The sequence below is a fragment of the Drosophila sulfurigaster genome, chromosome 2R, assembly GCF_023558435.1.
Source record: "Drosophila sulfurigaster albostrigata strain 15112-1811.04 chromosome 2R, ASM2355843v2, whole genome shotgun sequence".
Classification (NCBI taxonomy): domain Eukaryota; kingdom Metazoa; phylum Arthropoda; class Insecta; order Diptera; family Drosophilidae; genus Drosophila; species Drosophila sulfurigaster.
In genome coordinates this window covers 31,863,862-32,074,819 of record NC_084882.1, presented here as the reverse complement: position 1 = coordinate 32,074,819, position 210,958 = coordinate 31,863,862, and the positions used below count along the sequence as shown (strand labels likewise).

Sequence of the window (210,958 nt, the reverse complement as noted above, 5' to 3'; positions counted from 1 at the left end):
AAAATTTGCCGACCACTGGCAAAAAAACATGATTGTATAAATAAGTATATTTATTTTGTATACCATCGCACAGATAAGCCAGCGAGACAAAGCATATCAAGTGTAATGCATTCCCAAACAGCTATTTTTGAAAGCTTTTTAGCAACGGGGTATATTTGGCTGAGCAAAGTGGAAATGAGATGAGTTAAAGTAATAATAAAGTTAATCGTTAAGGATATGTATTTCATTATTTTATTATATTTTTCCTTTCGAACAAATAGATTGTTATAATTCTATATGCAAGGCCATTGTCATTTGTTACTTTGATAACTTAATGTCTAAGAATGAAATATTTAAATTTATATTTGCATTACTTGCTGATTAGAAATATTTAGCTTATTTTAAATTAAATTAAATTTTTTAATTATTTTTTATAGTTTGAACGAAAAAAATGTGCTTAAATCTTGAAACAAGCTTATATGATTTCAAAATTAAACCAAGAAGGTTTCTTCTTAAATCAAGATCAAAATTCTACAAAAAAATCTAAATTGACAATTCATGAAATTTAAGTTTATAACTTGTTACAAGTATAGTAAAATCTTAAAATTTAACCATGAAGGTAATATCTTAAATAAAGATCAAGCGTTCAAGATTAACTCTAGATATTTTTGAAATAAGATTGATTATGACTCAAATGGGAAAATAAAACATTCTCAATTCAAGATTATATTCTTGTTTCAAGAATAGAAAAACCGTGCCATGACAATTCCAAATATAAGTTTAGAATTACTTGTTGCTTTGACAGCTTAAAGCTTGTTTTACTCAAAAATATTTGCATATTCGATAACTAATCCAATTATTTTCAATATATTCGCTTCGACTTCGCTTCGACTCTGCGCTTGGTAGCTAACTTAATATGTTTAACATATTCCTATGCAAATTATGTGCCATGTTAAATTGTCATTTCAAGTGATTATTCGGATAATTTATTAGATATCCAATCATTATACCCTCCACTTACTTCATATATTGCGCATATTTGTTCTAATCATTTGTGTACTTTACAAAATGAGAGCATTAGAGTAGTCGAGAGTCACATTGAGAATGGCATGCTGTGGATTTTATTTTTAGATGGTGGGAAAATTCTATTTCAAGTGGCGTTCAACAGATTGCCTATCTAAACAAGCACAACTAACCAAGAACAAGAAACGCCAACCAGAGCAGCAACAACAACAACAACCACAAAGCTCAAAGTGTTGTTGCTGTGTTTTGGTTAGCCAATTTTAAGTGTGGCAGCAATGTTGTTGTAGTTGTTGGGTTTGGTTCGCCAAGTCAAGTCACGCTCTGTGGTCGCCGGTTCAGAAGTCAAGTACGCCGTCCATTCCGGACATTGAGGCGTGCGAATGAGCTCAAAACCCGACAAGCCCCGAAAATTGCAAATGCAACAAAGTTTCTGCTGTTGTTGTTGTTGGTGTTGTTGGGGGGGAGAGCACCTGGCACTTTATGACTAATAGATGCCTTAAATAACACTGACCAAAAGGGCTGAGATGCCTAGTTTGTGGCCATATCCATGTGCAAATGTCTCGCAACTGCATGCGAAATGAGACAGGCTAATGTATTTACATGCTGCATGCTGCATGCCACACACAACCTACCGATTAACAAATTGCAAACAAAACCTGGCTAGAGAGTGGGCGTGCATACTAAATTCAGTTACTAATAAGGCGATGCTGCTGCTGCCTTTGCAGCTAATTTAATGCTCTAAACGCAATGCGTTAATGGCCCAAGCACTTGGCTTCCAAGTTGCCTTGACCCAAGATCATGATCATCGCAAAGATGTTGGCGATGATGATAATGATGATGTGGATGTGGATGTGGATGGCGCCCGTCGATTAGGTGCATGCAACATAAGCACAGGAGCTGCAGCCCGGTTTGTGGCGCCTCAACGAACAAGAGATTCGAATCATTCACTTGGCTACTAAAGCCGCCTAGAGGCCAAAACGTTTTGCACGTTTTTCCAATGAAGCTGCTGTTGCTGCTGTTGTTGTTGCTGTTGTTGTCGACAACTAAAGCTTGGCGCCTCGCCTCGCGGTCATAATTAATGAAAACGGCTTGTAAATGCAGCTTGTAAGAGTGAAGCACTTTTAGCTGCATTTAATTTGCCAAATACGCGTTAACTTTTTGCTGGTTTTATTATTCCGCTTTAGCCCATGTGACAGCCAGAAGCCAAAGGCAAGCAAAGGCAAAAGCTGCCGAACAGTTATTAATTAGTATCTGCTTATCGCTAGCGCACTTGACTCCTCGTACATTTGTCATAGATATATGGCGGGGGCAACAGGCGAGCGGCTGCGGGGGAGGAGGCGGGGGCGACGTCAACGTGCGCGATCTTATCGGACATATATGTGGCCAAAAGGCAGTCTGACATTATCTTAAATGCCAAGTATGCGGCAGCCCAATCTATCGTCATCGTCATCGTTGCCGTTGTCGCATCCATTATTTATGGCTGCGCCAAGCTAAGTTTTCCACTCTCAGATATAGTATAATATATAGTATATTTTATGCCCCCCGCCAACTTGAAATTAAGCCACTTCCTGGGCATGCAAAGTGGCTTTTAATTAAGCACGATATCGATACGTTAGCCAACAACCTGTGGCCAAGATTTGTATCTTAATCTTTTGGCAACTGCAATTGCATTTACTTTGAGTCAATTCCTTTCACTTTAGTACTTTCTTTTTTTTTTTTTTTTTTGTGTTGCTGGTAGCAAAAGTTCTGAACAACTTTTAGGCGACTTGGCCATTACTTCCACTAAAGAAATTAAACATCAGCGCAGCACAGCACAGCACAGACACAACAACAAAGTTAACTACATGAAAAAAAATTAGTTAAAAGATAAACATGGCACGCCAGCAGAGAGCAGACAAAGAACAGAGCGAAGATACCCTAAAGACTGCAAGATAGTCAAGGATAGAGAAGAGAGAAGAAAGAAAAGAGAAGAAGCGAAGCATAGACAACATCGTGCGCGCTTTGGCTTTGTCTGATTATGTGGGTTGCAGTAGCAGCAAGATACTTGCTACTTGCTACTTGCGGCTCTTGGCTCTTGTATCGCTGGCAACTTTTTTCTTTCTTCTTGCAGTTGTTGGCTAAAAGTTCTTGGCTGCTGCTGCACAATGGCAAAGCACAGCACAGCACAAAATAATTGCTTGAAGCGCATTTTTAATATGCCCAAAAATAACAAAGCATACACCCGGGCAGTAAGTTAACTAAGTATGAATACGAACACGACAAGACAAGAGTAGCCCAATGGGTAATAGCTAATGCTAATTAAATACAAATACAAACACGTCGCCACATAACTCAGACTCAGCTCCTCAAGTATTTCCATCATAAATACATTTTAAGCGCCGTTTTTGGCAACATTATTGTCGTGTTGCTCGCTTTTAATTAAATTCATAAATCAGCAATGCGCCAGACAGACAAAGACCGAAAAGCGACTTGAGCTATGCTCAAGGCAAAAAAAATGAAATGAATGAACGCATAAAGAACTCCACATTATGATCTTTGGCTTTGGCTTGGAAATTGCGTAAGATTTTTCGTAGTAAAAATTGTTGATGCTACTTGAGACCGAGACCTGGAAATTGTCAGAGAGCTATTGAAATGCGAGCAAGATAGTGCTTATAATTTGTCTTAATTGAATGCTGGACACAGTTGGGTTTTTAGGGCTTCACAGCAACTGCTGACTACTTCTGTCTGTGAACTCTGCTCTGCTTTCAACTCTCTTTACTCCTTATGTAGATGAATGTCAATAGCGGCAAAATATTTGCTTTTCATTGTTCATGCAAATGCAAATGGAAAATGGAAATGCTAACGTAGACGTCTGCGTCGCGTCTTCAACTTTTCACTTCATAATGGAAAGTTGCGAAAATATTTTGATTAGTTTCTGTCTTTGAGTTTGGGATTGGGTTTGTGGAATTGGAACTGGCTGCAAGCTAAAATAATTAGTCTGCTGAGAGCATTGTTTGTTTGCATTTGCGTCAAAACATCGTCTGACTACATACAAAAAAAACAAAAGAGATAAAACAACTTTTGTCTATGAACTCGGAATTTTGCTGAATATTATTAGATGTTTGTTTACGAGTCATGTCTATCAGGCAAATCCTTAATGAATTGAGTCGCGACGCGTCCTTTAATCAATGGACTTTAAAGCAATGATAATTTTCACATTCACACTCAAGACATTGTTGTGAAGCAACATTTGTGTGTGTGCGGGGACTTGGAATACAACCCAAAGTGGCTGTTAAATGGTTTCTGCCACATCCACAGCCACAGCCACAAAACCGAATCGCACTCAAATTTTCCAAGTTGTTTTCGTTCGTGTGTGCGCCTTTTTGGATTTATGGGAAAAACTTTGTCAGCCAGCAGCGACAACAGCGAGAACAACTCAGAGCTGAACAACAAGAAGAACACGCAGCACAATGATGCCATGGAGACGCATTAAGCACACGAGCCAAGTGGCAACTGGCAACTGGCGAATGGCGAGTGGCAAGTGGCAAATGGAGGCGGCAGCCTAGCCAGCTGTTAATGGCAACAGTTGTCAGGCATCACGTACGCTCAGAAGCTCAGCGAAGCATAGTGAGAAAAGACCCTAAATACACGAACTACACGCATTGAGGTATCAGTAGGTTCGATTCATACATAAATAAAATGCCCTGTCGAAAGGTAGAAGAGCACTCGTATTTTTGGTTGCTTTTTAAATCAAAGTACAAATAGCGATAAGAAGCTATCTATGGAGCTGGCAACTCCCACCACCATCACCACCAGGAACATTGCCAACGACACGTGTGGAAAATGGAAAATATACTAAGTACACTGAGAGAAAAGAGGGAGTTATAAAAATAAGAGCGAAGTGATAATATGTAAGTTTTTGAAGTAAAAGAATAATAAAAGAATTTTTAAAGGTTTTGAATCTTAAAACAAAGATTTTAAAATAAAAATCAAAAAATGTATTATATTATATTTGGTATATATATGTTTGAAGTAATAGATTAAATAAAAAATTAATAGATGAGTTGTAATATTATATATTATATAAACATGTTTGAAATAATAATAATCTTAAAAGAACATATTCAATCCTTAAACAAGATTCTGTATTGTAAAGTAAAAGTTAAGTTTTAAACCAAATTGAAATCTTTGAAAAGGAGAATTCACAGATTAAAATTCTAAAAGAACTCAATTCAAAAATGTTTTTGGCATATTACTTTTAATCTAAAAGTTAAGATATCAATTTTCATTTCAAAACTATAGAAAAGACAGGAACTGACCTCAATCTTAGTAATTTCTAGAGATTATACAAAAAGGCAAGCACTACATTTCTAAATTATACTCTGTTAATTTAAGAATTGACAATTTCAAATGAAGTTCTGAAAATGTTGAGAAAGAATTCATAATTTTTTGCTTTATTTTTTGTACAAAATAAATGTTGAAACAACACAGATTCTTAAAAGAAATTAAGTACTTCAACAATTTATTTTCTATTTCCCCTTTGCAAAATATTAAACATATTTTTCTTAATTACATATTTTCTATTTAAGTGTAATATGCGTTTTTTTCTATGTGTAAATATAGGATTTCAAGCAAATCTAGCAAAATAAGTGCTGTTTTGAAGTGTGAGTGTGTGTGTGTGTGTGTGTGTGTGTGTGTGTGTGTGTGCTGGCATTTCTCTGCCTGCATACACACAGGCTGCATTTCAATTCAAGAGGAAGTCAAGTGGGCGCTGAAGTGGGTGGTTCAAATACACACTCACACACACTCAAAGTGATGTGTCAGAGTTTCAATTGCACTGGCGAAATGTGTAATGAAGCGGCTGAGAGCTGAGTGTTTGTGTGTGTGTGTTTGTGTACAATAATTTGGTTAGAACTGCGTGAAAAATTGCAGAAAAGAAGCGAAACTAGAGCAGACCTCAGTCATTACGCACACTGTCATTAATGATGCTTAGAAACTGGAGCAGCGTCGACGACACTCGCGGCACTCGCAGCAAGCACAAAGCTTTAATATTAATCATGCGACCCGTTGGCTTGACTCCATTTTCCATCTGCTACATCATTTTTTTTTCTTGTTCCTTCTTTTATTTCTGCCCATTTGCTTAATGAAGCGCCGTTGAGTTGACAATTTCAATGTGGCAAAAGCGCCGCACAATTTGTGACAAGCATGGTTAAGTAAGTATATTTTTGTATGCCTCAGACGTAGGCGTGGCACTTGTCTCCAAAACTTGCTGCTGCCAAGTCAAGTGATGAACTTCAAAAAGCCAAATGCGAGTGCTGCACATGACTTGAACTGCAAACTGTCTACAACTTGTCTGCTCGCTGCTTTGAGACAGAGTTTGTCTTACACTTGTCGGCAAAAGAAGCCGAAAAAAAAAAAAAAAAACAGAAAAGAGGAAAAAACTTTTTCAATAAGCCACAATTTTTGGCCAAGTGCTGGAAAAGTTTTGGTTGCCTTTTTAGCCTTTTAACTTAATAAAGTTAATTTCCGGTAACTGTCCACTAACTTGGCAGCTCATAAACATAACGTCACTAAGCAAAAGGTGTGCCATCAATCAATCAATCAATCCATGCTGCCCAATGCTGATATACTACAGCGATTTGTTCCGTGTTCCCTTCCCCACTTTATGTTGCTAAATTGTTTATGGCAAATATGTCAATGGCCCCGCTCTGCTGTCAGTTTATCAATCAAGCTGAATCGATGCTTCGTTTCGTTGATTTCAATTCAATTTTTTGCTGTTGCTGTTGCTGTTGCCGTTGTGTGTGTAGATTGCAATCAAAGCTATTAAAGTGCAACGCGAACTGTGTTGCAAAGTCGTCTTGGCCCTCGAACGTTGTCGATGCTGCCGAGCTCCTCTCACACGTAAGTGCAATTTGGCTGCACGCCCCAGGGGAGCTGCATTAATGAGTGGCAACATGCAAAGCAAAGCAACAGCAAAAGCAAAAGCAGCAGCCAAAAGAGAAGATTGAAGCAGCAGCGAGTTTCATACGTAGCACAGAAGCTGAGCTCCCATCCTCTAATGACTGCTATTACATTTATCGTCTTGGCCATTACAATAAAATAAGCAAGTATTTAGTAATTTTCCACTTTGAAAGTAACAAGCAAACGTGCAACAGTCGAAAGTTCACAGCTTGTCTGTTTGGCTTTGCCACCTATTTTTCTCCGCCTCCTCTTCTGTTGGCAATGCGAAGTGTCGTTATTGGTTATTTGGCAGCAACTCGTCTGTTAACTGGGTCACTTCCTCACTAAAGCCATGACGCAATACGATTCACAGACAAAAAGAAAATATAAGAGCTGTTGCCTGGTCACAATACACAAAATGCGAGTGGACAGGATGATGGCTGTGACTATTGCATCCTTTGCAGCGTTTCAATTTCCAGCAGCATCAGTCGAGCACTCACCATTTTTGGCTTTGATCTCCTGCAGGTTTCTCTCTCACATATCCTGTGACAAAAGCAAATGCATTGCACACTTTTCATCACCAGTGTGACCATATTTCATTCGTCAAAGCCGAATGTCAATGCACAGCACACAACACACAACACACAGCACACAAAAGACAAAGGCCGTCTTACAACTCAATTTATTTGCCTTAGCTGCGATGGTGCAACACTTTGTGGGCTTATGCTGAACGGCTGCAAACAATTCATTCCATTCCATTCCATTTAATTTCATTTTTTTGGGGCACAGCAAAGTCAAAGGGGTTAGCAGCTGAAAGATGGCCAGGCACTTTGCTTCAAAAGTGTGTGCTTACAACTTCTTTTCAGCCTTTGTTTACAACTAAGTTTTGTGAATTAGGTTAAGGTGGGGTTTCTTATTATTAAGTTAAAAACAGACAAGAGTGAACAATATTTTAAATGGGTTCATTTGGCACACAATTGCAAGCTATTATTAGTTGTTATTAAGAAACAATGGTCAAGCTTTAAAATAAAGTACGTTTCGCTATTCTATTTATGAGATTTTCGTAAATACTTTCTCCTCTAAAAAATATCTTATTTATTTAAGTAGATAATGGTAATTCAGCTTTTACTTTCATTAAATAAAGCACATTCAAAAAACAAGTATAAAAGCTTCGGAAAACGGTGAGACCCAAAAACAATGTGATGTTATCTTTTAAATATACTCAATTAATATACCGATATTGATATATACTAAATTTGGTATATCTGAGTAATTTTAGTATATTCAATGTATTAGAATATACTGAATTTTTGTATAATTCAGTGTTTTTCAGAATATTGCTAAACGAACTTCTATACAATAAATTATAGCTCCAACTCTTATACATAGTTTCTGAAGTCTTGACACTGATCAGGAATAAAATATACTATATATATAATATATATGTATATATATAAATCTAATAAAATTTCTGTATTTCATGCTGTTACTTCATATATTTTTTCTTTCTCAATTTGAATTCATTATAGCATTTAATGAAACTTCAATATCATGCTTCTTACTTTGATAAACTTCTTGCAATCCAATTTTAACGTTGCTCTATATATACTTAAATAAATTAATGATTGAAAACTTTGCAGCGCAACTTGCAAATTTGAAAAGCAAGCAGCAGAACGCTATGTAAATAAAACACTTGACACTTTCAAATTGTTTTTAAGCCAACAACATTGTGTCGCCAAACTTGCGCGCTGCAGCTACCAAAGATTATGTGTAATATCTTCAAAGGCAAAATTGCAGCTCCAGCAGCAACAGCAGCAGCTGCCTTCCTCTTATTTCAGATACTTTGGCTTCAATGTTTAACTTGTCGCCTGTGACATTGTAGTTTGGCATTACGAGTATGTGATCCCGAATGTGTTGTGGCCTTTGAGGCGTTGAGCTGAGTCATAAAATGTTGCTGGCCCCATAAAATATAAGCACATATTGCGATGAGTTTGTTGTTTTGTTGTTTTGTTGGTGTTGCTGTTGCTGCCACTGTTTTGCCACAGTTGGACAGTTGCCAATAACTGTCACATGTATTGTATATTGTGAGTGCCAAAATATTGTCATAAACATCGAGGGAGTTGGCTCTTTAAAGTGCGATAAAACGTTTAAGCGCATCATATTATTTATGACTTGTGATAAGCAGACCACCATTGGAACAACAACGAAAGCGTTAAGATTTATGTTGGGCAGTTGCCACAAGGTGAAAAGAACAGAAAAATAACAGAGAAGACAACTGAACGAAACCGTAACCCGATGCGAGGCATTTAATTAGAATTTTCTGGGAACTTTGAAGCAGGTTGCAAAAAAACAAGTAGAAGAATTTTGCAGTTAACAAGTAAGAAGTCGAGGCAATCGTCAATTGGCCATCATGGCCAGTCAAAACAACTCAATCAAACGCCACAGCCGCAAAATGTCATTCATTAAACTGAAGAACAAGCAACAAACTTGAAATGGCCTAAAGCCACAAAGACCGAGAGGACAAAGCCAAAAACAAGCTGCCAGCTAGAGAGACAGGCACGACTAAACTGTAACAAGGAACTGTTCTGTGCAAAACAGGCAACTGTTCTCGCTGTGCTGTTGTTGGTGTTGTTGGGGCATGCAACCAAAAGGGGGGCAAGCAGGCAGGCAGCTGCTGCCTGCTTGTTGTGTTGTGTGTTTGTTGCTTAGCAACTTTCTAAATGAGTGCACTATAAATCACGACGGGGCAACAAGCTTGTCTTGTGCCTGCTGCCTTGTTTCGTGGCTACCAGAACAAAAATTAATTTAGTCATACGGCTGGACACTTGTAGCTTTTGGCCCGATAGAAGATAGATTAATGGGCGGCAGTTAGAAAGTATTGTACTACAACAACAACTACAACTACAGCACATTCCCTTCCTCATCTATGTTTGACCCCCAGTCGATTCACAAAATCAATGAAGCGAACTTTTGCAGGCGTGTGGGGGCGACATCATCGCGACATCAGAAACCAAAACACAAAAAAAAGGAAAACCCACGTGCCCCCAGCTGTCCACTCGACAACAATAAGAACTTAAATTTTTATTCATGATCAACAATGCGGAAGTTGCAACAGCAGCAGCATGCAAGAAAACAAAGAAAAATGCACTGGCCAAACAAAAAAACAAGTAAGAAAGTTACAGTCGAGTGTGCTCGACTGTAAGATACTACCCATTTTTAATAAAGGCAAAATATTGCGGTATCATTTTCAAAATATACCGAAAATACTAAAAAATACTAAAAATATACCAAATGGTATGTTTGGTATATCGATATAGTACACCATTCAAAATATACTATAAACGGCACAATGTGCCAGATTGTCGGACAAAGCAACTCAGACCCCTAGTAAGTAGGCGTTTTTGCCCATACAAAGTATTTCTTTAATAACTTCCACAATTTTTATCTGATCGCAACCAAATTTTCAGAAATCATAACTACTACAGTACTTATTGTATATACCAAAATTCGTAGATCTAGCTTTAAAATTATGCTTGTTATTCGATTTTTGATTTGCGGGGGCGGAAGTGGGCGTGGCAAAAATTTGAAACAAACTTGATCTGCGTGCAAACATAACAAATGCTGTCGAAAAAATTATAGCTCTATCTCTTATAGTCTCTGAGATCTAGGTGTTCATACGGACGGACGGACAGACACACAGACGGACAGACGGACAGACGGACATGGCTATATCGTCTCGGCTGTTGACGCTGATCAAGAATATATATACTTTATAGGGTCGGAGATGCCTCCTTCTACCTGTTACATACATTTCCTGCCGGCACAAAGTTATAATACCCTTCTACCCTATGGGTAGCGGGTATAAAAATAAAATGAAAGAAAAATTTGCATTTTCTATGATGATGATTCTGTGGTGTGTAGAACGCTCATGATGCGGATGCGAATGCGAATGAGAATTCGAATTCGGATGGTTTTTGGCCAAAAGCTGAAATGCTTTAAGCCAGCTGCCACAGCCAGCAAATACAATTTTGTTTGTCTTTTGCATATTTTTATACAAGAATATCATCATTGCATTTGCAATCCTATTTGCGCTTAAATGATTCTTTAAGCAAAACCAAAACCAAACCAAGAAAAAAACTTTCAGTTCTTTCCGTTAGACATGAAATTTAATCTTCTTAGTAAATTTGCATTATTTGAATACTCAAGTCTTTTAATGGATTACGTTTTGGCGTAAATTAAGTGCTTCGATTGCCATAATACTCATGAAAAAAAAAGAAAAAAAAACCAAAGTATCTACTCGAGACTCATTAGCAATGGATTTTCTTTTGTTTTCCATAAAAAAAGACGTCTTAATTATTGCGCTTTCTTTCGCTCAGGCGATGCATGAAAATTGTATCTCAACGCAGACGTTCACTCTGTAGATACATTTCAATCTGTATCTGCAGCTATTTTGTGTTACTGTGTGCAAACAATCGACCATCCCAATCCCCCTCATATTATTATTATCTTATCTGTCTGTTTATTTAGTGCGCATTGTGTTTCAGTTCAGGGCGTGCGATTGTTTGCCTTTTGTAGCTGCTGCAACGCGACACATCAACAGACAGTGGCAAATTGTAATTTAATACCTGCAAAAATTTGCAATACAAAGGCGCTTAAATGAGGTGTTGCAAGTTCATGTCCGTCCAGTGCTGTGCTGTGTTTGCCTGTCTCTCAGTTTGTCCGTCTGTCTGTCTGTCTGTCCGTCTGTCTGTCTGTCCGTCTGTCTGTTTGTTTGGTTCGTCGGTTCGGTTGGACAGCTCTCTGGTTTCAGGCGGAAACAATTTGCAAATGCGATAGAATTTCATTGCAATTTTATTCGAAAAAAAAGAGTCATTTTGGTTTTTTAATTAAGCGTCAGACAAGTCTTATGCAACCTGACCAAAGAGCAGTTGCATATTTTCTTTAATTATGCGCACATCTAGACGAGCTGTGTGACACAGTTTATTTAGAATTTGTGCTCCAGATATGCTTGCATACACAGGATGTAATTTGCCAGAGTTTAATTATTTAGCAGTAAAGCAGAAGAGCGTCAGTTCTGCCACTTGACAGGACTACACAACTCAGAAGCTCGTAACTGCAACTCACAACACATCATAACACATTTCTTGCTAATTTAATCAAACACACTGCGTATGAGTAATGTAATTGGCGACATCCTAACTACATGCATGCATGAGTGTGTGTTTGTGTGTTTGTATGCATGCGTTACTGTATAAATATTTGCAACACATTTTGCAATTGCTTCAAGTGGCATAGTGACATTTGACTACATTGAAACCTCAATTCACAAACGCACAAGTTGCGACCCATTGAGACAGGGCGTCGTCGTCGCTGTCGTCGTCTGTGTCGTCTCTCTCCGACCATGTTTGAAGTGTATTAGACACAGCAGCAGCAGGAGCAAGGATGCGAACGATGATGATGGCAAAGATGGCTGGCGGAAAGCGACATGTGCTAGCCATGTTCATAACTGTAAAATATTTGCACTGCGGCCTGGCATAAATGTAATTTCATGGTGTGTCATTTTCAACCCAGTTGCTCCCAAAGGACACAAGTGCTTCAACTTTTGCTTTTGGGTTTCGTCTCCCCAGCGTACAGCGGATATTTGTTATATTGCGAGCAAAACATTTACGAGTTGATTTTGATATTCCTTCTATTCCTATTTCAATTCCTTTTGCTCCAGATGCAGTCCTCAATGTGCAACATTTATGGCACAAAACTCAGCAAAACTGAAAACTGAATCTGAATCTGAATCTGAAGCCGAGTTTCTCCTTGCTCTTTGCTCTTTGCCATTTGACTTTTCGTATTTTCTGGAGCAGAAATTTATTATGACATTCTCAATATAAATTGCACATGATGCGTTTCAAATTGTAACACAACAATTTTGCATATCTTGTTGGACTTCCAAATGCCGAGCATCTAATTAAAACGCAAACAAAAAAATGTTGGCTCACATAACTGCTCAACAAAAGCCAACTAAAATATGCAAGAAATTGTTCGAAAAATATTGACAAAACCCCAAAATAAATACCAGTTCATATTTCAAATGATAAGCAACAGTAAATTTAATTTGAATACTGCTCGATAATAATTGTGCCTTCGACATTTTGCTAAGCTATTGCTACAATTTGGTTGTCATATCAAAATCCATGCGCATAATTTTCTTATAATATTATTGTGATAAGCAAATGCCACATAATTTTAATATTGATATATTTGTATATTGCGAAGGCAAACAGCAATATTTTGGCCAATTTGAATTTAATTTTTCGACATCTAAAGCTGCCGCGGCAACAGTTCAAAGGCAGCCAAAAACTTGGCAGGTCGTCATGCGGCTCAATAACTAATTTCAATGAGGGTGTGGAAGTGGGGGTCGCCCACAGCCACTGCCACGCCCACCTGCCACCAGGCTACGAAGCTCATTTTGAGTGTCGTATAATAAAGTTTATGCCACGCTTCGTTGCAGCAATAAAATTTTGCAGTCAAGCAAATGAAAAGCTGAGGGCGAGGCAATCCCAAACGCATGCCAAGGGACCACCCACATTTTCAGACAACGACAACACCAACAACAACAATAAATAGCAACAGCTATAACAACTGCAAATACCCGCCAGATATTTATTACATTTTAGCAATTGTAATTGTCATTGTTTGTCTTGGCGTCTGGCAAATGTCGTTTAATTGCCAACCGAGGGACGGTCGGATGGACGCTGGACTTTAGAGAGAGAGAAAGAGAGAGAGAGAGGAAAGCGGGAGGATTGAATTTTTGTGGATTTGAGCAGTGCTTTTTGCCCAGTGCTTGTGCTCAACTCTTAGGGTGCGAAAGTTAGTCAGTCCATTTAAAAATAGACACGCTCAAATGCTTAAATAAATAAACAAAATGTCAGACAATAAAAATTTATGAGCCTCAATTGAACTACTACTGAAATTTCAATGGCAGCACACAGACGATAAAACCCCAAAGAGTGGAAAAGATACACAACAAAAAAAACACGATATATAAAAAGCTGGTAGATGACTCAATTTCAACAAAAGGCGCCACATGACCAAGCGCACACATGACAACAAGTAGTGTTCGTATAAATACCTTCATTAGCACTGCACAAATGCGACAACACTCGACGGACAGACAGAGAGAGAGAGAGAGTTGGCAATAATAATAGAACTGGGTCAGCGGCACTACAAATGTATCTGGATTTCATTTAGATGAGCCTGCAGTCAGCAAAGCAAAGCTTATCGGCAAATGGCAATCAGCAAACTACAAACTGCTAACTGCAAACTACAAGATACTTTTTTGCATCTGCATATTTACACAGCACTCTGCACTCTACTGAGATGTCTATCGGCGGCATTGGGAAGGTAGAAATTCTGAATTCTGTCTCAGCGCATTCACAGTTTCACTTTTAAATCTGTGTATAGAGTTTGTATTTGGGTCACATTTGCTGTCAGCAAGAAAAGTTCTGCTTGACTTTAAGCCAGAAGCGATGAAGTCATTAATATTCCAATAAGCAAATTATCTCCAGCTGTGCACAGCAGTCGCAAAACAGCACCCACCACAGCTGAGCTGAGAAACGACTTTGAATCCTGAGAAAAACGAAACACGAGGAACGAGGAACGAAATTCGAAAGAAGCACACATGCTGCGCTTTCTTTCTGCCATTGATTTGTTATGGGAAATGAAACTGGTACTCAATTGGCATCTATGAAGTATTTACCCACCAACTATTATTATTATTAATCATTACAGTTCACAAATCCAGATAGGCAACAAAATGAATTGAATTAAATAAGCTCAAGTCACGTTTTTTCGCTTTTGCAATTAAGGCTAAGTCCGCATAATACTTATAATAATAATAATAATCATAAAAAAATAAATTGCCAAATCATTAATCCATTTGAGGGGCCAAGAGTTGATTTCTATAATTGCCAGCCCAAAACATAATTCAATGACAGGCCGCACCTCGCTCATAAAACTTATATTATTGAATTTATATATATACGATTTTATACCCGCTACTCTTAGGGTAGAAGGGTATTATAAGGTAAAAAAATCTTCAGCAAATGTATGTAACAGACAGAAGGAGTCAGTCCGACCCAATAAAGTTATATTTTGGCAAATAATAATAATAATAGTCTTTATGATTCCTGAAATTTTAGATGCGATCAAATTGGATAAATTATTTAGTCTTAGATGCTTTGGTCAAAAATCTAGTATATTTTGAACTTTATGGTATATTTTGGATATAATAGTATATCGATATACCAAATAAAATTCATTCGGAATATCTTAGTTTGCTTTATGGTATATTTTGAGTGTAATAGTATTTATATATACCAAATATATCGTTCGTTATATTTAGCATTTTTCAGTATACTAAATCAGTATATTTTAAGAATAAAACTGCACTATTTGGATTTATTGAAATTGGGTAGCGGGTATCTCAAAGTCGAGCACCCTCGACTGTAGTTTTCTTACTTGTTTTTTTGGGCGATGCAAAGAGATTCAATTCTTAGCGTTGCATTGATGCAATGAACTCGAGTTCGAGTAGCAAATTATCTTGTCTCAAGTTGTCAGTGGCAGACAAACACAGAACACAGAGCAAAAGAACGAAGCAGCATATTTGATCAAGGCCAACTGAGCACAAAAGCATTGCAGACTTCGTCGTCGTTGTCAATTATTTGATGGCATTTGCAATCATCAAAAGAAAATGATATTATAATAAGTTACTTAAGTCATTTCATGTAGCATAACATTTACGTACAGTATTTTTTGGCATCGAGTGCGTCCTTTGCAGTTACCTACTCTCTCTCTCTCTCTATATATATATATATATGGTATATATAGATATATATTTATTTTGCATTAAAGTGCAACGTAGCGTGTGCAGCTCATTAAAATTGCTTTTGTCAAGCGCAGACTTCTCGGTCTGGCCACAAAGAGAAACATTTTCTAGGGTCGCAAATGCGTTTGTGCTGTGTCTGTGGCGCCATTGTACAAACGATTTCTTATTAAGTGATCAATAATCATTTTGTTAGAATGCCAAAAGCACTCCGACCAACCGCCCACAAAGAACCCCAAAGGAAAAATAATACAAAAAAAATAAAGAGACCGAAACCAAAGCTAAATTACAAACAATTTACATTTGCTGCCCCCGAGCAAATTTAGTCTGGAGTTTCGCTTGAGACTGAGGCTGAGGCTGAGGCTGGGGCTGAAGCTGAGCCTTTGCCTTGGTCTGCATTTTTATTGCCTGTTGCACTTTTGCTCCAAATGCAATTTGCAGCCTTGGAATTTGGGTTAAATTACACTAGATAAAAGATTTCAACTGCAGGCAGTTTTTTTTGTATTTGTATTGTATTTTGTTTTTGGAGCGGAGCGGAGCAAATCATTATCAGTTTTACGTGCTATACAAACAACATCACACCCAGGCAGTAAAATAATCAATTCAATTAAAATGCCATGCAACTGACCAAAAGGAACGCCCCATGACGCTACGCTTGCCACAAAACCAACTCAACTTGCAACTGGCAACTCGACTCCCGATGCCCGACCAACTTCTGATGATAATGATGGGCAATGCGGCGATGCAATGTTCCTCCGTCCCCCTTTCGGTCTGCATTGTCGGCATCAGCTTTTTGCCTTCTTTACAATAATAACAAAAAAAGAAGTGAAGCAGCATATATTGTATGAAGAAAAAGGGCGTACTGCGGATCTCTGCCGGGCAAGTCAAGTGGCAGTCTGTAGCTTCTCCTCGCCTGGCTTGGCTAACTGCAACACTTTGCTTCACTTCCCAGCTGCTCCTCTCTCTCCACTCTCTCGCTCTCTCTCTGGGCTTGGCGCTGTCGCCGCCGCCGCCGCTTTGGTCCGCTCATGAAAAATTCATTCATAGTGTGGAATTTCGCGCTTAAATGTAAAATAGTTTTTCAAACAAGTCGAACACAAAGCGCATTGTGAACGCGCTGCCTGCCGACAGACTGCCAGACAGTCAGACGGACAGACAGACAGACAGGCGATGTGGCAGGGCAATGTTATGAAAGGATGCTGTGAAAATATAGCATAAAATACGAGTACCAAGTACAGGAGCATAATACTGAGACCAGAAAAGATACGTGTACGTTGTACTCTATACGATGTACCATATTCTCTCCCGCTCCTCCCCTCGCAACCAGGACTATGATTGCAACAGCGAACTGGGATTGGGAACTGAGAACTGAGAACCAAGAACTGAAACTGGGATTGGGATTGCGATTCCGATTGGGACTAAAAAAGGGCTTGCCAGCTGCGTTGTGCGTTGCTGTTGCTGTTGCGTTGCCTTTAAAAGCCAAAGAGTTAAAGTAGCGGCATTACAACGCACCAACCGCGATTAGCATAAATGTATAAATACATACATAAAATGAGGCAGCTGCCAAAAGGAAAAGCTGACTGAAGAATACTCTTTATGATTGCTATTTAATGTGCATCTAATTTGATGGCCAAATCGAACGCACTGAATGGCTTTTTTTATTGAATTTTTGTATCCAACAGGAAATGAAATAAAACAAAAAAAACTTCTTTAATGGCATCATCTTTTTAATAGCTTTTTTGTACCCAATAATAAAAAGTAAAATAAAATAATAAATAATTGTTAACATACATTTGTAACATCTTTTGATACATTTTGATGTCAAAACTATTCCTTTATCTCAGATGATTTTTTGTTTAATTCAAATAGTTTCTACTTTTCAAACAAATTAAATATTTTTTAATATTATATTTATTACCAAATTCTTTATTGAATAAAATTTCAATGTGTACTATAATTTGTATAAGTTGAGTATTTTATTATTCAATAAGCATTTGATTACCAAAAATATGTCAACTTTTTGTGTTGAAACTATTCTTGTTACTAATTTTACAAAAAGAACTATACACGTATTCATTTAATATAATTTAATTTTCATTTCATTAAATGATTTATTTTGTTTTACATTTAAACAATGAATGTCTTATCCACTTCACGTGCCACAAACAGATTTGAAGATAACAATTTGAGTTGCAAATCGGCGGCTCAAGAGCCTAGAATTATCACTTTCGTCTGCTGCTTTCCGAAAAACCAACTTCATTTGTATGGAACATGTTTTGCGACTACTTAATTTTCTGCTAGAGAAGCTCATAAGAAAGTTAATATGGCCACACATAACACATAAAAGCAGCTGAGCTGCAGAGATACGCGTTCTCAAATGCTGCAGAGGAGATACATCTGACGATGTCAGTGGCTTAGCTGCCACAGAGGAGGTGACTCCCATCAAGAAGAAGAATAAGTACAAGCAGAACTCGTCACATTTAAAGACACCTCAAGTGGAACGCGCAAACAGCAAATACACATCCGTTCACACACACCCCAGAGCACATAGAGAAACTCCTACGCTCATAAGACATCTTGATAGACAACTTGATGTGGCACAGCAGTGTGTACGTGTTTAACTACAGGCATCTTGTCAGCAGGAGCAGCTGAGAGCTAAGCAGAGTCCTCTCACTTAGACAAAAGCCCTCCTCGTTTGCCACACCCCCTTTTTGCAAGCGTTACGCCCATAAGTCAGCGTGCTACCCTTACAGTTCCTTAATAACCGTGCAAAATTCGAGCAATTTTACTTTTTACTCCGTATGTGAGTGTGTGTGGCACAGTTGGCTTTTAATTTCCCCCATGGCATGTGTAATAACATGAATGAAAAGCGAGTCGCAGCGAGAGTGCAGATGTGGCGAAGGGTGGCGACGACGACGTTTTTCATTGCTGGCATTTTGTCATTAAAAAATTGCAAACATAAATTGTCAATTATAATGCACTTTCAATTTGTAATTTCATGAAATGCCGCGAGAGCCTTTTAATTGCCCGTCATCTAACTAACCATAATCACAGCACTAAAAGCGGTAAGCGACAAGTGGCAGGTGGCAGGTGGCAGGTAGCAAGTGGCATGCAACGTGTGTGGGACAGACTAGCGTTTAGTGGCTACGAGAGTATTTAATTAATTTTCCAAGCGTATTAATTTTTAATGAAATCAGATGAAATTTAAATAGTTGTGCAATTTAATAAATGACGCTGTGGTGCATTGCTTGCTTGACGCTTAATTTATGCAACGCCATACACATTAAGTATACGCAGCGTTGCGCAAATATTTATTAGCTATTTTGTTGTGTAAAGCGAACAAATCCCCAGCACTGCTGCAGCAGCATCAACAAATGCAAACACACACACACACACGCAAGCGATCAATTAACAATAGACCTCAGACCAGCACTTAGATGCAGCACAAAATGCTTTGCACACTAAATCAATTATACGCACCGTGGTGCTAATTGAGAGAGCAAACAGCCAAGCTAAACCATGACCTATAAACTGTCATAATCAATATTCATGTAATGCAAGACAACGATAAGAAAGCGCTGTAAACAATGTAAGACTTGTCGACTCCACGCGCCACGAACAGATTTAAAGATAACAAATTGGGTAACAGGAAACAAAAGCTTAATTACGATTGATAAAAAGTTAATTATTGTGTGTAATGAAGAGTTGCTCTTGAAAAGACAATATCAACTACAAATCAAAGCATCATAAATCATGTCATAAATATATCTTAACTAGCAAAGAAGTTCGCCATAAAAAGATTTGAAAATATTCCCTAATGAGACATGTAAAGTTACTAAAAAACAAATTCATTCATCAGCCAGTTGAAGTACTCAAAAGTTATCAGCTGCCTGTCGGCAAATAGTTTTGATATCAAAATAATAGAGCTTGTTTAAGCCGTGTGCTATCAGTCCGGATACTTATGTTAAGTAGCGTACAATTCTTTTTTGGAGTGTAAGCACTTCAGAGTTGAATGAACCGAACTATTAAGTAAGCAGCACTTGAGCATTTTTTTTTTCTTTGTGTAGCTTCAAATTTCCAACCAGGGAGCAGTTGAAAGCAACGCAACCGCAGTTTATATTATGAAGCTGACCCGCAGGCAAAGCAGCGGTTCAACCTCAACCTCAACCTTAGGCCAAATGAAGCTATAGAAGAAGTAGAAGGCGAGTGTCCAATGCTAAGATCAATGCCACGTTACCGTTGCCATTGCCGTTGTCGTCGTCGTTGCTGTCGTTGCCAACTTCCTGTATTTTAGCCATGCTATCACGACCACTACTACCCTATTTATATGCAGTGGTAACTATTCTACTCGCTTGGCTTGCCTTTTTTCCTTCTTCTTCTTCGCTTTTTTATTTTTTTAAACACTTCCTCATTTCGCTTTGTGCCTTGGCATTTGGCAGCTATTCTGTGTCAATTCCCAGCACTGTGTCTGAGTGTCACCAGAGCCAGAGCCAGAGCTCGAATCACAGTCACAGATCCACACAGCCAGGTAAGTGAATGGAGTCTATAGTATGCTATATATCCGCTACTCCTGTTGCTGCCCCCGACAACATCCATCGTCTGGCTGAGTGCCAAGTGTAGTGCAATAAACTCGCTTCTTCTTTTTATTTTTTTTTTTGCTATACTGAATAGCTGGCAATCAAAGATTTGAATGCAAGATACGATGACATTTACTCGCACATTCAATTGCGCTTTTGATTTGAATATTTACATGCCGAGCCGAGGCATTCGAGGCAAATCGCATTCGTTCATGTCTCTCTTTTATCCTTTGTGTGTGTCTGTGCTGAGACTTGACTTGTATACGATGTTGGCTACGATATAGTATTGACATAGTCAAATTGGCTTACTGTGAAGAGCTGCCTGTGTGTGAGCTGCCATTTGGGTCTGTGGTGCACTGCAGACTGCCAACTAACTGGCTAACTAATTGATTTCTAAATGCACTCACTCGCTCTTTAAGTTGAGCTCTTCATTAGCCCCATTTAAGCTGAGGCTGGCAAAAGTTACTTCGCCCAACTAATTTGCCTAATTGATAAACCATGCCCTGGCATCTTAGTGTGCTGCTCTTTGCTCTTTACCTCTAGACTCTGTTGACTTTCCGTCCGTCAAACATCTTTTGAGCCAATGCACTCAGCCTCAGCCACAAGCTGATACACTCACCTCAAACTGCAGCTGGCAGAAGCATCAGCAACAACCGAGATCCGTTGTGGAATCCCTTAAGTTGTCCCATTGCTTCTGCCAGCTGGCCTGCCATTTGCCATTGGCCATTAATTGCAATCAATTTCGCTGTCAACACACACTCCAAATAACTGCAGGATATTTATTTATGCCCCACAACCTTTTGCAACTGAATAATTACCTTATGACACATTATCATTATTATTAAGCACTGCCCTCAACCACAAACTTATCATTTTCACATCAGCTTGCGGGGTCCACAACAACTCCAAACTCCAGGAATTAGACTCTCTGCCAACAGATTCACTTCATCTCCAGCTCCCAACTCTGCCTCAGCCTGAGACTCAGACTCAGACTCTGATGGTGATGCTGACTCTGGTTTGCTTCGTCTATGGCTTCTACGTTCGCCTTGCCTGAGGCTTCATAAATATTTCCAGCTTGCAAAATTATATAATTATTTCAAGTATTCTCAATCGGACTTGGGACGAGTGTGCTGAGTGCGTAATCATAGCCGGAAACTTGTTTTGCAATACGCTTGCGAAGGGCATCAAGACTTGGCCATGTCGTTGAACCAAAGAAATTACTATAAAAAATTTTGGAAAATAAATCAAAAATTGGATTTTAATTAAACACTAGCATTTTAATTGATAGAAGAGTAATGAAAAAAATATAATAGTTAAAAATATATTATATGGTCTTTAAGCAGTCGACAAGTGATCAAACTTATAAATGAATTAAAAACTTGCAGTCAAGTTGGAAAAATATTAATAAAATATATAATTACAAATATATAATTTAGTCTGCCAACAGTCGACAAATGATCAAATGATCAATGATTCCAAATACAAAATTTGGTAATACTTTCAAAATAAAATATAAAACTAATTGAGAATTAAATTGAATTGTTTGCAATAAAAGTAAAAATGAATGTAGTTAGAAAGAAACAGAAAAAAGTTGAACGTAATCAAAGTTATTAAAGTGATAAAACATTGGTTTGCAGGCATAATGGGCAAACCCCAATCAATTCAATAAAATACAAGTACTTGCATTGATTAATGCGGGTTAAAAAATGTCTACAAATTAAAACCAATTCATCATCGGCTAAAAATAAATAATTTCTTATCTCCCCACAGCAGTTAGAGTATTAAAAAATTCGACGAAGCTGCTGTCGCTGCTGCTAATGTTAAATTGACTTTTGTTTTTAAATTTGCTTTATGCTTGTGCTGTTGCCTGGTGCAGCGCGTTTTTAGGCCAACGAAATGCATTAAGCCACGGCCTTTACGAACTTATTTCCGTTTAAAGTACAAATATTTGCGGCCTGTGACGCTTAAATGAAAAAAAAGCCCCGTAATGAAATTGCGCGCGCGGCGCGTTCAATGTTTTCAACTGCGGCACTCAATTTACATGCCGACAATCAATAAGCCCCCCAACTACGAGTGTATGCAGTATATATATAGTATATCCATCATATACCATATAGTGCATATAGTATATATTATGCCAGGGTTGGCAACTGCCAACTGCAATGCTTGGTTAATGAGTTTAAAGTAGTGCAGTTACTGCAATTGTACAATTAGTTGATAAGTATTTTCTTTTGTTTTCGCCAAGCTCACTTTCAATTCGTAACTGAAAAAAAGTAGTTTATGGAAATGTTGCTGAAGTGAGTTCAGTAGTAGTTTGGCATCTGCATTTAATGTACTTATGCTCACTACTACATACATACATATATACATACGAGGGCCATACAATAAATACAGTTTGTTGCTGCAAAAGTTGTACGCTGTAAATATTTGGCCTGACCGCCCACAGCAACTGCACATCGCAATACAAATGTTGTTGGGTTGAGAAGACCGCAGCGCATGCTTGACTTCAGTGGTTGTGGCAGCAGCAGCAGCAACAGCAACAACAACAACAATAAGGGGCAACTACTACGCACTCGAACTGGCAACTCGCCCAGCCCAGTCCCAAACCCAAACCCAACCCAAGCTAAAGCTCAAAACCCCAACCAAACCCAACCCAAGCCGTCCCTGGCAGTTATTGAATTGATGGTCGCGGCAAGTGCTTTAATGGAAACTTAAGTATCATCGTTTAAAATGACGCAGAAAAGCGCAACGCAACGCAGCGCACATCGGACGAATGAACGAATCAACGAACCCAGCAAATGATGTTGACCCTTCACTCCCGACCATTGCGTTGCCAATGCCAATTATTATTTATATACCCCTAAAACGAGATGATATCATTGGGTATACTCCTAAAAAAAAAATTGCATTCATTTGTCAACGCTTTAAAGTGCAAAACTTTGTGCTGCAAAAGTCGCTTTCAACATTTCCATCAATGTGCCATTAAAGATTTCTTGAATATGCTTTGACTCTATCAATGATATATATTTTAGATAAGTTGATCTTCTTTTGTGTTTAAACTTTTTTCTGCTATAAAGATGTACATTTATTTTTAACAAAGAATCTAATAGAACTACTATAATAATTTGAAAATTTGCTTTCCATCATTAAATATTGAAAAATTTCATCGTTATACTTTTAGTCGATCAACTTTTAAGAACATAATCAAAATGAATTGATTCTTCTATATATTTAAATCTTCTTCTCATCTCAAAATATGCTTTAATTTCTAAGCTATCATCTAACAAATTATTGAGCATAGAATTTCGCCATCTCTCTATCTTCTAACTTATAAGCAAGTAAAGCTTATTTCTCTAGATTGCCAACTTCACTTCTCCAACTTTTCTCAAACTCTATTTTACAGGGTATATTCAAGCTGATTACCCGCTTGACCATCGACTAAGCTAGTTGTCCGTTTTTACTGTTTATTTTAACTGCAGCTTTTTTTGGTGCACATTTATTTTATGCACTTTTTACGACATCTCTCGCATAGAAATTATGTGCAGGTCCCCCAAAATGAGAATGGGCATTGTGTAAAATGTATTAGAGGCATTTTGTGGGAGAGCAAACACAAAACTGAACATTATACTTCGTCGTATACTAAAATATGCAACGCGGCAGGAAAATGTTATTCAAGTTGTTTTTGTTGTTGTTACTGATGAAGATGAAAGCGAAAGAGGTTTTTGTGTGATGGCCAAGAGAATCACGTCATGAAAAGGGCATAAAATGTGGCAAGTAATGAGCAAAGCAAGAGCCAAATGCAAAAAGCAACAAGCAACATCTGAGGCATATTAAATATGCACCAATTAAAAGTGACAACTGGGCTCTAAAACTCGCCAGCAAATCATCAAAAATTTGCTTAACCAAATGAATCACAAGCCAAATATTTGAGAGGTGGCTGAGCAGCATTAAAAAAGCCACGTGCAAAAGTGATGACAAGCAACAGCTAACTCGATGTGAACAAGAGCGGCGGAGGGGGGAAAGGGAAAATACTTTCGACACCCTTTTTTTTATATTTGGTGTTTTTTGTCTGAGTAACTTTTGCATTAACAATCTGTGCTCGTAAAAGACAAACAGCCCATTAAAAGTGATGCAAAGTCAGCCTCCCAAAAAACCGCCTCGGGCTAAACCGATTTGTAAATTTATTTATGCAAAATCCCCTCCGATGCAAACTTTGATTCTCCTCTAAAGGATAATAGAAAATCCCTTTCAAAGGCCAGCCAAATGTGGTGCTTTTAATATTTAATAGTAGCAACAACAAAAATTCGATACAAAATTACAAAGAAAAGGCATTTGACATGAAAATTGGAAAAAATGATTTTACCTTTGTTTTAGTTGATAACAAAATGGAATTTTTTCCTCTTTATTTTTTTGTTGTTGTTGTGTGTGTAACAACATGTTTCAATGCATTCAGTCATATGCATTCTCTATGCTGATTTTAACTATTAATTTATCGCATTTACGCTTGATTTAGCAAATAATGTGAAATTAATTTTAAATCTCGCGCATAAATTAAAATCGCACACGGTTCGCTTCTCCCCCTCCCCATTTCCCCCTCCATGCAAAGAGCCTTAACATGTTAATTACATATAATCGTCATTAACAATTAATTATGTAGATAATATACGCACAAAGGGTGAGCTGCGTGTGTGTGAGTGTATAAAGAGAGGGGAAAGAGGAAGATGTGTCTGTGTTAGCTCGGCTTTACACTCGTTGAAGCATAAAGTGACAAAATGTGACTTTTAATCAGCACGGATATTGGATTAATGAGCATCAAGTGCTTTAGAAACGACAGTTGATTTAAATAAATCCTACATAAATTGCGTTGAAAGTGCATTAATCATTGCACGCACAATAGAAAATTAACTGTTCAACAAAATTTATAATTTTTACACTTTTCTCAAAAACATTCAAATTTGTAATACGAAAATTTAATAAAGTTGTGTATATTTTTAAACTAGACTCTGCTGAATGTATCTACAAAATGTAAGCTTACTTTAAGAAAGATTTAATGCTTACACATGGCACCCATCATTCATCATCCTCTCTCATAACTTGCTCCACAATTTAGTATTAAGAATCTCTCAAGCGCTTTAAAGACAAACATTTAATCAACAAGTTTTTGGGTTCTGGGTATATTATTTGAAGCTTAACTTGAACTTTAAGACAAGTTTGGACCTTGTTCCGCATCCAAAGAGCATTACCCCTGAAAAATGATAAACAATGTCTGGGACTGTGTCTCTGTCGCTGCTAGACATTTATAATTACAACAAAAAAGTTTTCCCTATTTACTTTATTTGTCTTTTCATTTGGATACTCAGTGAAATGGAGACGTGAAATGGGCATATTAAAAAGCAAATTACATTACAGAACAAGTAAGAAAGTTACAGTCGAGTGTGCTCGACTGTGACCCGCTACCCATTTTAATAAAGGCAAAATATTGCGGTATCATTTTCAAAATATACCGAAAATACTAAAAATACTAAAAATATACCAAATGGTATGTTTGGTATATCGATACAGCACACCATTCAAAATATACCATAGACGACACAATGTACCAGATTGTCACCCAAAGCAACTCAGACCCCAAGTAAGTAGGCGTTTTGCCCATACAAAAGTATTTCTTTAATAACTTCCACAATTTTTATCTGATCGCAACCAAATTTTCAGGAATCATAACTACTACAGTAATTATTGTATATACCAAAATTCGTAGCTCTAGCTTTAAAATTACACTTGTTATTCGATTTTTTTGATTTGCGGGGGCGGAAGTGGGCGTGGCAAAAATTTGAAACAAACTTGATCTGCGTGCAAACATAACAAATGCTGTCGAAAAAATTATAGCTCTATCTCTTATAGTCTCTGAGATCTAGGTGTTCATACGGACGGACGGACAGACACACAGACACACAGACACACAGACACACAGACGGACAGACGGACAGACGGACATGGCTATATCGTCTCGGCTGTTGACGCTGATCAAGAATATATATACTTTATAGGGTCGGAGATGCCTCCTTCTACCTGTTACATACATTTCCTGCCGGCACAAAGTTATAATACCCTTCTACCCTATGGGTAGCGGGTATAAAATGTAGTAAAGCAGATTTTTAGGAGAAAGCGGCTTAAAATATTTGGAATATACATAGATTAGCGGTAATAATAAAAAGTAATATAATATTAATGATATTAACTAAATTAAAAATATTATTCTCACAAGTTTTTAATATTCAACTATCATATGAGATCTAATTAAAAACTTTTAAATATCATAAAAATTTCAGTAAATTATAAATACAGACTTAAAAAGAGGGCGGTATCACAATATTATTTATTTTATTAGTTATCTAAGTTTCACAAACAAAGAGAAATACAGAATTTTATAATTATAATTAGTAGTGGTAATAATAGCATAATTTATAATAAAAATATTCTTTTCACAATTTCTCAATGGTCTCGTAAATTGACCTTAAATATTTTAGAAGAAGAATCGCTTAAGTTTTAATAATAATATTCCTTTCTCAATAGTCAATTTATGATCTTAAATATTTAAGAAGAATCGTTTAAGTTTTAGTAAAGAAAGTTTCTGAGTAGCACAATATTTCTTTAAGATAATATTCTGCTATTATTTCATATAGGGTATATCTTAGTCAATCCCTTTTCAGTTGACCATTTTGTGTGTTGTTTTCTCTTTTATTTTCTTCTGTTTTTTCCTGCCACGCCGGCAACGCTTACTAAAAAGCCGCACTCTTCTTCCCCCAGCTTTATGTTGAGGATGTGAACACCCTGTCGGCACACACAAAAATATGATTTATGTATTTAATTTAATGCTGTTGTTGGTTGATGCTGTTGCTGCTGCTGCTCTTGTTGGTGCTTTTTTAGAGGACAGTGTATGTTTATTTGTCAGGCGACAACGGGATAATAAGAGAAGCCAGAAACGGGAATCCGGCAGACGACCCCGAAACAGTAAACAGTGTGAGGGATGTTGTTCTCATATACTTGAGAGCTGCTCAAACTTCTCTTACAGCTTTATCATTTTCGTTTCCTTTGCTTTAACGCTATTTTGCTGTTTTAAAGGCATTAAATTGTCCTCGTTGTTGTTGCTGTTGTTGTTGGCGCCCACACGAAACGCATAAAAATGAAAAATGTGCGGCGACTTTTGTTGTTTCTCTGTTCTCTGTTCTGTACTTAGTCTCCTTTACTGCTTCCCTTCAACTGTTTGTAATTATAAATAATTTGCTTGCTTGTTGTTGTTAGCAGAATGTTGTTGAGCATTAATAAGTAAATAGACAAGAGGCCAACTAGCTTGGCCCTTATGGCATTCGCTTGAATTATGCAAAATTCCAGCACAAGCAAATCAAATTTTTGGCCACAAAGTATCCCCACTTCCCCCCTCCCTGGCTTTGCTTTGTCCTCTGGCCGGATAAGCAGCAAGTAAGTATCTATAGTATACAGTACTTGTAAAACATTAGGAACAAACTCACACACACATACACACATAGATAAAGAGCTTGCAATTACCATAAGCCCAACAGACATCACCGACACACACACACACACACATGTGGCCATAAAACGTAATGTGGCCCAAAAAGAATGAAAGAACCAAGCAAGGATCAAGTGCAAATTTTTGATAATTAAACATTCAGAAGCGCCAAAATGCTTAACACAAGCAGCAGCAGCAGCCACACACAATGAGGGCAGCCAAGCCACGCCCCCACGATGCCACAAGGGGGCAAGAGGGGGCGGCTGAACTTATGCTGGCAATGTAATTAACACACAAAAATTGAAATCTGCTGCCAAACACAAACACAGCAACAGCATGAGAGAACGAGAGAGAGATGAAAAGCAAGAGGAAGATAGAGAATGCCAGACGGCTTCATTGAGGTCTAGCAAGTCACTTGCAAGTGTGTGTGTTTGTGTGCATCTGTGTGTTTGTGTGTGTATGTGTCTGTCTCTCGCTGTGTGCGTGATTGTGTTTACATACATGAAATCGCAACAACTTTCTTTTTTGTATTTTCGTAATTAAAAATCAGCTGCAGGATATTTTCAGCATTTTCGCCAGCGAAAATTACAAGCAGCGTGTAAAACATAAACAACAATTTTCCCACACACAGACACAGACAACTCAATCCGCGTGCTTCTTCTTCTGTTTCTGCAGTCTCCTTTCCTCCTCCCCACTTCGCTCTTTGGAGGGAATTCCACAGCCAACTCCACAGTCAGCGTGTTGAATGAATATTAAGATATGTGTAATGCAATTGAATATCGCATTTAAAATGCGATTGTGTTCTTCATTGAAATGTTTTCGCTTAAAAGGAGCTGGGGAGCAAAATGTATAAAAACAAATGAGGCATGCCGAACTTAAAGATACGATAATAGAAGATTAAATTTTTAATTTAGCAACTTAACTTAACTAAAAGATAAAGCCAGACGCTACTCTAAAGATTTTCTATTTCAATAATATAATAATAAAGCAAATAAATTGGCTTATTTTAAAATAAAGTAAATAAAATATAAAAAATAAAATAAAATAATAAAATATTAAATATAATAAATAAAAAAAAAAACTCTCATATTTTGTATGACAAATGTTCTTTCTTTAATGAAATTCTTTATCAATTTTTAAGCTTTTGCTTTATTATTACTATATTAAGTTCCATAGTTTCCTTACTATTCAGTATCTATCATTAATGTTTACACCCAAGTATATAATATCTACTGGGCATTTAATGAATATCAAGCCACAAAGCCAGTAGCAAAGAGAATATAGACTTAAAGCTCTGCACTTATTGTAATTGTAATAAGCTTAACTATTTTTTAACAAATGAGCAGACGAGACAACTCAACTAGTAGATATTTTACAGACTAATAAATACTCTCAAGTAATAAATATAAAATTTCCAATATTATATAAATTTAAGTTTATTCTTTAAAGAAGAATCTTTATTTGGCAACTTTTAAGTTTATTTATGTGTTGATTCAAAATATTTTTCATATATTTACTTTTATATTATTTCATCAAAAATACTCTCTCCCAATTGATGCACATGGCTTTTAAGAATCCAGAACGTGGGAACAAATGCAGCGTGCAAATATGTTTTAAAACAATCCCGGACCACATAAATATGATTAAACGATTTAAATAAATAGTCAGCAAAGTGCAAAGTCCGTTGGGGGTATTGGTCGAAATGGAGGAGTATTAACAAATATTTTTATTATGCTCAAATAACAATTTCACGTCTGCTGCATTCGAGAACCAAATTTATTTATGTAATTTATTTCCCAATCATTTATTTTGTATTAATTAAATATGCTACCACCGCGCTGTTGATTCTCTTTTCTCCCTCACTCTGGCTGTCTCAATTTTCGAACGTGCCCACAAATAAATATTTATGTTTTTTTTTATAATTTTTTTCGGCCAGCGGGTGAGAAAAATCTGTTTTTAAGCTGCAATGCAAACAGATGAAACCGATGAAAACATTGACTGATTTTCCTCGTTTTCTTGTTTGTGAACAAGAACTGAAAAATACAAAAACAAAAAAACGCCGAACTGAAATGAAAAGCCTTTGAGTGCTGTTGTGCTTGTGGGTGGAAGATTGGGAGCGGCCTGTTTTTGACAAATTGACTTTGCTAGCAATAATAATAACAACCGCAGCAGCAACAGCAACAACAACGAGAGCGAAGCAGTTCTCAAGTAGTATATTCATATTGATTTCAAACGAGACTTCAACATGCAAATGACAGATTTATATTTCATGCTGTCGTTTCGGCTGTCAATCAACTTGGCCAAGGTGTTGATTGATGTCTAGACGCTAGACGCAGCTGTTTTTTGGTCGGAGATTGAGTCTGATGAGGGGTTCGTGGGCGGTTTTGCTTGGGGATTTTCATAAAGCTGAACATTTCAGAGAGATATTCTATTTTTTTGACAGCTACGCATTCAGAAAGAATCACAGCTCTGATTCCGGCATGCGTAAATAGCTGTGGGTGCAATGTACGGCAAATAGAGCGTCCCAACAACGCTTGAATGAACTCAGAAGGAGATGGAGCAGAGCATTGGGGAGCAGAGTGACTGTTAAGCTGGGTATTAGCTATGTTTATGACGCATGCTGCCATCAATACAGCACCAGATTAAATCATACTCGTACACAGCAAAACTGTCCATTAAAATCTTAGCCTAGTTTCCAAAAAATAAAAACGAAGTGAGTGGAAAGAAAAAAAGCAGCAGCATTCACAGGTGTGTGCATGAGCTTTTGTTTAGTCAAGTATCGTAATTTGTTGGCATGTTTATTCATGCTAGACCGCAGACAAGAGGCAGACGACAAAACAAAAAACACAAATACGTGAACAAAGGCGAAACTCTTAAAACGCGTCGCGTTCTCTTTAATAATTCAGCAGTCCTCTTAAAGGCAACAACACTACACCAACGACAGAACCAAATTGAAAGCTTAAGCGGCCAGGAACTTCTGGATATTCTGGATGTCGCCTAAAAACCAGACGACGATGTTTCTGTCGTCGCTGCCCCTAAAAAACAACAAACAAAAAAGAAACCAAGCACACACACACACACACACATAGTGGAAGGCATAAAAAGAAACTGAGAGAGCGAAAAATAAAGTATAAAGTCGTAGAGCCCGGTTAAAAACAAAGTGCTTTAAATGGGTATTGGGTTGAGGGGATTTGGACGTACTTCCAAACCAACACATTGAAATTCGGCTGAGACTGAGGACGAGAGAGAGATGCTTAATGGTCTTAGTAGGGCGCTTTGCCGCCAGCTTAACCCCATAAGGCCACGCGAAAGGAGGCTAAGCTTTATTTATGCGCCAAAAAGGTAAGGGAATTTCATGACGAGGGAGGGGAAGGGGAAGGAGAATGGGGGTTGCTCAGACCAGCCAAAAGTATTTAAGATTTAGGCTATAGCAAATGCCAAAGAATTTGGCACAAACTGAATTTGAACTTGACAACAATTTAAATACTTTAACGCACATTTATTTGATTCATTTTCATTTGTAAAACAATTTATTAGACAATGCTCTGAAAATTTAATAAAAATTATAGAAAATTAAATACAAAAAACTTATTACAAAAACACCAAATGTTTGTAAAAGAATTTATTAGACAATGCTCTGAAAATTTAATAAAAATTATAGAAAATTAAATACAAAAAACTTATTACAAAATCACCAAATAAATCTCATTTGAGAATTATTTCGACATCAACAAAAACTAATAGAATATGTAGCGTATTTAATGAATAAGCTAATCAGAATGACTAGCAAAAATTCCTTAAATTTATTAAAACAAGTTTATTAAAAATTAATTAAAGTTCATTCAACAGAAAATTTTCTGGAAAAGTAATGAAAAATAAATATGTAAATAAAATGTTCTCAATAAATTACAAATAATGTGCTAGAACAAAATTTTACTTTATGATTTAAAAGTGCAAAACAATTCAATACATAATTCTCTGAAAAAGTAATGAAAAATATACAAAACAAAATGTTTTTAATAAATTACAAAATATGTGTTATAAGATAAGTTAACTTCTGCTATTCAATAGACAATTCTCTGAAATAGTAATGAAAAATATACAAAATAGAATTTCCTCAATAATTTACAAATATTTAGCTTTAAGAACAAACTCGTCATTAGGCAATTCCAGAAATCTTCTAGTTCATTTAGCAAATTGCTGCCCAGCCTCGTCAACTGATGGAATATGTAGTATGTTATGCATTTAATTGCCCAAAAACTTTTCGACAGCGTTGATATTCCTGGAAACTTGAAATGAGTTTCTGATCTCTGACATTGAAAACTAAATATGGCATACACTTGGCTTCAGTTTTCTATTCGCTCCCCACTTGGCAATCAAAATCTATTAGCATTTATTTTTAGTTGCAGAGAAGCCCTAGACACTTGAATCTGTTTTGAGGAAAGTTTTCGACACGTGTCGTGGTTGCTTCAACTCGTAGATCATTAACAGTTCTTAGCTCAAAACATTTATTACTACTAAATGTAGTGTCAAGCTGCGATAGACATTTACAGCTAATCACGTCGCAATGTCTTCCGAAATCACTAAAAAACAAATGCAGTTAAACAATTTGAACAACATTTAATTTTTACATAAAATTTATCAAAGTTTAACAAAAAAATGAATAGAAGGTAAATATGTTTGTTGAAGTAAATTGAAAACAGAACTTAACTAGTGCCCTACGAAATGAAAGTCCCCATTCAACAGACAACAGACAGCTGGCTTTTCATAGATTGCCAAGTGTGTTGGAGCAGAGGGAGGGGGAAAGGAAAGTGAGGAGGGGAGAGGCGGACATCAGGTAGTCATAGAGCCAGAGCCTAGGGAACTCGCCGAACAAAAACGAAATAATCCAATATACATATTGTATTGTGCGATAATATGCCACACGAGGCAAAGCAGAGCAGAGCAGAGAAAAGCCAGCCAGAATTTTCCTTTTCCTATTTTTTATTTTGTGTGTGTGTGTGTTGTTTTCTTGCTACTATGTTTGTCTAGGCCATGTATCTGCGAATGCCATTCGGATACGGATACGGATACAAATACTCCAGTCGAGTGCGTTCATTTAAATTTTTTGCAATTTTTAGGCAGTTTTTATGCATGGGAAAACAAACAAACCCGCTTACAAATTCAACGGCAAAATCATTTCAATTTTCAGATGCTGTGCAAAGGCATTTACACAGATACACACACAGATATTTATATAAGTGTTGTCTGTGTCTGTGTGTGTGTGTACTCCCGTTGGCCATATAAGAGAATGTGCAAATCAATTGCAAAGTTAAAACTCACACAAAAATTTCATTAAGTTAAAACGCGCTGCGAATGCTCAACAAAATACTCGTCGTGCAATATTGCCAACTTTATTATCAGACAACACACACTCTTAATAGAGACTTTAAAAGTATTTCACTTAATTTTCGCAGCTACATTCTTTAGTGTTGGTTATTGAAATGCAATTAAATTAATGAAAAAAGTGACCATTTTGTTTTTGACAACAGCCTCGATGTCGTCATTTCATTTTGTTTACCCTCCCTGCCTTGAAAATCTCGGCAAAAGGACAACAAATAAAAATTTATTTTGATTGCAGGCAAAAACATTCGAGTGTGCCAAGACTAATAGCAGACACTGTGCTTAGGCAGGCATCGCATGGATTTTGTGGTCCATAACTGTTGTTTCGACTCTTGCCAACTGTTGTGTCCAGCTGCTTAGCTCAGAAAGTGGGCAAATGTCCAAGACCAATTTGATGCCCCGCCTCCTTCCTCCTCTGCCTCCCAACTTTGTCTCTTGGTGCTGTTTATTTTTATGTGACAATGCAAAGTAAGTGCACTTGAGTTGTGCTTCCAGCCTACAATCACAGTTGGCAGCTGCTCAGTGCGCGATAATTAACATTTGTTACGCAGGTCAACAACTACTATACACACAGAACACTACAACAACTACACTTGACTACATAAATGCGTAAAGAGCAGAGCTCAGAGCACGGAGAACTGTATAAAAGTCAGTGAGCTTTAAAATTGGCACGGACTCCGGTGCTCTCAATTACGGCAGTATGAGCAGCTCCATTGGCTCCAACTCCAACTCCAGCTCATGTTCTTGCTGCTGTTCGCGTCGTGGCTGCTGCTGCTGCTGCTGCTGCTGAGTTGCCTTTGCACGGCCATTAGCCCGGATCCGAGTCCGACTCCGGGCCTTGGACTGTGACTGGGACTGGGACTGACAGAGCTCCGCCTTCAGTTCCGCTTTGTATGCATGCCATAATTGTTTGGCTAGGAAAAATAGCAGCTCGCAGATGCCAATCAATGAGAAGCCCGCTATGATGCCGCAGATGTTGCCAATTGTACCTGCAAAGGCGCAAAAGGAACGCGAGTATCCCAAAAAAAGAAAATACAACAAAAAAAACCATATCTGCATATTGTTTGTCTGTCTGTATGTGTGTGTGTGTGTTTTTTTATGACTGGAATACTCACTGAAGATCTCGTACCAGGCATTTTTAATAATCTGCCGAAAGTATTGAATATGCGTTTCGGCAAAGTAAATACGCACAACGGCCAACTCGGAACTGTCATGGCTGCTGTAACTGTTATTGGCATCGAAACTGCTGCTGTTGTTGTTGTTGTTGTTGTTCCTGTAGTTGCTGTTGCTGCACAAAATTAAACTCATTTATAGCCCAAACTGACTGAAGAAGGAGGGTAAATGAAACCCCAAACAGAAACTCTTGGGTTGGGGTAACTTGATATTTGCGGAAACTGCCAAAATGTTACTTTGAACTCGTCTCAATTGCAGTGCATTTAAATTCAATCAGCGTGTGCTTTAAAGTATACACAGAGAGAAAAAAATGCGATAAAAACAATAAATTGAAGCAGGAAATAAATCAGAAACATCGACAGAACAATATTCTAAAATAATTGTTGATTACATCAAATTTGAAGCAGGAGTGAAAATGACGAAATATCATCCGAATAAATATCTAGAATAATCTTGGACAATCTCATTTTAGAAAGTCATTATTGTCACCTTGAAGTTTATGTTTTATATATTCACAGACAGACAAAAACATACTTATGTAAAAAAAACACATTTTAAAATCAAAGCAAGATTCGTAAATACAATGTTCTAGGAAAACTCTAAATCAGTCTATATTGAAATAAGATTTTTTAAAGCATTTAAAAGTAAATAAAGACTCTCAACTCAAAAAGATATGTTAAAAAAAAGTTTCAAAATTGAATCAAAAGCAAAAATTCATAAATATCATTACGAGTAGAAACATATTCAAGAATAACTTTAGATTTGCAGACTTTTAATATCAGATTTGTTTTAAGTCATTTAGGGGTAATTAAAGCTTCTGAATTCAGAAATAGTTTCTTGTGCTTAGTTCGCAATTATTCTCACTGTGTATTCAACTATATTTCAGCTTACGTCATGGGCTTGAAGTTACCCTTGAGGGGCAGCGACATGGCGCCGCGGACTTTGTAGCGTATCTCGGAACAGGAGGCCAGACAGTCGGGACAGTAGAGCGCATCCTCGAGCTCATGCTCCAGGCCGGGCATAAATTCGCGAGTGGTGATGACATTCAGCCATTTAACTACAACAATTACACGATTACAAATGTCCAAGTAGAAGAGAACTTCCCTTCACACACACACACACACACAATCGCTCAATCAACTCACATTTGTAACGCTGCAGACACTCCATGTGCTGGAGGGTGCAGAAGACACGTCCGATGGCAAAGGGTATGAAGCTCATAGGTATATTGAAGGGCAAACATCCGCATAAGCTGAATATGCTGCGTGCTCGACATGCGGAGATGCATTTACTGAATGTGTAACGTTGTGAGAAGTTGTGAGGTATTTCATCTTCAAAGAAGCAGTTGCGCTGCAGTTTGCAGATTGATTGACTCGCATGATTGACAGACAATTGAACTCACTACTTCACTCACCACCTGGGGACTCATGTGTCGCGCCTCCGGCACCGTCTCAATAATTCTTGGTATTACTGGCAACTGTGTAATGCGTCCGGAAGAGACAAATCTTAGGGAGACGCCGCCCGACTGTGGATCCGGATAGTTCTCAGGCTCGTAGATAATGATCTGTTTGAATTGAAATGATGGATGCTAGAAGATGCTGATGTGTTTCTGTAGCTCACCGCAAATCCTTCGACTAGCTTGTGCATCTTGTAGTAATTATCGTTGCGATCGGATTTTAGGGTTAGCGTTAAACCCATGTCAGCGCCAAAGAAGCGTTGGGAATAAGGGCGTGGCTTAAAGAATCTGAAAATTAAATAAATGTGAAAGCTTGGTATCATATATAAATGAATAAATAGTTGATGTAAATTCAGCAGTTAAATTTTAAAATATAAGTTTCAGTTTATATTTTGTTTTATGTCTTTCGCAGCCTCCGTTTTTAATAAAGCAATGTGCAGAGTTTTCCAATCATTTGCCTAATTATGTATCTTTCCGGTTTCACAGGAATTAAAGACAAAAACCAAACCTTATTGCACGATGAAATTACGTAAACTTCGGGCAAAAGTCTGTCAGGATAAAAAGTTGTATATATACTCGTAAATACAAAAAGTTGTTTATATACTTGTATAATCTATTGATTAATAAAACAGAATGATAATTTCAAAATTTACTCATATAGATCTCTTTACCTCCCACGCAAATTAAAAGTGCAGCAGAAGCCATAGTTGGTTAGCGATTCCCTAAATTGTGTCAAGCAATCGAAGGCTTGTCCGGCCAAGCGACAGGAGACAAACATATCGCTGCAATTGGGCGTCAAGTCGTGCAAGTGTCTTCTGGTGTTGAAGAACAGCTCATAGGGTTCAGTGTCCTTATCATCAAGAAATCTCTGAAGTCCGATCACATGCTGATAGTCACAGTACTCTTCGCTGCCGTAGTACATGCCAAACGCACGAAGTTCCCTATAAAAGAAGCTGGCATTGCGATGTCTGTGATCCTTGTCGCTGCTACAAGCGCAAAAGAGTGAATCGTAATATTAAAGAATAACTCAGTTAACTTACAAGGCTACATTTAAGAGCAAAGTTATATTAAAGCGTAACACGTTAACTTACAGTTGCTGGGCATAATATCGCACCGCCCGCTTGGAGATGCGATTCATGCTGCAGACAGAGACAGCGGGTAGATCCACCTCACTGACAGGATATTGGGGATTGTAGATGGTGGTGACCAGCACTTCGGTCTCGTCCTTATACGTATTCCAAACGAATGCGATTAGCACGCTCAGCGCTGTTATATGGAAAATGAGCCAGAAGAAGCTGCGGGACCAGCTAATTGAAAGCAAAGCGAACGGCAACAGCAGCAGCAGCAGCAGCAGCAGACTGATGGGTCTACTCACCGTTCGTGATTGCGATATCCGTGCTCGACTAATTTGCCATAACAGTGGAACGAGAAATTCTGCAGCAAATCCTTTAACGCGGCGCCAAATGACAATTTCTGCGCAACGTTCTCCACATTGCGTGGCCTCGGCGCGGGGCTTGGACGCGGGCGGGACTTGGGGTTAGGTATCCACCAGACGGCGTGTCCAATGGCCAAACGCTGGTGAAGTCGTCGCCCAGCCCGTTCTCCAAATGTTGCTGCTGCTGCTGCTGTTGTTGCCATGTTTGGCACTCAGTCAGCCCACGTTGCTCGTTGCTCGATTGCAACTGTTGCGGCTGTCGACGCAATGCGAGCCTTTTTTGTAGACGACGTCGACCTCCAACGAGGTTTTGCCAGTTGTCCTGTCATTGTCATGGTCATGGGGAGAGCAAAGGATAGGAGTGGTGAGGAGAGGAGTGGGAGAAGCTGTGACTGTGACTGTTCTACATGGTGGCTCATTTTAATGAAAATTTTGCAGTCATGTCGTGCGTGTTGTTGTAATTAGGCCTCGTGTTCCAACTTATTGCCAACAAATTAACTGCGACATGGCACGTGGTGTTCGGCATTGGGCCAGGCTCGTTTTTCCCCCCTTATCCACCTCTCTTTTCCGGCTCTTTACCGCCTCTCGATTCGTCTTGGCAATTTCCCTTAATTGTCAACAATTTAAAATGAAATTAGTTAAACGCGCGTTAAATGTCAGCCAAAGGCAACGACAACGACAACGAGAACATCATCATCATCACCGGAACACAACTGGGTCATGTGTTCATGCCCTTCCAAGGATAACGAAACAACAAGCCAACTGGCAAATGACTGTGCATATAAATAAATGTATTTGCTAATGATTAACATGCATTTAACTATGGATAAATGTGTAGCTTTGATGCATCAAACATCTTGGCATGATTATTAGCTCGATTGCGTTCTATAATCCGATTGCAGCCGATGTAAATGTACTTGAAGAAATAAAAGGACAGCTCAAAGATGGCCACCAGCGAGAAGCCCATGAAGATGGACAAAATGTTGCCAATGGTACCTAAAATAAAATTTAAATTAAATCTTTTGAATAATTTCAGAAATATTTCCTAACTTTACTCACTGAATATCTCGAACCATTGATTGTTTAACAAACGCGTATAAAGATGCGCATGAGGTTCGCCAAAGAAAACTCTTAACACGGAAATATCCGAGGTGATATCTGTTTCGTTATCCTCATCTGGTTTGACCGTGGCCAAATAGTTGTCAATGGGCAATACACTCATCGAGATGCGATACTGCACATCATTGCAGGAGGGCAAGCAGTGGGGACAGTACAGTGCCTCCTCGATTTCACGCTCCAAGCCATAGATTCGCTCACGTTCAGTTAAGACATTATTCCACTTGACTGCAAGGGAATAAAATGAAAATATTGAAGACAAATAAACAATTAATAAATGTTATCAGTCAGATATTAAACTATTAATTTTATAAGACACGTAAACGGTATTTAACAAGCTCTCAAATGTTTTCATTGTTTGTTTGAAGAATCCTGAAAATATGATTTTATTATGTTTATAAAAATTCGATGCTAAAATCAGAAAAATTAAACCTGCATGCAATAATCAATATTATTACAATTATTCAACTAATTTGAAGAGTCTTCATATGCTGGGAGGAAAAGATAAATGGCTGTGAATGCCTAAAATAATCTTTGATACTTTCTTTGGCTTGTTAAATATCAATTTCATTATTACCATATTTTATCTTAAAAGTAGCTTTGCTGGCAATTAACCTAATTGACTTACATTGATACTGACTAAGGCAAGAAATATGAGTGAGTGTACAGAAGACAAGACCCTCCAAGCTGTCAACCAGTTCCAAAGGGAGTTGAAAGGGCAAACAATTGCACAGAGCAATAATGCTGCGAATGCGACATCGGGTGATGCAATTGGGAAAGGTGTAAACATATTTATTCAGGTCCGGCATATTCGCCTCGCTGTGAAAGTAGCAGCGACGCTAGAAAAAATATAGATAATTATATATAGCTACAATATAATTTGTATAATTGCACACTCATCTTATTCAAAACATATGCAATTAAACAAAATTATGCAATGTGCAATTAAATTAAAAACTAAATATATTTTTAGGGTAATTATATTTTTTTAAATGAGGCAATTATCTAGAAAATGTAATTATCGATTTTAGATTGTATACCAATACTTACTGCTGTAGGAGAAAAGGAGTGCAAACTCTTGTCTGTGTCGATGATACGCGGAAAGATCTTGAGAAAACTCTCCTCGCGCTGTCCAGGAAACATTTCCAGCGAATTCGATGAAGCAATCGAAGGAAAATTGTTAGCATCATGCACGATGACAATGTAACCATTTGTATGTAAAATGGGAGCAAAGTAATCAGCGTGACTCGCATTGATCACAACTGTCAAACCTTGAGCTGAGTTGGCAAAACGATTCTTAAAGTCGCGGTTTTTGAGACTGTCAAAAATAAGTTAATTCAAATTAAAGTTAATAAGTTCATTCAAATTAAAGAAATTATATAAGTAAGTTATATTAATTTTGTATATCATATTTAAAAAGCTGCTTACGTGTTTTGCGTATTAAAAGTGCAGCAGGGTCCATACTTGGTGAGACTTTCCTGAAAAGCTGTTGCACTAAAGCAAGGTATATCAATGTTGGACAAGCTGCACTTTAAGATGTATTCTTCGCATTTGGGCGACAACTGAAATACAAATGAAATAAGACGTAACACATTTTACTGTTACATTTTTCCTTTTTACCAATTTCATAATGCGTCGGGTATTGAAGAAAGTTTCATTATTCCAAGTGCCGAATAGATCAAGAAATGCTTGAAAATTGAGATACTCCTCGACATCATCATTAACTTCACCAATGACATACAATTTGCTGAGATACTTCAGCTGCTCTGCAAAGTATTCCACTTGACGAAAAGCAGGATCGTTGCTTTGCCTGAAGAAGCAGTTGAGATATAAATGAAGTCGAAGGAGCACTGCAGAGGAAGCTACTTACAACTCGCGGGCATAGGTGAAGACGGACTGCATGGAGAGTCGATTGTTGGGGCATATTGACACAGCCGGAAATGGCACATTTTCGACGGGATAAAGTGGATCCTTCAGATTAATGACAAAGTACTGGGCGATAAATTGCTCCCAGGTAAGCAGCAGCACCGCCAGCATTGCGAGAAACGTGGTCATGTGCAGTGCCAGCCAAATTAATCTGCAAATAAACCAAAAGACAGAGATAAACGCACATGAGAGAGAGAACGATAAGAGGAGCGGAACAAAATGAGGAAACACACATGCGAGACGAGATAAACGCACATGACGCACACAGGGTCTTTGAGGTAAAAGCGGAAACGGAAATGAAAAATGCGAAAAATGCAATGCACAGCGGAACAAAATGAGTTGAGACGATGGCAATGACGCTGACGATGACGAGAAGCTGCTGAAACAAAAGATACATTCCCTCCTGTTGCCTTCGTTCCCTGTGCAAAATTGCAACTGCAAATTTTCTATGGAACACTGTGTACCACGCTGCGTATGCGTAACCGTAAAAAAAAAGGGAACGACAAACGTCGCTTTCTTACTTGTTTATCTTTTACCTCTCCAGCAACGTCAACTCCGGCGCCAATAGTTTGTTGTAGCCCTGCAAGGATATATTGCGCAGCAATTCTACCATATCCAGAGAAAAGCTCGAGCCAAGCGATGCCTTGCGCTCATCTCCTTTGCCCCCAGCTCCCTTGCCTACAGCTGCATCTGCTTTGCCCACTTTGCCAGCATTCGGATTTTTAATCCACCAGATGGCATTGGATGTTGATTCAATATTAACCATTCGAGCGCACAATTTTAACGATGATGCAAAGTACAAAGTGTTCTGTTGCTGCTGCTGCTTCTGTAGCTGTAGCTGCTGCTTGTCCTTGTCCGTGTTGTTTCCGACTGAGACACACTCAGTGGCGGTGCTTGGCATCCGCTTGTGCCGTTGCCAAAATGGGCGTGGTTAGTTTTAATGTAAGTTTTGTCATTAACGTCCATTAATGAGACGGGGCGATAACACATAATGGTTAAAGTTTTGTTGAAAACCGCTGCATACTTTTAGGCGGGCGCAGCAAACAACGTGCACGCGTTGCCAACTACTTTGCAGAGTGCATTCAAAACGAAAAGACGTTAGAGTGTGTGACCTCGAATCGATTTTACTGTAAAGCAGCGGCACTTAAACAATATAAATAAATGTTCGGCATTTATAAACAAATTTGTATTTCAAATAAAAATAATTGTAGTTAAAAATTATTATTCTTTATACACTAATTTAATTTAAGCTGCTTGAAGAGTTCATCCTTAACTATCCTCGGAAGTTTTGTCCTGGCAAGTTGCCGAGTCCAACATGTGCATGCGGATGTGGATTAACGACGCGTGCAATGTCTGCATAACCGCGTCCGGCGCGAGGTCCTCGAACATTTGGCGCCTGAGCAAGTGCCAAGGATAACAGCGCGAAGCTGACGAGCAGTAGGAGCAATAAGCGTTTTCCTTGCAGCGGAGACATGATGTTAGTCTTATTAATATTGCTTAGTGTTACTGTTACTATCACTGAACTTGAAGAACTGCATCTCAATGCCGATCGATCTAAGCCTTTTATACTTATGTTGATTGCAATGTCTATTCGCTTGGCCAGCAGATTATTTCCATTAGCAATTGCTTTGCAAGTTTATCGAGCAGGTTTTTTGCCATCGTTGACAATTGACGACGCATGCTTTGCACGTCTGTTTACTGTCCACACTACGCCATTGTTAATCTCTCCTGCTCTCTATAGATCGCTAGCTGTTCATCCCACAACGCCAAGTCATTCACACCGCTTGCGATCGCTATGCCATAAATATCAACGATCACGTTTTTTCTACTCTACACTCATGTTGGGAATATTCTCAATCTATCTGTAGCGATCTTAGCTTTTAATGCTTGGCTCCAAACAGCATTGTGAATGATTTGGTTTGAACGAGCATAACTTACTACAAGTAATTAACAACACAGTTTAACAAATGACGTAGGTGCGCCTCTTAATATCTCGTTGCATTCCAGATTCCTATTCCGATTTGTTGTGTGTGTTCTACGACGTATTTGCCATTACTTCCTGCAGTATTCAGCTTCCATTGTGGTCGGTGGGGAACCACTAACCACCTGCATATCTTCCGACATCGCACAAAGTGTCATTGAGTCAATGTTGTTTGAATCATTCGAGTGCTCGCAAGTGCGCGGTTTATGTGCGGCTACAAATAAAACCAGTATTCCAATTGCGTAGATAATTAAGCTGAATATGTATTATTACAATTTAGGGAATGTTGTTAACGGATTTATAAAGAAATGTTGACTCAGTTCATTAAGGATATAAGAGTAAGCATGAAATACATTTACTTGGTATTTTTGTTTTTATAGTTATACTTTGAGTTGCACAATAAAAAGCATCTGAAAATACTTTTCTAAGAAACTGGTTTATAAATCGCACTAACATCCGGAAATCAAGATGACATTTAGCAGAAGTTTAATTTTATTTAATTCTTAATAATGACAGAATAAAATATAACTATTTTGGCTTGTTATTATTAACTTATTAAATACTCATTTGATTATAATAAATTCCCAAAAAATTTAGGTTAATTCAAAGGTCGGGGCTTATCGAAAAAATTTCTAAAGACCTAATCTAAATATATGGCATCAACTTCTGCTTTAAAACTCAAACTTTAATTTCAATATAACCGAGACAAGCATAAAATATTAGTTCTTTTATTTATTCTTCTCATTTGTAGAGTAGAATATCCACTTTATATGCATTGCATTGTATATAGTACTTAGTATAGATTGTGTTGTTATGCTCTGTTTTTGGGCGTGATTCGCGTGACAGTTACGTGACACTCCCATCTCTATAACTAAAACTGACCTAGTCGCAGAGCCGTCACGTACCATCGATCAGTCTCAGACACAACTAGTGTTAACTACAATACGATGTTTATGCATCATCATAAACATTTAATTTTAGCCACGTGAACTACACAAGTTACAGTAATTTTTGTAAGTGCTGCAAAATACTTATGTTCAAGACACAGTGGAAATCAAAATACACAAGAGAGTTGTATAATTATAATCCTAAAAGGTTTTCTAGTTTATTCGTCATACAATATTAACATTGCTTATAATTAAATGCGAGGAGAGTTCTGTAAGCTTAATTTTAGCCCCATAGCGGGGAGTAGGGAGCTCGGGGTAGATAACGTCCAGCGCCTAGACCTAGATATCTATCCTGGACCAGCACCCTTGCAATATCGGAGTAAGTGCGTCCAGTGCGTTGTCGACTTCTGGTTGGCCGTGAGTAGGAACCGCTGTAGCCTCCTCCTCCATAGCCGCCTGATCCATAACCGCCATCGTAGCCTCCATAACCTCCGCTTCCGTAGTTGCCATAGCCTCCTCCTCCATAGTAGTTGCCATATCCACCACTTCCGCCATAGCTACTATATCCTGCATAGTTGTCTCCGTAACCTTTTTAATCCCTTCAACGCCTTGAAGAACAAAGCATTGCTCGACTCCAGACAACTGGCCAAGAGTCCAATAAAGATCAGCAGCGTAGGCACTTTCATTGTTCTGTATCGACTGAGTTCTGATTTTGTATCTAGGCTTCTCAAGCCTATTTATACCCTACGAGTGCTGGAGAATCGGGATGTCATGGATGACACATGCTGATCTTAATGGCTTTTATTTCGATGCCTTTTTATTTGTTGTCTGATATTTTCTGATTTTTGTATATGTCTCGCCACCTGAATGGCTGAAGATCTGCTCGCATAATGCTAATGTCGATTCATGCCAGTAGCCAACAAAGTTAATGCATTAAGCTGAATTACTTTGACCGCTGTGGAACCACCACAAGATCGGCATGCAGATCACGTTTGTACGTGCGGAAAAAAGATCCAGATAGAAACGTCGCAGACTCAACTTCAACCATCTTCGGCTCAGTTCATCTGTCCAGCGTGCGTCTTCTGTTTATTTCCTCTCAAGCTTTTTAAGCTAAAGCTTTTTTCGGTGGGGCTTTTTTTTTTGTTTACCAATTTGATGATCACATAATACGCTCCGTTAGAGAGCGCATGAATCTCTCAGCGATCACTCAACGATCGCTCAATTCTCGTCGTCTTGCATTGATTAGACACCGCGGGAAACAAACAAACCGAAGACAGGTTTTTCGTACCGATCTCCGATTCTCCGGCCCCGCAAATCTCTTATAGCTGCGCATCCAAAATCACACTCCCCTCAGTCAGAATTCGCAGCTCTTGTCGCTTGGGCGATGCTCAAATAATAATATTTCCATTCAATTCGGCGCGAACATGACGCGAATATCAAACGAAATGTTGAGCTCGACCTTCGTGGCGTGTCTTCTCTACTTATTCCTCATCCGCACGTGCTCGGCCCAATTTTCAATTGCAACGTCATCGGCCTCAGCGGGTAGTGCAGTGGCTTCTGCCGGCGGTGTCACTTCCATTGCGCAAGTGCCTCAGCTGGGCTTCGGTTTCGGGTTGAATCAATGGCAACAGCAGCCAGCTGGAAATTCATTCTACAACAATTACATCGGACATCGTCGTGGCGGACCAAGACCGGGAGGTCGTCCACCACCGCCGCCTCCACCGCCACCGTCGTCTAATCCATGGGGCTGGAACAGACAACAAGCTGGCTGGGGAAACTGGAAGACTCAAGGCAACAACAATAATCCCGGCTGGGGAGGCGCTAACTGGGGCGGTGAACCCACGCCTCCTGGATGGGGCAACAACAGACCTTATCAACCTGGCTGGGGGAAATGGAAATCAACCCGGCTGGGGTAATGGAGGCAGACCACCACCACCACCACCGTCAGGTTGGGATGATAGACGTAATCCACAACCGGGTTGGGGAAATGACGATCGAAGACAGCCAGGATGGGGAAATGACGATAGAAGGCAGCCTGGATGGGGAAATGATGGAAATCAGCAACAACCTGGCTGGGGAAACGATGGAAGTCAGCAACAACCTGGCTGGGGAGATAACACGAATCCACAGCAACCAGGAGTTAATCCACAACAACCTGGCTGGGACAACAGCAATCCGCAGAATCCCATCTACCCGCCTAATAACGATGGCAATGGTGCAACTGATCCAGGCAAGACTAATCTGCCCATGCAGATGCCTTCTACAACACCCCCCGCCTGCTCAACCCGAACCCACACAATCCACATCCGACACACTGATCACTGGCACCAATCGTCCACCCATTATTATATCGCCTGTGCCGCCAGCGAATCAAGGCAATACTCTGATCATAGGCACCAATCGCCCGCCTCTAGTTCCAACTCCTCAACCTACTCCAGCGCCCGTTGCCACGCCATATTCCCATAACATCGAAGACTCCAGGCAGCGAGACATTATCTTCCCTAGCTCACAGCAATATGTGCACTCTCCTGTTGTGGAAACCCCAACAGAGCTCATCGATGTGCGAAGACGTTAAGCGCAGAGATCGTTATACTATATACTTAATAATCTGTCTAGATAGCTGTATATTTTGTAGATTTAATAATTACAGTATAGCCTCTGAAAATTGAATAGTCGATGCGCAAGAGTGAACAGCAAATTAGTACAGTGATTACTCTTAAATAGTGATTGTATTCTTATGAAAGACTAAAGTGAAGTTTCCTATGTGCAATGAAATATAAAAAATATTAAATATTACAAAAAATTGTGAAAAAATAATTTAAAATAAATTTTAAAAGTGATTTGTTAACCTCTCTCTACCTCGCTTAACGACCTCAGCTGGAAGCATATGTTGGCCGCTAAGTGAACATAGAGAACAGTTTGGGAATTCCATCAGTTCTTTGTTTCGAGCGCTCACTGTAGCTGTATATTTTGTAGATTTAACAATTATAAATATTCATACAGAGAATAAACCCATGATTTGGCATTGTTTTGCTCTCTTCGGAGTGAATAAACTGAATAAAGTGAACATACTCGAATCACAGCAAAAACAAAAAAAAACAGGTTCAATAAACAAATCATTAAATACAAGAGAGAAGGGCATTTGTTTAATAAATTATGTACATACACATACTATATAGCTTAAGAATAATATAATGTGTCATGATCTCGACGATGCCTGACCGAGATTAGTAGCCATGTTGCTTGTAGCCTCCCACTGCGGCATGACCTGCATAACCCTGTGAGTAGCCATTTGTCGGCGGAGGAGGACGATTGTAGCTCGGTTGTGGCTGTGCATAGTAGCCCTTGGTTGGTGACTGATAGTAGCCATGAGGAGGCGGCTGAGTATACGGAGGTAGCTGAACATAAGACCCTGGTTGCACATAGGTCCCTGGTTGGGCAACGATGCCGCCGCCATAGCCATGCGAACTGCCACCGCCATAGTAATAATCGTAGCCATGATCGTAACCTTCCTGTATTAGAGGTCCGCCTGGATGTGGTGGATGCATTGGATACGAATGCGGATGATGATGCACCGGTTGTCTGTAAGACTGGTCGTAGTGTGGTCCATCAGTGAGTTCATCCAGCAGCACCTCTGCTATCCTGTCGAATGTGGGTTTGCCCTCGACGCCAAGCAACAAAAGTAAGAAAGGTATTCCAATGACGAGCTGCATCTTTGCTTCACTTAGTTAATTGTTTGACTATGAATCGTCTTGATTCTACTGCATGCTTATATAGCATGCGATCGACAACTGATAACTGCGTCTTATACTAAGTATTTGTGGAGGTAAACAGACTCTCCGTATAGTACGTAATCGCAACAAGGTCGCAGAAATTGGAATTCCTGGAAGAACTGAACCAAGGTTTGTTGACAGCCTAAGCGATCTTAATCTAAAGTTCTACAAAGTTCTTTTTTGGGGCTGAAGAACAGCAGTTCTTTGGATTGCTCGGTTTCGAAAATTAGCGAGCATCTCTGTTGTTTTTCATTACTCAATGAATGCGACCTCAATGATAACCCCGCGTAGCAGACGCCTCGTTTGCTACATTTAAATACACGCAGTTTCAGCTATTGAAGGTCCAGTTTCAATTGCGCTCATCCAACATGCACTGCAAATTCATTTACTTGCTGCTGTCGCTGATGGTCATTGGCCTGACCCAGGGATCATCGCAATATTCGCGCGACGAGAGCAGCGAGGACAACAAGACTCAATTCAATTTGGCCTCCACCTTCAGTGGCGACATCAACAGCAATCGTCATCATGCACGCGCCCATCTCAATTCGCAACTCTATCCAGATGTCGCACAACAACCGTATCAACAGCCAAGCGTCGGCTACATCTCGACTGACATTGATCAGCCGTCTGCTCACGAAAACGGCGGCAATGGTCTTGGCACTCTAGGAGTTGTGCAGCCGAATCCCGTGTCTGATCTACCTACACCGGTTGTTGGCGGAACTCGTCCGCGGCAGCCAGTGGCAAGCATCTATCCCGCACTGCCAGTGCCAGGTTATCCAACTCAAGGAGTGCCTGGCTATGCAGCGCTACCACAGCCACCAGTGTCTGGCTATCCGGGTACCTTTGGTCAACCACAAGCAGTTTATCCCGGCTATGGCTATCCCGGCGTTTACTTGCCACAATATCCAGCATATCCCGGCTACCCCGGACAACAGGGCTGGCCCGGCAACATTCCGGTTGTGACGCATCCACAAGGTGCACCCACCAGCTACCAGCATCAACAACAATATCAGCCACAAGATCATTATGATCGCAGCTTTAAGATGAACACCGAGTACAAGGAAGACGGTGTGCACACAGGACCCTTCGAGGTGCTCAACAATCACAATAGGCAGGGCTATGGCAGCGGATATGGAGGCGGCTATAATGGTGCCTACAATAGGCCAGGTTACTGAAAACGAGAAGCTGCAAAAGTTATGCTATTTTTATGGTCATAAGTTAGGTGTAAGCTTACCCGCTCGAGCAGCGGCAGCTGCTGCTGCTCCTGTCTCCTGTCTCCTGTCTCCACAATAAACTTGATTTCTTCACGCCCAAAAATACAAACTGAAAGTAATTAGCAATGTAGCCGGCGCTGCACCTTGAAGAAGACAGCGAAGACGACGACGACAACTTTGTGTTTCATTGTCCTATTGAAATACATAGGAAAGGTAAGGTAAGGTAGGGTACATATACCTAAGTGTGTATCTGTATGTATAAGACACCCTACCTTGCCAACCGGAAAACAAGAGTAACATGCACATTTCACAATGAATAAGGAAACTACCTGGTTGCAGCCAGGCAGCCGAAATAAAGAACTGAAGGGACTGCGAGGACTGCGAGGACGGGGGACCCCGACAAAGCAGCAAGGAAAGGTGGTAGAAAATCAACGTCAAGGCAGCGACAGACAAGCAGACAGACAGACCTTTTTTTTTTGCCGGGCTTCAACTGCAACAGCAATCAGTTGGTTATGTATGTGATTTGTTGGACAAAGACGATTACGACAACGGGATTGGAACGGAACGACGTCTTGCGATGCAGCCTGCCACGCACAATCCAAGACATAATTTGGCGCTAAAAATGTGTGCTCGAAGGATCGCGCCAAAAAATTCTAAACAAAGGAGCTGCAAGTAAATAATATAGATTAACAACACATATAGAACACATAACTCGAACTAAATAGAGACTCACCTGGAGTTCTGGAGTTCTGGAGCAGCGAGTTGGAAGAGATGAACATCTTTCGAATTTTTTGGGAGACAATTGTTTATTGATTGATTCTCTTGACTGGCTGTTAAAACAAACACACACACATCGAGTACAAACATAAATACAAACTACACTACATAATAAATATGCAGTTAATATAGTAGTTAAGACAAATGCGACAAATACATAATGGGAAATGGTTTAACAATAACATAACTACAACAATGACATACATAATAATAATATATGGCGGCTATGGCTCATTTGTTGTTAGTTAGCAATACTTTTCATTTTCGTTTGTTTCTTTTGCTTTTGGGGTTAGTGTCTCATCGTATCGTTTAATCCAAGTCAGCTTTGGTTGTTGTCCGTTTTGTTGGCGTTGTTGCAATTGCTTAAAGTATATATACGTTAGTTTTATTAAATGTTTAGTTGTTCAGATTATAAATTAGCATTACATTTAATCAAAAATATATTTATATATATGTATATGTATATGTGTATGCGTGGTAACTTAAGATTGACAGTTGTTCAATGATGGAGTTGGATGGGGGGAGATGAATGTGTTTAAAAGCGTAAACAATAAACATAAATGATTGAATTGCATGAAAAAAATAAACAGGAAATTTTTCAATGAATAAAGTCAAACATAATGCGAAATAAAATAAAATTAAATCGTTAAATACAAATAAAAATGAAATTAGTCCATGGTAATGATGAACAGTTTAGTTAGTTTTGTTCTGGGTTTTGGGGAGGATTATGATTATGATTATGTGTGTCCAAAGATGGGTTTTAAGTGGAAAATTTAAGTATCTTAAATGTCTAAGTGAAGCGTAACATTTTTTTAGCTCATCATTTGTATTTTTTTGTGGTTTTCTTTTAGTTTTTCATATATGAATTTGGCTAATTTGCTCGCGATCTTGATCAGAGAGACGTATTCAGATCGAGATTGTTTTGAAACATCTGCGCATTGCTGAGCAGCGGAACACGGGCCACCTCATGGAATATCTTGTGCGAATACTTGTTCCGTATCGTCTTGATGGTGGTGCGCGGCTTGCGATGCAGTCCTGCATTTAACACCGGCACCAATTCCGCAAACTGAGCCAACTCATAGCCCGTGTAATAGACCAATGTTGGCGTCCAAGTCTCCGCCTCAAGATTGGCCTCGCCGCCATGCATCCTCAAGGCCATGAAAAGAGCAGCGCACGCCATCTGCGAATCACTGAAGCTAACGGTGGCATAATCCATCAGCGACAACTCCAGAATGTAGCGAGCCAGAGTCAAAGTGGGCATCGGCACCTTGGCACAGCGAGCGTAGCGACGCAAGAAGCGATACGACAACGGAATGCCGAGATCATAGTCGATGATGCGCAACGTTTCCATCTCCATGCGCACCAGTTCATCATGATTGTACGCATTGTCGCAAATGTACAAAAAGTCCTCGATCAGCGGCGGTTGACGCTCGTCGTATTTGCAGGCAATAAAAAAGGCAGCGGCGCCCAGAAGCTGCAGTTTCTCCTTGTTGATAACTTGGCGGCACAAATACAAATCCACGATCTTCACAGCCAGATACAATGTCTCATGATTCAGCTCGAATGTCTCCTGCACCTCAACCATCCAATCGACGAGCAGGGTGCGCATCCAGGCCGTCAAATGTATCTGCTTTGGCATATAATCCTCAATGAGAAATTCGGGTTCGCGCAGCTTCAAATAGTTGAAGATGTCCATGGCATAGTGCGACACCTGGAATGGATCATCCCAGTTCTTGCGATCAAAGTCCTCCACATCCTCCGGCACCGGGGCTTGAATGGCCACCATAGCCGCAGCAGCCGAGGCCTTGAGCACCGCCTCCTCAGTGGGCGATTTGTTGGTTAGCTGTTGTTGTTCAGTCTTTTGTTGTTGCTGCAATTTGGCAGAACGACGACGCACTGCCTCAAAGTTGCCAGACAGGCGCATCGATTCGCAGCTGGACACATCCTCCAAGGCGGACATATACAAGCTTTCCTCAGTCTTATTGAAATCATTCGAGATGCGACGCGTCGGCTTCACAGCATTTGTTGGCGGCGGCGGAGCGGGCAACTTTGGCTGTTGTTGCTGCTTCTGTTGTTCCTGCTGCTGATGCTGTTGTTTGGCTTGTACTGGCAGCACGGGCATAGGGGCTGCATGGGGAATGCGACGTTTGCTGGCCTCCTCCCACTTGTCTAGCAGGCGATGATACTTCTCCAGCTGTTCAGCGGGATCAACCTGATGATCATCCAATTTGGATGCAGCGCGCGTCATTATTTTGTTTGTAGTCGTTGTTACTCCAGCTGCTGCTGCTGCAGCAGCTAGTGCTGTTTTTGTCAATTGTGATGTTGATAGCACAATGGGCACAAGATCAGCTGGCTGCAAATTAGCGGTAGATGGCGCTTTAATCACAATGGGGCCATTAGCTGGCGCCAATACACTAAGTTTGTCATTATTCTTCGCATCCACGAGCGCCTGCAGTTGTCGTGCCGTCGGCTTCTTGGGCTGCTGCTGCTTGGCATCGTCGTCGTTGGGATGCAGCGTCATTACCTTAACATTATTGGTCAAATTGCCGAGCGCGGAACGCTTGATCTTATCATTCTTTATGGGGCTGTTGTCGGCCTTGCGTTTACCGCGCGTCTGCATATTCTCCACATTTGCATCAATATTATGATTGGCGGCGGCTGCGCGACGCGTCGTCAGCCCTTTGGCCCGCAAGCCGCCCGCAATGGATAGTATAGCTTGGTTATTTGCTGCAGCAGTGCGAGTGGTACCTTTGGTGGGCGCCATTTTGAATTGTGTTGGTTGTAATTGTTGTTGTCGTAGTTCCGTTCCAGTTGTTGTTGTTGTGGTTGCTTTGCGACCCTCGCGTTGTCGTCCTGCTATTCACAGCGACTGCGTGCGCGTTCTTTATGTTTCTTATCCGTTTTTTAGTTTGCTGCTGCTTGTTGCTAGTTACTTGAGTTGTTGTTTAATTTGTGAGCGAAACTATTTTGGTTTGAGACAGTCTGTAATTTTTCAATGTCTTGTTTCTAATCTCTTCACAAATTTAACTTTTTCACGTAAGACGCTAGGCCGCTCTGCTCCTAACGGCGCTTGCAAAGATACAAAAGCGAAAAACAGCGCCAGCTGCAGTTTCCAACAAAATGTGAAGTTGGCTGCGGCGTCGCTTCTTTAAACGCAGGGTTGTCACCTCGACAAATAGGCATTTGAAGTTGCCACCACGTTGAGATCGCTTGGCGCGTTGTCCCCAGCTAGGGACAATTTCAAGCTGTTAGCAATCTGGCAATGCTGGGCACAAGGAAATTGCCGATGCACTGTAATGCAACAGTGAATTTGAAATTAACGTACAGCAAAATGTAAACATAAAATAAAACACAAATGTTGTATGTGGCTATGAAGGTTATGAATATTTAATTTGACTAATCACAGATAAAATGTATTCAATTATAGTCTATTTCCAAAGCTTGATGACGCCGTCGCGCGATGCCGACGCTATATAAATTTGTCCCTTATCCTTACACATCAGCAGATCGGTTATAGCATCATGGTGGGTGGCTTTGGGCATATCCGGTCCAGATCGGGGACTTTCCTCTATAGATGAGCGCATCTGCTGTGAATCGCCGGCACTGTTTTTCGGAATGATTTGCTCCTCAATTACCTGGCTGCCATCAATTAACCGAGAGCTGCGAAAATTCACAAATAAGTTAGTGATAATTCAGGACAGTAAAGCTAACTCATTTCCATACCTATAGTTAAAGGTCAGATTTGTCAAATTATCATTGGTAGCTGGCACCTTAAGCGAAGAGTTCTTTGGCGCACCCAGATCCCAGTAGCGAATACGCTGATCTGAACTGCCTGTCAATATGAATGGCGAGCCATCGACGACGCCACTCAGAATGCCACAAGATGTCGCCGGATCATTGAGACTGGTGTTGGTCAAAACTGGTGCCGGGCTAGCCCAGAGCACTGTCTGCCGTTGGCCCGTCTCAATGTTCCAGACGGACACCTCGTTGTTGGACTGCGAGGCCGAGATCAAATAAGATGGCTCTGTGGGATGACAAGCGACTTTGCGAATCCACGAGTCGGCGGGATGCTTAATCTCAGTGATGGGCAGTCGGAAGCGCAGATCCCAGCAGATGTGTTTGCCACCGCTGGTACCAGTGGCCAGCCAAGATCCCGTGGGATCCGCACAAATGGTGGTAATGACGCCATGCCGCAGCTCATTCTGCAACCGCCAGGCGCTGTGTTGCATGCGCGTGTCCCAGGCGACAATGCCGCCATAGAGCGTGGCATAGACAATGACGCTCTGCGCCGCCTGATCATAGGCATGCATGTCCACAACGGGTCCATCGTTATGTTCACTGTAAAACAAGAAGTGTAATTAATAAATGTAGCTCAATTAGGGATATACTCGATTCAATTACTTCTGATCCAATGCCTGCTGCAGCGTCATCTTGGTGGAGTTGCGATCAATGCGCATAATGAGTAGACTTCCATCCTTGCCACCCACTGCCAATGATTGTCCTGCATCACAAGCAGCCAGCGCATAGATCGGCGTCAACGCTGAATACACTTGACGGGACTTGTTGATGCCCTGATTGCCATTGAGTTTACTGCAGTCCCACAGTCTGACGGTGCCATCGATGCTGCCGCTAGCAAACAACGATCCATCAGGGCGGAGTGGCGCCAGTTTAATTACCGATTCGGAATGCTCGTGAAGATGCGCCACAAGCGTGCCATTCATACGCCAATTGGACGGATACGGCGTCACCAGCTTGTCGTAGTTGCAACGCTGCGACAAAGCGAGCACATTATAGCGCCGCTTGATCTTCAACGTCAGTGATTCCAGATCCTTGCAGCACTCGGACGAACGTTCGAGTGAATAATTGCGATCCGGCATCGTATATTCGCCCAGCGAGGTGGCTGTGCTCACTGTTGTCGTCGGTACGCCCAGCATCATGACTCCGGAGGCGGGACTGCCAGAGGAACCAGCAGCTAGCACAATGTGGGGCGTGACGGCTGCATCCGAAGCGGGCGACACCAAAGTGGGAACATGGGCATCGCTGGCACCTAAAATAGTCCATATTTGATATTTCCATTTAAAAGTCTAATTTCAATTTTCTTACGATTGTCCAGCGGCAACTTGTTGACCTTGTCCGCCAGTGGATATTCATGACAGGCCACATGTTTGCGACTGACCACAATGCGTCCATTTCCTGATGCCGGATCATCCAGATCTTGCATAGTCTTATGCTTTTGCGAAATGATAAACGGACTCATCTCCAGCAATTGCAGCTCAATCGCGTCCGTCAATCCCTCCGAGGTGAGGCGTCTGAAAAGCTGTAGTGTTTTGGAAATGTGAGTGGTTCGCTTGGAACAACCAAAATCGCCAAAGCACTTACATTGCGCAGAGTTTGTCCCATGTCCTCGTACTGCGGCTGAGCGCCGTCTCGTGCAGCCATGCGTTGACGCACACGTTCATCTAGAGCGCCATAGAAGGGATGAATGTCTGAGAAGCGCAGCACGCTGTCGAAGATCTGCCTGGGAATAGGTGGCTGTAGGCAATCGAGCAGTATGTGCGGCTTCTCCACTTGAATAAGTGGCGCCTTCAAATACATGCCAATGGCGGGCATAATCTTGCACTGTACATCAATGGCGCTCAGATTGCGCGCCGTGGTCGCAATCATGCCACAAATCTCATGACGTATCCATAAATTAGGATGGCACAAATAGCAGGCGGTCTCCTTGACAATCTCCGTCACAGTTGGCTTGCGTATGTGACCCAACTCAATGAGTATGGTTACAGCTCTGATGGCTTTAGCGATGACAAACTCTTCGCGATCCGAGAATCCTTGCTGTAGCAGTGGCACCAATATATCCGACGCCTGCCAACCCACGTAGCCTGCAACGCCAGCGATGTTATCGTAGAAAGCACCTCGCAGATTCTTATCCTCATCATTGAGGAAAGTCATAATGTGTGATAGTATCACATCGTTGGCCTTCTCCTTGCCAAAGAATGCGCACAGATCGCAGATGCCCGACTCCATCAGCGTCTGCTTGACAATGGGCTGCGTGTCGGTGAGCAAACTAAGCACCGCCTGCCGCACAATATCGTGCAGCGCATTCAGCTCCGCCTCGTAACGTGGTGTGGGCATATCGTTGGGTGCATTACGCTGCGTCTCCTCCAGAAAGTAAACAGCGCTCTTGGCTAGCGCAGCAATATTGCGGGCAAAAGCCACGCGCACAATGACAGCGCTTGAATCGCTGGCCAAATCCGTGATGTAAGGCAGTATGTATTCGGGAAAAACGTTGGCATCGCTGCGAGGAATGTCCTTCACCATGCTAAGACAGGCAGTCAAGGTTTCAATCGCCTGTACTTGAACCTTGGCTGGTGAGTTCTCCGCCAAATTGAGCTACGCAAATTGGAAAGAAATAATTAATAAATACGTTATACTTCCATTAAAATATATAGCTTACAATGTAGGGCAATATGCGATCCAATATGGTCTCGGATGTGGTGTACTTGGATAGTTTTTGCAGCAGTTGCAGTGCTGCTATTTTTGTGTTGGACTGTTTCAGTCCTCGAGTGCACGAAGTGACCACTGTGATGATTAGTATCAAGCCATCCTGCTCAGGCGGCAAACGTTCACATCGCTTTGGATCCTTTTTCTCTTGAGTCTGCTGGTCCTCGTCATCCTCACTGGGCGTCAAATCCTCGGCTTGTGTCAGCACCTTGATGCAGTGACCAATGTCCTTGTGCAGACATTGTATCTTGTCATCGGGCGACATGATGGGCGTCGATGAGAACATTTGCAAGTAAGACTGCAGAAATGAGTAGAAATATTCCGGGAATAGTTTGCCTCGCTCCTGATCCAAATAATCCTCGGCACTCTTGCGGTTCAGCGAATTAATGTCAATCATGGAGGCAAGCAAATTACGCAAACGTTCGTTCTCAATGCCAGCCAGATGCTTCTTCACCAGTTCGCGATCACCAGCTCTATAAGCGAGCAGTTGGGACAGCTCAAAAGGAGCTGTGCCCTCAGTCCAGAGCTCAAGCAAGGCGCAACTGGAAAATAAACAAGAATATTATTAAATAAAGTAAACACACAAACTTTAATCAGTGTTTATAAAAGCCGTAAACAAATTACGTAGATTTTATATTATTCTCAATGAAACGAATATATAACATAAATACTTACCCAGCCGAAAAGATGTCCATGGCAGGCAGCAAAGTGTTACCCGCATACGAAGGCGGCACACGAATAATTGAATCAGAGTGAATCACCGACATGTTGCCATTGTTGGGATCATCCTCGGCGGACAAAGTCTTAACAAAACGCTCAGGAGCAATATAACAAGTGCGTCGTCGACTTGTATCAAAGAAATATGTGTAATCAGCTGGATTATCTTCGGGCAGATAAGTTGGCTTGAATGAAGCAAAATCGGACAACAAAATCCAATTCCAAGAAGTGATTAAAATGTTCTCCAGCTTAATATCACCATGGCAGATCTTTTGCTTGTGACACTGGTTCAGAGCACACAGTATTTGAAAGGTAATCCACTTCTTCTCCAGCACCGTAAGAAATGGTCGAGTGGAGACACGATCGTAAAGACTGTGCTTTACATACTCTCGCATTATGTAGGCTGCCTTATCGATCAGCTGTCAAATAAAGATAATGAGTAATGAGCATAAATTATAGATATTTTGATAGACAAACCTCCACTCGTTGAAAAGGCAAACAGTTGACCGCATTGGCAAGCGTTAAGGTTTTCTTGATGCTCTCCAGGCGTTCCTTGTGATCCTCCAGCGGTAGAGTGGGATCATGTTTGACAAACACTTTGACCACAATTAAACCTTCCTCTGTTTTGGCTTTGGCAACTTTAAAGAATCGCGTGCTGCCCATACTGTAAGTATAGGGGGTGGGAATGATGTATTGTAGATAAAAATATATTGTACATACATATATATATAAAGCGTAAGGCGTAACCAGCTGTTTGTTAATTGTGTGTACTCACTTTAAGTCGAAAATGATTTCATTGCCAAACTGGCCTGAAAAGTAGTGTTCCACTGCATAGATCTGCGAGGGTGCAATGCCAACCAATTGATTGCCCATTTTGTTAGCATTTGCACCTTATCACTGCTTGCACTAATGCCTTGTAATTATAATTTGTTTATTTTTGATTCAAAGAAACCGAAACTCTCTCTCTGTGTTGCTTGCTGGAGCAACTTCGCGTAGCGTAGTGAATTTTTATGTTGAGAGTGTTGGTAAATCGCGTAAGAACAGCTGTTTGGCTTCGCTGGTTATCGTTTGCTATCGATAACATTACGCGCGCACAGCTGGTGCGTTTAAATAAATGCGCACACATAAGCGAAACTAAATTCACCATATGTCAGCATATATTTTATTCTACAAATCAAAGTACAGAACTTAAATGGCACAAATCACTGCAAATTCAGCAAATGCTGCTCTATAAATACGAAGCATAATTACCGCATTTAAATTAGTACTCGTTTTAATTGAGAACATTTAAACAATGAACTCAGTTACGCTCTCGTTACTTATCGTCTGCAGCTTGGCACTGGCTCAAGCAGCCAGCTGGCGTCAATATGAGGATTACGTGGAAAGTGACGAGTACGTCCGCCCAAGCTGGACACACAGACACTCGGAGATGTGGCCCTGCGACGTCGCCGATTATCCCGCTGCCCACTTGCTGATACACAAGGTCGAGAATCGCTTGGACAGCATTGACAACGAGCAGATGAGGAAAAATATTGTGTATTACGTTGTTGACCGCTTGAGACAGTGCAAAACAGATGAGCAAATGGACGAGCACTGCGTAAAGCGATCCATAGGCTATGCCATGTCCTTCATCAATCACCACAAACGTCAATATCAGCAATACTAAATGTATATTCAAGAACCATATAAAAATAAATGAAAGCAAAAAGAAAACAAATTAAATAATTTCAAAAGATCAATGTGAGACTGCTGCATGTGGATGCGCAGTGTGTGCTTGATGCTCCTTCTCCAGTTTGCCAAATTTACTGCGTATATACAAATGATCTTTGATGCGTTCCTTGCGCATCTCGGGTAGCCCATAACGTCTCAGGACATCACGTCGCTCAAAAATCGACATGGTGACATCCTGACAGTCCTTCGACGACTGACAAAATGTCCAGCTGCCAAAGATGGTATCGATGCAACCACAGTTGCGACAAAAGCCAATAAAAGTTCCCATCAACTTGGAGCCCAGTTTTCGGCAAGAAAACGAAATAGGACCACCGAGAGTGCTCACAGCATGTCCAGTGAAAATCCAGTCGGAAATATTCTCAATCAGCTCATGTGGACGAGGAGGCAGTGTTTCCTCTATAGTAATATTGAGTGCCTTTAGTTCACCTTCCTTAAAGCGTTCTCGTATTTGCGATGGTGTCAATTTGACGCACTGACGCCGCACTCGAGGCTGGGCACAGATGGGTTTGGGTGCCTGATTGATCACACGATGTTCGTCTACAATGTTGATGCGCACGCCGAGCAGCAGCGACTCCCATGAGCCTGTTAATTCACAGGGAGCACCTGTTTCAGAAGAGAGTAGGAAGTGCAAGTGTTTAGCGGATTAGCGGACTCAAACCTCATCGATGGTTTTTTGGCTAACCGTCAGCAGGTTCGGCAAAGCAGCAGGGCAAGCGATCAGCAGCCCACATTTCCACCCCGCGATTAAAGTTAGTGTCCTGCATGGTTTGTAGGCGAGTTAGAATCTTCTCCAGCATGGGAGCTACATTCGCTGGTGGCTGTTGCTGCTGCTGCTGCACTTCCGGCGTAATCTTGTTTGGAGTTTGATATCCGATGGTCTGGCTTGCTTTTTAAAAAGTCGCGTAAGCTTAGTAGTTTGCTTAAATCTTGACTAACTTACCCGAGTTGCTTGGCAGCGGATATAACTGCGAGCTGGAACCACTGGAGGAGGCAATACGTTGAGCCATTTCCCAATGGTAACACATTCAGCTGCTTGGCCATGTTGTCAATCATCCGATTTCCCAACTGCTGAGGCGGTTGTTGTGCTGGCTGATTAACGAGCACCTGAGGAAATCCAATACCAGTCGCCTCCAAGCCACGTTTGTGGACCGCTTGATGCTTCGCTTGCAACACCTTGAGCAAGTGCAGCAGCTGCTTTTGATTCTTATTTAAAGTTGCTGCATTTGTCTTCTCACATTTCGACTTGGTCTTCACATTTGTCTGGCGATTGTCGGAATTGTTAATGGGCTCCTTTTGGGCCACTTTCTGCTTGGATACCAAGGGAATATCGTTCCACACCATCTGTCGCTGCTTTGAATTGTTTATATAGTAAGGCTTGGGTCCTCCATTTGCAATCTTCTTTTGCTTGTTCAGCTGCATGCAAGCCTCGAGTGCCTGAAAGTAATCATTGCCCTTGTCCGACTTCCCATCCACTGTGCCCGTCAAGCTGGCGGAGTTTTTCATTTCCTCGCACTGACATTGCGTCAGCTTGGCAGGATCAGCAGCTAAGGCAAAACGAGAGGCATCACAATGACACTGGGATTGTGTATTTGTTGGACTATCCACAGCCAAAGTGGGTGACTTCTTGGCATCGCAGTGGCATGAGGATAACTCTTTGGGTAGCGACTTTGCTGGCGCCTTTAGTATCTCGTTGAGCTTGGTCTTGTATTGCTCATAAAGACCTCCAGTCTTCACATCTTTGGAGATCTCTCTAGCTAGTATATTCCTCGACATTCTCTTGATATTGTCAACCTTGCTATTAAGCTTGTCGTTTGATATTAATCCTTCTCTTTCGCGATTCATCTCATCATCGATGGCTTTGACAAAGTCATCCATTGTATGAGGTTGCTTTAGATTTTCCACCACATTCATCAGTTCGTTCAAAGCACTTAATCTAATGGGTTTGTTGCTGAAGAAATTGGTTCTTTTCGGATCTGAATTGGGTTTCTTCCAAGCGCTAACAAACTCCTTGTAGACGCGATTCAACTCGGCAATGCGACGCTCGGCGGCATTTTGTTCCTCTTTATTATTTTTACTCAGCTCGGATTTGTCTTTGCTGGGCAAATCCATTTTAAGTATAACCATGCCTTTCACATCAGGTTCACTGTGCTCCTTGTCTACTGGTTTTTCTTCTAGATCCTTGGGCTTTTGCTTGGGCACACACTTGAGGTCGTCTACCTGGGACTGCTCCACTTGCTCTAAACTGGCAACTGGCGATGTGATTAATTGTGGTCTTTTTGCTGTCAAGTCCTTCTCTATTAACGAGGATTTAACTCCACTGCCCACATCAGTCTTGAGACTTTTCGGTACTATGGAATCCCCATTATCCTCCTCCGCCACCGCTGTATGCTCAGCTATTAAACCCCCGGCATGTTTGGCCTCATCACCCACTTCCTTGACACGATCCCGATAAGCGTTATAAAGACGATGCACATCTATTCTATTCTTGATATTGCTTGCCTCATTATGTGGTAGAGTCTGTGATTGCTTTTGCATTTTGTTGGCATCGCTGGGCATGAAACTGAAGCAGAGGAGAAGCAGCAGACAAATGATGGTTAATTGAATTTTGCGCTGAACAAAGCGCCAGCCAAACATTTCATGTTGTTCAACATTTGGCAAGAGCAAAAGTAGATATTTATTTAGAATTATTTAAAGGTAATTTTACGACAACTTTTGACAACTAAAGTCGAGCAGCAAAAATTTGAAATAAACAAAAAAGTCAAATACGAATATTAAACAAATATTTCAGTACTATATTCAAGTCTTTTAGAGAATCCCTATACATACCTAAAAAATAAGAACTGAAGAACTTTTAATAGGCTTATAGTCTTAAAAACAATTGTCACCAAGTCACCAAAAGATCTCTTTCTCTTTTCATTTTTGAGTTGCAGAGGCTTAAATAAACAACAACAGACAACTGAAAGAATAAACAGCAGACATCAAAAACATCTTCAATTTGTACTTTTATTGTATCCTTCTCCCTGAAGGTTATTAACTCACGAAATCAAAAGAAACTAATATACTTTAAACACTTTTAATTTTGAAGCCACATCAATTATTATAAAGAATTTAATGCTCAACTTTCGTAGATGTCTCTCGTGTCTCGAGCGTGGCTCTCTTCAACTCATTGGAGCCTAACTCCATGTAAGGATAGTAAATATTCGTATGCGGCACGAGGGATTCCTTTAAAATTTGCGGCGATGTCCAGCGCAACAAATACTGAGGACTGCCCATCTTCTCATTGGTCCCAGAGATGGCACCGCCGCCAAATGGCTGCTGACCCACCTTGGAGCCGGTGCACTTGTCGTTGATGTTTAAGGTGCCCACATTGCATCTGAAGGCATCGCAGGCCTGCTTGATGAACTTGCTGTCTGTGGCAAATACCGAAGCAGTGAGGCCATGATTGATCTGCGCCACCTTCTCCATGGTCTGTTCCACTTGGTTGTCCTCGTAAACGTACACACAGAGTATGGGTGCCATTAGCTCATCCTTGCAGAGGAAATTGTCCAGGTCATGCACCTGCACAATTGTGGGATCAATGTAATAGCCTTTGGTCTTGGTGCCCTTGCCTCCGATGAGCAGTTCACACTTGGGATCGTTGTGTATGTACCTGAGGTAGGTGAAGATGCGATCGAAGGCAGCCTGATTGATCACAGCCGAAAAGAAGCAATCACAATAGGTTGCTTCGCTTACAAACAGCTGTTGTGTGATGTGCAGCAGTGGCTGCTTAATGCGCGACTCCCACATCGACTTGGGCACGTACAACATGGAGCAGGAGGAGCACTTTTGTCCAGCATACTCAAAGGCTGCTCGAATGGTGCATGCGATAACATCATTGGGATCGGCGGAGGTGTGCACAAAGTGAAAGTTTTTGCCACCACATTCGCAGGCGAGCCGAGGATAATGATCATAGATGTCAATCTTGTCGGCCACCATGCGCCAAAGTATCTTCAGCACACTCGATGTGCCCGTGAAGTGAATCCCCGCCAGCTTCGAGCTGCGCGTCACCACTTTGGAGAATGTTGTGGGCCTGGCAGGTACAAAGTTCACCACGCCATCGGACACACCTGCCTCACGCATTGCCTGGAACACATACCAGTTGGACAGCAGTGCTGAATCCGATGGCTTCCACAGCACTGCGTTGCCCATTAGAGCTGGAGTGTAGGCCAAGTTGGCTGCTATGCTTGTGTAGTTAAAGGGCGTGATGGCGGCCACAAAACCGTTGAGGCCACGCAAGACCATTTGATTGCGACACACATCCGGATTAAGATTAGCGGGTTCATAGTTGGCCAAATCGCGCAGATAAATCGGATTAATGCGCAGCACATCAACAAGTTCGGCGACGTCCATGTCCGCCTGCATTAATGTTTTGCCCTGACCCAGCATTATGGCAGCTACAATCTTGAATCGATATTTACCAGCAATCAAATCCGCTGCCTTCTCCCAAATGGCGATGCGTTTGCTCAGTTTCACTTTGTTCCATTCAATTTGTGCATGGGCAGCCAAATCAATGGCATCTTCGATTGTGGCAGCACTTGCATAGCTATAGCTGCAATATTGTATTCATTTAAAATAAATCAAACTTTAATAATACTATGTTTGTTTACCGTGCTATGTAGTGATCTCTATTGTAGGGCAGTATTTGCACCTTGTCGCACTCTTGATACATTTCTACATCGTCTATTACTATGGGTACAGGTTCAATGCGATTAAGAATTTGAGCCAGCGCCAGCTTTACTTGTTTGCGTTCCTCTGAACCAGATTTATAATCCAAGAGCTTTTCATTATAAACGGGCATCAGATCAAAATATTCCTTTTCTATTGCATAGTGCGAATGTTGGCGTCCCAGCGACGGCAAGCTGAAACATTGAAATTTAGAAAATAAAATTGCCCGCCACTTCGTAATAGTTGGCAACGCGAACTTTGAAGATTGCATTTATCGATATCGATTAATTCACGCTTTCAGCTGTTTAGTTTAACAAATTGCACCGGCAGCGCTTGTTTTGTTTATGCAATACAAAAAGAAACTGTTGCGTTTTGTTTAAAATAAAAATGCAACTTACGCGCGTTTTGCTGAAACCACGAGCCTCTGAAGTGCTGACAGCCTATTTGAAACAGTGTCAAGAGCCATTTTGGACATCATACTTCGTTAAGGTGCGTAAAATGCAAGCAATAAAAAAGTATAAAAAAAAAAACAACGAACCAAAAACAGACCCCCAAAATGTGCTTAACAATAAATTTGGAATTTAGTTCAAGGATGTGCAGAATGATCAGCGTGGCATGTCACACTTCAATTGGACACTGGACACGGGCACAAACTATCATATATTGCGCACGGCCTGCTATCCGTATATGAAATATCACTGCAGTAAACGGGAAGTTCAGGATCTCTCACTGGAAGACAAATTTTTTCGTTTCCTGAAGGTGATCAACCTGGGTAAGTCAAGGGGATACAAATGTATTTATTTATAAGCGTATGTATCAAACGCCAATATTCATGTCACAGGATTACCAATGCTCTTCTATGGACTCGCTGCAATCCGTCTAATTAGCCATACAGAAATCGTTCGGGTCAGTGAAAAAGTGGAGGTGCCAATCTACTTTCTATATGCGGAGGATAAGGGGTCTAGATTTTGAATTTTTTGGAATTTTTTTCAAATACTATGTTCTGAAGTCTGGTGCTTGGGAGCAAAATATTTGTTCTGATTCTAAAATGTACATTGTAGAATTTGTTTATTGTTTAACAACAAATACATAACAGCATAATAACATTAGTAGCTACAGCGTCAGCATTCATTATGCTCAGCAACTGCTACATCCAAGGGCCTACGAGTTATATATATGATTTTATATGTTATTTCTTCAGCGATAATCATAGATTTTTGGGCGTTTAATCAATTTTAAAACCAAAGAAATGTTAGAATAATGATTACTTGAGTTTTTTTTCATTATTTTTTGAGTTTCATTCTTTGATCAAGATTACTGAATTGAGTTTTAAACTTAATTTATGAGAATTACCCAAAACAAATTAATATCGTTGAAGAAAACGTACATATAAAGGTTTAAAATCGTTTTTTTTATGGTAAAAGAAAATTAATTTTTTCGGTTCCTAGAACATCTTTAAAAATCCTAATTCTTGCAATCTGATGTAGGATTCTCGCAGGCTTCATCATAGTTGTCCAACAGCAAAGTGTTAAATGTTTGGGCAAATTGTGATAGCGAGCAGGGTGCATCACAGTTGGGTATGCTCAACTCTTTGGGAAACTTGTCCTCGCTATTAAAGTAATAAACCAACTAAAGGAACAGCTCATTAATATTGAATTCGATTCGGACAGATAATATTTGCCTTACCTTAACTTCGAAATCTCCATCGCTAAATGATTTGCTATTATGCAGTTCAAACACCAAAGCAGCTGCGTATTCGGGCAGCGTTGCGGTCTGATCAAGAATGCCCAGTGAGTTCATAACATTGACAAGCGTCACATCATGTCCAGCATATAGAAAGATTTTGCGATCTGGATTTAAATTCTTGCGGCGTTTGTTTTGCATTTTCTTTAGAATCTCAGTGATAAAAGCGCCGCCTTTAATACGCTTCATTAGATGTGTTTCCGTAAATAAAGCATAACTGCGTTCCACTAAGGGTCTCATTTCCTCGGGATATATATTCTCAGTCCAATCGGGTAGCGCCAAGTTCGCTTCCTCTTCGGTCTTTAATGTGGTATAAAGCAGCTCCACATCCAGCACATTGGAAATGTTCTAAAGTAGTTATATGTATTTTAAATAGATACAATATACCGAAAACAATATACACTTGGTATACAAATGTACTATACTGCTCACCTTGCCCGTATTCTTGGTCAGTCGCTTGTAGAGCGCCTTGTTGTCCTCGTTCAGTTTCAGCAGCTCAGCAGACGGAGATTTATAAAGCTTTTGTAGAATATTCTCATACTTGACGCACGTCTTCTTTTGGGCCAACAACTACAATTAAGCAATCATTAATTAGAGTACAGTCTTCTATATGGTAATTGTAATGATGGGGGGATAATTTACCGTGTCATCGTTGCGGGCGAGGGTGTTTATGGCCACGGGTTGCCAGGGTATGGGCAGCACATTGTTGTTATCCAGCGGTGGCATTAGGCCAGCCAAAACGCTCTGGGCGCTCATCTAAAAGATAACTACCAAACTGATAAGACATCAAGTTTCTTCTTATCACCGCACAATCATTGTGTATTCATTTTTGACGCACCACACAGCGTTCCGCAGCCGAGCTCAGGACATGCACCTGTTGCTGTGTGTAAATGCTGTTCGAAGGCAACAATCGATAATAACGCATGCGTAAATTTCGACCCAGATTGTAAGCCTGCAGACTGCCTTTCTGCAAAAGAGAGAAAGAGAGAGCGTAAGGAATTCGCTTTCGTTAAAACTTAACGAATCGATCAGCTGTTATGCTTACCGGTGTTAGTGCTCCAAGTCCCTCTGGCCAATCGTGCGCCGCATGTGGATCATTGGGATAGAAGCCACTGGGGTTCTTGGCACCATGACGAAACAGCTGTTTATCGTTTCACACAAAACCGCAAAGCAAAACAAAATAAAATACTTAATGCGCATGCTACTTTTGGTATTTAGTTCACTCACAATGGATATCATACGTAGCTTTTTCAAGCCCTGCTCGTCGTTGCTGTCGCCAAACACGAAATACGCCATCATAACGAAACATAATGCGCTGCCCAATAATATAACTGATATTTTGGTGCCACGCCGCGATTTGCAGTCGAACGGTGACATCTTGTAATTGTTCGAATTTGCTGCAGTTTATTAATATATACGTAGTATATGGTATGCACTAGAGAACTACACAAAAAATATTTATAGCCTCAAAATAGTTGTTGTTTATTTCATGTGAATTTTTTCGGTTTTTTTTTTTGCTGTTCACGCGAATAAGAAACAGAAACAAAAACTCGCATAACACGTCTAACGACAGCAAAATCAACGCGGCAACTGAAATACCATCAATAACAGCTTGAGGCAAATCGCTGAGAGCAGCACTTCAGTGTGCGAAGAGAGCAAACAGAGAGTGAGAGTGACTGAGTGTATAGTGAGAGACAGGCAGTCGACAAACATGTGCTAATAATCAAATTATGTGGATGTCGGATAGACGAAACCCCAGTGCGAAATTTAGCACAGCACTGAGAAGGTGTAAATGCTCGACGGGAAAATACCCTGTATGCATAAGGTAAAAAATATATGTTTTTTTTATTTGAAGATGCAACAAGATACCACAATTGGGCAAAATATATATAAAATATGCATAGACATATAGGTTTTGACACTATATACCATCAAACATGCCTTCCAGGTTCTGTCGAATCGTAGACTAACACAACTGGCAAGAGGAACTCAAAATTCAATCGTTTTTATTTGAGGTCTGTGATGTGTTCGCTTGACCCTCGTCTTGTTTCTTCTCCTCCTCCGCCTCCTCCTCCTCGGAAGATTCACTTGCCGGCTCCTCCACCAGGTAGCCTTGCTCTGCTTGATAGACATGATTTTGTTTGCTTTTGGGTTTTGACACTGCTGGTGATGATTGCCTCACATTCTCCACAGTTTCACGCTCATCCTCATCCTCGTGCTCATGCTCGTGTCCGGGATTGGGTAGCGAGTGATGGCAATGGCATTCGTTGTGATCCGATTCATATTGAATGAAGGTCGGTCGCTGATACCATTGAACCATGTGGCACACATTGCCAATGACCTCTTGCTCTTGCTGGTAACAGTTCTCCTCGGGCATTACCAAATAATTGTTAGCCGCATTGTAAGGTAAAAACATGATCGATTCAACCGGATCGGGCATTAGATACTCGTAATACTCAATGGTCGTGGTGCGATATCTATGACTCGACATTGTTAATCTTATTATTGGCTGTCAATTGCCTCGATGGGTTCCTCCTGATTCACAATGTTGAGACGCAGGCGCAGAAAGTAGACACGGATCTGGCACTGGCGCAGCAAATAAAACTGCAGATGAAGTTGAAAGATCATCGGTAACCAGTGGAAAACGACAAACAAATCCGTGAATATCAAACAGTTTGAATGCGTTTTTCGATTGCAACTTTACTCGTTTTTTTCTTTCCTTTTATTTTTTGTTTTGTTTTGCTTGTTTTTTTTTTTGTGGCTATATTGAGGAACGCTGGGCCGGAAATGAAAGATCGTAACTAATTTTGAATTTCATACGTAACGAAATTTTGAACTAAACGAATATGTTGCTAGGAATCACAACAAAATGTCTCGGTATGCGGTAAATTTATTGCTAAACTTAAAACTTAAAGTTAAAAACAGTCTTTGGTCCCCAAAAAAAATCTTTTTAAGCAACTAGGTCAACTCCCACCGAGAACATAACGTTCCGTGTCCAGCTCCTCATCCGAATACTGCTGCTCCATGCGTTCGCATTCGTTGCGCCTCGTACAGCGTTTATAGATCATATAACCACCCCAGACACTCAATGGCAACATCGCCAATCCCACGGGCATGAGAAAGAGCAGCAGGAAATCCCGTGGATCGCTGGACTCTTCTTGCACCAGCTCATCACTGCTGCCATAATCCGCCCAGTAGTCCACTTCTTCTTCGGGTGGCACCACCTCCAAAAATGCCTCACGTATCTTGTGTCCCCGGTAGCTAATGGCCACACAGGCATAGAAACCCGTATCCCTCAATTGCACACTGTTTATTATCAGCTTGCTGAGATAGATCTGTGGATTAACGAGCTTCTCGGGAGGTGTGGCAAGTAACTCGTAGGTTCTGCCTCCATAGCGCACAATGTGTGTGCTAAAGTTGGAGGTGCCCAAGGCGGGTTGAGGTGTTTCAACTGCTGCTGGTTGTCCAGGAAAGCGTCTGCGAAACCATTTGATTGTGGGTGCTCTTCGCTGTGCACGCGGCACTGGAACACCACACGACTGTCCTGGTGGCTGTCTTATTGCTGGGATAGGCGTCCAGGAATTCTGGTGCAGCCAAGGAACTGTCTGAAAGGAGCACAAAATTTTAGATGAGTTTTATTTAGCTTATGAATCGATTGGTATTCTTTAAAAATCTAATAATAGGAGTTGTGGACTATAGTTTAAAAAGTATTCAAATTGTATAATTATCTTACACACTCTAAAGATCGATTTTCACTTTTTTTAGGTAAGGGTTTTAAAAACGATTTAAAACGTAAATTGCAAATAAAGATATATTGTTGTCTAGCATACTTCATTCGCAGAAACCTGGGTAAACTTTTTTGGACAAATTTAAAGAATAAAAACTTTAAAATGACTTAAAAAATAAATTGCAAATATGAATATATCATTGTCTAAGATAGTTCATTACTATTCCTAATATTTACAATTAAGCAGAAGTCTGTCAAACCAAAATTTATATTCTCACAAAAAGCATGTTTGATTTAATTGCTTTCAACTGATTCTTGATTTATTTAATAACATTTTTAAGGCAATTAGAACAAGTTAATATCGAGTATGCAAAATGTTGTACACTTGTTATGCCTTTTTTCAATTTAAATGAGCACTTTAATTTATGATGCCTAATTTTATTGCTCTTAATTTACATTTTCATTAACCCGAACTTGGAGTTAAATTTAAAGTTTATAAGGAATTTGTTAGAATTTTAAACGATTACTTTAAGAAGCAAGTTATATTCTTGACGTCATAAATTGCGGAATAATCTCTTATCTAATAAAATATATACATATATCTACAATATATCACCGACATCTACAATATTGTATCTACAATATATCACCGATATTCAGAACATATGTTAAAGGAATCACTTACTTTTCACATCCAGCTGATAGGTGCGTACAAGTTGCACATCCACCGCTTGAGTGGCATCCAAGACATGTGGATTAATGCTGCACTTGTAGAGACCCGAGTAACGCTCAGTTACATTGCGTAGCCAAAGCTCGGAGCGACAAAGACTCGACTCACAAGGCAGAGCTGTCCAATCATCAGCAGATTCCAGCTGATAGCAATTGTTATCACTGCATTGCTGTTGGAGAAAAAGTATATAAATTACTTTCAAAAATTAAGAAAACTAGTTAGAAATGAATTGAATTCCCACCTTGAAGAACCATTGTATCTTGATCTCGGCCAGCTTGCGCTCATCCACCAAACCCGTGAGGTTGCACTGCAGCTTGACATCGAAGCCGGCACGTTGTTGTATCAGCTCCGTGTTCTCTATTCAAATTGCAATCAATGAAAACAATATTTCAAAAATCAAAAACATTCAACGAAAGTAAGGTGAAATATCTTATCAAATTGCGTTGCCAAAAAAAAAGAGAAAAACAACAAATAGATAAACTAGGAAACATCGCATTGATTGATTTTTTTACTATACTTTAAGTTTCGTATTTCCAAGTGAAAAAAAAACTTGGCAAAGTGTGGGAATTTAAGTTAATTGTTTTTGTTTTGAAATTTCACTCACCTGTGGTGTCAATAAAATGAGCAAATGCTTCTGTTGGTTTCAAAATGCCAATTAACAGCAACCAGATGGTCACTAAAAGTGGCTGCCACAGCTGCTTCATGATGATTGCGAGTGATTGTTATCAATTATTTATTTAATAGTTTGTGCACATTTTCCACGCTCATTTCAATTCTTGAAATATAGTTTTTCAATTAGCTAAATTCTGCAAATAAAAATGAATTTCACTTTCGCATTAAATTTCAGAAATTGGCAGCTAAATACAATACGTAAAATTCATTATGATAGAGAGAATGTGGAATTCAGAATAGAACCGAGTTTATAGTGGGTAACATTGTATACTATATATTCGAATTATCGCCCCGTTTTGCCCATTCACGAAATGATCGATTTGAATTTAATTTTATAGCAAACTTTTAGTGCTCGACGCCGATCGACGTTCGTTGCTCAGGTTGTTATTTATTTATTGATTTATCCATTGCATTTTTCACCGCTTCGCACACATTTTTCACACATTTAATTGGGGCGCTGTTTGGGCCGCCTGGCTAGCTGGCTGAGTGTACAATTTTCTTTTGTTTATTTACTTGGCCATTTAAAGCTGGGTGATCCACATACAAATAGAAGAGCACACACACTTAGATACAACTGTGTGTGTGGGTTCACTTTCAGATACACAAGTATTCAGATACACGTATGTACATAGGTGTAATAGCACTTTGGGTATATATAAATCCTTGGCTCACACATAAATTATGGCATTTTGCTTTTCATTATTATTAAATAGCAAAGAGAGACCCCATTTATATGGAGCAAACTGAACAATAAATCATCGATACGATAATGCCCATTTATCAAAAACGAACAAAAAATCGTAGGTTGACTGAAGATTGTGGAAATTAAGAGTTTTATTTTTACACAACACCCACGAAAATATTAACTGACATTCCGTCGTCGTAGAGCACAAATTTTCAGATATTTTCAGAACTATATCATGCGCAATAAAAGAGGCGAATTACCCGATGCTAATTTTGACATTTAGCAATTAATTTTCACCTTTTTTTTCTGTTTTTGTTAGGTGTCTCGTTGTTGCCATTGTCGTTGACGTTGCCGCTGTTTCGCATTTGCATTTTTTGATAATTTAGATATTCAACATGTGTATGTTTAAGTTTTTTTTTCTATTTTGTGTTGAGCTTGTTGTATCTGGAACGTTGCGCTGCACGAAACTCGCATAAAAATACAATGATCATCGATGATAGCAACAACAACAGCAACAACAACAACAGATTGTCGGGGGTTTGTGGTCTGTTTATTTAGCTGCTCTCCACATGATCAATTTTTGGGCTTGATTTATCAATGTTGCCCCCATTTGATTGGCATTCACTCAATTGATTTATTTGCTATCATTTATTAGGTAGCCGACGCTCGTCATTTCATTCAAAATACACATATATATATTTACTATGTGCATGATTGACAATTTGTTTATGCCGAGCAACACTTTTTTTCTTTACTATTTTTTTTTTATTTTTCGAAAATTACGCGCAGTCACCACAATGGACACACGATGGACTTCAATGAGCGACAGTTGCTTAGTTTTGTGTTTTTTTTTTTATAATCACTTTGCTGATATGGTCAGTATTTCTGTTTTTGATTGACACTTTTGTGCTGATATAGACGACTTTGGTTACCTAATGCCAACATCCACACATAAGGCTGAAACGTTGCAGTTTATTTGTTTGCGCATTCGAAACCGCATCCGAATAGCATGAAATTATAGCGAATGCAAATTCAATTCTTTTTTTTCTTTTTGTTATTATTATTTTTAGCTGTTGCTATTATTAAAGTAGGTCCCTTTTTATTGAATACTCTATTGTATATTGTATTGTTTTGTGTGTCGAGTTTGTTTTGTATTAGATCGCTCGATCGTGTTTATTGTACGTCCGCTCGGCCGGGTGGCTATCAACAAACTACTGTAATACACGAATCGAACAAGTGTTACCCCTCGGAGGTGCCTCGGCGGCGTCGTTGACGATGTTGCTGCTGCTTGTGCCGGCTGTGGCTGTTGCTGTTGCCACTTCGTGGCTGGGAAACAACTAAATAAGTGTATTTTATAAGCAGTTACGCTTATCGCATATCAATATAAATGCGTAAATATACAGTAGTCGATATAGTCAGCAGATATGAACAACCAACTGCGACTATGTACACACAACGCACACATAGTCAAAGATTAGACTCCGATCGACCCGAAATATATTTCACCCTCTCACAGTTGAGAGTGAGAGAGAGAGAACTCGAGAGCTTGGTAGCTTTATTTAAATGCGGTTGTGCCGGGTTCGCGGCCACCCTCGATATTTATTTTGGCTGCCTTATGCACAGTGGTGTTATCGCCAGCAACTGCAGCTTATCACAAAAAACCCCGCACTACACTCACATATAATAAATAGCAGGGAGCCAGAACAGCGGCAGAGCTCATAGTGTGTCGCTGTCGTTGTCGTTGTGTTGATGGCGTCTATAGATTGCTGCCAATGGCGACAACCCAAATGCTTACAATTTGACCAAAGCTAGCACGAGCGGCACTCGCTCCCCACCTCCCTCCCCACCCATCTCACATTCATTCCAACGCACAACGCGAAGCGAACAAATCCAAATTAATTCCCAATGGGCTAGTCAACAAAGCCAAACCGATCCGTCGATGGCCAGCCAAGGTAGTTGCACTGTTGTTTAGAGCTCTTTGCCACTTGATAACTTCCAAACAGCAATATAAACTGATTAGGGTGCTTTATATCTACACATATTGTGGCGATAAAATAAAAGAATGCCCCACAATAATCCCAATAAAACTTGGCATATGATACATAGATTTTATTTATTCGAATTTTCTTGTTTTCTTTGCGAATTCTGCAAAAAGTAAACAACTTTTAGTTTTGTTATTTTAATATATTACTAAGTGCTACTTACACTTCTCCTTCGGCTTCAGTTCATTCAGTTCTGTGGCATGTTCGGCCAGCAAATCCAGCATCACCTCAATCTTAAGATTACACATGTTATTCTCCTCCTCTAATGCCCGAAACTTTTTTATTCAAACGCAGCATATCATCGACGTCGCCTTTGCGCACCGAATGCATCCAAATGCCATCGGCGAAACGCAGTTTTTTATTGCCCAGATTAAGGGATATCTTGCGGAAATCATCAATATCTTCGCTAACAACCGGAAAACCAATATTACAGCGATTTACACGCGCTGGAATCGGTTTCGATTCGAATTTCTTGTTGAACAGCGGCATCACAAATGGACAACTGCAAGCGGAATAAAATAATAGCAAACACCTGACCACAAAGGAACACGTTGCCAGGACAACCAGGACAACATGGTGTCACAACACACCCGGCTTTAATTGTTGTGTGTACTGAGCTGTCAAAAAGAAGACTGACAGCAGACAGTATAAAAAAACAAATATATACAAACCAATTCAATAATATGCTATATAACATTTTCGAAAATTGAGTGTGATTAACTCGTATTACAATTATGACACAGGAGGCTGATAATTATGTGTTCTCCAAGTGCGTACCGTATCTCAACCATTCTCGGCTGTATAAATAATTATATTATTTTACTGCAGTTGTGCCGAGCAGGTGGCCGAGTGTGTGGAGCGACTTGTGCGACAAACCAACGAAGATTTGAGGAACTTTCGCGAGGAGCAAAGTGGTCTTCGAGCACATATCTCTTCCATACTGGATGAGAATCGCAATCTGAGCACTCAACTGGGCAAATACACCAGAATGCCTTACGCCTCGGACATGGAAGAGCTGCAGCAGCAGCTCCGTTTATCCAACGATGCGCTGGTCCAGGCCAAGGCACAAATAGATGCACTCAAAAAGGATCGACATTGCCTCAACCAGATCAATGAATGCTCACAGCGCACTATCAAGAACTTGGAGACTGAACTGCAAAATTATCGTCAACAATTGTCCAAAGGCGACAAACAGCAAGTGAGTAAAGTAATCAATATAAATGAGATTCAAGTATTCATATTCAACTTTTAGATGTACGACAAGTCGATTAAAATGCTGGAGCAAAAGTTAACTTTGCAGCAGGAAGACATACGCACTCAGACGAGTGTCATCAAGGCGTTGCATCAGCATAAAGTACGAGATGGCGAAAGGATTGAAACACTGCAAACTGAACTCAATAGGCGACGTCAAGACAACGAGAATCGCGAAGAAAGCCAAGCCAAGATCGCAACAATGCAAAAGCAGCTAAAGGAACTTGACAGAGCATTGAAATATACTCAATCCTTGCTGGAGAAGAGCACAAAACGCGAAGAGACGGCCATGCGCAAGGTGCAAGAAGCTCTTAGTATTAACGAGGCTACCGAGCGTGAGAAGATCGAGGCGGAAAGGTTAGCCGAAACCTACAAGGAGGAAGCTACTCAACTGGCCACCAATATTGGCAACGTTATGGACGAAGCCGCCAAGCGTGTGGATAACGAAGTCGATCAGCTGCGCTCGAAGCTATCGAAGAAGGATAAAATGATACAATCACTGCGCGAAAAGGTTTGTTGATTGCCCAGTTTACAAGCCATTATCTAAACATTAACTCAACTGCAGCTTAACCATCAAATTGCCGAGAACAAGTCCATGATGGAGTCTATCGAAGCGCGCTACAATCGCATTAGTCTCAAGTATGAAGAGACTCTAAAACAAAATGAGAAACTTGCGGCGCATGTCGAGTCCTGCAACAAGCGAGTTACGGAAATGGAACAATACGCTCAGAAAGAACATCACTTAACGAGGTAAGCCACATGTTACTTTTACAAATAAGTTATATATTAACTTTTCGTTACACAGCAAAAAGAACTACGATCCTCAGCTTGAGGATTACATGCAGGCCAATAAGAAACTCAAATCACACTACAGATATTTGTTGCATGATTTGACAAACAGATTCGAGGCGGAGTTCGAAAATGTGCGCAAGGAAAACTGTGATCTGAAGGCCGAAAATGAGCTACTCAAGAGTGGCGCCGCTGGCGATGGCATTGGCATATTGAAATAGTGAACATAAAAACTTATATTTTATAGTAGTTAAATAAATATGATTTAATTTCAACTATGTGGCAGTAAGCTGTGCATTGCGACCGGGAAACAAACTGGGGAACCAGTAACTGGGCTCATCTGATTGCTTATCAATCCAGCAGAGTCCCTCACCCAAAACCTTGTCCAAGGCCTGCTTGGCACGATAATCAGTCCAGCTGCAAGGAAAACGTAAGTTACCGACATTCGCAGCTTAAGGCAAACCAAGCTTACCCCAAATCCTTCATAAGCTGAGATTGCGTGACGCTGCCTAATTCTGTATTAGATGCAGCGCTGAGTATGTTAGTTTCCTCCATGCTAAGCTCGCCTGGGATTGATTGCACCATGTATTTGCCTTTCCCCAGCTTATGTATAACAAACCTGCATACAAATATAAACATTAAGTCGAACTTAATTGAAATGGCTAGCTTACCCGTTGCCAAAGATACTCAGTTTCTTGGCGGCCATCAGTATGTCCTCCTTGGTAATCTCCTGATGCACAGCACTTTGACCGCGCGCAGCGATTAAGCGCCGACGGAGTTCATCCAGCTCCATAAGACCGCCAGTTTTGTGATTGGCTGCCAAACAGACTTCAACAACCTGCACACTGAGCTCATAATAGAAATCTCCCATGCCGAGCACACTCCAAAAACCTTTGCCAGTAGCCAAGGGATCCACGCCAATGGCCGCACACATCTCCTGGAACTGCTTACGGAATTGCGAATTTTTTACGTATGTCTTCCTTGTGTTTCATGGCAAACTCTTCCAATTTATTGCGAAAAACTTCCATTTGTTTGGTCATTTGTTCCAATTGTGATTCCTGCAGATCAGCACCCTTATCCTTGTATTTCTCAGCAGCTAACTTTTGTTGCTGTATGGCACCCAAACCCACGCGACGCCGCATTTTCGAAAGGAATTGTATTTATATCTTTTAGAAAATTGTTTTGTTTGAAAAAATAATAAAAGCGAAGCCAGCTGTTTCAATAGGCGATGACTATATCCGTCAGCTGATTGCAACTGTAGCCCTGGCAGAATATAAAACAGAAATCGATAAGACATTGTCCTAGGTATCTATCGATATCAAGGCAAAACCATACTTTGGTATATCAAATCGACGTTAAAACGGTTGTCATAAAATTTTTGCTAGTGGTCACACCGTGACACAGGTGTTCAATACAACAGAAAGCTCATTTTAGAAGATAATAAAAAACAAATAATGAATAAAATTCATAATATTCAATTAACATATTATTTTGGCTGCAAAAAACATCGATGTTTGCCATAGAAAATCGATGTTTAACAATTTTTTATTCATTTCGAAGTTTTGTTTCTCAGCGTGTGGTTTATTTCGCGTGTGTTTATTTAAACAAACAATGTTAATTCATTTGACGACCTCCCATCAAGAGAATTTTGTATACGAGAACCACAGATGAGCTAAGAGAAGACAGAAAAATAAATTAGAAAAAACTCACAAAGGCAAGAGGTCCAGACAGCAGTATCTATAACATAAACAACAACAATAGCACTGCCCCCGGCCCCTCTGCGTGCTCAACAAAGGACACCCGCCATCGTATTACACACACACACACATGCATATAAGAGCCATCAAGGTTATTATGTGAAGAAATGCTGTGACTCCAATTTTGTTGGTGCACTGAACCAAAAAAAAAAAAAAATATGAAATCAAATTGAATGCATTGAAATTGCGAATCGAACGAAGACGAAGAACGAAGGACGACGAGTGTTGCAATTGCCTCGGCATGTTGTGCTTCGACTCGGAGAAGATGAATTGGTATTATCATGTGTTGGCACGTCGACCGTATCTGGTGGTTATTTCCATAGCCGTCTATTGTGTGGCCTGCATTATTGTGGCACTGATATTGAACGACCTGCCCGACTTCAGTGACCCCACCTTGGTAAGTAGAGTGTCCCCAGCACAATAAATCATTTCTACGCATGCTCATACTATCTACACACACGCACCACAGGGCTTCGAATCGCGCGGCACTGCGATAGGCAAACGTTTGACCTCTTGGCATAATCTGGAACAGGAATGTGATGGCAATGGCGCCTTATTCTCCAATCCATCGGATCTGCTGCAGAAGATGCAGCTCCAGCATAGGCAGCATCCTAACCACAAGCGGCACAAAAAACAGCAGCGGCGCAAAAAACAATAAGAAACGCAAGGAGCACAACAACGGCAACAAGAAGAATCAACACGATGATATGGCCAACAAAATGATGGTGCTCAACAAGCGACTGAAGGCCACCAAGCGACCGACTTCAAGTGAGAACAAATGGCTGGATGGACAAATACGTGACTACGAGATCACCAACGACAGCAACAGTAGCAACAATGGTGCATCCACCATTGAATATGGACACAACACAACGTTTGTCGATGAGGATGAGCATCGTGAGCGTATGCAGAGCAAGAGCAGCAGATGGCGCATGCTGAAGCAGGCAACGCTTCCCAACGATTTGGGTTGGCCGGAGGCCAAAGCGGCGAAGGAATCGATTGAGGGCTTTTTCTGTGATTCTTCGCCGCACAAACGTTATGCTCATTTTGTGGTGCAACGCATTGGACCCAATGCCACCGATTCGTTGTTCGATTTGAATGGCATGCTGGCCATGTGTCAGTTACAGGAGCAAATTAGTTCGGTGAAAAGCTATCAGGCGTTCTGTGAAAGAGAAGGATCAGAAGCAGAAGTGACATCCAACTGTTGTCGGCCTTGGTCGTTGCCCAATTATGCCACTTTGTTGGCCAATAAAAGTTCGTGTTTCGATCTGAACACAGAGGACGTTGCCCTGCTGCAAACGCTGCTCATCAATTGCTTTGAGTATTATCACGATCTGAAGATTGACATGAACTGCAATACCTTAAATCGTTGCTATGCACCTGAGGAATGTACGCGTCATGCGGATATTGTGTTCAGTGTGCTGAACTTTCTCACTGACTACGGCTTCATTAAACCCAATGTAAGTAGCTGAAAGCAGTTTTAACAATTTGCTTTACTAATGTACTTTACTGCTTTGCAGGACACAAATGTTTATTTGAAGTACGCCATGATTTTTGTGCCAATTGCACGATCTAATCGCATCCTGACGCTATTTCACGAATGGGAACACGTGTAAGTTTCTAATATCTACGCAATGTATAACGATCAATGGGTCCTGCAGGCATCTTGCCATCCTTGGCAGTAACTAGAGCTGGCACACACACTTCCTCAAAGTATGTGCTCAAATCATATTTGCGAAACAGCTTGCGCATATTCTCACGAAATTCGTCCAACGACATATCCTTGGGAATTGGTTTCTTTTTGTAAAAATTATCGCCCAATTCTTGCAGACGATTGTAATAATTGCCATAAGTCGTTTGAATATCCTTCGATTGCGTTTTGCTGTCAGCAGAGTCGCTAGGTTTAATAGTTTTCTGACTAATCAGCGAAACGTATTCATCAGGTGAATAATCCGACCAATAAATAGTTTTACGCAAGTCCTTCAAGTAAGCTTCAACTTGATCGTAGCGCACTGGAGGACACTCAAAAAAGAGCTTGTAAATCTCTTCGTTGCACCACTTAGTCCGTCTCAAGAACTGACGATAATCCTCGCGCCAATCCATGGCATATGGCCAGGTGCGTGTCTTAATCTCAATGTTGTTCACCTTGAGATTGTTGGCATAGTGGCCAGAGATTAGCGCCGGATCGGTTTGGTAGCGAAATATCTTCTTTGGCTTGTGACTGACACCATCATGCATGTGATCCACAAAGTCCTTTTTGGTAACTGTGCGCTTCACAATGCATTTGGGCAGCAGATCATTGACATCGACAGCGGCCAAGCGTTCGCTGCGTGTGAGGGATGGTCTTTCATCAGTCATGTTGAATTGAAAAGTTTTGTAACAAAATTTATTTTAAATTTATAATGTGCTAGTATCTCCGATTTATTTATATTAATCGTAACTACTATGTTTATATTTCTAGTGATCTGAGCAACGAACTCGTCGAAGTCATAGGCATGGATTTGGGCTTGGAGAACGAACTTTTTAGCGAACTGCTGCTCACGGATGTTTGGCTGGTCTCACTCGGAGGTCTTTTTGTGCTCGCCTGCGTCTGGTTGTACACTGGATCAGCGTTTATCACCGTGATGTCGTGCCTAGCGATTTGTTTTTCGCTGGGATTGGCTTACTTTGTCTACACATTGGTCTTTGAGTTCAGCTTCTTCCCATATATGAATCTGTTGGCCGTTGTGGTGATCATTGGCATTGGTGCCGATGATGTCTTCTTGTTCCTAAAGATCTGGCAATGTGTGCTGGCCGAACGTTTTAGCAAGAGCAGCACATTGAACACACAGTCAACGCTACCCACACCTTTGGAGCATAATGAGCACACGGAAACATTGGAGAATCTTATGGCACTGACAATGCGACATGCGGCTGCCTCGATGTTTGTTACCTCGGTGACAACAGCGGGTGCTTTCTTTGCTTCATATAGCAGCTCAATCATAGCCATCAAATGTTTTGGGTAAGCCTTCGATTATCTTTATTTAGTGTGTCACTAATATTGCCTATTTTCTTAGCATTTTTGCTGGTACTGTTGTGGTGACGAACTATTTGCTGATGATTACCTGGCTGCCGGCATCGGTTTCAATTATGGAGCGTCTGTTTGCTAGTCGCATGTCCTGCCAGCAGCATCTGTTACAGAAGCTAATCAACGCTTGCAAGAAGTCAATTAATCGATTTTGTGAACTGTTCGAGGAGCGCATCACACACAGCATTATGAACTATGCATTCTTATGGCTAATCATCTTTGCAATACTGGGCACAGGCAGTGCAATAATTGTGTTTTGGTATCCGGGACTGCAGCTGCCGGAGAAACCACATTTTCAGCTGTTTGTCTCACATCATCCCTTTGAGATCTATTCGAAGCTGCGTCATCTGTTTTGGTTTGAAAAGACACTGCAAGCAGTGGAGAATTTCAATATGAGCATGCGTTTCGTTTGGGGCGTAGAGGCGATGGACGATGGCGACTATACGAATCCCAATTCACATGGCAACCTACACTATGACAATAATTTTAATATATCTAGCAAAGAGTCACAGATTTGGCTGCGTAACTTTTGCCAAAACGTGCGACAGCAGCCGTTTTATCAAGCGACTTTTGGCTTCTTGTTGCCCAACTGTTTTATCGAGAATTTTATACGTTTTATGGAGCGCAGGTAATTTAAATTATTAATGTTTTAAAGACACTATTTAAACTGCTTTCTTCTTCGCTTAGATGCATTGATGACATGGACTCAACACACACGAACTCAACGCCCTGCTGCGCTGCCGAATTCCCCTACGAACCACATATATTTGAGCTGTGTTTACCTCAATGCATATCCAATCTATGGGAGACAAGATTTTATCAGCAAAGCAAAGCGGGTCCCAGGTTTGCTGCTGCACCCAGTCGAACCGATCTTGGCTATTTGGAGAGCAGCAGCAACGAAAGTCTAAGCATGGAGTCGACATCAATGCAACTGCTTGTTAAGGCGCTAATCATTGAGTTCGATTCGAACATAAGCTATAGTACCATCTATAGCAATATGAAAGTGTTTTACGAGAGCGTCGAGAGCTGGTTTCAACAGCAGCTCAGCACTGCGCCGCAGGAATTACGCGGCGGTTGGTTCATCAGTGACTATGAATCTATAATGTTTTTTAGTGTTCAGGATACGCTCTCCAATGACACAATAGTCGCCATCATTTTGGCCATGGCCGCATCACTTGTGGTGCTATTGTGCTTCACACTCAATCTGATCATCTCCATATATGCTGTCATTACCGTTTCCCTAACCATATTCAACACTGTGGCTGTGCTAATTTTACTCGGTTGGCAATTGAATATATTGGAGAGCATTGCCGTCTCAACGGCCATCGGACTGGCTGTGGACTTTAGCCTACATTATGGCATACACTATCGCCTGGCGCCATCCAAGGAGCGTGTGGCAGCCACACAATTTGTGCTGTCCCGCATCATTGGACCGACGGTGATGGCGGCAGCAACCACGGGCTTTGCCGGTGGCATTATGATGGCATCAAATATACTACCCTATATACAGATTGGTGTCTTCCTCGTTGTGGTCATGGTCACCAGTTGGCTGTATGCCACATTCTTTTTGATGAGCATGCTCAAAGTCGCTGGACCGCAGTACGGTTTCATGCAGCTTGGTTGGCCGAAATTGCGCAAACGTCGCACTGCAAAGGCCAACAAGTTCTACGAAAGGTGAGTAAATTTACTTTACTATATAAATATACAACTAATTTGTGTTTGTTCTGTGTAGAAAACCCAGCCAAATTATTGCTAGTGAACAGCTGCTAACGCCCACGAGTTCAGCTATTGTTGAGATGGCGAATTCGGAGACACATGAACTGGAATCCCTCAATTCGAATAGCCAAATCAAAACAATATCGGGCACAGAAAGTGGACACACTTTGCCTGCGCTGCCCGTCGACTTTGAGCACTCATTCCAAACTGTGCACTAGGGTTATATATATATACATATATAGTAAGTATATCAATTGGAGCCGTCTGTCTATCTTGTTGCGATGATGCCATCATCAATGGAGCTGCGACAATTTGCATTTTTTATATATACAGGGCAAAGCTGTAAAGCGATCCCCAGCATACATTTATATATATACATATATAGTACTTAGCACATATACATGGTGCACCAACTACTTTGTTAGCATTAAGCCCAAAAAGCTCAAAGAGGCGACAAGGACAAGAAGTTTGCGCATTTTATACTTTGCTAATATTGAGAGATTAGTTAGAGATATGTTAAGGCATAATAATAGGAGGGAGGGAGGGGAGGTATAACGAGAGAGAGACAGATAAATCGATCAAAATGTATTAAGCTTGAGCAAATTGAATGACTCTTTTTAGTGTGCTATTTCAAAAAGACTTCAAACAGTTGCAATGCGCTTTTTTACTTATGGTAGTTATTGTAACGTTTTGACGCCCCGAGCCACAAAATTTTTGGGCTCACAAATTGTAAACTGAAGCAATTAGCGGAGAGTACTGGGTACGTCCAATAAAAACAAAAAAAAAACATACAAACAAAAAAAGATAACAGAAAATCTGTACGACTGCATGATGTCGGTATTATTAGTTGATAGAGTTTTTAGTGAAGCATTAATGTATTATGTATTATCGTATGTACTTAATTGTAATCAAAACTATTTATACTCTGAATTTTTATTAGCTGTTAAATCTCGGGCAAACAATGTTGGCGCCGGCATTATAGATTGTATACACTATATACAGACATACATATATGTACTTACCATATATGGTAGTTACACACACACAAAACACACTCATACACTTCTATATATAATGTACGTTGATGTACTAAATGTGTTGTCTATCCTAGTTGTAAACGCGTTCAAAACACACACACACAAAAAAAACTCACGTTTGTAATAACCATGTAACTGTGATACAGAAGGTGACAAATTGAAAATATTGATGAAAAAATTCTATTCTATGTTTATATAGACAAAATGAAGAAAGAGCTAGAAAAACAAATGAAACTAAAACAAGCAAAAATGAAAATCATGACGTATTGTACTTAACTACAACTGAAAACCTTGTACTTCCTTCATTGAACTTAAAACAAAAAAATACAAATGTGTTGAAGTGATTTAATAAATGTTACTTGTGAAACAAATCTACAGACGAAATCTTTTAACTATAAGTTATATTATATAATAATGTTTTCTTGAACGATATTAATTCTACAATTTTAGATTTGATTTCGAAAATTATGATTAGATTTATGTTCTTTTATGACAACTCAATACTGATCGTTTCTAATTTAATTTTTTTTAATTTTTGTATTACCTAATCTAAAATTGTAATTATCGTTAAAGAAAATCATAATTATTGATATGAAATTTTCCCCAATTTAAGTAAGTAAAACACACTTGCAAATTTACTTATTATAATTCTGTTTTATTTCTCAGCTAGGTATCTCAAATATTTGGTGTGCTAGCTTCTTACGAACTCGTGTAATCCGCTTCACATTTAGTAGTAGACAATGCACTTATGCATTCTGTGTGGAGATTATGCTACAAATTGACCTAAATGGCTAAAAACAGCATTCGAATCGAATCGGATCGACTCGATTCGAATGCCTTCGGATTGCCTGCAATATTATGTATTATTCGTGTGTGTGTTTCATGCTTTGCGCCTTACAAGTATTCAACGATATCGCATTTGATGGATATATTCGGACAACTCTGGCCAACCGCACTGCGACCACGATAGTTGGGACTCTTCTCCGTCAGCAGTTTACGGAATATGGGCAAAATTGCCGTCTCGCCTTCAATCAGTTCCGTCTCCGAGCTGGCGCCATAGATAGAATGCTCTGTCTTATTGCGATGCTTACGCTGCTTGTCGGGCGCCACATTAGGTGAGCTGTGATGATGTGCCGCATGCTGAATGTTGGAATTGCGATTGAATTTACGTGGCTGTGAACACGGCTGGACACTGGTTGGAGTTGGTTCTCGTTCCCGTTCGCTGTCCGTTTCGCTCTGGCAAATGGTGCCCTTCTGTGGCTTGGGTCGATGCTTGTTGCGATTCTTCTCGGACACCGAACGCTGTATGGGTGACGTTGTGCTCTGCTCGTAGGCCATCACATGGCCATGATGCTCCGAGCAGCGTTGTGGACTCGCATACGTGCGTTGCGATTGGCGTGAATGCTGCTTGGCATGCGACAGTGTGTGCGTATCCCAGAGATCGCTCTGCGACACCACAAAGTTGGACTTGAGCGCCGATCCCATGCTTGTGCGTCGATGATCCGAGGCAGTGGGAGCTAAGGAAACATTCATTAGTATAAAGTAAGCTAGCAACTCGTGATTGAACTCACTTTTAATGACACCTGGCGTGCCGGGCTTGCTGTGCGGACAAACGTTGCTCAGCTCCGATTGCGAGGTGGAAATGTTTGTGGAGGAGTTTCGATGTGTGCTGCTGTACTTGGGCTTCGCTGTCGGTGTCTGGCTGCCGCTCTCATAGTGCCGGGATGCATTCGATTGCCGACGCTCCCGCATCGCGGCACAATCATTCGAAGTCCTTTTGCCAGCGCTGCTCGTGATGCTGCCAATGTTGGCATCGGTTTGCGCCGAGACCGAATTGCGTTTCTCTAAATGCCGATGGTGTTGATGTTGCTGTTGTTGTTGCTGCTGATGTTGTTGTTGTTGTTGTTGCTGCTGCTGATGTTGTTGTTGCTGCTGTTGTTGTTGCTGCTGCTGTTGCATTTGCTGCTGCTGTTGCAGATGTTGCTGCAACTGCTGCTGTATGGGCTGCATCATGGCAGGCGCATGATGCTCCACAATTGATTGCTTCTTCTTTTTACTGTGGAAAGAAAACCAGATAGAGTGATATATTGATAGTGAAAACAGCCGAGCATAGTATTTAATCTAAAGGAAGTTCTGTACAATTTTGTGTATTTTTGCTGTTGTTCTTATGAGAAACTTTATAGTAGACATCTATAAGATACTCTGTATTACTCTGTATATACTTTGCGTATTTTGAAATAATGCGGCAAATCTTTAAGGTACTCTGTACGAGGGTAGGCGGACAAAAAGTCGGCCTTACAAAGAAAATACGTTTTTTTTTTAAATTTCCACAATTTCTGGTGTTGTCACCTCTCTGGGACGACCCGGGCGATCATCGTCAAAAATGCTTGTCCGCCCGCGTCTGAATTCAGCAGTCCAATATTTTATTGTTGAAAGCGATGGAGCTGAATCCTTATAAACATTATCTAACTCCTTTTTAATATCGTCGTTGGATTTCCCTTTTAAAAACAGAAATCTTATGACAGCACGATATTCGATTTTATTCATGTTGACGACAATGTAAAAGTGAAAACGCTAAAAGTCCCTCCAAAATTGCCAGTGTTGATAAAACCGCATAAAACTTTCACAGTAATCAGCTGATAGAAAACACTAATCGAATAAAATATTTACGAATTTTTAAAAAAATTGTTTCTTTGTTAGTCCGACTTTTTATCTGCCCACCCTCGTACATCTATAAGATCTGCATATCCTTAAGATTCTTGCAGATCAATAAGATGCTCGATATATGTATGTATCTGTGCGATACTCTACATATGTATCTGTTAGATAGTCTGCATATCCTTACTCTGCAAATAAATACCTAACTGGGCAACTTAAAAATAATCAGAAATAATAAACACAACAAATAATTATGTCAGCAGCACATAATAAATATAAACTATAGAAAAATTATATACATAAATTAAGCCTAAGGATATACGAGAAATTTAAGATTAGCATAGCCATCAGGCCTTGAGGATGAAATAACATTCTTTGTTACTATGTTTATATTTCTAGTGATCTGAGCAACGAACTCGTCGAAGTCATAGGCATGGATTTGGGCTTGGAGAACGAACTTTTTAGCGAACTGCTCCTCACGGATGTTTGGCTGGTCTCACTCGGAGGTCTTTTGTGCTCGCCTGCGTCTGGTTGTACACTGGATCAGCGTTTATCACCGTGATGTCGTGCTTAGCGATTTGTTTTTCGCTGGGATTGGCTTACTTTGTCTACACATTGGTCTTTGAGTTCAGCTTCTTCCCATATATGAATCTGTTGGCCGTTGTGGTGATCATTGGCATTGGTGCCGATGATGTCTTCTTGTTCCTAAAGATCTGGCAATGTGTGCTGGCCGAACGTTTTAGCAAGAGCAGCACATTGAACACACAGTCAACGCTACCCACACCTTTGGAGCATAATGAGCACACGGAAACATTGGAGAATCTTATGGCACTGACAATGCGACATGCGGCTGCCTCGATGTTTGTTACCTCGGTGACAACAGCGGGTGCTTTCTTTGCTTCATATAGCAGCTCAATCATAGCCATCAAATGTTTTGGGTAAGCCTTCGATTATCTTTATTTAGTGTGTCACTAATATTGCCTATTTTCTTAGCATTTTTGCTGGTACTGTTGTGGTGACGAACTATTTGCTGATGATTACCTGGCTGCCGGCATCGGTTTCAATTATGGAGCGTCTGTTTGCTAGTCGCATGTCCTGCCAGCAGCATCTGTTACAGAAGCTAATCAACGCTTGCAAGAAGTCAATTAATCGATTTTGTGAACTGTTCGAGGAGCGCATCACACACAGCATTATGAACTATGCATTCTTATGGCTAATCATCTTTGCAATACTGGGCACAGGCAGTGCAATAATTGTGTTTTGGTATCCGGGACTGCAGCTGCCGGAGAAACCACATTTTCAGCTGTTTGTCTCACATCATCCCTTTGAGATCTATTCGAAGCTGCGTCATCTGTTTTGGTTTGAAAAGACACTGCAAGCAGTGGAGAATTTCAATATGAGCATGCGTTTCGTTTGGGGCGTAGAGGCGATGGACGATGGCGACTATACGAATCCCAATTCACATGGCAACCTACACTATGACAATAATTTTAATATATCTAGCAAAGAGTCACAGATTTGGCTGCGTAACTTTTGCCAAAACGTGCGACAGCAGCCGTTTTATCAAGCGACTTTTGGCTTCTTGTTGCCCAACTGTTTTATCGAGAATTTTATACGTTTTATGGAGCGCAGGTAATTTAAATTATTAATGTTTTAAAGACACTATTTAAACTGCTTTCTTCTTCGCTTAGATGCATTGATGACATGGACTCAACACACACGAACTCAACGCCCTGCTGCGCTGCCGAATTCCCCTACGAACCACATATATTTGAGCTGTGTTTACCTCAATGCATATCCAATCTATGGGAGACAAGATTTTATCAGCAAAGCAAAGCGGGTCCCAGGTTTGCTGCTGCACCCAGTCGAACCGATCTTGGCTATTTGGAGAGCAGCAGCAACGAAAGTCTAAGCATGGAGTCGACATCAATGCAACTGCTTGTTAAGGCGCTAATCATTGAGTTCGATTCGAACATAAGCTATAGTACCATCTATAGCAATATGAAAGTGTTTTACGAGAGCGTCGAGAGCTGGTTTCAACAGCAGCTCAGCACTGCGCCGCAGGAATTACGCGGCGGTTGGTTCATCAGTGACTATGAATCTATAATGTTTTTTAGTGTTCAGGATACGCTCTCCAATGACACAATAGTCGCCATCATTTTGGCCATGGCCGCATCACTTGTGGTGCTATTGTGCTTCACACTCAATCTGATCATCTCCATATATGCTGTCATTACCGTTTCCCTAACCATATTCAACACTGTGGCTGTGCTAATTTTACTCGGTTGGCAATTGAATATATTGGAGAGCATTGCCGTCTCAACGGCCATCGGACTGGCTGTGGACTTTAGCCTACATTATGGCATACACTATCGCCTGGCGCCATCCAAGGAGCGTGTGGCAGCCACACAATTTGTGCTGTCCCGCATCATTGGACCGACGGTGATGGCGGCAGCAACCACGGGCTTTGCCGGTGGCATTATGATGGCATCAAATATACTACCCTATATACAGATTGGTGTCTTCCTCGTTGTGGTCATGGTCACCAGTTGGCTGTATGCCACATTCTTTTTGATGAGCATGCTCAAAGTCGCTGGACCGCAGTACGGTTTCATGCAGCTTGGTTGGCCGAAATTGCGCAAACGTCGCACTGCAAAGGCCAACAAGTTCTACGAAAGGTGAGTAAATTTACTTTACTATATAAATATACAACTAATTTGAGTTTTTCTGTGTAGAAAACCCAGCCAAATTATTGCTAGTGAACAGCTGCTAACGCCCACGAGTTCAGCTATTGTTGAGATGGCGAATTCGGAGACACATGAACTGGAATCCCTCAATTCGAATAGCCAAATCAAAACAATATCGGGCACAGAAAGTGGACACACTTTGCCTGCGCTGCCCGTCGACTTTGAGCACTCATTCCAAACTGTGCACTAGGGTTATATATATATACATATATAGTAAGTATATCAATTGGAGCCGTCTGTCTATCTTGTTGCGATGATGCCATCATCAATGGAGCGACAATTTGCATTTTTATACATACAGGGCAAAGCTGTAAAGCGATCCCCAGCATACATTTATATATATACATATATAGTACTTAGCACATATACATGGTGCACCAACTACTTTGTTAGCATTAAGCCCAAAAGCTCAGAGGCGACAAGGACAAGAAGTTTACGCATTTTATACTTTGCTAATATTGAGAGATTAGTTAGAGATATGTTAAGGCATAATAATAGGAGGGAGGGAGGGGAGGTATAACGAGAGAGAGACAGATAAATCGATCAAAATGTATTAAGCTTGAGCAAATTGAATGACTCTTTTAGTGTGCTATTTCAAAAGACTTCAAACAGTTGCAATGCGCTTTTTACTTATGGTAGTTATTGTAACGTTTTGACGCCCCGAGCCACAAAATTTTTGGGCTCACAAATTGTAAACTGAAGCAATTAGCGGAAAGTACTGGGTACGTCCAATAAAACAAAAACAAAAGCAAAACAAAACATGCAAACAAAAAAGAAAACAGAAAATCTGTACGACTGCATGATGTCGGTATTATTAGTTGATAGAGTTTTTAGTGAAGCATTAATGTATTATGTATTATCGTATGTACTTAATTGTAATCAAAACTATTTATACTCTGAATTTTTATTAGCTGTTAAATCTCGGGCAAACAATGTTGGCGCCGGCATTATAGATTGTATACACTATATACAGACATACATATATGTACTTACCATATATGGTAGTTACACACACACAAAACACACTCATACACTTCTATATATAATGTACGTTGATGTACTAAATGTGTTGTCTATCCTAGTTGTAAACGCGTTCAAAACACACACACACAAAAAAAACTCACGTTTGTAATAACCATGTAACTGTGATACAGAAGGTGACAAATTGAAAATATTGATGAAAAAATTCTATTCTATGTTTATATAGACAAAATGAAGAAAGAGCTAGAAAAACAAATGAAACTAAAACAAGCAAAAATGAAAATCATGACGTATTGTACTTAACTACAACTGAAAACCTTGTACTTCCTTCATTGAACTTAAAACAAAAAAATACAAATGTGTTGAAGTGATTTAATAAATGTTACTTGTGAAACAAATCTACAGACGAAATCTTTTAACTATAAGTTATATTATATAATAATGTTTTCTTGAACGATATTAATTCTACAATTTTAGATTTGATTTCGAAAATTATGATTAGATTTATGTTCTTTTATGACAACTCAATACTGATCGTTTCTAATTTAATTTTTTTTAATTTTTGTATTACCTAATCTAAAATTGTAATTATCGTTAAAGAAAATCATAATTATTGATATGAAATTTTCCCCAATTTAAGTAAGTAAAACACACTTGCAAATTTACTTATTATAATTCTGTTTTATTTCTCAGCTAGGTATCTCAAATATTTGGTGTGCTAGCTTCTTACGAACTCGTGTAATCCGCTTCACATTTAGTAGTAGACAATGCACTTATGCATTCTGTGTGGAGATTATGCTACAAATTGACCTAAATGGCTAAAAACAGCATTCGAATCGAATCGGATCGACTCGATTCGAATGCCTTCGGATTGCCTGCAATATTATGTATTATTCGTGTGTGTGTTTCATGCTTTGCGCCTTACAAGTATTCAACGATATCGCATTTGATGGATATATTCGGACAACTCTGGCCAACCGCACTGCGACCACGATAGTTGGGACTCTTCTCCGTCAGCAGTTTACGGAATATGGGCAAAATTGCCGTCTCGCCTTCAATCAGTTCCGTCTCCGAGCTGGCGCCATAGATAGAATGCTCTGTCTTATTGCGATGCTTACGCTGCTTGTCGGGCGCCACATTAGGTGAGCTGTGATGATGTGCCGCATGCTGAATGTTGGAATTGCGATTGAATTTACGTGGCTGTGAACACGGCTGGACACTGGTTGGAGTTGGTTCTCGTTCCCGTTCGCTGTCCGTTTCGCTCTGGCAAATGGTGCCCTTCTGTGGCTTGGGTCGATGCTTGTTGCGATTCTTCTCGGACACCGAACGCTGTATGGGTGACGTTGTGCTCTGCTCGTAGGCCATCACATGGCCATGATGCTCCGAGCAGCGTTGTGGACTCGCATACGTGCGTTGCGATTGGCGTGAATGCTGCTTGGCATGCGACAGTGTGTGCGTATCCCAGAGATCGCTCTGCGACACCACAAAGTTGGACTTGAGCGCCGATCCCATGCTTGTGCGTCGATGATCCGAGGCAGTGGGAGCTAAGGAAACATTCATTGGTATAAAGTAAGCTAACAACTCGTGATTGAACTCACTTTTAATGACACCTGGCGTGCCGGGCTTGCTGTGCGGACAAACGTTGCTCAGCTCCGATTGCGAGGTGGAAATGTTTGTGGAGGAGTTTCGATGTGTGCTGCTGTACTTGGGCTTCGCTGTCGGTGTCTGGCTGCCGCTCTCATAGTGCCGGGATGCATTCGATTGCCGACGCTCCCGCATCGCGGCACAATCATTCGAAGTCCTTTTGCCAGCGCTGCTCGTGATGCTGCCAATGTTGGCATCGGTTTGCGCCGAGACCGAATTGCGTTTCTCTAAATGCCGATGGTGTTGATGTTGCTGTTGTTGTTGCTGCTGATGTTGTTGTTGTTGTTGTTGCTGCTGCTGATGTTGTTGTTGTTGCTGCTGCTGTTGCATTTGCTGCTGCTGTTGCAGATGTTGCTGCAACTGCTGCTGTATGGGCTGCATCATGGCAGGCGCATGATGCTCCACAATTGATTGTTTCTTCTTTTTACTGTGGAAAACCAGATAGAGTGGGATATTGATTATGAATACAGTCGAGCATCAATTTAGCATTTAATCTAAAGGAAGTTCTGTACAATTTTGTGTATTTTTGCTGTTGTTCTTATGAGAAACTTTATAGTAGACATCTATAAGATACTCTGTATTACTCTGTATATACTTTGCGTATTTTGAAATAATGCGGCAAATCTTTAAGGTACTCTGTACGAGGGTGGGCTGATAAAAGTCGGCCTTACAAAGAAAATACGTTTTTTTTTTTTTTAAATTTCCACAATTTCTGGTGTTGTCACCTCTCTGGGACGACCCGGGCGATCATCGTCAAAAATGCTTGTCCGCCCGCGTCTGAATTCAGCAGTCCAATATTTTATTGTTGAAAGCGATGGAGCTGAATCCTTATAAACATTATCTAACTCCTTTTTAATATCGTCGTTGGATTTCCCTTTTAAAAACAGAAATCTTATGACAGCACGATATTCGATTTTATTCATGTTGACGACAATGTAAAAGTGAAAACGCTAAAAGTCCCTCCAAAATTGCCAGTGTTGATAAAACCGCATAAAACTTTCACAGTAATCAGCTGATAGAAAACACTAATCGAATAAAATATTTACGAATTTTTAAAAAATTGTTTCTTTGTTAGTCCGACTTTTTATCTGCCCACCCTCGTACATCTATAAGATCTGCATATCCTTAAGATTCTTGCAGATCAATAAGATGCTCGATATATGTATGTATCTGTGCGATACTCTACATATGTATCTGTTAGATAGTCTGCATATCCTTACTCTGCAAATAAATACCTAACTGGGCAACTTAAAAATAATCAGAAATAATAAACACAACAAATAATTATGTCAGCAGCACATAATAAATATAAACTATAGAAAAATTATATACATAAATTAAGCCTAAGGATATACGAGAAATTTAAGATTAGCATAGCCATCAGGCCTTAAGGATGAAATAACATTCTTTGTTTAAGATATTTTCTGTATATCTATGTAGAAGATACTATTTATATCCATAATCTACTTACGGGGGCAACGATGGCGCCAGCGTTGTGCACTGCACGGAGACAAAGGAGTTGTCCATTTCCACATGCGTGGACGTGATGCTATCCACGGAGGTCAGCTCGGTAACTTCTAAGTGCAAATAGATTGCAAGCAATGCATGAAACTGTTGAATGTCAAAATCCAAGACGACTCACCTGTAGTGCTTGGCATCTCACGACGCACTGGCGGTGCCGATAGCCTCGCTATATCCTCGCTCAATATGGGCTCCAGATCGGTGGTTCCACCACCCGAGCAGGTGACACCATCGATCCACTTGCGTGCCTCGGGTCCCAACTTACGTATCAGCGCCTGCAATTCGTTCTCCTTCTCCATCAGAGCTTTGCGGAAGCGACAGTTCGTGTTCTTTACATCACGCAGACGTTGCTCCAGTTCACAGACGGAGGAGTCGCGTCTGTTCTTGGACATGGGACGCAATGTGGCACGCACTCGTTTGTCCACAACACCTTGCGGATTACGCTTGAGCTCCACAAGCTGAAAGGTCATGGAAATGCATAAGATTAGTGAAAAAAGAAAATGCAATAAGTTTCACAGCTAGGTTGAAACAACTCTAGGAGTTGATATAGGACAAACTACAGTACTATATACTATATACATATAGCAGTATATGTTATATAGTTGGATAGATAGAATATAGTATTCAAATAGCATGTAGTAGAGTATAGTTTAGATATAGTTCGTATGTAGTGTTATATGTAGCACATTCAAAAGTTCTCCAATTTGAATTGAGTAAGTTTCGCAAAATGAAAGACTGATCGAGAGACGATCAAACAAACATTCGCTATGAACAACATTCATATTACAAAAATGTACATATGTGTGTATGAAGTATGCACGAATATATATAGCAAGTCTCTATATATAAATAGATGTATATATACACAATATGTACACTAGATGTATAGTATAACAGCTACAAAAACTACAAAACTTCCTTACTACCAGTCTTACTTTCGGTACGAACACCAAACACAAAGTGGCTGTCGTACAAAAAATGATAAAAAACGAGAGTAAGACAAAAACTAAATCCTTGCGATCCGATAGCACCAGCGATATGGCGGCACCGGCGATGCACGTGATGAACACATTGTAAACTGAGAAACCAATATGCTTGGAATCATTCAGGGCTGGTATGGAGACATGTCGCGTTTCCCAGGCCAAGAAGGCGCCGAAAACCTGCAAGAACAAGAAAAAGATCATTCAATATTTTTTATTGAAGAACACACTTATTCTGTGTTCATTGCTTTTGGTTTCAATCTAAAAACAAGGTATACAAAGAAGGTATTTCTCAATTTTTGAAAGCAAGATCAAAAAGAAAAGTTAAAAGTTAAAAATAAAAAAGAAAAGGAAGAAAGAAGTCCAAAAATACAAATTTAACTATTTTTTCAAATATTCGTTTCGTTAAAATATAGAAATAGTTAAAAATACAAATTGAAATAATAATTTGATACCTTTTCAAGATACTTCTTTTAAATCAACTTTTATGTAAAATTTTTCTATTATGCCTGACATTCTTTTGGGTCCTATTTTTATATACTTCAAATCTAATTTGTAATTTCTAAAAATTATGAAGTTCAATTCTACTTACCAACAACAAGCCCTTGTAGGCGTAGATAATGCTAACAAATATCGTCATATGCTCCGATTGGCAGTATTCATTCTCGGGTATCACAAGCACATCATCAATGTTCTCATGGTGCTGTAAGAATAATAAACAATTAATTAAGCATACATATATTTAAAAGAAGATCGTGCTACCTTTGGCTCCAGCTGCTTTGTCTCACGATAGAATGGATCAGCGATCTGCCAGGTGGTAATGATAGCTATATCTATGGCCAACAGCACGCCCACAACCATGAATAGCTGATAGTCCTTGATCACCTTCTTGTTGAGCTTCAGATCGGTGAATATCGAGTGCACACGCCACGTCTTCGAGAACATGGCGCCAAAGGCCAAACTGAAGCCAGCCATCAAAATCCATGCGCGTGCAGTGCAAATGAACGGAAAGGCAGCAACACTACTCAATGTGGTGTCCAGACCCAGGAATATGATGCTCAGATAGGTCAACATGCAGCCAATAATGATGAGATTATTCAAATGCGGACTAGACATTTTGATATAGCTGTTGGAAAAATACAGAATTATCAGAAGACCTCAGATGAAAGCAAAGCCTCATTTCTCACCGTTGATTGCGATACTTAATGTTGAAGGCCAGAAAAACGGTGGCAATGATCACGCCAATGACTGAGGCGCTGGCTGACACAATGTAGATGGTGGGATTCACCTGACTGTGTTCGATGTAGATCAAAGTTCGATCCTTGGGCGGTGTTTTGCCCACCCAACGCACCGGTTTGCCCAACGTCATGTCTAAGTGCGCCTGCTGTGAATGATATTCTCCAATCTTTTCCATTTGTCCCAGTTGAAACTGGGTAATCAATATGTTGGCTTTGCGTTCGTTGTTATAGAAGCGTACGGGACCCTTGAAAGTAAAAATTGTTATACATATATTAATTAATTATAATTTTGAAACAAATTCAATGCAACTAAAGAATCAAATATAATTTAAGTTGAACGAAAAAACTCAATTGAATACAAATTAATGTACGATAAAAAGTAGAAATCCAAATAAAAGTTAAGGAAGTATTTTAAATTCAAAATATTTCCAGGGATTCTTTTTGAATCTAATATCTAGATTCACAACAATTAATTACCGTGACTCCTTCGAAGGAAGTATTGCGCAGTGCTTCGAGGAAGATGTTTTCCCAATCCTTGACACGATAATCGAAATGCGTGAGCAGATCTTCGCGTTTTTCAGCCACATATTGAATGGCCAAAGCAGCTGCCCAAATACCGTCATAGGTATAACCATGGAAGCGCGAATACTCCAGACCGCGTAGCCTATCGTACTCCACCAGATATTCATCGGCAGTCTGAAGCAAAAGATTATAAATTAAAAGATAAAATACATTAAGAAATTAAGCAACTTACAATGCCAGCAACTGTGATGTCGCCGCTAGTGGAGAGTGGCAATAGATCCACCAAGATGGCACCCTCCAAGGCAATGGCAATCTCCTCTACTGTACACTCGCTGTCCAGCGTGACATTCCACCAATCCGTCGAGTAGGTGGCCATGATCAGCCACTGAAAGGCGCGACCATACATCTCCAATCTGTACAAAAGAGATAAAAGGGATTTTAAATTAAAGAGAAAACCTCTAAAGCAATTGTTTGTCACTTACTTGTAAGCTTCGCAGAATACTTTGCGTGCGAAATGTTCATTGAAGTTGCCTAGAATAATGCGTACATCCTTTTCACGCAGCTTTTTAAGACTCTCCGCCACATCATTGACAAAACTCTGAGTCTCCACCACCTCCAGTTCCATGGAGTCCAGATCGGCCACCATATGATTGTGTGGCAGAGAATAGCGTGGTTCGTTCTGATACACAGTTCCCACTCGAGTCCAGTTGAACTCCCTAAGCAGCGCAAGACGTGGCGCATTAAAAGCATTCTCCGAGGGCACCACGCGAAAGAAGTTGGGAAACGCATCTTTGGTGAACATGGGATGTGTGTCCGCATAGCTGAGCTGCGTCAGATGCCAATGCTTGCTGGCCTTGGCAATGGGATCGGTGACGTGAGTGCAGGCGGCGCCAAAGAGCATCACTTTATTGGGACCCGAGTGCATCATGTCGAAGAAGGATTTGACACCGACAGCAGCGTTGCACTAAGAGTTAGCAAAAGAATAAAACTATAATTACTATTGCTTAAGAGGGAGATAAAGAGACTTCAGCTTACTTGCGTATCATTCCACCACATGTGCAAGCGATAGTTCGTCAGGATCTGCGGATGCTCGTTGACATGTCCTAGCGCCAGCTTAACACTCGGCATAACGCCGCGCCCTGTATAGGAATTCTCCACGCCATCGCCATAGGGAAAGAAGCCCGCTATATAGACATCCGAGCGTTTGGCAGTGCGCGCCTCAATCAGCACGCAGCTTAGACCAAGGCAGAGCAGCAGACGAAGCAGCAATTGTGGGTGGGACATGCTCGATGTGCGCGAACTGTAAATCGATAAGGATAATCACAATATAGTGAGCTATAATATAACCACATATACATATATATTTATTATGCATGCTAGCCTTCAGCGCGCAATTTCTTTTTTTCAAAGTCAGGTACAGTAATAACATCAATTTAAAATTGGTTCAAGGTGCTAGGCATGCGTGTCTCTCTGCTGCATGTCACTAAAAAATTCCATGTAGACACACACAAGCATACATATATATATAGACTATATATATGGAAAGATTGTAAATGATGAATGTAAATGCAGCAAAAGACATTGCTTCACATTTTTTATTGCACAAATTAACTGAAGTTGTATCTTTATTAATTTATACAATTACAATAAAGTAACTATCTAATTAAATATATAACTTTTGACTTTTCTGCTCTCACACACACCCAACTCTTAACAAGTGTTGTAACTCTTGTGGTATACTTAATGTCGTATACTTAATATGCGTATGAACAACCTACCAGCAATATTTAACTCCCTGGCACAATTTATTTGCTGTATAAACACATATTTGCTGGATTTTATTTCGATTTTTTTGTGGAGCTGCTGCGACGTTGTTCTGTAAGTTGCGAAGGTCCGAAAAATTGTGTATCCTGACAATTTGACAGTTGGCAGTCGACACTTAAAAAAAAGGACACGCAAGCTGCGCATGCTTCGGCATTTTGACAGCTTGCTCTTTGTTACGCGCTTTCGCATTGTCAACAACAGCACGTTGTTACTTGGACAAACAACAAAAGAAGCGTAAACAAAACAGAAAAACAAATCCACAGGTGGTGGAGGTTAAGGACATTTTGTTTTGCTTCCTTCGTTCGCTACGTTGCGTGTTGTGACCGTTGCCATGGACTACATGGCGAATGGAAAAAATAATAATCAACTGGGACTGCACCCAATTATCAAATTATTAGTGTTACTACAACATGGAGGATTACGCGCCGAGTCGTTATAAAATGCTGGATAAAATTGGCGAAGGAGTGCACGGTTGTGTGTTCAAGGCCATCGATTTGCAGCGCAATGTCGAGGTGGCCATCAAAAAGGTGGCCTTAAAGAACAAATTTGGCAACATTTCATTGAATACGCTGCGTGAGATTAAGACTTTGCAACTCTGCAACTCGGAATATGTAAGTCTTAAATACTTTCATATTATAATTCCATTTATCATTCATAGCTTCTTAATAACAGATCTTAAACATTATTGAAATATATCCCGATCTTACGGGTCTCTCGCTGGTGCTGGAATACATGCCGGACACTTTGTACGGCCGTCTCAAGAATGAATTGAATCCGCTGAGTCGACAGCAGGTGCGCAAGTATTCGCTGATGATGTTTAAGGGAATGGCTTATCTGCATGAGGCTGGCATTATGCACAGAGATATTAAGCCTGCCAATTTGCTTATAAGTGAAAAGGATATCCTCAAAATTGCTGACTTTGGTTTGGCACGTCTGCATTTTCCTGAAGAGGAGGCGCGTTTGTACTCTCCGCAGGTTTCCACGCGTTGGTATCGTGCACCCGAAATCCTTTGGGGCAGTCAGAAATACGGACCTGCCGTCGATCTGTGGGCATGTGGAAATGTCGTGGCGGAAATGCTGCGTGGTGTGCCGCTCTTTGCGGGTACCACGGACATTGAACAGTTGGCCATAATAATACGCACGCTGGGAAGTCCTCGTTTAAATGAATGGCCAGAGCTTACATCTTTGCCGGACTACAGTAAAATAAGGTAAGCTAAATGTTTTAATTCTTAAAGCTATCATTAATCTAGTTTAATTTTGTAGATTCCCGAATTCGGTTGGTATACATTGGGATAATTTGTTTCCCAGTTGCACACATGCTGTTGAAATCGATCTAGTCTCAAATCTAGTCGTCTATAATCCCAAGAATCGTCTTAAGGCCACTGAGGTAAGATTCAATTTCTTTCCTAAACACAAATAAATCTGTTTACTTTTATATATTTTATTTGCAGGCCGTCGGTCATAGTTATTTCAATTAATTGTAAGTCTATGTATTATTTACACATGTAGTTAACTAATAGCTAGAATGCATTTACGAATTCTCCGACTCCTTGAATCTGTAAAATAAACAAAATATCAATATAGTTTATCATAGTTTTAATTGATAACATTGCGTATACTTACTTGCATTTGAGGCAAGTGAAGAACACAGTTTGTCCTTCATCTGCCGAGCGCAGCTGTAATGTGGCATAGGACATCTTATCATTGCCGCACTTGGGACATTTGCGTTCCACAATTGGACCATCAGCTTCCTCTTCTTCGTCCTCACGTTTTCCTTTCTTCGTCAGCTTACTAGGATCGTAGGTATTAAAATGTATGGTATATTCGGATTTCTCCCCACTGTAAACTGCAAGACAATGTTTGAAATATGTTTATATATGAATTTAGCAGTTATTAACTATGGCTTACCATCTGGCTGAAACTCCTGTTTGCAGTTATGGCAGAACACATTGCCTTTAACTTGTAAAGGCGGCAGAATCGAGCCACAAGTCGGACAGAAACCGGGACGATTATTGAAAACATCCATTCCGAATCAAAACAACTTTTGCTGCACGTGTAGCGGTATAGAAATATCGATAGCACTAGCATTGTATCGAATATTTTAAAATTATTTTATATATCGATATATAAATATTATAATTACTGTTCAATAAATAAATATTTATTTTAAACGAATTCATCCCTTTTATTTGTATAATAACGTTTAAATAAATAAATATACATTCAGAAGTGCCGATACTCATTTAATTGGCTATACTGCATATGGTATATTAGTATATTTTAAGACGCGTGTAAAAAGCCGCGTCGTTTGAATAGTCTTGAATACCTTCATGTTAACAAACATAATGGTTTTCACCCAGTTTCCTTGAAGTAGCATACTAAGGAATATTCCCAACCCTATTTTAAAATACAATTTGTGATTTGAGAAGAATATTGTATTACATTGATTCATTTAAAGTGTTATGCCCACTAAAGTACACACAATTGGCCCTGCATTATTTAACTAAGCCTCAATTAGATTTAACTACTTAGTAAATGCATTCCAAGGACTATTTTGCTTCTTTTTTTCTCAGCTGCTTTGGCAGTTTCTTCTTCACCTTCACTCTCGCTCGATTCTTCCTCCTCATCCTCGTCGTCATCATCATCATCACTCTCATCGTCATCGTCCTCATCGCCATAGCTCTCATCATCGTCGTACGAATAACCAGCGCCACTGCTGCTAGCTCCATATCCACTATAGTATCCGCCATATCCCTCCTCATCATCGCTAGCACCGCCTTGTTGCTGGCGTCCAAATTTATGGGAACGCGTCGACATGCTGAGGTCCTTCGTTACGGATGTTTCGTAATTACACTTGGGGCACGGTATGGCCTTGTTCTTGTCATACTTGAAGCCCTTGCGACGCACATGATCCTCACAATAGCAAGTCTTGCAACGCAAGCACGAATATTGCCCCAAACGGTTGCACGACTGACACTTGTAGTTCTCCGATTCCAACACTTGACACGAAGCTTGATGCTCGAACTGATCATCTTCGCAGAGGAAGCCATTGCAAAAGGAGCATTTAAAGATGCGTCCACCATGCTCCCAAACACCGCGCTCACACTCTAAGCAGACAGCATTCTGCAGGGGGCAAGTGCAAGCATGTGTCGTCAAGCACTTGCGACCGTGACACACCCAAGCCTCGCAAAAGTCACAGATGGCACCGACCATGCCAGGGAATCCAGTGGTATAGACGCCGGGATGCTTGATCACACAGTCGCCCGTCTTCAGCATGCATTTGATCTTGCCACATTGCGCACAAATCGGCAGTCGCTGAACACTCTGGCAAAAGTAGCAGAATGCACGCGACTTTTGCTTCTTTTCGCACTTGTCACAGTCCATCGGCGCATTGCAAGGTAGATCGGCCAATGGCGCCTCTCGGGTCCTTATCTCCTTCAGGCGTAACTTCTGTTTTTCCGCCTTCTTGCGCTGACCGGTTTTCTTTTTCGGCATCCTGGAATTTCTTTTTTGTGTGTTGTAATTGTTATCGATATCAACGAAAATCGAAAATCCATTATAAATGTGACCAGCCTTAGACCAGACTTTTAATGGTCACACTCTATATGAACAGCATACTATCTGCAAAACAGAAAAACCCTAAACGTTTCCCTTGGTCACACATCATAGCATTACTTTTCACTTTTAACTTTTCAACGCCAGCAAGTGTATCATTTGTGAAGAGCATTGTGCTAAAAGTTTGAGTACAAACTAAAATATTTTACAAAAAGAAATAATATATACAAATAAATAATATAAAATGGGTGGCCACAACGATCAAAACGGAAACTCCAATGGCCAGCACGATGATGTAAGTAAAATGCTAAAATTGCAAATACGTTTTTAGTGCTGTTTTCACGGGAGCACCCCTCAAGTGTGTCGATGTGTGTGTACACGCGTGCCTTGCTGACCGCCATTTTGTAATTTCTGCATGTGCGTCAGCGGGGTAGAGGTTAGGTTAGAAAATTTGTGAAAAATGAAAATCGATATAAAAGTTAATTATTTCGACAATTTCTTGCCTTTGCACATAGGATTCTATCACCGAGCCTGAGCACATGCGTAAATTGTTCATTGGTGGTCTGGATTATCGCACCACTGACGACAATTTAAAAGCGCATTTTGAGAAATGGGGCCAAATTGTCGATGTAGTCGTCATGAAGGACCCGCGCACAAAGCGCTCTCGCGGCTTCGGTTTTATCACCTACTCGCATTCGAGCATGGTAGACGAAGCACAAAAAGCGCGTCCCCACAAGATCGATGGCCGCGTTGTAGAACCCAAGCGCGCGGTGCCACGCCAAGATATTGACTCTCCGAATGCGGGCGCAACGGTCAAGAAACTGTTTGTTGGCGCACTGAAGGACGATCATGATGAGGAGAGTCTGCGTGAATATTTCCAACATTTTGGCAGTATTGTCGATATTAACATTGTCATGGATAAGGAAACGGGCAAAAAGCGTGGCTTCGCCTTTGTCGAATTTGATGACTACGATCCCGTGGACAAAGTTGTGTGTAAGTACATTAATCTGAAATTAATATTAAACATTTATAATGGGGTTCTAGACAGTCCCAGCTCCGCATAGCAATGTTTGATGTGTCTGTGCGGCGTTTCATGACTGTAAGATGAATGCTGCTCATATTATATCTTTGTTGACTAGGTTGCCACTTTGTGGTGTTTGCCTAACTGATGAAAACGTATGCGCCACATTTGGTCATTTTACTAAACACACAGTACTGACAATCTGACAGGCTTGTCCAACACCTGCATCGGGTTTCCTTTCGAATGCTGTGAGATCAATTAAAGCGTCGGCTTACGCTATGTTATGCGAATGTTCATATTCATCCTATTCAGTGTAACACGCAGCCTCGCTACAAACGCATTATATTGAAATCATTAGGGGCGGTTTTCTCGATAGTTACCGATCGAAAGAATGTTTTTTTAATGAAAACAATTCGGCTTTCTTAATAATTGAAACCTACACATATTATTTATAGTGGTGTTATTATGACCTTGACTTATGTAATATGTCACAAACTATAGTGTTTTTTTTAATACACCGCTATCAAGTTGACATTAAAGACGAAAGAAACAAAGATCGTTATTTTGAAGCATGTTTTTAGCATATATGCAGACTGTACGAACACATGCCTTTTCTTCTTCTTAATCAGACAACAGCTAACATGTCTCATCAAGACGATACATTTTTACTTTCCGATAGTTATCGAGCCAAGTTAGAGATGAAACCATTAGAAAAATGAATTTTTTTTTTGTTTTTTTGTCAAGAACAAGAAACCGGTCATAAATTATAGTAATCTCATTCCACAGTCCCAGCTCCGCATAGCAATGTTTAATGTGTCTGTGCGGCGTTTCATGACTGTAAAATTAACCACCAGCCAGTATTATATTTTAGTTATTGATGTGTAATATACATTGATGATCAAAAAGTATTTGGCACACTTCATACATCTATAGTCATCATTACTTCAGATATTTTTGTATCATTGGAACTTTAACACAGTACTGACAATCTGACAGGCTTGATCAACACCTGAATCGGGTTTCCTTTTGAATGCTGTGAGATTAATTAAAGCGTCGGCTTACGCTATGTTATGCGAATGTATAAATCAATCCTAATTCAGTGTAACACGCAGCCTCGTTACAAACGCATTAATAACTATAGTTCCCATTCCACAGTCCCAGCTCCGCATAGCAATGTTTGATGTGTCTGTGCGGCGTTTCATGACTGTAAAATTAATCACCAGCCAGTATTATATTTTAGTTATTGTTGCGTTGTTTGCATCAATGATCAAAAAGTATTTGGCACACTTGATATACTTTTTAATATTTATATTTTTCAAATTTTTGCAATTCTTTAATTATTTTTCTTTGTTTTTTGTTGTTACAGTGCAAAAACAGCATCAGCTTAATGGAAAAATGGTGGACGTAAAGAAAGCATTGCCTAAGCAGAATGAAATGGGAGGCGGCGGCGGTGGTGGACGTGGTCAGGGAGGTCGCGGTGGTGGCGGCAATCGGGGTGGCAACATGGGCGGTAATATGGGTGGGGGTGGCAACTTTGGCAACCAGAACGGCGGAAACTGGGGAAATCGCGGCGGTAATGACAATTGGGGTAATAGCAACTTTGGCGGCGGCTACGGAGGTGGCGGCAACAACTGCTGGGGCGGCAATAACGGACCATGGGACAACAATTGGGGCAACAATGGTGGCGGTAACTTTGGCAGTGGCGGCGGCGGTGGCAACGGCAACTGGGGCAATAATGGTGGCAATGACTTTGGCAACTATCAGCAGGGTTACAGCGGGGGTCCACAACGTGGCGGCAACTTTGGCAATAATCGCATGCAGCCCTACCAAGGTGGCGGCAACTTTGGCAACAAAGCAGGTAAGCAACAAACACCTACCAAAACAAAATCAATTATGTATTTTTGCCATCAAAAGATTGTTAGAGAAATTCACAGTACCCTGACATCTAACTATTGGAGTGTTAGAAGTTGGCATTATGGCCAAAATACTGTGAGATTAATCATGTTTAGAACAACGTATTTAAATTCGATCCATATATGATGTAACGCGCAGTCTCGTTACTATTTGTTTGATTAGTTAAGAGCGTGGGATTAGCTTTGAGCAGCTGTTTTCTAAAAGTTCTTGTGGGTTCTCTTTTTTTTTAAGGAGGTGGAAACCAAGGCAATTATGGTGGAAACAATCAGGGATTCAATAACGGTGGCGGCAACAATCGCAGATATTGAAAAGGCCCCCCGATCGAGGTGAGCATAGCTATAAAACTAGTTAAGGACCCTAACAAAAATCAAAAGTTTACCAATTTTTAATCAGTGACCAAGCAACCAACCTTTCCATATTGTTTGGTTTTTTTTTTTCTTTTATAAAAACATTTTGAGTAGGCTTCTTGCGTTTTAATATAATATAATTGCAAAATATTATATCTATATTTATATATATATATGGAACTCGTATTATCTTATCGGTATTTTCCTGGTAGCTTCTAACAGCATCTTTTTAGAACCTTAAACATATTCAAATTACAAATTTTGAATAATGCAATTTTTGTGTTGTTTGGAACCTTTTTTTCGAAACTAATAATTGCTTTTAAGTTATATATCTGTATTTATAGTTTATCTTTTGTTGTATAAAAAGTATTTAGTGAAAAACCAATTTAAGTACTGTTTCTTGGAATGCATTACAACAAATGATTTAAATAACGTTTCTCATTTATCGACATTTTTATAGGTGGTAAATTAGCAGTGGCTCAGTATGTGCCCAAAAGTCAAAGTCAAGTAAACCATAACCATACGCAATTCAATGATATGAGCAACAACTCATATTCTACCTAAAAAAACAAACAAAAAAAAAGAAGTTTTCCGAGAATCAACTACCTACCACAATACCAAAATCATGACAGAAGATAAAAATATCAGGAACAGGTGCAGTGCAGAGTCGTAAGGAGAATTGGTTCAGTCGAAAAAGAGTCAGTACAAGTACAGAGAGCAGAGCAGTGTGTATGTGTGAGTGTGTGTCACAGCAGCAGCAGCAAAGATTTAAACAGAAAACAGAGAAAAACGAGAAGTAAAAGCACAGCAGCGAAAGAGCGAACCTCACACATACGCATCAATCAGCAGTACACGTACACAGCAGCAGCTGGCCAGGATTCATTCGATTGAGATTGAGAGTAATTTGCACAGTTACGATAATTATACTTATGATTAAATACATAATACTACCTACCTACAACACACACGACGCCACGTCCCGATTCGTGCGTCGAACGTCGAAAACAATTCAATATTCAATAGCATTATAATATTTATATATCTACTACTACAACACTTATATTCAACAAACATTTTATATAGTAAACCCACAAAATAAGTAAAAGCAACATTGTAAAATAGAAGATTGATTGTCAAGTCGTTGAGCTAATTAAGATAAAGCTAAAAGAAAAAACTATGAAAAGAAACAAGCAATCATACAAAGAAGAAATATCATCAAATCAAGTTACATTTTGTGTATCCTTTCAGCCACAATTGCTTAACAAACCAATTTCTTTAGTAAACCGTAATATTAGTAATATTTATATATACAAAAAGAAAGAAAAACTTCATGATGGCAGCAACAAACATTGTTTGCCGTTCATAATTTCTGATAATCAGTGCAAAAATTTACACAAATCTATTTATCAAAAATGTATTACTACTTTTTCACTAGGCTTAAGTTCTCTTACATTTTTTAAACGACGAGTAGAGCAGAGAGCGCGCGTTCATTTCTCAAGAGCCGCGTTGCTGCCTTAGCATTAAATATACATACATATATATATATATATATTTATAATATATCATAGCAGGTCCATGCTAACCGAGGATAAATAAATAAGAAAAGGATGAGAGGAGCTTCTGACGCTCATTTTTGTAAGAGACAAATTGACGACAACATTGAACTTAAATATCTCTCCCAATGTGTGTTTAGTTATAACCAAAATGAACAAAACTTAATTGTAATAACCAATCCATTACCTTGTAGCAGTTTTGTACAAGCAGAGTTGTATTATGAGGTTCAGCGCAATTAAGGATTTTTAAATATGTTAACAAAATTTACATTTAAATGATGTAGCAAAGAAAGATTAAAAATACATAACAGCAAATGAATTTATGTAAAATTGACAAAAAGAAAAAGCAAAAAAAAAGAAACTAAAAACCAATCCAAAACAAAAAACGTTGTTTAGCTCAAGCGTAGTCTTGTATTTTATTTCTAGTACTTTTCTTTAGCTTAAGTCCTTGTATTTGTTTAGTACAGGCAACAAAAAGACGCAGGAGAGCAAAACAAAATGAGCACAGTGCAGACGCCAGCATGATTATGATTAAAAAATATGTAAGTTGTTGGAAAGGCAAGTAAGCGAGTAGAATCAGAAAGCCAATTCAATTGTGTGTTCCATATAATGCGGTAGCGGTTGTTATGGGCGGGCACCTTTATTCATCATTTTGATTTTATTTTTCATTTCAATTTTCATTTAACCAAATACAAAAAAAATGGTTAATCATTTCGGAATGCACACACCGTTTACTAATGTCTATCATTTCGAATGTATGTCATTTTTGTTCCAAGTTGGCTGAACAAAGTAATGCAAAGCGCTGAAAAGACGGTCGCCAAGCTACACTCAGCCACAAAACGGACAATGTGCTACACACTCTCCTCTCCACTCTTGCAATTGGGTCAGCGCCGCTGATCACTTGTCTTCCCTGCAGAATTGGACCCCTTTTGAGTTATCAATATATTATGGGTAAGTCTCGCAGCTGGATAACAAAAACAGCCAAGTGTTGCAATTTTCAGGTGGTTCCTCGCTTCGCTAATGATGACAGCTCACAAATGCAATGATTTATTTCTTTAATATTTTTATTTGATTTATTTTTGAATGCGTATTAAAATAAACAACTGATTCAATGAAATATTTGCCGTGTTTTGAATTTTTGTAACGTCTTTTTTGGGGGGCAAGCAGTCTGTACACTCTTGCCAAAATATTTCAGGTTACTTTTTATAATTGCCATGATCGTCCTGATAATTTTGGAAGAAAATTGATGAAAAAAGAGCATGCAATTGAAAAGTGTCTTTGTTTTTTAAACTTTCGGAAAAGCAATTTCTAACAGCTAACCGATGTTGCATCCCTGGCTGTATAAACAGCTGAGTGCTATGTTAACTCGGGCTTAACAGAGTTGCTCACTCATGTTAAATTGAGTCAGTTCTTCGCTTTGCTGAATCACGGAACTAGTAAACAATGGATGTGGATGGCAGGTTCATGTGAACTTTTTTGCTAATTAAACGAATACAAATATTGTTTTTATAATTGTGTTGTTAAAAAAAAATAATATCGTTCTAAAAGCATTGTGGGTGGTTGATTGGCCACAATGGAGACCACTCGCACTGTAAATTTTGTGTATGCTTATAAGGATCACGCCGGCAAAGATTGTGAAGCTAAACTGGATGTCAAATTCCCCTTTGAGGATGAAAGCCTGGAGGAGTTGGTTACTCAGCTCTTGGCCCAAATGGATCCAATGATGCGGTATTTAGACGAAGACGTCAGTAAGTTCTAGCAGTTTGCAAGAAAAGAGTTGTATCACTCATGTACAATTTACGCCCCTCAAATAGATTTGGAGAAGAAGCTGCAAGCGTTTATAGACATTGAACATCAGAAGTTTCTCGATGATTATGCGGAGAAATTAATTAATCAGGCAGCTAACGAAGAGCTCGACTTGGAAGCGATAGTGCGTAACACCGAGCGTTTGTATAAGGAAGAGTTGCTCCAGTTTGCCGATCGTGTTGGCCCCAGTGATGAGGATATCTTTGCCCAGAGTTTCCATCGTCTGGTGCACTCCACATCCCTAGAGGACATTCTGAAAAGGGAACGTGGCTATGCCAAAGTTATTGCCGACATGACCGAACTGATGGATAATGAAGTGGAATCGTTGAACAATTCGCAGCAGCAGGAAATGGACAGCCAGATCAATCAACTGGACATTACAACAACTTCGGAGGACATCAACAATCTGTTGGCACAGCAATATACCACACAGAATTTTGTACGCAAACGTTACGAATCCGAGCTGGAAGCGATGATGGGTCATCAGAAAAATGAGTACCGCAATTGGATCACTAGTCAAGTGAGTCAGATGTTCCAAGTGTCGCCGGTGTCGACGCCATTGGGCAATCGCTCCTCTATGTTTGTGTCACAGCAGCCATCGATGGAGGAGAGCTTCACCATACATTTGGGCTCGCAGCTGAAGCACATGCACAACATACGCATACTCAGTGCCAATGTGACGGATCTGTGCAGTCCACTGCATGCGGAGGAGAGCTTGAATGGCTTGAACATGGCACTGGGACTCTATTCGAGTTCGCTTTGCGGTGTCGTCGTTTTGACGCCCTCAATACAGGCGCAGGCCAACAAAAGCATTATCAAGAATGCGAACAGATCGACAGAGTTTCATTTCGATCAGATGGATGTGCAGCTGGAGAAGATTGAAAAGCAGATACGGGCCTTGAACTCAAGCGACACAAGCAGCACGCGCAGCAATGGCAGCGGCAACAGTGGCGAAGGCAGCGCCAATTCTTCGCCAGCTAAACAGTCGGTGCCCAAATTGAAAACTGGCGATTTCTTCATCACCAAGCACTCGAATCTCTCGCAGTCTCATGTCATATTTCATTTGATATCCGATGAGCCCATCAACAGTCCCAGTGAAATTAATTCACGGCATCCAGTGATTTTGGGATTGCGAAATATTTTAAAGACTGCCAGTCGTCACGATATTACAACTTTAACCATTCCGGCTCTATTGCGTCACGAGATGAGCGAGGACATGACGGTGCAGTGGTGCATTCGACGAGCCGAGCTTGTCTTCAAGTGCGCCAAGGGTTTCATGATAGAATCTGCCTCCTGGGGCGGTGCAGAGTTAAGGTAAGCTACAGCCTATAAATCTTAAAGGTTGATCCCTTCCTAACATTCTCGTTTTTCAACTACAGCACCTTGCAATTGTTGCTGCCACATGATATATCCGAGGAGCTGTTCACTACGCTGGCTGGTATGGTGCCCAATGTATTCCGCGTTGCGAATCCAAAGATACTCGTAGATAATAATAAATAAGTGCATTCCCCGACTAGAAATTATATAAATATTCATAGTTATATTTATGTTTTTGTATGTATATATTTGTATTTGTTGGTTTTGTTTTTGCAAATATAAATATTCAATTAAATATGCAATTTAAATTATAGCTGTTTTATTTGGTCACTTTAAATCAATTAATATCGATCGGAAGTGGTAATTAAGGTAAGTATTGAATTTGAATATAACGCCCGTTGCCACGCCCACATAATCCGTTTAACTTCATGTTAACTTACATGTTCTAGTAGGTGCTATGATTACTGATGTTGTTGTTGTTGGTCGCTGGAAGTCGCTGTGAACGGCAAAAAAAGTACCCAACCAGCAGCTGAAATACCAGGCGAACATAAATCAGCAGCAAGCAGAAGTACAGAAAGTCACTTAGAAATTTTGCGCCTAGGTGATAGGCAACACTTTTTTTTAATAGCGCTCAGAGAGGATCACAGTGTTCTCAGCTGTTTCGCTCTTGGTTTGCGGTGAATCCACTTGCTATTCTATTATGTTCGCCTGGTATTTTACTTATTTCAAGTGAGAGTTTCCCAAGAAACTCGTCGAGATTTTTCGAGACCGACCTTACACATAGAAAGAAAAAAAAGACTTGCAGTTTATTTATGAATATACACTTTATTCAGATTCAGATTCATAGTTATATTTATGTTTTTTTTGTATGTATATGCGTTCGTTTTGTCGTTTTGTTGTTGCGCAAAATGTAAATTAAACACACTCAGAATTTCTGTAAATGTTCCTGTATCCAATTTCGTCAATAATAATCCATAGTTATTAATTAAACTTCAATGCAATCGCTTATGCAAACTACAACACTACTTTGTATAAATACATTTATATAATTTATAGGTAATCTTGTGTATAGATCTGTATTGTATGTATATTACTTCCAAATTTAAATGTTTATCTTTGGTTTCATTCGACCCCGTTGCTTTCTCATGCAATTCGTGTAATTCAGTGTGTTGTTTTTGTTGTTATCGGTTATCTATAATGTTTAATATGTATCTTTGAATAACTCTGATTTGTTTGTTAACTTGTAAATATGCGATTTTCTTTTTCTTTTGTGAAATAAATATATTCATATATATATTTATGTATATTTTTAACAATTAATTACGTTTTAATGTTTCATTTTGAATCAACATTTCGCTGTTAAAGTTGTAAATTTTTTTTGGATTTAGCCAAGTACGTTGTATGGTTGTCTATGCCTGTGTTAATGTTTTATGTTTAATGTTTCAATGTGTTCTGTGTGTGTTTTGCTGCTTTGCAGTGAGAGTAGAGTTTCAGAAAATATTCCATCTGAGACTTGCGTTATGAGAGTGCCAGTATTAATAAAAGGGGATTGTTAACAAATTAGAATGACATTAGTTTAGGAACAGGAACGGGTCGCATTAAGTGATGATGATTAAGATGATGCAACACAAGGCAATGAAAACTTTGTGGTAAATTACGAAGCTGCATTTTTGAAAAATTGACATAATCCGCATTAGAATCGCTTTACGTACTCATTTAGTTTAGTTGTCTATGTTGAAACTAACATGCTAGATAATCGTATTAAATAAATAATATTATTCAGCCATTTTGTAGAGTAAGTATAATGCTTAATGTGTTGCTTAGTATGGCGCTTATTGATTTCTCTCCTACTAAAAACTGCCTAATTAAAGTATTCGTTACATATTAGAATTTCATTGTTAAGCTTAACATATGCCATTAATAAATTAAAAACAAACTTGTGTACTAAGTGTATTGTGTATTCGTTATTCGTCTTTGATTTTTGTTTGTTGTTCTTTTAAGTTCTCTAGTATCATTTGAAATTTCGATGCTACTTTTGTTTAATGAGTTGACTACGATTGATTTTGCATGCCAAAAATGTAATGAAATATCTTTATATAATAATCGTTAATACTTTTTGCGCGTGCCTTAAACTACAAGTTGTGTTTTGTTTCTTTTCTTTTTTGCAATAGGTCTAGATGTATTTTAGTTATTTGAAATTAAGAATACATAATAAAAAAGTGTGTATACTAAAATTGAAACTATCACAAGAAACAAATACTTTTTCCCATAAAGTATATAAGAACTCAATAATAAGGTCAAAAATACAAGCTACTACTATAATTGAGTATGCAAGTGTGTCGTGTGTTTGAGTGTGTGTAAATGGGTGTCTATGGTTGTGTCTTTGTTTACATCTGACTCTCCTTGCGCCACTGGAAGGTGCCTGATTTGACGCCAATGCTGGATGAGCCCTGATTGCTGCTGGATGAGAGCATGTTGTTGGTGCGTCTGATCAGCTGAGCTGCCGAATCGAAGCGACTGCGAATAAGCCTCATTGCCGGGTTGCTGGAAACGCCACTGCGCTTGCTCTTGCTGCAAATAGTATATTAAGTGTTCAACATTTCGAAAGGTTATAAAAATTCTCAACTTACCTAGACGAACTGGGCTGATTCTCTTTAAGGTTGCCCAAAATAATGCGCATGTGCGTGTCACGCGCAAAATGATTATCGGGCAAGGCGGACTTTGAACCGCCATTGCTAGGACCAGCTCTGTCGTCATCCACAAAGGCATTTAGTGCTGGCAACTGGCCAGGCGAGCTCAACTCGCTGCTAGGCGAATGCGGCGGTGTGGCGTATAACGGCGACATGCACTCCATGTCATACAGATCCGCCTCATTAGTCATATTACTTGCTGCACGAGGAGAAAAGGAATTAAGTTAAAATGTTTATGATTTTAGAGGATAACAAACTTACCTAGCTGATGCTCACTGAGATCGGGCAGCACCTGCGAGTGACGTTGACCATTGTTGCTGGCCTTGTGTGATCCCGACGCTGTGCCAGAGCCCGAGGCATGCTTCGAGTTGACCATCAGATTGTTGCGTGAGCTCAGCTTGCTCTGACGCTGCAGCTGCTGCGTGAAAGTGAGCGGCGCTTGCTGTGAAAGGAAAGGATTCAATATAAGTAAAACTGCTTTTAAGAATATAATTTGTTGAAGTACTTACATCGTTGCTGCTGCCCGTGGATTGACTAGAGATAACGCTTTTGCGCTTGTGCAAGCTGCTCGTGTCCGATTGCATGGTGTTCTGATAGAAGTTGTTTGAGCTGTGCGTGGAACTGGAGGCGTTCAGCACCTGCAGATTGCTGCCATTGTGCACCGTGGCCGTTGTGGCTGCCGAGCACACCGAGGAAGCAGAAGCGTGCGCTGGATATGGGGCAAGATTTTGGTGCAGGGGCAATGCAGGCGGCTGGTCGGGAGAGCGCAGCATGCTGGCATGGAATTTCGCATCATTGTTGGGATTATTGCTAGCTTCATCTAAAAGGGAAAGTAGGGAGTAGGATAATTTAGTAACAAAGCAAAAGGCTGCGTCGTCTAGTTGTTGTCTTACTTTTGGTATAGCTCTCAAAGATCTTGAGTATGCTGTTGCGACTGGATTTGGCCGCCAGCTTAATGGGCGTGCGTCCACAATGATCCGACTTGTAGGGATTGGCGCCAAACTGCAGCAACGCAATCACACACTTCTCGTGTCCCTCCTGCGCCGAAATGCCCAACGCTGTGGCTCCCTGTTTGCAGGCATGATCCGCAAGCGCCCCAAAGTACAAAAGAATGTTCATGACATCATGATTACCCTGCCAGGCGCACGAATGCAGCGGTGTGCGTGCCTCCAGATCCATTGAGTTAACATCGGCGCCCGCCTCAATCAACGTCTTGACCATGTCCGCGTGTCCCTGCCAGGCGGCCACATGCAACGCCGTGCGTCCCTCGCTGTCGGGTATGTTGACATCCACATTGGTCATGTCCAACAGGTACTTGACAATGTCCAGCTTATTCTCCAGCGCCAAAATGTAGAGAGTAGTGCGTGAGTCGGCATCCTTGGAGTTGACATCGCAGCAGAACTTCAACAAGAACTCGACCGTTTCCATGTGACCCTCGAGGCAGGCCAAACGGAACGCTGTCTTGCCATCGTGCGCCTTCTGATCCACAAAGCTCGAGTGGATATCGAGCAGTGTTTGCACACAACGCAAGCGTCCCTCTTGGGCAGCCAAGTGTAACGCCGTCTTGCCCTCGTTGTCGCACTCATCGATCTTGGCGCCCGATTCGAGCAGCTGCAGACACACCTCATGGAAGCCCTCGAAGGCAGCATAATGCAACGGTGTCCATCCAGCATTGTCGCGATGCGTCTCATCCAGTCCACGATCGAGAAGCTGACGCACTGTCTCCACATTACCCTGTGCAGCGCCAATACTGAGGACTGTACGTCCCTCGGAGTCCATGCAATCGATGCCACAGCCCCAGAACAACAGCAGACGCACCACAGTGGCATGTCCCGCAGTGCAAGCAGCCCACAGCGGAGTGCGTCCCATAAAGTCAGCGAGATCGGGATCTGCGGCATTCTCCAGCAGCAGTTCACAGACCTCAGCGTTGCCTTCGAAGGAGCTGACGAGCAGCGGCGACATGCCATCATTGTCCAGCTGATCGGTGTTGGCGCCATGATCCAGCAGCGTGGAGATCACTTTGCTGTAGCCGGAGGAGCCGCACAAGGCGGCCACGCATAAAGCGCTGCGCCCATCGAGATCCAGATGATTGACATTGGCGCCATTCTCCAGCAGTATTTCCACAATATCATAGTGTCCCATGTATGAAGCGGCAATCAACGAGGTGCGACCTTGACGATCCACAGAGTTGACATCGGCACCAGACTCAATCAGCAGCTTGAGAATGTCCTCATGGCCACTCCAGGCGGCGGCACGCAACGCAGTGCGTCCCTCTTTATCGGCCAGATCGATCTTGCAGGCGGGCTGCGCAATCAGCAATCGAACCACTTCACTATGTCCGCCCCAGGAGGCGGAACGCAATGGAGTCCAGCCATCGCGATCCGCATGATTCACATCCACACGCTTCATACGCCCAGTGCCATCATTGCACGGCTGTGAGAAGCTCAGCAGCAGTTTAACCACTTCCAGATGACCGTTCCTTGCGGCAATATTGAGCGCAGTCTGTCCATTGTAGTCCTCAATCTCTAGGTCAATGGGACTTTTGCAGGCATTGAGCGCACGCTCCAACAGCTGATGATTGCCATCGTTGGCCAGAATGTGTATCAAAGCCTTGCCCTTGTGCAGCTCAATATGATGAGAATCGGACAATTGATGCAACGTGCTCGAGGCATTCTCATCCTGACTCTCGTGCGGCGGTTCGCTGTGCTCCGAGGGGCTCACGGTGCGTTGGGTCTCCAGCAGACAACTCTTCTCGCTGGATAGCAACAGATCCGCCAGCTCAAAGTCTATGTTCTGGGATTTGTCCGACAACTCGGGCGACATCAGCGAGGATTCACAGGAAGTTTGAGCCTCGGCATTGTTGATGCCCGTCTCGATGAGCAGCTTGAGTATCTTGGCGTCTGTGGGCAGACTTGGCTTGAAGAAATCGCACAAGAACTGCGCAAACTGTTCGCTCAGCTCGTTGGCCAAGAAACGTTCGAGCATCGAGCGTGTCTTGGGCAAAAAGTTGACATCGGTCTTGAAGTCATGTTCACACTGTGCACAGCAATTCAAGTGATTTGTGTAGAAGCAATCGCTGAGATTGAGACGCGACTCGAGCAGCATTAAAATCAAATCCAAATCAATGTGTCGATTGGTCAAATACTCGCCACACTTGATTAAATGATAGGCGAATCTTCGCACCGTATTCGCACACAAAGTATCAGCGACCAGCAAATAATACATGGAGATCATAACGTGTCCCTCGTTGACATCGCAGATGAACTTCTTGGTGGCAAACTTCACATCCACCAACCAATCAGCGAACGAATTGTGAAAGATCTTCAGACGTTGCGCATTCGCATCGTAGGCCAAGATGTTGCGCATCAATTGCAAACGCTTCTCAAACTCCTGGCAATCGATAGTATAGTTGTGTGTGCGTAAACAGTTGAAGAGAAACAACTTGTCCACATAGCCCGAGGAGGCCAAGAGCACATTGAGCAGCGGCCTGATCTTCATATATTGCTTCTTGTTAAACGACTTCTGGCAGATGTACAAATACAATCCATTCAAGGTGCAAGGAATCAACTTGATCTCGCGAAAGCTAAAGAAGTTATCCTTAATGCCATGCAGCACCTTCTCCAGGTACAAAATGCAACCATTTGACTTGATGTACAACTGATGTAACGATTCAATGATCTCCTTGGTCAGCATAATGCTGTCCTTAAAGTCCGTATTCAAACGGTTGATGATATACTCCTGGACATCCTTGACCACATGCGATTTGCGCAGATCATCCAAGGTTATCTTCTTGAAGCCCGTAAACATTTTCGTAATCTGTTTCGTTTGCTTCTTGGTGGTGCAGACAAGGAACAACCATTTGGGAAACAGATGAATGTGATTCGACAGCAACTCGGCCACATTGCGGCTCTTGTGATTGGTCACCGTGCCACGTCCGCCTTTCAGCGTTGAGATCAAATTGCCATCGTTGATGTAATTCTCATCAATCGAATCGATAAGTAGCAAGAGAGCCGTCTTCGGTGGCGTTAGTTCCAGCAGCGGAAATAGCAGCGCCTTCTTGAAGCACTCATCGGGATTCTTCTCGATGCTATCGACACTGAGACACTCGAGTATCTCCGGATTGGACATCAACAGCTCGTAGTAGCCATCGGCTATGATCGTGCGACAACTCTTCGTCTTGGGCAACGGGGGTGGCAAGGTGTTGGTGCTGTTTGTCACGCGTGGTTTGTCGCCGGGCACAGGCGGAGCTGCTGCTGTGGGTGTCAACTCCTTTTTATCCTCTGAGTCCTCGGCTGGCTGCTCAGCTGCTTCTACGCTGCTGTCAAAATCAATGAGCGGCTCTGCCTCTGATTTTTCCGGCTCCTCTTTTGTTGTCTCCTGCTGTTGCTCTGTCTCTTTTTCCGCCTCAGGTTTGTCTTCATCATCTTTGGGCTGCTCCAGCTTGACATCTTCAATGGCTGCTGCAATCTCATGCTTCAGCTGCTCGCTGACCAGCTCGGCAATGTCCTCGCCACCGCCTTGCTGTATAGCTTGACCATTGCTCAGGCCAGCTGAAGCAGTTGCCATGGCTTTGGCTGGCGAAGAGACGCCACTGCCATTGCGTCCACGCTTCACTGGTATTTTGGACTTGCTCTTTACCGGGCTGCTCTTGGGCGCCTCCTTGTCCTTTTCTTTCTCCTTCTCCTTCTGTTCTTGCAGCAACTTCTGCTCCTTTTCGCTGCCTGTATCCTTATCCTGCTCGCCACATTCCTGCTGCTGCACTGCAGCCGCTCCACGCTTGGGCGGATGCGTGCCATAGCTATTGCTGCCCATCTTCTCATCCAACTCTGTGAGCTGCTCACCAGCTGGCGCTGGCTCTGATTGCTGACGCTTCAGGCTCGACTTTTGAGCCGTGGAAGTGCGTCGCTTCTGAAAGTTATCCAGCTCCTTGGTGTCGCATTCGCTAGCGCCACGTTTCAGCTCCTCAATCAACAGTTCCTCGGCGTTTTCGCTGAGCGTTATGTTGTTCATGGCCTCATCCAACTTGGACTCCTGCTGCGCAGCTTCCTCACGCAGAAACGAGAAACCCTCGTCGATAATGCGCTGACTATCCTCGCGACTGATCAACGACGCATGGCTGAGCAACTGCAGCACAATCTTGCGCATAAACAGCGACAAACTGTGACACTCGGGATTCTGGGATTCAATCAGATAGCAGGCGAGCAGCTTGCGATTCAAGATGCCCTTGGTGCCCGAATTGCCCTTCATGATGGCCTGACAAATCGATGTTTTCCCAGAGCCATTGGAACCCAACACCAAGCAACCGTTGTAGCTGGAGCTAGAGATGGCCGCTGCCTTGGCACGCGCTGAAACATAACCGGCCGAAGCAGCACCTAAGGCAGCTGGCATTGGTTTCTTGCCCGCCGTGCGCTGTTCCAGACACAGTGCAATCTTCTTGAGCACCCATTCGCGATGTATGTAAACAGTGCTCACAATGCGATGATTGGTGTGCTCCAAGTGCTGGGAGATGCCATTCACCTCTTTGTCCGGTGAATGCTTGCGCTGCATCAGCGACTCCAGATTGTCAGCGGTCTCCTGAGCTGGCTGCTGTTTGTCCAGCTCCAAGCCATCCTCCTCAGGCGCCGATCCTCCACCACCTCCTCCGCCATTAGCATGCGTCAACTCCAGCGCAAAGTTTTGCTGCACCAGATTGGCAAAGTGCTCCTCACGTGCCAGATTCGAGAAGCTGGCATTGGGACAATCGCGTCCAGTTATCTCTAATTTCTTTTGCACTTGAGTTGTGTCCTTTAAGAAATTAAGTATACGTCGGTCCTCGAGCTGTTTGTTTGGAGTGCCACCTGCGCCCAGCGACATCACCTGTTGATTGTTCGACTTGGAGCCTCCCACTAAAGCGCTAGTTGAAGCATTGCCATCGCCGCCTTCGCAACCAAGCAGCAACTGCTGATCATCATCGTCATTAGCATCTAAATCTGTGACCTGCACCGCGTTTCCATTGCGTGCGCTGGCCAAACGATTGGAATCGCAGCTTCGCAGATTGGAAAGTTTAGTGTCCTGCTGTGCCACGCCCTCCAGCAAAGGGGCAGTTGTTACATGACGCGTCGAGCGTTCGCTGCTCTTGTAACGATCCGATTTGCGCAACGGAGTCGCGTACAACATCTCTTTGGGTTGCTTGCAGTTGCCCATCGAATTGGAGTTGCCATTGGGATTGCTGTTGATGTTGCTGCTGCTGTTGTTGCTAATGCTGTTGTGATTCTGTGTAGACTTTGGATGATGCGGCTGGTGATGATGTGGCAGCGGCTGCTGCTGCTGTTGTTGCATCTTGCGCACAGACTCATTGTACATCGCCTGACAGGGCAGATTCTCATAGATGTCATTGCGCAGATTATCGTTGTCAGCGTGCTTAGACATTGTTCTGGCTGTTGTTCTTCCTTACGTATATCTTGTTATCCTTTCACTACTCTGCAAGAATAGAAAATAGAGAAAAGAAAATAGTATAAGTGAGCGTAAATTTCAATCTCAAGTTTTCACTTTGATTATTCAATTACAGCTATAAGTTTTGACCGAAATTGGCTATCAACGGGGCTATCATCTAATGCCTCTCTAATGCTTTCGACTCGATGAGCTGCCTTCTGTCTCGGTGCTCGACTTGTTACCGCTTTTTCTCGTTCTCTACGTTTGCTACCACTTTTTTAGTATCCTGCCAACAATTGACCTGATTTTCACAACACACACACACACACTCTTAACCCTTTGGCAGAGCGTACTCTTCTTTAGACAGACACGCAGACGTTAAACACACACAGAATATGGCTTGCATATAGACTGCCGAAGCGAGGGTTGCCTGAAGAATGGATAAAATTTATTTATGAAAACCAAATTTATTTGAAAGTGTGAAAACTTTACAGCTGAGTACTTAAACTCTAACGAAGGAGCTATCTATAAAAGTTATTCATTAAATGCTTAATAGAAACCCCTCATGAAATCTTTGAAATTATGTAAATTAGGGTATATTGTTGAAAAGAAACCCTAAACTTTACTATAAAGTAAAAAGTAAAGTAAAGTTTACTATAAACACTTTTACACTCAAGAAAGTGGCATGATTTCATTAGGCAACTCTTGCCAACTTAATAGACTTCAAAAGATTGAATGTCCTACAAAACGATTAAATATTAAAGACATTTTATGAAGCAACTGTCGTCTGACTTACTTAAGTTGTAAAATATTTCAAAGGAAAGCAATAGAAACGGAAATGAACAAATTGAATTGTTTATATATTCGTAAATATTTAAAACATTGAAAGAGACTTTTGTGATTACTATTTCTTTGAAAGCAATCGTATATTTTGTTCTTACATTAATTTAATTTTTTTTGTTTCTTCAAATAAGTGTGTGCTTCTTTTTTGTAAAATATGAATTATTATATTGCAATTTAGTAATTTTAAAAATTAATTTTTGCTCAAGTGTATTTAAACAAGATTTTCCAAGCTTAGCTGTTGCCACTTTACAACAACTGTTGAAACCACCTTCGTATGCATAAGCTTGTCATTATATTTTTTTAGAGCTTGTCTCTGGCCACAGTCTTTTGTTCTCGGGTTTTATCTAAGTCGTTTATGTGCAGTTCCAGTGTGGGTGGTTGGCGGTTGAGGACTGCTCTGATGTGATGAGGTTTGCTGTGCTGTGGTATGCTGTGGTGTGGTGGCAGCTTTAGCTATCTTCATGTTTGAATGCTGCGCAAATAACACGCTTTATGCGGCAAAGTTTTTATTTTAAACTTCAATTTAGACGTTGCTGTTGCAAGCTTCGCTGGCTCGCAAGTTGAGAGGCAAAGAGTGAGCGAGAGGAAGAGGGAAAGAGGTGGCAAATGTAACTAATGATGCGCCTGGCGCTTGTTGTGCAAGTTTTGCAGACTGAAATGGAGCAAATTCAGCACGTTTCGCCTCAGCGAAAGACCCGCAGCAACAACAACGACAACAACTCAATGTTGAAACAAAAAGCGACAACAACAACAACAACGTGCAACATTCAACGTTCAACGTTCGTCCCGCTGAGAAGAAAGACCGCATTATTCTAGCCATAAAAATCGATGCAAACACAAACACAAACTCAAACTGAAAATGATTTACGGCTACGACGTTCGTTCGTTCGTTTGTTGTAAGGGAAAATAGTTGCCACAAAGTGCGGCGGCAGCCACAATAACATCGACATTTGATAAATTGCTCTAATGAAACTAAGTCAGACGTAAAATCCTTTGATTAACCAAGTGACAGGCATGTAGCTCTCTCCTTTTCTCTCTCTCTCTACAGCAACAACAACTAATATCCTGCCGGACATTCGTCAAATTCGAAATGCTGTAAATCGAATTGCTTTTGCTGGCTGTCCAGCATTCACATCCGACATTTCACACAATCCCCATTCATTTGCATTCACTCACACATATTCATGAGTTGAGCTCTGAGTGCTCTGCAGTGACCGTTTAGTCTCTGTAATTATTTATGTCTGCTGCTCAATCCCAGAGCCGGAACGCAGCAGCAGCAGAGCAGCTTACAAATATTTAAACTTTCTTTATTATTCATACACGTCCAACAGGCAAACAGAAACACAAACACGAAAAAAAAAGCGGACAGTCTTTGCTCTAAATAATTCATATCGATTGGATGTATAATTTATGATGTTGCTTAGGCAAAAGTAATTAGTGAAATGAAGTATTAATTACGACTGGCATTTAATAAATGATGATTGAATGTGTAACTGAAACGCAATTAAATTGTCATTCGTAAAATGCAACTCGAAAGCCAAATTAATACTTGTATTATGCAAACTTAATGCGCGTAATTAAAATTCATTTGCTTTAAGTGCGCCCTCTTGGGCCCCTCCTCAAGCAACTCAACCGCTCCTGTGCTCCTCGCATTCTACGTCACAACAACGCCCACATTTCTGTGTTACTCAGGTTTGTGATTCTTGCGGTTTCCCTCTTACACAACGCATGCAATTTGCAAGCTTTGCATTTGCATTTGCTCCTTGCCTCTCTTTTCCCCTCTTTTACGATTTGCAAATCGTATTTATAATTTGATAAGGGAATATATTGGATATGTCTTTGAGCTGTTTTGTAATAGCAATCGACCAGCTTATAAATAAATTGCAATACAGGCCTTGTAAATGCTTTCCAACTAAATTCCAAATGCTCAAATCAGAATTCAAAACTAGCACAAATTATGAGTGGGAAAAAGACCTGCACAGGACTCAGGGAGTGAAGTGAAGTGAGTTGAGATGAGGTGAGGAAAACGTGTTGGCGGCAAAGTTGAGCTAATTGGAATTTCAAAAGCGTTGAGAATAAGTCAACTTGAGCAAGTTCCCATGAGTTTTTCATGCCTTTTAAAAGTTTAATTGGATTGGCTCGTGCAATTATGTTAATTAAACATACGACACGCTTGAAATACGCACTTTTTTGCACTTATTTAAATTAGCTAATAGAGATGAAAATCCCCAGCCAACTTTTACCTTTCAATCATTTGCAGGGCTTTTTCTAAACTTTCTCGTTGAATTGCTGCCAAAGTACATCTACACACACACACACACACACACACACACATAGCAATCAAATAAAAGTTTAGAGCAAATTTCAGCGTGGTTTGGTAATCCAATTTTTCGCCAAAATATTGCAAATAAATTGGTTATGAACTTCGTGTCATATTTCAGCAAACATTTAAATTTATTCTGCTGCTGAAATTTGACTTTATGATATTTGCAAAAATAAATTATTTGTAATGGAAATTTGTAATTCATCTTTAAACTCGCTTTAAGTCAGCTCGTATTTATTTGCTTTAATATCCAAAGGGTTACTCAATTATTTATTTACCACGTCGTTTATGTGAAATTTGATTCAATTACTTGGCAAACAAACAGCAGACTAGATCTCAAGGCGCTTGTTACATGTGTGTGTGTGTGTGTGGCGAGCTAAGAAAACACAAAACATTTAATAGAAATTCTTGTGTCTTTAATGCGCAAAGAGTTGAAAACAATGAAATATTTTATGAAAATGTGCACACGTTGTAAAAATATCATCGACAAGCTGCCAAAATGAAATGTAAACAACACACAGAAGTGCCTTAACAAACGCCAACAATTTTAATTAATTGCGTCAAATAAATAAAAAGGCAAAAAGTATGAATACAAGTATGAAAGGAATGTAAACACTCACACACTCGCACACACACACCCGTGAATAATAAATAAATAATTACGCGCTCGGCAACAAAACGAGCAAGCAGCCACATGGCGCAACAAACGTATCTGTATCTGTATCTGTGTCTGTTTCAGCAGCCATATCTCTCTCTCTCTCTTTCGTTCTCTATTTGTATCTGTGACTCGGTATCTGCATCTGAGCTTGCAACGGTAAGTACCTCGTATCTGCAACTGGCAGCTGCCTGAACTTGAGGCATGAGGCAGCGTGGGAAACTCACAAATTCGCAGCATTTTAAATGCGCTCCTTTTGCCTGCTGCGTTTGGCTCAACTCAACTCAACGCAACACAACAAAATGAAGGAATATGAAAACGCGAATTTAAATGTTAGCTACAACAGCTTTTCTGACGCTTTGCCAGCGAATGAACTTGCAACATCCTCGGCATAATTGAAATGTTGCAAATACGACTGTCGACAACGTCGGAGTTAACTCACTTTTAAAGGATGCTCCTAGCTGTGTCTGACTTTCTGTCTGGCAGGAAGTGCGCCATTATTATTATTTGGTATTTGCATTTTCATCTTTGATTATTATGCTTTTCTTCGCATTTAATTTGTTCATGTTTAAATAATAAGTTCGTCGCTGTTGTTGACTTATTAAAATATGCAAGGCAATAAGTTTGCACAGCAACAAATATTCCATGCATGGCAAATGCGGAGCCAACATCAACAACAACGACGAACACACATGTGTATCCAAAGTATCTGCCAACGTACGTGCATTGTATAAAAGTATCTGTACTGTACTGTGTCTGTACTGCACAGCAACATCATCCACAATCCTTGCCTCAATCAACGCGACAATTGTGAGCGCAAATAGCAAATCAAATATTGCAACAATTCGAAGGTAACAGATCAATGCTGCAAAATAGTGCGCTGCTTTGTACGACTTTCAGATACTCGTACTAAAGATAGAAAATGCGAAAAAATAAACCAACGTTCGCATAGCTTAGAGTATCTTTTTACGTACAGCGGATGCTCTTTAATTTTAGCAAGCACTCAGATAAATATAGCTGCAGAAAGGAAGGCATCTTTAAGTTGAAAAAAAATATATGTATCTATTGCTATTACTAGTGAGACTGAAAGTTTTGTTTTCTCTAAAGTTGGAGGTAGTCAAAACTATAATTTAGGATACTTTATGACCGGATGAATGTTGAGAGACTTGCATTACAGCTAGAATATTCAATATTCAGTGCGAATCTATTGCTTTTACCCCTCGTAGTCAGGCTTAAAATTTACTAAATTTTGAGTTAGCCAAAAAATAGCGTTCAATAGCTTATGGATGATATCATAATTTTGGAAATAATTTGAGAGAATCGCAATAAATATAAGTCTATAAAATTGCTATTTAATGACAAACTTATGCTATGCTATTTATACAAAGACTTAGCTCAAACTATAGTTTTCGGTAGTTTATGAGTGGGTGAATATTTGGTGATATTTTAGAGGATTTCAAATTTTCAATATTTACAGTGAATCTATTATTCTTTCTCGTAATGTTTTTACTGAAGTAAAAAGTTTCACAAAATACAGCTATATTTTTGGAATATTTTAAGAGACTCGCAGTAAAGTGATATTCTAAATTCTACATTAAAATGTAGAGCTACTTTTTTAAGTAATAGTTAAAACTGCTGTCTATCATTTTCTATGCTAACTGTGTTTACTGCTGATTTTGCATAAATTCAAGCTTTCAAATGAGCTCTTCATGCTCCACAAATATAATATTTGTAATATGCTGCATTATATAGTATTTGATACTGTAAAGCGCATTGTTAGAGCGAGTCAAGCAGTGTGTTTGACTCCACAGCGAAAGCTGATTAAGAGCTTAGATGCTCGTTGTGCCGCTACAATTGAGCAAATATAATATTCCCTTTGCATCCTTTTGGGAGACAGGTACGAGTTGGCAACATCGCTGAACGTGCAGAATAAGCGAGGGACAGAGAGATAGAGAGAGGGGGAAATTGTTGAGTCTAAAGTTCTATATCGATTTTGCTGTTCGCCGGAGGGCAGCGAAAGAGAGAGAGAGAGAGAGAGCTGTAAAAATATCCAGAGACGTAATCAAAACGAATGTTGCTTGGGTTTTAAATGCGCTTAATTTTTGCAATGCTATACGATGAGAATTGCTAGCTGTGTGGATGCCACCGGATGCTGCCCTAAAGTGCTTATGGCTGCTCTTCCCCTCTTCCTTCCTCCTTATAGAGCAAGAGCAGCTAAGGTCCAGTAATCTGTTCGCTCGTTTGTTGTCCTTGGTGCCATTTGCTTGCTTGGCTGAGCTGCAGGCTCGCTCCTTGGACTGGATGCTGGCTTCTGTGCTCTACGTGTCCAAAGCTTGCATTGTGTTTAGCGTTTGGTTTGGTTTGCGGCTGTAATGCTAGCTAGCTAGCTATATGTACTATATAACAGGAAGTGAATTCGATGCGGGCACACCCAAAAAAATATACGAAAACGAGGACAATGCAATGTGTTCACAAAACTGCAATGCTTGTTGTAAAACAGGATGTCAGGATCTGACAGGATGTGATAGCCAACATCGTTCAGGTTCCCGCAGGCCATTGACGAACGCTTCATTAAACCTTAATTTTTCATGAATGTGCTTGCCAGCCTGCCTGCTGCCTGCCTGACTCTCTTTCTCTCTCTCTGAATTGTGAGCACATTTCCATAAATCATTGAAGACATTCCGCCAACAATATTCAGCAAGGATACACGCCCCAAAGCTAAAGCTTGTGCATACATTTGTGTGTGGGTGGCAAACATTGTCACTCGACACACACACCCACACACACACACACATTCCATGTTGTGTGTCCTTAAAGCTCATCAACAGAGTTATTTTCCATGCAGTTATTTCACTTGCGCTGCAATTTATTATTTTTTATCATTTGTAGGAAGATAAAACGCGCAGCGAATGCACTGAAATTAGTTCAACTGCAGTGTGAAATACTCTACAAGTGTGGCATATTAACTTCAACTTACGATAGTAAGCAGCAAAAGTTGCAATTGTGATTTGTAGGGTGTCTTTATCATAGAGTTTCTTTAAGTTGCCTTTTGCTGAGATACAGCAAAATGCTACTTCAAGCTGGGTTTACACTTTAAGTGTGGCATATTCATTTCTGATTAAGGAGCAAAGTTGCAATTGAAATTTGCTGTAGGGTGTCTTCATCGTAGGGTGTCGTTACTTGAGTGTGTTATAATTGTAGGGTGTCTGTATTATGGTGTGTTTTGAAGTTGCCTTTTTCTGCGCATCGTTTGCCACTTGCTGCTGCAGATGCAGCTCCAGCTGCTTGTTATGCAGTTGCATTGTCTTCGCCCTCATCACGACCTGCTCTTTATCTATGTCAAAATGGTGGCACACGCACGATATTGTCTCTTGTTTTTTAAATCCCTCTTGTGTAGCAGTCGCTCTCACTCGCTCTCTTTCTCCTTCTCCCTTGTTTACTGTCAGCTTTGGGTGTTGTTGTTGTCTGCATATTGACATCGTTTTGACAAACAACATGGTCACCCCCTCTTTCTACTTCATCGTCGCTTTCTACGTGTCTTCGCTACTCGCTGTGACATGTGCAGAGACACACGCACTTCATGGACCTTTTGGCATTTCCGTTTCCTCTCGACGTCGTCGTCGTTGTCGCTTGGCACATTTTTTGTTGCTTGTTTTCTACTTGTTTGTCTTCCAATAACTGCGTGTGTGTATTTTCTGCGAGGTGCACTCCAAGAGTTGTCATATTTATTGACTACTACACATATTTCCTTTATGCCACCCTCGTTATGTAAATCGTGAGGCATGTGCAAATCGTGTTGTATGAGCATAGTAAATATGTGGGTTATTCTTTTTTTTTTGTCGTTCAGCCTCTGCAGTTACATTTAATCATATTAATACTATAAGGAATACGCTCGAGTGCCTCGAAACTTTTTGCTTGACATTTGTCTGACATTTAAAGGACTTTGCTCCCATTGATAAATGTGAATGTGAATGTGGGCGACTGTTGAATACATAAATTCCATTCATGGCACAACATCTGAGCAAAGCAATTCAATCAATTGCCAACAGCCTTTTCAACCAAACTCAATTGAACTGTGCAACTTTTCGGGAAAACCTCCAGACTCTCTCTCTCTCTTTCACTCACTCTCTCGGTCTGTATATGAAGTGGAGCGTGCTGCTCTTAACTTTGAGTTTGTGTTGAGGAAAATGCAAGCGCACGTTGTACATGACCATGTCCTGTTTGTCTGTCTTAATTAATGTTGCAACTGATTACACTCCCTGTTTCACTTCTTAGACGCAACTTGAAATGTTGATTATATTGCCATTGATTTAGGTACACACACATAGTATACTTAGTACACATCTTAACCTCAACCTCTGTTGAATTGTGCCCTGGCAACTGCTGTTCAAAGCAACATTGCAAATTGCAAACAAAAATGGGGCGTCGAAGGGGGGCGGGCGACTGCGGACGAACGTTGGCTTAGGGTCAGCTTATTGTCGTTTAATTGCAACATTTCCACTCGTGCTACACGAGTCTTGTAGCTGTATTTGCTGTGGCCCTGGTCAAGTCGCAAGTCCGAGCTCGACATTAAGTGGATTGTGCGGGTGCCAACCATGTTTCAAGTCCAAGGATTACATCAAGTTTGTGGCAAAAGGGAAATGGCAACTCAGTTGCACTTTGTGTGGGGGAAATCACTTCAAATACGAGTAGTTGCTGCTAATGGGCGGAAATAATGATTGCATTGCATACATTGTTTTGTGGGTTTCAGAATAATAATAATAATATCAAATAAAGCAATTATTTTGCACCACAAACTTCATAATACGAATAATACTTTTCGTTTATAGCTAAATCTCTTTAAGTTTTAAACTACTTTTAAATCAAATTATTATTTTATTGCTGCACTCAATGTTATCTATTTTATTTAAAATTCGGAATTTCCATCGAATTTTACTCTTTGATTTTGCAATTGCAATTAATGTGGCAAATGTCTAAACTGTTTATCGATTTGTTGGCTAAATTGTCAATTTATTTGTGTTTGATTTTTGCTCAGATCTGAATTTCATTGGCCAACAGCTTTTAGCATTGTTTGCCACTTTGCCAATTGCATTATTTAATTTGAGGCAAAATGCAATTAACCCTGCTGTGACCAATAAATGCTTTCAATTTTGATTGCACAACAAATAATATGCACAAAATTTGTAAAACGACTAATTAAAACCAACATTTTGTCCATTATTTAATCTACCTTTTGATTAAACGAACTTTTAACTTTAATGTTGCATAATTTATTTACTGAGTACTTTTTGTGATTTTTACTATTTATATCACTTGGCTAATTGCATGGCAAATGACATTTCCATTAACTGCGAACATTCGAAAACGGACAACGGCACTTTTCGACATTTCCCACTTGTCACAGGATGTGACACAAATTGTTCTCTCATTTCGTAGAGTGACAAAAAATAAAATAAAAAAATCGATGCATCGATTTGACCCACTTAACGAGATGAAAAAAGATTACATGCTTGATCAGCAGTGTTTTTCCCCCAATTTATCGCAGCGCTGCGCTAATCAAAGCCAAGTGGAAGTCGTGATGGATGACGCTAATGTCAGAGCATCAGTTTCATCAGGTGTGTTAAACATGGCAACGTGGGTGTGAGACTGCTAATGAAAATTAACAACACCCAAAGCAAGCAGCTAAAGAGCAACACACGCCAAAGGCAATAATCATCAGACACCACAACAAGCATAAAGTAAATGATTGACTAATTGTCACCCTGTAAGCAACCAATTTGCTTGACGTTGTTTAAACAACCTAAAAGTATGCTACATTAATTAGGTGTTGCAAGTTATCTTTAAGATACGAATTAAAATTACTTTTCCCTTTACAAAAAAGAATTTTTAAATAATTAATAAACTAGAAAGAAACTTTCAAGTTTGTCAACATTTAAATAAATTATAGTTGAGCTACTCTCGGTTCGAATTTTATTATATTACTACAGAATAGTAGAGCTAAGTAGTTGATGGCTTTAGTTTATAAAGTGACACACAAAGAGAACTTGATGCTCAAGCCCTTTTCTGTTTGTGCTGCTCAAGTTTTCCAATTTACCTGGGGAATTTCGATATTGTCAAGCAGTAAATTGAATGAAGCAAAAGAAATGAAGGATGGCAACTTGAAACGGAGCCAAGCAGCGTAACAGGCAACCCAGCTGAGCTGAACTGAGTTCTTGACATTGATTGGATTAACCCAAGATGCGGAGCCCAACAAGATGGAGTGTGTCTCATCCAAGAGGAGCTCTTCGTTTAATCAATAGCAGCCACTTGAACTAATTGCCAACAGGATGCAAATGAAGTGGAGAGTGGAAAGTGGAGAAAGAGCGAGAGATGCTCGCTTGAGTTACTATCTCGGAGTTTGCTTTTTCTTTTTCCATTGCAAATGAAATGGAAACAAAAGCTTAGGCGATAAGTCGAGCTGGGCGATAAGCTACACAAAATATGCTTTGTGGCGAGGCAGTTGAATCGCAGCTGCCGCGATGAAGTGTTGTTGTCGCCGCAGTCAGTTGCAAGTGCTGCTGTTGATGTGCACTTGGACATTGGTCCGTCCGCGTCAGATCAAAGAGTTTAACGAACGCTTTCTGCAGCAAATGCTGCGGAATATGAATGAAAGCATCGATCCTTGCGAGGATTTCTATGGCTATGCCTGTGGCAAATGGAGTGAAAACTACAACGACTCGGACAGCTACTTGGATATGCCTGGCTACATGGAATACAAATACAATCTGCAGTTGCTGCGAGTCCTGAAGATGGAGAAGCAGCAAGGCGGCATCTATGAACAGCTTTGGGCTTATTACGCTTCCTGTGTGGACTTAACCAGCCCTGCGATTAACGAGTTTCTGCATTTACTGGAGGGAGAACTGCAACTCGAATGGCCCATCTTTAGGAGCAATCAAAGCGCCACTTGGCGCAATGAATCGCACTTCGATTGGTGGGGCACATTAGCCAAGCTGCGCTCGTATGGTCTCAATGGGGTTTTTATCAGTCAGGATGCGAATGTGCGACGCGACAATGGATCGCATTACGTGCTGATGTTGGCGCCACAAGCCGCTGAAGCAACGCCGTTCAACGAGCAGAGCATACAGGATTTGTATCTAGCCTTTGGCTTGGATAAATCAAGTGCCAAGCAGCTAACAGCAAAGCTCATGCAACTCGAGTGGCGACTGGGCAATTTGACGCTGCACTCGGTTAACAGCAGCATCAGCAGTCTGGTCGAATGCACGCTGTCACAGCTGCAACAACGTTTGCCCCAATTGGATTGGCGACACTATCTCAGCAATCTGCTGTTGGAGCGACAGCCGGATGAGCAACTGTTGGTGCAAGTGCATTCGCTCAATGCAAGTTATCTGCAGCAATTGCAACTGATACTCGGACAGAGCTCGAATGAGACAATCTGCTATTACCTCATGTTCAAGCTGATCTATGCACTCAACACGGAACTGCCCATGAGCAGTGAAGGCGACACCAAGAGCCAATCGATGAGCTGTGTGCAACTGTTGCGTGGTCACATGCCACTTGCCATTCACTACATCTACGAGATGCACAACTATGGCAAACGAAGGCAACAGACTGACGCAGCTCTGCAGCAACTGCAGCACAAATTACGCTTTGAGTTTGAGCAATTGTTGCTCGAGAATCACCTGCAACTTGGCAAGCAGGAGCAAGCCTATGTGCTGGAGGAATTGCATAGTCTGCGCCTCAAAATAGGCAACTTGCCACCGCGTCTGACAATGCAACAACTGCTGGAGTATTACAAGCAACTACAATTGCGCCCCAATGATTTCTATGGCAACACGTTGCAACTGTTGCAATTCTACAATCGACGTGAGCAGCAGCTGCTTAGCAATAAGCCAAGCGTTTGGTCCTCACAGGATTACTATCAGCTGGCGGGAGTTGTTGAGCGCAGCTCATCGCCGGTGAAAATCTTTCAGAATGCCGTGTTGGTGCCGCAGGGTTACTTGCAGCTGCCGCTGTTCGATGTGCGTCTCCCGATGCTGCATCAGCATGCACAATTTGGCTTCATCCTTGCCCATGAGTTGCAACATGCCTTCGACCTTTTCCACATTGTTTACGATGCGCGAGGCAACTACAACGCCACCGGCTCGGAGGTGTTGCAGCACTTCGACAACTTTATCAGCTGCTACAGCAATGCACACAATGTGCCACAGCTGCAGCTCTCGGAGAGCATGGCCGACTTGGTTGGATTACGTTTGGCTTTTGCCTCCTACTTTGATCACAAGGAATCTGTGGTGGCGGATGAGCAACGCCCAGTTGGGAAATTCACAGCACAGCAGCTATTTTTCATTAACTCCGTGCAGTTTTTGTGCGCCAATATGCAACAGATAGGCGTTGCGGCAGGTTCGCAGGATGTCGAGCACGGGATGCACAATGAACGCGTTAATCGCAATTGGCCGCACCACGAACACTTTGCCGGCACCTTCAACTGCACTGTGGGTCAGGCAATGTATCAGCCGCAGACCTGTCGTTTGTGGTAAGCCATCGACGAGCGGGGAGGGAAAGCTGTTGATAAATGAATGTTGCGTGTGCCTAATAAAGCGAGTATCGATTAACTAAAACCGCTTTTCACTACGCTGAAGCGTAAAAGGGCGTATTAACTAGGCTGAATAAACAGAAATAAGTTATTGCAAGTGTAACAAAAAGTGTTTCTATCGATTGCAAATAAAAGGCAATAAAATAAACAGCATAAAGTCGAGAACTATCGATAAATAAATATTAAATTTGAAATACTATCGATGTGTGCATAACTAATATTTTTAAAATATTGTAAATATTATATATTTTTTGGAAAATAATATTGTAAATAAAAGATTGTATATCCAAACATAATTATTCGTAATGGGAAAGCGACTAGATCTACTTTTGAACGTACTATCGTAGTAATTGTAATACTATCGATATATGTATGTCTAATCTATCGTATTGAAAATAGACATGTGACCCTCACATTCTCTATTTAAACTACCATATATTGTGAATAATGAATGCTATCACTAAGTGTGATGAATGCGTAAACTTATTACTATCGATATGATGTGCATACTATCGATACGAATTTCTATCGCTTGCAATCATTTCGTAATGAAAGCTGTAACCCATTCATTTCGTAATAAAATCTGTAACTCTTTCAACAAAGTACAGGGTATTGTCTTATCCCTTAATTGTGACACATTTGCTGCCTATCCATAGGGATAAATTGAAGCCTGCCCACGATGTGACCTTGGGTAGGCATATGACGATAACAATAATAAGAATGACAACAACGGTGAGCACAACGGCAACAACGAGCCGTAAACAATAGCAACAATGTGCATAAATTACAACACGGCCTCCATTAAAATGTAAATGCGACCACGCCCATTAATTCATACATTCATTCATTCAACCATCCATCCATCCAGCCAGCCATTCAGCCATCCATCCGGCCATCCATGATGTCAACGCGACATCGTCAAAGGCTCAACGTGGCGTGCAAATTGTCTGCAGCAGCAGCAACAACTTGCAACCCAGTACCGAAAAAGGGAGCAACAATAACAATGGCACTCATAACTTACTTAGCATACTCGTTGCTCGTAATCGTAATCGCACTCGTATTGTATTTTATTTAATTTATTGCTGCACATATATTTCGACGGCAATTTATGTGGCCCACGCACGTGCTGCACATGAAAGCGCAACGGGCGTTCCAGGGCAGACGGACGGCGGACAGCGGAGAGTCGACAGTCGGCGGCTTAAAGTGTTGCAAATTGAAATTGTGTCACTGCTGTGAAATGACATGCCGGTCTGGGGGCATGGTCATGGGCTCATGTCCGGCAACTTGATACACATTTCACACCAAGCGCACAAAGTCAAAAGCGACAAGCTGCAGTCACTCGCCGTTGCACAGTGGAATCGATCACACAATTTGCCAACACACTTGACAGCTTACTCGTTGTAGTATTTGCAAATTATATGCAACACTTTTCACTTAGCTCACCACTGTGTGGCTTTGTGTGTGTGTGTGTGGCATTGTAGGGTTTCGCCTGCCACAAAGCATGCCGGTCCATATATTTCAAACAAATGACAGCCGCGGGAGCCATGCAAATGCCACACACATTTGGCCACCATCTCACCAATTGGTCACTTGATACACATTGGACCAACTGGCTGATTTGTAAGTACATGTGTTTCGAGCATATACAAATGTACATATCTTGTTGTACCCGCTATTCATATTAAAGGAGGGTATTATAGACACAAAAATTATAATAACCTTCTTCACTATAGGAAATGTGTACAAAGAGATATGTATATATGCAGGAATTGTATATAACAAGCAGAAGAAGACATCTCTCTCTCTTTCTTTCTCTCTTCTATTAAGTAAATATATTCTTGATCACCCGATCCGAAATTGCAATGTTCGTCTGTCTGTCTGTCCATATCAAGTCTAGATTTCAGAAACTGCAAGTGAGTTATACTTTTTGACAATTTGGTATATTTCGAACTATATTTATATATATTTTTATATATATATATATATTATTTTTTATATTTGGTATATTTAGAATGGCTTTTGGTGCATTGTAGTATTTTTCCGTATATTTTGTACTCTATGATATATTTATAATGTATATTAAATAAATATTAAATATACAATTTGGTATATTTCGTACTCTATGGTATATTTAGAATGGCTTTTGTAGTATTGAAGTATGTATTTTCGGTATATTTTGTACTCTATGATATACTTATAATGTATATTTTGAATGTCATTCAGTATATTTTTGTAATTTTGGTATATGATTTCAGTATATTTTAAAAATAATAACGTACTGCTTTGCTTTTACTGAAACGGACAGCGGATATCTCATAGTCGAGCACCCTCGACAGTAGTTTTCCCACTTGTTGTTTTTTTTTTTATCTAGTTGTCATGTACCGCGGGGAGTGCTCTTAGGTTTTTGTGTGCATGGCTTTGGCTAATTAATGCGACTGTACAACAAATTAAAATGCAATTTAAGCGACTTTAGACGCTGCCTCGTCTGCTTGCCGCGTTCTCTTCTCGTTTTATGCGCACAGTTAGCTTGGCCCCAGTTGAGCCTACACACGAGTTAACCAACAGAGAGAGAGAGAGAGAGAGAGAGAGAGAGAGAGAGAGCGAGAGCCAAACCCGGTGTTTGAGCCGGAGCTGAAGCCAGTCTAAAGCCGAAACCAAATCCAGAGCTCTTTGCATAATGGCATACACAAAGTTTTTTGCCTTACACCAAATGTGGGTTAAATGCTTTTGCGGCTTGCAACCACAAAGCGCCAAACAGTCGCTGTCAGACTCGAGTTCGAGAGTTGTGTTGGTCTTTTTATTTTGTTTTTTTTTATCTTCCTCCCGCTTCGTTTGCAGTGCATTTTTAAAAGTTTTTTTTTATGTGTTTGCATTTGCATCTACCTTGCTGTGCGTCAAATGCAAATTTTCAATTTGGCCAAACAGACGCAAAAGTTTTCCATTTAATTTAATTGAAACGTTTAATAGAAAACCTCATTTTTGCGCCGCACATAGAACCAAAAAATAAAGTCAATTAGTGCACAATTAAGTTGAACTCTTTGAACAGCACATTTCTATTTCTAATTGTAATTGAATGTGAATGTTTGTGTGTTTGGTTTTTGTGGTTGAATAAACACTGCACAGCTGTTTATTAATATTTAATGCTTTCTTTTCACATTCAAGTTAAGTTGTGAGTGTGCGAGTGATTCAAGAATTGTGCACTGAATCATAGTCTTTGATAGCTCACTTTTCGTTGTGCTCAATGAACTCATTGCAAGTCGAATGTCTTATCAAAAACAAGTCATTATCTTGCCATGTTAGTTGGCTTGTATGAATATAGAAATTGCGCATACGCCACGTGCTGTCACATATTTAATATTTGATTCATTGTGTAGTCGAGTCGAGTGTAATCTGTGACTGCTGCCGTCGTTTCATTGCCGGTTAAAATGTGTCACAAATTGTTTGACCAGTGGGCGATAAACAGCAGCAAGTCAATTTCAGTTTGACAACCAGTTTTTTACTCTAGCTGCAGCTTGTAAATAAACTTGTTTATGCTAAAAATATTAGCAATAATTACAATCAAATTTCCGGCTACGGTCTGTTAACTATGTCAACTCGATAAGATTTGCATGCAAACACAAACTACGACCCATTTAAGAGTGTGTGTATCTAAAATATTGCCTGTCTTGATTGACAGACGGCAGTCGACTGTCAACTCTCCGAGTCTCGACGCTCGTCAACCGGCACTTTGGTCAGTCAATTATTTATGCTGACACTTAGTGCGCTTGAGACTGCAAGATAATTGGCAAAATGCACACACACACACACACGCACACACTTATACGCGTCACACGTGTCGTATGCGTAACGCGAACGTTGAGCCCCCGATTGAGGCTTTTGTTAATGCGTTGGCAAACAACATTAGCACACACACACTCGCACACACACTCCAATAAGTTGTAGTACACAAATGTTGTGGCAGGTAGAGACACCATAAAATCCATTTTATGCACTCTGTCAAATTTAATGGCGTTCGATTGGCGCTGCAAATTTGCAAATTTGGTTGTCCAACACCAAAATTGGCGGTCGCTGCATTTAATTGCCACATTGTGTGGCAAGAAGTGCTGCAGGTGGCCAAAACTCATTAGCAATTAACTCAAAGTTATCGTAATTAAAAGCCATTGCCAAGTTTGTCTGCAAAGAACGGAAGCAACAAAACGAATTGCGAAACTTATAGGAAATTTAATCAGTTAGGTGAATGGCAGATAAAGCAGAAAACGAACAGAAGAACAAATGAAAACTAAAGAAAGATGCGCAGCGTGACAATAAGTCGACAGAATGAATGAGTTGATTCATACTCAACACATTCCATGATTATTCACTTTCTTATGCCTGCTTTGTCACATATGAATATCGCATTGGCATTTTCTCAACTCGTTTGTCTTCTCTCATAATTGAAATTGAATCTCCCTCTTCCCTCCTCACACGCCCTCTGTTTGCTTTCCTTGGTTTGTTCAGCTAAATAGGCTGTCTAATATGCAGCTTATCGGTTATGCCGGACGAGACGTTGGTCAAGTGCTGTGTGTTGCCACAAGCAATTAGCCAAAGTGTCGTCGTTGTCGGTGTCGTTGTTGTTGGCAACAACAATAACAGACTACGATTTAACCGGCTACAAACAACGAACAAGCAACACAGCTGTGCTCTGCATATGGAAGAGCTCATAAAACCCCGGCTAAGCAGTTGAGTGGCGCCGTCGGCCACGCCGGAATAGGGGCGTGGTCACTCTAACACACACTCACAACACACACACAGAGCATTTCATTCATGCGAGTTTTTGGGCTACGCTAACTCGCTGCTGCTCTACTCTAACATAGCTGTTTGTTGTTCACGCTTCATTTGGTTTTTTTACTTCGATTCGTTTGGTTTGCCGTTGACGTCGTCGTCGTCGTCATCGTTGTTGTTGTCGTTGTTGTGGCTGCCTTTTTTGGGGGCTTGAGGCGCACGCTTTGGCGCTAATTAATGGTTAAGCTGAAATCTCGTATATTAAACTACATTTATTGCCATAATTGCTGGCGCTGTTTGTACCCTGTGTTGACACGAGCAAAAAGGTTGCTTGGCTTACCACAAATCGAAATTTGTCACACATTAAAATAATAATATTCCAAATACTACAAATGTTGTTCACCTAATTCAATAATGAATCCATCTTTAGTCACCAAAATATATGATTATTGGCTTAACTCAGAGGAAACTCGAAACCACAAAATGATTTTACTTTTCATGTACAAAAATATTTATATTCTAAACACAGAATAATGAACTCTCATTTGTAGCCATAAAAATGGTTATTTAGCTTTAAAAATAAAACAATTCATTGTAATAACTAGTTCATAATAATAAATCTCAAAATGAATTTAAGTTTTTTATAGCAACAATTTGTAGTTGTATATTTTTGCACAATTCAATAATGAAAAAACAAAAATAATCAAAGTTCACTCAAAAACACAAATATTCTAAATATATAACTCAATAATGAAGTCATCTGAAGTTATAAAAATAAAATGATTATTTGTTTAGCTCTTTTACTTTTTATGTGCAAAAATAATTATATTTTAAATATATGTATATATTTGTATATAGAACCATGATGAACTCATCTGAAGCCATAAAAATAAAATGCTTATTGGTTTAATGAGCTGATTTATAGCAAAGCATTCGGTCGCAGTTTAGCGAATTTCCGCATAAAGAATTGTATTTATCAAAATCGGATGCCTTTATATGGCACATAAATGCCTAGATACACATACATACATATATGAACATTCTCAAGCATTTGGCATATCTATAGATGACAAATAAGTAAGTTCCTAGCAAATAAGCAGAAATCAACAAATTGATTTTGTGTTTGTTTTGCAATTTGCATAGCCGCAGAAAATGTGGCTCATGTTTGCTGTGATTGCTGTTTACGTTAATCAAAAGTGAGGGGCTGTCAAACTTGGGAATGTTTCTCTTTGAAATACGCTGCCAGAAGGTAGATTTTGATTTATTATATATCGATCTGTAAGAGTATTCAGTATTCAGTATTCAGCAGAGTAGCGAAATAATTGTCCTAATTGTTTTGTGTATATCAGTTTACGATAGTGTTTTATATTTTATTTGCTTTCGATTAGTGGCAGAAACAGGAGCACAGGATGTGGGCCGGGTTTCGCTTTAAGTGGCAGCTGCAGCGTAGAGCAACAACTTTATTTTGCCCAGAAATAAAACAAAGCAATTAAAATAGCTGTCGGACAGAAGAGATGCAGCTGCAACTCGACCACAACGGAATGTGGCAGACGTATGTGGGTCACAGGCAGCATTGCCTGAAAAGTTGCCAAGCAGCCAGGCTGGCAGGACGACACAGTGAAACCCCATTACAATGCCAATCGACAAAATGCTGACAGGCTAGCCCTCTAGCCGCCCCGAAATGCCAAGCCAACGATTTGCTGGCCAAGCGGAAGGGAAGCTGTAACAGCAACACTCCAAAAACGAACAAAAAACAAGTAAAGAAAGTTACAGTCGAGTGTGCTCGACTGTGAGATACCCGCTACCCATTTTTAATAAAGGCAAAATATTGCGGTACCATTTTCAAAATATACCGAAAATACTAAAAAAAATACTAAAAATATACCAAATGGTATGTTTGGTATATCGATACAGCACACCATTCAAAATATACCATAGACGACACAATGTACCAGATTGTCACCCAAAGCAACTCAGACCCCTAGTAAGTAGGCGTTTTTGCCCATACAAAAGTATATCTTTAATAACTTCCACAATTTTTATCTGATCGCAACCAAATTTTCAGGAATCATAACTACTACAGTAATTATTGTATATACCAAAATTCGTAGCTCTAGCTTTAAAATTACACTTGTTATTCGATTTTTTTGATTTGCGGGGCGGAAGTGGGCGTGGCAAAATTTGAAACAAACTTGATCTGCGTGCAAACATAACAAATGCTGTCGAAAAAAAATTATAGCTCTATCTCTTATAGTCTCTGAGATCTAGGTGTTCATACGGACGGACGGACAGACACACAGACACACAGACGGACAGACGGACAGACGGACATGGCTATATCGTCTCGGCTGTTGACGCTGATCAAGAATATATATACTTTATAGGGTCGGAGATGCCTCCTTCTACCTGTTACATACATTTCCTGCCGGCACAAAGTTATAATACCCTTCTACCCTATGGGTAGCGGGTATAAAAACAACTTTGCGCAGTGCACACAATGGAAATTGTGCGGAAACTTGCCACGGCACACAACACACTTGACAGCCAGGACGAAGGCAAAGGGTTTTCGCAACTTGCAACTTGCAACTTTGCAACCATGGCTAATTCACAGGCCAGTCAAGTTTTTAATGCGCGTCTGCCAAACGTTGCCAGTGTTGTGTGTTGGCATCATGAGTCAGCTCCAAGTTTGTAGAGAGCAATAGAGTGAGAGAGAACTGCAAATTTATACGCGTACTTAAAAGTGGATGCTGTGTGTGTGTGTGTGTTGCATAACTGCAGTTCAGCATTCATTAATCATGGTGCCCACGTTACCAAGACGCAACCCCAAAGGCAGGCAGCCATAGAAATTGAGAGCAGACCCAATAAAGCGACACAAATGAAATGCCAAACAGATAGGCGAAGCATGCAACTCGGGTCGCCGTTCAATCAGCTGTTGTTTGTGGCGCCACCCACATAAATACTTTACTTTTCATTGCGTAAACCGAGTGTGCGAGAGTGTGTGTGTGTGTGGGGGATCGATGATAAATGTTTCCCTGTTGAGATTGCAACGGCAAAATTAATGATTCTCCACTTCGTTGTGCCTTACAAACAGGTGCGAGTGAGAGCAAACATAATGAGCAGCAATTGTGCAAATGGAAATCATAAATACAAAAATTAAAATTGCTTGCTTGCAGCGTTCGATAATTGCACAAATTAAATGCTGTTTTTTACGAGCAACACATTATGAATGCCAATGCTTTGTGCTTAAAGTTAATCAACGAATTTGGCTAAAAGTCAGCAGGCAAGAAAGAAAGAAAGCAGACTTAAAGTCTTTAGCTGAATGCAGATCCATTCAGTTGCATTCAGGTAGATGAAAGAAGCTTAACAAACCTGCTCAAAGGCTGCGCAGCTGTCATTCAAGTGGAAAATAAATTGTAAAAGAAATCCATTACAATATTTTCGCTTTCACCATGCGCTCAGCTACAACTAAAATCCCTGACCTTTGTGGCTGTGCCATCCTCCACATTTTTCCCCTCTCTCAGCTGTTTTTTATCTATCTGAGTTAATTACACATGGGGCCGCACAATGGCGACGCCGCAAGAGAACGACGACAGCAGCGCCTACAGTGCCTTCAAATTTGGGTCAGCCACTAAGCGTAAGTGAGTGTTATGTAAATTACAGTGCGCTGCTCAAAAAAGGACCTACAAGGCTCTCCCCCAGCTGCTGCTGCTGCTGACATGCACAAAAAAAAGCTGGAAAAACGGATGGAAAAACTGTTGACGCGCCCGTTTTCCAGTGAAGAGATGGGGCACCGTTAGTTGCAAGTAAACTGAACTGAACTCAACTCAACGCAACGCAACTCAACTGAACGCTGGCAAGTTGCGCTAGCATTTCATTTCTTGTGGTGCGTTTTTAATTTAGCCGCCGTTGGCAGCTGCAAAGTGCTTATAATCTATGATGTGAGTGCGTGTATGAGAAATGAGAGATGCAATGGGATGGGATGATGGACTGGGCGTTGAGCAAACACACACACAGACAGATGCAGATGCAGCCAGGCACAAGGAGAAAAGCAGCAGCAACAGCGTCAAAGCTGATGAAATGCTCATATGTAAGTCGCTGTCGTCGAGCAACCGCAGATTATATCATAACCCCAGCCGCACACAGTCGTCATCATCATCACCATTCGCCCCCTCTCACTCACACTCTGTCTCCCTCTCTCTGTCTCTGTTATAATGCCCCATGCGTCGGCCATTGACCATGACGAAGAGCAGCGCCAAAGCAGAATGTAAATAAAGCACAATAACAAGACAAGACGCGACAACAAGTAAGTCAAACTGCACTCCGGAAGCGTCCGACTATTCAGATACCTCCTGAGATACAAACTTAATGTATAGTAGTTTTATATATTCTTAGCAAAACTTTGGGGTAACAAAAATATGAACACTTTTAATTTTTAATACACTCGCTTTTAACTTCAGCATTCGCTTGCCAAGTTTTAAAAGTTTTACTTAGTTTACGTTACTTGGCATAATATTGAATTTTTTATTGTTTTCTTAACTTGTGAAACTTGTTAAATTTGCTTGACTACTCTCACTAAGTTTAGGGCAGAAATAAAATTTAAATGCAACTATATTATATATGATAGTAAAACAGCATACAGGAATAACAAATCTATAATTTCGTAATAAAAAAATCAGAGATTACAAAAATACTATAAAGAATAATAATAAGCTTTAAGTGTGATTAACTTTGTTATGCATAGAAATCCCAATTTTTATTGAGATATTTAAGAGTATTTAATTTTAGAAATATGCTCACTCTATTATTAAAAACACTTATACTTGAAGTACTCTTTGCAATTGAAGTCATCTCAGCCACTCAAGTACCTCAAGTATTTAAATCTATTTATAAATTTATGTGATTTATGCAAGTGCATAATTAACTCGAATGAGCGAACACCTTCTTTATGTTTAGTTCTACAGGGTATAAGAAGGCGCACAACTGAAGACGCGTAAAAGTGCTTTATATATAGTATATAGCAGCAACATAAACATCGACATCGACACCGGCGGCTGCGACTGCGACTGTTGTGGCACTTCCCCATTTTTTTGCCGAGGCAAGTCAACAATCTCATAATCGGTTAAATTACAAAGCAAAGGCAAAACAATGAACAGCGAGGGGCGAGTGAAGAGTAGCGAGACTTGCGTTTGACTTGCAAGTAATTGCGCTTAATGAGCTGGCCAAGTCGAGTGGGGGAGTGGCTCCTCACTCCCCCCTTTAGTAGCCACTGTCTTGCTGGTTGACCAAATATGAGCAGGAAAATGAAATTTGTTGGCAATGTTTTCGGTTATGTCTGCCTGTGGCCATAACAAATCGATAAGTTTTCAGCACAAGCTGCAGCAATTTGCACGGCAATAAAACAGAACACAGCAACAGCAGCAACAACAACTTGTCGGAGCTTGCCGCAACAGGCCAAAGGGCACATTGAACATACAACTACAATGTGTGAAAGAGTGTGTGTATGTGGGAGTGATGATGCATGCCAGCTAGTGTGTGGGCGTGGTCCACAACACAGCAGGCGGGTTATCGATAGCATCGTTATGATGAGAGTACACTCAGCTCGTAACGAATCATAAAAAACAGGAAGACGTGGCCACTACAGTTGACGGGTCACTCACAATTGCTGACCCATTTTTTTTGTCGTATGTTGACCAAATTGTTTTGTTCATTGCATTGAATTAATTATTACGTATGCTTCCATAGTCAGCAGCAACAGCAAGAGAAGCTCTTCATGCAGGGCGCGTCTCGTCCAGTGGAGGGCTTGTGCTAAAAATAACAAATACACGATTGAAATAATACACACAAAAAAAGCGAAGAAAAGAGCAGAGCAGAGAAATAACTCCAACCGAATCGAACGGGCCTTTTGAACTGTTTGTCATAGTCACACACTGGCTGCATTGGCCACAAAAATAGCCGCAGCCACAAATCTCATTGAGCGTCACAGCCGTGTGCTCCATTTGGCATCAGAAGAAAACAAAAACTACAAAAACAGCAACAGCAACAGGAAAACAATATTTTATATGCTCAAACTAGACGAACTTGCAATGCACTTCAAAGGGATTAAAAAAGTTATAAATTTGGAATGATTTGATGACTATTTTTATGAATCGTTAATAAACGAATAAACTCAATTTGCAACTGCATTTCATTGCAATTCAAAAAGGTTGTCAGAAACAGAAATTCTGCATCAACATTTTTTTCCACTAGAATTAGAAATAAAGCAACTAATAAAAAGTGAAAACCTTATTCTGTTGAATTTTAAATTTAATTGTATTGAGACAAAATACGTTAAACTATTCTGTTGTTAAATAACCTCAAAAAATATGTATTTAACATCATTGCTGAAAATTAACAGAATGTTATTTAATTCTCTGTTAATAAATAATGCTAATACGAAATGTTATTTAATTCTCTGTTAATAAAAGACGTGCTCTTCCTTTTTTTGAAATACTTCTATAATTCCTGGTAAAATAGAACGTTGGCAACCCTTAGACATAAACACGTAAATCCCTTGGGTATGGTTAGGGTCGGGTCGAGTCTAGATTTCATCTCTTCGCGCTTTTTTGGGGCTGCCTGGAAATGTTCCAAAAGAAATATTTAATGCGGTCACTGGCTTTTTGACACGCCGCAAACTATTTTCGAATATGAATCCATTCAGACTGTGTGTGTGAGTGTGCGGTGTATTCATTTCGCTTTGGTCAGCGCACTAGAGTTTTTTGCTTTTTTTTGTGCTTTTGTTTTTGTTATTTTTAGCGGCGTCTACAGCAAGAGAGAGAGAGAGAGAGAAGTACGCTATGGAACCGGCTGGTAATGCTTGGAGCATCCTTCAATATTTCAAGCAGCTGATGTTATGTAAATTTGTTTGTACGTTTCATCATGCTGATGATGATGTTGCTGAAGATGATAACGATGTTGACTCTGGACAAGCTGTGCGAGAGGAGCCTCGACTATGAAAACTAATAAAACGTCAAAGCAATTTTGACAACTTGCAACTTGCAAGAGAGAAAAAAACTTTTCAAATGGAAAGTTTTTTGTTTCTTTCTTTTTCTTTACTTTTCGTTTTGTAGCCCAAGCATGTGAAAAGAAAATGTAATATCTAGTATTTGTACTACGTATGCCACATACCCTATAATGTATGTAAGCAAGAGACAGGTATAATAAATTCAGCTACAGTTGGTGAAGAGTATTTGAGAACAGAGTTTGCTCACATTATTGTTATCTTTATCTATAATATAAATATGTGCATTCAGTTGAGTACTTCTGCTTATTGTGTGCTTACGTCTATACAATTGCTGTGGAGTACTCTATAAGTTTCCAAGTAGTTCAAAGACATAAATCTCAAGTGTTTCGCCTGAGATACTTCTCAGTTTGGCGTTTCCCCCCAAGAGTCTAGACAATGGCTAAGCGCTGACTAGCCGAATAATCGGTGCAGACTTTGGGTCAAAACAATTATACCCTGTAGTGAAATAATCTGGCAAAAAGAAAAACTCGTAAAGTCTAAGAGCAGCTTGACTATGTGCTTTGTGGAGTTTTTACAAGCGCAAAAAAAAAGTTTTGTCTGCCAATGCTTTCATTTCAGTCATACTTCATCTCTCCTCTCTCTCTCTTGTGTTTGTGTTGGCCAAAAGAGGCGTTGTTTATGTATCCAGCAAAAAAAGATGAGTGGGCGGAGTGGGAGTGGAAGTGTTTGCGAGCTGCGAGAGCAGCTTAAAGTTTATCAGATATGAAACTGTGCGCCATTAAAGTCGTGTGAAAATTGCGGCTTAAGTGTTAAATTGCCTTCAAAGGCGAAGGCGGAGATCTGGACGACAAAGGTGTGTATTTAGCTAGAGGTGTAGAATGTCAAGAGTGATAAGCGTTCTGTTTATAGAGTTGTCAAGTGCTCATAAAATATGTAGCAGAGACTCACTTTACCTCTGCTGCTACCTGTGCTCGCTCCCATTTGTTACGCCCATTTTGCGCGGTTTTCGGTTTTTGGCCTAACATGGGTTAAGTGTGGCCCAAGTGCCGCTCATTAGCACACACACACACATACACCTGCCCACACACACGCTCACACAGACATTCGAATGAAGTTGTAAGTGCTGAGAGGCCACTCGTTATAAAGTGTTTTCCAGGCACAAAACCCCGGAAAAGTCAGCGGGTTGCCTAACATATAAACAGCTCGCTCTTGCTCTTGACCCTGGACACAACGACAATCCATTTGAGTTTATGACTTGTGCCATTTACACTCCTCATCTCGATCCTGAATGACTCACTCACTCATCGACCTTGTTCGCGTGCATTTCAGGCATTAAAGGACCCGAAAAGTCATTCCTCATTCCTCCTTTCTCCTGCCTTGAACACGCTAATAATATTATAAATGTTTCGACTGTGACCAATAATAAAAAAAAAACTTCTTCTTCCTTTTCCCTTCATGTTTGTATTTTTTATGTTTCGCTCGCAAAATGTATCTCAATTCAATTAATTTCGTGGGGAACCCATGTCCTTAAGTGCCTTCCGGCAGGATTCGTACTGTGGTTAAATTTTAATGTTGTGGTCGACAAGAGAGATAGAGAGAGAGAGCTTTGCCAGGGCAGCTGGCAAATGAAAATTTAATTGCCTGAGGTTTCCACAAATTGCCAGCCAGCGACGCAATAATAATTTCACATTTTCCAAATATTCAACGCTCAATTTTCACAGAATTTTGCGTAAAGCTTTTTGTTTTTAAATCTACTACGCAACAAGCTCATTAAATATGTGCAGAGCAAAAAAATGGTTGTATCGCGAAAATGCTGTTAAAAGCAACTTTGGCCAAATGCTGGATATAGACGCAAAGTACCATGAAAAAAAAGGAGCACACTGCAAATTATGAAAAGTACTCGCAGAACGACATAGAAAAGTGGAAAATGCGCCATTGACACGACAGCGGCAAAGCAAAACAGCGACCGCAAACGGAAAATGCAAATGAAAATGCAAAAATGTAAATTCATGAAAAGGCCGAGAGAAAACAGGTCTGGGTCTGAGTCTGACTCTGACTCTGAGTCTGAGCGTCAGCTGTCGACGCTGCTCTTGAGCTTGAATGGCAACAGCAACAGGGAGACAACAACAGCAACATCCAGAGTCGGAGCTATATAGTCAGACATCCCTACAAACACAGACACACAGACAAACACACACAGAGACAGAGCGCGAATACATGTGTAGAGTGTCTGGGCCGGGTCTGTCTCCGGGTCTAGCTGGCAATTACGTCAATTGCACAAAACGTCCAAATGTAACAAACAAAACCGTTAAACCGAATTCCACTGCAATTTATGACAGTCATTGCTGCAACTCTAGTTGCCAACTAGTCTCCACTAACTGCACAATATCCTAAATACCCTAAGTGTGAATCTTTTACATAAAAAACTTTAGTGTCCTGATTGACTGAGATGATATTAAAGGCCAGCCCAAAGCAATGTAAAATGTAACCAAATGATTTTTATATTATATTGAATTCTCATTCAGTTAGTAAAAGGCGTTTCCCAAAATCTCGATTTCGAACAGTTTAAAATTGGAGTCAAAATCAACAAATTGCGTAAAAATTATTATAAAAATAATAGAGGTCAGTTCTTTTCCCCAAAAACCTCTAATATATTATATTATTATCTTACTTTCTTTTTCATTAATTACATTAATCTCTTTAGCTTTAAGTTACGTTGAACATAAAAAAATTGTTAACTTAAGCTTATTTTCTTAACAAGGAACTAACTTAATAGTTCCAGCTCAGCTAGAAATACTAAGTAAATAATAATTGAAGATTAGTTGTGATATCATGACTATAAAGTTGTTAAAGAAAGTAAGTTTTTTTTAACATTGTAATTGAAGTTCAAATGTGTGTCTTTATGATTCAAATTTCAATTAAGTTAATTAAGTATTTTCGCTTTCTGTTCTGCAATTTATGTGAACTTCAGCTAAAGAGCATTGTCAAGTCGTACTTTTTCTAATTGAATCACATAAATATCTACTTGGGTTTTTCTTTGCCTATCTGATTCATTGCCAGTTCTAGTGAAGCTTCTGCTGCATAGTGTTGTAAGTTGCCATTTGCTGTTACTTCTGTTGTTGTTGCTGTTGTTGTTGTTGATATCACCACAGCCAGAGAATTGTTGCAGACGTCGCGTCGCTGTCGGCGCTTTGTCTGCGCAGATTAACTCATGCTCCCCACTCATGATCCCCCATTCAAAACCTGGGCTAAAGCTTTTTTTTTGCTTTTGCTTTTGGGGCGTGGCACGCCCTGGCGTATTGTTATGCTTATGCTTTCAATTCCAAAAGTTGCCGGCGCAAAAAAATAAAAATACATATACCGCAAAACTGAGAACTTTGTGTGCAGTTTTTGTTATATAAAATATTTAAAGTGCTCGACGAGTTGGCTCCACACACACACACACACACAGCCAGACAGCAATAGCTTTGTAGTGGTAAGTGCGTAGCTGTAGTTGTGTGCGCTGAAGTGCAGCCGGCGATGTTTTCATATTTTTTTTCGAGTTGCAACTTTAATTGGCTGACGGCGTCGAGAGCGTTGGCAAACTTGTTTTTCTTTAGCTTTTTTTTTGGGGTATAATATCAACCTACAAATTTTGATATTCATTTCCTAAGCGACTTAAAGAGCGAGGTCGCTTTATTAGAGTTTTGTGTGGGTGTTTGCTTGACTTACCTTTAGCTAAACATGACACAGCGACCTTTCTGCTGTCGGAGTTTTATCAACGCCTGATAACAACGCACTCGCTGTTGGAGTATGGGGTGCGGTGCCGGTTGCTGTGGTGGTTGCAACACCGCTGCTTCCTTCCTGCCGCTTTTCCCCCCTTTAGAGCGCAACAAAAACTGCACACAGCACACAAAAGTCACCCGCTTTGGGTTTGTTGTTGTGTTGTGCAAAAATGAAAGAAATTAAACGATAATTTGTTGTGAAGAACGGCAGACGCGACGCAGTCGACGGCAGCAGCGACAACGACGGAGGCAGAGTGGTTACTCTTGCGCTCTCGCTCGCACGCTTTGCGTTTGTGTGTTGTTTGGTTTTGGTTTGGTTTGGTTTTGTTTGTTCTCCGCTTTTCTGCTTTGCTTTTTCACTTCACAACGCAATGTGTTGTTGTTGTTGTTGTTGCATGATGCACATTTCACTCGTTTTTCTTTTTAAATCACACAAAATGCATTCGCTTTGGATTTTATATTTCACTGTTATGACTGCGCCATCAATTTCAGATTCAGCTTCGCATTATTCTCGCGTCTGCTTTGTACGCCTATCCTGCGTGGGCAAGGATATTTTCTTTTCTTTTTCTCTTTTATTCCACTTTACGTAGTCGTGGATGCGGAAAGTTGCACACGAACGAAAATTACACCTTTATTGTATTTACATTTTTACGGTTAACTCATCGCATTGCAGCCGGCCGGACATGCGGTAATTTGTTTATTTTTGAGAGTTTTTTACTACATATTTATTGAATTTAAACAATTTTCACGAACCGCAAACACGCGCAGACAGACACACGCTCAAATTTTCTCAAATATCAACTAAAGCGTTGGCAGTGTGACCGCGTTGTGTCGATTGCGAATGGCAACCTCTCCTCAATCAGAATTATGTACTCGTGGTATTTTTAGTATTTTTACCGATTCGCTTGGATACATGTTTCTGCAACACGCAGTATGACCAATTAATTAATTAAGACAAATATAAATAATAAAATCAAATAATAAAAATGTTTAATATATTACATTAGCTGTACAAACAAATACAAATTTTGCTTGCTTTTTAAAAAATCGCAATAGAATTTTTAAATGATTTCAAATTGTACTCTGTTTAGGTAATAGATGGCAGCAGTTATTATAGCGCCATCTATGATAATTCTGCTGTACTACCAAAGCACAAGGTGTTTCAATTCATCTGTTATCACTGTTCTTTTGTAATGGTTTCAGAACCGGCTGAGCCCGATAAAAACACAGTGCTTTTTTAAACATAATTGATTGTGAATGATTGAGTTAAACAAGATAATAAAGATTCAAAAACTTTCAAACTGAAAATAAAACGAAGACTAAAATAAATACACGGTTAAATGCATTTTTAGTGGTTTTTTCGCCATTAATGACTTTGCACTGATATTATAGATTCAATAAGAGATTTAGTAGAAATATAAATAAATTTGAAAAAGTCATTGAACTATTTTAAGATATCAGCTTTAAGAAAGTCTGTTTTATTATTATTGAGCAATGACATGTAAGAAGCTCGCAAAGAATTAAGTAAACGTGCCCAAATTAAATATGTTGTTAATATGTAGATACACCTGAAACTTTTTTGCGAATTGCAAAAATGAAAAGTGACAAGCCTCTCAAACAACACAGAGAACCCAATATTCATTACCAAGCGCACGTTACTGATAATGCTGTTCGACATTCAAGTCGTATGCCATATGTAGTTCTGGCTTGAAGACTCCTCCATTCAGTCTGCGGTGGGTGGCTGTAATTGAAACAACATGTACATGATCTCGGCGGTTGCTCGCACGCGTTGCAAATGGTTTTTTATCTGCATCCTGGTGATGTTCATTATAGTTTACATGCCACTACAAAGCGACATCAAATATCCACGGAAACTACGCAACGATCAGAACATGTTGCAAAGCGATTCAAATGATGATGATAACTACGAATCAATTGTGAATACCGTTCATGGTGTTATCAATGAAGAGGAACGTGAAGTGACGAAGAATTCGAATGCAACACCACAGTTATATTTTGTGAATAATGCAAAGTGTAAAATACCCTACATAAATCCTTTTGAGCCGGACGTTATGGAGAACTTTCGAAGGGACACGTTTGAAACATGCACGAATCAATCTGATTTGGTTCGACCGATATACGATATGAACCGGAAGCAGTATGTGTTGCAAATTGATGAGAATATTGCCTCGCAAATACTCAACTCTCACGATATCGAATATAATTGCTATTATCAGGAAATAACACGGAACGCCAATCATGACAGCTATAACGAGTAAGTTTAAATTATTAATAAACTATTTTAAAAAATGTTTAAGGTGTAAAAGATATCTTCTAGAGTAGGAAACTAACATCCGTTGTAATAGTTTTCAAACATTAATAACAATTATTTGTATTGGGATTATTCTCAGACTTGTTTTGAATTAAATATTAGAGAAAGAGACTTCATTTATTATGATATTTTATCGTGTCAACCAACAATAAGAACTAGAATTAAGTATTTACTTAAATTTATCGAAAATTAGTTTAGCTAAACAGAATTGTATCCAAATTGTACCTATCGAAAAGTGACCTAAAATGAGTTAAACTGTATTCGCATGTTCTACACACTCTAAACAATTGTTCACCTCTTCAGTCTATTGCCGCAGATCTACTTTAGCCAAGGCTATGTGGTGCCAATGCATGTGCAGGCCCTGATCCTGGCATGTCATGAGGCAGCCAACACAACAAACATTCTGCAGCGAGATGCCTACGCTTTGATTCAATACAAACCGCAAGAGCAGAATCCGAAGCTCAAGAAGACAACGCCACGTAAGCCGAGTGTTCTCATGTTTGGCATCGACAGTCTGTCGAGGATCAATCTCAGACGGGCCATGCCCAAAGTCTACAAGTTTCTCACTCGTCGCGGCTGGTATGAAATGCAGGGCTATAATAAGGTAAGTCTTTTAATAGAAATTCCTGCTAAGACGATGAACAATAATATCCGCAGGTGGCGGATAATACTTTTCCCAATCTATTGGCTATACTCAGTGGCTATTCGCCCAAATCGGCCAAGGAGAAGGTTTGCGATACGGACAATCGTGGCTGCCTCGATCGCATGCCATTCATTTGGAAGTACTTCAAGAGTGCGGGTTATACGACAGCTTTTGCCGAGGATGAGTGCTACATGCAGACGTTCAACTATCAGAAGCCGGGCTTTGTAGAAACACCCACCGATTATTATCATCGACCGTTTTTGAAGGGGTTTATGAGTGAGATGAAGATCTGGAATTGCGCCAACTGCACGTTGACGTATTGCATCGGACGTCGCATACAGAGCAGTTATGTGTATGATTTTGGCAGGGATTTCGCCAAGCGCTACATCGATGAGCGACCCATTTGGGGTTTGTTCTGGTCGAGTAGCTTTAGTCACGATGATTACGCAATGCCCGCGAAAATGGAGAATTATGTTTTGCAATATCTGCTGGACTTTCAGCAAGACGGCGTCTTTGAGCAGAGCATTGTGATATTCCTATCCGATCATGGCTCACGATACGGATATTTATCAGACTGCAGCAGCGGATTTCTCGAGGAACGCTTGCCCACAATGTTCATATACTTGCCGCCCTGGTTTCGAGCCCAGTATCCCCAATATGCCGAGGCACTGGAGATGAATCAAAATCGTCTCACATCCAATTTTGATATACACAACACACTGAAACACATTGCTGAGCTGGGACAGCCGCCAAATTCACCACCATTGCCACGGGCCAATGATTGTCCCAAGTGCCAGTCGCTCTTCCAGCCGGTGAGCAGAGATCGCGAATGTAAAGAGGCTGCTATTCCGGAGCACTATTGCACCTGTGAGCCCTACAAAAGGATCGGGTTCGCTTGGAGTGATCGCATTTCACTTGGTGTTATCGATCGTATAAACGATTATTTGTATGCCAAAAATTTTAGCAGTATTTGCGCGAATCTCACTTTGAGCTACATCCATAAGACGGAAATTAAACTAGGTCTCGATATTAGTTTCCATGAGGAAATTCCAAAAATGGATGTAGGTTATTATCGTGTTAAGTTTAAGGTACAACAGAATGGCGCCGATTTCATGGCCACCGTTTTATACAATAATGTCACCAATTATGTGGATGTCGATGTGGAGAAAATCAGCAGAACCAATTCCTATGAGGAGAGCGCCACATGCATTTCACACAAGCTCGCCAAATTGTATTGCATTTGCAAGTCGCTGCTGAAGCCGTGAAACTCATTGAAGAAATTACTTCCTTTGCATAGATACTTTATCTCGACAGCAATACTCGTTCAACATTTTTTTTTACTATCTTTGTTGGTCTTACGCTTATGCAAACAAAAAATAAGAGTGGCAAATACATTTACGATTGTCGGAAATTTGTTTGCCATCAGATAAAAAACATGGATGTTATTCAAAAAGTAATTTCTTATGGTTTGAGTGACAATGTAGTTAGTATATTTTTATTGGAGTGTTATATATTTATACTAAATATAACTTTTGGTATGTTTTACTACATATCCAGTATATTTTAATCATGTCAAATTTAGATAACGGGTATCTCTCAGTCAAACACACTTTAATCTTTTTCTCATTCAATTGTGTGCATCAAATTTTGAGGAAATTACTTCCGTGGATCGACATACTCGAGTGTTGTACTGCTGATTATGTTTCTGAAAATAAATGTATATTAGGTATGAAAATGATTTAATGTTCATCAAAAAGATTATTTACTTTTTATTATTATTATTAATGGTTATTATAACTGATTAGTTTAAAATAAAAATGAAAAAAAACTTTTACATTATTACATTTACATTACAATTTGCTGTATAACTTGTAGTGGATAACATTCTGATTAAATGGAATAAATTCATATGCCAAAATGTATTTGAAGCTTAGCAAACTTTTTCCAAATGTGAAACGTGTGTCTTAATAAAATCCTTGGCACTGCAGCAGAAAGTTTGTCCAAACCTTGGGTAATTTTGAGCGATTTGCAGTCCACGACAAAACGTTGGTAAGGTGACGACTGTTTAAGGTGACGACAGCAAAATGGAATCGTGGATTCCTGTGCGATTTAATAATCTTGTAAGTCCATTTAGATATTGGAGTATGTTTATTTGCACCTAGGTAAACCTTAATCATAGATCCACTGCTGTGCTTAAGTTCCAAAACATCAAGTGCTCCAGTGCAAACCGTGAGTTTTCCATAGGACAGCGCACTCGTGCGTACCCATTTTTCAACAGAATGAAACCAATTGCCATTATTAACTGTGGCATATTGTGGAACTTCATTATACAGCTTGAAGGAAGCTCTCTGTTGACTACAGAAAACGAAGTCAGCTGATGGCGCCAAATGGCCACGAGCAAATGTGTAGTTCAGTTCTCCTTTTTTTTTTTCATCATCCTTCTTTTCACCATCGTCCTTCCTTTCGCCATTATCTTGATTTTTAGGTTCTGGTACGTATGTCTGACCTTTACCAAAAAGGTTTTCAAAGGTTTTCCATATTTCCTCGGCCTTGAACAATCAATCTGTCAGTAAGTACAACTCTTGGCTTAGTCCATTCCCCCCTTACGAGGAGCAGCTGCAAGGCGAACGAAGAAGAAGTTAATATTTTGAACGACGTGTGGATTATTATCTTGAAGCGAGCATTTGACTTACTTGCGCTAAATGGTTCAATTTCATGAATTGAAAATAATGCTGCTTGAGAACTTTGGTTATAGCATGTTCTGTATACCTCAAGAAACTGATCTTTATTCAACTTGAATCCAACAAGAAACATTTTTGCTGGTTCAGGGCAAGAATCATCTCTGATTTGCTTATGACTCGATCTGAATACCTTTGGATTCGAAGTCGGCAATTCAGTATCAAATTCATCAGCTTCGGGATCACATTCAGCGTTTGAGGCCCCATCGCAACTTTGTCTCTGTATGGCTGGAGTAAACACTGTAGCTTGATCATTATTAGGCTTTCGCTTTTTGTTGGCCTGCATCATTGTACTGGATGCTTGTGAGCGAGTGCAAGTGGTGTCCACGAAATTGGTGGGAGAACAAAAGATTCTCAATGTGGTTCCAACAGGCACTTCGTTAGTCCGCAGCATCTTAAAATCATTTCCCGTTTTTTATGGTAAATACGCGATTACTGCTTCTCAAATATTCTCGATCAATAACACATTGAGCATTGACTTCGAAAAAAAACTGAAAGTATTTTATTGTGTTTTATTGCAAGTATTCATTATACAAAATGATAACACTGAAAATAATTGTATGTATTGTATGATTGACAGCTAATATAAATAAGTGATAAACACACACATTATTTTAAAACGTTCTTCAACAAGTATCTTCGGTACTAGCTAAGTTTTTAGTAGTTCAAAATTCATATGAGATTTTATTTGAAAGTGTTATTATTTACTTTTTTAGCATTATAAGAATTTCTCAATTAATTACAATGTTACAAATTATTATTTAAATATTCGAACACGAAGTCTTTCTTTACCAATTGATTTATTCACTTACGCAACATGAAAAATATGCTAAGCTTCTTAAGCATCTTGCGACTTTGAGTGAGGCTGATCGACGACTGATTTACTAATCTTTAGAAACAAATATTAAAGAGCATAGCTAAAACAATACAATCGCTCTCCCTCTCGCTCTCTCTCTCTCTCTCTTTTTATATATATTTCTCCCTCACCTTCTTGCAGAGTCTGTCATTTATTAAATAGCAGAGAGATTCGACTTGTTCAAATTATTGCGCTTAGTATTAAAAAGATAAGTGTTAATGTTACTATTATAATGGATAAGGTTTGTGCCCGCGAAAATTGAGAATTATGTTTTGCAATATCTGCTGGACTTTCAGCAAGACGGAGTCATTGAGCAGAGCATTGTGATATTCCTATCCGATCACGGTTCACGGTACGGATATTTATCAGACTGCAGCAGCGGATTTCTCGAGGAACGCTTGCCCACAATGTTCATATACTTGCCGCCCTGGTTTCGAGCCCAGTATCCCCAATATGCCGAGGCACTGGAGATGAATCGAAATCGTCTCACATCCAATTTTGATCTGCACAATACACTGAAACACATTGCTGAACTAGGACAGCCGCCAAATTCACCACCATTGCCACGGGCCAATGATTGTCCCAAGTGCCAGTCGCTCTTCCAGCCGGTGAGCAGAGATCGCGAATGTAAAGAGGCTGCTATTCCGGAGCACTATTGCACCTGTGAGCCCTACAAAAGGATCGGGTTCGCTTGGAGCGATCGCATTTCACTTGGTGTTATCGATCGTATAAACGATTATTTGTATGCCAAAAATTTTAGCAGTATTTGCGCGAATCTCACTTTGAGCTACATCCATAAGACGGAAATTAAACTAGGTCTCGATATTAGTTTCCATGAGGAAATTCCAAAAATTGATCTAGGTTATTATCGTGTTAAGTTTAAGGTACAACAGAATGGCGCCGATTTCATGGCCACCGTTTTATACAATAATGTCACCAATTATGTGGATGTCGATGTGGAGAAAATCAGCAGAACCAATTCCTATGAGGAGAGCGCCACATGCATTTCACACAAGCTCGCCAAATTGTATTGCATTTGCAAGTCGCTGCAGAAGTCGTGAAACTCATTGTCTTTGGGTTTTCTTTTTTTTTGTTAGGCACATTTGAAGAAATTCCTTCCTTCGCATAGATACTTTATCTCGTCAGCAATACTCGTTCAACATTTTTTTTTACTATCAAAAAGGAAATAACTCTTTTTGTTGGTCTTACGCCTATGCAAACAAAAAATAAGAGTGGCAAATACATTTACGATTGTCGAAAATTTGTTTGCCATCAGATAAAAAACTTGAAAGTTATTTAAAAAATAATTTTTTATGGTTTGAGTGACAATGTAGTATATGTTTATTGGAGTGATATACTAAGTATAACTTTTGGAATATTTTTTTACATATCCTGTATATTTTAATCATGTCAAATTTAGATAGCGTTCAGTCAAACACACTTTTATCTTTTTCTCATTCAATTGTGTGCATCAAATTTTGAGGAAATTTCTTCCGTGGATCGACATACTCGAGTGTTGTACTGCTGATTATGTTTCTGAAAGGAAATGTATATTCGGTATTCGAACTTCCGATGACTGCAAATTACAAATTTTCATTTAACAAATTATGTCACGATTATTTAATGTTCATCAAATAGTTTATTTACGTAAATGTTTATTATAACTTTTTAATTTATTATAAAAAAGAAAATAAACCTTTACATTATTACATTTACATTACAATTTGCTGTATAACTTGTAGTGAATAACATTCTGGTTAAATGGAATAAATTCATATATCAAAACGTATTTGAAGTTTAGCAAACTCCCTTCAAATGTGAAACATGTTCGTCAATAAAATCTTTGGCACTGCAGCAGAAAGTTTGTCCAGACTGTAGATCAGTATTATCGATTTTCAGGCCACGACAAAACTTTGGTAACCTAAAGGGACATGGCGATGTGACTCTCACATCTGAAACACTGTTTAAGGTGACGACAGCAAAATGGAATTTCGGATTCGTGTACGATTTAATAATCTTGTAAGTCCATTTAGGTATTGGAGTACGTTTATTTGCACCCAGATAAACATCGATCATAGTAGGCGCAGTGCTGTGCTTAAGTTGCAAAACTCCAAGTCCACCAGTGCAAACCTTAAGTTTTCCATACAATAGTGTACTCTCGCGTACCCATTTTTCAACAGAATTGCACCAAATGCCGCTATTGATTTTGTCATATTGGGGAACTGCATTAAATAGCTTGAAGGAGGCTCTCTTTTCACTACAGAAAACGAAGTCAGCTGATGGCGCCAAATGGCCACGTGCGAATACGTAATTTTTTCCTTCCGTTATCGTTTTAGGATCTCGTACGTATGACTGATCGTTACCCAAAAGATTTTTAAATGTTAAATATATTTCCTCGGGCTTCCACACTCTCTCAGTAATTACAACTTTTGTTTTAGCCCATTCCCCCGTACGAGTTGCAGCTGGAAGCCGAACATAGAATAAGTTAACATTTTATACGATGTGTTAATTATTAGCTTAAATCGAATGCTTCACTTACTTGCGCTCCTCGGTTCAATTTCATGAATTGAAAATAAGGCTGTTTGAGAACTTTGGTTATAGCAGGTTCTGTATACCTCAAGAAACTGATCTTTATTCAACTTGAATCCAACAAGAAACATTTTTGCTGGTTCAGGGCATGAGTCATCTCTGATTTGCTTATGACTCGATCTGAATACCTTTGGATTCGAAGTCGGCAATTCAGTATCAAATTCATCAGCTTCGGGATCACATTCAGCGTTTGAGGCCCCATCGCAACTTTGGCTCTGTAATGCTGGATTAAACACTGCAACTTGACCATTATTAGCCTTTTGCTTTTTGTTGGCTTGCATCATTGTACTGGATGCTTGTGAGCGAGTGCAAGTGGTGTCCACGAAATTGGTGGGAGAACAAAAGATTCTCAATGTGGTTCCAACAGGCACTTCGTTAGTCCGCAGCATCTTAAAATCATTTCCCGTTTTTATGGTGAATACGCGATTGCTGCTTCTCAAATATTCTCGATCCATAACACATTGAGCATTGACTTCGAAAAAAACTGAAAGTATTTTATTGTGTTTTATTGCATGTATTCATTATACAAAATGATAACGCCGAAAATAATTGTATGTATTGTATGATTGACAGCTAATATAAATAAGTGATAACGAGCACACACATTATTTTAGAACGTTTTTCAAGACTTGTAGTATCTTCGGTACTAGCTAAATTTGTAGTAATTCAAAATTCATATGAGATTTTATTTGAAAGTGTTATTATTTACTTTTTTAGCATTATAAGAATTTCTCAGTTACAATGTCACAAATTATTATTTAAATATTCGATTCACTTTAAACACGAAGATTGATTGATTTATTTACTTACGCAACATGAAAAATATTCTAAGCTCTTTAAACATCTTGCGACTTTAAGTGTAATTCATCGACTGATCTATTAATTTTTACAACAAAGAAACTTAAGCATAGCTCCAACAATAGAACCGTTCTTTATTTATTTTTCACTCTCCCTTTGTTGCTCTCGCAAAGGGTATCTCTTTAAGATTTTTGATGTGGACAAAATGATGTGCACAAAACGGAATTTTAAATTCGACTGAAGCCAAGGAATTCGACTCGCTTACTTATAACGTAAAATTATTCTAAGAGTATTGAGATTTATTATCACAGGAATTTACCTTACAGATCCTTGTGGATCGCGTTTATCCCTACTAATTGTTTACCTAATGTTTTCTTGGAAAAAATAATTTATGCTAACTGGCTTGGGTTCATATTTTTACGGAACGCAAAAGGTTTCACATACCTGACATACGCAGGTAATTTCACGTTATTTATTTGTAGATCCAGATTTAGATGTAGTATACTTAGTCCTGAAGAAGACCTTATCATCTTATTTTTATGATCTTTTATAAAATTGACGATATCATTGTTAAGATTTGATTTGCTTTAATAATGTTGTAATAAGTAGAATTTTAAATATACTTTATCATCAACTATATTCTATTAATTTCAATTTAAGTTTCAGGAAAATTCTTTAACAAACGTTCTGCAAATTTTGCACATTTCTGAGAATAAAATCATTTGCATCGCAGCAGTAGGTATATCCAGAATTCGGGGCTGGACTCACTTGCAAGCCCAGACTAACACATGAAAACGGTGTGCATAAGGAAGCGGGTTGAACTGGATTCTCGGCATGATTACTGCTTCTCAAATATTCTCGATCAATAACACATTGAGCATTGACTTCGAAAAAAACTGAAAGTATTTTATTGTGTTTTATTGCAAGTATTCATTATACAAAATGATAACACTGAAAATAATTGTAAGTATTGTATGATTCACAGCTAATATAAATAACTGATAACACACACATTATTTTAAAACGCTCTTCAACACTTGTAGTATCTTCGGTACTATCTAAGTCTTTAGTAATTCAAATTTCACATGAGATATTATTTGAAAGTGTTATTATTTACTTTTTTAGCATTATAAGAATTTCTCAATTAATTACAATGTTACAAATTATTATTTAAATATTCGAACACGAAGTCTTTCTTTACCAATTGATTTATTCACTTACGCAACATGAAAAATATGCTAAGCTTCTTAAGCATCTTGCGACTTTGAGTGAGGCTGATCGACGACTGATTTACTAATCTTTAGAAACAAATATTAAAGAGCATAGCTAAAACAATACAATCGCTCTCCCTCTCGCTCTCTCTCTCTCTCTCTCTTTTTATATATATTTCTCCCTCACCTTCTTGCAGAGTCTGTCATTTATTAAATAGCAGAGAGATTCGACTTGTTCAAATTATTGCGCTTAGTATTAAAAAGATAAGTGTTAATGTTACTATTATAATGGATAAGGTTTGTGCCCGCGAAAATTGAGAATTATGTTTTGCAATATCTGCTGGACTTTCAGCAAGACGGCGTCTTTGAGCAGAGCATTGTGATATTCCTATCCGATCATGGCTCACGATACGGATATTTATCAGACTGCAGCAGCGGATTTCTCGAGGAACGCTTGCCCACAATGTTCATATACTTGCCGCCCTGGTTTCGAGCCCAGTATCCCCAATATGCCGAGGCACTGGAGATGAATCGAAATCGTCTCACATCCAATTTTGATATACACAACACACTGAAACACATTGCTGAGCTGGGACAGCCGCCAAATTCACCACCATTGCCACGGGCCAATGATTGTCCCAAGTGCCAGTCGCTCTTCCAGCCGGTGAGCAGAGATCGCGAATGTAAAGAGGCTGCTATTCCGGAGCACTATTGCACCTGTGAGCCCTACAAAAGGATCGGGTTCGCTTGGAGCGATCGCATTTCACTTGGTGTTATCGATCGTATAAACGATTATTTGTATGCCAAAAATTTTAGCAGTATTTGCGCGAATCTCACTTTGAGCTACATCCATAAGACGGAAATTAAACTAGGTCTCGATATTAGTTTCCATGAGGAAATTCCAAAATGGATTTAGGTTATTATCGTGTTAAGTTTAAGGTACAACAGAATGGCGCCGATTTCATGGCCACCGTTTTATACAATAATGTCACCAATTCTGTCGATGTCGATGTGGAGAAAATCAGCAGAACCAATTCCTATGAGGAGAGCGCCACATGCATTTCACACAAGCTCGCCAAATTGTATTGCATTTGCAAGTCGCTGCTGAAGCCGTGAAACTCATTGAAGAAATTACTTCCTTTGCATAGATACTTTATCTCGACAGCAATACTCGTTCAACATTTTTTACTATACTATCTTTGTTGGTCTTACGCCTATGCAAACAAAAATAAGAGCGGCAAATACATTTACGATTGTCGAAAATTTGTTTGCCATCAGATAAAAACTTGGAAGTTATTCAAAAGTAATTTCTTATGGTTTGAGTGACAATGTAGTTAGTATATTTGTATTGGAGTATTATATATTTATACTAAATATAACTTTTAGTATGTTTTACTACATATCCAGTATATTTTAATCATGTCAAATTTAGATAACGGGTATCTCTCAGTCAAACACACTTTTATCTTTTTCTCATTCAATTGTGTGCATCAAATTTTGAGGAAATTTCTTCCGTGGATCGACATACTCGAGTGTTGTACTGCTGATTATGTTTCTGAAAGGAAATGTATATTCGGTATTCGAACTTCCGATGACTGCAAATTACAAATTTTCATTTAACAAATTATGTCACGATTATTTAATGTTCATCAAATAGTTTATTTACGTAAATGTTTATTATAACTTTTTAATTTATTATAAAAAAGAAAATAAACCTTTACATTATTACATTTACATTACAATTTGCTGTATAACTTGTAGTGAATAACATTCTGGTTAAATGGAATAAATTCATATATCAAAACGTATTTGAAGTTTAGCAAACTCCCTTCAAATGTGAAACATGTTCGTCAATAAAATCTTTGGCACTGCAGCAGAAAGTTTGTCCAGACTGTAGATCAGTATTATCGATTTTCAGGCCACGACAAAACTTTGGTAACCTAAAGGGACATGGCGATGTGACTCTCACATCTGAAACACTGTTTAAGGTGACGACAGCAAAATGGAATTTCGGATTCGTGTACGATTTAATAATCTTGTAAGTCCATTTAGGTATTGGAGTACGTTTATTTGCACCCAGATAAACATCGATCATAGTAGGCGCAGTGCTGTGCTTAAGTTGCAAAACTCCAAGTCCTCCAGTGCAAACCTTAAGTTTTCCATACAATAGTGTACTCTCGCGTACCCATTTTTCAACAGAATTGCACCAAATGCCGCTATTGATTTTGTCATATTGGGGAACTGCATTAAATAGCTTGAAGGAGGCTCTCTTTTCACTACAGAAAACGAAGTCAGCTGATGGCGCCAAATGGCCACGTGCGAATACGTAATTTTTTCCTTCCGTTATCGTTTTAGGATCTCGTACGTATGACTGATCGTTACCCAAAAGATTTTAAATGTTAAATATATTTCCTCGGGCTTCCACACTCTCTCAGTAATTACAACTTTTGTTTTAGCCCATTCCCCCGTACGAGTTGCAGCTGGAAGCCGAACATAGAATAAGTTAACATTTTATACGATGTGTTAATTATTAGCTTAAATCGAATGCTTCACTTACTTGCGCTCCTCGGTTCAATTTCATGAATTGAAAATAAGGCTGTTTGAGAACTTTGGTTATAGCAGGTTCTGTATACCTCAAGAAACTGATCTTTATTCAACTTGAATCCAACAAGAAACATTTTTGCTGGTTCAGGGCATGAGTCATCTCTGATTTGCTTATGACTCGATCTGAATACCTTTGGATTCGAAGTCGGCAATTCAGTATCAAATTCATCAGCTTCGGGATCACATTCAGCGTTTGAGGCCCCATCGCAACTTTGGCTCTGTAATGCTGGATTAAACACTGCAACTTGACCATTATTAGCCTTTTGCTTTTGTTGGCCTGCATCATTGTACTGGATGCTTGTGAGCGAGTGCAAGTGGTGTCAACGAAATTGGTGGGGAACAAAAGATTCTCAATGTGGTTCCAACAGGCACTACGTTAGTCCGCAGCATCTTAAAATCATTTCCAGTTTTATGGTAAATACGCGATTGCTGCTTCTCAAATATTCTCGATCCATAACACATTGAGCATTGACTTCGAAAAAAACTGAAAGTATTTTATTGTGTTTTATTGCATGTATTCATTATACAAAATGATAACGCCGAAAATAATTGTATGTATTGTATGATTGACAGCTAATATAAATAAGTGATAACGAGCACACACATTATTTTAGAACGTTCTTCAAGTATCTTCGGTACTAGCTGAATTTGTAGTAGTTCAAAATTCATATGAGATATTATTTGAAAGTGTTATTATTTACTTTTTAGAATTATAAGAATTTCTCAATTAGTTACAATGCCTCAAATTATTATTTAAATATGCCATTCACTTTAAACACGAAGATTGATTGATTTATTTACTTACGCAACATGAAAAATATGCTAAGCTCTTTAAACATCTTGCGACTTTGAGTGTAATTCATCGACTGATCTATTAATTTTACAACAAAGAAACTTAAGCATAGCTCCAACAATAGAACCGTTCTTTATTTATTTTTCACTCTCCCTTTGTTGCTCTCGCAAAGTCTATCTCTTTAAGATTTTTGATGTGGACAAAATGATGTGCACAAAACGGAATTTTAAATTCGACTGAAGCCAAGGAACTCGACTCGCTTACTTATAACGTAAAATTATTCTAAGAGTATTGAGATTTATTATCACAGGAATTTACCTTACAGATCCTTGTGGATCGCGTTTATCCCTACTAATTGTTTACCCCTAATGTTTTCTTGGAAAAATAATTGGCTTGGGTTCATATTTTTACGGAACGCAAAGGTTTCACATACCTGACATACGCAGGTAATTTCACGTTATTTATTTGTAGATCCAGATTTAGATGTAGTATACTTAGTCCTGAAGAAGACCTTATCATCTTATTTTTATGATCTTTTATAAAATTGACGATATCATTGTTAAGATTTGATTTGCTTTAATAATGTTGTAATAAGTAGAATTTTAAATATACTTTATCATCAACTATATTCTATTAATTTCAATTTAAGTTTCAGGAAAATTCTTTAACAAACGTTCTGCAAATTTTGCACATTTCTGAGAATAAAATCATTTGCATCGCAGCAGTAGGTATATCCAGAATTCGGGGCTGGACTCACTTGCAAGCCCAGACTAACACATGACAACGGTGTGCATAAGGAAGCGGGTTGAACTGGATTCTCGGCATGATTATAGGTGATAACAGCGTAATGTATATTACGATTTGAATGGGATCGAATAATCTTGTAAGTCCATTCGGGTACCGGATTGCGATTGCCCCTCACCAAATAAATATCTCTCGGATTTCCAGCGACGTCATCGAGCTCCAGCACTCCAATTCCTCCCGTGCAAACAGTCATTTTTCCATAACGATCTCGCATGCGACGCACCCAGTTCTCAACTCTCGACCAATTGCTGTCGTTCACATCGGCGAATTGAGCCACCACATTGATGTACCTAAATGTGGCTCTCATTTGATCGCAGAAACCAAAGTCAGCCGAGGGCGTCAAATGGCCGCGATTGAATTTATATGGCCGTCCAGGACTCGTGATATAAGTCTGTTGATTATTAAATATTTCGTTGAATCGCCTATAAATGTTTTTGGCCTGGAATGATGGAATGATGACAACAACATCAGTAACACGCCAACAACCAGTGCGAGGTGGATCTGCAATTCAAATAAAACAAAGCCAATTAAGTTCAACGAACTCGATGAAAAGCATTCATTGACTTACTCATTGTGTCGCTGTCAATTTCATGTATGGAAAATAGCGACCTTTGTGATGTGACATCGTAGCAACTTCTATATATCTCCAGAAAATGATTCGGACCCAATCTATAGCCCATTCGATACATAGTTGCAGGGGCAGGACAGCTAGCATCTTGCACAGCCTCATGCTTTGGATCGGGTTTCGGACTGCAATTGGTTGTTGGCAGTGCAGGACTAAATTGGCCATTTCGACAAGTGCTATCAACATAATTTGTTTCACTGCACAAGACTCTCAGTTTGGTTCCATTTGGCACTGCATTTTTGCGCAGTATTTCAAGTCGATTCCTAGAGATTGTTGCAAAAATCCGATTAGTTGTTTGACCATATGCTGCATCAATCACACATGTGGCGTTGATTTGTGCAATAACTGAAAAAAAATGTAAAATAGAAAAATTATTTCAGTTCTGAAAATGTTTTAATGAAATATACATTAAACTTTGCATTGAATATGATTTACACTAACAATGCAGCTGACTTGTTTAATACTCACGCAGCAATAAAAATATTCCCAACGTCTTAAACATCTTTCTACTTGGAGGGCAACTTTTCTACTGTCGAACGCTCTTTTATTCAATTCTGATTTAAAGCCGAAACAAGTAAGAGCGAACAACAAAAGTGTGCCAATCTCGTTCTGTATTTTAATCGCTGTCGCTCTTATTGAATAAAGTGCGGAAATTTAATTTATTCCAAAATATTACATAGTATTATATTATAGTATGCGGGAAATTCCAGCTACATACATGAGGTTATCAGTTGCTTCGTCATTGCTAGCGATGCTTAGAAACGAATAAAATTCCCAATAAGATGCAATTAATGAAAATCGTTTACTATGCTCTTCTTCAATTGAATATTATTAATATTGATCGCTTCTGTTTAAAACTCTTATAGTAAACTTAACTGGAAAACATGTCACAAGCTTAGCAAACACTTTGCAGATGACGTAGATATCGTGAAATGAAATCATTGACATCACAACAGAATGAGAATCCAGCCAAAGCTGATGGAGTTAATTTCAGTTCTGCTGGACAAATAATTGGATTACATAATGGAACAGGTCTTTGACCATCGAAAATATTATTGTATGTCAGGAAGGCGTAATGGGAAGTGTTCGATTTGACAAGTTTGTAAATCCATTTGTAGACGGGATTACGATTGTGGCTTGCTAGAGAAATATTTGTTGGTATACGAAATTCATTCTCCAGCTGCAATATTCCTAAACCTCCGGTACAAACTGTTAGCTTCTCATTATGCGCTAGAAGTTGCTCAATTCTTTTCCAATTTCTGTTGTTGATGTTGGAAAATTGAGCCATAACATTAATGTATTTATAAGTCGCTTTCGTATGTTCGCAAAATCCAAAGTCAGCTGCCGGTGTCAAGTGACCGCGATTAAACAGATAAGGCGGTCGATCGTTCGATGTGTAATTCTGTTTTCCAAGAATTTCATTGAACCTATTTAGTATACTCTTGGCCTGAAACGAGCGAGATATAGTCACATTTTCTGAGGTGAAGCCTGAGGAGATACATTTTGTGGCTGTAAATAAATGATTATTTAGAATAGGTCACAATAATACATATAATCAAATACTTGACTCACTTAGATTGTGACGATGTAATTCATGAAAGGAAAACACAGATCTTTGTGTTGCAATGTCATAGCAACTTCTATATACTTCAAGAAACTGTTGTTCATTTAATTTGTATCCCACACGAAACATGCTAAAAGGACACTTATCGTCATCGACCAACTCAACAATTGCTTCGGGTTTTCGTGTACAATTTGACGTTGACAATGCAGGAACAAATCTGCGATTTGCTCGACAAGTGGAATCCACAAAATCGCTGGAACTACAAAATAATCTCAATCTACCGCCAGTTGGCACTAGATTATTACGAAGTAACTCAAGATGAGATCCGACGCGTTTGGCAAATATTCGATTGGTTGCCAAGACATCGGCATCTCTAACTAAACAATTGGCTTTGATTTCTACTACAACTGTAAATAGAAAAGATTAATTAATTATGTAAATTTAAGTTTATTTTTCACTTACGCAACGCGACGATCACGAAATGTATTCCGATCATTTTGTGACTTCGACAACTGATTGACAACTGACGAACAAATTTGTCAAACATTGTGTCGAACAATTATTAAATTAAGAGAGCGTTATCTCTGTCTCTAAGTGTCTCTTTTATACCCGCTACCCATAGGGTAGAAGGGTATTATAACTTTGTGCCGGCAGGAAATGTATGTAACAGGTAGAAGGAGGCATCTCCGACCCTATAAAGTATATATATTCTTGATCAGCGTCAACAGCCGAGACGATATAGCCATGTCCGTCTGTCCGTCTGTGTGTCTGTCTGTCTGTGTGTCCGTCCGTCTGTCCGTATGAACACCTAGATCTCAGAGACTATAAGAGATGGAGCTATAATTTTTTCGACAGCATTTGTTATGTTTGCACGCAGATCAAGTTTGTTTCAAATTTTTGCCACGCCCACTTCCGCCCCGAAAATCAAAAAATCGAATAACAAGCGTAATTTTAAAGCTAGAGTTGCGAATTTTGGTATATACAATAATTACTATAGTAGTTATGATTCCTAAAAATTTGGTTGCGATCAGATAAAAATTGTCGAAGTTATTAAAGAAATACTTTATATGGGCAAAACGCCCACTTAGTAGGGGTCTTAGTTGCTTTGGCTGACAATCTGGTGTATTGAGCTGTCTATGGTATATTTTAAATGCGGTACTATATCGATATACCACATATACCATTTGGTATTTTTAGTATTTTTGCAGTATATTTGGTATATTTTGAGAATAATACCGAAAAATTCATTTCTTTTATTCAAAATGGGTAGCGGGTATCTCACAGTCGAGTACACTCGACTGTAGCTTTCTTACTTGTTTTTGTTTTGACTTCATCTGTAAAGAGATAAGAAGAACCAAAGTGTTGTCACAACATGTTCATCAAACTGATAAGGATAATACATATATGAATTAATTTATTTCTTTGTTTAGTTTATTACTGCCATTGAACTGAAGGTTAAATTGTTCTAAAATGTATATTTATTTATTGTTTGACTTTATTAGTTACATGAACAAGTAGAAATTGATAAAACTGATTTATATTTATTTTGTATTTACGTTTTTTATACCCGCTACCCATAGGGTGAAGGGTATTATAACTTTGTGCCGGCAGGAAATGTAAGTAACAGGTAGAACGAGGCATCTCTGACCCTATAAAGTATATATATTCTTGATCAGCGTCAACAGCCGAGACAATATAGCCATGTCCGTCTGTGTGTCTGTCCGTCTGTCCGTATGAACACCTAGATATCAGAGACTATATGAGATAGAGCTATAATTTTTCGACAGCATTTGTTATGTTTGCACGCAGATCAAGTTTGTTTCAAATTTTTGCCACGCCCACTTCCGCCCCGCAAATCAAAAATCGAATAACAAGCGTAATTTTAAAGCTAGAGTTGCGAATTTAAATAAATACAATAATTGGTAAATACAATAATTACTATAGTAGTTATGATTCCTGAAAAATTGGTTGCGATCAGATAAAAATTGTGGAAGTTATTAAAGAAATACTTTTGTATGGGCAAATACGCCTACTTACTAGGGCTCTTAGTTGCTTTGGTTGACAATCTGGTCCATTGTGCCGTCTATGGTATATTTTGAATGGTGTACTATATCGATATACCAAACATACCATTTGGTATATTTTTAGTATTTTCGGTATATTTTGAAAATGATACCGCAATATTTTGCCTTTATTAAAATGGGTAGCGGGTATCTCACAGTCGAGCACACTCGACTGTAACTTTCTTACTTGTTTTAGCCTGGAATAATGGAATGATGTCAACAGCATCAGTAGCACGCCAACAACCAGTGCGAGGTGGATCTGCAACAAAGTCAATGAAGTTCAACGAACTCGATGAAAAGCATTGATTGACTTACTCTTTGTGTCGCTGTCAATTTCATGTATGGAAAACAGCGACCTTTGTGATGTGACATTGTAGCAGCTTCTATATATCTCCAGAAAATTATTCGGACCCAATCTATAGCCCATTCGATACATGGTTGCAGGGGCAGGACAGCTAGCATCTTGCACAGCCTCATGCTTTGGATCGGGCTTCGGACTGCAATTGGTTGTTGGAAGTGCGGGATTAAATTGGCCATTTCGGCAAGTGCTATCAACATAATTTGTTGCACTGCACAAGACTCTCAGTGTGGTTCCATTTGGCACTGCATTTTTACGCAGTATTTCAATTCGATTCCTAAAACTGTTGCAAAAATCCGATTAGATGATTGACCATACGCTGCATCAATCACACATGTGGCGTTGATTTGTGCAATAACTGTAAGTATGTAAAATACGAGTACACAAATTATTTAAGTTTTGAAAATGTTTAAATGAAATATAAATTCAACTTTGCATTCTATTTTCATACATATTTAATTGAATATGATTTACAATAACAATGCAGTTGACTTGTTTTATACTCACGCGGCAATAAAAATATTCCCAATGTCTTAAACATCTTTCTACTTGGAGTGCAACTTTTCTACTGTCAAACGCTTTTTATTTAATTTTAATTTAAAGCAGAAAAAATTAAGAGCAAACAACAAAAGTGTGCCAATCTCGTTCTGTATTTTAATCGCTGTCTCTCGTAATAAAAATGTGATTATATTTAATTTATTCCAAATTAAATTCCAGCTACATGAGGTTGCTTCGTCATTGCTAAAAATAACAAGTAAGAAAGTTATAGTCGAGTGTGCTCGACTGTGAGATACCCGCTACCCATTTTAGTAAAGGCAAAATATTGCGGTATTATTTTCAAAATATACCGAAAATACTAAAATGGACCAGATTGTCGCCCAAAGCAACTAAGAGCCATAGTAAGTAGCCGTTTTTGCCCATACAAAAGTATTTCTTTAATAGCTTCCACAATTTTTATCTGATCGCAACCAATTTTTGAGGAATCATAACTATTATAGTAATTATTGTATATACCAAAATAACTACTCTAGCTTTAAAATTACTCTTGTTATTCGATTTTTAAATTGCGGGGCGGAAGTGGGCGTGGTCAAAATTTGAAACAAACTTGATCTGCGTGCAAACATAACAAATGCTGTCGAACAAATAACAAATGCTGCCCTTTTTCATTTGAATATTGTGACGTGCTTTCAGTTAAGTTTAGTATGATAGTTTTAAACAGAAGCAATTAATATTAACACGTCACAAGCTTAGCAACAAGTAAGAAAGCTACAGTCGAGTGTACTCGACTGTGAGATACCCACTACCCATTTTGAATAAAAGAAATATATTTTGCGGTATTTTTCTCAAAATATACCGAATATACTGCAAAATACTAAAAATATACCATATGGTATATTTGGTACATCGATATAGTACCGCATTCAAAATATACCATAGACGTCACAATATACCGATTCTCAGCTAAAGCAACTAAGAGCCCTAGTAAGTAGGCGTTTTTGTCCATACAAAACTATTTCTTTAATAACTTCGACAATTTTATCTGATCGCAACCAAATTTTCAGGAATCATAACTATTATAGTAATTATTGTATATGGGTAATTCTCTGAGGGATGTCGCGTGCGACCAGCTTTTCAGTTACAAAAAAAAAAACATATTCTGAAACAATTTTAAAAATAAGTAAAGGTTATTTCTATAGCTCTAGATTAGTACTTTAATTAGAGCTAAGAATGGTTTTGGAATTTTCTTTCTGTTTTGTTTTCTGTTCTGATAAATGCAAAATTAACAAATTCGTACGCAAAACCAAAAATGAACGAATTTATATATTTTATTGTAAAACAGAATAAGTTACTAAAATCAATCTTAGCTCTAAAAATAGTGCTAATCCGAAGCTTTAGAATAACCTTCACTTAATTTTAAAATTGTTTTAGTTTATGTTTTTTTTTGTCACTGTAAAGCTGTTCGCACGCGACATTTACCAGAGAATTACCCATATACCAAAATTCGTAACTCTAGCTTTAAAATTACTCTTGTTATTCGATTTTTTGATTTGCAGAGGCGGAAGGGGCGTGGCAAAATTTAAAACCAACTTGATCTGCGTGCAAACATAACAAATGCTGTCGAAAAAAATTATAGCTCTATCTCTTATAGTCTCTGAGATCTAGGTGTTCATACGGACAGACGGACAGACACACAGACGGACAGACGGACACGGCTAGATCGTTTCGGCTGTTGACGCTGATCATTTGCATTTCCTGCCGGCACAAAGTTATAATACCCTTTTACCCTAAGGGTAGCGGGTATAAACACTTTGCAGATGACGAAGATATCGTGAAATGAAATCATCGACATCACAACAAAAGAAAATCCAGCCAAAGCTGATAATAACACTGATGTATTTATAAGTCGCTTTCGTATATTCGCAGAATCCAAAGTCAGGTGCCGGTGTCAAGTGGCCGCGATTAATCAGATAAGGCGGTCGATCGTTCGAAGTGTAAGTCTGTTTTCCAAGAATTTCGAGCGAGATATAGACACATTTTCTGAGGTGAAGCCGAGATACATTTTGTGGCTGCAAATAAATGATTAGTTAGAATATAATATATAATAGAATAATATAATCGAATACTTGACTCACTTAGATTGTGACGATGTAATTCATGAATGGAAAACGCAGATCTTTGTATAGCAATGTCATAACAACTTCTATAGTATATACTTCCAGAAACTGTTGTGCATTCAATTTGTATCCCACACGAAACATGCTAAAAGGACACTTATCGTCATCGACCAACTCAACAATTGCTTCGGGTTTTCGTGTACAATTTGACGTTGACAATGCAGGAACAAATCTGCGATTTGCTCGACAAGTGGAATCCACAAAATCCATGGAACTACATAATAATCTCAATCTTCCGCCAGTTGGCACTAGATTATTGCGAAGTAACTCAAGATGAGATCCGACGCGTTTTGCAAATATTCGATTGCCAAGACATCGGCATATCTAACCAAACAATTGGCTTTGATTTCCACTACAACCATAGCAAAGTTTGATTAATTATGTCAATTTAAGTTTATTTTTCACTTACGCAACGCGACAAACACGAAATGTATTCAGATTATTTTGTGACTTCGACAACTGATTGACAACTGTCGACCAAATTTGTCAAACATTGTGTCGAACAATTATTAAATTAAGAGAGCGTTTTCGCTTACTTACGCAACATGAAAAATATGCTAAGCTTTTAAGCATCTTGCGACTTTGAGTGTAACTCATCGACTAATTTCTACTAATTTTACAACAAAGAAACTAAGCATAGCTCAACAATATGTTAGAATCGTGCTTTATTTATTTTTCACTCTCTCTTTGCTGCGCTCACAAAGTCTATCTCTTAAAGATTTTTGATGAGGACAAAATGATGTGCACAAAACGGAATTTCAAATTCGACTGAAGCCAAGAGACTCGACTCACTTATGATATTTATGATTACAGGAATTTTCCATGCGGGTCGGCTCCATCGCTACTTTGTTTACCCTTAATGTTTTCTTGGCCTATAGGCCTGAAGAAGACCCTATCATCTTATTTTATAATCTCAGTATTACACTTTCTTACGATCTTTTATAAAATTGATGATATCATTGTTAAGATTTGATTTGCTTTAATAATGTTATAATAAGTAGAAATTTAAATATACACCACCAACACCAACTATATTCTATTAAGTTTCAGGAAAATTCTTTAACAAACATTCTGCAAATTTTTCACATTTCTGAGAATAAAATCATTTGCATCGCAGCAGTAGGTATATCCAGAATTCGGGGCTGGACTCACTTGCAAGCCCAGACTAACACATGACAACGGTGTGCATAAGGAAGCGGGTTGAACTGGATTCTCGGCATGATTATAGGTGATAACAGCGTAATGCACATTTCGATTTGAATGGGATCGAATTATCTTGTAAGTCCATTCGGGTACCGGATTGCGATTGCCCCTCACAAGATAAATATCTCTCGGATTTCCAGCGACGTCATCGAGCTCCAGCACTCCAATTCCTCCCGTGCAAACAGTCATTTTTCCATAACGATCTCGCATGCGACGCACCCAGTTCTCAACTCTCGACCAATTGCTGTCGTTCACATCGGCGAATTGAGCCACCACATTGATGTACCTAAATGTGGCTCTCATTTGATCGCAGAAACCAAAGTCACCCGAGGGCGTCAAATGGCCGCGGTTTAATTTATATGGCCGATTAGGACTCGTGATATAAGTCTGTTGATTATTAAACATTTCGTTGAATCGCTTATAAATGTTTTTGGCCTGGAATGATGGAGCGATGACAACATCATCTGTACCACGCCAACAACCAGTGCGAGGTGGATCTGCAATTCAAGTAAAAGAAAGTCAATTAAGTTCAACGAACTTGATTAAAAGCATTGATTGTCTTACTCATTGTGTCGCTGTCAATTTCATGTATGGAAAACAGCGACCTTTGTGATGTGACATCGTAGCAGCTTCTATATATCTCCAGAAAATGATTCGGACCCAATCTATAGCCCATTCGGTACATGGTTGCAGGGACAGGACAGCTAGCATCTTGCACAGCCCCATGCTTTGGATCGGGCTTCGGACTGCAATTGGTTGGACTAAATTGGCCATTTCGGCAAGTGCTATCAACATAATTTGTTGCACTGCACAAGACTCTCAGTGTGGTTCCATTTGGCACTGCATTTTTGCGCAGTATTTCAAGTCGATTCCTAGAGATTGTTGCAAAATCCGATTAGTTGTTTGACCATATGCTGCATCAATCACACATGTGGCGTTGTCCAATCCATTTGTAGACGGGATTACGATTGTGACTTGCCAGAGAAATATTTGTTGGCATATGAAATTGATTCTCCAGCTGCAATATTCCTAAACCTCCGGTACAAACCGTACCCAATGCTCAATTCTTCTTCAATCGGAGGTGTAGTAAAAGTGAAAGATGAAAGAAAATAAAATGTGCACTTGAAATCATTAATGACCGGTAAATTAATTAGTTTGCACCTTGCTCAGTCAATCAACTGAAGCAAAAACAAAAATTAAAGAAATATTATAAATATCATTGTAATAATTTAGTTAATTCACTCTTAAAATAATTTATATGGCCAAGCCAAAATATATAATATAATATTTGACTATTTTAATTGTGTGCATGTTGACAGCTGCAAAAATATTTAATTCCGATGCTGCTCAGTAATTTCTACTTTCCGACTGCGGACAAACACTATCAGATATTTGCAACATAGCCAAACCAAACACACACATGCACACACACACACAACACACACTCACATATGCACTTAAAACTGGGTCAACTTGTGCTTGATCTTCTTTTGCCTTGATAGCAATTTAATGAATTTTTATTTTGAAATATTTAACCAAAATTATTTCGATGTCTTTTATGCAATTAAATGCTTCTCAGCTTGGCATTTAAATGACTGTACATTTAAATAATAACATTTTAATGAATAATTGTATGGACGCTGGTATGATTAACAGCTAATGTAAATAACTGATAACGAACACACACATTATTTTAGAACGCTCTTAAACACTTGTAGTTGTAGTGTACCAAAACCTTATCAGGCTTTAAAAGGCACTGATTGTCCGTGATCGAGCTTGGTAGGTTGCGTATTCTTGCTATGCTCGGGTCTAGCTCGTCGGATTGGTCGGGGTTCTTCCTCACTCGATCACTTGCGGCTACGCTAACACATGCAAATAGTTAATACGCAAGCGGAATGTACAATAATATACACAAAAGAAAGCTTTATAGAAAATAAAATACAGAATAAAAAGAGATTTCGCGCCGACACACGCTTCAGTGGAGTTTCCTTCAAAGAAATTACCTAGTAGAGGAATCTAGATGTTAAAATCCTCATCTCTACCCTCCCGACCATGGTAACTGCGATTTTTTTTATAAGTTACCCCTACTTTAATTCAAATTTAATTTTTTATATATTCGACATCTTCCCTTCGCTTACTAGACAGAGCATGTTAAGAAAAATTAGCAAAACATTATTTCATTAATCACTTCATGTGAATTTTAAATTATAAAAGAATTCATGATACTCCGCTTGTTACATATGTGATATGATCAACAATATTTACAAAATGACTTCAAGTCTAAGACGTACTCGGATAATTTCATCCGATTAACAATTAGGCACATTTATATAATCATTTGTATCATTAAGGTTACCTTTTGTAACTTCTACTTTGTTTAAGTTAACTTACTCAGATGTCGTTTTCTTACTGTCGTGGTACCATGACGAAGATGAGTGACGATGATAATGTTGTGTTGATAATGTACTATATGAGAAAATATACAGATAATTAATATAAATGTACCAAAATTATAATTATTTCATTTTGTTGTATCCACGAGTATGCCTCAAAAATTTTCCATTAGAATTATTAATTTTATGTTTACTAATTTTTAATACAAAATAACTAGAAGACACAGTCGATGTAATTCGTGCAATGAGGAATGTCAATCATTCATCATATAATTGAATTAATTGTTGTTGCATTGTGGATTGGGGTACTGTTGTTGTACTATACACTACTCATCCAGTGTATTCTTGGTCTTCGGTGCTCCGTTAATATTCAAGGTCAAGCTAGGCCGTGATCTTGTGTGTATGTCGTGGACTGTCAGAATCGTCAGATCTTTGGTGCTCCGTTAAGCAGCCGACCTTGTTGTGACCTCCAACCAAATTTGTGCACCCAATATATAATTGTTCACTAGGGTCACACAGCGCTCTATAGTTGTAATAGAGGTTGAATGGACCATTAGTGGCCCACAGAGGCTACCATCCGCCAGTGCCGAGCTCGATGAGCCGAATTTCTGGGGATTCTACGCCTGTCTTGGAGATATGGTTATAAAATACTCTCACAATTATTTCCTCTTCATACCTGTATTACTTATAGAATTTATCACTGCACTTTTTATATATAAATATTATATATATGCGGCTATCCTCGTATATATTCTCACTAGTTGGGGTTTATCTGGTTTTATCCTCTGCCAGATTATATAATATTGCAGAATCACGTGGAGTTATAAAATCAGATGCCGAGAGACAATAAATACGACTGCTTTGTCTAATTGCTTTTTCTCTACTGCTAAGCTCGCTTCACTTTCGACTGTACTCCACTGCACCGCATGGTAAGCCGAGCTTTTGCAAGATCTTTGCGAAGCAATTGCAGATAGTCAGATGACTAAGTTAGGGTGCGTCAATATTTAGAACAGCAAAAAAGTTGGGAAATTTGGAACTTCTTTTATTACAATATATTTTTCGCTCACTACATAGTATCTTCGATACTACTATTCACATGAGATATCACTTAAAAGTGTCATTTTTAATTTTTAGCATTATATGAATTTCTCAATTAGTTACAATGCCACAAATTATTATTTAAATATTCCATTCACTTTACTCACGAAGTCTTTCTTTCCTAATCGATTTTTACTTACGTAACATGACAAATATGCTAAGCTTCTTAAGCATTTTGCGACTTTGAATGAGGCTGATCGACGACTGATTTACTAATCTTTAGAAACAAAACAACTAGAATATAGCTCCAACAATAGAACCGCTCTTTATTTATTTTTCACACTTCCTTTGTTGCTCTCGCAAAGTCTATCTCTTTAAGATTTTTGATGTGGACAAAATAATGTGCACAAAACGGAATTTCAAATGCTTGGAAAAATAAATTATGCTAACTGGCTTGGGTTCATCTTTTTACGGAACGCAAAGGTTTTACATACGTGACATTCACAGGTGATTTCACGTTATTTATTTGTAGTTCCAGATTTAGATGTAGTATACTTAGTCCTATTTTTAAAATTTCATTATTACACTTTCTTATGATCTTTTATAAAATTTGCTTTAATAATGTTATAATAAATATAAATTTAAATATACACCACCAACACCAACTATATTCTATTAATTTCAAGTTAAGTTTCAGGAAAATTCTTTAACAAACATTCTGCAAATTTTTCACATTTCTGATAATAAAATCATTTGCATCGCAGCAGTATGTATATCCAGAATTCGGGACTGGACTCACTTGCAAGCCCAGAATAACACATGACAACGGTGTGCATAAGGAAGCGGGTTGAACTGGATTCTCGGCATGATTATAGGTGATAACAGCGTAATGCACATTTCGATTTGAGTGGGATCGAATAATCTTGTAAGTCCATTCGGGTACCGGATTTAGATTGCCCCTCACCAGATAAATATCTTTCGGTTTTCCAGCGACGTCATTGAGCTTCAGCACTCCAATTCCTCCCGTGCAAACAGTCATTTTTCCAAAACGATCTCGCATGCGACGCACCCAGTTCTCAACTCTCGACCAATTGCTGTCGTTCACATCGGCGAATTGAGCCACCACATTGGTGTACCTGAATGTGGCTCTCATTTGATCGCGGAAACCAAAGTCAGCCGAGGGCGTCAAGTGGCCGCGGTTTAATTTATATGGCCGATCAGGACTCGTGATGTAAGTCTGTTGATTATTAAACATTTCGTTGAATCGAGTATAAATGTTTTTGGCCTGGAATGATGGAGCGATGACAACATCATCTGTACCACGCCAACAACCAGTGCGAGGTGGATCTGCAATTCAAATAAAACAAAGCCAATTAAGTTCAACGAACTCGATGAAAAGCATTGATTGACTTACTCTTGGTGTCGCTGTCAATTTCGTGTATGGAAAACAGCGACCTTTGTGATGTGACATCGTAGCAGCTTCTATATATCTCCAGAAAATGATTCGGAGCCAATCTATAGCCCATTCGATACATGGTTGCAGGGACAGGACAGCTAGCATCTTGCACAGTCTCATGCTTTGGATCGGGTTTTGGACTGCAATTGGTTGTTGGCAGTGGAGGACTAAATTTTCCATTTCGGCAAGCGCTATCAACATAATTTGTTGCACTGCACAAGACTCTCAGTTTGGTTCCATTTGGCACTGTATTTTTGCGCAGTATTTCAAGTCGATTCGTGGAGACTGTTGCAAAAACCCGATTAGTTGATTGACAATATGCTGCATCAATCACACATGTGGCGTTGATTTGTGCAATAACTGAAAACAAATGTAAAATACAAAAATTATTTCAGTTTTAATGAAATATACATTAAACTTTGCATTCTATTTTCATACATATTTAGGTTAGGTTAGTTAGGTATCTTCGTCTCAGAAGTAGCACAGTATGAATGCATTTTTGGCAAAAGCCAGCAGCATCCTAGGAGGTAGCCGTGAAACGTCCCGAAGATCGTTGTGGCACGGTGAATTGAGGTATTTTAGCCGGAGTCGGATAAAGTCGGCATCTACAGATTGCCTTAACCCCGGTCTCGTTGCATTTCCTGTACTGATCACTGTTAGTGATACCCAGCTTTACAGCATGGACAGCTGAGAGACAGTGACCAGTTAAAATGCCTAGCATTAGCCTGCAGTCTTTCCTTGAAAGCTGCATGACGAATTTGTTTAAGTTTATGTTAGTAGAGGCACATATCAGCCTTGCAGTTTTGCACGAGTTGGCATTGCGCCAGCTCGCGTCCCACTGAAGTCTAGAGCGCACCTCAATTTCCCTGCCTAGAGTTCGCAGGGATATCGGAACATTGCACATGTTACCGACATCGAGCCCAACTCCCTCTTTGGCGAGAGGGTCTGCGATCTCGTTGCCATCGATGCCCTGATGGCTTGGGATCCAATAGATACGCACGACCGCAGATGCGTTCAGCGACTCTATCGCTCTTCTGCTGTCCAGGACAACTTTGGACTTGACCACATCAGAGTGCATTGAACTTATTGCAGCCTGGCTGGCAACAAAGATGTTAATTGAGTTGTGATTACGCTGTAAACCCCTGCCTGGCTCGGCTTTACCATAGTGTAGCCTATTTTTGGGGGACCACGCAGGTACCTTATACCTCTTCGTGAAGAGGATAAGGTCCGTTTTGTCCGCGTTAATGCTGAGCCCGGCTGACTCGGCCCATGCTTGAACTTCCGTAAAGTAAGTTCCATTACGGATCTAAGGATGGTTGGGCATTTCCCAGTTATCAAAATGCTTATGTCATCGGCATAGGTATTTAACTTGGGGCCCGTCTAGTGAATTTTGAAGTACGCTATTTACGACCAAATTCCAAAGGAGAGCCGAGAGAACCCTACCCTGGGGAGTGCCACCTTGCACTTCCTTTGTAATGACCGCATCGCCCCACGTAGCCACCACCCGCCTGTCGCAAAGAAGACGGTTGACCCACCTGTGGATCGCTGGAACTGAGGTAAGGCCCTTCATAATAGCGTCAGTAGTGATGTTATTGAAGGCGCCTGAAATATCTAGAAATGCACCCAAGGCTTATTCTATGTAATGTTCTGCTTTTTCGATGGAAGCTACTAGAGCATGGAGATCTCTCAATGGACTTGCCCTTAGTATACGCATGCTGATTTGGGGACAACAGATGCATTGAGTTGCTTCTGATGTGCAAATCAAGTAGCTTTTCCAATGTTTTTAGCAGGAAAGAGGTTAGGCTGATAGGCCGGAAGTCATTTTATTATCTTTAATTAGACCGGCAGGGGTCTCATAACTGGGAGACTAGAAAAGAGCTGCCAGTCACTGTTCTCTGTTCCAGTACATCCGGGAAATGAGTTGAGAGCAGTGCTTCAAGAGTTTCAGCACTGCTCTCCGTCCACATTCCATCGCCCGACTTGAGCAGACTAGGACTGGAAGCCTGCTTGGACAGCAGCTTCCTCAGTGTGGAGGTGTCTTTAATGTTGTCCAGATCTGAGCAAAAGGTTCTCCATGATGACCTTTTAGATGATCGGATCATCTTCTTGTAGGACTTCAGGAGACCCCTGTACTCGTCCCAGACATATTCGTTGTCCGCCTTCTTAGCAAGTTGAAACATGCTAGTAAGCTCCCCACGTAGCGATGAGAGATCTGGGTTCCACCAGGGTGGCTTCGATCTTCTCGTCGGTCTTGAGAGCCTACAGGATTGGCGAAACGTGAAAAGTAGTCCTGCTGAGAGGACATTGACATATTTCATACATATTTTATTGAATATTATTTACAATAACAATGCAGCTGACTTGTTTAATACTCACGCAGCAATAAAAATATTCCCAGCGTCTTAAACATCTTTCTACTTGGAATGCAACTTTTCTACTGTCGAACCCATTTTGATTGAGTTCTCATTTAAAGCAGAAACAACTAGAGCGAACAACAACAGTGTGCCAATATCGTTCTATATTTTAATCGCTGTCTCTCGTAATAAATAAAGTGAAATTATTAGATGAGGTAGAAACGTATAAAATTCCCATTAAAATGCAATTAATGAAAACGAAAGTGGTAAATGTGCTATGCCCTTTTTCATTTGAATATTATGACGTGATTTAAACAGAAGCAATTAATACTAACATGTCACAAGCTTAGCAAAGCTTTGCTTTGGCGAGTTTGTAAATCCATTTGAAGCCTGGATTAAGATTGTGACTTGTGAAATATTTTTTGCATATGAAATTCATTCTCCAGCTGCAATATTCCTAAACCTCCGGTACAAACTGTTAGCTTCTCATTATGCACTAATAGTTGCCGTACCCAATGCTGAATTCTTTTCCAATTTCCGTTATTGATGTTGGAAAATTGAGCCATAACATTGATGTATGTATTTATAAGTCGCTTTCGTATGTTCGCAAAATCCAAAGTCAGCTGCCGGTGTCAAGTGGCCGCGATTAAACAGATAAGTGTAACGTGCAACGATATACACCGCAAGGGTGAACGGACGATCTGTGGGTGCGGGGCACGCTATAGTATCCGGCTCTAGCTCGTCGGCTTTGGGGGTGGTGGTCTTGCTTCCACAAATCTATCCTATTTTCGTTTCGCACTATCATTAACAAGATTAGAATTGAGCGAGCTGCGACATAAAGAAACGCTAGAACACTAACCGGAAGAGAAAAAAAACTTATGTTTCTGCAGAGAAAGAGAGAAAGAAGAGAGAGAGAGAGAAGAAGAGAGAGAGAACGAGATTTAGGTTACCATCTTGTCACAGGTGTTACGTGACAAGAATCCCCACCATCCTATGATCACAAGCATCAGAGCCTGGCTCTGGTGATCCCTTTGGGCTCTACGACGATGGAGCCTACGGCCAGGTTTGGCTAATCAAAAGAGAAATTATTCCATGTTTAAATTGTTTTAATTAAAGGAGTAAATATAAAGGAAATAATACATTATAAAATACGAGTATAAAGTAACGTTTAAAAATGATGTAATATGACAAAATATAATATTCTAAATCTAATTATTTTTCAAATTGTATAAGAGAATTTTAAATTTTTGTGCCGTATTTGTTTTGCCTAATTGTTTTAATATTCGTTTGTTTAATAATACGTATAATTTGTTTATTTTAAATTTGTTTTGTTTTCAACGGCTGTGATTCATTTCATTTTATTTTTATTTATTAAGAATTAATTTTTGAGCAACTTTTTCCATTTTTTTATTTTTATTTAACATTTCTTTAAGTTTATTTAGTTGTGTGAATTTTCATGTGCGTAATGTGCAAGAACGAAAAATATTTGTACCAGGTGTACATTTTTAAATTTTTTAACGAAATTACCCCAGAATTCCTGCGGCGGTGATCGATCTCCGGCGAAGTGCTGGAACAGGCTAAACGACGAGGTGTTTTACAAAAAAATAATAATCTTGGCACATTAATCACATCCGCACATTTTTGAATTAAATACTATTAATCTTTCGAACAACAAACTATAAATTAATTTTAACAAATTTGTTTTCTAATTCATGTTCATTTCTACACATGACTTGTGAATTTTTCTAATTTCCGATTTGATTTTGAACAACTATACATTTATTTTCATTCTTTTCATTACAATTTTCTAGCACTCTTGTTTTGATATTTTTCTTTTACAATTTCATTTTTTTCTAATCGCACTCTTACAAATTGTTTTAATTTATTATAATTGCGATTGTAGATATGATTTTATATGTGTGACCGCTTCGCTTTAAATTGATTGATCTACTCACTGATCTGATTTTATTGCAATTGTTTTAATTTGTGTTCAAACACAAGCGCTACTAGATTTAATTTTAACTTTTGGTTTTGTAGCGCACTTTTTTAATTATTTGTGTTCAACAGAACTGCACTTTCATTTTAATTTTTATTTAAATTTAAACTTTGTTTTCAAATTTTGAATATTTCTTTTAGTGCGAAAGCGCTACACTTTAAGAACTTGCATATTAGATTTTGTTTGTTTTGTTTTTATATAAATAGCATGATTTAGTTCCAATCATTTTGTTTTCACAACACTTTAGATCGAATGAAGATTGGAGAAGATTAGAGATTTCACAACAAGGTTGACACGTTGGCAAAGTTAAAGTTGGCGCCTAAAAGCGCTCCGTTGGCCAGTCGGTAGCCTGTAGAGGCGCTCCGCCGTCCACAAGGTGACCTGAAGGGGTGTTCCGCTGGCCGAGAGGGCCGTTGAGGGTGCTCCGGTGGCCGAAAGGCCTGCACGGGCGCTCCGCTTGGCAAACGGAGGCTGCTGGACAAGCTGCGGCTTGTGAAGGCAAACCGGCTGTCTGCCTCGAAAAAAGGAGCAAGGCCTTAAAGGTGAAGAAATCAATCCTGGTTAAAACGGAGTCCTCTCTTGACATAATAAAACTTTTTATCTTACCAATTAGCAGAAATGGCAATGGAAAAATCCCCACTAGAGCTTGATGGCTTTCGATTTAAAATTTCCTACAACCGGAACCGGCTTACGCTAAGTTGGCCGCACTCAAGCTGGTGCAGCTGGCGCAAACGTCAAAGCTGAGCTTTCCAATGCAACCGATGCACTTCAAGCTTATCAGCAGTTTTACAACACTACTTTAAGCTCAGCTTATCAGCAGCTTAAGCTAATTCGATAGACTAAAAGTGCATACTCTTAGTCACTGAATAACAAAACGTATCGTGGCTAAAATGTAGCATGCCTTTAGGCCCTAAGTAAAACAAAACCACTAACCATACAATACAAAATTGTCGTGCGCTAGTTGCATGTCTGTGAGGCAACTGCACGTTGCAAAACTTCCTATGCATACACATAGTGATATAGGCGAGCATATATGTAGATACATACACGCATACATAGAAACGAAAGCAGAGCGCAACGAAATATACCCTTGCTCATCGCTCCGCATTTGATCTGCGACTGAACTCAACGCTGCGCGCTGCGTTAGAACTTCGAATTTTCGAATGAGCCGAAGAGGCTCTGGTGTTCGAATCGCAGCGCCCGGCCCGACTGGGGTTGCAATAATACTGTTTTAATGATACCTTTGGATGTATGACTTGACGCATCTATGTATTGTATGGTTAGTGACAAAACATAATTTGATGTAATTCAATGCCTGTTGCTGTAGGTGCCGTTACATAAGGCGGTCGATCGTTCGATGTGTAATTCTGTTTTCCAAGAATTTAATTGAACCTATTTAGTATACTCTTGGCCTGAAAGGAGCGAGATATAGTCACGTTTTCTGTGGTAAAGCCAGAGGAGATACATTTTGAGGCTGCAAATAAATGATTAGTTAGAATGGATCAGAATAATATAATCAAATACTTGACTCACTTAGATTGTGACGATATAATTCATTAATGGAAAAGACTGATCTTTGTATTGCAATGTCATAGCAACTTCTATATACTTCAAGAAACTGTTGCGCGTTCAATTTGTATCCCACATGAAACTTACTAAAAGGACAATTATCGTTATCGACCAACTCAACAATTGCTTCGGGTTTTCGTATACAATTTGACGCTGACAATGCAGGAACAAATCTGCGATTTCTTCGACAAGTGGAATCCACAAAATCGCTGGAACTACATAATAATCTCAATCTGCTGCCAGTTGGAACTAGATTATTGCGAAGTAACTCAAGATGAGACGCGTTTGGCAAATATTCGATTGGTTGCCAAGACATCGGCATCTCTAACTAAACAATTGGCTTTGATTTCTACTACAACTGTAAATAGAAAAGATTAATTAATTATGTAAATTTAAGTTTATTTTTCACTTACGCAACGCGACGATCACGAAATGTATTCCGATCATTTTGTGACTTCGACAACTGATTGACAACTGACGAACAAATTTGTCAAACATTGTGTCGAACAATTATTAAATTAAGAGAGCGTTATCTCTTTCTCTAAGTGTCTCTTTTTGTTATGATTACATCTGTAAAATATAAGAAGAACCAAAGTGTTGTCACAACATGTTCATCAAACTGATAAGGATTATATATGAATTAATTTATTTCTTTGTTTAGTTTATTACTGCCATTGAACTGAAGGTTAAATTGTTATAAAATCTATATTTATTTATTGTTTGACTTTATTAGTTACATTAACAAGTAGAAATTGATAAAACTGATTTATATTTATTTTGTATTTACGTTTTTTATTAACATAATATTTAAGTTTTTAACTTGCTTTGAAATGAAGGTTTAATTGGTATATTATAATCTTATATCAACTACTTTACTTACTTGCGCTCCTCGGTTCAATTTCATGTATTGAAAATAGTGCTGTTTGAGAACTTTGGTCATAGCAGGTTCTGTATACCTCAACAAACTTATTTTCATTCAACTTATATCCCACAAGGAACATTTTTGCTGGACTGGGGCCAGAAGCTTCTTCGATTTCCAACTGAGTCGATCTGAATCCCGTTTTTGTATTTTTATTCTCTGGCAATTCAGGTTCAAATGCATCTTCTTCGGGATCACAGGCAGCTTTTGTGTTCCCATCGCAATTTTGGGTCGGCAATCCTCGATCAACTACGGCAACTCCGCCATTATCAGCCATAAACCTTTTGCTTGATGACGTTTACATTTGGCTTCAACAGAATGGGTAGGAGAACAAAAGATACTCAATTCGGTTCCGACAGGCACTTCGTTAGTCCGCAGCATCTCAAAACCATTATTAGTTTTATGGTTAATACGTGATTGCTGATTTTCAGATATTCTCGACTAATAACACATTGAGCATTGACTTCAAAAATAACTGCAAAGGAAATTATGTTAATATTGATAAAAGCGTTTATTTCACAAAATGATAGAGCAGAAAAATAATTGTATGGTTGATTTGCAGATAATCTGAATATCAGATAACGTAAGAAAACCGTGTTTTCGAGCGGTATTCATCAAATTCATATGAATATTATAGAACATTCGATTAATGATTTAGCATTTCAAAAATCGGTATTATTTTTTTGGCATTTATCAATACCACATTTATCACGAAGTCTTTCTTTACTAATTTATTTACTTACGCAACATGAAAAATATGCTAAGCTCTTTAAACATCTTGCGACTTTGAGTGTAACTCATCGACTGATCTACTAATTTTACAACAAAGAAACTTGAGCTCCAACAATAGAACCGTTCTTTATTTCTTTTCACTCTCTCTTTGTTGCTCTCGCAAAGTCAATCTCTTTAAGATTTTTGATGTGGACAAAATGATGTGCACAAAACGGAATTTCATATTCGACTGAAGCCAAGGGACTCGACTCGCTTATTTATAACGTAAAATTATTCTAAAAGTATTGATATTTATGATTACAGGAATTTTCCATGCGGATCGGGTCCATCGCTACTTTGTTAACCCTTCATAGTTTCTTAGAATAGATAACAATAAAATGTATTTGTCGAAGAATTACAGAACTAGATATATTTAGTTTGAAAGTTAACGGACAGTATGTTAGGTGACATTATGTTAAATGGACAGAGCATCACTTGATACAAGCTCAAATGAGCATGGCGCTTGCAGTTCTTTGGCTGATGCAATAGAGACAATGTAAAAAGGATGATGAAATAGTTGTGGTGAAATAGAAGAATTGGCGGAGAGAGGCAGATGGCTTGCGAGTCAGTCTGTTTCGAGTTACGAGACGAAGAACATTGCAAGCGACTTGCTGTGCGAAGTGCCATTAAAAGAAATCATGGAAGGAGATGAAGAGCCAATCACTCCAGTGCCCAATCCGTATTCTCCGACATACAGGCATGCTCCGGTTTTCACTTTTCGTTTTCGTTTTCGATTTGGGACCAAAACCGAGATTTTCGTTTTTAGGTGCTCCGGTTTTCACACGTTTTTGGTCATCGTTTTGCTATCGGAACGTTTCATTTTTACTGCTAAAACAGCTGACTTGTGTTTTGGTTAAAGTAAACAACGCAAAAATGTCTTTTGTATGTCCAATTTCGTGCGTGGATTGAACTCACATAAAGATATTTTTATCCTGCATTGTTTATTTATGCTTCCCTCAATAAAATATATTTGGCTTTTCTCTTTTTGCAAAGAAAGATTTGATACTTTACTGATACTGATGTATTTATAAGTCGCTTTCTTATATTCACAAAATCCGAAGTCAGCTGCCAGTGTCAAGTGGCCGCGATTAAATCTGTTTTCAAGAATTTTGTTGAGCCTATTGGCCTATAGCCGTGAAGAAGACCTTACCATCTTATTTTTACAATCTCAGTATTACACTTTCTGATCATCTTTTATAAAATTGACGATATCATTGTTAATATTTGATTTGCTTTAATAATGTTATAATAGGTAGAAATTTAAATATACACCACCAACCAACACCAACTATATTTTACTAATTTCAAGTTAAGTTTCAGAAAAATTCTTTAACAAACATTCTGCAAATTTTTCACATTTCTGATAATAAAATCATTTGCATCGCAGCAGTATGTATATCCAGAATTCGGGACTGACTCACTTGCAAGCCCAGACTAACACATGACAACGGTGTGCATAAGGAAGCGGGTTGAACTGGATTCTCGGCATGATTATAGGTGATAACAGCGTAATGCACATTTCGATTTGAGTGGGATCGAATAATCTTGTAAGTCCATTCGGGTACCGGATTGCGATTGCCCCTCACCAGATAAATATCTTTCGGTTTTCCAGCGACGTCATCGAGCTCCAGCACTCCAATTCCTCCCGTGCAAACAGTCATTTTTCCATAAAGATCTCGCATGCGACGCACCCAGTTCTCAACTCTCGACCAATTGCTGTCGTTCACATCGGCGAATTGAGCCACCACATTGATGTACCTGAATGTTGCTCTCATTTGATCGCAGAAACCAAAGTCAGCCGAGGGCGTCAAAAGGCCGCGGTTTAATTTATACGGCCGTCCAGGACTCGTGATGTAAGTCTGTTGATTATTAAACATTTCGTTGAATCGCTTATAAATGTTTTGGCCTGGAATGATGGAGCGATGACAACATCATCTGTAACACGCCAACAACCAGTGCGAGGTGGATCTGCAATTCAAGTAAAAGAAAGTCAATTAAGTTCAACGAACTCGATGAAAAGCATTGATTGACTTACTCTTTGTGTCGCTGTCAATTTCGTGTATCGAAAACAGCGACCTTTGTGATGTGACATCGTAGCAACTTCTATATATCTCCAGAAAATGATTCGGACCCAATCTATAGCCCATTCGATACATGATTGCAGGGGCCGGACAGCTAGCATCTTGCACAGCCTCATGCTTTGGATCTGGTTTTGGACTGCAATTGGTTGTTGGCAGTGCAGGATTAAATTGGTCATTTCGGCAAGTGCTATCAACATAATTTGTTGCACTGCACAAGACTCTCAGTTTGGTTCCATTTGGCACTACATTTTTGCGCAGTAATTCAATTCGATTCCTAGAGACTGTTGCAAAAATCCGATTAGTTGATTGATCATACGCTGCATCAATAAAACATGTGGCGTTGATTTGTGCAATAACTGAAAACAAATGTAAAATACAAAAATTATTTAAGTTTTGAAAATGTTTAAATGAAATATAAATTCAACTTTGCATTCTATTTTCATACATATTTAATTGAATATGATTTACAACAATAATGCAGCTGATTTGTTTTATACTCACGCAGCAATAAAAATATTCCCAACGTCTTAAACATCTTTCTACTTGGAGTGCAACTTTTCTACTGTCGAACGCTTTTTTATTTAATTCTCATTTAAAGCAGAAACAACTAGAGCGAACAACAAAAGTATGCCAATATCGCTCTATATAATATAATGAATAAAGTGGTTAAATTTAATTTATTCCAAAATATAACATATTATTATATTATAATATGCAGGAAATTCCAGCTACATGTCACTTTGTCATTGCTAAAAATAAAAATAAGTAAGAAAGTTACAGTCGAGTGTGCTCGACTAGTAAGTAGGCGTATAGTATTTGCCCATACAAAAGTATTTCTTTAATAATTTCCACAATTTTTATTTGATCGCAATCAAATTTTCAGGAATCATAACTACTATAGTAATTATTGTATATACCAAAACTCTAGCTTTAAAATTACGCTTGTTATTCGATTTTTTGATTTTCAGGGGCGGAAGTGGGCGTGGAAAAATTTGAAACAAACTTGATCTGCGTGCAAACATAACAAATGCTGTCGAAAAAAATTATAGCTCTATCTCTTATAGTCTCTGAGATCCAGTGTTGCATACGGACGGACGGACAGACGGACATGGCTTGATCGTCTCGACTGTTGACGCTGATCAAGAATATATATACTTTATAGGGTCGGAGATGCCTCCTTCTATCTTTTACATACATTTCCTGCCGGCACAAAGTTATAATACCCCTCTACCCTATGGGTAGCGGGTATAAAAAATTCCCATTAAGAAGCAATTAATAAAAATGAAAGTAGTAAATGTACTATGCCCTTTTTCAGTTAAGTTTAGTATGAGAGATTTAAACAGAAGCAATTAATATTAACACGTCACAAGCTTAGCAAACACTTTGAAGATGACGAAGATATCGTGAAATGAAATCATCGACATCACAACAGAATGAGAATCCAGCCAAAGCTGATGGAGTTAATTTCAGTTCTGTTGGACAAATAATTGATTACATAATGGCAAAGGTCTTTGACCATCGAAAATATTATTGTATGTGAGGAACGCGTAATGGGAAGTGTTGTAAATCCACTTACAGACGGGATTACGATTGTGGCTTGCTAGAGTACTATTTCTTGGCATATGAAATTCATTCTCGCTGCAATATTGAACCTCCGGTTCAAACTGTTAGCTTCTCATTATGCACTAATAGTTGCCGTACCCAATGCTCAATTCTTTTCTAATTTCTGTTATTGATGTTGGAAAATTGAGCCATAACATTGATGTATTTATACATAAGTCGCTTTCGTATGTTCGCAAAATCCAAAGTCAGCTGCCGGTGTCAAGTGGCCGTTATCGTTATCGACCAACTCAACAATTGCTTCGAGTTTTCGTATACAATTTGACGTTGGCAATGCAGGAACAAATCTGCGATTTGCTCGACAAGTGGAATCCACAAAATCGCTGGAACTACAAAATAATCTCAATCTGCCCCCAGTTGGCACTAGATTATTGCGAAGTAACGCAAGTTGAGATCCGACGCGTTTGGCAAATATTCGATTGGTTGCCAAGACATCGGAATCTCTAACTAAACAATTGGCTTTGATTTCCACCGCAACTGTAAATAGAAAAGATTTATTAATTATGTAAATTTAAGTTTATTTTTCACTTACGCAACGCGACGAGCAGGAAATGTATTCCGATCATTTTGTGACTTTGACAACTGATTGACAACTGACGAATTAATACAAAAATTAGTTATATTAACAAGTAGAAATTGATAAACCAGATTTATAGGTTTTTTTTTTATTAACATATCATTTAAGTTTATAACTTGCTTTGAACTGAAGGTTTAATTGGTATAATTGGTATAATAAATGTATATTTATTATTGATTGATTGGCCGTCTTTATTACTTAGAAATTTATGAATATTAAATATTATATTATATTAATAGCATTCGATTAACATAATGTAATAACTAATGAAGTATATTTAAATTATTATTGAAGGTGAACTATTAGAGTAATTCTATTTTGGAAATAAAAAAATTATTTTAATATTTTTGTGCTTATAATAATATGGCTTGTCAAGTAATGAATAAAGAAAAATTATAATAATGTATAATATTATTATAAACCCAAATACATATATCAAAATCATCAACAGTGTAAATTGCTTACAAACTCTTTTGATTTGATTTCTTATCAACTTCAGGCGGCTTTGCTCTATTGGCCCAAGTCGGAGGCAATCATAAATTGCAAGTAGCAAGTGGCAAGTGGCAAGCATGTGTCTCTGTGTGTTGTCGACACTTCACTTCACTACACATCGCGGGTCATCGCTGATAAGTGGCAACCGTGAGATTGGTTCCCAGGAGAATAGGTTTGCCAACCTGACTGGGTTATTCATAGAATGAATATAGTACACTTATACTATGACTACGAGTATGTAGTTGTGGTAGGTATGCCAAGCCCTCTCTCGCATATCAGTTGTTTATTATCAGACTTTGCCAAGTGGAAGCGACGCCGCTGCTTCTGCTTCTGTCGCTGCTGTTTGTTTGTCAACAGTCACACAAACACATTTAATACTACTTACGAGTCTGCATGTGTATAAGTATGGCTGCTCAAGCTGTTATGAGCGAGAATATAATAACAAAAAGGGGTTGGTTGCTTGGCCTCTGTATGGAAGAGACTCTTACACACGTAATCGTGAGGGCGAGCTTTATGTGCATTCCGTTTTGTCATCAGCTTATCTAAAATTGAATCGGAGGTGTAGTAAAAAGGGAAAAATGAAAGAAAATAAAATGTGCACTTGAAATCATTTGACTGGTCATTCATTAGCTGGCACCTTGCTCAGTCAATCAACTGAAGCAAAAACCATTAAAGAAATATTATAAATATCATTGTAGCATAAATAATTTACTTAATTCACTTTTAAAATAATTTATTCTTTGGCCATGGCAAAATATATATTTGATTATTTTTATTGTGTGCATGTTGACAGCTGCAAAAAATATTTAATTCCGGATGCTGTTCAGTAATTTCTACTTTCCGACTGCAAACAAACACTATCAGATATTTGCAACATAGCCAAGCCAAACACACACATGCACACACACACATGCACACACACACATGCACACACACTCATGCACACATACACATGCACACTCACATATGCACTTAAAACTGGGTCAACTTGTGCTCGAGCTTCTTTTGCCTTGATAGCAATTTAATGAATTTTTATTGCGAAATATTTAACCAAAATTATTTCGCTGTATTTTATGTCAAATAAATGCTTCTCAGCTTGGCATTTAAATGACTGCACACACACACACACATACAGACACACACACACACACTCGAATGCATGGCTTTGGCCAAAGAATTTTGCAGCATTCTTGCGAAACAAACAAGAGAATGCACTTTACGTGCTTTTATCTTAAATACTCTTAAATAGTTCTAACTAAGAATGCCCGAGTCGATCTCCGTTCATGTTTCAGGTTTCAACTTTTTACAGTGGTGTTCAGCAAACTGTTGATGGACGTTCATTGAAGTTTTTTTATTATTTATTTTTATGCTGTATTTTATTAAGTACTTAGTAAGAGTATATTTAAGAAATGTTAGTTATTTTTTTATTATAATCCAACTCGTATTTAAATTCGGAAGAGTAATAATAGACATTTTTAAACCGTTTTAAACTAAAACCAAATTATTCTTAGAACTAAATTCTAAAGAGCAAGAACAGATCTTTATTTAGTTTGCTAAAGTTTTTTAGATGTTGCGATATTAAATTAATCTTAGAATAAAATTCTATAGAGCAATGATAGACTTTAGTTTAATTTGGTGTTTATTTTCCAGTGGACTTTTAACGTCAGGGATTTTGAGGCATGTGTACAATTATTTCTGAGATACATATATGAGATGTAAGTATAGCAGAAACTATGTCAGTTTTATGTGGATTAAAGTCAAGGGTTCTCTTAAGCGTAGCACTAAGTCTTCAACATTTTTGTTTATGCGCGAGTTGGGCGTGAGAATCCGATGGAGACGTAACACAATTGTCGAGCAATTTGAAGCTATTTGGGCGCCTGTTTAATGTACGTGCACAAAAGCGCGCCAAATTATGCCATATAAAATCAAGTACCGCTGCTGAGTGATGTGTGTGTACGCGTGTGTGTGTGTGTGAGTGTGAGTGAGCAATTGTAATGGTCAATAAAAATAAAAGGGGAAGGCAAGAGCGCAACAAAATCAACAAGCCGACCACAAACCGACACATAAATTAAATTGTGCCGCAGTGCAGTGCAGAGGCGAGCAGGGCAGACGCTCTCCAGAGGGAGCGCGTGGGTCTCTCTCCAGGGGGAAGTGTGGGATTGTGGAGGGGCGTGGCAAGTGCCGGCCACATTTACAATGCCATTGAGTTGCGTGTTTACAGCACAATTACAACTGTTAGGTTTTATGCGTGCCCAATAGATGAGAGCGCTTCAACAAAACTCGCAAATTTATGCTGCAGTTTTATGAGCAACCAGAGCCAAAGTCTCCACTGTCCACGCCCCAAACACACACACACATACACACACATACACGTGCAGACATTTATATATGTATATGCATACGCACACGCGCGCACATAATAATCTCACAGTGGGCGAATTTAAAGGCAACACACACACACACATACACAAGCATGTCCTGGTGAATAATTTATTCAATGTCTGCTTTTAGGCGCAGCACAGAGCCACAACAAAAGCAACAAATGCGGTTTTATTGCACTCCTATACCCAGCAGAGCAAGAGACAGAGAGAGAAAGAGAGTGAAAAGCCGTCTGCTGCTTACAAAGGCAGCAACAGCAGCAGCAGTTTAAATGGCTGCCACAATTTATGAGCAGCCACCGAATGACCATTAAAAGTCAAAGGCAGGCCTAAATTCTGAGGCGTGCAGTTGCTGTAGAATGCCTCTAAATGGCCAGCTCAGCTTTACGATTTATGAAAATTGATTCGCTGCAAGCAGGCATACAAAATATATTTGTTTTTTAATGTTTCTTTAATTGGATCAAGTTTGCTCCTCTTCGGAATTTAATACTCTCTCTTATTTCTGCCACAGAGCATTTAAAAATAAATAAAAGTTAGATAAATGAATCACATGAAAATTGTTTTTAATATTTGATTTACACTCGCATAATATCTGCAAATATTTGGTATTTATTTTGTTGGCAATATTTTTGGTTTGTCATCAAATTATTTTTGCTTTTTCTTTTGCTTTGTGGATTTATCTGGCTGTCATTTCAACAATTTTCTGGTTTTTCGTATAGACTTGAAGATATTTCGTAAACATTTTCTAGTTTAAATGATTCAAATTGTTAATTAAAACATAAAGACAAAGCCGACTGCAATATACTAAGAAAATGAAAAAATGAAAAAATGAAACAAATGCATAGAGAGAAAACTAGAAAACAAAGTGATGGAAAATATTCGGTAAGATGGACTAGAGGCTGATGCACAAGGCTAATTGGAATGCATTCTTACATGCATCAAAGCTATGCGGCTTTAACTAAACATAAAACAACAAACAAGATACAAGATACAAGGACATGGACATGGACATGCACATCAACACAGACGTAGACGTAGAGACAGAGACAGAGACAATCAGACAAAGAGAGAGGAAATGAAACAGAACATTTTGATAAGCCCTTTTCATTGTGTGTTAGCCGAAACTTGTTTCACATTTTCATGCAAACGATTCCGAGATAGTCGTCGTTGTCCTAAGCTGCTTTCATACTTGTAAAGGGATCTTTTGCTTGAACTTACAAAGCATTGTTCCTCCTTCATGCACATTTGTGCACATCTCTTTCTGGCTCTCTACGACATTAATGACTTGGCTCCAAACGGGCAAGAAACATCTGTTTGTATATCTACAACCTATAATTGACTTTTCCACAAATCAAATTATTCACTCGACCCATTGCAATTGCAACAACATTTGTAGCCCCCACAGACATGTTGTCATTTTGGCTTTTCGCATACACAAACAAACAAATTTACTTAGTTGTATTATGGTTTTGCATTGATTTTGGTCATGTTTTACGGCAACAGATTTGTTTGTTTCATTGTATTAAATTGTCATAATGGCTGCCGCACAAAGGTATGCAACATATTTTTGCATACGTATACGTAATGTGTGCTTACATCGCCATTCATCGATACAGCAACCCACACACACATTGTGGATGTGGGCGTGTATTCAATAATATAAATTTATATTTGCCTGGTAAATCCCTTAACGGTTGTAAGGCTTTGCCTTCCAACGCATACGAAATGCCGGCAAAACTAATACATGCGCATATATCACATTGCCGCAGCTCAAAGCGTTACGTGCGAGCGAACCTTTTTGTGTGTTTGTATTTGGCATCAGGCCATGTGCCACAGCACAGCACAGCACAGCACAGCACAACACAGCACTGACTGGCTTGAGAGTCTATTGCTAGTTGCACAACGCAACCACTAAATGTGCGGTAAAGTAGCGCTTAAAAACAGACCTGAACCTGCTCGACAACTCTCAACTGTTTGGCTCTGCCTTTAACAGCCTTTCGCAACTTTTCCACGCACGCATATTCAAAACACTCAGCATATAAATATACTAAATGTTATATGTGTGTATATTTATAACAGCCCACTTGGCACACTCTAAATCATTAAGCCAAAAGCGATGCCTAAAGACCAAAAGTCAGCACACGGGACCAATAAAATCCTTAAACAAAGCTTAAAGTGTCTACATATCGTTGTCTTGTTGCCATTTCAATTTAAACAGCTTCCGCATGCCTCACATGTGACCCTTTAATACGATGCATATTTCAATTTGAATTCAGTTTCGCCTTTTCTTGTATAGGGTATTTCACATTCGCCTCTCTTCGTGCTTTGCCCCGTTCTATTTAACGATTAATCAGCCTAGTTAATGTCGCGCGAAATAACCGGCAAAATGAGAAAAGTTTCCGCATAAACTTTTGTGCCTAGTTTGTTTGGTCGAGGCTTATATATAAGATTTATAAATGACCCTGAGGAATTTGTTTCTTTTAAAACAAATAACACACGACTTAGGCGTTGGCAACTTAAATAAGTTGAGCGGCAAACGGGCGCATTAATCAAATCAACTTTCTTTCTGGCAGTTAAAGACAACACTTCAGTGACAATGTATCGTATACTTAATATTACTCATACGCATTGATAAGGTTGCACGTTTCCGCTGCTCTGATTGTTTCACTGCTTCCTTATTGTTTCTTATTGATTTCATATGTAGCTGTGGCTGTTGTGTGTTGGTTTTTCTCGCGGCACCAACAGCAGCAGCCAAGAAAATGCGATTGTTGGCTGGCAATGCGATGTCAGCCTCAGCAGGTGGCACAGCAACAACAGCCCATATTACCTGCCACAAAGCTGGCAACGTTCCTCCTCCTCCTCCTACGCTCTCTTTTGTGTGTGGACTACTGCCCGTTTTGACATTTATTAAATTTTTCTCAGCTCACATTTCAGCATTCCAGCCAACACTTGGGAGCCCAAAGCGTTCGCTTGATGTTCGTTTCACTTTGGTTGGCTTTCAATGTCCTTAAACCGCTTGCATGCCATTTGTAGTTTTGAAGGTGTGTGTGTGTGGATGTTATTTTATTTTTTTTTCGTTTTTCGTTTTCGCAAATATCATCATTAAAGGCACACACATGCGATGGCGCTCAAAAGGAGCTGCTTGCTCCATTACATGACTGTTTGCATAGCCTCAATATATTCGGGGCAATTATTTTGGTTTCGCCAAAAAAGGCCGCCGTTTGATAGACAAAGCAGCTAGCTAGCCTGCTTCTGCTCTTCTCTCTTGGCAACGGCAACTGCCTTTGCCAAATATCCTTCCGCTTTGGTTCTCTGTTGTAAAAGTATTACGATGATTTGCATAATTTTAGCGCACCTTCCGAGTTGGAAGCGACGGAGTCCAAAAACCACAGTCAGGCATGATTTTGGTCGCTTCGCATTTTCTCCACTTATTTCTCTTCTATTTTTTTTTGGTCGTAGTCGTGTTCGTGTTCGTTTTCTTCTTCTCGTCTTTATCTGGTTTGCTTTTATGCTGTCTCGTGTCTTTTTTTTTGGTTTTTTGGTGGTAGGGTTTGAGGGCTCAAGAGTAGCCTACATTTTTGTAACTGATGTGCTGCGTTGGCTCGCAGCTTGAATTCAGTTTTTATCTCCTTTGCCTGATCGAAATTGCTTTTGTGGTTGCTGCCGCCGTTTGCCGTTGCCCTTGCTGCTGTTCCTGTTGTTGTTGTTATTTTAATTTCACTCATGTGTGCAACACACACATTCAACTGCCATCCTTTTCTCTCTTCTCTCGTCTTTTTTTTTTTTGTAGGCCATTTTACAATTGTCTGCCTCTTTTAGTTTAGATATTCATATCAGCTCTCTATTATAGCTATTTTCCGCTAAAACTGCTACTGATTGCCGCTTTTGTGGCTGCCAAAAGCAGCAGCAAAATGCCAATGCTCATTAAAACTCAGTTAAGTGGAAGAGCATGCCAAGCTAATGTGAACTTTAAATTGATGTCAAAATAAATGTTATAGCTAAGGAATTTTATTGTTGGTAATATTAGAATATATTTTGCATAATTTTTACTCTATTATAAAGGGTATCTGCAAGTTTAGCTCATCCCACTTCGACTTCGCGCTTGCCACTTATTCGTCTTCAATTTCATTTGGGCAGCAATTGAGATGCAAATTGCCACTGACTAGGATGATTTGAATATAATTTTTAAGTAAGCAATTTGCTTCACAATTTTTTTCTCTCTTTCCCGAAACGAAGCGAAACGATTTTGCGATTAGTTTAACCTTTGTGCCGCATATTCTATTAGGAATAAATGCTGGCCCAGTTGTAATTAAACTGTGCCTGGGGAATTTCAATTTCAAGTGCTCAGAAATATTCGAGTGTATTTCTATTTCTTTTTTTTTAAATACACTTGTGTTTGTATATGTAAAGTGCTGTTGATGTTAGTTGTTTTTGTTGTTGTTGTGTTTGCCACATGGCGCTTGCATTTCCTGTTCGTTTTCAATTGCAAATATTTATTTGTACATTTCCTTGTGCGCTATTTACCCACATCCGATGCAAACGCAGACGGGCAACATTTCTAAGGGTTTTCGTTTTCATTTTCATTTTCACTTGCCAACCACTTTAGAGACACACATACGAGGGAGGCAGAGGAAGTGGAGGGGAGGGGGAGGGGATGCAACTGCTGACCTAGACTCGCATGTGAATGCAATTGCGAATGCGACGTTTTAGTTTCGGGTTTTTGGCTTTTGCTTGTGTGTTTGCTTTGGTCTGGTTTGGTTTGGCTTGGCCAAATATTTTCCAGCAATTTACTACAACTTTCTGTGCATCTGCGCTTCTCTAACCCAATCTCAATGCCACAAAACGTCACGGCGACCTAACTAGAAATGCCACGAATAGTTGCCAAACGTCAACTGTTTTTCATGTAGTTTTTACAGCGTCGCGACAACATGCAGAAAGTGTAATCAATTCTCCATGATTGATGCGAGCTCCCAACAAACTAAGCTCGAACTTAGTTAAAGCTTTACGCTAACCACGTAACGCAGATTTAGTTGAGAAGGCTTATCATTCGCATTAAATGGTGATGTCAATAAATAACAAGCAAGGAAGTTATCAATGAAAGCAAAACTGTGCGGAATTATTCTGAAAATATTCCAAATGTATAATCAAAATTTATAATTGGTATATCGGCATACTTTTTTATTCAAAATATACCATAGAGTATAAAATATAACAGATATTGCATTCAAAATATACTATAAAAATTAAAATATAACAGATTGTCAACCAAAGCTAAATATACCCAACTTATATACCGAAGGCTATCATTGATATATCGATAAACTACTACATTTAAAATATAGTATAAAATATACCAGATATTACATTAAAAATATACCATTCATTTTAAAATATCCCAGATTGTAAACCAAAGCAACTAACTTCCGAATACAGCCGCCATCAGTATCAGTACTTTATGAAGTCAGATATGACTCCTTCTGCCTGTTACATTTCCTATGAGGAGCGGGTATAAAAATAATCCTTAAATTGTAAGCAGACGGCCTTTCTGTGTGCGTCATTAAATTGCAATTTAAGCCGAAGAATGAAAGATAAAGAAATTGATTCATTTCGTTGATTCCATTAAGCCCATGGGGAAAATCAAAACCAACCCCAGCACTGACAGTTGCATCGTTGCAAAGTGGAAACTGCAAACTGGAGACTGGAGACGCACTTCGCATTGGCGACGCTGTCATGCACATCATAAATTCTTAATGACCTCGTACGCACACACACGCATTGCAGCAATTGGAGATGCATTTAAAATGCATCTGCGCTCAGCACCAGCACCAGCAACAGCAGCAGCAGCATGCGAAAATTGTTCGCATTTTTCTGCAATCACAACGCATTTCAATGAAATCTCAGCACATGGACATGGACATGTCCGTTTCATGACTCTTAAATTAATAATTATTTGCCAGCCAATCGCAGCATCTCTTTCGCTGTCTGTTTCGCATTTATACTATGTATCGTCATTTCTTATGCTTGGTCATTAACACTTGCCCCAGACTACATTTGTGGCATTTGCCACACACACTCACACACACACATACTGACACCCACACACACCTGTCCGCAGGCTGGGCCAAAATTAATTGCCGCAGAATTCCGTTTACCTTCCCCTTTTGTATTTTTTTTGTTCTTGTTGTCTGGCAATGCTGTTTGTGTTTAATGATAAGCATTGACCAAAAAAAGAAATGTCTGACATTGATGTTGTAATTAATAAATTACCAACATATTTATGCAACGAATTAATTACTCACATTCCTTTCGTCTTGTTTATTATTTTCTATAGCATACTTTTGTGGGCAGACATCAGACAAACATTATTGCGCTTTGAAGTGAATATGAATACCATGCAAAATTCTAATAAATTATATAGTGCATGAGACTTATTCAGCTGGCAACTTGCCTAATTGCTCCCTCACTCTCTCTCTCATTCTCTCTTTCCCTCTCTTAGTCCATCTCTGTCTGTATTTATTTGTTGTGCCTTCTTCTAGACAAAGCACAGAGAGAGCAGCAAACACCTGATGCCCAAAAGGCTCGGGGTCCTTAACGTTGCCCTGGCTTATCCTAGCTTGTCTCTGGCTTTTGTCTCGACACGCCTCTGACTCGTCTGTCATCATTAGGATAATTTATCATACACAAATCTTGCATGTCCAAGTGGCCGCTGCTTTATGTGGCCCCATTCTTCATTTACCCGGAGTATGTTTTGCAATTTCTTAATAAACATTTTAATTAATTGAAACTAAACTCAAGGCGCTGGCACACAATTAATTTCATTGTAATATTTTATGCGAATATACGGCAAATAGTTGGACGAAAAACTTTATGACAGGCGTAAAAAGTTGTTATGACGTCTGGTTTCAATTACAAAAATTAAACAAGTGAATTGCTATTAAATGTGCAGACATTTATATACTATATACTATGTATAACTCGCTTTCATGATATTATTGCGAGCCATTAATTAAATACAAATGCTGTGCGATTATTGCGTGTCATGAACGCGACCTGCCACGCCCTTGGCTTCAACTTCAACTAACTCCTCTACAGAGACACAGAGAGCGGACTGAATGCAGACAATTAATTGTTGCGTTGTGTATTCATTTTGGCGCTTTCAACATTTCATCTGCAGTTGTCAGCTGCGCCGCTTTTCTCCCCGCTTTGCTGCTCTGCTCACCTGCCTTCTATGTACTACGCTATGATAAATGAGTTGTTTTATAATGCGGCTGCGTTGCTGCAACACAACCTGCCACCATGCCACAAATTTAATCTCCCGAGTATTAAGGCTTTCCAAGCAGCCATTCATCAGCAGCCCCTCATCCGCATTCGCATCTCCATCTTCATTCGCATTGCATTCGGTTTGCTGCCGCTTTGTGTTTGTGCCCAAAGCCACTTAGTTTCATAATGAGCTTCCTCTTAACCATTGCACTGTAAGTACTTTAGCCAAGCACACATACACTAACTCACTTATATATAAATATGTATACTATAAATTTATATTAAAGTACTCGCACCTTTTCCACACTGAACTGGGCCACAACTGTGGCCCTTCAAAAGTGGCAACTTTCCACAGTCGAAGCTAAAGTTTTTCATTCCACACTCGCGAGTGTTGCATAATGCATCCTGTGGTCATCATAAATTGCAAGTGGGGTATTGAAAAAACAGATTTTATAATGCGCTTTCAACTATCGACCAATTAATGTCAAGTGCATGGATATGATGAAGCGTGACTGTCCATCAATCAGTCAGTCAGTCACTCTGTCTGTCTGTCAGTCAGTCAGTCATTCGGTTAGACTGTTTTGTTGTTGGTCAGCGTTGTTGAACGCGACATGTGCGTGTGCATATTCGATTAGATAAATCCCAGCAGAGCACAAACACACACTCATTCAATGTTGCCCCCAACTTTTGTAATTTATTATTTCATTTATTTGTCAGCAGAACTAACAGTAAATCCCCCAATGGGTCCAACAAGAACCAGCAACCGGCAACAATCCGATTCACGTGACGTATTGCGGCCAAGCAACGTATAAATTATTGCATGAAAATTAAAGCTCATGAGATAAAACAAAAGCTGATTTAATGCCTATTAAAATTTCTGATAAACTGCGACAGATAAAACCAATTAAGATTGCGTGCATGTTATTCAATGACCATATCCACATTCAATAAGTCAGTAAACGCCCTTCACAATATATTCAAAGAGTACATGCAATGTGTGGCTCTTAAAAATATGTATTAAAAAAAATCTATTGCATTTCAATATATTCTATTGAAAAGTAAAATACATCAATCCATGCAGATTAAAATTGTGATGGCATCAGTTTGAAGCATTTATGGCAAATTCACAACAAATTGACGCCAATAAAAATTCATATTTTTATGACGTGTTAATTGTTATAAAAAACTGTCAGATTTCCGAGAATTAGCTTGGAATTTGTTTAGCTTTAATGCATGCGCTTCTATATTATGATTACTGTCAGATTTTGGAGATTTAGCTGGGAATTTATAAATGTTTTGGATTTTTAGAGCTTCAATATTCGCGTTTCTATATTACGTATACGCATCATAGTACTGTCCGTTTTTGGGGAGAATTAGCCAGGAATTTATGAATGTTATAGAATTTGTAGAGCTTTAACACACTCGCTTCTGCATTACGTATACGCATCGTTGTACTAGGAGTATTAGCTAGGAATTTTAAAATATTGTGGAATTTTTATAGCTTCGATATTCGCGCTTCTACATAACGTATACGCACCATATCACTGCGTTTTATTACTGTCTATCACGCTCGCCAAGAACGTTCGTTACTTTATTTTTGCAAGATTCACATAAAATTTAGTTTAAATGACACATTTTCGATTTCTCAAACTAAACCATTAAAAAATACTCCATCCATTGATAAAAACTCTTTTTTCAAGACACAGAGAACTTCTACCATGGTGGCAGCAATTTAATGGCTTTGTATTTCTGACGCTCGGAGCGTGTCCAATGCACAACGACCTCGAGGAATGCAACAGGCTTCGTTCGCATATGTTGCAAATGTTTGCCTGCATTAATCTCTCGTTTTGTTGTCGTTGTCGTTGTCTTTGGCTTCTTCTCATGTGTTTGTTGCTGCTTATCCACACTGCTAAACTTTTTACTTTTTACGATCTCTAAACTTTTGCGCTTTGGTTCCAAAACTTCCTTCAGATGCTTCTTGAATTGACGACGATGCATTTTTTACCTAAAATGAAAATTTTATAGCAGAACGTACTAATTATTTCTGAAACACGAACAAGTATCTGGGATTAGAATAGAATTTGACTGAAAATAAACAGAGAGAAAGAGAGTAGGTTTGGGAATTTGAGCTACTTTGTCATGCAATCCGTAGGAGGAGTATTATGTCAACGGTCGTCGTCGTCTAAAGAGATTTGTTGGGCATCCATCAAAGTAAGCATTCTTATTATTCAAAGTACTTACACTTGGCGCATCGTTTCAGACGCTTCGAGTGTGTGAGCGTGTGAGAGAGCAATGTCCTGGCAAAGTCCCTGGCAATGTCTTGGCAAAGTGCGTGAGCTTATGTTATCCTGTTATCCTTGTACTAAAGAGCAACAGTGCAGAGCAAAACGGAAATGTCGTCGGGCAGATAAAAAAAAACAACACGAAGCAAGCCAGCAAGCACCACAAATGCCACACTCTCACATACAAAATCCATTAACTAAAGTGTCAATTTAGTGACAGAGATAAAATGTCATACGTAACACACACACACACACACGCAAACAAACACTCACAACACACAACAAAAACACACATACGCCAACGCAAAGCGCGTAAGCAACTTTCTTCTCTCTTTTTTTTTTGTGTGTTTGCTGGTTGGTGTCTTGCTCTTGGCATTTTTTCTGTTGTCCGTCTGGCAATGCGTAAAATAAAAGAAACCAAGAAACCCAAATCATGCCAAGTACAAAACGAATTCCTGACACTCTTAAGAATTGATTTCAGCGGCAGGACAGGAAATTAAGTGGCAAGTAATAAAAAACTGTAGAACGAGAGATAAACACAAAAGCACATAAAACTGCAGGGTTACAAAAAAAAAAGTTAAACAAAAAATGACGCCATTAGTAGTCGAATGATAGTTGAACACGATGAACAGGAGTAAAAAGAAAAGTAAGTAAAAACAGATAAAATTCACTACAAAAAAATAGAGGTGTTAAATGTAAGGACTATAAATATAGTATTATGATATTTAGAAAAAGAATCAGAGTGAAAAAGTAATTGAAAGGGAAGTTGAGATAGAAGCTGAAGCTGAGAACTTGAATGAAACTCTGAATAAAGCGCTGGATGAGTAGTTGAACTTGAAGTTGCATTAAATTACGAATGAAAGGTTGAATAAGGAGAGGGAGCCAAAGTAGGTGAAGAGCTCTGAGACATCTAAGAAGTACTTGAGATAGAATTAAATTTTAATAAACAGTTTAACTAAAAGTTGTCTAACAAACTTAATGTGTAGATACTTCTAAAAATATGAAACTCCAAAATTGCCAAATAAAAATATCCAAAATTAAAGATTTTCTTCCGCTTTATAATAAAACAAATAAATCAAAGTACGTAACCATTTTCTTGATATACCCTTCGAGAAGTGAATACAAACGAGAGAATAAGACAGACAGAGACAGAAGTGAAATGCTCCCAGCTGCGAATAGCAAAACAGAACAGAACCCAATGAATGGCAGTACTTTGTATTGTGATTTTTTTCCTTTAGTGTTGCGTGTTTTGTACGTATGTTTGTTTATTCTTCTTCTTGTGGTTCTTCATGTTGTTGATATTGTTTTTGTTTCTTGTTTTTGTTGCTGTGGTTCGTTGTCAAACGATCTTGGGATAAAGTCATCCTTATCGCTGTCATTTGGTTTGTTTGCCTCAATAACCTGTTACATGTCACGTTTCGGTGTCAGTTCGACGTATTTTGCTCACATTACGCATACGCCGCATAGGTCTACACAGTTTCGTTACGACTTTTTTTTAAATGATTCTTAAAAGCGATTGTTGGACTGCAGAAGCTGGAAAATGGAAGATGCAAGATGCAAGATGGAAGATGGAAGAACAAACGCCGCAATCACATTTCATGATAGTCTGCAAAGTGGCCACAAGTCGTGCGTGCAACGGAAAGGTGCCAAAGTGGAAATGCACACAAAAGACGCAAATGAAAACGGTTTCTACCCGCGTTTGCCTGCTACTACTGCTGCTGCAGCTTCTGCTGTTGCTGCTGTCTCGTTTTTGGGTCTGCCGTTGGCTTGCCTAACGTATTGTCTTGCAGAAGCATTTCGTATGCGACGCAAAGCGCCGCAAAGTGCAAGTCAATATAACCAAAAGACGCAGCATGAAGTTGCAGCCACAGCACGACACCAGCGAGCAGTTTACGCAACCCGCAGATTCTCCCCTTACGATATATGTTAGCACAGAGAGAGAGAGAGAGAGAGCGTGCCTGTTGGAGTTGAAGTTGCAGTTGCAACGCTTCACTGCGAATGCTGCAGCAAAGCAAACATTTTATTATACGCGCACACACGAGCACACAGAAGGACAACTACGTATGTGTATGTGTACGTGTGTGTGCTATAGTTGCTTCTAAAGTTTTCTGCAGCTCTGAAGTTTAAGACAAGCATTTGGTTTTATGCAAAGTTCGCTAAATTGCGTAAATTTGCCGTCGAACTCGAGGCTCTGCCTCTGATAGATGTTCACTACATGCTTAAGTTGCCACAGCAACAAAAAAAAGAAAGAAAAAAACAAAGCTGCCGCAACTTCCATAAATGGCAATATGAAATGCTAGCTACGGATTTCACCTGCAAATGCTCATTAATTTATGTTGCAATCAAAGTCGCTTCTTTTTTTGGTTTAGAGCACTTTATTTGAAAGATATGAATTTGCCACAAATAAAACTTATCAACTTAAAGAGATTCATGAATTGTAAGAATATTAGTTAAATTTAACAACAAAAGAAATGATAATGCGAGAAGTAAGAAAGGAAATTTGTATCGAAATTGAAGCGAGACTATTTTAATTTATTTATCTTAAAATTCAACTTTTTCAATGTTGAGAGCAATAAAATACATACAACAAGTGCCTTAATTGTCAAAAAGTAAACGTGATTTAAATTGCAATCACTAGCATTTATAATTCTATATTAAATTGACACTATTTAATGTTTTCAGTAATGTAGTTTTATCTCTTTCATTTTTATATTTACTCAAATCAGATTAATTATGCAAATATCTGCTCGAAATATATTGATAATCCATTCATTTCACAAGTGAGCCAATTTGACCTTATTAAATTATACAGATTAATTAAATTAAAGACAAACAATGTTGAGATTATGTTTTAAATAAATTTTTGACAAGCATTCATTCATAATGCTGCATTAATTATGTTAATTATATATTGAATCGTAAAATATTTGATGAAGCTCCTAAATTAAATTAATCTTCAAACACTCAATTTTAAAAATAGTTATGTGCATTACATACGATTATTATGAAATTGAAGTATGATAAAAGTTGACATTTTATTTATAAACATAATAATAAAGTTAAAGGCAGATAAAGACTATATTATGCTGCGAGTAAATATTGAAGAAGGTTATTCATAACTTAAAATATATGCTACATTGAGAAATATAATATTATTAATTTTGAACTGCAAAATACATACTGCAAATTATTAATGATATATCTATAACAATATATATAAAATGGTTTATGTATAGTACTTAGTAGTATAAAATATTTCACAAGATCTATATGCATTTCCATATTTACCCAAATAAGATTAATCATGAAAATACCTGCCAAAAATATAAACGTTATTTATAATCGCTTCATTACGCATTACTCCTACTCAAGCTGTATTTTTTCGTCACTGCAGCAGCAGCAATCATCAGCATATTTAAATAAGGATTTCAAGGACTTTAATGCCATTGAGCAGCTGCTGCTGCTGTTGATGCTGTTGATGCTACTGCATGGAGGAGCTTCATTAGGCCTTGGCTAAGACAAGCAGATATTTCAAACTTTAGACACACACACGCAAGCAAGGCTCAATTATTCAAAGCAGCGTGGATATGTATATGGCACACGCATGGCCAGATAAAGAGCATGAGGGCAAAGGGAGTGCAGAGTGAAGAGCTCTGTGTGTGTGTGTGTTTGTGTGTGCTATTCATGGCTGTGGGAAATGCCTAGACACGGGCACCCAGTTAGACGACATTGACTAATGTTGATATGTCGTCGTTTGCTTTCTGTTCTTTTTTTTTGCGCTCTCTCTTTGCGCTGCCTGATGGTTTATTATACCCGCTACCCATAGGGTAGAAGGGTATTATAACTTTGTGCCGGCAGGAAATGTATGTAACAGGTAGAAGGAAGCATCTCCGACCCTATAAAGTATATATATTCTTGATCAGCGTCAACAGCCGAGACGATATAGCCATGTCCGTCTGTCCGTCTGTCCGTCTGTCCGTATGAACACCTAGATCTCAGAGACTATAAGAGATAGAGCTATAATTTTTTTTCGACAGCATTTGTTATGTTTGCACGCAGATCAAGTTTGTTTGAAATATTTGCCACGCCCACTTCCGCCCCTGCAAATAAAAAAAATCGAATAACAAGCGTAATTTTAAAGCTAGAGTTACGAGTTTTGGTATATACAGTAATAGCTATAGTAGTTATGATCCCTGAAAATTTGGTTGCGATCAGAAAAAAATTGTGGAAGTAATTAAAGAAATACTTTTGTATGGGCAAAAACGCCTACTTACTATGGGTCTGAGTTGCTTTGGCCGACAATCTGGTATATTGTGCCGTCTATGGTATATTTTGAATGCGGTACTATATCGATATACCACATATACCATTTGGTATATTTTTAGTATTTTTGCAGTATATTTGGTATATTTTGAGAATAATACCGCAAAATATATTGCTTTTATTCAAAATGGGTAGCGGGTATCTCACAGTCGAGTACACTCGACTGTAGCTTTCTTACTTGTTTTTGATATGTGTGTGCGAGTGTGCGTGTGTATGTGTATGTGTGTGTGTGTGTGTGCGAGGACACCCAAGTGTCGACTCGATATCTCTTTTGTAACAATTGCTCTGCTGCCACGGTTGCTGCTGCCAATTTGCTGTTGCTGCCTAACAGCAGAGAAGCGTGGGCTTTGGTTGCGTCTATTGTACGAGTGCGAATAACTCTCTTCCTCTTCCCGCTCTCCCTTCTCCAGCTATCTCTCAATGGTATGGAGATGGACGTGTTACATACGACAGCGTAGAAGTAAAGGATTTGCTTTGATGATGATATCCCTAATGGTGCATGCCACGATGCTGCTGCTGCCTGCTGCCTGCTGCTTTGCTTTTTTCCCTCATTGACTAATGATTCCCGTTTGCACGATTCATATCAAATTGTGTGTCGAAAGACACACAAAACGCTTTAAAAGTCAGCTAATTTCATTTGACATCAACGTGGCGCAATTCTAGCGGCCACATCTAATCCATTTTAATTAGCCGCTTGAGTCCACAGTGTTTAATTATGCTGACCTTAGACAGACAATTAAACAGCTTGTTTTGTTTTCTATTCTCTACTCTCTTCTTTTTTTGTAGTGCACTGGAGTATCATATTTATTCGTGTTAATTGCCTTCAGTTGCCAGCGAGCGAGCAACTAAGCAACAATCTCATTTGCATAACAGCCAGAATTGCCAATTTAATGTTTGATCCTAGTTAATACAAAAAGCTCGATGAACCGACAAAGAAAATAGACCCAACTGCCGAACTGACAAGATCATAGCACAACAACATTTTAATTGGTGTTTCAAAACGTAAGATATGCAAACTTCAGCTCGATTTGCTGCTGCCTGCCTGTTAATATCCGGTTTTGTAGCCGAGACCACATAAAATGGCTTTTAATTTATTGGCCCAGTTGCATGAAGTGGCATCTGCAAAATTTGGTTAGGTATTTAATATCCTGACTGCCTGACTGCCTGCCAGCCGCCTGTCGCCTGCTGCATTCTGTGGCCAAGAGATTGCATTGAAATACTCATTAGGAGATTTGCATTTTGTTAACAAGTAGCAAATGGCAGCAACAACAATAATACGAATGCTGTCAGAAATTGTGTGCAGCAAGAAGAGGCAACCACAAAAACCTTTGAGAACCACACATTAATTAACCTAACTGTCTACTTGCCAAACCACATTATATGCACACACACTCGCACTCACACTCACTCGCTCTCTCTTTGGCTGTGCTGTCAAAACTGATGACTCGAAATATTGCGTATACGCAATGTATGGCTTGCGCCAAAATGCAAGCGTATGTATGTGTGTGGCCAGGCGTAAATCATATTAAGCTGAACACAGTGAGTGTTTCCATTTCCAGTTTTGGGTCAGTTAAACCCTTTTGATACTCATGATTGACTCATTGAGCCTAATGGCAGTTAAATTTATATGTAAGAGAGGGAGAAAGGGAGAAGGGGCGAAAGAGTAAACTGGTCACGCCCCTTTGCTGTTTGTACATGATTAGCTATTTAACGAAACACGTGATGCAAATTAAACGCACAAAAAGTTGTCTAGTCAATTAGCTCAAGCGTCGCTCGTCGCTGGTTGCTTCGCATCGCTTTTAATGGCAGCCTCACTCGCAAAATTTCGCGCGGTACTGAAAATTGCATGGCTTGTTGAACCACTTATACTCATGTTGACTGTTGTTACTCTTGTTGTTGTTGTTGTTGCTGTTGTTGTTGTTATTGCTCTTACTCTTGTTTTTGTTTTTGTTTTTGTAATGAATTTACACTAAACAAGCAGGCCAAAACACACCCCACACTCCCCCCCTACAACACACACAAACACTCAGCCATGCAAATATCAATTTCGGTTTTACATGCCCCAAGCAGCATTTTGGGGGATTGTCCTTTGGGGGGTTACCAAAGCTACACAAAACATAAGGAATATCGTAAACTTGACAGCCAGCTCTCTTTACGTTTGCTCTTTACAAATTTAGCACAGCAAAAGCTTCTTTCGTTCTCTTAGCTCTCTTTCATTCTCTCTCAATTTTAGCTCGCTTTGCTTCGGGCCACAAAACAGTTCAGTTGCCTTTCGCATGCGAATCGCTTACAAGTTCTTATTTCATACTTTTTTTTGTGTTGTTGTTGTGTTATACAATATTTTTGGGCATCAGAATTAGGCTAGACTTAATGCAGTAACGATGTACTCTTAGTTGCTTAGCATTAACCTGACCCACTGCCTGTGTTCTACGATAAGAGCTTTCTTTTAGCCAGCCACCAAAATATAATATTAAATGGGTTGAGCTGTTTTCATTCCTGCCACGTGACAACAAAAAAAAGTATGTCTGTCGCTTTTTATTTTGACTTTGTCGCCAGCTTCCTGTTTTGATATGCGACTGTTAAATAATAAATACATGTTTCGTGCAGCAGCAGTCGAAAGCGGCAGCTTCACATCTTCAAGATTGAACGTTGTGTCTTTTGAGTGAGCAGCAAAAGGTCACGTGCATGGCAGCTGTTTCACACCAATTACTTGCAATTTGCATACAACAAATACACACAGCGGGAGAGCAGGAGAGCGAGAGCAAACCGCATGCAAATGATAGAATGCAAAGTTACCCATGCACTGTGTTTTCCCATTGCATTTGCATTGCATATCAAATGTAATCAACGTTGAGCACCCAAAAATAGAAAGGAAAAAAACACAAACTTTTGACCCACGACGAATGGAGTTTTAGCTTAACGCAAAGTTTTGTCTTTAGTCTACCATTTAGGCAATGAATTAAGATACTCAATGAGTTCAATTGTTTGAAAATGTCACTGTGTTTGCGGTCTTTTTTTTTTGGTTGAGGGGACAACTGGGCAGATGGGCAGATGGGCAGCTGGGCAGCAAAAATCCATTCAACAAAATTGGCAAAAGTTTAAACTTTTCATTGGTTTTGGCGACGAGCAGTTCGAGGTTCGAGAGCAGTTGTCGCACTTATAAATTAATGATTTCAGCACAAAAACCTTTTACCACTGTCAGTGACAGTGACAGCCGGGCCAGTGACAGTGGCAATGACAGTGACAGCAGCAGCAGCAGCAGTTGGCAAATGAACTTGGCACTAATCAATGAAGAGTACTACAAAATGTGTGTGTGCGTGTGTGTGTGTGTATGGGCTTTTAGCCTGGACTCCCTTCAATGCTAATGAGGTTAAATTGTGTGCAAGTGAGTCAGCGTCATTTCATTACGAGCCCCCGCACTTGCCGCCTAAGTGATTTATCTAATCAGCAAGCGAATTGAGTTGACTTCATTTTGGTTTACATGGCGTATGCGTAATGCACATCATTAGCGCTAAGTAGGCGCAAACTCTTTTGCCGGCGACACACTCTAATTAATTTCTACAAAACTGTCAATTTCATTTAAATAATTCACAAACAACAACCAACAGCAACAACAAACTGAAAATTACAAATAATTTGTATGCACGCCATATGCAAGGATTAAAGGATTTCGTTTTCGTTTCGGCCAGACTCAACAAGTGCGCGACAACGACGACGACGACGACGACGGCGGCGCGCTTTCAACAAATTGCAAATGAATTTTGCCGCGCTGACTTTGCTTTGCTTTGCTTTGGCCGGGGCGTGTGTTTACAGAGCAAACATGAAAAAATTGTTGCCGTTGTAAACAAGCAGATAAGCCGCTTTATGCTTATACTCGTACTCTCTTTCTCTCTCTCCATATATATGTATGTATTTGGTACGCATCGTCCATGGATACGCACAACAAATGCGATTGCATTATCCGACTGTCGAAACACCTAAAAACACGCGTTAATGCATTGGGTAAATTTATTTATTTTAGCAGTGGAAATCAGTTGAAAAATAAACGTGGTCGTATACGTAATATTTATTGCAAGTTAGAAACGAATGCCAAATGAATTGTTAATTGCTCCCTAAATATCTATTGTAGTTTGTTAGATTTTATATTTCCTTGTACACTAAGTTATTTAAATAATAAAAAAAATCAAAATGAATTAAAATGAATTAAAACAAATAAATAAATTAATTAAATGAATAAATGAAGAAAACAGGCTGTTAAAACTGAAAAAGAAGTTTTATTTTTATGTTGCATTTACAAATTGACCAATTTGAAAAGTCGATGCAAATCTACTACTTACAACACAAATCCTAAATAAAAGTCTCTTTAAATAGTTTTCTTCTTAATTATTTAAAGAACAGCTTGCTTCTGTATGAACCGATTCAGCTGTATTAACTGAATGTCCCCAAAATGCAGAATTAAGATATTCTATTTATATTAAATAATTTAACTTCTAAAATATAAATTCGTTACATAAATTAAGTTGTTCTTATGTTATTAATCTGATATTTAATTTTAAATTATATTTAGAAACTTGACTTTATGTTTGCTTCATTTATTTTTAATTGCAATTCATATGATCCACTTATTATGTTATCATGTTAAACTAAAATAATTCAATTATAACTAACAGCTATTAATGTCTACATTGCTAATGTCGCAATTTTAGAAATATAAAATTATATTATTCAAATAAGTTTATTCGAAGTACTATATATTTTAAATTCCACTGAATATTTTCAGCCAACAGTGTTTTCACTTGCAAATTAAACTGTCCCATTGATGATCAACTTAATTTGTAAAATTAGCTGTGTGTTTTATTTAGTAGACAGTTGGAAAATGTAAAATAAATTAGTGGCAATAATTGATTGCCTTTGGGGCCCACAAATGCAATGTTTATATTTACTATCATTTCTCTTGAATGTTAGTTTCAATTTCCACTTATTGCCAAATAACTTCTAAACAATTTCATCCAAACTTCCGCAAGTCGTTCACTCTACTTAAGCCACAACACACACAGGGTATACAAAGGCTGGCAATGGGGAGCTGATTGTTTGCTGAGCAAAGTCGAATGCAAAATTTCAAATTGACATTTAGTCTAATAAATTAAATGTCATGTATCCTTGTTGTTGTGCATGTTGTTGTTGCTAAGCATCTGGCTGAGTTGCAAATTATATTAAATATGCAAGACAATGCTTGCTTATAAATCCTCTAAATGAATTTCAAGCACGCAAACACACGCGCCAATAAGCAGCCCACATGCAGCCCCCAACAAACACACACACACACACACACACACACACACACACACACACACACACGCATGTAACCAACACAGTTTACACAGTTATGTGACAACAACTTGTATTGAGAGGGGGAAAATACTGAAACAATTTTGCACGCACTTCGCTAACTTGCGCAATGTTTATAGGAAATTAGTTTAGGCATCTCCAAAGTGCTTCAAGTTGCCTTCGCTCACAACATCTTTGCTCCAGTGATTGTCGCTTAGTGGCTTAATTTTTGTACACACTTGTCTAGCTCATAAATCTGTGCGACTTTTCAAAAAATTAAAACTCTGCCCACGTTTAGCACAACAACAACAAAAAACGGAAAATAAAGTTTGTCGCTTTCATTACAGCAAATTATTTTTGTTTCTCAATTTTTTGTGGTTTCGCAAACTTTCTAAGATACGGAAAAGTTATCGATGTATCTAAGTGGATGACAGATTTTTTTTTGGGAGGAGTGGCGTTAAGTTGTTTGCTACTGCTGGTCAAGCGCATTACGCTGCGTATACTTGACATTTGACAGGTACTCGATCCTTAACCCCATCACAGCAGATACCCAAACAATTTGCAGCTGCTTTTGTTTCCGATTTTTTTTTTTGCTGTGCTGTGCAGCAATGTCACTTTGAATGCTTTCCGCTCGATTGAGTATTTATTTGATTTCTCATTTGTGTCGCACAGTTAGTTTACTTGCTGTTCTTTCTCTCCTTCTTGCTGTGACTTGCTGATGTGCTGCTCGTTGCTCGTTGCTCTGCAAGTTTCTTTGGCTATTTAGGCAGCAGCTACTTTGGTAAATGGAGCTCACTGTCTGCCTCCCAACTTGTCTGCTTGTCTCCTTGTCTCCTTGTCTCCTTGTCTGTCTGGCAGTCTCTCTCTCTCTCTCTCTCTGCTTCTGTGTTTCTGCCTTCTTCGTCTTCTTGTCTGCACTGACTCTATTGTAATTCAAGTTCTGTGGCCAGCAGTTAGCCACAGTTGATTGGTTAGTCGAGACTTTCTCTCTTTCTCTCTCTCTGTGTCTTGTACTTCCCACTTCTGTGTTTGCTTGTGTTTGCGTGAACTACAAATAACTATTTTCGGGTTTCGCCCGAAAATCCTAATTTCTAAGTAATGAGCGAACAAAAGTTAATGGAACTTTCTGTTCTGTCATTGTCGACATTTTCTAAGGCATCCCCAACCTAAATGGGGATTTTCTTCGCTTAAATTCATCGTCTTGCATTTCAATGCTTAAAGCCATTTGTTGCAGCTAATAAAATGCGCAATATCGCGCATACGCCGCGTGCACACAATGCAGCTTGTGCTAACAAATGTTTTTGCAGTCGTATAACAAATTTATTGTTTACTCGCTCTGCTACGCGACACGTGTTCTCGATTACCAAGCAGTAACAGCAACAGCAGCAGCATAATTGTGTTGAGCTTGCGAATTAACTCAATCTCTGCATTTGCTTTCGTTTATTATCATTTGTCCCGCGGCTAAATATTCCGACAATATTTTGAATCGCATTCAAATGACCAAAATGGATTCTATTTGTGTTTCAAGTGCCAACAGATAACAACACTAAATGCCACAGCGCAACTTTGATGATTAAGCTATCCAAACTCAGTCTGTGTTGTGATAGTCCGCTTTAAGCTGCAGTCCAATACGCTTTTTTGCTTTCGCTGATGACAATCCAATTGGCATAACAGTTCTAATAACGAGCCAAGCTTACACATACATTCATAATTCAGATTGTTAATATTTTTTTACAAACACAACTTTTTAATCCGCTTTGTAACTGAATGGCGTAAAAAAACTGTTGAAAAAAAGTTCTCAGCACTATCACAACTGGTTTAATAATTTGCATTTTTTATATATTTTCGGCTGCGCAAAAATATTGCCGCAGTTCTTTTTATTTTTTGTTTTGTGTGCTGCAACCAATTAAAATGTCAGTTTTTTAATTTACAACAATTAAGATGCGCTTTGCAACCGGGCAGCATATTTTCCCCCTCTTTTTTTCTCTTTGGCAATTTGATTTTCTTTGAAATTTATATTACGAAACTTTACGCTTAATTGAACCGAAAGCCAATCAGTTTATTTCGCATGTCAATGGCAGCAAAAGCAACAAAAGCAGCAGAAGTCGTACTCAATTTTTTTCGCATTTAATCAATTATGATATTAGGGTCTGTTAGCTCTTCAAAATGCAAATTGACATCATTCAATACGAAAAACGAGCATTTGCCAAAAACCTACAATTTATGCATTGCAATTGCACACAATTGTCAATGTCATGTCATGTCTAATGATTGCAACTAAATGCTTCTCTGGGACTTTCTCTCAGCTGCACATACGCACACTCATTACTTGCAAACATTGAGTCGAGTGTTTTCAGTATTTGTTTGGCTTAATCACTTCTATTTCTATTTCTATGCTGTACATCCCTATAAAATGTCAAATATATTTCTGACAAATTGCACATCACAATTGCAGAGTTCTGTTGTCTTGCATAATTTACATGCGAGTATCACAAAAACTTCTTGCAATTTCGTATATTTATTTTGCAGTTGCTCCTAATAGCAAAAGCATACACACATCTGTGTCTCTTCTCTCTTTCTCTCTCTCTCTGTCGCTCTCTCTCTCTCAGTTACGCAATCAAGAATTCTGCTACAATTAAATTCAACTCTTATTTCTTTAATTTATTTTCAAAAATGTTCGCTTTTAGTGGCAGCAATACCATTTGCATAATTAATAAAAATACGCTTTGGCCAGCCAACCAAAAAATAATTAAGTCTTTAAAACACACAGAACAGAACAGAACAGCAAAACGCTAATTTATAGCATAAATTAAGCGAAGCGCTTTTCCTTTTATTTTTATTATTATTTGCACCATTTTTTGGCTGCAAAACAAATTAATGCTTAAATTCCATTTAAGCTCTTAACTATATATATATCCTGCAAACAATCAACATATAATTTTAAATTGAAAACTTTATTTACTTTATGGGCGGATTTCCTTACACAACTTTTCGCCTTTTCTCCCCAAAGAGTACTCCTTGGCTTTTAGTTTTATTTTTAAGCATATAATTTTGATGGAAATTTATGTGGCACTTTGATAGCCCAACTAACAATTTGCAGTCATAATTCATTGATCAAAATTATTGGGGAAGCAACTTAATTGGCACACAAAAACTTTTCGTAGTTGAGCATGGAAATCACAAGTTTCACTCACAAAATACTAGCTTAGGGCTATTGCTTGGTTAACCCAGAATTGGGTCTTATCTATTGGCGAAGGCAATGCAAAAACCTCGTCAACATAATCGGCCACAAAACTTTTCATATTCATCCCGAGGCTGTTGAAAGCATATTCGTATTTGGATTGAAATTGTGTGAATGGTTTTCTTCTTCCTTTTTTTTGTTTTTGTTTTTGTTTTTGGTGACCTGAATACAAGTCACAAAATATTGTTCACATTCCATTCACTCTTTGTGCAATTTTTAACTACATTTCCGATGCTGAGAGAAAGTTCTTGCTCATGCTTTTGCAATTGCATTCTTTGAGCTATTAGTTTGCTAAAGACAATGCCAGCGACAAAGTAGCACTCATACAACAAACATTCTATAGACAAATATATATTTTTTATGCTGCTCCTTTTTTCCATAAATTATTCGCGACAAATGGCATAGCAACAAAGCACGTACTTGGCTGCCAAAACAAATGCAAAATGCAAAATGCAAAAAGTTGAGC

At 39.4% G+C, this 210,958-nt stretch overlaps 39 protein-coding genes and 1 long non-coding RNA gene across 50 annotated transcripts; 14 read left to right on the top strand and 26 right to left on the bottom strand.

Annotated features, from left to right (window-relative positions):
- Positions 1-32,028: 32,028 nt before the first annotated feature.
- On the bottom strand, positions 32,029-38,022 carry LOC133836813 (sodium channel protein Nach). Its single transcript, XM_062267399.1, has 9 exons — positions 37,291-38,022; positions 37,007-37,210; positions 36,587-36,901; positions 36,080-36,203; positions 35,874-36,023; positions 35,605-35,809; positions 35,351-35,516; positions 34,402-34,589; positions 32,029-34,275 (listed from the first exon to the last, which is right to left on the bottom strand). The coding sequence occupies exons 1-9, from the start codon at positions 37,551-37,553 to the stop codon at positions 33,977-33,979; spliced, it is 1,914 nt and encodes a 637-aa protein (XP_062123383.1). The 5' UTR covers positions 37,554-38,022; the 3' UTR covers positions 32,029-33,976.
- Positions 38,023-38,150: 128 nt separating this feature from the next.
- On the bottom strand, positions 38,151-41,175 carry LOC133838793 (sodium channel protein Nach). Its single transcript, XM_062270020.1, has 8 exons — positions 40,929-41,175; positions 40,337-40,543; positions 40,087-40,276; positions 39,895-40,028; positions 39,517-39,784; positions 39,095-39,305; positions 38,410-38,694; positions 38,151-38,346 (listed from the first exon to the last, which is right to left on the bottom strand). The coding sequence occupies exons 1-8, from the start codon at positions 41,156-41,158 to the stop codon at positions 38,171-38,173; spliced, it is 1,701 nt and encodes a 566-aa protein (XP_062126004.1). The 5' UTR covers positions 41,159-41,175; the 3' UTR covers positions 38,151-38,170.
- A 2,272-nt stretch (positions 41,176-43,447) lies between these two features.
- Positions 43,448-43,946, bottom strand: LOC133836812 (neuropeptide-like protein 31). The gene is made up of 2 exons (XM_062267398.1): positions 43,901-43,946; positions 43,448-43,848 (listed from the first exon to the last, which is right to left on the bottom strand). The coding sequence occupies exons 1-2, from the start codon at positions 43,944-43,946 to the stop codon at positions 43,544-43,546; spliced, it is 351 nt and encodes a 116-aa protein (XP_062123382.1). The 3' UTR covers positions 43,448-43,543.
- A 738-nt stretch (positions 43,947-44,684) lies between these two features.
- Positions 44,685-45,176, top strand: LOC133836811 (uncharacterized). The gene has a single exon (XM_062267397.1). It carries the CDS (start codon positions 44,685-44,687, stop codon positions 45,174-45,176), a length of 492 nt encoding a protein of 163 aa, XP_062123381.1.
- Positions 45,177-46,384: 1,208 nt separating this feature from the next.
- Positions 46,385-47,019, bottom strand: LOC133838700 (lysyl oxidase homolog 1). The gene has a single exon (XM_062269887.1). It carries the CDS (start codon positions 46,971-46,973, stop codon positions 46,488-46,490), a length of 486 nt encoding a protein of 161 aa, XP_062125871.1. The 5' UTR covers positions 46,974-47,019; the 3' UTR covers positions 46,385-46,487.
- A 342-nt stretch (positions 47,020-47,361) lies between these two features.
- Positions 47,362-48,305, top strand: LOC133838699 (calcium-binding protein P). The gene has a single exon (XM_062269886.1). It carries the CDS (start codon positions 47,402-47,404, stop codon positions 48,206-48,208), a length of 807 nt encoding a protein of 268 aa, XP_062125870.1. The 5' UTR covers positions 47,362-47,401; the 3' UTR covers positions 48,209-48,305.
- Positions 48,306-49,387: 1,082 nt separating this feature from the next.
- LOC133838694 (G2/mitotic-specific cyclin-B3) lies at positions 49,388-52,112 on the bottom strand. Its single transcript, XM_062269880.1, has one exon. The coding sequence runs from the start codon at positions 51,786-51,788 to the stop codon at positions 49,917-49,919; it is 1,872 nt and encodes a 623-aa protein (XP_062125864.1). The 5' UTR covers positions 51,789-52,112; the 3' UTR covers positions 49,388-49,916.
- A 281-nt stretch (positions 52,113-52,393) lies between these two features.
- LOC133838692 (phosphoinositide 3-kinase regulatory subunit 4) lies at positions 52,394-57,387 on the bottom strand. The gene is made up of 9 exons (XM_062269877.1): positions 57,018-57,387; positions 56,720-56,906; positions 56,201-56,661; positions 55,479-56,067; positions 54,404-55,414; positions 54,128-54,341; positions 53,426-54,071; positions 52,748-53,362; positions 52,394-52,684 (listed from the first exon to the last, which is right to left on the bottom strand). The coding sequence occupies exons 1-9, from the start codon at positions 57,113-57,115 to the stop codon at positions 52,453-52,455; spliced, it is 4,053 nt and encodes a 1,350-aa protein (XP_062125861.1). The 5' UTR covers positions 57,116-57,387; the 3' UTR covers positions 52,394-52,452.
- A 103-nt stretch (positions 57,388-57,490) lies between these two features.
- LOC133838701 (uncharacterized) lies at positions 57,491-57,967 on the top strand. The gene has a single exon (XM_062269888.1). It carries the CDS (start codon positions 57,537-57,539, stop codon positions 57,906-57,908), a length of 372 nt encoding a protein of 123 aa, XP_062125872.1. The 5' UTR covers positions 57,491-57,536; the 3' UTR covers positions 57,909-57,967.
- On the bottom strand, positions 57,896-60,714 carry LOC133838693 (uncharacterized). Of its 4 annotated transcripts, none has more exons than XM_062269878.1 (3): positions 58,914-60,712; positions 58,656-58,855; positions 57,896-58,576 (listed from the first exon to the last, which is right to left on the bottom strand). In XM_062269878.1, exons 1-3 carry the CDS (start codon positions 60,605-60,607, stop codon positions 57,978-57,980), a joined length of 2,493 nt encoding a protein of 830 aa, XP_062125862.1. In that variant the 5' UTR covers positions 60,608-60,712; the 3' UTR covers positions 57,896-57,977. The 4 variants fall into 4 exon arrangements, 2 of the variants coding, with proteins under 2 accessions (XP_062125862.1, XP_062125863.1); XR_009893973.1 differs by having other exon boundaries at positions 58,435-58,576; positions 58,656-58,859; positions 58,914-60,713; XR_009893974.1 differs by having other exon boundaries at positions 58,436-58,576; positions 58,632-58,859; positions 58,914-60,714.
- Positions 60,715-61,032: 318 nt separating this feature from the next.
- On the bottom strand, positions 61,033-63,219 carry LOC133838184 (delta-1-pyrroline-5-carboxylate dehydrogenase, mitochondrial). Its single transcript, XM_062269184.1, has 3 exons — positions 63,076-63,219; positions 62,620-62,871; positions 61,033-62,561 (listed from the first exon to the last, which is right to left on the bottom strand). Exons 1-3 carry the CDS (start codon positions 63,153-63,155, stop codon positions 61,082-61,084), a joined length of 1,812 nt encoding a protein of 603 aa, XP_062125168.1. The 5' UTR covers positions 63,156-63,219; the 3' UTR covers positions 61,033-61,081.
- Positions 63,220-63,292: 73 nt separating this feature from the next.
- On the top strand, positions 63,293-63,691 carry LOC133838196 (uncharacterized protein C15orf61 homolog). The gene is made up of 2 exons (XM_062269197.1): positions 63,293-63,449; positions 63,519-63,691. The coding sequence occupies exons 1-2, from the start codon at positions 63,293-63,295 to the stop codon at positions 63,647-63,649; spliced, it is 288 nt and encodes a 95-aa protein (XP_062125181.1). The 3' UTR covers positions 63,650-63,691.
- A 403-nt stretch (positions 63,692-64,094) lies between these two features.
- Positions 64,095-66,012, bottom strand: LOC133838187 (venom acid phosphatase Acph-1). The gene is made up of 7 exons (XM_062269188.1): positions 65,648-66,012; positions 65,466-65,561; positions 65,259-65,387; positions 65,063-65,176; positions 64,853-64,990; positions 64,364-64,768; positions 64,095-64,306 (listed from the first exon to the last, which is right to left on the bottom strand). The coding sequence occupies exons 1-7, from the start codon at positions 65,795-65,797 to the stop codon at positions 64,142-64,144; spliced, it is 1,197 nt and encodes a 398-aa protein (XP_062125172.1). The 5' UTR covers positions 65,798-66,012; the 3' UTR covers positions 64,095-64,141.
- Positions 66,013-66,241: 229 nt separating this feature from the next.
- LOC133838193 (uncharacterized) lies at positions 66,242-67,263 on the bottom strand. Its single transcript, XM_062269193.1, has one exon. It carries the CDS (start codon positions 66,909-66,911, stop codon positions 66,417-66,419), a length of 495 nt encoding a protein of 164 aa, XP_062125177.1. The 5' UTR covers positions 66,912-67,263; the 3' UTR covers positions 66,242-66,416.
- On the bottom strand, positions 67,187-71,444 carry LOC133838188 (cell adhesion molecule-related/down-regulated by oncogenes). The gene is given in 7 exon segments (XM_062269189.1): positions 67,187-67,916; positions 67,919-67,966; positions 67,969-68,025; positions 68,833-69,046; positions 69,119-69,234; positions 69,482-69,683; positions 71,167-71,444. Coding segments are annotated over 6 exon segments (1,068 nt in total). The 5' UTR covers positions 69,582-69,683; positions 71,167-71,444; the 3' UTR covers positions 67,187-67,383.
- Positions 71,445-72,330: 886 nt separating this feature from the next.
- On the bottom strand, positions 72,331-72,765 carry LOC133838195 (protein chibby homolog 1). The gene is given in 3 exon segments (XM_062269195.1): positions 72,331-72,379; positions 72,440-72,557; positions 72,559-72,765. Coding segments are annotated over 3 exon segments (327 nt in total). The 3' UTR covers positions 72,331-72,377.
- A 134-nt stretch (positions 72,766-72,899) lies between these two features.
- On the top strand, positions 72,900-74,591 carry LOC133838186 (interaptin). The gene is made up of 5 exons (XM_062269187.1): positions 72,900-73,045; positions 73,105-73,474; positions 73,529-74,038; positions 74,093-74,277; positions 74,333-74,591. Exons 1-5 carry the CDS (start codon positions 73,011-73,013, stop codon positions 74,535-74,537), a joined length of 1,305 nt encoding a protein of 434 aa, XP_062125171.1. The 5' UTR covers positions 72,900-73,010; the 3' UTR covers positions 74,538-74,591.
- LOC133838190 (vacuolar-sorting protein SNF8) lies at positions 74,592-75,568 on the bottom strand. The gene is given in 4 exon segments (XM_062269191.1): positions 74,592-74,733; positions 74,789-74,935; positions 74,988-75,283; positions 75,285-75,568. Coding segments are annotated over 4 exon segments (759 nt in total). The 5' UTR covers positions 75,459-75,568.
- A 137-nt stretch (positions 75,569-75,705) lies between these two features.
- Positions 75,706-81,659, top strand: LOC133838183 (protein dispatched-like). The gene is given in 8 exon segments (XM_062269183.1): positions 75,706-76,470; positions 76,543-76,725; positions 76,727-77,533; positions 77,594-77,685; positions 78,535-79,074; positions 79,130-79,768; positions 79,828-80,814; positions 80,873-81,659. Coding segments are annotated over 8 exon segments (3,606 nt in total). The 5' UTR covers positions 75,706-76,314; the 3' UTR covers positions 81,075-81,659.
- On the bottom strand, positions 77,552-78,521 carry LOC133838191 (uncharacterized). Its single transcript, XM_062269192.1, has one exon. The coding sequence runs from the start codon at positions 78,429-78,431 to the stop codon at positions 77,694-77,696; it is 738 nt and encodes a 245-aa protein (XP_062125176.1). The 5' UTR covers positions 78,432-78,521; the 3' UTR covers positions 77,552-77,693.
- An 865-nt stretch (positions 81,660-82,524) lies between the features above and the next one.
- Positions 82,525-96,080, bottom strand: LOC133838181 (gamma-aminobutyric acid type B receptor subunit 2). Of its 4 annotated transcripts, none has more exons than XM_062269179.1 (13): positions 95,963-96,080; positions 95,220-95,484; positions 94,667-95,148; positions 94,417-94,597; positions 94,140-94,358; positions 93,612-93,907; positions 93,187-93,550; positions 93,017-93,127; positions 92,380-92,604; positions 91,566-91,902; positions 91,395-91,500; positions 83,465-83,949; positions 82,525-83,410 (listed from the first exon to the last, which is right to left on the bottom strand). In XM_062269179.1, exons 2-13 carry the CDS (start codon positions 95,466-95,468, stop codon positions 82,788-82,790), a joined length of 3,678 nt encoding a protein of 1,225 aa, XP_062125163.1. In that variant the 5' UTR covers positions 95,469-95,484; positions 95,963-96,080; the 3' UTR covers positions 82,525-82,787. The 4 variants fall into 4 exon arrangements, with proteins under 4 accessions (XP_062125163.1, XP_062125164.1, XP_062125165.1 ...); XM_062269180.1 differs by lacking the exons at positions 82,525-83,410; positions 83,465-83,949 and adding exons at positions 88,939-89,823; positions 89,878-90,350 and having other exon boundaries at positions 91,395-91,497; positions 92,368-92,604; XM_062269181.1 differs by lacking the exons at positions 82,525-83,410; positions 83,465-83,949 and adding exons at positions 88,939-89,823; positions 89,878-90,350.
- LOC133838185 (protein dispatched-like) lies at positions 84,957-88,677 on the top strand. Its single transcript, XM_062269186.1, is given in 5 exon segments — positions 84,957-85,057; positions 85,060-85,489; positions 85,545-86,183; positions 86,243-87,229; positions 87,287-88,677. Coding segments are annotated over 5 exon segments (2,331 nt in total). The 5' UTR covers positions 84,957-84,984; the 3' UTR covers positions 87,489-88,677.
- A 43-nt stretch (positions 96,081-96,123) lies between the features above and the next one.
- On the top strand, positions 96,124-97,436 carry LOC133838189 (cyclin-dependent kinase 20). The gene is made up of 3 exons (XM_062269190.1): positions 96,124-96,619; positions 96,681-97,216; positions 97,272-97,436. The coding sequence occupies exons 1-3, from the start codon at positions 96,419-96,421 to the stop codon at positions 97,426-97,428; spliced, it is 894 nt and encodes a 297-aa protein (XP_062125174.1). The 5' UTR covers positions 96,124-96,418; the 3' UTR covers positions 97,429-97,436.
- On the bottom strand, positions 97,430-98,075 carry LOC133838194 (DNA-directed RNA polymerase I subunit RPA12). Its single transcript, XM_062269194.1, has 3 exons — positions 97,917-98,075; positions 97,632-97,854; positions 97,430-97,564 (listed from the first exon to the last, which is right to left on the bottom strand). The coding sequence occupies exons 1-3, from the start codon at positions 98,032-98,034 to the stop codon at positions 97,540-97,542; spliced, it is 366 nt and encodes a 121-aa protein (XP_062125178.1). The 5' UTR covers positions 98,035-98,075; the 3' UTR covers positions 97,430-97,539.
- Positions 98,076-98,421: 346 nt separating this feature from the next.
- Positions 98,422-99,553, bottom strand: LOC133835603 (zinc finger protein 330 homolog). Its single transcript, XM_062265612.1, has one exon. It carries the CDS (start codon positions 99,501-99,503, stop codon positions 98,529-98,531), a length of 975 nt encoding a protein of 324 aa, XP_062121596.1. The 5' UTR covers positions 99,504-99,553; the 3' UTR covers positions 98,422-98,528.
- Positions 99,554-99,696: 143 nt separating this feature from the next.
- Positions 99,697-105,440, top strand: LOC133835602 (heterogeneous nuclear ribonucleoprotein A1). 3 transcript variants are annotated; one of them, XM_062265610.1, is made up of 5 exons: positions 99,698-99,858; positions 100,079-100,556; positions 101,951-102,442; positions 102,730-102,824; positions 103,306-103,431. In XM_062265610.1, exons 1-4 carry the CDS (start codon positions 99,808-99,810, stop codon positions 102,804-102,806), a joined length of 1,098 nt encoding a protein of 365 aa, XP_062121594.1. In that variant the 5' UTR covers positions 99,698-99,807; the 3' UTR covers positions 102,807-102,824; positions 103,306-103,431. The 3 variants fall into 3 exon arrangements, with proteins under 3 accessions (XP_062121595.1, XP_062121593.1, XP_062121594.1); XM_062265611.1 differs by lacking the exons at positions 102,730-102,824; positions 103,306-103,431 and adding an exon at positions 105,175-105,440 and having other exon boundaries at positions 99,697-99,858; XM_062265609.1 differs by lacking the exon at positions 102,730-102,824 and having other exon boundaries at positions 99,697-99,858.
- A 388-nt stretch (positions 105,441-105,828) lies between these two features.
- Positions 105,829-107,829, top strand: LOC133835601 (protein C12orf4 homolog). The gene is made up of 3 exons (XM_062265608.1): positions 105,829-106,146; positions 106,213-107,518; positions 107,584-107,829. The coding sequence occupies exons 1-3, from the start codon at positions 105,972-105,974 to the stop codon at positions 107,702-107,704; spliced, it is 1,602 nt and encodes a 533-aa protein (XP_062121592.1). The 5' UTR covers positions 105,829-105,971; the 3' UTR covers positions 107,705-107,829.
- Positions 107,830-108,605: 776 nt separating this feature from the next.
- On the bottom strand, positions 108,606-145,364 carry LOC133835893 (uncharacterized). The gene is made up of 6 exons (XM_062266051.1): positions 144,506-145,364; positions 111,105-116,670; positions 110,721-111,031; positions 110,473-110,653; positions 110,152-110,410; positions 108,606-110,092 (listed from the first exon to the last, which is right to left on the bottom strand). The coding sequence occupies exons 2-6, from the start codon at positions 116,617-116,619 to the stop codon at positions 109,909-109,911; spliced, it is 6,450 nt and encodes a 2,149-aa protein (XP_062122035.1). The 5' UTR covers positions 116,620-116,670; positions 144,506-145,364; the 3' UTR covers positions 108,606-109,908.
- LOC133838760 (neprilysin-1-like) lies at positions 126,955-129,227 on the top strand. Its single transcript, XM_062269984.1, has one exon. The coding sequence runs from the start codon at positions 126,962-126,964 to the stop codon at positions 128,975-128,977; it is 2,016 nt and encodes a 671-aa protein (XP_062125968.1). The 5' UTR covers positions 126,955-126,961; the 3' UTR covers positions 128,978-129,227.
- A 936-nt stretch (positions 145,365-146,300) lies between the features above and the next one.
- On the top strand, positions 146,301-149,219 carry LOC133838517 (uncharacterized). The gene is made up of 3 exons (XM_062269643.1): positions 146,301-146,833; positions 147,194-147,494; positions 147,548-149,219. Exons 1-3 carry the CDS (start codon positions 146,316-146,318, stop codon positions 148,796-148,798), a joined length of 2,070 nt encoding a protein of 689 aa, XP_062125627.1. The 5' UTR covers positions 146,301-146,315; the 3' UTR covers positions 148,799-149,219.
- A 901-nt stretch (positions 149,220-150,120) lies between these two features.
- LOC133836810 (uncharacterized) lies at positions 150,121-150,755 on the bottom strand. The gene is made up of 2 exons (XM_062267396.1): positions 150,227-150,755; positions 150,121-150,149 (listed from the first exon to the last, which is right to left on the bottom strand). Exons 1-2 carry the CDS (start codon positions 150,663-150,665, stop codon positions 150,121-150,123), a joined length of 468 nt encoding a protein of 155 aa, XP_062123380.1. The 5' UTR covers positions 150,666-150,755.
- Positions 150,756-151,359: 604 nt separating this feature from the next.
- On the top strand, positions 151,360-152,188 carry LOC133836809 (uncharacterized). Its single transcript, XM_062267395.1, has 2 exons — positions 151,360-151,368; positions 151,424-152,188. Exons 1-2 carry the CDS (start codon positions 151,360-151,362, stop codon positions 152,186-152,188), a joined length of 774 nt encoding a protein of 257 aa, XP_062123379.1.
- A 569-nt stretch (positions 152,189-152,757) lies between these two features.
- LOC133838727 (uncharacterized) lies at positions 152,758-154,763 on the bottom strand. Its single transcript, XM_062269948.1, has 3 exons — positions 154,527-154,763; positions 153,667-154,200; positions 152,758-153,589 (listed from the first exon to the last, which is right to left on the bottom strand). The coding sequence occupies exons 1-3, from the start codon at positions 154,558-154,560 to the stop codon at positions 152,925-152,927; spliced, it is 1,233 nt and encodes a 410-aa protein (XP_062125932.1). The 5' UTR covers positions 154,561-154,763; the 3' UTR covers positions 152,758-152,924.
- A 1,270-nt stretch (positions 154,764-156,033) lies between these two features.
- Positions 156,034-156,641, top strand: LOC133836808 (uncharacterized). The gene has a single exon (XM_062267393.1). It carries the CDS (start codon positions 156,189-156,191, stop codon positions 156,639-156,641), a length of 453 nt encoding a protein of 150 aa, XP_062123377.1. The 5' UTR covers positions 156,034-156,188.
- A 733-nt stretch (positions 156,642-157,374) lies between these two features.
- LOC133838702 (uncharacterized) lies at positions 157,375-159,203 on the bottom strand. The gene is given in 4 exon segments (XM_062269889.1): positions 157,375-158,117; positions 158,120-158,205; positions 158,283-158,813; positions 159,135-159,203. Coding segments are annotated over 3 exon segments (783 nt in total). The 5' UTR covers positions 158,404-158,813; positions 159,135-159,203; the 3' UTR covers positions 157,375-157,541.
- A 342-nt stretch (positions 159,204-159,545) lies between these two features.
- LOC133838697 (uncharacterized) lies at positions 159,546-183,598 on the bottom strand. 3 transcript variants are annotated; one of them, XR_009893975.1, is made up of 4 exons: positions 183,493-183,598; positions 182,946-183,347; positions 182,056-182,878; positions 159,546-159,633 (listed from the first exon to the last, which is right to left on the bottom strand). XR_009893975.1 is itself a non-coding variant. In XM_062269883.1 (3 exons), the coding sequence occupies exons 1-3, from the start codon at positions 183,524-183,526 to the stop codon at positions 172,552-172,554; spliced, it is 1,077 nt and encodes a 358-aa protein (XP_062125867.1). In that variant the 5' UTR covers positions 183,527-183,598; the 3' UTR covers positions 172,503-172,551. The 3 variants fall into 3 exon arrangements, 2 of the variants coding, with proteins under 2 accessions (XP_062125867.1, XP_062125866.1); XM_062269883.1 differs by lacking the exons at positions 159,546-159,633; positions 182,056-182,878; positions 182,946-183,347 and adding exons at positions 172,503-173,192; positions 173,260-173,661; XM_062269882.1 differs by lacking the exons at positions 159,546-159,633; positions 182,056-182,878; positions 182,946-183,347; positions 183,493-183,598 and adding exons at positions 172,503-173,192; positions 173,260-173,661; positions 175,678-175,747.
- LOC133838695 (uncharacterized) lies at positions 159,730-161,111 on the bottom strand. The gene is made up of 3 exons (XM_062269881.1): positions 161,020-161,111; positions 160,495-160,896; positions 159,730-160,427 (listed from the first exon to the last, which is right to left on the bottom strand). Exons 1-3 carry the CDS (start codon positions 161,051-161,053, stop codon positions 159,787-159,789), a joined length of 1,077 nt encoding a protein of 358 aa, XP_062125865.1. The 5' UTR covers positions 161,054-161,111; the 3' UTR covers positions 159,730-159,786.
- Positions 161,203-162,660, bottom strand: LOC133838698 (uncharacterized). Its single transcript, XM_062269884.1, has 3 exons — positions 162,578-162,660; positions 162,124-162,522; positions 161,203-162,060 (listed from the first exon to the last, which is right to left on the bottom strand). Exons 1-3 carry the CDS (start codon positions 162,609-162,611, stop codon positions 161,447-161,449), a joined length of 1,047 nt encoding a protein of 348 aa, XP_062125868.1. The 5' UTR covers positions 162,612-162,660; the 3' UTR covers positions 161,203-161,446.
- On the bottom strand, positions 168,271-169,099 carry LOC133836807 (uncharacterized). Its single transcript, XM_062267392.1, has 2 exons — positions 168,979-169,099; positions 168,271-168,911 (listed from the first exon to the last, which is right to left on the bottom strand). Exons 1-2 carry the CDS (start codon positions 169,097-169,099, stop codon positions 168,271-168,273), a joined length of 762 nt encoding a protein of 253 aa, XP_062123376.1.
- On the bottom strand, positions 178,995-179,722 carry LOC133838703 (uncharacterized). Its single transcript, XR_009893976.1, has 3 exons — positions 179,634-179,722; positions 179,185-179,578; positions 178,995-179,125 (listed from the first exon to the last, which is right to left on the bottom strand). It is a non-coding gene; the product is annotated as an uncharacterized LOC133838703 (long non-coding RNA).
- Positions 183,599-210,958: the final 27,360 nt, after the last annotated feature.

Coding starts and splice junctions, on each gene's coding strand:
- LOC133838193 (XM_062269193.1), bottom strand. CDS start 66,911: ATGTCGAGTCATAGATATCGCACCACGACCATTGAGTATTACGAGTAT.
- LOC133838181 (XM_062269179.1), bottom strand. CDS start 95,468: ATGTCCCACCCACAATTGCTGCTTCGTCTGCTGCTCTGCCTTGGTCTA. Junction 92,605..93,016: donor CCTACAAGGGCTTGTTGTTG/GTAAGTAGAATT, acceptor TTGTTCTTGCAG/GTTTTCGGCGCCTTCTTGGC. Junction 91,501..91,565: donor TGAGATGCCAAGCACTACAG/GTGAGTCGTCTT, acceptor ATTTGCACTTAG/AAGTTACCGAGCTGACCTCC.
- LOC133838692 (XM_062269877.1), bottom strand. CDS start 57,115: ATGGGCAATCAATTGGTTGGCATTGCACCCTCGCAGATCTATGCAGTG. Junction 56,662..56,719: donor TGCCTTTTCAACGAGTGGAG/GTTTGTCTATCA, acceptor TTTATTTGACAG/CTGATCGATAAGGCAGCCTA. Junction 55,415..55,478: donor ATCGCATATTGCCCTACATT/GTAAGCTATATA, acceptor CAATTTGCGTAG/CTCAATTTGGCGGAGAACTC.
- LOC133836812 (XM_062267398.1), bottom strand. CDS start 43,946: ATGAAAGTGCCTACGCTGCTGATCTTTATTGGACTCTTGGCCAGTT. Junction 43,849..43,900: donor TATTGGACTCTTGGCCAGTT/GTCTGGAGTCGA, acceptor GGGATTAAAAAG/GTTACGGAGACAACTATGCA.
- LOC133838196 (XM_062269197.1), top strand. CDS start 63,293: ATGTCACACTTCAATTGGACACTGGACACGGGCACAAACTATCATATA. Junction 63,450..63,518: donor CCTGAAGGTGATCAACCTGG/GTAAGTCAAGGG, acceptor TTCATGTCACAG/GATTACCAATGCTCTTCTAT.
- LOC133835603 (XM_062265612.1), bottom strand. CDS start 99,503: ATGCCGAAAAAGAAAACCGGTCAGCGCAAGAAGGCGGAAAAACAGAAG.
- LOC133838694 (XM_062269880.1), bottom strand. CDS start 51,788: ATGGCGCCCACCAAAGGTACCACTCGCACTGCTGCAGCAAATAACCAA.
- LOC133838194 (XM_062269194.1), bottom strand. CDS start 98,034: ATGGATGTTTTCAATAATCGTCCCGGTTTCTGTCCGACTTGTGGCTCG. Junction 97,855..97,916: donor ACAGGAGTTTCAGCCAGATG/GTAAGCCATAGT, acceptor ATTGTCTTGCAG/TTTACAGTGGGGAGAAATCC. Junction 97,565..97,631: donor TTCACTTGCCTCAAATGCAA/GTAAGTATACGC, acceptor TTTATTTTACAG/ATTCAAGGAGTCGGAGAATT.
- LOC133838187 (XM_062269188.1), bottom strand. CDS start 65,797: ATGTCACCGTTCGACTGCAAATCGCGGCGTGGCACCAAAATATCAGTT. Junction 65,388..65,465: donor GACTTGGAGCACTAACACCG/GTAAGCATAACA, acceptor TCTCTTTTGCAG/AAAGGCAGTCTGCAGGCTTA. Junction 64,991..65,062: donor TCGCCCGCAACGATGACACG/GTAAATTATCCC, acceptor GCTTAATTGTAG/TTGTTGGCCCAAAAGAAGAC.
- LOC133836813 (XM_062267399.1), bottom strand. CDS start 37,553: ATGGCAACAACAGCAGCAGCAGCAGCAACATTTGGAGAACGGGCTGGG. Junction 34,590..35,350: donor GGTAACTTCAAGCCCATGAC/GTAAGCTGAAAT, acceptor GCTATAAATGAG/TTTAATTTTGTGCAGCAACA. Junction 34,276..34,401: donor TGCCTGGTACGAGATCTTCA/GTGAGTATTCCA, acceptor GCGCCTTTGCAG/GTACAATTGGCAACATCTGC.
- LOC133838693 (XM_062269878.1), bottom strand. CDS start 60,607: ATGTTTGGCTGGCGCTTTGTTCAGCGCAAAATTCAATTAACCATCATT. Junction 58,856..58,913: donor TCCGCTGCCAAGCAACTCGG/GTAAGTTAGTCA, acceptor TTAAAAAGCAAG/CCAGACCATCGGATATCAAA. Junction 58,577..58,655: donor CTTTGCCGAACCTGCTGACG/GTTAGCCAAAAA, acceptor CTTCTGAAACAG/GTGCTCCCTGTGAATTAACA.
- LOC133836810 (XM_062267396.1), bottom strand. CDS start 150,665: ATGCTGCGGACTAACGAAGTGCCTGTTGGAACCACATTGAGAATCTTT. Junction 150,150..150,226: donor AATTGAACCATTTAGCGCAA/GTAAGTCAAATG, acceptor TTCGCCTTGCAG/CTGCTCCTCGTAAGGGGGGA.
- LOC133838760 (XM_062269984.1), top strand. CDS start 126,962: ATGAAGTGTTGTTGTCGCCGCAGTCAGTTGCAAGTGCTGCTGTTGATG.
- LOC133836807 (XM_062267392.1), bottom strand. CDS start 169,099: ATGTACCGAATGGGCTATAGATTGGGTCCGAATCATTTTCTGGAGATA. Junction 168,912..168,978: donor AATTGACAGCGACACAATGA/GTAAGACAATCA, acceptor CTTGAATTGCAG/ATCCACCTCGCACTGGTTGT.
- LOC133838698 (XM_062269884.1), bottom strand. CDS start 162,611: ATGATCGGAATACATTTCGTGATCGTCGCGTTGC. Junction 162,523..162,577: donor TTTCGTGATCGTCGCGTTGC/GTAAGTGAAAAA, acceptor TTCTATTTACAG/TTGTAGTAGAAATCAAAGCC. Junction 162,061..162,123: donor ATTACATCGTCACAATCTAA/GTGAGTCAAGTA, acceptor ATTTATTTACAG/CCACAAAATGTATCTCCTCA.
- LOC133838695 (XM_062269881.1), bottom strand. CDS start 161,053: ATGTTTAAGACGTTGGGAATATTTTTATTGCTGC. Junction 160,897..161,019: donor GGGAATATTTTTATTGCTGC/GTGAGTATTAAA, acceptor ATTTTTTTTCAG/TTATTGCACAAATCAACGCC. Junction 160,428..160,494: donor AATTGACAGCGACACAATGA/GTAAGTCAATGA, acceptor TTTGAATTGCAG/ATCCACCTCGCACTGGTTGT.
- LOC133838697 (XM_062269883.1), bottom strand. CDS start 183,526: ATGTTTAAGACGTTGGGAATATTTTTATTGCTGC. Junction 173,662..183,492: donor GGGAATATTTTTATTGCTGC/GTGAGTATAAAA, acceptor ATTTGTTTTCAG/TTATTGCACAAATCAACGCC. Junction 173,193..173,259: donor AATTGACAGCGACACCAAGA/GTAAGTCAATCA, acceptor TTTGAATTGCAG/ATCCACCTCGCACTGGTTGT.
- LOC133835601 (XM_062265608.1), top strand. CDS start 105,972: ATGGAGACCACTCGCACTGTAAATTTTGTGTATGCTTATAAGGATCAC. Junction 106,147..106,212: donor GTATTTAGACGAAGACGTCA/GTAAGTTCTAGC, acceptor CCCCTCAAATAG/ATTTGGAGAAGAAGCTGCAA. Junction 107,519..107,583: donor TGGGGCGGTGCAGAGTTAAG/GTAAGCTACAGC, acceptor TTTCAACTACAG/CACCTTGCAATTGTTGCTGC.
- LOC133838189 (XM_062269190.1), top strand. CDS start 96,419: ATGGAGGATTACGCGCCGAGTCGTTATAAAATGCTGGATAAAATTGGC. Junction 96,620..96,680: donor AACTCTGCAACTCGGAATAT/GTAAGTCTTAAA, acceptor TCTTAATAACAG/ATCTTAAACATTATTGAAAT. Junction 97,217..97,271: donor CCGGACTACAGTAAAATAAG/GTAAGCTAAATG, acceptor TTAATTTTGTAG/ATTCCCGAATTCGGTTGGTA.
- LOC133838727 (XM_062269948.1), bottom strand. CDS start 154,560: ATGTTTAAAGAGCTTAGAATATTTTTCATGTTGC. Junction 154,201..154,526: donor TAGAATATTTTTCATGTTGC/GTAAGTAAATAA, acceptor AAATACTTTCAG/TTTTTTTCGAAGTCAATGCT. Junction 153,590..153,666: donor AATTGAACCGAGGAGCGCAA/GTAAGTGAAGCA, acceptor TTCGGCTTCCAG/CTGCAACTCGTACGGGGGAA.
- LOC133835893 (XM_062266051.1), bottom strand. CDS start 116,619: ATGTCTAAGCACGCTGACAACGATAATCTGCGCAATGACATCTATGAG. Junction 111,032..111,104: donor CTTTGAGAGCTATACCAAAA/GTAAGACAACAA, acceptor TTTCCCTTTTAG/ATGAAGCTAGCAATAATCCC. Junction 110,093..110,151: donor AATCAGCCCAGTTCGTCTAG/GTAAGTTGAGAA, acceptor TACTATTTGCAG/CAAGAGCAAGCGCAGTGGCG.
- LOC133838793 (XM_062270020.1), bottom strand. CDS start 41,158: ATGGTTAATATTGAATCAACATCCAATGCCATCTGGTGGATTAAAAAT. Junction 39,306..39,516: donor ACTCCTTTTCTCCTACAGCA/GTAAGTATTGGT, acceptor TATTTTTTCTAG/CGTCGCTGCTACTTTCACAG. Junction 38,347..38,409: donor TCAATGGTTCGAGATATTCA/GTGAGTAAAGTT, acceptor ATTTTATTTTAG/GTACCATTGGCAACATTTTG.
- LOC133838184 (XM_062269184.1), bottom strand. CDS start 63,155: ATGATGTCCAAAATGGCTCTTGACACTGTTTCAAATAGGCTGTCAGCA. Junction 62,872..63,075: donor GTGGTTTCAGCAAAACGCGC/GTAAGTTGCATT, acceptor TCAATGTTTCAG/CTTGCCGTCGCTGGGACGCC. Junction 62,562..62,619: donor AGAGATCACTACATAGCACG/GTAAACAAACAT, acceptor ACAATATTGCAG/CTATAGCTATGCAAGTGCTG.
- LOC133835602 (XM_062265609.1), top strand. CDS start 99,808: ATGGGTGGCCACAACGATCAAAACGGAAACTCCAATGGCCAGCACGAT. Junction 100,557..101,950: donor TCCCGTGGACAAAGTTGTGT/GTAAGTACATTA, acceptor TTGTTGTTACAG/TGCAAAAACAGCATCAGCTT. Junction 102,443..103,305: donor CAACTTTGGCAACAAAGCAG/GTAAGCAACAAA, acceptor ACATTTTTATAG/GTGGTAAATTAGCAGTGGCT.
- LOC133836808 (XM_062267393.1), top strand. CDS start 156,189: ATGTTCATATACTTGCCGCCCTGGTTTCGAGCCCAGTATCCCCAATAT.
- LOC133838517 (XM_062269643.1), top strand. CDS start 146,316: ATGTACATGATCTCGGCGGTTGCTCGCACGCGTTGCAAATGGTTTTTT. Junction 146,834..147,193: donor AATCATGACAGCTATAACGA/GTAAGTTTAAAT, acceptor TCACCTCTTCAG/TCTATTGCCGCAGATCTACT. Junction 147,495..147,547: donor AAATGCAGGGCTATAATAAG/GTAAGTCTTTTA, acceptor TAATATCCGCAG/GTGGCGGATAATACTTTTCC.
- LOC133838191 (XM_062269192.1), bottom strand. CDS start 78,431: ATGACTGATGAAAGACCATCCCTCACACGCAGCGAACGCTTGGCCGCT.
- LOC133838701 (XM_062269888.1), top strand. CDS start 57,537: ATGAACTCAGTTACGCTCTCGTTACTTATCGTCTGCAGCTTGGCACTG.
- LOC133838699 (XM_062269886.1), top strand. CDS start 47,402: ATGCACTGCAAATTCATTTACTTGCTGCTGTCGCTGATGGTCATTGGC.
- LOC133836811 (XM_062267397.1), top strand. CDS start 44,685: ATGACGCGAATATCAAACGAAATGTTGAGCTCGACCTTCGTGGCGTGT.
- LOC133838186 (XM_062269187.1), top strand. CDS start 73,011: ATGACACAGGAGGCTGATAATTATGTGTTCTCCAA. Junction 73,475..73,528: donor CCAAAGGCGACAAACAGCAA/GTGAGTAAAGTA, acceptor TTCAACTTTTAG/ATGTACGACAAGTCGATTAA. Junction 74,039..74,092: donor TACAATCACTGCGCGAAAAG/GTTTGTTGATTG, acceptor ACTCAACTGCAG/CTTAACCATCAAATTGCCGA.
- LOC133838700 (XM_062269887.1), bottom strand. CDS start 46,973: ATGCAGCTCGTCATTGGAATACCTTTCTTACTTTTGTTGCTTGGCGTC.